Here is a 288358-nt window from a genome sequence, read left to right as displayed (position 1 = left end):
AAAGACACTGCCCAGAAGGCGGCAAACCACCTCTGCAGAAAAATTTTCCAAGAACAATCATGGTCACTGACCTTGATCACCCACGTCACACAACACGGGACATGATGATGATGATATAAATATGTTTTTACACAAAGAGTGGTGCACTATCAGTGGGGGCAGTAAAGGCAGTTAAATCAGGGGCATTTAAGAGACTCTTAGATAGGCACATAGATGAAAGAAAAGTGGGGGGGCTATGTGGGATGGAAGGTTTAGATGGGTTCGCACAACATCACAGGCTGAAGGGCCTGTCTTGTGCTGTACAGTTCTATGTTCTATGAAGGCAGGATTCCCCGCTGTCTGAGGGACCAGCTTTGAAGACTTTATCTTTATATGCTCTTTTCCTCAGCTCTAAAGATTGTGCCGGTCTACCAACAGTGAATTTCATCTTTGGTGTTTGGTTTCACTGAACTGTGCTCCTGAGGTAAGGGAAATGGTCTACGTTTTCCAGGATCGTGGCATGCATGTTTACTGTTGGAGGATGGCATTATACAGAAGGGGCAGAATGGTAGAGGACCCATGTCTTGTAGCTGTTTTGTTCGTTGTTGCAGTATATTTCCCCATCAACTAGAATGATATTTTCAATTCATATTTGTAATGGAAATTGTTGCCTCATGATAAGTAAGCACATATCCATATGGGTTGTTTACTCACACCTTTCACATACATACAGGCTCAAAAACTGATGGACCTGCAACTAGTAATGTTTATAGGTCCAGGAATAACTGCAGTCTAATCTGTAGCCTTTAACGTTTCCCTGCTCTGCTCTTTTCCATCACCTTCCTACATCTAGCCTTCCAGCCATGCTCTCTCAAATATATTACTCATCTTATCGTCACGATCTGGTCACGGACCAGAGTTTTTCAAGCAAGAATTTTCTGCTTCAAAACCAGGCTCATGAGCTTTATGTGCAGAGGAACTCAGCAGGTCAGGCAGCATCGATGAAAATGGATGAACAGTCGATGTTTTAGGCCAATATATATAATATGTGTGTGTGTACAAGTATATGCACATATATGTTTGTGTGTGTGTGATTTGCATATAAGATGCACATATTTTAGCTCCCATGTCTCTTAGTGACTTGTTACATTCTTGACACAGCATGTGGTTAGAATGAGAACCCACACACATTACTGTCTCACACCATCTTTTCCTATGCCTAACATATAATGTCACAGCAGAAAGCAGACTGAAATTACCTTATTGATTATTGACTGTTTAGTTGTGTACCTTTTTAAAAACAAGAGCTTTTACTTACTAATGTATCAAATCATCTGTATTGGTTACACATTGAGTAAATGATTTGACTTGGCATTGCAGCAGGCTCTTTCCAGGATGGAAGAGGTGGGATCTTTTTTTTTTAACTTAAAATCTAATCAAAATTGATATTCAGACCTTCAAATGCAACAGGCATCAGGTCCATTACATTTGGAAACAAGGTCCCAGAACCTGTTGTAAAGGGTTAATCTTTGCGCTTGTCAAACGTCTCACCACTACTGTGACCTTGATCGTAACTGTGGAGTTCTCTGCCCGGTGAAGTAGTGGAGGCTACCTCAGGAAATATATTTAAGACGAGGTTGGACAGATTTTTGCATATTAGGGGAATTAAGGGTTATGGGGAAAAGGCAGGTAGGTGGAGATGAGTCCATGGACAGATCAGCTCAATGAATGGCAGAGCAGGCTCGATGGGCCAGATGGCCGACTCCTACTCCTATTTCTTTTGTTCTTATGTTACCAAACTTTGTTTACTACTATGGCAATGCGACCATGAAATGCAATTCTGCTGTGGGAACATAAAAGTTTGGTGAATACAGGGGTGAGTCTCATAAACAGTGGTGACAGGTGATGATTGGTTCTGATCCTGTGGTTTGTGCTGGTCCACTTACTGCAGCATTTCATATTAGTGGAAAGGGTATAAAAGTAGAGCATCAGGAGGCTTGGATGTAGTTCTTTGAGGCCTCACCAACAAGGTGGTCGAGAACAGCGCCACAGATTGACTGAGAGGTATGCTACGGTGTGAGGGGCCTGTGCATAGCTAGATAAGTATTTTAATGCTTGTTCTGTTCTGTTCTAATGCAGATGGTTTTATGCAATTAATTGGCATTAGTATCTTTATGCCTAACTGAGACAGATCCCAGAATCTTTTTGATGTAACGAAGCACAGTACCTGTTTGAAGCCCCTGCCTGCAAAGCAACTGATGTCCAGGTGACTGGCTATGTTCAGGAAAGCCAAGACTATACGCAGACACCAGAGATTCTACAGATGCTGGAAATCCAGAGCAACACACATAAAAAGCTGGAGGAATTCAGCAGGTCAGGCAGCATCTATGGAACAAAATAAACAGTCGACACTTTGGCTGAGGCCATTCTGCAGAACTGGAAAGGAAGGTGGAAGAAGCCAGAATAAAAAAGTGGATAAGAATAACTGTACATGACCTGAATTTAGTTCATAAAAGGATTATAGAACACTGTTATGGAGAAATTTTTTTTTTTTTTTTACAACATGCAAACAGGCTCTATGGACCATCAGGTCTATGCTAACCATCAAGCACCCACTTACATTAATTCGACACAAACCACAATTTATTTTCCACACGTTTGTGCCAATTTTCCATGTGCCCCATCTTTCCCAGGTTCTACCAATTACCTACACATGAGGGCAAATTTACCATAACTAATAAACTCATTGCCCTGTAGGCTCATTGAAATGTGGAAGAAAGTTGGAGCACATGCAAAACCATACAAGTAGCACCTGTCTATAGGAGTGAACCAGGTCTCTGGCTCAGTGGGACAGCAGCACTGTGTCGACCAGATCAGAAGAAATTAACTACTATCAAAAAACTAATTTTGTTAAAAGTATTTATATGATCTTGAAGTTGGGAGATCTACATTTGTAGGTTTGGTTCCATATTTAAACCAAGGTTTAATAACTTAGGAACATAAAATTTAAATGGTTGTCTCTTCTTATTTATTATTTTTTTAATGAGATACAGTGCAAAGTAGGACCTTCCAGCTCTTCGAACTGTGCCCCGATTTAACAGTAACCTAATTAAGGCCAATTAACCTATAAACGGGACGTATTTGGACTGTGGGAGGAAACTGGAGTACCTGGAGGAAACCCAAACAGCCATGGGGAGAACATACAAACTTCTTACAGGCAGTGGTGGGAATTGAACCTGAGTCGCTGGTACAGTAAAGCGCTGTGCTAACCACTACACTTACAGACTGTTCTTAATTTCCCCTTGCATTTATTCCAGCACTGTAAGGTTATGACTGATCTTTTATTCCTGCAATGACTTTATGCCCCTTTATTCCTCATTATCCAAGAACCTAATCAATCTCCCTCTTGAATATACTCAGCAGCTGAGCAGTCACTACCCTTTCTGGTGGAGAATTCCTAACATTCACTGCACTCTGGGCAAAGAAATTTCTTTTCATTTCATCCCGAATAGCGAATCTTTTAGTCTGAGACTATGATCCCCTTTTCTAGATACCATAACAATGGGAAACACATCTACCCCATTGTGTCCCTAAGGATTTTGTTCACCTGCTTTGTTCAGTGACTTTCTATTCAACTTACTCCCCAATATCCAAAACAGTATCTCCAGTAATGAAGCAACTTTTCCCCTGTCCCAGTTCCAACTGACCCTCTCAAATGTTGCAGGGTTTGGAGCATAACCCATTGTAGTGCAGGATTTCTGCAGGAATATATAAATTCCTAGGCCAAAGGTTTACTTGTAAATCAAGTAAAATCCCCCAGTTTGTATTGGAAGCATTTTCAAATATAAATTGGAATATGACCACAAGGACACAATCCAATTTTTCCTTCTGGTTCCCTTTCTGCCCTTTTCCGCCATCCAGCAATAAGTTTGTTCAGTTGCAATTTAATTTTTTTTTAATTCCCACCTTTATGCAAACCTGACATTCGAAGATTTCTGTTTAATGAGACACATCACATTTGAGCAGGAGACAATAGTGAAAGGTGAGACAAAACTCTGGTTAGACCATACTTGGAGGACTGTGTTCAGTTCTAGTCGCCTGATTACTGCAAGGTTGTGGAAGCTTTGCAGAGCGCGTAAAGGAGACTTACCAGGCTGCTGCCTGGATTTAGAGAATACTGTATGTCTAATGAAGAATGACTGAAGGAGCAAGGCTTTACTCTTTGGAGTTAAGGAGGATGAGAGGAGACTTTATAAGAAGCATAGAGTGGACAGCTAGCAGCTTTTAGCCATAGTGGCAATCAATGGTCAGTGCCAGTGGATATTTGTTTAAGGTGAGAGGAGAAAAGTTTAAGGGAGATATCTGAGGTGGTGTTTCTTTCGACATAGAGAATGCTATGTGCCGGTAGAGACTGATATAATAGGGACATTGAAGAGACTCCTAGATAGTAATGTGGATGTAAGAAAAATGGAGGGTAATGGGCTGTGTAAGGGGGAAGAGTTAGATTGATTGCGGAACAGGCTGATACAACATCGTGGGCTGAAGGGCCTGTATCTAATCAGAAAGTACGAAGGACATTACAGCACGGTACAGGCCCTTCGGCCCACAATATCGTGCCAACCTTTTAAGATCAATCAATCTAACCCTTCCCTCCCACAACACCCTCCACTTTTCTTTCATCCATGTGTCTAGGACCACGCACGGATTACTGTGTTCAGTCTGGTCGCCTGATTATAGGAAGGGTGGCAAAGAATTTGAGAAGGTGGAGAAGGTGCGGGGGAGATTTAGCAGGACGCTGCCTGGATAACAGAGTGTGTTTTATGAGGAAAGTTTGAGCAGGTTAGGGTTTTCTCTTTGGAGAGAAGGAGGATGAGAGGAGACTTGGTAGAGGTGTACAAGATAATAAAAGTCAGAGATAGAGTAGACAGCCAGTACTTTTTCCCCAAGGCACCAATGGTTAATATGAGAGGACATAATTTTAATGTGATTGGAAGGAAGTATAGGGTGTTGTCAGAGGTAGGTTCTTTACTGAGTGTGGTAAGTGCACTGAACGCACTGCTAGCAGTAGTGGTAGAGATAGATATGTGAGGGGCATTTATTAGATATGCACATGGATGTTAGAAAAATGAAGTGTTATGTGGGAGGGAAGCATCAAGTAGGTTAAAAGGTTGGCAAAACATCGTGGGCCAAAGAGCCAGTACTGTGCTGTGTTTTACTAATTAGGTTCTGTAGTCAAGGGACTAAAGAACCTCTTTGACCCAGTTCTTGCCCGTTTATCAGTTTTCTGTCATCAAGGAAGGAATAGAAGTCTATTTTCCTTATTTTGGAACAACTTATATCCAAAGTTTGTTAAAAGATTCAAAGTGCATTTATTATCCAGGTATGTGTGCAGTACACAACCCTGAGAGTCATCTTCACACAGACACGAAACAAAGAAAACCATGGAACCTGTTCAAAGGAAAATATCAACACCCCCCAAAAAAACGAGCAAATGGCAATAAAAACAAGCGAGCAAAAAACACAGAATATAAAACACAAAAATCAAAAGAGTCCAGGCATATTCAGTTCAGTGGTATAAGGGAATGCATTGAAAAATCTGAAGGAATTGTTCAGAACAGCATTTTGAAACCCGTTTCCAGCTAAGCTCATGCCTTAAAGGACTGAGAGATAAATGAAAACTATCATAAAAGCTAGTCAAGAAATCAATACTGGTTGTTGGTATGAAGTGATTATTCCTTTTTGCATTCACTCAGTCTCATGCACATGCTGTTGCATGAGATAATAATCAAGAACATTTTTGAAATGTGTTAATTAGCATTTCTTCAAATAATTTTGAGAAATTGGTCTGAAGAAAGATTAAAATATTTTTCCAAAGTACTGCTGCTGCTGCTAACTTCTATGTACTTCATTGTTTAAGTCGAATCTATCTTCAGTTACCTGATCCATAAAGCGGAAATACACAAAATTCAGGGCAGCACAGTGACATAGCTGGTAGAGCAGCTACCTCACAAGACCGGAGACTGAGTGCCTCTCTGAGTTTGTACATTCCCTCTGTGACAACATGGCTTTCTGCCAAGTGCTCCTGTTCCCTCCCAAATTCCATTGCTCCGATTGATGATTGATGTATTGATCACTCTGAATTGCCCCTATGTGAATGTGAGTGGTAGAATTTGCAAGGAATGATATGAAGTTGTGGAGAATAAAAATGGGATTAATATCAGATTATATGGATGGTTAACATGGATTTGATTCCACCGGACTTCCACTCTCAGCTCTGAATTTACTCAAAGACTGAATATCCAACTAAAAATTCCACAAAGCAAATGCCTGTCTTGAATATGACATCCAAATAACTTTCACCACAAGATTTCTGCTGAGAATTAAACAGCAATTCTGTATTATGGTCCCATATTGGTGAGCTCAAAGAAGTGTCTTTTGATGGATTGGTATGTAGACTTAATTAGGGTGTAACAGACAAAGAGATACCAGTAACTGATAGACTGATTCCTTCATCTGTTCACTTGATAAAATAAAATGCTAGTTTATTTATCTTAGTATATGCCTTGAAGCCTTTAACCCATTTCCTGATCACTCCATGTCCCAGAGATCTCACGCTGTATTAATTCAATAGAAGGTTCCTGGCAAGAAGCCTAGTTGTCTATATTTTGAGGACGAAAGCCTGGAAGAGGCAATGTGTATGAACACCTTCAGTCCATCCCTTCACAAGTTGGGACAGCAAGATGACAAACAGATTGGCTGATGTAGTGGAGGCAAATAGCATGGAAGAGATACTGGAAAGAAAGGTAGCGGCAACTCGAACAAGCCACAGCCGCTGCTGGCGACCACATAGGGAATTATCTTGTATGGCGTGCCCTCTGAGCGATCTAATAATAATGCTAAAGAAAGTCAAAGAAATGCATTCAATCCTTTATTAGCAACTAATAAAACTTACAATCTTGAAGCGATGAAACTTATGAAACTAAAACTAGCAATATTAAATGTACTTAAGCAGACCTAAGCAAAGTTAAGTAGAGTTAAGCGATTTCAAATGTAATTAAGTGGTGAACAAAGATATGATACCCAGTGGTCTTCAGCTTTAAACTGCCCAGAAAAAAGCATGTACACATAACTAAACCCTTCATTTTTACCACGCCCCAATCCATCTGGCTAGTTATCATAAAACATAATAAACTCGCAACACAAAATAAAATGCAGGCAGAGAACAGATGCATGGCTCCAAAAGAGGGACCTAAGCACTTGGGACCAATCTGAAGGGTAGCAGATCTGTTTCTAGTGCTGCCTTTTCACTGTTGCTACATGATTGATAGTTTCAGATTATCTACGGAAAATAGTTAACAAAGTTAGATATGCACTGGAATTCGTTAACACTGTTCAAGATTTAATCTCAAGATTTCTATATACAGTTTGACAGTAAAGTTAGCATGAAGTTGATAAATTATGAAAACCTTGAGTGCGATTACCAGTTGCTTGCTCTTTAACTGGCCTAGTGGAGATTTTGGAACTATTGCCAATTACTAAAAGGTGGATAGTGATTAATTCATATCAGTACATCGAGTGATTTGGATTCTGTTGGAGCTCGAGGTAAGTTGATCAAAGTAAGTTGATTTATTATTGTCACATGTACTGCGATATTAGTGAAAACCTTCTCTTGCATACTGTTCAGAGTGACAATTCATTACAACAGTGCAGCAAAGTAGTACAAAGTAAAATATAGCAGTAATAGAATGGTATGCTGCATCTGGATAGGATGCCTGCTATGGTACATCAATAAAAATTGATATGGATAATTTTTACTGCCTTAAATATTCATTAAAATTTAGTTGCTCTTAGAGATGAAAAAATGATATAGCTGCAAAGGACAAAGAAAACAGCACTGACCAATAGGAAGGGGAATGTGACTGAATGATACTTAGTGAAGTCGTTGAACAATTTGAAGCTGAAAAGGAAACAGAACAAGAGGAGACTACATGCAGCATATAAACTTAATGAGGACTTGGTTCAAAAGATAAGCTCTATGGACATTGAATCATCGAAAACATACAGTGAAGCGCCTATTGAAAGACCGAGATAGTTTCTATTCTCATATTAATCCTTTTTGTGATAGATGTCAGGGGCAGATAGCCTCTTTAACTCATATGTTTTGGTCCTGTCCTACTCTGGAAACTTTTTGGAGAGACATTTTTAATATTATCTCAAAGGTATTGAACATAGATATTTCTCCTCATCCTATTACTGCTATCTTTGGATTACCTAAAATTTCCAGTAATCTTTCTCCTTCAGCCCGTAGAATGATTGCATTTCTTACTTTAATGGCGAAAAGATGTATTTTACAACATTGGAAAGAGACTAATGCTCCAACTACGTTTTTTTGGTTTTCCCAGATGATATTATGTTTAAATTTGGAGAAAATTAGAAGTAATCTTTATGATTCTTCAGTTAAATTCATCAGACCTGGAGATCTTTTATTCAACATTTTCATTTAATGTAATTTTTTTTCTCTTGGTCCATATTTATATTCTCTTCTTGTTTTTTTTTAACTGTTTTTAATGGAGGTCGGGTTTGAGGGCGTGATTTTAAGTACTTTAACTCTACTTGTTTCCTAGTTAGCCCATTGCTTTGCTTTGCTTTTTAGTTTAGTTGCACGGTGGGTTTTTTTGGGGGGGGGTTGGGTTTTTTTTCTTTTTCTATTGATATATATAAAAATTAGTATACTATTATATTACCTTGTTATTTATGTTTAAATTGCACTGTTTGTATTAATTTTTTTCTGTATTAATATTTCCTGTAATATATTATATTCTAATAGTGTATTAGAGCCTATATGGCTTACCTTCTGTGTACCTATTCAATAAAAAGATTTAAAAAGAAAGACCGAGATAAATTGAATATAGTGGGGGAGTCTAGTTCAGGAGGGTACAGCCCCAGAATAGAAGGGAACTACTTTATAACAGAGATGAAGAAGAATTTCTTTAGCCAGATGGTGTTGAATCTGTGTAGATTGCCACAGATGGCTGTAGAGACCAAGTCATTGGGTATATTTAAAGAAGAGGTTGATATGTTCGTAATTAGTAAGGGCATCAAAGGTTATAGGGTAAAGACAGGGAATGGGATTGAGAAGTATAATAAATCAGCCATAGTGGAATGGCGGATCAATGGTCTAATTACGCTCCTACGTCTTCCTTATGGAAATGTTTCGTTTTGCATCAGCACCAACACAGTCTGATGATTGTGCTGGAGGCATTTGTCAAATGTCTCCTTGTTTCCAGCAGCAACGTCAGGTGTCAAGTGACAAGTGAAGTTTATTGACATTTAACTACGTACATGTAATTATATAATATATAGAGAAACAAGACAGTGTTTCTTCAAACCAGGGTGTAAAGCACATAACACACGATAACTTATGAAGGTAAGGATAAAATCTACAGATGAATCACACGTAAGTAACAAACTAAAGTGCATTAATATTAACTATTGTAAGGTACAGAACAGATTAACTGGAGACACTTTGAATATGATGCGGCAGGGAGTTCAGAAGCCTAATGGCCTGGGGAAAGAAATTGTTTTTCATTCTAACAGTTCTTGTTTTTATGCATCGTAGTCTCCTGCCTGATGGTAGAAAGTCAAAGAGTATGCCGGATGGATGGGTGGGATCCTTAATAATACTAAGGGCCCCACATACTCAGTGCCCCTGATAAATGTGCCCAGTAGATGGTATGGAGACCCCTATGGTCCTCTCAGCTGTTCTCACAGTCCTTTGTAGGGACTTCTGGTCTGATGCTTGACTGCTCCCATACCAGATGGAGATGGAACTTGTCAGGATGCTCTCAATGGTGCTCCTGTAAAACACAGTTAAGATGGGAGTTGGGATCCTTGTTTGCCTAAATCTTCTTAGGAAGTGGAGGTGTTGCTGTGCCTTCTTGTTCAGGGAGGTGATATTAAGGGACCAGGTGAGGTCATCTGTGATGTAAACTCCTGGAACTTGGTACACTTAACTCTCTCTATGGAGGAGCCATATATTCACAGAGAGAGATGGTTTGACTGCACCTTCCTGAAGACCACAATGATTTCCTTTGCCTTCTCTATGTTAGGTTGTTCTTCTCACACCAATCCACCAGTCGCTCCACTTCCTCTCCAGACTCCATCTCGTCGTCGTTCTTGATAAGGCCAGCCACCGTTGTGTCATCTGCAAACTTGCTGACCCGGTTTGAGCTGGATCCTGCAACACAGTCATGAGTCAGCAATGTGAGCAGCGGCGGGCTGAGCACACAGCTTTGGGGAGTGCCACTGCTCAGCGTAGTGTGACAAGAGACGCCGCTGCCGACACAGACTGACTGTGGCCTTACTGTTAAGAAGTCCAGTGATCAATAGCAGAGGGAGGTGTTGACACCCAGCGAGGACAGTTTCACCACCAGTTTCTGTGGTATGAACTGAAGTCTATAAATAGCAGTCTGGCATGAGACCCCATTTTTCAAGTGGGACAGGACAGAGTGGAGGGCGGATGTTATTGCATCAGCAGTGGATCAATTTGAGTGATAAGTGAACTGGAAAAGGTCCAATGTAACTGGGAGAGAGGCTTTAATGTGCTCCATGACCAGCCGCTCAAAACATTTCATAATGGCTGATATTAATGGCACCGGACGATAATCATTTAGCCATGCCTGTAACTCACTAACCCTAACACGTATGTCTTTGGGATGTGGGCGGAAATTGAAGCACCCAGTGGAAACCTATATGGTCACAGGAAGAAGGTTCAGCCTCCTTAAAGACAGCATCAAGAAGCAAACCCCAACAGGTGACCAATGACACTGCAAAGTGATTGCGCTAATCTCTCTGCTACTGTGCTGCTACAGTAGAGTCTCATTTCAAGTATTCAGAATTATAATGACATCTCTGCAACATGTTGTGGAAATTTTTTTTAGACACATAGACACTGTGAGATTAAGGGACTACCATGTGTGGCTTGATAGCATAACGATTCACGCAATGCCTTCCAGTGCCAGCCATCACTGATCAGGGTTTGATTCCCACTGCAATCGGTAAGGAGTCTGTACATTCTGCCCGTGACCGCGTAGGGTTCCTTCGGGGGCCCCTGGCCTCCTCCCACGTTGCAAAGACATACAGTAAGGGTTAGTGAGTCGTGGGCATGCTAAGTTGGCGATGGAAGCAAGGTAATGCTTGTGGACTGCCCCCAGCATAAGCATCGGACTGTGTTGGTCGTTGATGCAGACGATGCATTTCACTGTGTGTTTCAAGGCACAGGTGACAAATAAAGCTAATCTTTAAAACCTTTGATTATACATTATGTCCTCAAGGCCAACATTCATTCAAGTCAGAAGAATAAGACATAGAAACATAGAAACATAGAAAATAGGTGCAGGAGTAGGCCATTCAGCCCTTCGAGCCTGCACCGCCATTCAGTATGATCATGGCTGATCATCCAACTCAGAACCCTGTACCTGCCTTCTCTCCATACCCACTGATCCCTATAGCCACAAGGGCTTTATCTAACTCCCTCTTAAATATAGCCAATGAACTGGCCTCAACTGTTTCCTGTGGCAGAGAATTCCACAGATTCACCACTCTCTGTGTGAAGAAGTTTTTCCTCATCTCGGCCCTAAAAGGCTTCTCCTTTATCCTCAAACTGTGACCCCTCATTCTGGACTTCCCCAACATCGGGAACAATCTTCCTACATCTATCCTGTCCAATCCCTTTAGAATTTTATATGTTTCAATAAGATCCCCCCTCAATCTTCTAAATTCCAGAGAGTATAAGCCTAGCCGATCCAGTCTTTCATCATATGAAAGTCCTGCCATCCCAGGAATCAATCTGGTGAATCTTCTTTGTACTCCCTCTATGGCAAGAATGTCTTTCCTCAGATTAGGGGACCAAAACTGCACACAATACTCCAGGTGTGGTCTCACCAAGGCCTTGTACAACTGTAGTAGTACCTCCCTGCTCCTGTACTCAAATCCTCTTGCTATGAATGCCAGCATACCATTCGCCTTTTTCACCGCCTGCTGTACCTGCACGCCCACTTTCAATGACTGGTGTACAATGACACCCAAGGTCTCGTTGCACCTCCCCTTTTCCTAATCGGCCACCGTTCAGATAATAATCTGTTTTCCTGTTCTTGCCGCCAAAGTGGATAACCTCACATTTATCCACATTAATTTGCATCTGCCATGAATTTGCCCACTCACCTAACCTATCCAAGTCACCCTGCATCCTCTTAGCATCCTCCTCACAGCTGACACTGCCGCCCAGCTTCATGTCATCCGCAAACTTGGAGATGCTGCATTTAATTCCCTCATCTAAGTCATTAATATATATTGTAAACAACTGGGGTCCCAGCACTGAGCCTTGCGGTACCCCACTAGTCACTGCCTGCCATTCTGAAAAGGTCCCGTTTATTCCCACTCTTTGCTTCCTGTCTGCCAACCAATTCTCTATCCACATCAATACCTTACCCCTAATACCGTGTGCTTTAAGTTTGCACACTAATCCCCTGTGTGGGACCTTGTCAAAAGCCTTTTGAAAATCCAAATATACCATATCCACTGGTTCTCCCCTATCCACACTACTTGTTATATCCTCAAAAACTTCTATGAAATTCGTCAGACATGATTTTCCTTTCACAAATCCATGCTAACTTCGTCTGATGATTTCACCGCTTTCCAAATGTGCTGTTATCACATATTTGATAACTGACTCTAGCATTTTCCCCAACACCGATGTCAGGCTTACCGGTCTATAATTCCCCGGTTTCTCTCTTCCTCCTTTTTTAAAAAGCGGGGTTACATTAGCCACCCTCCAATCTCAGGAACCAATCCAGACATTTCATTCTTCTAACAAACAAGGGTTTATAAGTTGGATATAGGTATTTAGAATATGAGGTGTTTAGAACAAGGTGTTCAGCTCAGTCACAGGACTAAACAATCCACTTTGATTGGCACCCCATCCACTAACCTAACGTTCATTCCCGTACAATCAGCAAACACACCTTAATTATTCATCCTATCCCCCGCCCACTAAAACCAGTAAGGACAAGGGGACACCACCACCTATACATTACCCCCCAAGCTGAGCAAGATCCTTACTTGGGAATATATTGCGGCTCCCTCCTCATTACTTTGCCCAGATTTGTAGAACTCTCTCCCCAATAGTACCATGAGAGACCTTCATCAAAAGGATTGCAGCAGTTCAAGAAAATGGTTCACCAATACATCATGAACGTGCACCACACAAGCGGGCAATTGCCAACAACACCCACATTGCACAAATAAACATTAAAAAATGATGGTAAAGCACAACTTTTCAAAGTTCAAAGTAACTTTTATTATCAAAGTACATATATGTCACCATATACAATCCCAAGATTCATTTTCTTAAGAGCATACTCAGCAAATCTATAAAATAGTAACCATAATAGGATCATGAATGATCAGCCAGAGTGCAGACGACAACAAACTGTGCAAAGGTAAATATAAATTAATTGTAATAAATCACAAGAATGAGGTAGAGTCCTTGAAAGTGAGATTATTGGTGTAACCCTGGGGTTCGGCCAGCATACATTTGTCTAGGGTAAGACAGCTTCTGGCCCAGCCAACCTAAGAAATCTCGTTTGTGTGGAAGGTAAGTGATGTGTTGCCCGGTTACAAATCCGAACCGCAAAATATCAAACAGTACACCATATGCAATTAAACTATCGAACTTTATAAATCTTAAGCTGACTATAGGGTTAGTAAAGAAACTAAAAAGAAAAAGGGCCCATTTCAATGAAACAGTCTAAAGTATGCGCTGGAACTCACGGAATCGTCCATTCGTTCCCCATCAACCTCCTCTGGGTGTCGCTGACCACCAGACCCTTGCTCTGAGTCCTCTCCGTACACCGGTCTACCAACTCTCTCCACTCGCATCTTCTCTCTTCATCTCTCACTGATGAAAGACCGCGAAATCCCTGCTCCAGACCCATAAGAACAACATGCTGTCCTTGGCTAACATACATTCCAAAAGCCCCGTTATCTCTAGTCATAACCCAAACATTGCTGCTACAGAGAAACCATTACCTTAGCAGTGAAACATTACAGGGAGGCCATTACATTAGCAGAGAAACCTTGCAGAGCATTACATTGGTTATGGGAATATTTCAATGATGGGGCAAGTGAAGTTGAGGGTAGCTATCCCCTTTTATTCAAGAACCTGATGGCTGAGGGGTAGAAACTGTTCTTGAATCTGATGGTGCAAGTCCTAAGGCTCCTGTACCTTCTACCTGATGGCAGCAGCAAGAAGAGAACATGAGTTGGGTGGAGGGGATTTCTGATGATGGATGCTGCTTTCCTATGCAGAGTTTAATGTAGATGTGCTCAGTGGTTGGGACGGCTTTACCCTGTGACGTACTGGACCGAATCCACTACTTTTTGTAGGATTTTCCTTTCAAAGGCATTGGTGTTTTCATACCTGCCCGTGATAGAGCCAGTCAATACACTCTCCACTACACGCCTATAGAAGTTTATCAAAGTTATCAAGATATTCATGGAATCTGTCCTTCTGAAGAACTGCATTCAGATATAAATGAGAGGAGTTCTATGGATATATTATGAGTCCCAAAAATCAGTACTGCAGGGGAAGAAAGAGAAACTACTGCAGATTATCTAGCTATGACAGGAGAGGTTATTGCACAGCCTTTGGGTCCCAAAGGAATACCACCTACCACTTGAACTGTGAATGTCCATGGAAGACAATTGGATGACCTCCAGAGAATAAATTCAGAATTTCCATCTTCATTCTGATTGATAATATCATCTTGGAAAAAACTCATTTTCTTACCAGCTGGAATTAGATCGTCACTGGTACTTTGTTTGACCCTATGGAGACAGAAATGCCTTCAATTTCCTTCTCAGTATACATTGCAAATTAGCTGCAAATTACTGGCTCCACTGGAAGATTCTGTTTATCTTTTGCTTTACAGTGTCAATTATACCTTTGCAAATGGTTTTAGCAATTAAATTGTCGCAAATTGAAATCAAATTAAAGTTTTAGTTTTCCTCCATCAAATCTAGTGAAATTAAATCAATTTTGCTGCGTTTATCAAAAGTCAAGAACTTTACTGGCATTACTGTAACTAGATTTACAGATAAAGACACAAGTAAAAGAAAAAGACGCAAACATGAAGAAATCTGCAGATGCTGGAATTTCAAGCAACACACATAAAAGTTGCTGGTGAACGCAGCAGGCCAGGCAGCATCTCTAGGAAGAGGTACAGTCGATGTTTCGGGCCGAGACTGTACCTCTTCCTAGAGATGCTGCCTGGCCTGCTGCGTTCACCAGCAACTTTTATGTGTGTTGCTTAAAAGAAAAAGAAATAGTTAAAGTGAAACAATATTGTTTCAGCAAAAGATATAATATTGTGTTTCTATACCAATTAGTTTTTCTCAATGATAAAACTATTTCGATATAGAGAAATGTTTTATACAAGAAAAAAAATTCAAAAATTCTTTATTTAGCTTTGTCACATTGTTGCCACAGAATGTTTTACGAAACATGTTGTGAAGAAGAAGTGAGGGAACAAAATATCAAAACAGCAGTCAGCTGGGTCTATTAACAAAGCATTTGCAAACAATTACCAGTGTTTTTGGAAAAATTCCAGAAACGACTTGCTTCACAAATTCCAACATCCGATCGCCAACATCTGACAGGAAGGTATCTGCTCCCGCCAGACCTCTGTAATCTTTTTTTCTGTAGGGCAATTCTGTTCTATTTTAATTAGATTTCATGGTGATTTAATTTTTTCTGCCTGTTGCAGTGAGCAGCATCAGTACTACAAAGTGAAATGAACAGACAAAATTTTAGTGTCAAGCAATATTAGCCTAGCCAGAATGCAGGCAGTTGCACTGTTAAATCTTTTGCTCCAAACAGTGACGGAAATTCCTTATTTGCACTATGGGAGCAAAGTTAGAAACACATTTATAAGGTTTGCATTTATATTCAGTTGCAGCAATGCACAGAGGAAATAATCCTTGTCTGAATAAGAGAAACTCTCTCCCCTGACGTGACATTTTTCTCACTACTAGTGAACACTGGCTACACTACAAAATGGCTGAAAGGTGAGGTTGCTAGTACAAAGGATGAAACTGCATCTTTCACTTTCTCACTTTGCACCGCACGCTGTCGGAGCAGTGCTGCCGGGATAATCAAGGACACGACCCACCCAGCCAACACACTTTCCGTCCCTCTTCCCTCCGGGAGAAGGCTCAGGAGCTTGAAGACTCGTACAGCCAGATTTGGGAACGGCTTCTTTCCAACCGTGATAAGACTGCTGAACAGATCCTGACCCGGATCTAGGCCGTACCCTCCAAATATCCGGACCTGCCTCTCGGTTTTTTTGCACTACCTACTTTCCATTTTTCTATTTTCTATTTATGATACATAATTAAAATTTTTATATTTACTAATTTTTACTATTTTTAATATTTAATATTTGTAATCCAGGGAGCGGGAAGCACAGAATCAAATATCGCTGTGATGATTGTACGTTCTAGTACCAATTGTTTGGCGTCAATAAAGTATTAAGTATAAAGGTTAAGTGTTTGTACATGTACCTATTTTGTCTAGAAGAGCTTCAATTTTAAAAAAAATAATACATGCCAAATAATTAATATGTTTAGTGCTGAATCCGTATTTTCTCAGATGGATTCAGGTTCTTTAGATATCAGGAGGGTATTTAGAAAATTATTAATTTATCATCAAGGGTGTCATCACTTGGCTTTAGCGACTTGCGTGTACAGTATATAGCACCATCAATTAGTAAAATGCTCCAAAGTATTGAAAGGTGGGCGAGGAAACAAAAATTTGCCGAGACAAATACGAAGATATCAGCAGGCAATGACAAATGTAGGTTTAGGAAGTGTTTCAAAGTGGTGGAAAGGTGGAAATATCAATATTTTCATGCAACGTATCAGGCCGGTCAGGTCATGAAGTAAATTGGTTTATTGTTGTCAGCTGTACGGAGGCACAGTGAAAAGCTTGTCTTGTATGCCATCCATACAGATCAAGGGTGCATTGAGGTGAAACAATAACAGGGTACAGAATAAAGTGTTCCAGCTACAGAGCAGGTGCAGTGCAGGCAGAAAATAAGATGTCAGGCCATAGTAAGGTGAATTGTGAGGACAAGAGTCCAACTTAATGTACTAGGGGACCACTCATTCGTCAATAGTTACAAACAGTTCCTGAGCCTACTGGAATGTACATTCAGGCTTTTGTATGATCTGCCTGATTGGAGGGGACAGGAGAGGGAATATCTGGGGAGGGTGGGGTCTTTGATTCTGTGGCAGCCAGAAATGTAAAAGAGTCCTTGGAGGGGAGATTGGTTTCTGTGATGTGTTGAGTTGTGTCCATAATTATCTGCAGTTATTTGTGGGCACAGGGGGAGCAGTTGCCATACCAAGCCGTGATGCACCAGTAAGGGATGCTTTCTGTGCTACGTTGATAAAGGTTTGTGAGGGTCCTAAGGGATGTGCCAACTATTTGAACCTCCTGAGGCAGCAGAAGCACTGGTGAGATTTCTTGGCAGTGGAACTTGAAGCTCTCAACCCTCTCAACTTCAGCACCGTTGACGTAAACAGGAGCATGTTCACCAGCCATTTTGTTTTGCTGACATTGAGGGAAAGGTTGTTAGCATGATACCATATCACTGGGCTCTCTATCTCTTTTGACTCATCATTAATTGAGATTCGGCCCACTGTGGTGGTATCATCTGCAATTGCCTTGCAAAGACGATACTAGCTCACAAAAAAATCTAATTCTCTCACTAATTTGCCCTCTAACTTATTCTCCTACACTCCCATCAACTGTATCAATTCATTTTCAAACCAACATGTAATTGCATTCATTACATTGTTGGCAAGAAGAGCTATTTTATTGAAGTGGAAAGATACCTCTGCTCCTACACTAATTCAATGGTTTTCCCAAGTAATGTTTTGTCTTAGTTTGGAAAAAATTAGTAGAACCTTTGATCCTCAATTCGATTTTGAGAGAAGGTGGGGCTCTTTTGCCAAATATTATCATTTATTTTGAATTAATTTATATGGTTTCCTTCCAATTTTATGTTATATAAATGTGATTTGGCAGTTGTTTTTTTTTTCTCTTTTATATATATAGATGATTGTAAGATGTATTGCTCCGGGAGTTGGTTCCTAATGGGTTTTTTTTGTGGTTAGTGGGTTTTTTTAAAAGTTAGTTGGGGTTCTCTTTTCTCCTTCTTTTTCTTATATAAAATTTCTTTTTTCATTAGCATATAAAAGTTTTTTTACCGTCAGCTTTATTAATTATATTTATACTAATTTGTTGAACTTTTGTATTTTATAGCTGTAGAAGATTATATATCAATAAAAAGATTTTAAAAATGAAAATGAAACTCGATCAATCACCTACACCAGCACAATTTACAGCGTCAGTTAACTTACCAAGCAATATGTCTTTGGAGTGTGTAAAGAAATCTGGCCTCAAAAATCTAATTGAGTTTTTCTGAGGAGGTAATGAAGAGGATTAATGAAGGCAGAGCAGCAGGCGTAGTATACATGTAGCTTTTGACAAAGTCCGACATGGCAGGGTTAGTCCAGAAGGTTACAGTGCATTGGCTCCCAGGGATATTGGCAAACTGGATCCAGAATTGGCTTGGTGATGGGGGGCAGAGGGTCATGATCAAGAGCTGTTTTTCTGACCGGAATTCTGTAACTAGTAGTATACTGCATCAGTTGTTACTGGGATCTTTATTGTTAGTTTTATTTACACAGTACTGTGCAAATATCTTAGGCACATGTAAAAAAATCTGCAAAGTGAAGATACTTTCAAAAATAATGAAATGAAAAGTTTCCAAATATGAAAAAAATTACTATAAAGAGCAGTAAACAGTAAAAAACTAAATCAAATCAATATTTGGTGTGGCCACCTTTAAAACTGCATCAGTTCTCTGAGGTACATTGTCATGCAGTTTATCAAAAAATTAGCTAAAAGGTTGTACCAAGCATCTTGGAGAACTTGGCACAGTTCTGCTGCAGACTTTGGCTGTCTCTCTTGCTTTTGTCTCTCCGAGTAATCCCAGACAGTCTCAATGATGTTGAGATCAAGGTTCTGGAGGCCGTACTATCTGTTGAGGCACTCATTGTTCTTCTTTTTGCTGAAGATACTTCTTTATGACCTTGGCTGTGTGTTTGGGGTCATTGTGCAAAACGAAGTTGGGACCGATCAGACCCCTTCCTGATGGTTTGTGTGATGGATGAGATCTGCTCGTACTTCTCAGCACTGAGGATTCCATTAATTCTGCCCAGATCACCAACTCCATTTGCAGAAGTGCAGCCCCAAAACCTGTAGGGAGCCTCTGCCATGCTTCACTGTTGGCTACAGACACTCTCCAGCTTTTCTATGGGTAAACTGCCTCCTGCCTGAGCCAAGACTTTCAAATTTTGATTCAGCAGCCCAGAACACTTGCTGCCATTATTCAGTACCCCAGTCCTTACATTTTTGTACGTTTGTGAGTCTCCTGGCTTTGCTTCCACTTTGGAGGAATGGCAACTCCTCCATGAAGACAACTTCTGACAAGAGTTCTCTGGACTGTAGAGAGGTGTACTTGGGCTCCAGTGGTTTCTGTGCATTCAGAGCAGGTATCAGTGCTGGACTTCCTCCAATTTAGGGACATCATTTTGATGTAACTCTCATCTGCTGCACTCAGTTTCCGTGGCTAACTACTGCGTTTCTGGTTCTCAACCTTGCCCATTTCTTTGTGCTTCTTCAGAAGAGCTTGGACGACACATCTTGAAACTCCTATCTGCTGCAAAATTTCTGTTTGGAAGAGATGCAGGAGGACCACCTTGTGTCTTGTTGCTATGCTCACTCTAACCATGGTGTAAGAATTAATGATTAGAAGGTTAAATTGTCACATCTGACACACCCTCACCTTTTAGTTTGGTTGTCCTTCGCCCAGTTTGAGTTTCAGTTAATTAGTTTAGTTCATTCAAATCATCAGGTCATTGGAGGGAGGAGAAGATGGCAGCACGACGCAGCTTGCAGTGGCCACTCCGGTGAATGATATCTTTTATTTGTCAAGTAGGGTGCCGTGCACAATCCTGATTTGATGGAGACAGACATGAGAGCATGGAGGAACATCTGGTGAAACTTCTGAAATGCCTGTTTTGCTGCCACTGCTACTGTGTGATCCAGAGTCTCTGGAGGGGAAGGCCCTGAGTCCTCGGCTTTGTTTGTTGCTCGGCGGCCGGGACGGGGTCGAAGCACTCGGCAGAGATGGTGCTTGGTGCTCAGAGGGCTGGTCGGAGGCTCGAAGTTTTTGGATGGATTCAGAGTCAGCTGCGGTCGGGTGCTTCCAATGCATCGGCAAGTTTGCAGCGCTTCCATCTGCGTGAGATGATGGGGCTATCGGGACTTGAGACTTTTTTTTACCGTGCCCATGGTCTGCTCTTTATCAAATTACGGTATTGCTTTGCACTGTTGTAACTATAAGTGTCCTCATAATCTAATCTAATATGTTATAATTATGTGGTTTTGTCAGTTTTAGTCTTGGTTGTCCTGTGTTTCTGTGATATCTTTCTGGAGAAACATTGTATCATTTTTTAATGCATGTATTTCTAAATGACAATAAACAAGGACTGAGTGTCCTCATAATCTAATCTAATCATTAGCATCCTGTTTGTTATCCTTGTTAATCATGCACTAGCCTATATATATACTACAAAGTAATCAAGCTTTTATTTGATAAGTGGTTGATTTGGAGTTCTTGTGACGTCATCATTCAGAATGGCCCCTCCGGAAAAACGCTTATTTCACCCCGTTAATCTGCCAAATACTAGATCTCTAAAAAATATCTGAACTGGTAAGCGGGACAAGAATGGGGAAAAGGAATGGAGATAAAAGAAGTGTCACTGCAGAGCCTGTGGATGAGAGGGGTGCAGCGAGCGGCTCTCCTACACGTGCGCGTGGTGGCAAGGCTGACGATGGGCCTCGTTCAGGTGAAGCGGCAAATGTAGTAAAAATTCTGGAAGAGATACGGGAATTCCAAAAAGACATAAAACAGCAACTAAATGATATCAACGTTAATCAAAAAATAGCGGTGACAGAGACACAAATTGAAAAGATGGAAGATCACGTTCAAAATGTGGAACAGATGCTAAGTAAGATGATAAAAGTGTTAAATCAACAATAAAATAAATTACTCGACCAAGAAGGAAGGTCACGACGAAAGAATATCAGGATATATAATGTTCCCGAAGGAGCGGAGGAGTTATCTATGGTGGAGTTTGTAGAAAACTTGCTACGGGACACACTGGAGCTTCACCCAACCATGGCACCCGACACTGAGAGAGAACACCACGCGCCTGTCCCGAGGCCTTCTGGAGACGGGGAAAATAAGCCACTGTCAATAGTGATTAGATTCCTTCTGTACAAAACCAAAGCAGAGATTCTGCACAAGGCCTGGGGAAAGAAGAATATATTTTTAAATGGGAAATTAATATATTTTGATCAAGATTACCCCCCAGCAGTCCTGCAGAAATGTAAGGAATATTCTGAAGCGAAGCGAGTATTAAAGCAAAGAAGGATTAACTTCCAGACTCCGTACCCTCCGTACTCGCTAAATTGCGAGTGTTTTATGAAGACAGGACACAGCTGTATCAGACAGTGGAAGAGGCGACTGCAGACATGAAGGACAGAGGGTTGCCTGTCAGTGTGATCAAACCAAGGGAAAGCCTGGCTGAGCAGCTATCCCGCTCTGCTTGGAAAATAGTGAGAGAATCAAGAAAGCAGGGGACAGGAGGAGGGCAAGAGAAGAATATCAGGAAGAGACTGTGAGTTCTCTGAAGACAGCCCTCAACCCCTCCAGAAGAGCCATAAGGTCTGACTAATTTCAAAAGTGTTGATAAGCTAAACAGAAGCAAAGATAGACGGTGCTATATTCATCTCAAGAATTACATATTATAATGTGGATTTTATATTACTCAATTATTTTATTTTTTATTCATTCATTCACTCCTTTTTCCCCACCCAAATGAGAATATACACATGGGAGGAATACACAGGGAAGTCTTTTCTGTGTAATGGACATAGATTTTTTTTACTTACTTTTATGGGTACTGCAGTGGGGCCCTCAACTCACAGGTAGGAGAGGCTATCCCCCACGGCTAGACGTTTCCTCTAGCTCTACCCGGGGTCATCTACTGGGGACCTCAGCCTTGGAATCACACCTTCGCTACCTTTTTTTTCCATTTGCGTTTCTTGGTTCTTATTTGTTCAGGGAGTAGATCGATTAAGTTCTATTTTGCTAACTTTAATGATATACTGACACATAAATACACATGGCTAAGGACAAAGTAAAATTCATTTCTTTTAATGTCAATGGGCTGTTAAATCCAATCAAACGCAGTAAAATTCTGTCAAAGATGAAGAAAGAACAAGCCCATGTTGTATATTTACGGGAAACTCACAAGTGATAATGAGCATGGAAAACTAGAGAGAATGGGCTTCACTAATTTGTTTTTCTCCTCATATAAATCGGGAAATAGGAGAGGAGTTGTTATTCTCATCTCAAGCAAGCTAAATTTTGAAAAAGTATTTGAAATGGGAGATAAAGAGGGCAGATATATACTGGTAATGGGGAATATAGACGGAAATTCAGTTACTCTATTGAATATATACGCACCCCCAGGAAGTGATATTAGTTTCTTCCAGAAAATTACTAATATTATGGTAACCGAAACAGAAGGTCTCTTGATATGTGGGGGGAGACTTAAATTTACAATTACAAGCAAAGTTAGACTCTTCCAATAGAAAAACCTATGAAACAAAGTCCTCACATAAGAAAGTTAACACACTTTTTCAGGATGTTGGTCTAATTGATATGTGGAGGGACCTTTTCCCCGATAGAAGGGATTACACTCATTATTCTGCCCCCCATTCTGTATATACAAGAATAGACTATTTCATAACATTTGGAAAAGATAAAGACAAAATAATCACCTGTGGAATTGGGACAATAGATATTAGCGACCATGCACCTATATATTTATCTGTTGATTTTGACCTACATCCAAAGAATACAATTTGGAAACTAAATTCAAGTCTACTCAATGATCCCTATTTTAAGGAACAAATTAAAAGAGAAATTGGTCTTTACTTGGAATTCAATGATAGTGGAGAGGTTTCACCTCCCATTCTATGGGATACTCTGAAGGCTGTCTTAAGAGGGAAAGTTATAGCGATATCTTCATCTAAGAAAAAAAATAAGGAATAAAACATTAGAGGAATTACAAAATAAGTTGAAGGAACTAGAAAAAAACACAAATTGAGTTTGGCACAGGATACATTAGAGGAAATTTTAAAAATTAGGAATGAAATTAATAGTTTGGCTACACAAGAAATCAGGAAAAATCTGATGTTTCTGAAACAGAGACACTATGAAAGTGGATCTAAATCTATGAAAATACTGGCGTGGAAACTGAAAAAAAAAGATAGCAGAAAATACAATTCATAGAATTAGGGATCCAAGAACAAAACAGATAAAAAAATAAGCTAAGTGAATTTCAAGAAGCTTTTGAAGTACTTTACAAAACTCTATATTCCAAAGTTCCAGGGGGAAGCATATCCCAAATTGACACCTTCCTGAATTCTCTAGAGTTACCCACTTTAAGCGAAGAACAAAATAGAATGATGACTGCTGACATAACTAAAGCTGAACTAAAAACTGCTGCCATTAGTAGGCTTAAATTAAGCAAGTCACCAGGATCAGATGGATATACGGCAGAGTGGTACAAAGAATTTAAAAATGAATTAATTCCTGTTTTACTCCCCACACTGAACTGGGCTCTAAAAAAGGCGCAAATGCCACGCAGCTGGAAGGAAGCGATAATCTCAGCTATACTGAAAAAGATGACAAGGATAAACTGGAATGTGGGTTATTTAGACCAATATCTGTTCTTAATGTAGATTATAGATTAGCTACCTCCATCATGGCCAAATGATTAGGAGAGTTTATACCCACACTGATACATAATGATCAGATAGGTTTTATCCAACAACGCCAAACACAAGACAATATACGAAGGACACCACATTATGGACCATATACAAAAAAAATAAAATTGAAGCAATGGTGATAAGTGTGGACACTGAAAAGGCATTTGATTTGGTTAATTGGAATTTTCTTTACAGAGTTTTACATAGATTTGGTTTACATGACACAATTATTAAAACTATACAGGCACTATATGACAATCCTACTGCTAGGATTAAAATCAATGGATATTTATCAAATAGTTTTACCCTAGAAAGGGCACGAGACAGGGTTGTGCATGGTCACCGCTACTCTTCGCATTATATCTGGAACCATTAGCTCATTACATCAGATAAAATGAAGATATCAGGGGAATTATTATTAAAGGGACAGAGCATAGATTGGCCTGATACGCGGATGACATTTTGATCTATCTAGGAAAACCAACATACTCTTTACCTAAATTGATGCAATCCTTTGAACAATATGGTCAATTATTAGAATACAAGATCAACATAGATAAAACCCAATTACTTTCATATAACTGTAGCCCACCAAGAGAAATTGAAAGTAGATATCCTTGGGCATGGCAAACAGAGTCTTTCGAATATCTGGGCATTATTATGCCAAAAGATTTGGCAAAATTATCAGAATGCATTTATCTGCCTATATATAAAAAAATTAAGGAAGATATAACAAGGTGGAACCTAATTCCTTTTCTTGGTCTCAGTTCAAGGATTGAATCTATTAAAATGAATATATTGTCCAGACTATTATATCTCTTTCAGACCCTACCAATAGAGATTAACCAAAATCAATTCAATGAATGGAACAAGGTGTTATCAAGATATATATGGCAAGGTAAAAAGGCCTAGAGTTCGTCTCAAAACTTTGCAATTAGCCAAGAAAAAGGGGGGATGGGGCCTACCTTCTCTCAGAGATTATTATTTTGCAGCACAGTTGAGAGCTGTGATATGCTGGTGCATCATATGGCGCTCAATGGAAAAACATTGAGGAGAGGATACTTTCCATCCCCATACAGGCAATTTTGGCTGATAACAACCTACAAAGTTACATAAATACTATTGATAACCCATGGGTGAAATGGACTCTTAAAATATGGAAAACTATTATAAAAGAATATAAACTAGAGGGAGATATTGCAATTCTTAAATGGTGTGCATATGACTCGGATTTTACGCCAAATAAACTGGATGCTAGATTTAAGGACTGGACAGCTAAAGGAATAACAGTTCTTTGCAATATAATGAAAGAAGGAACACTGTTCAGTTTTGAAATGCTTAAAGAGAAACATTTATTAGAAAAACAAGACTTTTATCGGTATTTGCAGATGCGACAGTATGTTAATAGGAGGGTTAAAAATGTAACCAAGGCAAGTACGTACATGCTTGATAGAGCTATTTAGAAAAGCATATAATTCAGATAATGGTAGTAGAATCATTTCAAGCATGTATAGGGGTTTGTCAAATCTTAAAACACACTCAACTTCATACATTAAAACAAAATGGGAGAAGGAAGGAGGGATAATTATATCTGAGGAAGAATGGACAATAATATGGAGGTATCAATGGAAGTGTACCAGTTCACAGAAATGGAGGGAGTTTGGATTAAAGACGTGATAAGATATTTTATTACACCCGCTCAGAAATCCCATTATGATAGTAATCTCCCTGTTTGCTGGAGAAATTTGGAAATCAAAATGCAAGCTATTACCATATTTTCTGGGATTGCCCCATTATCAAAGACTATTGAAGTGGGATACACAATGCCCTATCAGACATTTTTAAATGTGAAATACCCTTAGAAAGTAAGACCATATATTTTGGGTATATTTCCTTTCCCCTCCCCAGCCCTCCAGACCTACCCACCATCTTCGCTTTGTAACTTCTAGTTCTTGGTCTCTTCACTTTTGTCCTATTGTCCCCTCCTATCAGATTCCTTTGTCAACCCTTTGCTTTTCCTATCCTTCACCTCCCAACTTCTCACATCATCCCCTTTCTCCACCCTCCCCCTCCCTCCCTCACCTGGATTCACCTATCACCTACCAGCTCGTGCTTGTTCCCCTCCTGCTTTCTTTTTCTGCTAGCTTCTGCTCTCTTTCCTTCCGGTCTTGATGAAGGGTGTTGGCTTGAAATGGTGACTGTTCATTTCCCTCCATAGATGCTGTCTGACCTGCTGAGTTCCTCCAGCATTTTGTGTGCGTTCCTGCGGAGTTTAGAGCCTGGGCTACGAAAGGTAAGTCTAAGCATCAATAGTTAGGCCAATTTGGAGAAGAGGAGGTTTCTAAAGTGTTTTGACGAGATTTTTGAGATAGTGAGCAGTGAGGGTATAGAGGGAATTGCAAAAAAAGTTTAAAAAAATTAAATTCGAAGTGTAGTCAGGTCAGGAGCAACATAAGGAAATGGAAGAGCTTGGATCTAGGTGGTTGAGTTTTATTTAAGCACAAGTTCATTTAGTGTGGAAGAATTAGTTAAGACAATTGATATTAAAAAGTATGGATTATGATTTTAGTAGCAGATCTGAAGCAAGCCAGTCAGTAAGTGTGGTCCTAGCGATGGTGTACATGTGGTCAGATATTCAACTCATGCAAATTGATGAAGAAATAAAACTCTCTACCCCTCACTAAATTCATGTTCAGTGTTAGTAAAACAACCTTACTTTCAATTAGCTCCAATATTTTTTAAAAAATGTGAAAACCTGCAAATAAAGAAGGTTTGCATTCTCTGATTTTCTTCCAGGTTTGTCTAAAGTGCTGAGCTGGATGTCAGTCTTTAACTCCTGGACCCTGCAAAGCAATTGAGGAATGTTAATAAGCCTCCAGTATTTGGATAGCAGATGGCTATGCTGTTTTGTAAATTGTAACAGCTGTCCCCTTGCTGTCCAGGATTCTTTGTGTGAACACATGCATGTGGAAGACCAGAACTGCCTCCTAACAACACGTTTTGATAACGTATTTGGGTCACAGCCCATCACAATGCAGATCCTCTGCTGGGATGCCCTAGGAAGTCCCACGGAGGGATAGAACTCAAATGCTGAAAGTTAACATCCTTTTATCCCAATTCTCCTCTGTCCTCTGCTGAGGAATATTGCAGACCATAAAGAGTAAATGTAATTTGTATATTTATCAGAAAATATGCCTTAATTTCCATATTTCTACTTATTAAATCTGTTTTTCTAAGATTAATACTAAATATGTCATTTCTTGCAAGCTACAGCTGTTTTGTTTGTATGCCTCTGTAGTGGCCACAGTATGTGCAAGATACATATATCAGTAATTGTTACTGCAAAGTCATTTATATCAGCATGGTTTCTAAATTTCCCCTTCCTCACACAGTGTCAGAAGTATGAGCAATTGGAACTGAGTCAGTTAAACAGCTGGAAGCAAATATGTGAAAGGATTATATCACACTGATAAAAACACACTGACAAAATAGTGCCTCGTCCACCACGCTAATGAACTTCAGAATTAATTATCAGTATTAATTATTTATTATTTACCGATGCTCCTGTGAATTACATCAATAAAAATAATTCAGAAATAATTGATTTTACTAAATCTTTTTTCAGATTAACATAATATTCTTATGGGTGATATTTCCAGATAATCTGATTTATATGGTAATAAATAGTTGTATTATTTCTATCTGTTTCTTTGTAATATTTTACAATAAATTACACATTTGTGGAGAAGATGCTATAATTAGAAATAACTTTGAAATGTCCTCTCTGGATTAAAAGTGCAACTTAATCATTGTCAATTTGCATTACAATGAACATTCAAGTTTCCGATTTTCCATGATCTTCACTGTATAATTGAAGATATTTCACATGCTTAAATAACAATGGTTGCTGAAAAAAAGAAGAGTGTCATTTTCAAATGATACAATAATGAGGTGTATCTACCAAGAAAGCTGTAAATTCAGCTTGTATTGTATCTTGAAGTATTTGTTAGCAGAGTGGTGACTTCAAAAATCATGACATGGACAGGGAGAAAATGAATCATAGAAAATCCACAACACAGACTGAAACCATTTCATCTTATCTGGTCCGTGTCTGTCAAAACAGAACAATCCAACCTAATCCAAAAGGATAAAATGAAAGAGAAGATGGAAACTAATATAGATAAACTGTGAGGTCATCCACCTTTGTTGGACAATGGAAATGTGGATCTTAGGTTTGAGGTTAGGAAGGATATTTTTGTGATAGGTGGAGTGTTAATAAATTCACTGGAATAACTCCTGGCATTTGGCAGGGTGGGGAAATGAGGAGAGATTAAGTAGATCAGACCCAAAGACCTATAGAATTTCAGATAATCAGTGTTGCAAGAGATTCTGAGCAGGAGAGTGTTGCTGAGGCAATGAGCACCCATGATTTTACTGAAGGGGGGGTCAGGTACAGGGGAATGACTGGTGTACTGTACTCCTGTTTCGATTTCTGATAAAATTTAATGCACCTCAATTACAGTACTGTGCAAGAGTCTTGGGCTCATATACATAGCTATGGTGAGCTCAGAATTTTGCAAGTACTGTAGTATTTTTATGTATTACACTATACTGCTGCCACCCACACACACCCACACACACACACATACACCCACACATACATATACACACACACACACACACACACACACACATTTCATGACATACATACAGTATGTCAGTGTCGATAAACCTAATTCTGATAGAGGTCTCTTTTGTGGACTGCGGGGGAAGGTGGCAGGGAGAGGGGAATTGTAGCTGGGAAAAGGGAAAGGGAGAGGGGAGAAAGCGGAAAGCACCAGAGAGACATTCTATGATGATCAATAACCCACTTGCATTGGAACAAATAACCTTGCTTGTGTCTCAGGGCTGGGTGTGTCTGAACCACACCACCCTCCGCCCTTGGCACTCCTTCTCTGCCAGCTGTGCCAGACCGTCCCGTGGTACTCCATCCTCACTATTCTCTACATCCTTTCTCCCACCAGATTTACAAACTCGATCTCTACCCCACATTGACAAATACAGTAGTGTCCAAAGGTCTTAGATATAGATATATACATACACACACACACATACATACTGTATATATGTGCCTGAGGCTTTTGCACACTACTGGAGAACCCCTCCTCACCACCATAGCTTACCTGCTCCATTGCCTTACAATCTACCTTGTTATGATCTTACATCTTCTTGCTTATCTGCACTGCACTTTCTCTGCCACTTTTACACTTCATTCTGCATTTTTATTGTCTTACCCATTTTTTTCCTCAATGCACTCTGTAATGATTTTGATTTGTACGAACAGAATGCAAGACAAATTTTTCACAGTACGCTGCAACATGTGACAATAATAAACACATTCTATTCTATTCAATTTAATTATCATATCTTATCATAACTTTTCTCACTGCTAAGATTTTACAGACCTGGCAATGCCTTTGTAAGCTTGCAACCTCCATCACCCCCCGCCCCCTCCAGTTGCAATCACATCTTCCCTGTAATATAGAGCCTTGAATTTATGCAGCCCTCAAACTATGGCCTAATTGGTATTGTGTACAGTACTAGCACCACAACACCCACCCCCCCCCCACCACCATTCATTGATTAAAAGTGCTTAATCCATGGAATTTTTCAGATTATCTGTTCTGGAAGTTTTTGAGTCACACTTTCCTGAGATCAGACAATTACAACCCGAAGTAACAGTACCTACTGGACTTTCTGATCAGCAGGTCAACACTTTGGCATCAGCTAGGGTGAGATGACAATCTTTTGGATCCTTGCATTACAGTCCTGAAGTATCTGAGTTGCAGTGCTGAGCTTGGAGCTCAACGTCCCAGCACTGTCTCATTTCATTCAAGCTTCCGTCTGCCACCAGTCATAAGTCAGAGCACCTTGCTGGGCGGACTGTGCAGGATGATAAGGCAGGCAGGAAACTCCTTTGCCTGACGCTAGTTCCATGTGGTGAAATATGGACTGTCCTAAATGCAGCTCTGACCTAACACCTGTCAGTCTTTGTCCTTGATGTTCACCTGCCATCTGAAATCTTAGAAATTGAATCGTGCGGTCCATCTGATGTTGTTTGTTTCAGCACAGCCTCTGTAAGAGGGAGAGCAACAGAGTAACGGCAAATTAGGCAACATCTACGGAGGGGAATAAACAATCAACATTTTTGGCCAAGACTCTGGAAGGGCCTGGAGAGGAAGGGATTAGAAGCTGGAATAAAAAGGTAGGGGAAGGGAAAGAGTATGAGTTGGCAGGTGAAAGGTGAAGCCAGGTGAGACGGAAGGTGGGTGTGTGGGGATGAGGGGTGGGGGGGGGGGGATGAAGTGAGAAGCTAGGAGGTGATAGGTGGAAAAGGTAAAGGGGCTGAAGAAGAAGGAATCTGATAGGAGAGGAGAGTGGACCACGGGAGAAAGGGAAGGGGCAGGGTCACCAGAGGTGGGTGATAGGCAGATAAGGAGAAGAGAAGGGGTAAGAGGGGAGCCAGAATGGGGAATGGGAGAGGAAAGAAGAGGGAGGAAGGAGAAATTACCCGAAGTAAGAGAAATTGATGTAGTCAGGTTGGAGACTACCCAGATGGAAGATGAAGTACAGTCGACGTTTCAAGCCAAGACCCTTCATCCTGACGAAGGGTCTCGGCCTGAAACATCGACTGTACCTCTTCCTAGAGATGCTGCCTGACCTGCTGCGTTCACCAGCAACTTTGATGTGTGTTGCTTGAATTTCCAGCATTTGCAGAATTCCCATGTTTGGAAGCTGAAGTATTGCTCCTCCAATCTGAGAGCGGTCTCATCACGGCAGTAGGGGAGGACATGGACCAACATGTTGGAATGAGGATGGGGAGTAGAGATAAAAAGGGTGGCTACTGGAAAATCCCACCAGTTGTGGTAGATGGAGCGAAGGTGCTTGACGAAGTGGTCCCCCATCTTAGTCAGATTTCAGAGGAGGCCACACCGAGAGCATCCGACTCAGTGGATGACCCTGAAAGATTTGTAGGTGAAGTATGGCCTCAACCTGGAAGGACTATTTGAAGCCCTGAATGGTAGTGAGGGAGGAGATGTGGGGGAAGGTGTTGCAGTCTGTGAAAGGAATAAAGATGATTCCATCACAGGTAGGAAACATGTCCTCTATTGTACTGAAGTACTGTCACTACCAGCAGAACAAAGCAGAATGGCAAACAATTATCTAGAGTTCATTGTGTGTGTGTGTGTGTGTGTGTGTGCGTCCCCAACCGGATACAAAAGGAAGCTAAAGTACCTACTTGTACATTGGCACTGGGCAAAATCCCAAGAAAAAAATGGCTGCCAAAGCTAGCATCAGTGATGCTCTGCAAGCCATTTGAAGTGGAGAAGTAGAGTTAATGATTCTATGCACCTCCAGCAGAAGTCAGAAATACACTACTCAGTGGAAGTGAACCCATAAAATGTTGTGAAGTGGCACTTTATTGCAGGTTAGAAGGGGTCATATGGTGCTTTATTGCAGGTTAGAAGGAGTTATTTCACACACTTCGTGTTTCTCTTAAAATCTTGAGCTGTTCCCTTTAAGCTAGGCCTTCATAAGTCAAGGCACTGAGTATGAAAGTTGGGGGTCATGGGGTGGTGGACAAAATGCTGGTGAGGCCACACTTGAACTATTTGTCCAGTGACTGGAAGCTTCTCAGCAGCTTGCCAATTGTCAGAAGAATCAGCAATCTGATATGGTATGAAATGCTCTGGCTGACTTGTAGATCCCACCCCTCAGACAAACATTCAGCAATCACTCTGGTCTCATTCAGGGTACATGTCACAGAGACTGAAACTACACCCAACTCATTCCAAATAAGAGGGAACTCACAGAGTCCTAACATACTACATCATTTCGCTTTCTTAAATTCACATTGACTCTGACTACTTCTAGTATTTTCTATGTGTTCTGCTACCATTTTCTGAATCTCCACTATTTTCCCTGTTACTGATGTCAGGCTAACTGGTCTATAGTTCCTACTTTTCTTTCTCTGTCCTTTCTAAATTAGTGGAGTTTACATTTGCTCTCTTCCATGCATCAATAGCATCTGTTCTAGCACCAGTGGAGTTTTGAAAGATGACAGCCAGTCCATCTATATCAGGGGCTCCCCACCTTTTCACACCATAGACCAATACCATTAAGCTAGGGGTCCATAAACCCCAGACTGGGAACCCCTGATCGACAACCTTCATAGCCACCTCCTCCAAAACCCTTGGCTGCATGTCATCAAATCATGAGGATTTATTGCCTTTCAGTCCAATTAATTTCTTCAACACTTTTTTTTGAAGATGTTGCTTTCTTTGAGCTCCTCATAGATTTGTAGCTCCACACTATTTCCTGGAGTTTTCTGAGTCTTCTCCTTTATTCCCCAATATAATTTTGCCTGCCTTAGTCATATTGGGCCTGTATTAACTTTAGCTAATCTTTTCTACAGTATACGTCTATAGAAGCTCTTATAACTATTATATTGTTTGCTAGCCTACTCTTATATTTTACTTTGCCAATTTCTTTCTCTTAGAAGTATATATGCTACTTGTAAACTGCTGCTGCTGCTGAGGCCTCCGTCAGTCAGAGCTGACCATGGGTATAACGTGCTGGCTGTCTAGATATACAAGCCTGGGCAGTACGATATGGAGAGCAAGCTGTTGTCCATGTAGCAAGCTCCCCCTCTCCAAGCATTAAATGAACCCAAAGGAACGGCAGAGACTGATACAGTTTGGTACCAGCAGCACTGCAGGAATTGCTGGTCGGCATTGAACTCAATATAGGACTGCCTTGGGCACTTCAGCTCCGGATTTTTCCCTCGGGGTTTACTCCCAAGCCTTTCCCATGAGTGGATGTAGCTGCAAGGCAGCAGAGATTTGAGAACAGAGTTTTCCTTCTCCTAGATAAGCTGCCAACCACAGCTGATGAGCCCCATCTGCCCAAAAAAACTGGTTTTAAGGCACCAGTAACCTGCCTTTGCTCCTTCTCCTGTCAGTAGAAATGGTTCCACTGGGCTTAGTAGCTAAGCCACATGTGAAGGCCATGACCTGGACTTGGTTGTCAGAGGCTATCTGAGGCACATGCCATTGGGAGCATTTAATAGGTAGTGGGAGTTGTCCCCATTATCTCCCCTGGGTATTAGAACCTCAAGGAACCTATATTAACTTTTCTACATCACGACATGCTTTCTACATACTTTTATGTATTAACTTTTAAACTATACGTTAGTTATTTCAGTATTAGGCATTGTTTCTTTGCTGTCATACCTTTTTTCCCAATCTACCACAGCTAATGCACATCTCCTACCTCATGCCTTCCTAGTTTGGTTTATTCGGCTTTAGGACTCTAGTTTCAGATTGGACTAAATCACAGTCAATAGTTATGTAAAATTCAGTCATATTATTCATATTGAATCATATGAAGGTCGACATGGTAACATAGTGTGGAAGCTGCAGTAAGGCAAGGGTTAAAGACAACATCCAGGCGAGAATGACTATAGTGGTGTGTAATCAAACCCAGACAAGGGAGATCACTGAGGTGAGAATGCCAGAGCCAACCCCTTGCCCAATGCATACAGACAGGCAGGGATGTCCAGGCAGTATGTACTCATGCCAGATGAGTGAGGCCTCTATAGTGAGACTTTCTAAAAATGTCTTCCTAAAACACAAGGAGACAGTTGAATGGCAGAAGGAGACACAAGGAATGGCAGAAGGATGTGAAACACACCGAACAGCTAAGGGACGATTGCTTTACTAACTTTAAAATATCATCAGCTGTCGCTTGAAGTGTTGATTGGCTTTTAACATCTCCATTGTCAATGGCGATTGATCTTGCAAATAAGGAATTCAAACATATACAATTTACCAAATGGATAATATCTGTAACTGATAAGCCAATTCTGTATAAAAAAGGTAGTTCTCTGTTCAGGCTTCATGGCGACAGGGGTCATACTGTTCTCCTGGTGCAGAAGTAAATTATGTTTGAGTCGTAAGAGCGTGTCTGTTCTAGACCCAGTTAATTATTTGATTTTATTATCCACAACAAGTATAGCAGTCTGTGTAATACGATTACAGTGCTAGCGAGCCAGGTTCATTTCTGTCACCCACTCCAGCAAGTTTATGTTTTACCCCATAACCACATGGGTTTCCTCCAGGTGCTCTGGTTTCCTCCCACACTCTAAAGACTTACGGGTTAGTAGGTTAGTTTGTCACGTGGGTTTAAATGGGCAGCGCAAGCTCATTGGGCGAGAATGGTCTGTTGCTCTGCTGTATCTCTAAATATGTAAATAAAGTGTGATCACCATCCCCTAAAAGCCCATTAGGGGCTGGTTCATTAATTAACCTCCTAATTTAACAACATTAGATTGAATAGTCTGGTCCCACATTAGGTCTTCAGCACATTGATCAAGAAACTGATTGAGTGAAGCCACCCCCCCCCACTATTACTGCTAATGTAATTTGCTCGATCTATATGTAGACTAAAGTCCACCCCTTCCCTCCTGAATATTAAATTCCATGCTCCTCTTTGTTTTTATTTGTGCTGTACCCTAATCGCTACTATAGTTTGGGGTGCCAATATTTTCTTCCCCTTACTGTTCTTTTAGCTCTTTCAAAATTGATTCTGCTTTTTGATTTTCTAAGCGAAAATCCTTGATTTTCACTGCTTTACCTCATTCTTTATCCTTCCTTGTCTCCTTTTCTGTTTTCCCCCAAAAGTTATGTATCTGGAATATTTCATGTCTAGCCTTGCTCACTTTAAGCCAAGCCACTGTAATTGTTATTAGATCATACTCATTAATTTCCATTTGTGCAATTATTTCACCTATTTTGTTACCAAGAATCTATGCACTTAACATTTTTCTTTGCTCTGACCCTAACTGGAGATATATACTCATATACTTGTATACTCCATTCCCTTCCTGACACCCATTCTGTTACCCTGACCAACCCTTCCCCTACAACTTTCTAAAATTCTCCCCACCAGAAATTCTTTTCACCCACAACTTAATTTTAACCCATTGCACATTTCTATGAAGGACGCAAAGAACAACATCTCAAATTATGCTTGAGTATCTTACAACCCAATGGTATGAACACGGATTTTTCTGGTAACCCATGCCACCAATGATGTGTGGTCACCCTCCACACACTCACCTGTCCATTTCATTTTCTTCTCCCTTTTATCACCCTTCCCATCCCCTACCTCTGCTTGGTTCCATCTGCCATCATCCCCTCCACTCCTGATTCCACCACCAGCCTCTGCCCATGTCCACCCCCCTGCCCCCCACTGTACTGTCATATACCGTCAATCTTTCCTTCTCTCTCTGAGTCCTGATGCAGGGTCTCATCCACCTTTAGCTTCCACAGATGCTGACTGACCTGCTGAGTTCTTCCAGCATTCTGCTTTTCTTTTTGCCAATGCTGTAGTTTTGTTTGTGGATTAATGTCAATGCTAATTCCATTTTTGGCATTATTGGTTGGATTTCATCTCTGAGGCAGAAGATTTTAGTTGCAATTGCCTTACACATGCAACAATACAGAACCATTCAGCCAGTGGCCCCATGCCCACAGCTAGATGAGCCGTATTCCTTTTCCCTTACTTCCTGGTACCCGTGCAATGTATTTTCTCTCACATGGCCCATTAATTCCCTTTGATTCTTTTCACTGCTATTTTACACCAACTGGTCCTTTACAGTAGCTGATCACTTTAGGACGTGGGAGGAAATCAAAGCACTGGGAGGAAAGCCATGGGGTCATCTAGAAAATGTACTAAACTCATCCCAAACAGCATTCAGGGTCAGGATCAAGCCAGAGTCCCTGGAATTCCGAAACAGCTACACCACTGAAGGAGACTTGTACCGTCAAGGGCGCCGTCTTCCCAATTAGTATTCAAACACGTGTTCCTTCATGCTCCACTGGGCAAATGTGAAAGATCCTCTGGTTTCATTCCAGTGGAGAACAGTGCCCTTATTCCTAATTGGATACTCCTCAACCAACTTTGGAGAGACAGAACGTTTGATCAATATTAGTTTGTTGATAGTTTTGTGTGAAATGGTCATGCGTTTCCTGAATTACAACATTCAAAATGTACGTTTTGGCTATAATGTGCATTGGGATGTCATGAAAATGCTTAATAAATGTAAGAGATCTGATGGCAGAGGGGAAGAAGCTGCTCCTAAAATGTTGAGTGTGTGCCTTCAGGTTCCTGTACCTCCTCCTTGATGGTAGCAATGAGAAGAGTGCAAGTCCTGGATGATGTCCTGAGTTTTGTAGAAAATAGTGGAATACAGATAGTTTACCAAAGATACAGAGTTTAACATCAATCTAAATTCCACCAGCATGTTTGTTTTGCTACCAGAGGTGAAAATACTCTAGTTCTCGTTTATACTAACATTCGGATGCAGATAATGCAGTTCCCCAACCCCACATTGGGCTCTCAGATCACTTATTTCAGCACACAAACTACAGCTTAAATGGGCCAAACAAGCTCTAAAAGTGGTGAAAACCTGGTCGGGGCGGGGGCAATCTCAGCATTGCAGGACTGCTTTGAAAACTGAACTGGAGAATTTTCAGGGAGGCTGCTACCTATGGCAGCCATGTTAACATCAAGAAATATGTGGATTCTGTGACCCGCTGCATAGAGAAGTGTACTGATGATGTTACTGACATGAAACACATGAAGGTAAGTCAGAAACCATGGCTTACTGCAGGGGACCCAGTATGGCTGAGGGGATCATGATGCTGCCTTTAGATCGGGTGACATGACAGCAAGAACTGAGTTTTCCTGCTTCATCAGGAAGGCAAAACAGGAGCATTCTCAGAGAATATACAACCACTTCTGTGATACCAGAGACATGAGGCACATATGGCAGGGAATTCAGAGGATTACAGACGACAAGTCTACCCAGCACATCACCGACCAGGACGTCTCACCGCCCAAAAGGCTGAATGTCTTTTACGCCTGGTTTGATGCACAGAACAAGGTGCTGGCAAGGAAGGCACCCTTTCCCACAGGGGAGCAGACACACAGTCTGGCTGAAGCTGAGGTGAGGAAGACCCTGGCCAGAGTCAACCCACATAAAGCTGCAGGGCCCAATATACCAGGTTGGGTTCTGACAAACGGTGCAGCCCAGCTAACTGAGGTATTCTCAACATCTCTCTGGACAGTCCATTTTCCCCCAGTTTTCAAGGCAGCAACCTTCTTTCCAGTGCCAACGAAGGCAACAATATCCTGCCTAAATGACCATTGTCCTATGGCATTAACATCAACCATTATGAAATGCTGTTAGTGGCTGGTCATGGAGCACATCGAAGCCTTTCTCCTGGCTACATTGGGCCCTTTCCAGTTCACCTATCGCTTGAGTTGACCCACTGATGATGACATAAACTCTGCCCCCCAACTCTGGCCTGTCCCACCTGGAAAATGGAGACTCATGTGCCAGACTGTTGTTTATAGACTTCAGTTCAATGGTTAGCACCATCACACCCCAGAAACTGGCGGGGAGACTGTCCTCGCCAGGGCTCATCACTTCCCTCTGCAGTGGGATCCTGGGCATCTCAACAGGAAGGCCACAGTCAGTCTGTGTGGGCAGTGACGTCTCTCATCCCATTACGCTGAGCACCGGCGCTCCCAGGGCTGTGTGCTCAGCCCGCTGTGTTCACACTGCTGACGCATGACTGTGTCACGGGATCCAGCTCAAACCGAGTCGTCAAGTGTACGGATGACACAGCAGTGGTTGGCCTTATCAATGGTGATGATTCGGAGTACAGAGAGGAAGTGAGGCAGCTGCTGAACTGGAGTGAGAACAACAACCTAAGTCTGAACGTGGAGAAGACCAAAGAAGTGATTGTGGACTTTAGGAAGGTGCAGATGAACCGTCCCCCTCTGCACATACATGGCTCTTCCATCGAGAAGATTAAGTGCTCCAAGTTTCTTGGAGTTCACATCACGGATGACCTCACCTGGACCCTTATTATTGCCTCCCTGTAGAAGAAGGCACAGCAGCGCCTCCACTCCCTGACCAGATTGGAGCGAACAAGGCTCCCCCACCCCCCTGTCTTAACTGCATTTTACAGGAGCACCATTGAGAGCGTCCTGACATCTCCATCTGGTATGAGAGCAGTCGAGCATCGGACCAGAAGCCCCTACAAAGGACTGTGAGAATGGCTGAGAGGATCATAGGGGTCTCCCTACTGTTCATCGGGGACATTTATCAGGAGTACCATGTATGCAGGGCCCTTAGTATTATTAAGGATCCCACCATTCTATCCAGCATCCTCTTTGACTTTCTACCATCAGGTAGGAGACTCTGATGCATAAAAACAAGAGTGGTCAGGATGGGAAACAGTTGCTTCCCACAGGCCTTAAGGCTTCTGAACTCCCTGCTGCATTGCCATCAAAGTGTCACAGAATAACTTGTACTAGACCCTACAACATTTCATTTATGCACTTTGTTTATCTCTGCGTGATTCATTGGTAAGTATTCTTCTTACTTTCTGAAATAATTGTACGTTATGTGTGAGTTATGCATACGACTTTGCTTTACACCCTGGTCTGGAGAAACGTCTCGTTTGGCAGTATACATGTATATAGTTAAATGACAATAAACTTGACTTGACTTGACATCAGAAAGACCTTTAGTGTACGAGTATGACTTTTATTTCTGCCACAATTGTTGAAGATAATCTGATTAATTAGTGTTTAGTTGTGGATTAATTCTTATTGTAGATACACTGCCCTGTGTTTTAGCTAAGCATACTCTAAGTCAAACCAAGCAAGACGAGCTACTAAAGGAAAAGAACTTCCAGTCCTGGCTGGATTCGAACCCCGAGGCAAAAAGGCAGTGTGCCATCATACTGCACCATCCAGTTTCTGATTAGTGATAAATTGAATCAAAACCAATGTCTTCACAGGGAAAACAACCAAAAATATGTGATGATTCTGTTATTATCATTACAAGCCCACAGAAGCAAAACGAAAACAAAGCTAACCTATTCGGTGGGAACCATAACTTTATGAAAACATCTCATCAACTTAAACTGTATCAGCCTTTAGATCTGAAATGCCACTTCTCTTTCATGAATTTTATCAGCTACGTGCCTTTGAGTTTATGTGTTAACATTTTCCATTCTGCATTTTTTTTTAGTTTTATTTCTGCATTCTTTTCAGCTTTGGAAAAATTCAGTTTTTGGAAGTTGGTTTTCCACAAATCACATTCCGTCAAAAATTAATTGTGCAATAAACTATGCTAGGTTTCCACCCTCTTCCACACAAGCCAAAATGAAAGACACATAAAGTAATTCACAAAGCCATAACATTGTTAAATCAACAGCTAAAATAATCTCAGATTCAGTCTGCAGTTCCCTGAGATCAGTCAAAATTTGTTCACATAAATTTTCCATCAAGAGCGATAACTTCATGTCAGCAATGATTTTATTTTGTGGTGGAGTTCTTGGGGCCCCATTTCATGTCAACCGGTTTCTGCAGTCTCCTCAACTCCCATCAGTCAGAAGATTGCCTGGTAGAAGTTGAAGGAACTCAGCCCCAACACATACCCAATGTTCCAAAGATCTGCTCAAAGCAATGCCTTTCTACAGCCTCTTTGTTTCTGCTTGTTTTTACGGCTCATCCCTCAGGATTTATTTTTCTATTGGTTCCTTTCTTGGTATGAGAGTCTGCTGAACACTGTGATCATTTTCAGGTCTGTGCCTCCCCTCAGACTGCAGCATGACTGCAAGAAATGAGAAATGACATTGGTGTTTCCAGCACAGTCCTTCTGAGGTAGCTTCTCAGGATCAAAGATGATATGAATCCACTCTTTTCTTGAGTGTCTAATGAGGCCAATGTGGAAACAATTGATTGTGCTGCCAGTGGGGTAGGAACTGCCTGAGAGGCAGGTGAGTGGTAGGCTTGGATGTTTACAGCGGACAGTTCAAGGTACTGGAAAATACACCAATGCTGACCCAGCAAAACTCCCTTACCTTGTCGGGGTAAGTGAAGAAACACCAGTGCCCTGCCCTATTCCAGCATCCCCAGCAGTGACACCCTAGTTGCTGTCCGACGGCTGACAGCATGCTACCAAAATGGACACTCTATTCAGAGCTCTGTTGTGGGAGGTACAAGGATGTGCTCAAAGGTTCCTTGTGAAATGCAGCATTCCCATTAACTCCAGGGAATCTCTGGCCCAAAGTAGAGAAAGAACATTTGTGATGGTACTGAGAATTTTGAAGCCATGCATCAGGAGCACGCCGAGGCAACGGAACGAGCAGAGGAAAGGAGGAGGTGATAAATGATGAAGAAATGAATGAAGAGGATAGAAACCAACTAAAGTGAAAGCTGAGATGGTAGGTAAATGATCTAAGTACAGATCCACCCCAAGTTACAAACACCATGCTTATGTACAGCCCACGCACATGAACGAATGCTTGAGGGATCATCGGGATGGATTTGCTGACTTCCTTGTGGCTGCCATATGGGAAATCAGTTTGTGGCCACATTCCTCATTTATGAACTCTTTGGGTTATGGACTGTTCGCAGGAACGGAATCTGCTTTAACCTAGAGATGACCTGTAACCAGTTGCCGGTTATTGGTATGAACCTGCTTTCTGCATTTTGTTATATTTTCTAACATCTCACTCCAGACAGCCTAAACATCCATCTCCCAGGGCTTCCACGTGGGTGGTCTCTCTAAAATTCATGTTAAAAGAACACTTGGAGTATTGTGTTCAGTCCTGGTTGCATTGTTATAGAAGGATATGGAAGCTTTAGAGTGGATGCAGGGAGAATTTACCAGGACGCTGCCTGGATGGGAGAGCCTGTCTGAAGAAGACTTTTTTCTTTGGAGTGAAAGGGAAGTAACAACATAGAAACATAGAAAATCTACAGCACAATACAGGCCCTTCGCCCCACAAAGCTGTGCCGAACATGTCCTTACCCATAGCCCTCTATTTTCCTAAGCTCCATGTACCTATCCAGAAGTCTCTTAAAATACCCTATCACTTCGGCCTCCACCACGGCCGCTGGCAGCCCATTCCACGCACCACTCTCTGCGTAAAAAACTTACCCATGATATCTCTTCTCTACCTACTTTCAAGCACTTTAAAACTATGCCCTCTCATGCTAGCCACCTCAGCCCTGGGGAAAAGCCTCTGACTATCCACACAATCAATGCCTCTCATTATCTTGTATACCTTTATCAGGTCATCTCTCATCCTCCGTCGCTCCAAGGAAAAAAGGCCGAGTTCACTCAACCTATTCTCATAAGGCATGCTCCCCAATCCAGGCAACATCCTTGTAAATCTCCTCTGCACCCTTTCCATGGTTTCCACGTCCTTCCTGTAGTGAGGCGACCAGAGCATAGTACTCCAAGTGGGGTCCGACCAGGGTCTGATATAGCTGCAACATTACCTTTCGACTCTTAAACTCAATCCCATGGTTGATGAAGGCCAATGCACCATATGCCTTCTTAACCACAGAGTCAACCTGCGTAGCAGCTTTGAGTGTTCAATGGACTCGGACCCCAAGATCCCTCTGATCCTTCACACTATCAAGAGTCTTACCATTAATGCTATATTCTGCCATCATATTTGACTTACCAAAATGAACCACCTCACTTTTCTGGGTTGAACTCGATCTGCCATTTCTCAGCCTAGTTTTGCACCCTATCAATGTCCCGCTGTAACCTCTGACAGTCCTCCACACTATCCACAACATCCCCAACCTTTGTGTCATCAGCAAATTTACTAACCCATCCCTCCACTTCCTCATCCAGGTCATTTACAAAAATCATGAAGAGTAGAGGTCCCAGAACTGATCCCTGAAGCACACCACTGGTCACCAACCTCCATGCAAAATATGACCCATCTACAACCACCCTTTGCCTTCTGTGGGCAAGCCAGTTCTGGATCCACAAAGCAAGGTCCCCTTGGATCCCATGCCTCCTTACTTTCTCAATAAGCCTTGCATGGGGTACCTTATCAAATGCCTTGCTGAAATCCATATACACTACGCAAAAAATTCAATCATGCTCATAAGGCATGACCCGCCTTTGACAAAGCCATGCTGACTATTCCTAATCATATTATGCCTCTCCAAATGTTCATAAATCCTGCCTCTCAGGATCTTTTCCATTAAATTACCAACCACTGAAGTAAGACTCACTGGTCAATAATTTCCTTGGCTATCTCTACTCCCTTCCTTGAATAAGGGAACAACATCTGCAACCCTCCAATCCTCCAGAACCTCTCCCGTCCTCATTGATGATGCAAAGATTATCGCCAGAATCTCAGCAATCTCCTCCCTCACTTTCTACAGTAGCCTGGGATATAGCTTCTTCCCCTCTGCCATCTGATTCCTAAATGGACTTTGAAGCTTTAGACACTACCTCACTTTTTTTAATATACAGTATTTCTGTTTTTGCACATTGTTTTAATAATCTATTCAATATATGTAATTGATATACTTGTTTATTATGCTTTTATTTTTTTTCTCTCTCTCTCTCTACTAGATTATGTATTGCATTGAACTGCTGCTGCTAAGTTAACAAATTTCACGTCACATGCCGGTGATAATAAACCTGATTCTGATTCTGATTCTGATCCCATCCAGTCCCGGTGACTTATCCAACTTGATGCTTTCCAAAAGCCTCAGCACATCCTCTTCCTTAATGCTCAAGCTTTTCAATCCACTGCAAGTCATCCCTACAATCGCCAATATTTTTTTCCGTAGTGAATACTGAAGCAAAGTATTCATCAAGTACCTCTGCTATCTCCTCCGGTTCCATACACACTTCTCCATTGTCACATTTGATTGGTCCTATTCTCTCACGTCTTATCCTCTTGCTCCTCACATACTTGTAGAATACCTTGGGGTTTTCCTTAATCCTGCTCGCCAAGGCCTTCACTTGGCCCCTTCTGGCTCTCCTAATTTCATTCTTAAGCTCCTTCCTGCTAGCCTTATAATCTTCTAGTTCTCTATCATTACCTAGTTTTTTGAACCTTTTGTAAGTTCTTCTTTTCTTCTTGACTAGATTTCCAATAGCCTTTGTACACCACAGTTCCTGTACCCTACATGCTTTCCGTCTCATTGGAGTGTACCTCTGCAGAACCACACACAAATATCCACTGAACATTTGCCACATTTCTTCTATACGTTTCCCTGAGAACATGTTTCCAAGTTATGCTTCTAAGTTCCTGCCTGACAGCCTTGTATTTCCCCTTACTCCAATTAAATGTTTCCCTAACTTGTCTGTTCCTATCCCTCTCCAATGCTATGGTAAAGGAGATAGAATTGTGATCACACAATAGGTGTATATAGTGACAAGAGGTATTGACAGAGTGGACAATCCGCACCTTTTTCCCAGGGTGGGAATGGCTAATATGACAGGGCATGATTGGAGTAAAGTAGAATGGAGATGTTGGAGGTAGGTTTTTACCCAGAGTGTTGTGGGTGCATGGAATGTACTGCCAGTAGTGATGGTAGAGACAGATACATTAGGGGCGTTTAAGAGTCACGAATGAAACAGAAATGGCAGGGTGGGGGGATATGTTGAAAAAAGCATTAGATTGATCTTGATGTTGGCTAAAAGGTCAGCACAACATTGTGGGCCAAAGTGCCTGTATTGTGCTATAATGTTCAATGTTCAGCAACTCTGCATGCACAGTAATCACTTGGAGTTCAGCACTCTCTTAACTGAAGCAGAGTGGAGACTTAAATTCCTTTTGTTTTGTTCATTTAAGCATTTTCTCGAAAGCCCCCACACACACCGAGCCTTGGGGTGATCTGTACCATCCATTACAAATAAAACATCCCTTTGATTAACAATTGATCACTGCTACAGCCCTCAGGTTCACTTGTACTCAGCAGACCTGTTATTAGTTGCCACATTTACTCTGATGACCCTGTGTCACAGACGTAATATTCCTTCTTACATTCCAGCAGAGATTAATTATTTTATTATTCTTTATCTCTTTCCTACCCTCCAGCTATCTGGTAAGTTGCTTGTCTGGAGAACACAAGTGTCTCTATATCTCCATCCACACTGTCCTTTTACTGAACTAAGCACCAGATTGCCTTGGATATTGCTACAAAGGATGCTACAGACCTGTCACCCTTCCAAAACTACCTCACCTTCATGATAAAGTTTTAGCAGGCTATTTGTTTCTCATTATTTGCAATCTCATCAGGTCATACATGTTTACTAGACAAGGACATTTGCTCTGTTACATCTTGTCTTATCCTCCAAGAGGACCACAACCTTGTCGTGATTTGGAGGCTTGCGTGCCTCAGTGACCTGGAGATCTACGTTGGCTGGAGTCAGGGCCTTGTGCTTTGGCTCTTGGGAGGGTCACCCATGCCGAACAGGTCAAAGGGTAGAGGGCAGAAATGAGCGTGGTCCACCAGTCCTCCAGGTTCGGGGGTTCAGCTCAGGGCTAACAACCATGACTGGTAAAACAAAATTGTTCTGGAAACAGCAATGAAGAATCCTTCTACATCTGAGTGCAACAGTATTTCAGAGTCTCCATTTGGGATTTGCATGACTGACAGTAGTGAAAACTGAGAGGAAGCCACTGACACGATGAAGAAAATGCTGCCAGAGATGGAGGACCTTCACTGCTGCCCTAAACGCCAATGGCGTAACGGGCAGTAAGTAAGTAAGTATCCTGTCTTATACCAGCTGTGTTAATGTCTGAATGCCATAAAATATTCTCCTCAGCACCTACAACTCCTCCTTAGAGCTTACAGTTCATAAACACCATATCAAATTTTGTTCCTGGTTCTGACCAGCACAAGGGAAGTACTGTACATAAGAGATTATGCAGAGTAGCTCAGATAAAATTATGGAAAACTGGGATAGAAGTAATATTCTCAAGGGGAAACTAGCCTCTTTTAACGTTGCTATACACTCTGCAATAAGGGCCCATCTTTCCAAGATTATTACAGAGAATAGCAGCATTTAAAGAATATCGTACTCAATCATAAACTGACTTTTAATCCCTGCCCTAACCTATAATGTCCTCAGTCAAGCATCTGCCACTAATTGTGAGAAATTCACAATATTTCTTAACAATAAAATTACTTCCATTAGGTAGAGTATTGCTACAGAATACAGCTAAGCTCTGTAGCCAACCCCGTAAAAAGACAGCGTCCATGTCAGGATGAGGGAGCATATAATTCCTGTCCTAACTACTCTGTGTTGGCTTCCTGTATCTTTCAAAATGGATTTTTAAAAAAATGTTGCTTTAAAGAAATCTAAAATCTGATGGGTTAACTAACGTCATTCAAGGGAAGGACCTACCACCTCTAACTGTCTAAACAGAATATGAAGCTTTGGACACTACCTCACTTTTTTTTAATATACAGTATTTCTGTTTTTGCACATTTTTTAATAATCTATTCAATATACGTAATTGATTTACTTGTTTATTTATTATTACGTTTTATTTTTTTTCTCCCTCTGCTAGATTATGTATTGCATTGAACTGCTGCTGCTAAGTTGACAAATTTCACATCACATGTCGGTGATAATAAACCTGATTCTGATTCTGATGACAGTCTTAGGCAATAAGGGATGGGTAATAAATATAGTCCATTTTTTCAAACCAAATAATAAAGAACTTCACAGGTAGATTTGGAAACATGGAAACCCTTACGTTGGTGGATGAGTTTTGGAAAAGTGCATGCCAGTCAATCTATGCCCTTTAGCAGTATCCCTTTCAAAATAATTGATGCTGCACTATTTCTTAACTGGAAAAATGGAAAAAAAATCAAAATAGACTCTGCTGTGATAAACTATTGTAGGGAGTCAATATCAATATTTTCTTCAATAACTAGTCTAAATTCACATTTAACAACAGGAATTCTGCAGATGCTGGAAATTCAAGCAACACACATCAAAGTTGCTGGTGAACGCAGCAGGCCAGGCAGCATCTATAGGAAGAGGTGCAGTCGACGTTTCAGGCCGAGACCCTTCGTCAGGACTAACTGAAGGAAGAGTGAGTAAGGGACTGCGTCCGGTGCTCCCGATGTGGCCTTTTATATATTGGCGAGACCCGACGCAGACTGGGAGACCGCTTTGCTGAACATCTACGCTCTGTCTGCCAGAGAAAGCAGGATTTCCCAGTGGCCACACATTTTAATTCCACATCCCATTCCCATTCTGACATGTCTACCCACGGCCTCCTCTACTGTAAAGATGAAGCCACACTTAGGTTGGAGGAACAACACCTTATATTCCGTCTGGGTAGCCTCCAACCTGATGGCATGAACATCGACTTCTCTAACTTCCGCTAAGGCCCCACCTCCCCCTCGTACCCCATCTGTTACTCATTTTTATGCACACATTCTTTCTCTCACTTTCCTTTTTCTCCCTCTGTCCCTCTGAATATACCTCTTGCCCATCCTCTGGTTCCCCCCCCCGTCTTTCTTCCCGGACCTCCTGTCCCATGATCCTCTCGTATCCCCTTTTGCCTATCACCTGTCCAGCTTTTGGCTCTATCCCTCCCCCTCCTGTCTTCTCCTATCATTTTGGATCTCCCCTTCCCCCTCCAACTTTCAAATCCCTTACTCACTCTTCCTTCAGTTAGTCCTGACGAAGGGTCTCGGCCTGAAACGTCGACTGCACCTCTTCCTACAGATGCTGCCTGGCCTGCTGCGTTCACCAGCAACTTTGATGTGTGTTGCTAAATTCACATTTGCTTATTTGAAAGGTTAGTGCACCTGTGAACATAATCTTTATTTTGCATAGAAAATGACATATGGTCAGGTATGATGCATAAGGTTTCAGCCTATGTGTTCATCACTTGCCGTACAAAGTAATTACGGAATCCTGGAAGCTAATAGAATGAGGCATCTAAGAGGGCAGTAGACTCATTTTAAATGGCATGCAATTAAATAATATCTAGCAAATTACCTCATAGCAAACAACTTCTATTAATGTTTCAAAAATATAATTTACAATTAGATCATATTTTCCTTTTGATTACTTTACATCACTCACGTCAAGAAGTTTATTTTCAAATTTGTGACTCACAGAATATCTTGATAAGAAATAGGTCAGTTCAAGTTGTGAGAGTAATGTCCTCCAAACCTGTGAAGAATTTCTGTACTGGCCATGATCCAACAAAATCACATTTTCTGCTTCGGAAATTACAGTACATTTAGATATAAATGCAGTATGTCAAATCAGCATTAATCAAGTTCCCAAGCTCAGCTGATGGAATCGTGGAATGATGGATTATAAATTATACCGACCATTTGGTGTAACTCAACATCCAAAATATTGCTTAATTGGATTCTGCCATCAGTTTATTTTCCAATCTCATCTTGATATGCAGTCTGCTGCTATTCATAGTGACGGACTGGGTCAATGTGACTACTTTGGTGCAGCTGGAAAAGTGATGTTTATGAATCAGCCAATGATAGAAAGTTAGTCAGGTGGATAAGAGGCTGAATTCTTTGCAGTTATTAGTATCAGCAATTTCATGATTAAACAAAAATCTGACGTCAGTTTTAGAATTAATTTCCCTTTGTGTAAATTTTTCAATCCTCATCACAGCTTCTCACACAATGTTCTGCTAAGTTCCCTGTTGTCCCTCAACTACAAACTTGAAGTTCCCAGTGTCTTATTGGTGAGGGAGTCTGAAGATCTCCTTAATTTATTTTTGTAGGAATATTATAATGAGAAAGGAGATAAAAAATAGCAAGTATAAAGGAAGAGAAAGTAAACAGTGTACAGGTATGAGTGTACCTTAAGTTCCAAACTGGTCACAATATTGCATAATACACATTTAAACTCCAGAGAGCATTTTGTGACATATTGTAGAACATCTTTGGATTGGCCCATTCACTGGAATCTTGCTCATCATTATATTTGCATCATTAAACATTTCTCTGCAACTTTGATGGTGTTCTAATGAGGAATCATTGATCCAACGAAGAGGAGGACAGTCCTTTTCACCTTTCCTCACTCCTGTCTCTGTTGAAACAGAGATGAAACACTGACAGGCACCATTGCAGCAAGTGTTCTGTTCATAAACAAGGTGCTGTGTCCTGTAGCATAAATAAAGTGTAGATTTAGGAATGGGAGAGCGTATCTGCAGTTACCTTTGGGTCCTGCATGGATACATTCAACAGCCTAAAAAGGGGCTATGAAATAATGTTATTCTGTAAAATTACAATGGCACATACATCCACATGTGTGACAGCCACTTTAACTGTCTAAAATGAGCTGCTTTAACAAAATTGCTACTGCCGACTTCCAAAGAAATTTACATCAAATTGGCTAATCTGACAAATGTCTCTTTGACCCCCTGCAGCAAATGGTTTAAGCACTCTGCTCACGCTCTCTACCAGCAGGGGTCCTCCATGTAATGGACCTTGACTGCAAATACGGCAGCATCCACTTTAAATTCAAAGCTCTGTGACTGAAGTTCACCTCTTGAGACAGGTTTCTTTAGACAGGCCCGAGAAAATGAGGTCAAACACATTATCTGCTGATTATTGTAAAGCTAGTTTAACTTCTCTCTGGGCTGCATGATTTAACATAGCCTCCTACTCTGTTAGTATATCAAACATTTAAAGCAGGAACCTCATTATGCAGCCCCCAGAGCTTAGCTCAGTCATAATGTGTTCTTGTGGGGGAATATTTTAAGAGCACAATTGAATCCATGAAGAATCTTGTTAATCATCATTCATTTTAAAATTACTTTGATCAGACAGCTTGGTAAAACACTCCTTGTGAACGGTGGCAGTGGTTTTCAAGGGAGATGAGAAGGAAACATACTTAAATATGGTACAAGTGACATTAGATCTTCCTAACTCCATCATCTGCTATTGGCTGCTACTGGAAGTGTCACTTCTTTCATCAGCCTTTCCTGAAACTGAACGTAGGTTTTGAAGGTATGCTTCTCGAGCAGAACTTTGGGAATAACCAGAAATTCTTGGCCACATACATATTGTATGCAGAACAGGTTTATACCATTCCCTAACATAAATATCCTGTGGCTTTGTCTCTTTACCAGACAAGTTCACTTTCAATATATATGTGCACAGTCTGGCACAAGTGCAAACTAAATTTAGCCACTCATGACTATTAAAATTTAAATTTGAATATTTCCAATGCAACTAATACCCATTTTCCCCACTGCTTTTGTTTCATGTTAATTTTTAAATTTAGCCATCATTGTATAGCAGCTGTATTGGCCAAGAAGGGTAGTATTAAGGTAAGAGGTAGACAATAAGAGTGCAATAATGTTTAAGGCACCTTATATCGAAATATTATTTTGGCTCACTGTGTCATCAAAACAATTCAATAAATTCTAGTTGTTTTCAGATTTCGCACAGATTAATTTATATTCTAAACACTTCAGATGGTTCTGCAATAAGAATTTTTATGTGAGCTGTTGGCAACATCATCAGTAGGCAAATGCATCAAAGACTGTGTGGTTCTTATGTCTGATCTCTCAGCCTTCAGTAAAATGACATAACTGATTTCAATAATCAGTATGCTGTCAAACTCAAAAGTTAATGGATATGATTTATATTTCCATACACATGTTAGGGTGTGGTAATGCTATGTAAGTTCCCATGATTAATGTCTACTTATTTTTCCTCCATTTATATAGGCATCCGTTACTCTCGTGAGACCATGGATTTGCGCCTTGGAAGGTTTCCAGGGCACAGGCTTGGGCAAGGTTGTAAGGAAGACCTGCAGTTGCCCATGCTGCAAGTCTCCCCTCTCCATGCCACAGATGTTGTCCAAGGGAAGGGCACCAGGGCCAATACAGCTTGGCACCGGTGTTGTCGCAGAGCAATGTGTGGTTAAGTGCCTTGCTCAAGGACACAACACGCTGCCTCAGCTGAGGCTTGAACTAGTGACCTTCAGATCACTAGACTGTTGCCTTAACCACTTGGCCACATGCCAACATTATCTTGTTTACACAGCTATTAATATCCAGCAAAGGGCAAATAGTGGAAATTTACTTGCTAAAATGGATATAAAGGTTTGTAATTTTCATCAGATTAAGCAAGATAGATTTCGATTTAATTTAAGTGATGACTTACTTGTTACATACACCTGTTAGGGTGCATTCTCCAGTTACCTTATAAGGTAACTGTAGCCTTCAGCCAGGAGCCGATGTCATCAGGTGGTTCCCAACCTTCACCGAGTGTTTCAACCCTTAACCACGACACTATCCAGTTGGTGGGCCGGCAGTGGTGGCCAAATCACCGCCCATCTGCTCCTGGCTTCCAGCTTCCCTCCTCTCGTCTACTCCAAATCCAACAAGAAGCTTGTTCTGCCTCTTCCTCCATCCTACGAGCTGCTTGTTTTTTGCTCCTTTCGTCCAGGCCCAGATCTGACAACAACCGCAAAGTTGATTTGGCTGGGAAACCTCTGCAGCCGATCTCCACAAGGAACAACTATGCCTGCCATCCCTTGTCTTTACACTCCTGCACTAAGGGCTGGTAATTCAAGGCCTTTCTCTCGTGGGCCTCTTCCCATCCCTCCTCCCACGGCACAGTCAGCTCAACCAGAATTATTTTCTTGTCTTCAGTTGACCACAGTCCAGGCGTAGGGTTGTGTGCACCACATCCGGGAACTGCAACTTCCTTCCCACATCGACCCTCATCTCCCAGGACCTGGCCGTTCACAGCAGATTGGGCTTTGGTTGTTTGGTCACGAAAAGACCTGGCTCCCTCTTTGATGAAGGTGATGGCCTTCCTCAAATCTGTGCTGGCCATCCTCTTCTTGCACTTCTCCCGCTCTAGTGTGTCAGCAAGAGCCAGAAGCACCTTATCATGGCGCCACCTATACCGTCCTTGAGTTAGAGCTGTTTTACACCTGGACAGTATATGAGCCAGTGTCCCCTTTTGATCTCAGAGCTTACAGTTCGGGTCCTCTCTCATCCCCCATGTGTACAGATGTAATGGTGAAGGAAGGGTGTCATACACGGATCGCAAGAGGAAGGAAATACGGAAGGGCTCCTGTCTCCATAACTCTGCCCATGAGATCTTGCGCTTAGGCAGATCCCATTTTGTCCAGGCACCCTGGGACGCTTGTTCCACTGCCTTTGAAGTCCGCTTCTCTTCCTCATGGATCCGTACTTCTGCCTGTACCATGTCTCGCCTGTTCCTTATGCTTGCGTTTCCCCACTTCTGGAAGTGAACTGAGCCGAGGCCTTGCTGCCCGACGCAGGGGTTGCCGATGATATCTCGCAGCTTCAGAGAACACACTGCCTCCTCCACAGCTGCGTTGGCTGCCCACTTGCGCCCAGATCTGGTTGTAATTCCTGCTTGCTTTACCAAGATATCATTGGAATCTCTCAAGCTTAATAAAGCTCTGCATTTTGCCACCTTGAATTCCTCCACAACAGATGACAGGGGAAGCTGCAGTTGCCCAGAACGAATGTAGAGGCCCACTGAAGAGAAGCTTGGGGGAACTCCCAACAATCTCCACAGGTGCTTGTTGGTTTTCCTCTCGATGCCCCCTACGGCAGTCATGGGGAACTCATAAAGTGTGAAGAGCCAGAGAAGCCTGGGCAGAATGCCGTACTGGTATAGCCAGGTCTTGAATTTACCTGGAAGTCCGGATTTGTCGATCTTCTTCAGCCATTCCTCTGTCTGCTTCACAGCATTGGTGACATTGGCCCCATCTGTCAGTGACATATTAAACCACTTCTCCAAGCATTTTATTGGGTTATCTTTCGACGGAAGGGATGACCTCACCCTGAACCTGGAGGCTAAACTGGCTAGTAACTTTGCCCTTTCTGATTACCATGCACTTGGACTTCTTGGCCTTGAAGGACATCCTCGCCCAAGTGGCTACATTACCCAGGGTTTCCAATACCCATCTTGCTTGGACATGTGACACAGTTGTTATAGTGATGTCATCCATGAACCCTCGTAGAGCCGGTTGAACAATGCCTGACTCCAGCATCGGGCTGCGGGTTACATCTTCTGCTGCTGATAATAGGACGTTCATTCCCATAGTAAATAGGATGGGGGAGATGGTGCACCCTGTTGGAATCCCCTTCTGGAGGTCCTGCCAACTAGTTGTGAAACGGGCCGATGTAAATGAGTTTGAATCCTCCTAGGTAGCTGGTGATCATGTCTTGAATAGTCACTGGGATGTAGTAGTGGTCGAGTCCTTCTAGGATGAGGTCATGTGGAATAGACCCGTAGGCGTTCGCCAGGTCTAACCAGACAACTGTTAGGTCACCTTTTTTCTGCTTGGACTCACAGATCAAATGGCTAATCATTGAGGTGTGTTCCAGACACCCCAAAAAGCCTGGAATACTGCCTTTCTGGATGGATGTGTTGATATAGCGGTTCTGCTTCATGTAAGAAGTCAGCCTTCTTGCGAGCACAGAAAAGAAAATCTTACATTCCACACCCAGGAGAGAAATTGTCCTAAACTGGGCAATTGTGGAAGAAACCTCTTCCTTTGGAATAAAGCATCCCTCTGCCAATTTCCAACTTGATGAAATAGTACCTTTGGCCCAGACCTTTCTCATGACCTTCCACAGCCTCCGAAGAAGTTTTGGGCATTTCTTATACACCTTATAAGGTACGCCGCTTGGGCCTGGGGCAGTTGATGCTTTAGCTTTCCGGATGATGTCCTGGATTTCCTGCCATGTAGGCTCCTTCACATTCAGCTCAATTGATGGATTTTTTGGTCTACGCACAGTCTGATTGGTTCCTAGTCCCTGACCCCTCCGTGGGTCACTGTGTGCCTCCCACAGGAACTCTCTACCTCTGGCTTCGAGCTGGATAGTAGACCAGATTTTTGTTGGCCGAGAAGCGTCCAGGTGAAGCTGAATGGATCTCTCAGAAACTGCGCTCGCCTTTTCTCTTTCTTCCTTCTTTGCTGTCGCAGATGTTCCACCCTCCAGAGTTTGCACAGCTTTTCCCACAGCATACTGTTTAAGTCCTTGATACCTTCTTTTTTGGCCAGCGAGCTGGTTTTAAACCTCTTGTTAAGCATCTTTAATTCGCCTCTCAAGTGACGAATCCCCGTTTCCCTCCTATTTGGTTGCCACGGTAACTCCGGCTGGCTTCTCCGCTCCATTGGGCCAAATCGTTCCTTAGCTAGATTTTTTGCTATGGCTGTGAGCGAGTCGATCTTTCTGTGTACTGGACCTGCTAAGGCAACTTCCAGGATGCTGTCTAGATCATCATTGAACTGCATCCAGGCGTCGTTGTCTGACGACCTAGGCCATTTGATCCTGCCTTTCCTTGACGAATGGATTGGGGTAGCCGAAGAGGAACTCACTAGGTTTGTTGTTCGGTGCTTCCTGGCTGGAATTCTCCTTCGTCTCACCGGACACTAAGTCCGTGCGCTGCACTTGGGTCACCACTGATCCATATCTAGACCTGCTCTGGTGTATCTTGAGCCCTCTGATGTTTTTGCAGACTTTCCCGCAATGACACCTTACCATGAATTCCTCTCCGGTCAGTGTTGCTTGCTTTAGCTTCCTCGTAGCCATGTTTCCTGTCCTGGCCGTTGCCGGTATGACCGTCTTGTTGAGTCTCTCATCCTCCCCGCCCCACTCTCGGGAGACTCTGGGGGTACTGCTCTTCGTGTTCAGTCGTAGCTTGAGTGGTGCCCTCTTGTGAGTGCTGCCCACAAGCTTGCTAGCCTTGTGAGCCCGTGCCAGTCTTTCCTGGAGGTCAGCTGTCTCTCCAGCGTCACCGACCTTCCTCGGTTGCCATCCAGTCTTTCCTGGAAGCCACTGGTACAAACCAGAAATTACTTCTTACATACACCTGTTAGGGTGCATTCTCCAGTTACCTTATAAGGAAACCGTAGCCTTCAGCCAGGAGCAGATGTCATCAGGTGGTTCCCAACCTTCACCGAGTATTTTGACCCTTAACCACGACACTCTCCAGTTGGTGGGCCGGCAGTGGTGGCCAAATCACTGCCCATCTGCTCCTGGCTTCCAGCTTCCCTCCTCTCGCCTACTCCAAATCCAACAAGAGGCTCGTTCTGCCTCTTCCCCCATCCTAGGAGCTGCTTGTTTTTTGCTCCTTTCGTCCAGGCCCAGATCTGACAACAACCGCCATGCTGATTTGGCTGGGAAGCCTCTGCAGCCGATCTCCACAGGGATCAACCATGCCTGCCATCTTGTTAATCATCATTCATTTTAAAATTACTTTGATCAGAAAGCTTGGTAAAACACTCCTTGTGAACAGTGGCAGTGGTTTTCAAGAGAGATCAGAAGGAAACATATGGTACGAGTGACATTAGATCTTCCTAACTCCATCATCTGCTATTGGCTGCTACCAGAAGTGTCACTCCTTTCATCAGCCTTTCCTGAAACTGAATGCAGGTTTTGAAGGTATGCTTCTCGAGCAGAACTTTGGGAATAACCAGAAATTCTTGGCCACATACATACTGTATACAGAACAGGTTTAAACCATTCCCTAACATAAATATCCTGTGGCTTTGTCTCTTTACCAGACAAGTTCACTTTGAATATATATGTGCGCAGTCTGGCACAAGTGCAAACTAAATTTAGCCACTCATGACTATTAAAACTTAAATTTGAATACTTCCAATGCAATTAATACCCATTTTCCACACTGCTTTTGTTTCATGTTAATTTTTAAATTTAGCCATCATTGTATAGCAGCTGTATTGGCCAAAAAGAGTAGTATTAAGGTAAGAGGTAGACAATAAGAGTGCAATAATGTTTAAGACACCTTATATCAAAATATTATTTTGGCTCACTGTGTCATCAAGACAATTCAATAAATTCTAGTTGTTTTCAGATTTTGCACAGATTAATTTATAGTCTAAACGCTTCAGATGGTTCTGCAATAAGAATTTTTATGTGAGTTGTTGGCAACGTCATCAGTAGGCAAATGCATCAAAGACTGTGTGGTTCTTATGTCTGATCTCTCAGCCTTCAGTAAAATGACATAACTGATTTCAATAATCAGTATGCTGTCAAACTCAAAAGTTAATGGATATGATTTATATTTCCATACACATGTTAGGGTGTGGTAATGCTATGTAAGTTCCCATGATTAATGTCTACTTATTTTTCTTCCATTTATATAGGCATCCGTTACTCTCGTGAGACCATGGATTTGCGCCTTGGAAGGTTTCCAGGGCACAGGCTTGGGCAAGGTTGTATGGAAGACCGGCAGTTGCCCATGCTGCAACTCTCCCCTCTCCACGCCACAGATGTTGTCCAAGGGAAGGGCACTAGGGCCAATACAGCTTGGCACCGGTGTCGTCGCAGAGCAATGTGTGGTTAAGTGCCTTGCTCAAGGACACAACACGCTGCCTCAGCTGAGGCTTGAACTAGTGACCTTCAGATCACTAGACTGATGCCTTAACCACTTGGCCACTTGCCTAAATTGGGCAACTGTGGAAGAAACCTCTTCCTTTGGAATAAAGCATCCCTCTGCCAATTTCCAACTTGATGGAATAGTCCTTTGGCCCAGATCTTTCTCATGACCTTCCACAGCCTCTGAAGAAGTTTTGGGCATTTCTTATACACCTTATAAGGTATGCCGCTTGGGCCTGGGGCAGCTGATGCTTTAGCTTTCTGGATGATGTCCTGGATTTCCTGCCATGTAGGCTCCTTCACATTCAGCTCAATTGATGGATTTTCCGGTCTACTCACAGAATCCCGAATCTAGATAACTCTACAGAATAATAATTGAAGCATTCCCATTTTCCTCATTTTATATAAGAAGTATCGAGAGTGGAAACCATCTAATTTGAAGATTTAATCCACTTCAGTCATCTTTATTTTTTCTATAACTATTTCCTTTTAACCCATGATAAATTCGTTATATGTAATACCCATTATTTTTCTGCTAGTAATTTTCCTCTTGCTTCTCCTCATTTCACATTTTTCTGTTTAATTTTTATTCATAGTTGCCTCAGTTGAATCTACCTTTATTGGGCACATATTCATATTTACCACTATTTTTAATTCACTTATAAAAAAGTAGCTCTAGTAACTACACTTCGGTGGCATCCGTTAGTCTCCCGAGACCATGGATCTGCGCCTGGAAAGTCTTGCTTCAGTCTGTGTTGCAGCAGCGTCTATTGTGGCTGTAGAAGCCCACACGGGAGTGACAGTCTCGGCTGCAGCGACTGCACTTGAAGGCGCTGTTCTCCAGTGTTGTCTTGATGCTGTTTTTCCGATGAATGCGCTTTTCTTCAGCAGCAAGCCTCAGCTTCTCTTCTTTTTTTAGGCCTCTGCATAGTTCCAGCCTCCAGTGAGAGCGATCACTTGCGATGTCCTCCCACCTCTCGACGTTCATTTTCAGTGACTTCATGTCTGTCTTGCAAACATCTTTGAAACGAAGATGGGGCCGCCCTTGTGTTCTCTTGCCGGAGGCCAGTTCCCCGTACAGCAAGTCTTTCAGGGTCCTCCCGTCTGACATGCAGTGTACGTGGCCCAGCCAGTGGAGACGGTGTTGTTGGAGCAGGGTGAAGAGGCCGGGTATCTGGGCGCTGGCCAGGACCTCATTGTTGGTGACTCGGTCAGTCCACGTGATGTCCAGGATGCGTCTCAATCTTCAATGCCTCCCACCTTCGCAGTAACTACTCTATATCCCAAATAACCCCTTTATTCTTTTGATGGAAACACTTCTTCCTGCATTAGCATTTCGAATTCCTGAATCATGAATACCTTTATCAGACTGAACATAAGAATGCATTTTCCTGATCAAAAGCCCATCAGTTTTTCTCATCTTTTCCCATAAATCAATTCTCTAGACTCTGACATAATCAATAAATATTTTATATCTTCCTCATGACCTTTACATCCTTTCTAAAGAAAGACCTCTACCCCCCACAGTAGATCTATATGTTGTTGAAAAATTACACAAGGAGCACAGTGGAAGATCAGATATTTTCTCTTGGTGCCATTGACGCTTCTAGCTTCTGGAAAGGTCTGCATAGTCAGAGGTCTTCTCCCTTTCATACACGGATTGAAGGCTGTGCACAATGTCTGGGGGAGCATGGAGAACAGTACTGGACTGGCAAGGTAAAAATATTCAGAGGCAGATTTTTTTTAGTACCTATCCTCAAAAAGTATTTCATTTTAAAAGTAGGTCCTGATGAAGGGCCTCAGCCTGAAATGTCGACGGTTTACTCTTTTCCATAGATGCTGCCCGGCCTGCTGACTTCCTCCAGCATTTTGTGTGTGTTGCTTTGGATTTCCAGTATTCTGCAGATTTTTTCGTATTTATGAAGACAACACTGTTGATATTCATTATATGTTGTCTATATGTAATAACTCATATCAGCCTGCCATAAGGCCTTCAACAAGGTCCCACATCGCAGGCTGATGTGGAAAGTTAGGTCACATGGGATTTGGAGATGGGGGTTGCTGGCTAGATGGATTCAAAACTGGTTGAAGTTGAAAGTTGATTCTCTGACTGGAGGCCTGTGACTAGTGCTGTGCTCCAGGGCCAGTTTTGGAAACTCTGTTATTCGTCATAACAGCCGGGATATAGATTACAAATTACAGCAGAGATAGAAGAGCTTGTCAGAAGGGCAATGTCATGATAATCACTGGGAATTTTAACGTAAAAGTGGATTGGGAAAACCAGGCCAGTACTGGACTTCAGGAGAGAGAATTTGTAGAATGTCTCAGGGGTGGCATTTTAGAACAGCTTGTTGCTGAGCCCACTAGGGGATCGGCTGTGCTGAAATGGGTGTTGTGCAATGATCTGGAGGTGATAAGAGAGCTTAACGTTAAGGAACCCTTAGGGATCAGTGATCACAAAATGATTGAGTTCACTTTGAAATTTGAGAAGGAGAAACTAAATTCCAATGTGTCAGTATTTCAGTGGAATAAAGGAAATTACAATGGCATGAGAGGGGAACTGGCCAAGGTTGACTGGAAAGGGACACTAGCAGGAAGGACAGCAGAGCAGCAATAGCTGGAGTTTCTGCAAAAGATGAGGGAAGTGCAAGTCAGATATATTCCAATTAAGAAGAAATTTTTGAATGGAAGAAGGACACTACCGTGGCTGACAAGTGAAGCCAAAGTAAAAGCAAAATAAAGGGCATACAAGGAAGCCAGAGCTAGTGGGAAGATAGAGGATTGGGAAGCTTCTGAAAACTTGCAGAAGGAAACTAAGAAGGTCATTAGGAAGGATAAGATGAATTATGAGAGAAAGCTGTCAACTGATATCAAAGAAGATACTGAAAGCTTTTTAAGTATATAAAGGGTAAAAGAGAGTCGAGAGTAGATATAGGACCAATACAAAATGATGCAGGAGATATTATAATGAGAGATGCAGAGAAACTGAATGCGTATTTTGCATCTGTCTTCACAGTGGAAGACATTTGCAGTATACCGGACATTCAAGAGTATCAGGGAAGTGAGGCTGGTGCAGTGAAAATTTGGACTGCTGCTTTTTACGATGTATGTCTATGATTTGGACTAAGGGATTAATGGATTTGTGGCTAAATTTGCCGATGATACAAAGACAGGTGGAGGAGCGGGTAGTGTTGAGGAAACAGAGAGTCTGCAGAGAGACTTAGATAGTTTAGGGGAATGGGTAAAGAAGTGGCAAATGAAATACAGTGTTGGATAGTGTATGGTCATGCACTTTGGTGGAAGAAATAAATGGACAGGCTATTATTTAGATGGGGAGAGAATTCAAAATGCAGAGATGCAAAGGGACTTGGGTGTCCTTGTGCAGGATACCCGAAAGGTTAACCTCCAGGTTGAGTTGGTGGTGAAGAAGGCGAATGCAATGTTAGCATTCATTTCTGGAAGTATAGAACATAAGAGCAAGGATGTGATCTTGAGCCTCTATAAGGCACTCATGAGACCACACTCGGAGTACTGTGTGCAGTTTTGGGCTCCTTATTTAGAAAGGATACACTGACATTGGAGAGGGTTTAGAGCAGATTCACAAGAATGATTCCAGGAATCAAAGGGATGAGGAACATCTGGCAGCTTTTGGACTGTATTCCCTGGAGTTCTGGAAAATGAGGGGGGATCTCATAGAAACATTACAAATGTTAAAAGGCCTGAACAGATTAGATATGTCAAAGTTATTTCCCATGGTAGGGGAGTCTAGGACAAGAGGACACGACTTCAGGATTGGAGGATATCCATTTAGAACAGAGATGCAGAGAAATTACTTTAGTCAGAGGGTGGTAAATCCGTGGAATTTGTTGCAATTTGTTGGAATTTGTCGGTGTGGAGGCCAAGTCATTGGGTGCATTTAAGGCAGAGATAGATAGGTTCTTGATTAGCCAGGGCATCAAGGGGTATGAGGAGAAGGCAGGGGAGTGGGGGGTGACTGGAAGAATTGGATCAGCCCATGATTGAATGGCAGAGCAGACTCGATGTGCTGAATGGCCTACTTTTGCTCCTAAATCTTATGGTCTTATGGTAATTTATGTAAATGATTTGGATGTGAATGTTCGTTGCATGATAGCAAGTTTGCTGAAGGGGTCTTGTTGATAGTGAAGCAATTTACAGTGAACTCCAAAGTGATCTTGATCAGTTAGAGAGATGGCATGAGAAAAGACAAATGGATTTCAGCTTAGATAAGTGTGAGGTAATCTATTTTGGGCAGTCAGAGTAGGACTTATAGAGTGAATGGCAGGACAATGCCAAAGTTCAGAGGGATATGGGCAAATGCCAGCAAATGAGACTACCTTACACAGTATCTTCGTTAGGCCCAAAGGGCCCATTTCTATGCTGTCTGACTCTATGACTTTATGAAACGATCATCGATTCAAGTAAGTAACCCACCATTGCCTACACAAGGGCAATAAAATTTGGGAAATAGGTGCTGCCATTGCCAATAATGCCCACAGCCAGAAAATACATAAGTAACAGGCAAGTGAGTGAATTTAGTTTGATTTTATATTTGGGTTTTTCATGAAACATCCAACAGTGAAACTCCTGCAGAAATAGGCAATTATATTAGCATTAGTAATTCAACTTCATCAATAATTCCTGAATCATAAAATATTTTCTGGCAATTCGTTTTCCATTGTTGTTCCAAAACTGATCCAAGTCAATGCACTAGATACTGCAAACATCAGAAAACCCTTGGGAAATTAGAGAGCATTCGACAACCACAGTGATATCATTCACAGGTTCATTGAACTTTATGCTAAATTTAAGGATATTCCTCATTCCTGACCACTGTAATGGATACATGCTTTCACACACATTGACGAAACATTGTCAAACTTGGGAAACTGCGAAGTGTTCAGCTGAAATTAAGTCGGAAAGAATGACTAACACGAGAGGGCACCGTTTTAAGGTGCTTGGAAATAGGTACAGAGGAGATGTCAGGGGTAAGTTTTTTTTTATGCAGAGTGGTGAGTGCGTAGAATGGGCTGTCAGCGACAGTGGTGGAGGCAGGTACAACAGGGTCTTTTAAGAGACTCTTAGGTAGGTACATGGAGCTCAGAAAAATAGAGGGCTAAGGGTAACCCTCAGTAATTTCTAAAGTAAGTACATGTTCAGCACAGCATTGTGGGCCAAACAGCTTGTATTGTGCTGTAGGTTTTCTTTGTTTCTATGAAACTTGTTATTATTTATTATATCAATATACAGTAGTATAGTGGCTAACACAACACTTTACAGTACCAGTGGCCCAGGTTCAATTCCCATCCACAGCCTGTATAGAGTTTGTATGTACTCCCAGTGACCATGTGGGTTTCCTCTAGAGGCTCTAGTTTACTCTCACACTCCAAAGACATACCGGTTGGTAGGATAATTGGTTATTGTAAATGGTACCATGACTAGACTAGGATTAAACAAGGTTGCTTGGCAGCATGGTATGAAGAGCCAGAAGGGCCTATTCCATGCTGTATCTCAATAAAATGTTTTTAAAGTACCAAGCTTCCCCTTTTAAATAGAAATTACAAAAATAAGATGCACTGTCTGGTAATCAAAATCTATACCCACAAACCGATAGTGGGAATAAGTCGCACAGTTACTAATTTAAACTGTACTTCTATTTTTAAATGCATAGATGAAGTGTATTGGTCAGAGGATTCTTAAGGTTAAAAATGAACTTTGAAGCCCTTTCTTGGCTTTTCCACTTAGACCTTCTGTGCAAACCTAATTCCAACATTTTCTCATGTTTCTACGAGAAGTGAGGAATGGCTCTTCTCAACACATTTACAAGCAGCTGCTTGATCTGTAGATAACGCTGGTTTGAGCCAACCTGCATTCTAGCAGGGAAAATCCAGGGAACGTCTAGTAACGTAAGAGTCAGATATTCATTATTACCTCACAAAAAACCATTTGCACCCTGCATTGGATATTGATCTCATTCTAAGTCAAGGAAAATTGCCTTCCTATTTTTAAGTGGTTCTTGCCTTACTGCTCTCAGACTGATAATTGCTCTAACCAATTATCCTACTAACCGGCATTCTAAGTGACCAGGCACTGTTAAATATAACTTCATTGGTGGTAGCAGACAGACAAATACTGCTCTTGGTCATGAAACACATGCATATTTATTAGGTTACCATTGCTCATTATGTTAATCAGAGTGTCAGAAGAGATCTGGAATCCTAATTTCAGAAATTACAGACCAGTTAGTTAAACATCTGTTGTGGAGAAGATATCACATTCTATAATTAAGGAAAGTATGTCTGTGCACTTGAAGAATGAGCGCAGATTAGGAAAGCCCATGGCTGATTTGTCAAAGGGCTGGTCATTTTGAACCTAACTGAATTTTTTGACAATCAGAATCAGGTTTTATTAATACTGACATATGTCATGAAATTTGTTGTTTTGTCCTCAAAAGTAACCAAAATAGAGATTGAGGAATGTCTGATATAGGGATAACAACATTTTGATTCGGTTGCATGCTTCTCGGGCCTCAGCCTTGAGTGGTTGAGATTAAATTCACTTTATGAAATAAACCTGAAGTTTAAAATAAAATGGCATCAACCTGGTATCATTGATACCACTCATTTGGCTGTCTGGTAACAAATAAGTCATGGTGTACACAAATTATGCTTTATAAATAGGAGCCAGGCTTGACGGTCTCTTGTTTAAAGAGAAAGAGAAGCCGTTATGTAAATCTGCCACATTTCCATTATAGACAATAGACAATAGGTGCAGGAGTAGGCTATTCGGCCCTTCGAGCCAGCACCGCCATTCACTGTGATCATGGCTGATCATCCACAATCAGTATCCCCTTCTTGCCTTCTCCCCATATCCCTTGACTCCATTATATCTTGCTGCAAAGGGGGATTTCCAAAATGGCTCAGTTATGTCTCAAATGATAGCATTCTCTGAGTCAGGAAATGTTGGGTTCAAAGTTCCATTCTAGACGCTTGGAGATAAACTCCAGCTGATTGTACGGTGCAGAACCAGAGGTGGGCTGCATTGGGAGAGGCCATCACATGGATGGGATATTGAACTGAAGCACAACCTACTCCCTCTAGTGAATACAAGAAAAGATCCCATGCCAGTACCAGGTGGAACACAGGAATGATTCTTGCTGAGTTCCTCCAGAATTCTGTGTGTTCTATTCAAGATCTCCAACATCTGCAGAATATTTTTATCTACTTAGAGATTCAGCATGGAACAGGCTTGTCTGGCCCAACGAGCCGCACTGCCCAGCACCCACCTATTTAACCCTACCACAACTTACAATGTCCTATTAACTGGAACATGGGGGGGAAACCTTAGCACCCAAAGGAAACTCACACATTCTTGTGGAGGATGTACCAACTTCTTACAGAGGACACCGGAATCGCACTCGGAACTTCGACACCCCGAGGTGCAATGCCTACATGCCACATGATATGAAGAACATCATATGCTGTGACATGTTTTGAGGTTTTCTGAATGGGCAATGGAAGGTGCTATACAGAAAAGGATTTTTCTTCCTTCCTGTCCAAAGTGAATCCATTTGCAGGAAGTAAGGAAAAGGCAGGGAAACCCAATTATTCCTGCCTTTCCTACTTCTCCTTGTTCTTAAGGAGTTCTCACTAAAGATGTCTTAAAGATTACATTTTGGCTACTGTCAAGGTCTTATTGTTGACTCTCCAGCAACACTCGTTGAAGTGGGCTTACCTTGCTGATGAGTGCTTTGTGTCATAACTTCCCATGTGAGGTACAGCAGCTCTCTGTCATCACAGCCGCAGTTAGCTCACATCTCCAGCATCTTCATTCTTTATCTTCATTGCTACTTTTGGTAGGTGTGGAAGTGAGGAAACAAGAGTTCAGTACTTTTGCAATGAACTTACACATGGGAGCATTTAGGTATTCCATCTTGAATTAACCAACAAACACAAAACTATCACAATTGACATATCTGATTTTTTTAACAAACCAATATTTAATATACATTCTCATGACCAAATTCAGAGCAGCCTGTTGCATCTATTTTTTTTACCTTGTTACCCATGTGCATTAAACCAATTTACTCTGTGTATGGATGGCAGAATCTTTTTCAATGAATTGCCCATCAGAAAGTTGTTTTCTAAGCAGAAGGCAGAAAATTACATACTGAAATGCCAGATGTAAGCTGAACTTCATTCTGAAAAGGTTGGGTTTACGCATGAGCAGAACTAATTAATTTATCAGATGCACCATAACTTGGTCTGTGAAGCTACTGCCAGTGGGTAAGAAATAATTAGTGATTTTTATTTTTTTAATTATCCAGCAAGGACAAAGTACTAGCTTTGATTTTAAAAAATGTAAATTCCCTTTAGCACATTTGTGCCATAATAAGCTACCGAATAAGAGTTTGCCACTAAGGGTATGCCCTGCAAAATTTAAAGTAAAGTGTCACAGCACCTTAAAATTCAAGACCAACTAGATAGTAATAATACTTATTTCTTTTGCAAGTTCATGAAAATGACAACCATTGGAAAATACCTTAAGCAAACAGTATATGAAAATATTGGAGACCAGTGTAACTGCTGCCATCTATTGCTGGTTTCAGGAAATTCAACTTGTATATTTCCTGCAGACTGACAAATAAGACTATGTTCAAGAATTCCAGAAAATATGTAAACTTTGAATTTTAATATTTACTTAATAATAAATAAACACATTGGTCTGGAACTAGTTAAGAGGATGGGACACAGTAAATTATATCCAGCTTATGTATGCATAGTTGGGCTGAATGAGGAGGGTCGACAGTCTAACCCCCCACTCCCACCACACCTAGGGATATACAGCAAAGCCTCAGATGGTGTACTGTGGACAACCAGTCCAGAATATCCCAACATCTTTACAGAATACAAGACTGTAGTTGGTGCCCAGCCTTATGTCAAAGATTATAAGGCTTTGTAAAAGTTTTTAAAAAATGGAAGTTGGGAGGGAGGAACTTGAGGAGCAGTAAAAAAAAATTTTAAAAGACGTTTGAACATGAAGGAATTGTTGGATAGTGATCCAATACACATCAGTACAGGTCATGGGTTAATTGGAACTGATAAAAATTACAAGATGGGCTACACATGATTGCTGTTGATATTAGTTAATATTTAACATACTCCTGTGACCTTCCTCTGATTAAAACCTCAAACATGTTTAATGAAAATTAAATCACCAAAAATATCCTTGCTTCCAATACAAAGAGGAGATTTTGGAGGAGCATTGCTTTGAATTATTATCAATTCAGATCGCGATATGAGGACATTCTTACCTTCAGCCATTAATTCTATAATGAGTCAACCTATAGCCAGGAGAGTGACAACCCCCCTTCCAGTTAGACTGTTTGAGGTAACTTATTTTTTATTCTTTCTACTTCTCTTCTAATATTTATATATCTGTGCACTTGTAATGCTACTATGACACTGTAGTTTCCTTTGGGATAAAGTATCTATCTATCTAATAACATTATTAACAATCTGGATGCTGATGTGTACCTTGGATTCTATCAGGACCTCTTTACAACATTACAACCATAACAAGAATAAGAGAAGATTTACTATCCTTAATATCAATTTAGCATGTTTAATATCAAAGTTGAAGTTGGTGTAAATCAGCAGTTAGTTTTCCTGTGTCTAGAGACATGTCTTATACAAAAGAAGGTCCTGTAGTTATTTAGACCAAAGTCCGAAGTCAAAGTTCAAAGTGAATTTATTATCAAAATATGTATATGTCAGCCGGCTGGTGGCACAACGACATCGGCTCCGGACCCGGGAGTGGAGGTTCCTGGGTTCGAAACTAGTGGGGTCCGCCCCCGAGTACACTTTCCATCCGTGCTAGGTTGAGTGTCGAGATCGCAACTCGACCTCGTAAGATGAAGGGAAGATACTGCGAAAATGTCTGTGTGAGGAGTGGCGCGCCACACAGTCTCTCTCTCTCTCTCTCTCTCTCTCTCTCTATCTCTCTCTCTCTCTCTCTCGCTCAGCGCCTTGAGAAGCCACGAAAAAGATATCAACACGGACGCACGCAAGGACACGCAGATGCACACGCACAGACTCGCATGTACGCAGGCACACGCCAAAAAAAACCAAAAAAGCAAAATATGTATATGTCACCAAATACTACCCTGTGGAGGGATTCACAGTAACTACAAAGAAACACTATATAATCAATGAGAAACTACACACAATGATGAACAAACAACCAATGTGCATAAAAAGACAAAATGTGCAAATACAAAAAATAACAAATAATATTAAATAAACAAAAAAGAGAACAAATAAATAAATAAAATTGAGACCATGAGTTGTAGAGGTCTTTAAAGTGAGACTATGGATTATGGAATAGTTCAGTATTGAGGTGAGTGAAGTTATCCACTCTGGCTCTGGAGCCTGATGGCTGAAGGATAATAACTGTTCCCCACCCTGGTGATGTGGGACCTAAGGCTCCTGTGCCTCCTTCCTGATGGCAGCAGCAAGAAGAGAGTATGGCCTGACTGTGGCGGTCACTGAGTGAGACGTTGTTGCGGGGGTGCCATTCAACCAGATTTTCAGTCTCCCTTTTATATGCTAATTCATCACCACCTTTGATTCGGTCAACAACAGTGGTGTCATCAGCAAACTTTATTATGACATTGGAGTTATACTTAGCCTCATAGTTATAAGTATAAAGCAATTAGAGCAGGGGGCCAAGCACACAGCCTTGTGGTGAACCTGTGCTGATGGTGATTGTAGAGGAGGTGATATTGTCAATCCGAACTGACTAGGGACTGCAGGTGAGGAAATCAACGGTTCAGTTGCACAAGGAGGTTTCAAGGCTTACGTTGTGGAGCTTATTGATTAGTTTTGAGGTGGTGATCGTATTGAATGCAGTGCTGTAGTCAATGAGAGCGTCCTGATGTGCCAAGGCTGAGTGAGGAGCCAATGAAATGGCATCTGCTGTCGACCTGTTATAACAGTCAGCAAATAGGAGCAGATCCAAGACACTCCTCAGGCAGTTGACATGTTTCATGATCAACCTCTCAAAGCACTTCAACACACTGGATGTAAGTGCTACTGAACAATAGTCATTGAGGCAGGTTACCACATTCTTCTGGGGCACTGACATGATTGAAGCCTGCTTGAAGCAGGTTGGTACCTCAGACTGCTGAATCAAGAGGTTAAAGGTGTCAGTAAGCACTCCTGTCAGGCCTACACATGAAGGCTCCTCCTAGCTCCACCATGCTAGCAGGAGCCAACTGCCACTGATTTCCAACTCATCACCTGCAGCCTGTTTAAACCTAGCTCTCATTCCCAGCCCTTGTTCACTTGTCAAACCAGCCAGTTCCAACAAGTTGCTCCTAGCTTTCAGTTACCTAGATGCCTTGTCATGTTAAGTATCTGTTCTTTCTTGTTTTGTGGCCTCTCATGGTTTATAATTTTGCAGTTATTGCTCATCACTAAATTGTCTCTGCTGCTGTGTTTGCATGAAGCCCCATCTGCATTTCCTGACCGGATGGATGAACCTGCGATTGACCCATCACCATGAGCACATGATTCTGAAGCAGCAGGAAACCAATGACCACCTACTTGCCACTCTCAACCAACTCTCTGCCTTGATACTGCGACCCTGCGCCAGTCAGCTTCCTCCATCCAAGCCCCAGGTCCTGGTACCTGAACGTTTCGACTGACCCCCAACCTGATGCTGCAACCTTCTGACCCAGTGCATCTTACACTTCAAGCTCCAGTCATCCCTGTACGTTATGGACCGGGTCAAGATTGCCTTCGTCATTTTTCTCTTGACTGGGCTAGCTCTGACCTGGGCCACCGCTAAATAGGTCAATAAAACCCCTTTTGCAACCACATGAGGATTTTACCTCAGCATTGCGCCAGGTTTATTGACCATCTGTGATATGGAAGAGAGGGAGTGGATTGGAGTGGAGTTGTTACAAGGCTCACGCTCTGTGCTGGGCTACACCGTGGAATTCAGGACCCTCGTGGTAGAATGCAGCTGCAATACAGAAGCACTGCTGGCCCATTACCACCACTACCTCCCGGAGAGCTTGAAAAATGAGCTAGAGGACCACCGACCTTGAAAGCCTCATCACTCTGGCCCTCTTCATTGCCTCGTGTCTTATGGAACGACCCTCCAGGTCAACAGATAGAACCCCAGTTTCGTTCCTGGAACCATTTCAGGCTGCAGGACCCTTTACCATCAACAACTCCCGAACTCATGCAGCTATGGAGAGCTCCCTTAAACCCGCCCCCCCCCAAAGAATGCAAGTATCGGTGAAGAAACAACTGGTGCACTTCCTGCAGAGCAGCCAATCAGCCATGCATCAAATGCCACTGCGTCCAAGAAACAGCAACTGGGTAGGGGCAAGGGAGCTTTTATCTGGTAAGCTCCCCCTGACCTCTCGTTCCAGCAGCTTAGCCCAACTCACTCGCTCTGTCATCCTCCACAACCTGATGGCTCTAAGCACACAGGAGGCTCTGGTGAATTCCAGTACAGAACCAGACCCTGTGTGTGCAACTTAGACTCCCTAACAATCCTACCTCTCTCCCCTTCTGCATCATGGCCCTTGACGGATGTCTCTTAGAGTCTGGGATGGCAAGAGTGTGCACATGAACATCAGAAAGCACCACCCATCCATCCAGTTCCTCCTGATTGACTCACCCAACACTCCTCTCATCTTGGGTTAACCCTGGCTCTCTACTCACGACCCCCACTTCACCTGGTCATCTGGTTCACTGCTGAATTGTGGACCCACCCGCCTGCAACCTCAGCTGACCCCACTGTGTAAATCCGTGGAGAAGGAGGAAGGTCCTGACCTCACCAAGCCCCCACTGGGGTACCACAGCTTAGCATCGTCTTCAATAAGAGGGAAGCCAGCAGTCTGATGCCTCACAGATCACATGACTGTGTGATAGACCTCCTCCTGGGCACAACCCCTCCGAAAAGTCACCTGTTCTCCCTCTCCCCTCCTGAGACCCAAGCAATGAATGACTACATCACTGAAGCACTAAAGCAAGGCTTCACTCACCAACCCCAGTCCTCAACCACTGTAGGGCTCTTCTTTGTCAAAAAGAAAGATGGTGTCTTCGTCCCTGCATTGACTATCATGGACTCAACAAAATCACCATTAAGAACCACTACCCTCTTCCCTTGATAGACAGCACATTTGAAACGTTCCACAGGGCACAGATCTTCACAAAACTGGATCTACATAGTGCATACAATCTGATCCACATCCACCATAACACCCACTGACCACTACGGGTACCTGGAGATGCCTTTTGGACTTTCCAACAGTCCAGCCATTTTCCAGGCCTTCATCAACGAGGTCCTCTGAGACACGCTACACAGGTACGTATTCGTCTACCTCAAAAACATCCTCATCTTCTCCATGAACCCCAAGACCACGTCTGTCACATCCGATCATTCCTTTAGTGTCTTCTTGAAAACAAACTGTTCTGCAAGTTTAAAAAATGCCAGTTCCACACCCCAGCCATTTCCTTGCACCCCAAGGCATGACCATGGACTCGGCGAGAGTGCACGCTGTTGTTGAATGGCCCCAACCATGCTCCAACAGCTACAACACCTCTTGGGCTTCTCCAACTTTTATTAAGGTTCATCAGAAACTACAGCCATATCACCGCTTCTCTCACCTCTCTCACCAAGTCACCGACCTCAAGGATAATTTGTTCTGCTGCCATGGACCACTATTTTGAGCAGCTCAAGAAACGCCTCACCACTGCTCCCATTCTCCACCATACGATACCCTCTGGATCTTTCGTGATAGAGGTGGGAGCATCTGATGTGGCAGCCGGAGCCATTCTGTCCCAACAAGGACCGGACGTGAAGACATACCCTTGTGCATTCTTCCCACACAAGTCCAACTCTCCACAGCACTATCATGGAGTAGGAGACAGGGAGCTATTCACCATTAAATAGGCCTTTGTGGAACGTAGACATTGGCTGATGGGGAACTCTGAGCCCTTCCTGATCTATACTGACCACCAGAACCTCACATCCATTCGAAAGATCCACCAACTCAACCCACGTCAGGCTCGCTGGGCCCACTTCTTCAAGTTATTCAACTTCAGCATCTCCTCCCAACCCAGCTCCAAGGACACTAAGGCAGACACCCTGACACAACAGTTCGATCCAGCTGAAATGGAGATAGACCCTCAGCCCATTATTCCATCCTCCCAGATCCTCGCCTCGATCATTGAGAACCAGATTCGCCGGGCTGTACAATACAAGCCTGCTCTGGCTGACGTACCTTAACAACTATTTGTACGTGCTTGCAACCTTGCGCTCTGAGGCACTCCAGTGAGCCCATGCTTTAGCCATCTCCAGCCGTCCAGACGCATGACGGAATCTGGATTTTCGGCAATGCTTCTGGTGGCCCGCCATGATCGCAGGTGTACTGCGCATCAGTTTGTCACTGCCTGCCCTCAATGTACCCAGTCCACTTCCTCCAACTAGTGGCCTTCTAGGTTCCTGCAGCCGCTGCCAGACCCTCACTGACCATAGTCCCACATCAGCATGAATTTCAACACGGCTTTGCCGCCTTCTGATGGGACCATAGTGATTACGACAATGGTGGACTGGTTCTCCAAGGCAGCCCATTTCATTGCTCTCCCCAAACTTTTATCAGCCGCTGAGATGGTGGACCTAGACCTCCAATATGTAGATCGCTTCCATGGCTTCCCCCACAATTTGCCTTCCCCTTCAGGCGAGACTTCTTTTTCCTCCTTCGCTCCTTGGTGAGTTTGTCCTTTGCTTATCATTTGCAGACCAATCTGCAACTGGAGTAGTTTCTGCGATGCTTTGCTGCCTCTAACACTTCCACATGGAGGAAGTGTCATGCAATCTACACAGCTCCTCTTCCATGGGTATATCACCCTTTGAGGTGCTTCATCATGACCAACCCCATTTATTCCCCGTGGAGGAGGCCACTGTGAAGGTACCATTCGCCAGGGCTCTGGTTTGCTACTGCAGGAATGCTTGGAAGAGGGCACAAAGGGCCATCCTAGCTGCCAACCTTGCTTACTGCCACCAGGCCAACTGCCAGTGGTGCCCAGCCAGACAACTCTGGCCTGGGGACCGTGTCTGACTGTCCACCCAAGATATGCACCTGTGCACCAACTCCTTCTAGCTGTCACCCCAGTTCATTGGTCCCTTTAATATCATCCATCATTTAACCATCGCCAGCTGCCACGGCCCCTCAGGGTTACACCTACCTTCCACCATGTCCTGCCTCAAGCCCATTGTCCATGAACCACACAGCCCACCTGAGCCTGCACCTCCAGAACCTAGAATGGTGGAAGATGGTACAGAATGGCATGGTTCACCAGTTGATGGATTCATGTTGTTGTGGGTGGGGTGAGTGGCAAATGAAGAGGAGAAACCTTGCGAGCCACCAGTTACAGTTGGAGCCATCGCTCATTGAGGAGTCCCACCGAACCCGTCCAGATTGCCCTGGCCATCAGGGGCCGGACATAGGATGGGATCCTGTCAGACCTGCACATGCAGGCTCCTCCTAATCTCCACCCAGTCACCTGCCACTCATTTCCAACTCATCACCTACAGCCTATTTAAACCCAACTCTCAACCCCAGCCCTTGTTCCCTCATCAAGCAGCTGGCCTCAGTCAGTTTCTCCAATGCTTCGGTTACCTTGTTGCCTTGTCATTAAGTACCAAGTACACCATCTGCGCCAGGTGTTTTTATGAGTTTACCATCCTGAAGGATGCTCTCACATTAGCCTCAAAGACTGAAATAATTTCACATTTCACACCCAGAATATCACTGCAGGATTTCCACAGAACAGTATACTCTGTTCAAACTACTTTAACTGCTTTGCTTCTCACAGATCGGAAGTGGAGATCACTGCTGATAATGGCACGATGTTCAGTTTCATTCATAATTCCACAGAAAACACTGTTTGCATGCAGCGCGAATACCATTCAAGCAGATAAGTGGCAAGTAACAATGGAGACCAGAAGTGCCAGGCAATGTTTTCCCTTGTCTTTCTGACAACTTGGCATTTGGTGGCGTTGACATTGCAATGGTCCCCAACCACCGGGCCACGAGGAAACGATATGCTCTGGCGATATGAAACGATAGGAGTCAGCTGCACCTTTCCTCATTCCCTGTCATGCCCCCTGTTGAACTTGAACGCACGCGAGGTCTGCAAGAATATTGTCCATATTAAACCGGTCCGCGGTGCGCAAAAGGTTGGGGACCCCTGTTGTAGGGTAATATAATGGCATAATTCACATCCACAGACATTGAGTTGGGGTTCCCTTTAAGAGGCTGGTCTGACGCAATGACATAATGACATGAAGTTTTTTTTACCGCGCATTGTGTTCTGTGTTTGGTTGGCAATAAAAGGAGTTGTTACAGTTTCCCTTAAACTTAAAATGCCTTTGCCATTTTATCTGTGAAAACCTATTTAACCTGTGAAATCATATTTAGTTAGGGGAATGTCCCTCAGTCAAGATCTAGAGGCTTACCATAAGACACAGGAGCAGAATAAGGCCATCTGAGTCCACTCCAACATTCCATCATGGCTGATTTACCTTCCCTCTCACCCCCATTCTCCTGCCTTCTCCCTTTGACACCCTTACGAAACAAGAACCTAATAACCTCTGCTTTAAATGACTTGGCCTCCACAGGCACCTGTGGCAATGACTTCCACAGATTCACCACCCTCTGGCTAAAGAAATTTCCTTGGTTAGAAATTTAATTGAGCAATGTATATATGTAAATATGTCAATTACTGACTAATGTAGTGATTCATCTGCTCTCTATAGAAACCCATTCCCGCTTCTAACAAGATAATTTAGAGGGGTTACAGATTATTCTCCACCTGCTTGGATAAGTGACATAGCAACAGCACATGAGAAGCTCAACGCCATCCAGAATGAATCAGTCCATTTGACTGGTAGACACAGGAGACTGTAGGTGCTGGAATTTAAAGCAAAAAGAAAAAAACTTTTTGGAGGAGCTCAGCAGGTAAAACAGCTTTGTAGACAGAACGGAATTGTTAGCATTTTGTGTTGAGACCCTATACCTGTACTGTTAAGACCATAAGATATAGGAGCAGAAGTTGGCCATTCTGCCCATCAAGTCTGCTCCACCATTCAATCATGGGCTGATCCAATTCTTCCAGTTGTCCCCACTCCCCTGCCTTCTCCCCATACCCTTTGATGCTCTGATACCCTATTGTTGCAGGGTCTTGATCCAAAACTTAGTCAATTCCTTTCCCTCCAGGGATGCTGCACATCTTGCTGAATTCCTCCAGTAGTTTGTTTTTGTCTCCACTTCATTGATATCCTACCCCCACTTAAATATCAATGCTCAAGATGTTTACATATGCACCTATACAGTATGCAATATAAAATGCATTACAGCAAAATGGCCAGACATCTTTGATGTCACTTTAATTTTTTTTCTCTTTTTCAACTAAAAGTAAAAAGCAACAAGCTTCATTTCAAGAGTAATAGATAGATGGAAACATGACCATGAAGTGCACATTCTGACTTGGTTGAATAATCCTTTATTAACCCAGGATTAATATTCTGCCTCACCAAGACACACACCATTCTTATTTTCAAATACATATCACGATTTTGTTATGTCATTAAGTCAAGACCTTCGCAACTTAGACTGTTGCTGTTCAAGTTGCGACCAACCTCTTCAGAAGAATGGGAAGCAAATACTGGAATTAAAATAGAAAATGCCAGAGATACTCAGCATTCAGGCAGTACCTGTGAAGAAGCAAGTGGTTTCATTGTTTCTGAACTAGGAAATTAGAATTTAATATATGCATGTTTTCTTTAAATGGGGCATCATGGACAATAGCAGTGGCAGGCTGGCTACCAATAGATATTGGATGAGAAATGAAAAGGGGTGGTGAAGACTTGGTAACTGCAGCTGATCTATCTGGAAGAGGTACGGACAGAAGGACATGAATTTGAATGGGGGAAAGAACTGCAAAAAGTAATGCTGGAGCTGAGTTGGAGAATACAACACTTATCTCATTCCCAGCACTATTTTGTTTCTTTTATTCCTGGTTTCCTTAAATTTCTCAGCTGTCAACTGTCTTGAGGCTGTGGCCCTAGCTCGGGTACAAGTTGATTGTCGTAGGCTTACATAAGAAATAGGAGCAGGAGTAGGTCATCTGGCCCGTCAAGCCTGCTCCACCATTCAATAAGATCATGGCTGATCTGGCCATGGACTCATCTCCACCTACCTGCCTTTTCCCCATAATTCCACTACTATGCAAAAATCTATTCAACCTTGTCTTAAATATATTCACTGAAACTTAAATATCCAGGTGCAAGTACCATGTGCCATGAGGTCTTTCATTGATTCTACTGAGTTTCTTGTATTTACTCTAAATGCCCACAGGAAAGTGAATCTCAGGGTTGTATATGGTGACATATATGTACTTTCATAATAAATTTACTTTGAACTTTGAACTTCAAAAATTAACATTTGCAGTAGCAAAATAGTGCGTTATACACATGACAATCATAAATTAATATAATTTTAAATCAACATAAATTATACATAACTCACACGGCAAAATAAAAAAATAAACATGATGAATTTAGCGAACGTCAGGAGAGAGAAAAAAGAAATATAATCCTAAGTAGCATTTGGGGTTTTCAAGTTGGAATGGAGATGGGGGAGAACCTGTTGTTAAATCTTGAGATATGGGTCTTCAGGCTCCAGGACCTCCTACTTGAAAGCAGCATCTAGGAGAGGGCATGGCCCAGATGGCCCCAGTGGCGGGGTCCATTAAGATAGACGTTGCCTTCCTGAGTCATTGCCTTCTTAAAGGCATCACCAGTTGGTTTCGATGCAACAGACTGAGTCTACTACTTTCTGTAGCTTATTACATTCTTGTGGATTGGAGTTTCCACACCAGACTCTGATACAACCAGTCAGAGTACTTTCCACTGTACACTTGGAAATGATACGAATCTTTTGTTCTTATAAAAGATTATTTATCAGAATCTTTAATGGCAGGCTGATCTCCTTAAGCTTCGAAGAAAGTAGAGATGCTACCAGATGTCAGTACCTCCAGCTGAACTTTGTCTTTTTGTGTGTTTCCCCCCTAGCCGTCAGTCTGTGGTTTTGTATTGCCATGTGCTCTTGTTTTTTTTTCCTGCCCCATGTGCTCCTGTCCCCGCTCCTGCTCTACTCCGGCCCCTGTATTACTGAGTACTCTGCCTCTCACTTGTTTCTCATTATTACCTGTTTTGCTGCCACTTCTGTCCCATTGTGCTTCACCTGTCATCTGCCTCTCCGTTTATTGCTCAGTGTATTTCAGTCCTGTGTTTTCACCTGTTTGTTGCCAGATTGTGCCAGTGAATTTTCCTGAGCTTTTCCAGCATTTGTATCTGTACTCTGTCTGTCTGAATACTGACTCTGCCTGTTTCCCGATTCAGGTTTTTGGATTTCTCTGGATGTTTTGATCTCTGCCTGAACTTTGACGCTGACTTTGTTTGCATCTTGGGATTTGGTACTCAATTAATATCACTATGTGGACAGTACTGGGTCTGTGACTGGATCCCTGCTCCAGGTTCCTGACAGTAGAATCTGGCCTAAATGGATCCAGCAGATCTCCGGTTGCCTGAGAGCTGCCCAGGGACAACAGGAAGTGATGCTGGGGAGACACCAGAACCAGCTGGACTCTGTGTTCAGGGCAGTGGAGTTGCTTTCTGCCAATGTAGCTAATCTTGTGGCCCAGATTCAGTCATTCCAGCTGTCCCAGAGCGCCCATCAACATCCTGTGACTGCACCTTCTGCCCTACCCTCCATGTCCTTGCATGCTCCTCCTGTCCAAGGGCCCCATCTGCCTCCTCCGGAGAAGTACTCAGGTGAGTCCGGTACCTGCCGCTCTTTTCTTTCCCAGTGCACCCTCATTTTTGAATTGCAACCAACATTTCTGGCTGATTGAGCCAAGATAATCTATGTCATCACCCAACTGGCCGGTCGGGCAAGAGAATAGGGAACAGCCGTCTGGGAGGCAGGCTCCCCTTTCTGCATCAGTTTTCAGTTATTTTCTAAGGAGATGAGAAAAGAGTTTGATCACTCCAAACATGGGAGACAGGCTGCCCGTGAAATGCTGCACATGCACCAGGGGCGCAGGTCTGTGTCAGATTATACCATAGAGTTCCGGGCCCTAGCCACCTCCAGCGGCTGGAACTCAGAGGCACAGTACGACACCTTCCTGAATGGCCTCTCTGATGACATCAAAGATGAGCTGGTCACCCAGGACCTTCCTGCCATGCTCACACTCATACCTGCTTCTCTGGAGTGGGGTGTCCAACAGCGAGCAGTCTCTGTCTTGGTCTATTCTGGTGCGGAGGGGTGTTTTATCAATTCCAGCTTGGCTGCCCAGTGGGGATTACCCACATCTGCTCTCCAGTCACAATGGGTGGCCAACGCCTTGAACGGTCAGAGACTGGCTAACATCACCCATGTCACAGGCTCGGTGAGTCTCAGTTTATCCAACAACCATCATGAACAGTTAACCCTTTATATTACTGACTCTCCTCAAGCTCCCATTGTCCTGGGCCATCCCTGGTTAGTTAAACACAACCCCCACATTGACTGGCTCAGTTGCAAAATTGTAGGCTGGAGCCCATTCTGTCACTCCCACTGTCTCCGCCATGCTCAGATCCCCTTGTCTCCAAGCCCAGGTTCCCCCCCCCACCCCCCCCAAAGGAATTTCTGGACCTTGGTGTCATCCCTCCTGAATACATGGACCTCAAAGCTGTGTTCAGCAAGTCCCGGGCCACTTCCCTGCCGCCTCATCGTCCATATGATTGCGCCATTGACCTCTTGCCTGGCACGTTTCCCCCAAGGAGCCGCCTGTATTCCTTGTCTGTACCTGAAACAGAAGCCATGAGTAAGTATATTCAAGAGTCTTTGGCTACGGGCATCATCTGGCCATCTTCCTCCCCTGCTGGTGCTGGTTTTTCCTTCCTTGAACGGAAGGACAGCTGCTTGCATCCTTGCAGTGATTACCAGGGACTGAATAACATTACTGGTTAGAATGGTTACCCCCCCCCCCCCGTTTAGACACATCTAGGTGTATTTCAGCCCTCCACAAGATGTACAATTAATTATACAACTTCAAGGAACTCAAATTCTCGAATACAACCTAGTCTCACATAAACTGAATGATAGACTCTTCAATCAGATGTTGATTCTCTTGATGGCCAAACAAAGATTTAAGCCAGATGGCCTCTTGAACAACATGCTTCTTTCAATTTTGTGTTGATTACAGCTCAGCAAAACATGCTGGACTGTCTCTGGACTACCACAGTCACATAATCCAGTAGGATGTTTTCTTATTATCTTTAAGTAATAGTTTAGTCCACAATGCCCCAACCTAAGTCTTGTAAATTTCACCCTATCTCTACGACTTAAAAGGTAACAGCCTGAGACCTTTTTAACTAGTGGGTGACTAGAAAAATAATGCCTGCCCCTTAATTCATTTTTCCAATCCTCCTGCCACTTCTTCTCTATACCTTTTTTAATCCTACTGCATTTAAGACGAATTCAGTTGGGCCTGCAGTATTGGGTAAAACCAAATGGATTCAATCACAGCTGTCCGTCAAAGTGTCTTTTGCAGGGGAAGTTGGAGCGCCAAAGTAAAATTAAAAGATACCCATTTTTAGATTTGGTTAATAACTGGGATGTGAAATTGAAACTGACTGAGGAAGACATAGTTGGCCAAATTTGCCTGCCACCCATCCCTTTTTGGCTCTTTCCAGAACCAGAAGTAGACCTATTCCTCCTTTTTCAGCTTAAAGGAAGCAGTGCAATTTCATCAGTGTTGATCACAAATGAGTATTTAAATAATAAATGGGGATATTACCTGAAGATTTTTACTGATGGCTCAGTGGACCCAGAGAGCAGTAGGGCAGGATTTGGGATGTATGTGTCTCAACTTGGAGTTAAGATTGGTCACCGGGTTTCAGATTGTGTTTCTGCCTTTGCAACAGAATTATTAGCAATCCTCTGGGCCTTATGGTGGATAGAAGACTCTCAACCACGTAGGAATATCATCTGTTTGGATTCTGCTGCTGCCTTAGAGCCTATAAAAGGGAGTAAATCAAAAGCTCGTCCTGACATAGTTATTGACATTCTCTTAATGTTGTTTAGAGTAGAGAAGATGGGTTGTGCAGTTAGATTTTCATGGAAACCTGGGCATGCTGGGGTGGAGGGAAATGAAATTGTGGATGGCATTGCAAAGTCTTCCTTACAGAGCAGGCAAGTAGAAATTAGAGTTCCCCTAGGCAGAGCAGAATTGAAAAGTAGGATTAAAAAAGGTACAGAGAAGAAGTGGCAGGAGGATTGGAAAAATGAATTAAGGGGTAGGCATTATTTTTCTAGTCACCCACTGCTGCTCATGACTTCAGCATTTGAACTACTGCAAGGAGCCTCAGTTTTCACCTGTCTCGATCCCCGTAACACCTACCATCTTGTCTGCATCCACGAAGGGGACGAGTGGAAGACGGCCTTCAACACCACCTCAGTATCTGGTCATGTCATTCGGTCTCACCAATGCCACTGCCATCTTCCAAGCCCTGGTAAATGATGTTCTCAGGGACATGCTGAACCAATCTGTTTTTGTGTATCTTGACGACATTTTGATTTTCTGTAAGTCCCTTGCTGAACACACAGGTCATGTCTGCAGAGCTCTCCAGTGCCTTTTGGAGAACCAGCTTTTTGTGAAGGCTGAGAAATGTGAGATTCATCGCAATACCATCTCCTTCCTGGGGTATGTAATTTCAGGCGGTTCCATTCAGATGGACCAACAGAAGGTCAAGGCGATAGTCGAATGGCCCCAACCCTCGAGTTGCCGGGAGTCACAACACTTCTTGGGCTTCACTAACTTCTATCGCCACTTCAGTAACTGCAGTACACTGGCTGCACCACTCACTGCTCTTACCTCATCTGTCAGATTCTCCTGGTCCCCTGCTGCTGAAAAAGCATTCTCTGACTTGAAGGAATGTTTCACCTCTGCCCTCATCCTGATTCAACCCGACACTGACCAGCAGTTCATTGTGGAGGTGGATGTGTCTGACATTGGTGTAGGAGCTGTTCTCTCTCTCAGTGCTCGGCCAAGGATGAGAAGATACACCCCTGTGCTGCCTACTCTCACCTCCTCACTCCGACAGAGCGGAATTACAATGTCAGAAACCGGGAGCTACTGGTTGTGAAGCTAGCCTGGAGCGGAGGTATTGGCTGGAGGAGCCAAGGTGCCATTCGTAGTCTGGATAGATCACAAGAATCTGGAATATATCAGTACTGCCAAGTGTCTCAACTCCCGTCAAGCTCGTTCGTCCCTGTTTTTCCTCAAGATTCAATTTTACTCTGTTCTTCCACCCCATTTCCAAGAATGGAAAACCTGATGCCCTCTCTCAAAGATTTCCCTCCTCTGAGACCCCTGAGGTACCCGATGTCATCCTCCCTGCTTGTGGGTGCAGCACAATGGGACATTGAATCCATTGTGCAAGCTGCTCAACAGAGCGAGGCAGCCCCTAGTCAATGCCCCTCTAATAGTGTTTATGTTCCCAGCTCTGTCCACTCACAGGCACTGCAGTGGGGTCATTCTTCCCAGTTATCCTGTCACCATGGACCCAAGCATACTAAGGTCTTCATCAGTCGGCGGTTCTGGTGGCCCTCCCTGGGAGATGATATCCACAACTTTGTCTCAGCCTGCTCGGTCTGTGCTCAAGGCAAGAGTTCTAACCGGTCACCCGCTCTGTTACAGCCTCTGTCTATCTCCGAGAGACCCTGGTCCCACATTGCCCTGGATTTTGTCACTGGCCTTCCCCCATCAGATGGTAACACCGCCATCCTCACAGTAGTTGATCGTTTCTCCAAGTCTGTACACTTCATTCCTTTACCTAAACTCCCCTCTGGCAAAGAAACACCCAAATTATTAGTACTGCATGTTTTTAAATTGCATGGTTTACCTGTAGATGTTGCGTCAGACAGGGGCTCTCAACTCACATCCAACTTCTGGAGGGCATTCTGGAATCTTCTGGGTGCCTCTGAGTCTGTCTTCAGGATTCCACCCAGAGACCAATGGCCAGACCGAGCAGGCCAACCAACAGCTAGAGACAGTACTGTGGTGTCTGGTCTCCCAGAACGGCTCCGCGTGGAGTCAGCAGCTGCTCTTGGCCAAGTGTGCCATAAACTCTCATCCGTCCTCATCCACCGGTCTGTCCCCTTTCGAGTGCTGCCTTGGCTACCAACCTCCACTGTTTCCTGCCCAGGAGGAGGTTGGCGTTCCATCTGCCGAGGCATTCATCTGCCATTGTCAGCAGACGTGGAGGTGCATTCGCTCTGCCCTTCTCCGTGCCTCTGCTAGGATCAAGCATCAAGCTGACCGCCATTGCTCCAAGGCTCCATGTTACCACCAGGGACAGTGTGTGTGGCTTTTAACCTGAGACCTGCCCCTCAAGGTGAATTCCTGCAAGCTTGTCCTCCGCTTCATTGGCCCCCTTCCCATTGCTGAAGTCATCAGCCCTGCTGCCATCCGTCTCAAGCTCCCCTCCACTCTCCGCCATATTCAACCCACCTTCCATGTGTCCTGCATCAAGCCTTTCATGAGCCACCCCCCTGTCCTGTCCCCAAACCACCACCCTCTTGGCTCATCGATGGGTCAGAGGCCTTCATGGTGCATCAACTACTGGACGTTCATCGCCGGGGCCATGGCCTCCAGTACCTTGTGGACTGGGAGGGTTACGGTCCTGAGGAGAGGTGCTGAGTCCCCGCCTGGACCCCTCTCTCATCAGGGACTTCCATCGCCAGCACCCAGCTTTACCTGCCGTGACGCCAGGAGGCATCCGTTTGTGGGGGGGGGGGGTTGTTACTATCAGTACCTCCAGTTGAACTTTGTCTTTTTGTGTGTTTTCCCCCTCGCCATCAGTCTGTGGTTTTGTATCGCCATGTGCTCGTTTGTTTTCATGCCCCATGTGCTCCTGTCCTCATTCCCGCTCTACTCCAGCCCCTGTATTACTGAGTACTCCATCTCTCATCTGTTTCTCATTATTACCTGTTTTGCTACCACCTGTGTCTCATTGTGCTCCACCTATCATCTGCCTCTGTTTATTGCTCAGTGTATTTCAGTCCTGTGTTTTCACCTGTTTGTTGCCAGATTGTGCTGGTGAATTTTCCTGAGTCTTTCCATCATTTGTATCTGTACTCTGTCTGTCTGAATATTGACTCTGCCTGTTTCCCAATTCTGGTTTTTGGGTTTCTCTGAATGTTTTGATCTCTGCCTGAACTTTGATGCTGACTTTGTTTGCACCTTGGGATTTGTTACTCAATTAATACCACTCTGTGCACAGTCCTGGGTCTGCGGTTTGATCCCTGCTCCAGCGTCCTGACACCAGACTCCAGGCGCATTCCCACTGTAGGTAGTCTGTCTAATCCTGTTGGAATTTTATGTGAGATCCCATTGTCATTCTACTAAGCTCCAATGAATATAGGCTCACCTGTCCAATTTCTTGTTATGTATCTAGCCTGCCATTTCAAGAATCAGTCTCATAAACATTTGTGGCATTTCTTTTATTACAGGAAAAGCTTTCCTGAAATGAGGAGACTCTAACTACATAGACTACTCTTGATGGTCTCACACCAACGGTTATGTGTCTGCTACAAAAATGTAGATTCTTGCTCCTATATTCAAATCCTCCTTCCAGTTGCCTTCCTTACTGTTTGCTACACCTGAACAATTGCTTTTAGCAACTGGTTCTCCACCTGTAACCATTTTGATAATAATCTGCCTTCAGTTTTTTTTGTGTGTGTGTGAGAGACAGCTGGTGGAAGAACTTGCACCTCTCAAAGTCCAACCCTATGTTTCTGTTGTGAGGGTGCCAATGGATAAAAGGCTCTGGTGAAACTGAATTCCCTGTACAGTGGATACAATGGATTACAGGAACACTGATGAACTCCAACCATGCCATCGACTTTGGACAACGGAGATGGGAGGTCATCGATGGCCTCTGCTCCACCGGGAGCTAAGGGCCCAAGAAAAAGATAGAAGAACTTAGCAGGTTATGGTGCATCTTTGGAAGCAAAGGGAGGGTCAACATTTCAGGTTTATTTGTTTCCACTGATGTTGCTGAATGTATCCAATAGTCTGCTTTTTTGCAACAGATTACAGCATCTGCAGTCTCTTGTATCTCTAAAGCACACTGGGTCTGCTTTGCATCCTCTCCCTCTGTCTCAGCTTGGTGCAGTCTACAAACTTAGAGGTATTATATGTAGCTCCCTTTTTCAATTCACTATGTTATAGAAGCCCAGGCACTGATCTCTTGCTTAGGCAGTGTCATTCTGTGTGGTGAGGCACAGCTCAAGCACCACCTATAAATATGCTAATAGCACCATTGTTGTTGGCAGAACTCAGGTGGTGATAAGAAGTGAGATAGATCAACTGGTGGACTGGCATCACTCAGCGACAGCAAGACCAAGGAATCGATAGTGAACTTGAGAAAGGGAAAATCAGTAGAACACACACCAATCAACATTGAGGCAGCAACAGTCAAAAGGGTGAGCAACTTCAAGTTTCTGGATGGTAACATATCCAAGGATCTCTCCTGAGCCCAACCCATTGATGCAATAATGAAGAAGACACATAGATGGCTACACTTCATTAGGAGTTTGGGGAAATTAGTTATTTCAGTAAATTTCTAGCAAATTTCTACAGATGGATTTTTTTTTTTTAGGCAGATAGTGTTGAATTTGTTACCACAGGCAGCTGTGGAGACCAGGTCATTGGGTGTATTTAAGGCAGAGATTGATAGATTCTTAATTGGGCATGGCATCAAAAGTTACAGGGGGAAGGCTGGGGAGTGGGGCAGAGGAGGAGGGGAAAAAAAAAGAATCAGCTAGGATTGAATGGCAGAGCACACTCGATGGGCCAAATGGCCCAATTCTGTTCCTGTATCTTATAATGATGAAATTTATGAATTGTACCATCGTGCATAATTTTAAACCAGAATAATCATGTAAGAATCATAGCAATGTACACCACTCTCACAAAAGATATTTCCCCCTTAAAACTATACTTTAGTCACAATGCGTATATAAAATACAATGGTATCGCCATTCAAGGTCACCATTATCTACATTCCCTGTACCAATAGTTCAGTTCATGTCATTAAAGTTTAAGTTATTTAAATAATCATACCTACAGGCAGGTAATGGGGGAATGGTAGACCATGTCCAGGCAAATAGTTTGGATTGGCATTCTGTGCTATGTTGTACACCATTAAAATTTCCTCCTTAAACTGCTGGAGGGAAGGAATTTCGAGTAGAGACTCTACAATCACAACTGCTGCTGCTCGATGTGGTGACGTTCCGGATTGCCGCCTCTACGGTCTCTAAACTGCTAGAGGAAATCTGATGCAGGCTTTCGACCCAAAGCGTCGATCAATCTTTTCACTTCCACAGATGCCGTTCACTTTCTCCTACGGGTTGTTCCGTTGCTCTGCAGCCAACCAGCCAAGCCCCGCCCCGTGTGGTGGGCCCCGCCTCCGCGCTCGCTCCGCCCACCCTGGCCGCTCCTGCCTCCTTGCATCAGACGTGGCCCCGCCCCTGATCCCGCGGGCGCGGTGTGCGTCGGGACGGGGAGTGACGTTGCACAATAACAACAACAGGCCGCGAGTGCGGGGGCCAGTGGCTGATGGCGTTATGGATGCGAGCTCCGTGCCTTATGGCGTGATTGTCGACACCGCAGGGGACGCGCAGCACTTGAACCGGACTGGAGTAGGGTACTATCAGCGTGAGAGGTGAGCACAAAGTTAACGATGAGTTCACAGGCCACACGCGAATTTGTTTGAACTTTTCTGGAGTTCACTTCATTGCGGAGGTGTGTCAGTTATTGGGATAAACTCGCTCCTATCCTCAGGGAACTTCAAGACCAAGACTTGTGGTTCTCCATATGTTCACTAACTGATATTATAATCTGCAGAATAATTGGGAGTATTTGTACAGTTTCAGTTTTGAATTGGGCTATGTCATATAGCACAACATTAAGAAAATTGCATTTTTTAAAAAAAGAGTTCTATGGTACATCCGTAAAATGGATCTTTTAATGATGACATCGTAATAAAAGGAGCAAGTCAAGATGTTGGAAGGAACATTATAAGTTTGCAATGTTTTTTACAGTAGATTGATGAGTTGATTAAGTCTCCAGTAACAGCGGAAAGTCATTAATAGATATCTAAATTGCTATGATTATACACCGTGGCCACTTAACCCCCTTCTGCTTCGTGCTCTTCTGGTTGTAGCCTGTCCACTTCAAGGCTCACACCCAAAATGCTGGAGGAAATTAGCCGTCTAGGCAGCATCTATGGAAAAGAATAAACAGTCAAAGTTTCGGGCTGAGATCTTTGTTAGGACTTCAGGATGGTTATTGTTGGTCTTTCTGCACACCACTGTTGTAACGTGTGGTTGAGTTACTGTTGACTTGAACCAGAAACCAGTCTGGATATTCTCCTCTGACCTCTCTCATTAACAGTGCATTTTCGCCCATTGAACTGCTGCACACCGTTTTTTTTTGTTTCTTTTTCACACCACTCTCTGTAGACACTTCTGCGTGGAAAATCCCTAGGAGATCAAGTTTCTGAGAAACCACCTTGTCTAGCACATACAATTATTTCATGGTTAAAGTCACTTAGGTTACATTTCTTCCCCATTCTAATGTTCAATTTGAACAACAACGGAACCTTTTGACTATGTCTGCTTGCTTTTATGTATTAAGTGCTGCCACATGATTGGCTGATTAGATATTTGCATTAACGAGCAGGTGGCCACTGAGTGTACATCAGATATAACAAAGAAAACTGCTTTAGACTATAGTGGTTATCTTTCAGTAGAAACACAATGTTGGATTCCCTCTTGTGTGCTGAAAATATTCTCAGAATGGAAGGCATCTCTCTGACACAGTGGTGTCAAGAAAACAACCTCTCCCTCAATGTCGTAAAAACAAAGGAGCTGGTTATGGATTAGAGGAGGAATGGAGACAGGCTAACCCCTATTGATTTCAATGGATCTGGGATTGAGATGGTAAACAGCTTCCACATCATCCACATCATCTGCATCCACATCACCGAGGACCTCACATGGTCTGTACACACCAGCTGTGTGGTGAAAAAGGCACAACACCACCTCTTTCACCTCAGACGGTTGAGGAGGTTTGGTACGGGCCCCCAAATCTTAAGAACTTTCTACAGGGGCACAATTGAGAACATCTTGACTGGCTGCATCACTGCCTGGTATGGGAACTGTACCTCCCTGAATCGCAGGACTCTGCAGAGAGTGGTTGTGGACAGCCCAGCGCATCTGCAGTTGTGAACTTCTCATGATTCAGGACATTTACAAGGACAGGTGTGTAAAAAGGACCTGTAGGATCATTAGGGACTCGCGTCACCACAACCACAATTTATTCCAGCTGCTACCATCCGGGAAGCGGTACCGCAGCATAAAAGCCAGGACCAACAGGCTCTGGGACAGCTTCTTTCACCAGGCCATCAGACTGATGAACTCATGCTGGTTTGAGTGTACTCTATATTACATTGACTGTTCTATTTATTATAAATTACTATGATTGCACATTTAGATGGTGACATAACGTAAAGATTTTTACTCATGTATGTGAAGGATGTAAGAAATAAAGTCAATTCAATTCTTTTGATATATCAAATACAATGGGAGTAGGCTACCTGTTTCTGTCCACTCCCCAAAACTTATCTTGTCACTCATGGTTGGCCTGCCACAAGCCTCAACTCTTTTCTTGTACACCAATATCTTGTGACCTTGAATTTAAAACCATATTTACCTTCTTAATTACCTTTAGTGATCAGAGGCCATAATTCTCCAGGAGAAACCACCTGCTCTGGAGAATGGGATGGGACGGGGAGAGAGCTTTGCAACATTTGAATGTTGTTTGTTTGCAAAAAGCACATACTGATGATTGAGAATAATGATTAATTTTGAGTTATTCAGAAATGAATTAAACAGCTGCATTAGAACCAGGAAAGCATCCGGAGGGGTTAGGCCATATTGCTTGCCTCACTGTTTATGGTTCATCCTCTGTCCATTTTCTTGCCCAGTTCTTTCTTATCCAAAGATCTTTATCCCAACCTTATTACAGTGAATAACTAAGCATTCATGGCTACCTAAGAAAAAGAATTCCCCAAGGAATAAAGATCTTTAACCTTTTAATACTATGGAAATTCATTACTTCAGATAGTCATGGACCACTTAGTCAATTTTTCTTTTTGTATCACGTATCAATGGACTTCCTCTTACTGCAGTACTTCTTCCAAATTTTAGGTTCTTCCTGAAAGAAAATTACCTCCATGTCTAGCCTGTCAGTAAACAGAATTGCTCTTCATTTTCCTCAACTCTGGAGAGTACTGACCAATTGTCTTCAATCACTCCAGATAAGAAGTATTTAAGAAAAATGAAAATAGGAGACAAAAATTGAGTCATAACTTGAAATATGAATTTAATATGTATGGAAATACATCTCAAAACTGATGGAGAAGGAATAAAGACCTTGGCAAATACAAGGAAATCTGCAGATGCTGGAAATTCAAGCAACACACACAAAAAATAGACCTTAGCAAGTTTACTTTCTGGACTAATAACTTGGATCTTAAAATAAGTAGATTTAAGGTAGAAATTTTGTGTGTGCGTGTTTGCTTTTGCTGGTTTGAGCATTGAGGATAATAGTCTTTCTTTCTTTTAAAATGCATTGCTTTAGTGCCTATTTTGAACAATTGTGTAAAATAGATCTGTTTTCTATACATTCAGTTCTGAAGGGGTAGGTTATTGTGTAATTCACTTGGGGATATTATTTAAGTCTATAACCATAGAAATTTTGTGAGCAGCGGACGACATCTAATCTACAGATTACATTGAAACCATCATACTGATTGCATAGGCCACAAACTTAATACGAAATACATCCTCTAACTCCATCAACAAGATTGCAGATGATACCGCTGCAGTGGCGGTATCTCAAATTACAACGAGTTGGAATAGGGGAAGAAGATAGAGAGCTTAGTAACATGGTGTCATGGCAACAACCTTTCCCACATTGTCAGCAAATGGAAAGAGCTCGTCATTGACTTCAGGAAGCGGGGTGTGCTCATGCTCCTTTCCACATCAATGGTACTGAGATTGAGAGCTTTAAGTTCCTTGGAGTGAGCATCACGAATAGCCTGTCATGGCCAAGAAAGCTCACTTTCTCAGGAAGCCAAAGAAATTCAGTACGTCCACTTTGACCCTCATCAGCTTTTAACTAGAAATCATTCTATCCAGATGCTTTGCTGCTTGGATTTGGCAATTACTCTGCCCATGACTGAAAGAAATTGCAGAGTGATGTGCACACAGCTCAGAAACTGGTCTCCCTTCCAAGGACTCTGTCTACACTTTCTGCTGCCTTGGTAAAGTAGCCAGCATGATCAAAGGCGGCTGCCACCATGGATATTTTCTCTCCACACATCCCCACATCTCCTTCACCATCAAGATACAAAAGCCTGAAAGCATATATCACCAGGCTCAAGGACAGCTTCTATTACTCTAAAACTACTAAACGGTACTCTGACCGACAATCTACCTCGTTATTGTTTATCTCATTATACAATCTTGAGAGTCGTCTCCTAACAGGTAGCCACGAAACCCAGAAGAACCTATTAAAAAAAGACCATCAAGCACCCCACTGTGCAGAGAAAAAAAAAATCAAATCTTGCAAACAATAACTGCAAGTAAATAGCGTTCTGAGCTAAAGTCCACAAAGCGAGTCTCAGGCCCATAGTTCGGTACAGAGCTGAGTAAACATTGATTTGAATGTTGTAGCACTGTTGGTATTTGAAAAAGATAGCATGCTCTGCCAGATGATTTGTTCCCTACATATGTAGTATTAATAGCTGACTTGTACATGTAAATTTGGTAATCCAATTATCTGATTATATAAGCTCTTTGTTTTACTGTTAGCTAGTAATCCAGCCAGTAATTGGATTAAAATAACACTACTGGAACCACCTGAAGAAACGTGTCACAATTGATAAATTAGGAAAAAAAATTCTGATGTGTCATTTTTACATTGTATAAAATTGCCTAAGTCTATCAAGAGTGGGTTGGAAAATTTCTGAGCCCTCACCTTTTACCTTCTATTTTAGGACTAAAACGTTATTTGAAGAGATCCGAGCATCAATTGCAAATAATTCCAATGGAGATAGACCTTTCTGGAGACCTGTTCTTCCATGGGGTGGAGTGTATACCATCAAAGCTGGAAAAAACGCAATGGCCTGCACTCCATTGTATGTGAGGATCAGCCTAAAAAATACTTGCACCATTGATGGATTTTTGATGTTACTCTATGTGATTCTCAGTGAAAATGAGAATTTTCGTAGAGAGTTATCGACCTACTTGGGAAAGGAATTTGTTGAGTGTTTTCTATATTTGATGGATTCATATAAATTTACAACTGTGAAGTTGTTATGGATTTGGGATAAGATGGAAAAGTGCCAGTACAAAAGTGAAGTCCATGAGGCCTCTTTAGAAATTGACCTATTTGGGAATGAACATGACAACTTCACAAGGAATCTGGAGAACCTTATGTCTACCATACAGGAAACATTTTGTTCTAATGGAAGATGCCCGGCACGTGTGCAAGAAGATCAGCGCAAGACAATTGTAATCTAGTAGGTTTACTTTTATTTCCAATAAGAAAGCTTAATTTTAATTTGCAACCAGCGAATTGTAGTAGTTCTATGAAATGAGTTAGGATAATCTAAGCCCTGTTCTTACTGGTATGAATTTATCAGTTATAAATTGTCATAATATTGACCTAATTTGTTTCTTTTAAAACTGGACACAATAGAATGAGCTTCATTCAGTCTCTGCGAACACAGGGATTCTTAAGGATTTCTTTTTTCAGTACAATATTTAAAGTTCTTTAAATGCTGGATTGCCTGGTCCAGTGGAATTTCAGTTAAGGACATACATAGTGAATTAATCTTTAATAACAAACATCTCATTTTATCATTCGTTACACAGTCACTTACTGACATAAGAGTAGTATGGAGGTAATGTCTCTAAATACTAAGTCCAAGTTGATACTTATTTTTTCCATTTATTTCCATTCAAAAGCTGTGCAAGTAAAAGAAAATAGCACAAATTTTAAAAATTAATAATAAGGGCATAATGAAGAGGCATTTTCAGCTTCTTGTTCAGAATGAAAGTATTCAGGAAATAACTGAAGTTGAAAAACTTTTCAACAACAGATGAAATTTGCAGAAAACTGAATTAAGTTTAGACTGAACAGGCAACTGTTAACATACTTCAGCTTTCTGCTGAGATACAAAACTGTTGTGCCTCCATTTTGACTAAATAACTTGTAAGAAAATGATCACAGTTCATAAACTTTGTATCATATGATGCAATTACTAGAGAGTCATCTCTGGTTAATTTAAACTTGAAACAAAAGCCGAAAGGCTGAACAAACAGAGAAAGTTTGGTATAATTTGTTAGAGACACCAAATTAAAGCTTCACATCAGTGTATTATGTCCAGCATTTTCAATTTCACCATCCACTACCCTGTGCATGGTAATTTAAACTTGGATAGATGAGTAATTTAAACTTGTGATATTTAAGATGTTCCCTGTTAATCAGAAATAAAAAGTGATCAATTATTGTGAGAAGCAATTCTGAAACAAGAAATCATACAAGATCACAATTCAGCAGCTTGAAGTAATATTGTAATTAACAAGTTAATGTATTACTGTGAATATTTTACTGAAATTAATCATTTTTTGTTTGATAAATTTCTTCTCTTGGTGTAACTGATGCTGACACAGTGCAACACAATGCAAGTGTTTTTGCTTGTGATGTGATTCCCAATTTAGAGACTAAGATTTCTTTTTATTTGCTGAAGTCCTTCACGAGATTCTCTCTTGGGTGATGTAATTCAAGCAGCAGTGGATGAATTATTCTGTCCCAGGACCGAGCTCTGTGAAGAACTTGGGTATGTTCACTGACTTCATGTGCTTACAAATTGAATACAGGCCAGTAATTGGTTTAACAGTGACCATGGAGTGAGTTATAGTCCATTATAGGAAATGTGTTTTATGAAATGAATCTGTCTGGAGCAGAGCCTCTCTAAAGTAAAGCAGTGAGCAGGCATACTTGTTAAATGGAAGCTGAATAATGAGTGAACAAATTCCCATTATCTTTCCCTACCTAAACATAGGTCAGAAACCATGAAAGACATACTTAATTTTGCCCTAGACTTTTTTTTGAAATCTTAGGTTGAGAGAACTGGCTGAAGATTTCCTACCAGCGTTATGATACTAGCTGGTGATTTCTATTTTAGAATATGCTTTAAGGAATTTTTGTAAGTTTAAAAAAAATTCTGGAAGCCGAGTTTGATACTTGAGAAAAATGCAGCATTTTGTAATACTAGGTTGTTGATATAGTTGCAATAAACATGGAATAGTTATTTAGAGCCTGATTTGGTACATGCTTCTACATTTACATTTATTTACATTTCAAAATTTACATTTCTTTCTTTAATCAATAAGTACTTGTGTTCAATTCCAAAATTCTCAATGTCACATATACTTCTATTGTATATCCAATAGAACTAATGTGGTCTGCACACACAAAATACTGGAGGAACTCAACAGGCCAGGTGGCATCTATGGAAAATAGTACAGTCAACATTTCAGGCTGAGACCCATCAGCAGGACTGGGAAAAAAAGGAGTCAGAGTTAGAAGGAATGGGGGAGGGGAGGAAGAAACACAAAGTGATAGATGAAACCAGAGAAGGGAGAGGGGTGAAGTGAAGAGCTGGGAAGTTGATTGGTGAAAGAACTACAGGTCTGGCGAAGGGGATGGCATTTTTACAAGTAACAGGATGGGAAGAGATATAATCCAAAAAGCTGTGAGAGTCAGTGGGTTTGTAATAGACATCAGTGGATAAACTGTCTCCAGAGATAGAGAGATATTGAGAAAGTGGAGGGTGGTGTTGGAAATGGACCAGGTAAATTTGAGGGCAGGGTAGAAACATAGAAAAATTTCAGCTCACAATGCTGTGCCCAACATGTACTCACTTTAGAAATTACCTAGGGTTACCCATGGCCCTCTATTTTTCCAAGCTCCATGTACCTATCCAGGAGTCTCTTAAAAGACCCTATTGTATTTGCCTCCACCACCGTTGCCGGCAGCCCATTCCATGCACTCACCACTCTCTGTGTTTTAAAAAAAAACACAATTTACCCCTGACATCTCCTGTGCACCTACTTCCAAGCAGCTTAAAACTGTGCCCTCTCATGATAGCCATTTCAGCCCTGGGAAAAAACCTCTGACTATCCACATGATCAATGCCTCTCATCATCTTATACACCTCCATCAGGTCACCTCTCATCCTCCACCGCTCCAAGAAGAAAAGGCCAAATTCATAAACCTATTCTTTTAAGGCATGCTCCACAATCCAGGTGACATCCTTGTAAATCTCCCCTGCACCTTTTCTATAGTTTCCACATCCTTCCTGTAGTGGGGTGACCAGATCTGAGCACAGTACTCCAAGGGGAGTCTGACCAGGGTCCTATATAGCTGTAACATTACCTCTCGGCTCTTAAACTCAATCCCAAGGTTGATGAAGGCCAATGCACTGTATGCCTTCTTAACCACAGAGTCAACCTGCGCAGCAGCTTTGAGTGTCTTACGGACTTGGACCCCAAGATCCCCCTGATCCTCCACACTGCCAAGAGTCTTACTATTAATACTATATTCTGCCATCATATTTGACCTACCAAAATGAACCACCTCACACTTATCCGGGTTGAACTCCATCTGCCACTTCTCAGCCCAGTTTGGCATCCTTTTGCTGTCCCGCTGTAACCTCTGACAGCCCTCCACACTATCCACAACATCTCCAATCTTTATGTCATGAGCAAATTTACTAACCCATCCCTCCACTTCCTCATCTAGGTCTTTTGTAAAAATCACGAAGAGAATAGATCCCTGAGGCACACCACTGGTCACTGACCCCCATGCAGAATATGACCCATCTACACCCACTCTTTGCCTTATGTGGGAAAGCCAATTCTGGATCCATAAAGCAAGGTCCCCTTGGATCTCATGCCTCCTTACTTTCTTAATAAGCCTTGCATGGGGTACCTTATTAAATGCCTTGCTGAAATCCATATTTGGATTTTCTGCTCTTCCTTCATCAACATGTTTAGTCACAGTCAACATCGAAATCAATGGACAGCCGAAGAAGGAGTCACGTTCTCAAAAAATTCCATCAGTCTCAAGGCACGACCTGCCTTTGACAGAGCTATGTTGACTGTTTCAAATCATATTATGCCTCTCCAAATGTTAATAAATCCTGCCTATCAGGATCTTTTCCATCAACTTACCAACCACTGAAGTAAGATTCACTGGTCTATAATTTCCTGGGCTATCTCTATTCTCTTGAATAAGGGAGCAACATCTGCAACCCTCCAATCCTCCGGAACCTCTCCCGTCCCCATTGATGATGCAAAGATCATTGCCAGAGGCTCAGCAATCTCCTCTCTTGCCTCTCACAGTAGCCTGGGGTACATTTCATCTGGTCCCACAGACTTATCCAACTTGATGCTTTCCAAAAGCTCCAGCACATCCTCTTTCTTACTGTCTATATGATAAAGCTTTTCAATCTGCTGTAAGTCATCCCTATAGACGCCAAGATCCTTTTCTGTAGTGAATACTGAACTTCATTAGGACCAACAGAATCAACAACTCATTCGTAAGGCCAGTGATGTTGTGGGGATGGAACTGGACTCTCTGACGGTGGTGTCTGAAAAGAGGATGCTGTCCAAGTTGCATGCCATCTTGGACAATGTCTCCCATCCACTACATAATGTACTGGTTGGGCACAGGAGTACATTCAGCCAGAGACTCATTCCACCGAGATACAACACAGAACGTCATAGGAAGTCATTCCTGCCTGTGGCCATCAAACTTTACAACTCCTCCCTTGGAGGGTCAGACAGCCTGAGCCAATAGGCTGGTCCTGGACTTATTTCCTGGTATAATTTACATATTACTATTTAACTACTTTTGGTTTTACTACTATTTAATTATTTATGATACAACTGTAACGAAAACCAATTTTCCCCGGGATCAATAAAGTATGACTATGACTAGTAAGTACCTCAGTTATCTCCGCCGGTTCCAAACACACTTTTCCACTGTCACACTTGATTGGTCCTATTCTCTCACATCTTATCCTCTTGCTCTTCACATACTTGTAGAATTCCTTGGGGTTTTCTTTCATCCTGCTCGCCAAGGCCTTCTCATGGCCCCTTCTGGCTCTCCTAATTTCATTCTTATCTCCTTCCTGCTAGCCTTATAATCTTCTAGTTCTCTATCATTACCTAGTTTTTTGAACTTTTCATAAGCTCTTCTTTTATTCTTGACTAGATTTTCAACAGCCTTTGTACACCATGGTTCCTGTACCCTACCATCCTTTCCCTCTCATTGGAACGTACCTATGCAGAATGTCTCGCAAATATCCTCTGAATATTTGCCACATTACAGCTGTACATTTCCGAGACCATCTGTTTGCAATTTATGCTTCCAAGTTCCTGCCTGATAGCTTCATATTTCTCCTTACTCCAATTAAACACTTTCCTATCTTGTCTGTTTCTATCCCTCTCTAATACTATGGTAAAGGAGATAGAATTGTGATCACTTTCTCCAAAATGCTCTCCCACTGAGAGACGTGACACCTGACCAGGTTCACTTCTCAATACCAGATCAAGTACAGCCTCTCCTCTTATAGGCTTATCTACATATTATGTCAGGAAACCTTCCTGAACACACCTAACAAACTCCACTCCATCTAAACCCCTTGCTCTAGGGAGTTGCCAATCAATCTTTGGGAAATTAAAATCTCCTGCCATGTCAACCCTGTTATTATTACACCTTCCCAGGATCTGTCTCCCTATCTGCTCCTCGATGTCTCTGTTCTTATCGGGTGGTCTATTAAAAAAACCCAGTAAAGTTATTGATCCCTTCCTGTTTCTAACTTCCACCCACAGAGACTCAGTAGACAATCCCTCCATGACTTCCTCCTTTTCTGCATCCATGACGCTATCTCTAACCAGCGGTGCCACACCCCCACCTCTTTTGCCTCCCTCCCTGTCCTTTCTGAAACATCTAAAGCCTGGCATTCTAAGTAACCATTCCTGCCATTCAACCATCCAAGTCTCTGTAATGGCCACATCACAGCTCCAAGTACTGATCCATGCTGTAAGCCATTTTCTGCTTTCTTCATGATGCTGCTTGCATTAAAATAGACACATCTCAAACCATCTGTCTGAGCGCATCCCTTCTCTATCACCTGCCCATCCTCCCTCTCGCACTGTCTCCAAGCTTTCTTTACTTGTGAGCCAACTGCCCCTTCCTCCGTCTCTTCAGTTCAGTTCCCACCCCCCAGCGATTCTAGTTTAAACTCTCCCCAATAGCCTTAGCAAACCTCCCTGCCAGGATATTAGTCCCCCTGGGATTCAAGTGCAACCTGTCCTTTTTGTACAGGTCACGCCTGCCCCAAATGAGATCCCAATGATCCAGAAATCTGAATCTGTGCCCCCTGCTCCAATTCCTCAGCCACACATTTATCCTCCACCTCACTCTATCCCTATACTCACTATCACATGGAACAGGCAGTAATCCCGAGATTACTACCTTTGAGGTCCTGCTTCTTAATTTCCTTCCTAACTTCGAGAGATTGGTTATGGCACACATTAACCACAGCCTACCGGTCAACCTCGACACTTTGCAATTCGCCTACCAGAGCAACGGGTCAACGGCAGATGCCATCTCTCTGGCCCTACATTCCTCCTTAGAACATCTGGAGAATAAAGGCGCATACGTAAGGCTCCTTTTCATTGACTGCAGCTCTGCCTTTAATACCATCATTCCAAATAAACTGATCCTAAGCTCCGGAACCTGGGCCTTAGCACTCAGATCTGCAGCTGGATCTTCAACTTCCTCACAGACATGACACAGGCTGTAAAAATAGGGGACAAGCTCTCCTCTACAATCACTCTGAGCACCGGTGCCCCACAAGGCTGTGTACTCAGCCCCCTGCTGTACTCACTGTACACCCATGATTGTGTAGCCAAGTTTCTATCAAACTCAATATACAAGTTTGCTGATGACACAACAATTGCAGGCCGTATCTCGGGTAATGATGAGTTTGAGTACAGAGAGGAAATTAAGAACCTGGTGGCATGGTGTGAAGACAATAACCTATCCCTCAATGTCAGCAAGACGAAGGAATTGGTTGTTGGCTTCAGAAGGAGTAGCGGACCACATGACCCAATTTACATCGGTGGTGCGCAAATGGAACAGATCAAAAGCTTTAAGTTCCTCGGGGTCAATATCACAAATGACCTGACTTGGTCCAACCAAGCAGAGTTCACTGCCAAGAAGGCCCACCAGCGCCTTTACTTCCTGAGAAAACTAAAGAAATTTGGCCTGTCCCCTAAAACCCCCACTAATTTTTATAGGTGCACTGTAGAAAGCATTCTTCTAGGGTGCATCACAACCTGGTATGGAAGTTGTCCTGTCCAAGACCGAAAGAAGCTGCAGAAGATCGTGAACACGGCGCAGCACATCACACAAATCAATCTTCCGTCCGTGAACTCACTTTACACTGCACGCTGTCAGAGCAGTGCTGCCAGGATAATCAAGGACACGACCCACCCAGCCAACACACTTTTCGTTCCTCTTCCCTCCGGGAGAAGGGTCAGGAGCTTGAAGACTCGTACGGCCAGATTTGGGAACAGCTTCTTTCCAACTGTGATAAGACTGCTGAATGGCTCCTGACCTGGATCTGGGTCGTACCCTCCAAATATCCGGATCTGCCTCTCGGTTTTTTTGCACTACCTTACTTCCCATTTTTCTATTTATGATTTATAATTTAAATTTAATATTTAATATTTGTAATCCAGGGAGTGGGAAGCTCAGAATCAAATATCACTGTGATGATTGTACGTTCTAGTACCAATTGTTTGGCGACAATAAAGTATAAAGTAACTCCCTATAGTCTGTTTTCAAGACCTCCTCCCTTTTTCTACCTATGTCGTTGGTACCAATATGTATCACGACCTCTGGCTGTTCACCTTCCTACTTCAGGATATTGTGGATGCGAAACATCCCGGACCCTGGCACCTGGAAAGCAAACGACCATCCACATTTCTTTCCAGCATCCACAGAATCACCTGTCTGTCCCTCTAACTGCCTTTTTCCTTTCCCTGCCCTTCTGAGCCACAGGGCCAGACTCTGTACCAGGAGTGCGGCCACTGTTGCTTCCCCCAGGTAGGCCATCCTCCCCAACAGTATTCAAACAGGAGTACTTATTATCAAGGGGAACAGCCACAGGGCTACTCTCTAGTATCTGACTCCTGCTCTTCCCCCTCCTGACTGTTACCCACTCATATGTATCCCAAGACCCTGGTGTGACTACTTACCTATAGCTCCTCTTTATCACCTCCTCACTTTCCCTGACCAGGCAAAGGGAAAGTTGGAGGCAAAATTGATGAAGTTGACGATCTTAGCTTGGGTGCACGAGGCAGCACCAATGAGGTCATCGATGTAGCGTAGGAAAAGTTGGGGAGTGGCACCAGTGTATATTTGGAACATAAACTGTTTTAGGTAGCTGACAAAAAGGTAGGCATAGCCGGGACCGATGCAAGTACCCATGGCTACACTTTTTGTTTGAAGGAAGTGGGAGGAGCCAAAGGAGAAATTATTGAGAGTGAGGATGATCCTCCCACCACCCCACCAGCGATAGGGTTCCTCTTGTCCTCACCTACCACCCCACCAGCCTCTGCGTCCAGCACATAAATCTCCGTGACTTCCACCAACTCCAACTGGATCCCACCACCAAGCACATCTTTCCCTCTCCCACCCCCCGCTTTCTGCAGGTATCACAGATCTCCCTCCTGGCACTTATCCTTGTAAGTGGAGCAAGTGCTACACCTGCCCCTACACCTCTTCTGTCACTACCATTCAGGGCCCTAAACAGTCCTTCCAGGTGAGGCAATACTTCAGCTGTGAGTCTGTTGGCGTCATCTATAGTATCTTGTGCTCCTGGTGTGGCCTCTTGTATATCGGTGAGACCTAATGTAGATTGGAAGACCGCTTCGCCGAGCACCTGCACTTCGTCCTTCAGAAGAAGTGGGATCTCCCAGCGGCCATCCATTTTAATTGCACTTCCTATTCCCATTCTGGCATGTCCATCCATGGCCTCCTCCACTGTCATAACAAGGCCACACTCAAGTTGGAAGAGCAACAGTTTGTATTCCATCAGGGTAGCTTCCAACCTGATGGCATGAACATCAATTTCTCAAGCTTCTAATAATGACAGCCCCCATCCCTTTCTCTATTCCCCATCCCCTTTTCCTTCTCTCACCTTAACTCCTTGCCTGCCATTGCCTCCCTCTGGTGTTCCTCCCCCCTCCTTTCTTTCTTCCATGGCCTTCTGTCAAACTCCCCCTTTCTCCAGCCCTGTTTCTCTTTCACCAATCAACTTCCCAGCTCTTTACTTCATCCCTCCCCCTTCAGGTTTCACCTATCACCTTGTGTTTCTTTGCCCCCTTTCCCCACCTTCTAACTCTTGACTCCTCATCCATTTTTTTCCTCTCCAGTCCTGCTGAACGCTTTTCCATAGATGCTACCTGGCCTGCTGAGTTTCTCCAGCATTCTGTGTGTTGCTTTACTTCCAGCATCTGCAGAATTTCTCATTTGTGATTGAAAAACTAATGTATTCATTTTCTTCAAAAAACTAATTATTATGCATTAGTTTTTCCCCCATCCCTCAAGCAACAATCAAGTTGTTTTAAGTGTGAAACAGGACTGAATATGTGCGTACAAAATTAAAATGCTGGCTTCCATTTTGCAATATGTCCGTTGCACTTGTTAATACCTTCACTTTGTGTGTTTTTTCCTTATTAGATTTAGCCTTAGCTGTGGAAAAATTTAAACAAAGATACTATGAGAGGTAATTTTGTCACATGCCCTGAGTTGAGTTTTGTGTAGTTACTTGTCACCTTAAGGGAACTGAGATGATTTAATGGGCCTGTCCTCTTGAAAAATGAACTTAACTGAAATTTTGTAAGTTGGAGAATATGAAAGGATAATTTAAAAACTAAGTCTAAGTAATGGAGATTTTTTATTATCATATGCCATTTGGTATCTGAGTTCTAACATGGCACTACACCTTTCCTAGATGTAATGGTCAACGGGAGTTCACACAGAGAATTTTTTGTCATGACGCTCCTCCGTTTGTCATCCTAAATATGCAGCAATGGAAATCTGAGGAACTGGCTTATGTGCCATATAGTTTGGATGTGGCAGAACACAGGTATTTTCCTTATAACATAAGTTGAGGTGATACAATTCTCCTTTTACATCATTACTGGCAAAATTCTATTTAAAATACTGTACCGCACGGAAGTATAGAATTTATGAAAATCAAGAGTAATAGTACCTGAAATCGACTGGTTCAATCATTAATGCTAGAGCAGTGCAACAGAATCACTCAGCAAGATTGATAGTCCCAAAGTTGCATACTCTTGAAACAACTTGCAAAAAAACTTATTAATTTTTTATTGATTTTTGGCTGCAGACTGAACATGTAACAGTCTGCATATATGTGGGAGGTGAGATTACCCAGATTGGGGGAGGGGGTGGTTGCATGAAATGAAGGGAATATAAATAGAATTTAGAAGCAATCACATTCTATTAAAAGATGTTGAAATAGAATGCTTGTTTGGAAAAATAAACTGATTTTTTGTTCCTAGGTACTTACTAGAAGGGGCAACACTTTTCAATAAGGAGGAGCATCATTACTCGGCTGCTTTTATGATTGATGGTAATTGGATGCATTATGATGGACTTAGAACTGAGAACTTGGTGTTATTAAATAAACCTCCAGAGCTGCTGCTCTTGTCCTCTCTTGTCTATGTTCGAGATCAAGAATTGATTAAGAATGATCTGTGTTGCTCAAAAATGAGGCAATGGATATACACTACATAAGTCATACTTATTTTAAAACTATGCAGAGTAAATTAAATCATTTTGGTATTAAAGGAAAATTGGACAATTAAGTTCTGATTTATTAACCAAAAAGATTTTAATGTTCTAGATATTAACTTTAAAACTATGCAAATACTGTATGTACAAAGATGTATTTTGGATATCAAGTATTTTTATATAACTTATGGAATAAAGTTTATTTACATGTTATATTGAAGGATGTGCACACAAAATAATCAGAACTTTCTAAATGAACAGATGTAAAAACCAGAGCACAATGAAGCTCTGAAAAAAATAATGACTAATTTTACCTAAAAACAGTGGCACACTTGATAGTTGGAAATGATGACAAAATGCTGTGACTATTAATAAATTCTGAAACTGACAGCATCACCTGAAGTCACCATTGGGCAGTTAAACAAAACCAGATGCCTGGTACTTCACACGCAGCAATAACCAAATTGTTAACTTTTTTGCACAACCTAAGCAAAAGTAATCCTGAATCTAATCCAATGCAAAGTATTTGCAAATTATTCCTGCTGTAAAGTACATTAAAATATTCTTAGGAAACTTTAAGCAACAAATGGTATATTAAGCAAAATTACTGCTATGCAATCTCTGGTTCCAAACTTGGATTGTAGTTTAATAATTTCCAAACTCTGCTTTAATTTTGCAGTCTGATTTTGTAACTGCACGAATGTGATATCACTGCTGACAAATGCTACAGATATTCTAGAAGTAGTGTCAACAGTAGTAGCCAGTGCAGGGCAAGTCCAGTCTGTTACTAATCGTAGTACCTATTTACTAGCTACTGATTTAACAGAGTCCAGGCATTTTGAGAGAGAAAAAATGGCTCATCTGGAAAACTAATTGACAAGCACATTTAATAAAGGGGTATTGAAAATAAAAATTGGTGTCAGTTATCCTCTAGTGATGTTAGGAAGAAATAAATTACTAGATCACACATTTTTCCAGTATTCCAAGCAGATAATTTTAAAACTTAGTCTAAGAAATTAAATGTATTAAAGCCCTGTCAGCTCAATTAGCTTTTAAATCTACCAAATCTACCAACTATCATACTTAAGATATGCTTCAGAACTATTTTAAAATGAGAATTAGATTCCCTTTCAAGAATGTAGCATGTTACTTGTAGCAGAGATTAAACTAAGTTCCATAACAGGCAAAGTACTGTACCTTAGTGATAAACAGAACATTTAATGTAAATTTCAGCAGTCTTAATGTACATCTCTTACCACCCAGAAAAGTAGGAATTTCATAAAAGCATTAGGTATAGGATTAGAATTAGGCCATTCAGCCCAAGTCTCCTTTGCCATTCCATCATGGCGGATTTTCCTTCCCAATCCTCTTCTCTTGCCTTCTCCCCATAACCTTTGATGCCCTGACTAATGAAGAAATGTACCTAATGAGATGGCCTCCACAGATGTCTCTGGCAATGAATTCCACACATTCACTATTCTAATGGGCATCACTATCTTCTGAGGTTGTGCCCTCTAGTCCTAAACTTACCAAATATAGGAAACTTCTCCATGTCCACTCGATGTAGGCCTTTCAATATTTGACAGGTTTCAATAAGATTCTTCCCCCCACTCCACTTCTAAACAACAATGAATACAGGTTCACACCCATCAAATGCTGCACATGCATTAACTCTTTCGTATCTGGAATCATTCTTGTGATCTTCCTCTGAACCATCTCCAATACCAACACATCTTTTAGATAAGGGGCCCAAAATTGCACCCAATACTCCCTGTGGTCTGATCAATGCCTTATAAAGCCTCAGCATTACATCCTTGCTTTTATATTCTAGTCCTCTTGAAATGAATGTTAACATTGCATTTGCCTTCCTTACCACTGACTCAAACCTACAAGTTAACCTTTAGGGAATCCTGCACAGGACTCCCAAGATCCTTTGCCCCTATGATTTTTGAATTTTCTCCCCATTTACAAAATAATCCACTTTTTCCTTCTACTGAAGTGCATGTCTATACATTTCCCTACATTATATTCAGTCTGCCACTTCTTTGCCCATTCTCCTAATCTATCCAAGTCTTTGCAAAAATACAAATTGAAACCAAGCTAAAAGGGGTAGGTTTACGGTTGCAGAGATGTAAAATGAGGCACTTTATGGTGGAGAATGCCTTAAAAAGGTAGTCAGGAATTGTATTCCAAAGTGCTGTTTGTGGAGACAGGACTAACAATTTTGCATGAACAAGTTTAAGGATGTGGAACCTGGATTAGGTATAATGAGGTTAGAGGATGACTTCAGCAGCAGATGGTGGCAACGAGGTAGAGATCAAGAGTAGAGCGGGATCAACATTTCAGGATTGAATAGGATACATAGTGTTTGCAATCTTTGAATAAATCCAAGTGCTTAAAGGAGTAACATTTGAAAGTTCTTAGGTTGATAATGAGCGAAAGAGAAAAAATATAGTTTACTGATAGTTAGCTCAGCACATACATGTCTGTATATATTCATTTGTAGTGTGGACACTACTGGTATTTATTGACCCTTCCTAATTACAAGATTCAGATGAGACGAGCAACAGGTATTCCTACTTGAAGGACATTAGGGAATCAGATTGACTTCCAATTCTGACCCACCCATTTCCACCCTCCAAATGTCCCAGTAGTTTTACATTTATTGGTGCTAGTTATAAATTCCAGATTTAATTGTGAATTTAAGTTCCCTAGATGCCATAGCAAGGTTTAAACTCTGCCTTCCACTCAATGGGCCAGATAATATAGTCTAGTCTTAGAGATGATAGTCTTAAGAGCTCAATCAGTAAGGTACTGAGTGACTTTCACAACTCAATATCTGTAAGTGCCTATTGACAAATATAAAGTTAAAACCCAAGCACCTCATTAAATAAGGCATAGTTTGTAGTTGGCTGGATGTTGAACAGTAGTGACCTTGCATTTGCAAAACATAGTGGTACAGCTAGATGCTCAGGCATGCATACCCTGGCTGTTGGCTGTGCTATCCACAACCCAAGTCCAAAGTAAATTGGAGGGGAATTTCCATCAGAAATCATGTTACTTAATGTTAGTAGCTAAGAAATTATTTTCTATCAAGTCCAAGTAGATATTAAGCAATCTGCTGGAAGAACTTGACAGGTTGAACAGTATCTGTTGTGGAAAGGGGAAAAAGAATTGTTGACATTTCAGGTTGAAACTTGCATCAGGATTAATGAAAAGGGGAAACAGCCAGTTCTCAAAAAAGGAATTCAGCCATCTGTACCAGCATCTGCAATCTCATCTACCAGGTACAAAATGTTAATCTAGAGGTGGCAACCAGCCACACTAAAAGTAGAAAGGAAATATTGCAAGACACCACTTTTCAGATTTAAAGATTTATTTTGTAAACCATGAAATACTGCAACAGACAGTATTTGACACAGCAGTACCACAAGCATGTAAAATCTGGACACTGCTTTAAGAAAAAAACAAACTCAAGTGGTGTGAAAACAGTCCTTTAGCACTTTTACTTTGTAGCAAATGACACCAAAAAGCAGGCAAGATGTTTCTCATGTTTGAAGTGTAAGACTGATGTTTTCAGATACAGAGCATACAACCAAACAAACTAACATTTAACCATTTATAATGATGTCATTCCCTCAAGTCAAAAAACAAATAGGTCTTTTACCTGTTTATTTACAAAGTTTAGAATCACATTTTATTAAAAATGAAGCAGTCTGGATTTAAAGGTTAGTACTGGATTGAAAGGCAGGTAGATAAAATCCAGTTCAGTATCAAGTTAAAAGTTAAGGCAAGCTATGAAATCAGTAATGACTATAGACCTGCCCATGTCCCCCATCAGTTCAATAATTTACATTTTCAAAACTTTCATAATCCAGTGTTGTTGATCACTATTAACAATGTTAACTTAGGCCATTCATTCAAAGTTTAAAATCCTATGTTTTAAATTTCATTATGACATTTAGGGATGAATACAAAATGTGGCTCAAATATGTTAAGTCAATGGGGCAAAGTTAGTTTTGGTGAATATAGGGGCAGAAATAGTTACCTACCCAAGTTGTCACCAACTTCCGAATGAAGTCTAATTGCAATTAGATTAGCAAAATAAATCAAAGTCTCTTCAAACATCTCTACAGTTTATTTGCATGCAAGTCTCTCAATGTGCAGAGCACAGAAACATCAGTTTCCACATCCAACTTCAGCAAAATATCTTTCACAATAAGTTAAAGCCAAGTAGATCGAAATCATTAAAACTTTGTTTTTGTACTTTATAATAGTATTCCAGCTGTGGTATTCAAATACACCATGTATCTTCTGGCGAAAGGGGAAGTCGTCCAATTGACAGGAGATGGGCAATGTGGATAGCAAAAAATGATCAAATCATTAATTCCAGAAATACCATTTATGGTCAATATAAATCATGTATTACAACATTTCATAGTAAGTGCTCATTTTTACACTTGTAATCAAGTGACTACTGAAAATTCTGTGCAAATTTAACTAGACAATATAGAAGAGTATGACACAGAAAAATAAATGCCTTTTACAAAAATAGTATGGGATAAAGATGCTGCAAAAGACAAATCACTTTGTCCCACATCATCAGGTTACCTATATAGATCTCCTTTCTTCTACTAGACATGCTAAAAAAAAATTTTAAATGAAAGTTTCCAAGTTGCATTTTAAATCTGTCAAATGCCAGTTCCTACTATTTTGCCAGAATTTTTGAATTTTGTCACAACTTGAAATAACTAAACAAGTGCATAATAGGCAAAACGTGTACACGGACAAACACTCCCTATTTGCAGTGAATGGAGGCCAAATATTTCACTTGCCACTAACTAGATCCAAGTTTTCATTACTATGGATGAAACCAATATTTGACATGCTTTGTATCAAATATATTTTTATAAAGATTCTTAAAATTAACAAAATAATTGTCCAAAACAAGGTTATAATTTTATCAGATGCCACTGACGGTAGTTATTGCTGTGACATTAGTTACTGCCATCAAGATAAACACTTGTGCTACTAAACCAGTAGGACCTGTGTAGTTTGCCATGCCTTTGGGACTAGGTTGCTTCAGTGGACTTTGCTAATTTTTATTTCAATGTAGATTAAATCATGCCATTATTTAAATAAAGAAATACGCATTATGTTCTACTTGTACTTTGAAATATGGAAGTTTATAGAGGATGGAATTTCATTCTACATACGGAACACCACAAATGTTACATTTTACTGACAAGTGGTATATTAAGAGCACAATAATTCTGTAAATCAACCCATCCATAAGTATAAATTACACTTAATAAAAAAGCCATATAAAAATGTTATTGCACCATTTTATTCCAACAAACGCATGTAGCTTTCATCATCAAGATCCAGAAACTTTTAGAAAGTTAGGATAGATACTAAGTAGCACACGCAATGATAAAGCCCAATCTGAAGCACTAATGCAAGTGCACAGACACATGTCCATGCAACCACCAAAATGCACAACTATTTACTCTACCAATCTAAAACAAAATGTACACTTTACCAAGCACACGTACAAACCTGTGTTGGTACTTTGCTAATCTGGTCTAAACATACTAATTATAGCTTCAATCAAGTCAAAAAGAACCTTTGTTTAACTGATTGTTAATTCAAACTGCTACAATTACACATTTTTTGCACATTTTAGGTGCAGAAAAAACTGCAGTTTTATTGGGAGATTATATTTGTAATACTTTGAAAAAGTGCATATGGAAATCATTTTGGACATTTATATTAATTGAACAAAGTTGTCTACGTTAATGTCATGTAACATACAGAAAAACAGTATCTGCAAAGTACATTAAAAACTTACAAAACAAACATGTTTGGCAACCAATATTTTTCAAACACAAATTCAAGGTCTTTGAATGGACCAGAATTAGGGAAAAGCATGCATAATGAGAGGCAGTTGAAGATGAATTATTTAGGTTTGCAGTGTTGAACAAATTAGCAAGGTTAGGGTTTTAGAAACTGAAAGTTAAATTAACTTTTCACTCCAGCTATGCTTGCTCAGTGGTATGAGAGACCTACTCAAAAATGATGGTAGTTAAAAAAATCAATTTACAGGACATTTACAACAAATATGTATGTAACATCTGTGTGTTGCTTGTAACATCTATGTCCTGAATTTTAGGATAGCACCAAGTACTAAGTTTCTCTGAACAGCAGCTGTTAGAATATTAATACAGGAATACACAAATAAACTTAACACCTGCAATTGGAGCTGAATAACATGGCAAATATACAAATATTTTTAAAAAATCAGTACTGTTTAAAATATCATGCTATATTCACAAAGTCTATTAACTATCCGATTCAGACATAATATTCCTATGTGAATATAGGTTTGTAACAATGGAAATTCATAACTTCCAAAACATTAAACCATGAAAAGTACAATTGCAGTTGCACAGGTAACCCAATTAAGATTCTTTTTTTAGATGTATATTGTTTCACTTTGAATAAAACCAGATCAAATATTAAATATTGATAAGTGACCTTATCATTCAGATGGAAGATTGCTAAAAGAAAAATATACACAATATTAATAGCATGTCATCAGATCTACAAATTACATAAACCACACTGCATAATACAAGCAAAGAGGAAGTTGTATTCAAAAACTTGTGACAGATATGACAAGGCAGCCCTTAAAGTTTTTATGTAACTCACAGGTGTTTTGAAAAAATGGACAAAACAGCAATGGAATCAGGTTGAAAGGGCTTTGAATTTGTGCAATTCATTACAATTAAAGTGAGGGTGGGTGGAGGCAACAATTACTTAAAATGGAGGGGAATGTTAATAAGTTAGAAATGCTAGGGCTCTTTTAGTCCTGGCTATTTCAGGCATCAGTTTATCTTCCCCATAGCACAAGATCATACAATATAACCAATTTGATTAAAAACAATACTTTCTGCAAAGTAAATACCAACAGTAGCAGCCAAGATTCTCAGTGAAACCTGAAAGATTGTGTATCTCCTCAATCTCAGCACAGTTGGTCATCTTGTCATGCAGGATTTGTTACCATGGTAAATTCTTCATAAGTCAAAGCACGATCAAAATGCAGCCAGCCCAAAGTTGCACCGACATGATAACATACCAGTAGAATCTGACCAAGTATCCAGGGTTGGGTCATACCTCTGTACCATGTTCAGGTACGATGACCCTGAATGACCTCCCACCACATAGAGGTAATTATCTACAATGGCCGCACCAACTCCTGTCAAGGGGAGAAAGATGACATTTTATTTAAAAGGATTTCAAAAATATTGTACATTGAAAAGCTCAAAATGAATCTGACAAAATCATTTTAAGACTATACAATTACAAATCGCTTTAGTAAAAAGACTTTCCAAGATTTACCTGTTCTTGGATCATTCATTGGTCTACACAAAGTCCACTGATTTTGATGGGGTTCATATCTCTCAACACTTTGCAAGTGTGATACACCATTGTGTCCACCAACAACAAAGATGAATCCAAGCATTGCACCAACGCCAAAGTTAATTCTTTTATCAGCCATTGGAGCTACCATCTCCCAGGAATCTTTGCTAGGATCATAACGCTCCACACTATTTTCATGCACAAAAAAGTAAAATGACGGATTAAGCTCACTTAAACAAGCAATTATAATAAAAACAAACTGATGTCAATAACCAATATGAAGTTCTCCTCACGCATTTCAACAGTTTGACTACTATAAACTTACATTTTCACCAACATTTTTCAAACAAATGGCACTATGATTGCAAACTTTTGATTCCTTTATTAATATTTTTTCACATTTCTTGCTCTGAAAAAAGTGACTAAAGCTTACCTGCTTTCAAAAGGAGCCAGATTCAACCCATTTAACAAAAGTTAATTGACTCTAGTATATTAGATCCCTTTGTTTGATGCAAGGATTAACTTCACATTGATGAGAGAAATAAATTGTAATTTTATGACAAAATTAACATTCCTATTAGAAAATTCAAAATGGGCAATGGTGTCCAGTGAAACTATATATAACTTTCCAGAATACTCAGTTTATATAACACTGGATAACAAAAATTTTGTTTCCTGAATACTTTTGGGTCTATTTTATGGATTTTGGGCTGCTGATAATGAAAATTATCATGAAATTTTCCTATCATGCACCATTTTTAAAAATTCACCTATAGTTGTTAACTCATTTCATAATTTGAGTCAGAATAACTGATGCCAAGATTCAGGAAGGCACAAATCCATTGATGACAGGCAATTCGAAGAAACTCTTTGGGACTGGAGAAAACTGCATGGAAGGCATTCAAGGATGTTGTTGAAATTTTTCTTGGCGGTAACAGAGCCCCAAAGTACACACAGCTAACTGGTTGACAACATGCTTCAAACATACAAAACCATGAAGAGCAACATGTCACTAAAGATTAATTTTCTACATTCCCATTTAGACTTCTTCCCTGCAGATCTTGGCACAGTGCTGAGCATGGTGAAATGTTTCACCAGGACACTGCAGTCATGGAGAAACAGTATCAGAGCAACTGGAATCCATCAATGCTGGCTGATTATTGTTGTACACTTAGGCAAGAAGGCTCAGACACAGAGCATAAATGAAAATCATCAACAAAACATCTTAAGCTTAGATGAACTACTGCAAAGCAACAGCACCGTTATGCAATTAAATGCATTATATTCAAAAGTTAATTACTTGTGTCTCCAAATTCCTATGTGATACAAATAGTCTGAAATTATATTTGTGTTCAGTTTCCAGCGGTCTATCATAAACAAAAAATTTCTGAAGAAGCAATATTTTCAAAAAAAATTGTTTAGTGTAATTAAAACAACAGATGTGGAAGGAAATTACATTCTAACGTAAACAAAAATTCAAATTAGGATTTAATTTTATTAAATACTGTTCAATTAATTCTGACAATGGCAATTTGCTAATTAGAAAGGATAATTAATTTGACAGAAAAGTTGGATACTGCATCAACAAATGTATTGGCCCAAGAAACCAGCAGTCTTTCTCCCCCTCCTCCCCCACCCAAAAAAAAGCAATACCTGGATATGATCTTAAGCCTTTAATACTTTCTGTTCATAGTTAAAATGCTGCATCAAATTTTTGAAAAATGTCACAAATGGTTAGACTACATAAATGTGACACGAAAAGGTGTCTCTAAGGACACAAGTTAAGTGAATGGGGAAAAATCTGGTAAATAGCATGCAGTGTTGGAAAATGTAAAGTTGATTATTGTTAGCACAAAACATAAAATTTGAAGGATGAGAGACTACAAAGGTATTAAGTCCAGAGGGACTTCGGTGTCCCATGGCATGATTTGCCAAAGGTACAAGTAGTAATTAGTCAAACCAAAAAACTAATCATTGCTAACAACAGGAATTCTGCAGATGCTGGAAATTCAAGCAACACACATCAAAGTTGCTGGTGAACGCAGATCTCTTACTAACTCTTCCTTCAGTTAGTCCTGACGAAGGGTCTCGGCCTGAAACGTCGACTGTACCTCTTCCTAGAGATGCTGCCTGGCCTGCTGCGTTCACCAGCAACTTTGATGTGTGTTGCAACTAATCATTGCTGCAATGTTTCAATGCAATTCTGAGGGCTGAGTACTTTTGCACCTCTGCTTTAAAAAATATTCATAAAACTCTTATTCTCATACAAGCAATAGAGGCAGAGGAAGATTGATTCTTGATAAGGGAATGAATAGTGTCCAGGGGTAGGCAGTAATGCCATATTATAGTATGAATTATCATATTGAAAGGCAGAATTAGTTCGAGGGTGCCCTACTTTAGCTAATTTTTATGTTCTTACTCAAGCAAAAGACCAAGTTCAAACTAAATTTATTATCGAAGTACATGTATATCACCATGTACAACCCTGAGATTAATTTTCTTACAGGTATACTGAATAAATCCAATAACCATAATAGAATCAATGAAAGTCCACACTAACAGGGTGGACAACCAGTGTGCAAAAGATAACATACTGCAAATACAAAAAGAAACAAAACATTAAAACCATTCTTATTGACTATCCATGGAAAGACAATTTCATGAAGGACAGAATACAGACAGCAAAATCTGGAGATTCTATTATGAGCCAAAGTGAAGTTAAATTTACTTCAACCAGGGAAATAAGGGCAAAGAAAAAATCCACAAATTAGGATTTTCATTCTTGCTCACTTTCTAGCGGAATGTGGAAGCTTTCATGACATTTAACCAACCAATAAAAGGACTCCTCGCCAAGGATTATTTGTGGTCAACAGTCACATATATATAATCACCAACAGGGTCCATACAGAGTTGCCAGAAACAATAGAACTCATAATACATCAGGCAAACAAAACTGTGGAACAGAGGTTTTGATTGAATGAATGAAAATACAGTGCCTATAAAAAGTCTTCATACCCCTTGGAAGTTTTCGTGTTTTATTGTTTTACAACATTGAATTACAATGGATTTAATTTTTTTTTTGCCACTGATCAACAGAAAAAGACTCTGTTGTGTCAATGTGAAAACAGATCTTTACAAAGTAATCTAAATTAATCAAATATAAAAAACAAAATAATTGATTGCATAAGTATTCACACCCAAGTCAGTATTTAGTAGATGCACGCTTGGCAGCAATTACAGCCTTGAATCTCTGTGGATAAGTCTATCAGTTTTGCACATCTGGACACTGCAAATTTTTCCCCATTCTTCACAAAACTGCTCAAGCTCTGTCAGATTGCATGGGGATTGTGAGTGGACAGCCCTTTTCAAGCCCAGCCACAAATTTTCAATTGGATTGAGGTCTGGACGCTGACTTGGCCACTCCAGGAGATTAACTCTGTCGTTTTTAAGCCATTCCTGTGTAGCTTTGGCTTTATGCTTGGGGTCATTATCTTGCTGGAAAACAAATCTTCAAATCTTCTCCCAAGTTGCAGTTCCCTTGCAGACTGCATCAGGTTTTCCTCCAGGATTTCCTTGTATTTTGCTGTAATCATTTTACCCTCTTCTTTCACAAGCCTTCCAGGGCCTGCTGCACTGAAGCATCCCCACAGCATGATGCAGCCATTACCATGCTTTACAGTAGGGATGGTGTGTTTTTGATGATGTGCGGTGTTTTGGCTTATGCCAAACATAGTACTTAGTCTGATGACCAAAGACCAAACTGGAAAATGTCTTCCAGTTAACTTCAGAGTCTCCCACATGCTTTCTGGCAAACTGTAGCTGAGATTTCATGTGAGTTCCCCCGCCCCCCACCACCAATAGTGGTTTTCTTTTTGCCAGTCTCCCATAAAGCTGCGATTGGTGAAGCACCTGGGCAACAGTTGATTTGGTGTGTCATACTAAAGGGGGTGAATACTAATGCAATTATTTATTTTGTTTTATATTTGTGATTAATTTAGATCACTTTGTAGAGATCTAGAAACATAGAAAACCTACAGTACAATACAGGCCCTTCGGCCCACGAAGCTGTGTCGAACTTGTCCTTACCTTAGAACTACCTAGGCTTACCCGTAGCCCCCTATTTTTCTAAGCTCAATGTATCCCATCCAGGAGTCTCTTAAAAGACCCTATTGTTTCCGCCTCCACCGCCGCCACCAGCAGCCCATTCCACGCACTCACCACCCTCTGCGTAAAAAACAAACCCAATAGCTCCTCTGTACCTACTTCCAAGCACCTTAAAAATATGCCCTCTTGTGCTAGCCATTTCAGCCCTGGGAAAAAGCCTCTGACTATCCACACGATCAATGCCTCTCATTATCTTGTATACCTCTGTTTTCACTTTGACACGGAAGTGTCTTTTTCTGTTGATCAGTGTCAAAAAATCCAAATTAAATCCACTGTGATTCAATGCTATAAAACAATAAAATATGAAAACTTCCGGGGGGGGGGGGGGAGGAGAAGGAACACTTTTTATAGGCACTGTATACATTTTAAATCTTTACTATTTATCCCCAACAAATATAAATTTACCATTTTGTTTCCAAAACTATATTTTTTGTGTTATAAAGATTATACTGTATTACCTGTTCATGTGGGCAGGACCATATCCTCCTATAGCATATATCATTCCATCCAAAACTGCAGCTGCAAAACAACTTCGGCTTTTCAACATAGGTGCAACAGGCTGCCATTTTTTGATTTTAGGAATGTATTTTTCCACAGACTGCAAATAATTTTCTCCATCATAACCACCTAATGCATAGAGTTCACCGGCTAAAACAGACACTCCAAGAGTGCTTCGGCATTCATTCATTCGTTCTACTGATGTCCATTTGTTGGTCTCTGGATTCCAACCTTCCACCAAATTCTCATGCTTTCGATAATTGATTCCTTGTTGAATATGGGTTGCAATTCCTCCTACCACATAAAGTTTTTGATCAACAACAGCAACTCCGCATTCATAACGTGGGCTACTGAGTGGTGCCAGACCTGTCCAGGAGTCTGTCTGAGGGAAATACATTTCCACACTGCAAAAGGGATATAAAGACTCATTAGACATGTTTATAGTAACATTATTCTGTGTTGTAAGGACTATAATTTCAGCAAGGGCAAGCTTTCCTTCACTTCATACAGCTACATAAATTTGAGTCTCAAAGTTGGTATTTTTTAAGCTTTAATGTGCTTAGTATTTTTCTGTCAAAAAAAATTCTGCCTGTTATAACACTTTGTTTTCAAACAGCTGGTCAACCAAAGAAACATCCTTTAAGGTGTATTAATAATGAAATATAGCTGAGCTTCATTTAAATTTAATTGCTAATACTGATTAGTAGTAGAGAGTTATTTTTCAAATACAAGAATTCCCAAAGTGTTCCCAGGTAAAAATAAAGCCCATCAATTACACACCCCCCTCAGGCTACAGTAAAGGCCAATTTATACTTCAGCGTCAAATCTACACCGTAGCCGCATACCCTACGCCGTACCCTGACGCACACCTCCCCAAAAATGTAACTATGCATCGGGGCAACGCAGACCGCAACAACTGTGATTGGTCTGCTTGGTAGCCTCGCATTTCCTCCTACGCTGCAATAGCTTCCCATCGGGCAACTGAAGGGCAGGGAAGGAACTCTGGCCACAATGCTTTCCATAAAGCTTTACAGACCTCCAAAATTATGGAGGACCGTGCTTGACGCCAGTTTGTAGCTAGCTGCTACAGCCTGTTGACTTCCACCTGAAGCTAAAACTCGAATGGTGATTGCCAGTTTCTGAGTATACTGTGCGTACACTGATGCAAAATAAATGGTTGGAGACGATGAACCAAATCATCAAACCTACCTGCCGACATCCAAGAATATTTGAAATGCACTTCCTCGCCCATGTCTCTCAGTGGCTAGACAAGCACAGAAAATTCACCCTCCTTCAGTTTCAGTCGCCATTGTTTAAAGTTTGAGTTTCTTTGTGTTGAGTTTCAATACGAAGAATCTCAACACAGTGGCATAGAAACCCCACCGCCAACTAGCATTTTGGCAGTGAATTGCAGAGCGACGCAGACACACCAATGCACAAGTATAAATGCTCACAACGGCATAGGCCACTTGCGTAGACTACTACGCAGAAGTATAAAACAGCCTTACGCTCCATTTGTATGAACTGTTCATAATCTGAACAGTTTGCAAATCAGAAATACGGCCATGAGTCCTCACTTGATAGATGTCTGAAGCCCTGCAGCAGCCAGCAAAATCTGTTCTGCCAAACTCCTAAATGCTTGGTTGCATGTACGGACTGTACATAAGTTGGGCATTTGCACGATGGCAAGAACATGGCTCATCACTAACCAAGACACACAGCATCCAACTATTTCCATCAACAACACTTAAGTTCTCTTTTGAACCAAGTCAATGGAATTATGTCATGTGAGAAACCTAAAGGGCTCTACTTTGTGCTTTGCCAAAAAATACTCATATCAATACTTTTTAAATGAGTAACTACATTAAATTGGCAGATATCCAAATAACTCAAAACGGTTTTTAAGTCAAGCAGGCTGGTAGGTTTACTGCCCCTACTGTGTAGGTGTGTGATAAAATCTGAGGGAAGTGATGAGAAGGTGCTGCGAATAAAAAATGGGATCAATATAGGATTAATATAAATGGGTGATGGATGGTTGGCAGGAACTTGGTAAACCAAAAGGCCTGGTTCTGTACTGCATGGCTCTGTGGCTAAACATTGAAGTCACATTTTACTTACTTTCAAGGTTATATATCCTAGGTTTCCAAGGCGACTCATTTCAAAATAAGATCAACCACCTTTTAGTTAAGTGTAAAAATAATTCCAAAAAAGCCAACTTCTTTGTTGTATTCAACTTATACTTTGACCAAAGCATTATTCAACTTAAGTAAAACTTTCCTCCAACTTATGGCGTACTTTTTGGTTATCAATAAACTTATACTAAAACTGCAAAATCTCTTGGATCGTCAAATATAGCCAACGTAGCTTAATTCATGCAAATCAGAATTCCAACATCTGGCTTCAGCTCAAATTTTAGAAATAACCTTCTGATTCATAAATAAATTAAAAATTTAAATGTTATATGTCCCAAAATGCATCCTATATCCAGAGGCTGGTTAATAAGCTAGTCCTTACCAAACAACATTTACCAAAACACTTCAATGAAGGCATACAAGATAGTTCATGATCTTAATTTAAAACTGTTAGAGAAGAGGCAGTCAAACAGCTACATAAGAATATCCCAGATACCAGTCAAATACAGTGGATTCCAGTTAATTGGGTCAACGATTAATTGGAGCAGCCGTTTATTTGGAACAACTCTTAAAGAACAAAAACTATTCAACAAAGTAGCTGGGATTCCCTTTGCTTATTTGGGATATTATGCCATTTAATTGGAGCAAGAAACTGTTGCTGAACAGTTTCTAACCAGTGTTAGTCATGTGCTCTTGCATGGCCATTAGACACTACACCATGCATCGAGTGTACAGTTTTTAAATAGCATCAGTTGCATGAGTTTGTGTTCAAAAAGCAGGTGATTTTTGTCACTGATAGCTGCTGAGAAATAAGCTGCAAGACAATTCAGAACTGTTCTGCTCATTGTGCTTTCAAGCACTTAGGACTGAAGATGCCAGAAACAGCGGGGAGTTTAAAGGAAGAATTTGAAGGTATCGAATTCTCCGTAGTTTCTAATTTGAATTAACATCTTGAATGTTACAATGAAAATGAAGATCTGGGGGATGGAACCATCAACAGTATGTATGAAAGCAGTCCATCTGCATTAGATGTCTGCACTGATTTTTTTTATATATACCTTTTAAACTATTTTCATGAAAGTTCAGCTAATTGGGGCAGCTGCTTAATTGGCCAAAATGTATTGGTCCCAATTAATCAGAAAGCACTGTATTTGACAAAATGATTCTGTTGGCATGCATTTTAAAAGCTAAAAGGAATGCTACTCACAGTAATAACATTCCTGCAAGTTCAAGAATCTGTAAACAATAAACCTAATAATGATCACTTTCAAGAAACTGCATTCTACAAATGGATACACTTCCATTTATTGCACCTGTGCTTTTCCAATAGCAAACAAAATTTTTCCTGATCAGACTGACGAGACTGGACTCTTAATCCATGAACCAAAGGAATTAAATAAAGTTTTCCCCCGGTTGGACCTCTATAGTGAAATCAGATATCAATTTCAAGCAAATTGGTACTCAAAAGGTTGTGGTTTTTTGCTAGAAAGTACAAATTAAAAAGCAATGCCTAATACAGTTTGCAAAATAACCAAGACCTTAAATTAATTAATCCAAATTCTTCACACTATAAGAGCTTGGATTCTGTTTTTGTTCCCCCCCCGCCCACTGTCAACAGTCAGATATATACATTCCACTACCAATATATTGATGTGCACTGAGCTGTCAGTCATTTAGTTCAATTATATACATACAGCAAGAAAACAGGCTCTTTGGCTCAACTGGTTCCTGTCAACTAAGGTACCACATCCAAGTTAGTCCCACAACTGACAACTGTGTTTTGGCAGAATCTCAGATGAGGTGCTGTACAAGAGTGTGATAGATCAGCTAGTTAAATGGTGTCACAACAACAATCTTGCACTCCGTGTGAGTGAGAGCAAGGAACTAACTGACTTAACTTCAAGATAGGGAAGTCATGAGTTTCCTGGTCAGTCTCCTGCTTATCATGTCTATTCAATCTGCCATCACTGATTACTGCAAACAACAGGAATTCTGCAGATGCTGGAAATTGAAGCAACACACATAAAAGTTGCTGGTGAACGCAGCAGGCCAGGCAGCATCTCTAGGAAGAGGTGCAGTCGACGTTTCAGGCCGAGACCCTTCGTCAGGACTAACTGAAGGAAGAGTGAGTAAGGGATTTGAAAGTTGGAGGGGGAGGGGGAGATCCAAAATGATAGGAGAAGACAGGAGGGGGAGGGATGGAGCCAAGAGCTGGACAGGTGATAGGCAAAAGGGGATACGAGAGGATCATGGGACAGGAGGTCCAGGAAGAACGACAAGGGGGGGGACCCAGAGGATGGGCAACGGGTATATTCAGAGGGACAAAAAGGAGAGTGAGAGAAAGAATGTGTGTATAAAAATAAGTAACAGACGGGGTACGAGGGGGAGGTGGGGCATTAGCGGAAGTTAGAGAAGTCGATGTTCATGCCATCAGGTTGGAGGCTACCCAGACGGAATATAAGGTGTTGTTCCTCCAACCTGAGTGTGGCTTCATCTTTACAGTAGAGGAGGCCGTGGATAGACATGTCAGAATGGAAATGGGATGTGGAATTAAAATGTGTGGCCACTGGGAGATCCTGCTTTCTCTGGCGGACAGAGCGTAAATGTTCTGCAAAGCGGTCTCCCAGTCTGCATCAGGTCTCGCCAATATATAAAAGGCCACATCGGGAGCACCGGACGCAGTATATCACCCCAGTCGACTCACAGGTGAAGTGTTGCCTCACCTGGAAGGACTGTTTGGGGTCCTGAATGGTTTTTAAAGAAAGGGGCTTCCCTTCCTCCACTATCAACTCTGCTCTTAAACGCATCTCCCCCATTTCACGTACATCTGCTCTCACTCCATCCTCCCGCCACCCCACTAGGAATAGGGTTCCCCTGGTCCTCACTTACCACCCCACCAGCCTCCGGGTCCAACATATTATTCTCCGTACCTTCCGCCACCTCCAACGGGATCCCACCACTAAGCACATCTTTCCCTCCCCCCCCCCCCTGCATTCCGCAGGGATCGCTCCCTACGCAATTCCCTTGTCCATTCGTCCCCCCCATCCCTCCCCACTGATCTCCCTCCTGGCACTTATCCGTGTAAGTGGAACAAGTGCTACACATGCCCTTACGCTTCCTCCCTTACCACCATTCAGGGCCCCAAACAGTCCTTCCAGGTGAGGCAACACTTCACCTGTGAGTCGACTGGGGTGATATACTGCGTCCGGTGCTCCCGATGTGGCCTTTTATATATTGGCGAGACCTGATGCAGACTGGGAGACCGCTTTGCAGAACATTTACGCTCTGTCCGCCAGAGAAAGCAGGATCTCCCAGTGGCCACACATTTTAATTCCACATCCCATTTCCATTCTGACATGTCTATCCACGGCCTCCTCTACTGTAAAGATGAAGCCACACTCAGGTTGGAGGAACAACACCTTATATTCCGTCTGGGTAGCCTCCAACCTGATGGCATGAACATCGACTTCTCTAACTTCCGCTAATGCCCCACCTCCCCCTCGTACTCCATCTGTTACTTATTTTTATACACACATTCTTTCTCTCACTCTCCTTTTTGTCCCTCTGAATATACCCGTTGCCCATCCTCTGGGTTCCCCCCCCCCCCCCCCGTCTTTCTTCCCGGACCTCCTGTCCCATGATCCTCTCGTATCCCTTTTGCCTATCACCTGTCCAGCTCTTGGCTCCATCCCTCCCCCTCCTGTCTTCTCCTATCATTTTGGATCTCCCCTTCCCCCTCCAACTTTCAAATCCCTTACTCACTCTTCCTTCAGTTAGTCCTGACGAAGGGTCTCGGCCTGAAACATCGACTGCACCTCTTCCTAGAGATGCTGCCTGGCCTGCTGCGTTCACCAGCAACTTTTATGTGTATCACTGATTACTGCTTCGCTTTCTAGCCTCTCATTTGCCTCCATGATGCTTAAGATCCCATTCCTGTCCCGGCCAATCTAATTTAAACCCACCCTTTCAGCAACAGCAAATCTGCATAGCAGAATATTGGTTCTCCTCCAGTTAAATGTAATCCAACCCTCTTGCACAGGTCATCTCTGCTGTAGAAGAGAATCTAATGGTGCAAACTCCTGAATCCTTACCCACCAATTTTTCAGCTACACATCATTTATCATATCTTCCTATTCTTTCCCTCAATAGCACAAGCCACTGGAAGTATTTAAGAGATTAATAGCCAAGATCCTACATTTTAAATTTCTTCCTATATTCATAATGCAGGACCTTATCCATTGATCTACCCAGGTAAATTTATACTGTTCACATTTAGAAGATAAATTTATAACAGGTTCACAGAGTTATCAATATAGCTCAGGAATAGATTTCAACATTTATTTGTCTATGTAAAAAAAAATAGAATAGCAAAGTGGGTACATATTTGAATACCATTTCCAAGTATTTATAAGACAAAGTAACCTATTACATTTAGCCAAATATACAGCAGACATTACTCACAATATGGAATTGTTCCATTTTATAATACAAGTTTACAGCAAAATATTACATTTATAAAATATAAATAAAGTTATGCTAGTAAATTTGGATTTTATGTTGGTCGAATGACTCACCTGTCTAATGTTGCGAACAATCCAGTTTTTCCACCAACAGCACAAAGTACTTTGGGGGCACAACGTGGTCGTGTCAATAACTCAGTCTGATGGGAAAATCTGTGCTCTGGCATAAAATGATATTTAAGGGCTTCATTTAGAAGGTGCTTGCAGGTATGTTCATCACGAATTAGCTGATTTGCTTCATATAACCTTGTCAGAAATTTTACACTTAATAATGGCAGTCGAACACAGTGCAACAGCTGTGCTAGGTATTTTTGTCTTTCTTGCACATCATATTTAATCCATGACTCTAATGCATAAAAAACAGATTCCTCCGTCACAACATTCAGGCAGTCATTTGAGATTATTTCATCCAACTCTGTGTGGTTCAACTCAAAAAATTCTTCAGTCTTGCATACATCTTCAAAATTCTGACAAATGTACTTGTTGGCAGCAAGGTACAAGTCATGACAACCATACGTTTCAGCAAACCGAGAAATACCAATGCAATTGCCAGGATCAAGCTGACTTTCAAGGAATGTACAACATTCTTTTAGAACTAGTTTGATTTGAAGCAAGTTTGCAGCCGGCAGGAGAGATTCTACTGTATCTTGCGAAATGAATATAGTTCCTGTGTATGCATACTCTACAATAGCCTGCAAAGCAGTCTCATCTATGCACTGAAACTCAACTTCAGAGTTTTCATTCTCTGAAAGGTTTCCAGTAAACATGGCTTTGAAGTATGGGCTGATGCTAGCCAGCACCACCTTGTGGGCATGGATCTTGACATCACCAACCCTGAGGACAATGTCACAAAGTTCACGATGTTGTCGAAGAAGATTCAATCCCTGCAGCAACTGTTCAGAATGCGGATGTGTCAGATTGGCAAGCATGTAGGACTGAGGGGACTGGTCCATCTGAGTGAATCAGAGATCAGAACAAAATACCTAACTATAAATAAGAAAATATTACAATATTTTATTTAATATAAAAATTAATGTGCAAATGAGAAAATAACTTGTTTAAATTAAAACTATTTCCAATAGACTGCAAAATTCTCATTATAGCATTTGAAACAACATATTATTGGCAATTAAAAATCTTGAAGCTGATAACATAATTCAGAAGCTGTACTTACTAAGGACTTACTCTCTGGCAAGTAGTTCTTCACATGTGTAGAATTGAAAAGCAATCTGAAAGATTTAAGCAAAGTACGTCAATTCAAAAAATAAAGTCACAGATAATAATTCGTTGATACTTCCCTCAAAAGCAAAACAAAAAAGGCTGCTCCTCATACTGTTTTACATTTCAGTCACATGAAAATAAGCTATGTGTAACAGAACATGTTTTAATTAGAAAAATGCATACAGGTCCACAATCCCTTATCCGAAATCCTTGGGGCCAGTTGCATTTCGGAATTTAGAATTTTTCGGATTTCAGACCCCACGTCTCTGCCCCCGATACCAAAAAACATGCATGCTCAAGTCCCTTATTTAACCTGCCTCAATGCGGTGAACTTTAGGACCCGGCGGCGCACCAAACCTACGCACATCCTCCTGTATACTTTAAATCATCTCTAGATTACTTATAGTACCTAATACAATGTAAATGCTATGTAAATAATTGTTATACTGTATTGTTTAGGGAATAATGACAAGAAATTTTATTTCCAACAAAAATATTCAATAAAACATAAAAATATACAGCTTCAACTGAATCAAACACATGGTAAATGACTTATTGGAAAAAATGTAGAATGTCACTGTCATTGTCACTATAAAACTTCAGTAACTTGTCTTTGTTTATTTAAATCATATACAGTGGTAGTTCCGACACTATTTTCTTCAGTCAGATGCCGCACAGACACACCACGATTAAGCTTCTGCAATAACTCCACTTTCTGCATTATTGATAGAGAAGATTCCTTCCCTTTTTCTCATTGTTACCCATAGGGGTATCTGCAGCTCTTTTTGACATTTTCACAGTGAAATTAAACACAAAGTCAACAGTGAACACAAAATATCAGCGAACAACAAATACACGTGTAACCAGTACGAGCGCTGAGCCACAACTGACGTCTGGCGGCCTCTACTGGTGCTGCCACCATCACACCTGAGTGACGTCAGCTGTTGGTGAAAAAAACTTCGGTTTTCAGAGCTTTTTGAATTTCAGAATTTCGGATAAAGGAATGTGCACCTGTATTTCCAAATTGAGGAGACAGCTTTAATGAGTTTTGAAGCCAATATCCAAATATATTTAATTAGCCAGGCACTAAACTTTAAAAAAAACAATATTGTCTGTCTGGTTTCAGAAAGTTGAAAGCATCAAAGAATCCCTATATATTCCAGGGATCAGCAAGTGATTCACTTAGGGGTTTCCAACTTAATGTTTACTGTATCTCTTTCCACAGATGCTGCCAGAACTGTAAAGACTCCCAGCATTTTCTGTTTTTATTTCAGATTTCAAGCATGAACGTTTTTTTTTCTTTCTTATTTGATCTATTTTTCTTCTTGGCCTTAGTCACAAGCAGCTCATATCAAAATATAGAAGCAGCACTTATCCAACTAGTAATTACAGTGAACTACATTAATTTGGTATCCTCAAGACTTTAATTTTGCAGACTTTATTGAACTATTGAATATTGCTCCCAAACATTTTTAATTTTTTTGATGTAATACAGCAGTATAATAGGCTTACCAGTGAATCACATTAGTTTAAAGAGTGTTCAAAAGGTTTAAAGCCAAGGAAAGAAAATTTCAATGATGCAGAACCATCAGCACCTTCAGACAATGGGAAAGTAGAATATTGGAGTTTTACTGTAATAACAGACTAATGACACTGGAATCATTTCCATTGGAATGTAGAAAGTTAAGAACATTAATAAAAAGTTTAACTTACAAAATTTTAAAATGGCATACAGGGCCTGTTTGGATCATAAAGGTCCAACAATTTAAAATGTTACAAAGTGACTGAAGCTATTTGAAGATATTTCCTTGTGCTAATATTGAGTCCTCTTCTCTTTTATATGACACAAAATGCCTCCAATTAAGACAACCAATCTTCTACCTGCTTCAAAAGGGCAACAATTATACTAAGTGCCCAAAAGCAAGGTGAGCTGCCGTAACAACTATCGCCCAGTGGCACTCACATCTACAATGATGAAATGCTTTGCAGGTTGGTTATGGTTAGAATTAACCCCTGTCTCAGAAAGGACCTGTACCCACTGCAATTTGCTTATCACCACAGTAGGTCTACAGTAGATGCAATCTCATTAGCTCTTCATGCAGCCTTGGATTACCTGGACAATACAAATACTTATGTCAAGATGCTGTTTATGACAACAACTCAGCATTTAACACCTTCATTCCTACAGTTCTGATCAAAAAGCTCCAGAACCTGGGCCTCAGTATTTCTCTCTGCAATTGGTTACTCTGCTTCCTAAGCACAATACCACAATTTGCAGATCAGAAATAACATCTCTACCTCACTGACAATCAACACTGGCACACCTCAGGGATGTGTGCTTAGTCCACTACTCTACTCTCTCTACACCGTGACTGTGTGGCTAGACACAGCTGAAAAGCCATCTAAAAATTTGCTGGTCATACAACTGTTGTTGGCATAATTTCAGAGGGTGACAAGAGCGCATACAGGAGTGAGATCAGCTAGCTGAGTGCTGTTACAGCAACAACCTTGCACTCGACCTCAGTAAGACCAAAGGATTGATTGTGGACTTCAGAACGGGCATGACAAGAAATGCACACCAGTCCTCAGAGGGATCAGAGAGGAAAGAGTGAGCAACTTCAAGTTCTTGGGTGTCAATATCTCTGAAGTTCTATCCTGGACTCAACATATTGATGCAGCTACAAAAAAGACATGACACTGTCTATATTTCATTTGGAGTTTGAGGAGATTTGTTATGTCACCAAAGACACTCACAAATGACTACAGGTGCACCGTATTCTAACCGGCTGCATCAGTGTCTGGTATGCGGGGGGGGGGGGGGGGGCGGGTACTGAACAGTATCGAAATAAGTTGCAGAGAGTTGTAAACTTAGTCAGCTCCATCATGGGCAATAGCCTCTGTAGTATCCAGGACATCTTCAGTGGAGTGATGCTTCAAAAACAAAAAAAAAACAAAAGGTGGCATCCATCATTAAGGACTCCCACCACCCAGGTCATGCCTTGTTCTCATTGCTATCATCAGGAAGGAGTTACAGAAGCCTAAAGGCACACAGTTAACAATTCAGGAACAGCTTCTTCCCCTCTGCCATCCGATTTCTGAATGGACACTGAGCCAATAAACACTACCTCACTACTTCTTTAAATTTCTATTTTTGCACTACTTAATTAAAATTTACATTTTTTAACCGCCATTCACATTTTTTCTATTATGTATTGCATTGTACTGCTGCCGCAAAGACAACAAATTTCATGATGTATGCCAGTGATATTAACCTTGATTCTGAATCCTGCCAATGGTGCCTAGAAATGTCACGCACAAAAATGAGATTCTTCCTAAACCAGCACATCAAAGTAAAATATTCCCTAGTTTGGGATTTATAGCCTTAGAGGCACTTTGGATTTTCAAGCATTTTTCATCTGCGGACGTGGCAGCCACAACACCCAGTCTGTGAGAATTTTGTTGAAGCAGTATGTGGTTTTGTGAAGGTCAAAGCCAGGGGGCCTCCATTATAGGATCATGCTTCCTGCATGGAGTATGTCCCTTCATTCCTTTCAACTATTAATAGCCCAGTGCCAATGACAAGAATATTGGTTGCTGTTTCCAAGTGGCTGGTGTAATTTAAAATGCTCTTGTAAAGTCTGTATGAACGGCGAGGTTAGTGCATTCTCCACAATTTCTTCACCCTGCAGCAAACTGCAGGTGGGAAAACATTGCCTGACACCAGTAGACACTACTTGGACTGGATTTAGAGTAATTTCTACAGCAATTTCAATGGAAAAGGAAGCAGTGGAGACAAGAGTCAGTACCCTTTTTAAAAATGTTTCTGGAGCTAGAATTTATCCTGGGTAGAAATTTCCCTTGCACTATTTACAATGCAAATGTATTTTTCTTCCACCACAAGGCCAATCAACCTCAAGTTTATAACCCAATATCCACTTATCATACCATGAGTATACAGGTTTCCCCCGCCATCCGAAGGTAGAGCGTTCCTATGAGACGGATCGTAAGCCGAAAAATGTCGTAAAGCGAAGAAGCAATTACCATTTATTTATATGGGAAAATTTTGTGAGCATTCATAGACCCAAAAATAATCTACCAAATCATGCCAAATAACACATAAAACCTAAAATAACAGTAACATATAGTAAAAGCAGGAATGATACGATAAATACACAGCCTATATAAAGTAGCAATACTTTTCCACAATCATTACTGAACTGTTCTCTGTAGAGAAAATCTCACACAAGTGCCGTCGGCAGAAAATCTCACGCAAGCGCTGTTGGCAAAAACACGGCGCAAGCGCTCTCCAGTAACCTTTAAGCTATGAAGCTGCCAAATCATACCAAATAACACGTAAAAATACACAGCCTATATAAAGTAGAAATAATGTATGTACAGTGTAGTATCACTTACCGGAATTGGGACGACAGTGCCGAGCACACTGATGATGGTGTGTCAGGCTGAGTTGTCGCAGGTTGTGGTGGTGCAGTGGCCCCCACCCTCCAGGTCGCCAACCGATACATTGCCGTGAAGCATGCAGGGGTGCAGCGGTAGCCAGGAGGCACGCAGCACATCTTTAAGAAAAATGACGACATAAACATGCTAATTAATTAGGTGCCTCCTGACAGGTAATTGTCGGCCTAGATCCCTGCCGATTTCTGATTGCGTCGTCTCTGATCTGGGCCGACAATTACGTGTCAGCGGCACCTAATTAATTAGCATGTTTATTTTGGCTTTTTTCTTAAAGATGTGCTGTGTGCCTCCTGGCTACCGTTGCATTCTCCGCGAATCGGTATCTGTCCGTGGCCTGGGGGTTGGGGTGGTGGGACACTGGGGTGTCATCTCGTCATCTGTTTCCATTAGAGCAGGCAGCTCATCTCCTCCTATGGCTGCCCACCTCGATGTCGAAAGTCGAGATTCATCGTCTGCTGTGGCTGATGTGGAAGGCCTGCTTGACTGCTGAGCCTCGCGCATTTTTCTATCACACAGTTCTTTGTAAGGACTCAAACCATCCTGCAAATATCCCCTAAACCGATGTACCCTTTCAAAATTAAAGTCGTACTTTATCATTACTCATTCGATTTCGATTGTTATCCTTTTTTCTTCCAATTGCATCAGCTCTTCATCTGTCAGTTCTTGGTCATGGGATGCCAATACCTCTTCAACATCATGTTCGTCAGCTTCCACAAGCCAAACTCACTTTGTCCTTACTTCGTCCACCACGATCAAAACGCTTAATTATGTCTAGTTTTATGCTAAGTGTAACACCCTTAAGAGCTCTTTCAGGCTTTTCCGATACCATAGAACTCACCTTGCAAACGGCTGCTCACAGGCACGTGTTAAAGCAATGCCATTCCAAACCCGGGGGAGAGCGGCTGCTCGGGGCACGCACTGCCTTTTATTGCACGCTGATTTTCTCGCGCGCTGCTTTCTTTTTCGTAACAGTGAGGTTTCGTAAAGCGAACGTTCGAAAAGCGGGGGACACTTGTATATTGAAGTTTTATTTATAGCATTGGTGGATTTCAAAAAACCACTTTTCCCCCACAAGGTTATTCAAATATGAATAGACTTTCAAACTTACACTTTAAGTAGTAATCATTTTTGAAATTGCAAGGACAGCTATATAAACAAACAGAACTGTCTGTAAAGAGAACAAATTACCTGTTCACGGGAATCCTAGTAAGAGAAATAGCTTGTTAAAATGAGATTACCCAGAGACAGTCCCATATACATTGGAAGCAATACTGACAATAGGGTTACGTTAATCAGGCAACATCAAAATATTCACCATGATTATAGAATAGTGGAAGGTTTAGGCATTGTAACCAGGTGGCCCAGATATCTTGCACCATTTTAAAATTCATAGATGGTCCAGATTAGCTTATTTTGCCACATTGTTTGATGTGCAGTCAATACATGGACATACAAAACACCTAAGAGATACCCTTCAAGGTACTGTGACAAACTTGATGTTTTGGCTTAGCCTCTGCAGCTTTTAGAATATCAACATTGGCCAACAAAAATGCTTGAATATTCACAATGTAAAAGTTTAAAAAATGATAATTTTAAAGAACCATCTGACACCCCCCAAATACTGAAACTATGCAATTGAAATTATTGAAAAATTAATCATCTGTGTCATATCTGTGTACTTCAAGTGCAAATAATTTTTCTCACTAGATCGCCCTTGCGTATCTGCTTTTGCTGAATAAAGTCCGTTACAAAGTAGAAATAACTAGAAACACTACTTGTGCAAGAACATTAAAACAGTGAAATTTGCACAGCAATTATCCAATACTTCAATGAATTTACAGATGTTTTCGGTAACATTCAATTCATCTCCCAACTTTAACAGATACCAAGTTGAGATCTTGAACAACTAAGCATGAACACAATTGGATTCATTGATCGGCGAAATGAGCACTGGAGTGCAAGATTATTCTTGGTGATACACAAAATTTAAATGAGAATTATTTCACTAACAAATTTTACTTTAATTTTAACTCAAACATCTACCAATAACTAAAGACACCAACATTGAAAACAAAAATGTTTTAGAGTGTGTGGCACCACCAACACTTCCCCTCCACCCCACTGCCTTGGGAAACTGAAGATTAACTGTTTTCTCAAAACACTGCTGCTTTTGTTTCCCACAGAAAAAAAACTGGACTTTTGACATGGTAACAGTTAACAAATGCCACAATAAAGATCGAATTAGGATGATGAGAAACTTAGACATGATGTTGCCAAGCAGCCATTTTGACTTTTGAATATTGCTTGAGAGATTCTGCTAATAAAACATTTAATTTCCTGCCATGTACAAGACAGATTATACTGTATATGCTGCAGCTATGGTACATGAATGTAGCAGATTTATATTCACAGGTGCCAATTAAATAAGCGATTTGGGGTTGTTTATTGAATTACTGAACAGTTACACCTCAGGATCCCATCATTTAACCAGACAGTTCGAGTTATACAAAACAGAAGGAGGCCCTTCTACTGATGCTCTACGGGCTACACAGTACATAAATCTTTACCTATTCTGTTCCATTGTTGCTCACTTTGCTCATAATATTTAACTTATATTCCTTCATTATAGGGAAGGAAACAGCATGGTAACAAGCTCTTTGATCCACTGAGTCAAAATTATCAACAAAATAGATCGTCCCATATTCTCACCAGTCCCCCCCACCCCCGCCCGTGATTTTACCATGCAGCAGCCCACTGTGTGCAGCTTACAGAGGCCAATTAACCTACAAACTTACACATCTTTGTGAGGAAACCCAAGCAGTTAAAGGGAAAATGTGCAATATATTATAAACAAATTATTTTAATGATCAGCATACTCAAGATTCTGCAGGAATTCTGGTTTAGAAGTAACACTGATCCTTTAGAAATGGTTGATAAATTTTAAATCATTTCTCTGTATGGCAGATGAACATTTGGGAGTAATCCATTTTTCAACCATATCTAACTAAAACCATAGTGTTAAATTTCAGGATTATACAATTTAATGGTTAAAAATGAGCGAATTTTGCTTGTGATTCTTTATGTCACCAAGCATAAACAGTTGAAAGATTTTCACATTACAGATGAAAACTAATTAACATTTTAGTTACAATCTTTTACATCAAAATTTGAACGATTTATTTTGTGAGAGAACGTTGGGGTTGACGGATAGTATTTTTCTCACCCACGAAACTGATTATAACATAACGTAGATACTGTACCCCTTTGTTGTCGCTTATTTGAAAATCTAAAGCCTTCAAATCAAGAATGAATGGCAGTTTCATACAAGTATTACTGTAGTAAAAGGCATTAATTGGTAATGTCATACCAAAGCAGTCTTATTATTGTTTTTTTCTACGTTCGACAATAAGTTAAATAAACAAACAGAAATACACCCGTTTTCAAGAAAATAATTCCGAACAACAGCTCGCGCTTATTTACTATATATACTTCGTACTGTGGTAATGACTTGAACCATACAAGAGACAAATCATGCATCTGTACTCTTAATTCTACAATCAGGCTCTTTTAACTTTTCACAACTTCATCCACTAATTCATTGGAGTTAATAAGGGCCCTTGGCCTATTTCAGGCACATCTATTATCACATATAAATCTGTAAGTTACCTCAATTTAAAACAATTAAAAGTGATACATTTTAAAACGTCACATCCAAACAAACTCACCTAACGAGAAGACGGTGAAAAACCGCCAAGCCAAAGATGAACAAACCGTCCAATTCCCTATCAAACACAAATACAAAGCAGGTGGGCTCTACGCAACTTCCGGCAAAGGTTAGGATTTTACTTTGTTTAAAATGAAGAATAATATTTTAATCTCATATTCCGGAACACTTTACTTGCTTAAATTCACAAGCTCCTCTTGGTTGTTCAAATTTTTAATCCGGTTCTTCTCGCAGATTTCTGTTTTTTTTTCCCCCAGAGCGACACTGGGAATTGTAGTTTCACGGCCCACAGTTTCGCCATACCAACCAGGATCTCAGAACTACATTCGCCAGCCAGAGCGCTCGATGACATCGACGGGCAGCACCGCATCCGGATGGAGCGTCGATCGCCGCTCACCATGGAAGCGGTCTGCGGCGAGCCCTACGTTGCGTTCACGTGACCTGTGTTTGCCTGGTTACGGCCATTTTGTTTCGAGCAGCCTGGCGCGCGCGGCCGCGTTTGGGCGCTGTGCGCGTGCGCGCGGGCGGAGGGACGGAGGGACGGAGGGACGGACGCGGCTTGTTGTGAGGGACCGGCAGGCTGGGGGAGTGACAGAGCCGAGGGAATGTCAGGTGCGAGCTAATTGTGCAGGAAGGCAAATGTCATAAAAACGATTGGATGACGTCAGAGGGAAAAGTATGAAGCCCTGGAGACGGCGGCGTTTATGGTCGCGGACACTCGGCCGGGCGTCGCTTGTGGAGAAGTTTCATGGCAGGTTCGGTCGTTAAGTGTCTTCCGCCGGTGTTTCAGTGTGAACAGAACAGCTACCAGAGTGGCGGTGACCGTGCAAAAGGCAGCGACGTGGGTGGCGGTGGCTCCCGTACTCGGGATGGCGTGATGTCGGTGAGGAGGAACGGCAGCCCAGCGGCTGCAGCGCCTTCCAGCCCCACGCTTGACATGGAAGAGGATGCGATTCTTCGGCAACTCAACAGCCGGGCTTTGCTGAAACGCACCGAGGCACTCAAAGCACTGCGTGTCAGTGTGAGGCAGAATGCAGGCAGGTTGGTCTTTGCCAACAAGAAGGATCTTTTCTCGGCTTTGAACGAGGCGCTGCTGAACAGCAGAGGGGAGGTCAAAGTGGTATGCATTCAGTTAATATTAGAAATCATTCAAGGGTCCGATTCAGACCTGGATTACTTTAGGTCTGCAGTGTTGCCCAACCTTATACGGAGTTTGCGGGATGACAGTCCTAATGTGCGCAATGAGCTCGTGCAGACTTTGCATGCTTATTTAAAATGCCCTAACATCGCTAAGGACGTTTTCTGGGCTTTGGTAGAGCATGGTCTGGAAAGTCAGGATGCTGCTGTTAGGAAAGCTGTGACCATTGTTTTACCCATCTTACTCACTAAGGAGTTCAAAAGTGACAATTTATTTGATGTAACCCTCTGTTTAGCTAAAAAACTAAATGATGACAGTGTGGACGACTCATTATCAGCCTTTGACGCCATGGGGCATATAAAACATCATATTGGCGAAGAAGAATTCAACTCTTACTTAAAACGGTTGCCACTGACTCTTAGAAGAAATTATAACAAGTTACTGGAAATAAAATATGAGTCACTGTCCAAATTAAATGGAGATGCTGAACCTGAGCTCGAGTTAAGTAAGAACTTTCGGACAAACTCAGGGTTTCGTGGAAGATCTATCAGTAATGTTAAAGATGTCTCTCAATTTCCCAGACCAGTTTCCAAAGACTGTAGCAATCTAGAGTTTCAAATAATTCCACAGGAATTGTATGTTCGTCTTCTAGATCGGGAAGATTATAAAAGTAGAACACATGCTGTTGAAGAGCTGAAAACTGTTATTGAGGGCTTCAATTTTATGGCTCTGTCTTCTGCAGCTATTTTGAGTTTTGTTTGCTTTTTAAGTACTTTGCTTGATGATTCAAATTTTAAAGTTGTACATGGTACTTTAGAAATCATCAACTTGCTGGTAGTTAAGTTAAATCATGGTGTGATAAATTATCTCAAGCCCATTACATCTGCAACAGTAAAAGTGCTGGGTGACAACAAGGTTGTCACAAAGCAGGAATATATGAAAGTCTTCATGGGCTTAATGAAGCAGATTCGTCCTCAAAAAATACTTGATATTTTGCTTGACAATATAAAACATAAAAATTCCAGAGTTAGGGAGGAAATATTAAATATTGTCATAGCTTCACTCTTGACTTTTCCAAGTGAAGACTTTGATTTGCCCAAGCTTTGTCACATAATTGCTCCAACATTGACGGACTCCAAGAAAAAGGTTCGGCATGCTGCATTAGAGGCTTTTGCTGTTTTAGCTTCGTCTTTTGGTTCCAACAAGACGTCTTTGATTAAGGCAGTGGATGCTGTAGAACTACAGGATGATGGGGAGGGTGTAATGGCTGCAATACAAGCCAGACTATCAAGGCGAACTCTGCCAAAGTTAACTCCTCAAGGACTTGTAGAGTACGCAATACCAATGCCATCTTCTGCCCATGGTAGGGGAATGCATGTCCCATTAGGAGCTGATACTGAGTGGCTACTGGCTGGTGGAAGAACCCAGAGTGCTCACAGTTATCATGGTGATCATGAGCCTCATTCTCTGGGATCACCCAGCTCCAATTCGGATGAATATACCTCAATCAGAAGAGTATTAAGTGCTGGCCGAGGAAAGAACAAATTACCGTGGGAGTGCAGGAACTCAACCTGCAGGGAAACTAGTCAGCAAACTAGGTTTTCCAACACTGCTCCTGCAGAACAGGTAAGAAATAATTTGGGAGTAATAACCCTAGTAATGCAATAAAGTTAAATACGTTTGATATTATTTTGCACATAACAGTAAAACATAATTCATAGTTTGTCTGCTCTTACTAATTAAGCTAATTATGCCCTGGGAAAGGTTTCACTATTGTGGTTTCTCTGTAGTAGCAGGGTGTTTGGGTAGAGATAATAGGGGCTTTGGAATATGCGGTGTCCTACGAGGGGAGTGGTTTTCTTTCTTATGTGCCCGAGAGCGAGGGATTTGCGGGCTTTTATTCTGGAGAAGATGCCAGAACAGGGGAGTCATACACTGCAGGACTGAGTGGACTTGGAATGGGATTGGGAGTCGACGATGCCCAGGGGAAATCGATGGAGAACGAACAGATGAGAAAACAGTGAGCTCCAATGTGCGCATTAGACTGTTCCATGAAAATGGGCCCTTTTTGTTTTCTTTACTAACCCTATAGTCAAATTTAAAAATTATAAAGCTCAATCGTTTAATTACATACTGTGTACTGTCTGTTATTTCGAGGTACTGATTTGTAACAGGGGAACACCTCACACAACATCCACCCAAACAAGATTTCTCAAGTTTGGCCAGGCCGGAGGCCGTCTTTCCCTAGATTAACACAGCTGGCCAAACCTGATGGTTACACAAGCCAGTTTTAGGTTGATGTATGGTGATACTGAAAACATTTTTTTAATGAAGAAAAGGTTGCAGTTCTCCTTAAGTTGTGTACCCAAGGACACAACAGAATGCAGATACTAGCCGACACTGCAGGTCTTCAAATGAATCTTTACTGTGGAGGTTAATGAGTAGAAGTGTTTAAAATTAGTTTATTCTGAACAAATGCAATATTGCAACATAGTTTCATAGGTGATGTTGAGATCCTCTGTACATAATTGAAAGTGAATGCGGAATATTGAAACTTAATTTACAAGTGTAGCTGTAAGCTTTAGGCACTTTAAGGTACCAAATATGATCCATTATAAACTTAATTTTAAAAAGGTATTAAGTTATGTAGTGTTCATATCACTAAAATGTTACAGATTAGAAGTAACTAACAGAATTAAAGTAAAGGTTATGGGGGGGGGGGAATAATCCTTTCTAAAAGAGGAGCTTTTGTAGGCAGTTAGCTTCTCGGCTAGGTATTTATTTTAATACACTGTCATAAGAGTTCTATAATTTTGCATCCATTTCATGACCCATCTTGTTATCTTGAACTCCTTCATCAAAAGAGCCATCTTTTATGAAATAAACAAACTATCTGTGTTAATTTGATAGCAAACTAACTGGGTTGAAAATTTCCACAGTAAAGGAAGCAATTACTTTAATGAAATTAAGACCATTAGACATAAAAGCAGAATTAAGCCATTCGTCCCATTGAATCTGCTCCGCCATTTCATCAAAACTGATTTATTATCTATCAACCCAATATTATTGCCCTTTCCCCGTAACCTTTGACATCCTTACTAATCAAGAACCTATTGACCTCTGCTTTAAATGTACCTAATGGCTTGCCCTCCACCACCATCTGTGGCAAGAATTCCACATATTCACCACCTTCTGGCTAAAGAACTTCCTTCAAATTTCTGTTATAAAGGGACGTTCCCATGATCCTGCTGCTCTTGGCCAACTTGATGAAGGTATGTTATATCTTAAACTTGTACCAAGAAAAAAATTAATTAGTGTCTTTTGTGATCTGCTGATGAAAGATTCTGCTTTACTATACTTTTAATTGAATATACTTTTGAAACTGAATACTTGTAATGTCAGGCAATGTGGCAGGCCCTATACTTGCAGTATAAGACACCAAGGGGTTCTTAAGACTTTATGGTGTAAACACCAAAGACAAAAATAAAATTGAAGAGCTCATTTTGCCATGGGGTAATAGCAGTATGTGGTCATTTTTTCCTACACATGAGTCTATCTAGAAAAACTCTTTAGTGGAAGGTGATTGTAGAAATCAGTGATTGATCACCCTTACATGGCTGTTTGACACATTAACAGTGAAAATGCTCTGGTGCCTTGGGTTTAAGAATCTGAAACAGATAATTTGTACACGTGAGCGTGACTATAGTAATCTATCCTTTTTAACACTGCAAAATTGACAAAACCTATTGGGACTATCTTTGATAATTTGCTAATTTATGTAAAAAGAAAGACCTTACATTAATTATATTATTCCTAGTGTTTGTTTGTGTGTGTGTGTGTGTGTGTAGCTTTAAGTACATTTCCATCTGTAATAAGTTTGGTGTATTATTTTTAAATGGAATTGCTTTGCAGTTGAGTATTTTCTCTGGCTTTTAAGTTGTTGCCTCTGATGGAGGCATTTTGTTCTGTGCAGTTGTAGATGTAGATTTGGATCTAAGCAACACCAGCAGAATACACAATCATTACTGTTATTTTGAATAATCAAGTTCAGATTTGAATGAGACTAGGAGTTTATTAAATACTAAATGTAATTGTTTACTAATTAAGCTTTTTTAAGTAGATTTGAATCTATAATATAAAATATTATTGCCTTGAGAATGTCCTGATTTTTCATATTTAGTTATCATCTCACCTATGTTCTGCCTTTTACATATTTTCTGTTTTGAAATGTATATTAGAACAGCGAAAACAGCATGTCTTCCCTGTATTTGTTTTGCAATAACTTTTTGCTTCAATTAGGAAGATGAATTTAAAAAAACTAGTAAGACATAGTAACACACATCAAAGTTGCTGGTGAACACAGCAGGCCAGGCAGCATCGTCAGGGTGTCGGCCTGAAACGTCGACTGTACCTCTTCCTAGAGATGCTGCCTGGCCTGCTGCGTTCACCAGCAACTTTGATGTGTGTTGCTTGAATTTCCAGCATCTGCAGAATTCCTGTTGTTTGCAAAGACTTAGTAAACAGAGATTTGAAAGATTTTATAACTAGTGATCTGTATAGAACTAAGTATTTGGGTCAGACGAGTTAATTCTATTAATATATAGGATAGGTTAACTAGATGTACAGGTGATAGTAAAGTGGAGTTGCTGCCATTGATTTCAGTAAGAAATTGTAATTCAGTACGTCAAAAAAAATCACAAAACATTATTGAAAAATGCTTTTGTTTATAGTTTTAAAGGTTTTCTTTCATTTTGCTGATTGATGACATACTCGTGCTTTTTCACAGCCAACAAGTAGAAATTATTGTATCCAGACTAATTCACATCAGACAGCCAGCCACTCTGGTGTTGTTTGATTGATGTTGAACAGGTCAGTGTCAGCTAAATCAGGTGAGAGTGGGCAGTTGCACAAAACATGTTCAATGTCCTGCACCCTTTCGCCACACTCACAAGATTCACTGGTCTTTAAACCCCACTTCACCATATTGTCTCCTGTCCTACAAACTCCCGCTCTCGCTCTGTTGAGAGTGCACCACTTCCATCTGTCAAGCAGTGCCCCATCTGGTAACATTTCTGTGGGGTCTTGCACTGTATTGTTTGGTGGAGTTCTGGTTTCTGTTTGTTGCCAGAGGTCAATCCTGTATGTTTGGGGGAATGTTCCATGCGGTAGTTCCTCTACTGTAGCAAAGTTTTTCCTCGATCTTAGACAGTTGGAAACTGGCACATGATGATGTAGTGGGTGCCGTGGATCCGAGTTCTGTTTACCTTTTTCAATTTTTGTTGTAGTGTAAAAACATATATAGATGAAAAGCATAGATTAAAAAAAAAACGAATGAATTAAAGTTTTAGTTTCTGCCTGCAACACTGCAAGAACCATGCAGCACAAATGATTAATTACGCATCATTGTTGCCAGGCAAGTTATTTTTTAAGGATGGAAAGCTGTATTAATATCAGCTACTTATATGTGTATTTGAGTTTATAATCAAACCTGTAAAGATTAAATTAACAAAGAAATTGCAAATCACAGAAATGTAGAGCAAGTTTCTCCCCCCCCCCCGGTATATCCCGGTATTCTTTAGTGAAATATATAGTATTTATAGCAATTCACCGGTGAATGGTGTTGCATTGACAATGACACTGTTTAACAACAGGTAATGTAATCTTAGATTTCCATTTGACTTAAATCATGAGCACCTCGCCTAACTGTTTTTCATAGTGTTACGTACCCGGTAACTGGGTTGCCAAACCAGCAGAAATTGATCACTCAGTTGGAGTCTGGATTACTAGAACTAAGAAAGTTTTATTAAAGAAACAAGCAACACAGTACTCTAATCAAAAGGATAATAAATGCAACAGTTCAGCAATGATAAACATACATGTACACAGAATTAAGATAACAGGATCAATCAAGCTCTATCGTTGTCTAGGGGTAAATGACCAGTTTCAAAGTGACGCAAAGTTCAGTTCAATTTAGTTCAGTTCAGTTCGCAGTAATCGCTGCCGTGGGAGATGGACAGTGGGGGGGAAGGAGAGAGAGAGCAAAACGAATGAATATTCAAACGGCTTCCACACAGACCTTCGACATTCTTCGCAGTCAGCTTTCGGGCGAGCCCTTTGTGATGTCATCTGAGGTCACCGACCGTGACCCCTCCGTTTCCAGATACGATCGTTTCTCTGCGGTGAACCTGGCACCCAGGCAAGGGCGGACACACACCAGGTTCCCGCTGATCGTGCCTTTCCACCCTGTGCGTCTATGGCTTGGTCCCGCAACCAGCCTTCCAAAACTTCCCACCAACTTGTGGGAGACACACCACTTCCAGGGTCTCGTTACCTCGGGGTGTCGTGTGTGTGTTGCCTTAGCGAACCTGTCCCTTTTTATCCCCCTGCTGGGGTATCGCCTGTCCATCACTTCAAACAGTTCAGGGTTCAAAGGGGGAGCCGATCTTGACTGCTCTCCTTCCATTACTCTCTCCCATCCCTTCATTAACATCTCCAAATGCTGCTCCATTGTTTTCCTTATCTCTCTTTCTCCTGAAGACAAGACAGGTGGCAGACCAACTGCTCATCCCACTGGTGCCAGCCCAGGCCAGCTAACATCTTAATTTATGTGTATTCTCATCACACTTACCACCTTTAAGGATTTTTACCGGGGTAAAAATTACAAACATGAATACAGTATTTGATACACACAGATATACATCTTTATCAGCTATTTGGCTAATACAGTGAATTTGAAGTTGTCTACACCTGACAGACAGTCAGCCATCACATTTTCTGTTCCTTTTATATGTGTTATTAATAATCCCTTAGACCAGGCTCCAACTTAGCAAACTTCATAGTGGCCAAAAACACTGATGAATTGCGATCAATGTAACCTCTTATTGGGTTTCATCCCGGACCACAATAACAGGGTCGTCCCATTCCGACTTAGTTTTCTCTCGCAAGGGCTTAGTAGGAGGGGGAGGGGTAGTAACCGCAGAGTTATTGCAAAACTTCCTACAGTACCCCACCATCTCCAAGAGCCTTCTGAGGGCCCTCTTGTCTGTCGGGGTTGGGATGTCAGAGATAGCCCGCACTTTAGCTTGCATTGCTGCCAGCTGCCCCTGTGTCACCACAATTCCCAGATAAGTGACCTTCGTGTGGCCGAACTCATTTTTTTCAAGGTTCACTATCAAGCTGGCTTCAGACAGCCGTATTACATCGCCAATACCCACCTCTGTGTTCGTCAGCCCTTTCGTCACTGAATTACTCATTCTATAGGGGTGTTGCTCACTAGGCTATCCTAGCGTACCAAACACCACCCAACGTCCCAGTTCTTTGTATCGCCTCGGGACAATCAAACATATGTGTGCGAGTCGTTTAATTACTTCTCCTAAAGAGTTGCTTTGTTCGGGGATTAAGGGAGAGACCTTATCAGCAGAACTGGCCAAAACAATAGCCTTCTCCCATCTGGTCGATACCATACTCATCTTTTCAAAATGTTTTTTTTTCTTATCAGGGAGACCCTAGCTTCATTGATTTCTGCGCTAACACCGACTAGGTTTGTTAGCATATCAAAAGCCTGTGACCGTCTCTCAGTTCGCGTCTGCCATGATCAATAACATCCTTCCTCCTGGGCAGCTGGTAAACCTCTTTCATGATTCCACCAACTGTTTCCTCCAGCACCGCAAAATGTACCTTGTGGGCCAGGTTAAAAATCTCATCCCCATAACTCTTTTGCACCACCCCCCATTCCTCATCTGCGGGTACGGTACTTGGTTTCCCTTTCTTCCTTAGCACTTCCTCCTCCACACAATAGCCTACTGGTTCCCTTGTTAATTCTGCGTCAGAGGGAGCTGTCTCCGCCAAAACCATCAGCCCCTCGTCTCGCTCCTGTGCCTGCACAAATTCTTTCCTGACTAATGCTAAGTCTGTCTCAGCTCCCTCACTACCTCTTGTTTCACTACACTCCTTCTTTTCACTTTCTACCCCCTTCTCGTACAAGGCTGGCAGAAATGTCTCAGCTAAATTTACTACCGCAGTCCCGTGATGAACCTGTGAGTCCATGGGCGGGGCCTCAATGCTGGCAGGCTGACCTGTCAATCTTGCTGCTGGGAACACGATTCCCCCGACGAGGTCATTACCGAGCAAGACTTCCACGCCTTTCATCGGTAATTCGGACCTCACCCCGATCGTGACTAGTCCAGAGACCAGGTTGCTTTGTAAGTGTATCTGGTGCAAAGGGACTGCCTCTGTCCCTTCCCCAATACCTTTGACCTTGACCTCCCCAGTCTGGGTCTCTGAGCTAAACTCTAATACACTCTTCAGTATCAGTGACTGACACGCTCCCGTGTCTCTCCAGATCCGCACTGGAACTGGTTTCAACCCCTCCTTCACCGACACCAATCCGGCCGAGATAAACTTCTCACGCCCTTCCTGAACTTTGGCAGACCTGTCCCCTCCTAGCGGTTCGTATACCAGCTCGATACAGCCAGTCAAAATCGCCGTTTTTCCTTTTCCCGTCTCCTTCTTTGGGGCAAAGCACCTGGACGCAAAGTGTCCGACTTTCCCGCAGTTATAACAGACGACCCCAGGAGACTTCCTACCAGACTGCTCCCGGTCTACCTTATCCTTCTCACTAGTCCCTGGCTTACTTTCTGACTTTTCTGGCGGACTCTCCCCACCGTCTTGACTACCCTTCTGGTAGCCTTTACTCGGGGCAAACTTCATTTTATGCGTCAACGCATACTCATCCGCTAACTTAGCAGTTGCGGCTAACGTGGCTGCCTCTTTCTCATTTAGGTAGGGTCTCATACCCTCAGGGACACAACCTTTGAACTGCCTAATCAGGATCAGCTGTAGCAGTCTGTCATAATCCCTGTCTACCCCCTTCAAGGCGCACCAACGCTCACAATATGTCTGCATCTCACGGGCAAACTCTAAATACGTGCGGTCCCACTGTTTCCTCGCATTCCGGAACCTCTGCCGGTATGCCTCTGGGACCAACTCATAAATCCTGAGGATGGCCTCTTTCACCACCTCATACCTCTGGGCATGTTCTGCGGACAAAGCTGAGTAAGCTTGTTGGGCTTTCCCTTTCAGTACACTCTGAAGCAAAACAGCCCACTTATCCCTCGGCCAGTCCTGACTTGTAGCCACTTTTTCGAAATGGAGAAAGTACCGATCCACGTCGGTATCGTCAAATGGGGGAACCAGCCTAACCTCCTGGGTCGCCCGGAACCCTCCACCTTGGTTCGGCACGGGCCCCTGCTCTGCCCTTATCTTTAACTTCTCCAGCTCGAATTCCCTTTCCCTCTGTTTCTCCTCTCGCTCCAACTGTCTCTCTCTCTCTCCCCTGCCTTTCTAACTCTTTCTCTTTCTCCTGCCTTTCTAACTGTTTCTCTTTCTCCCGCCTTTCTAACTCTCTCTCCTGCCTTTCTAACTCTTTCTCTTTCTCCTGCCTTTCTAACTGTTTCTCTTTCTCCCACTTTCTAACTCTCTCTCCTGCCTTTCTAACTGCTTCTCTTCGTGTTCTAACTGCCGTACCCGGAACTCGTGCTCGAGTCTCAGTTTTTCAAGCTGCACCTGTACCGCATCTCTAGCAGGTTTTTCAATAGACACCACCTCCAGCTCCCCTTGGGGAAACACACCTTTAGATACATAGTGCTCTACGATAGCTCTGTGTATCTCCTCTCTCCTCATTATCGACTTCCCCTTAGCAAGATTCAACCATTTGGCCACAGCTACCAATTCCACTTTCCTGGCATCCTCTAATGCCTCCAAGGTCGGCGCCTTTATAAATTCCTCAGCAGTCATTTCTGCTGATTGTCTTTTCTTTCTTTTGGGAATTTTAACCCAATCAATTTACTCCGTCCCAAATTTAGCGTTCAAAATCGCGGACAAGAACCCCACTTATGTTACATACCCCGTAACTGGGTTGCCAAACCAGCAGAAATGGATCATTCAGTTGGAGTCTGGATTACTAGAACTAAGAAAGTTTTATTAAAGAAAGAAGCAGCACAGTACTCTAATCAAAAGGATAATAAATGCAACAGTTCAGCAATGATAAACACACATGTACACAGAATTAAGATAACAGGATCAATCAAGCTGTATCGTTGTCTAGGAGTAAATGACCAGTTTCAAAGTGACGCAAAGTTCAGTTCAGTTCGCAGTAATCGCTGCCGTGGGAGGTGGACAGTGGGGGGGGAGGAGAGAGAGAGCAAAACGAATGAATATTCAAACGGCTTCCACACAGACCTTCGACATTCTTCGCAGTCAGCTTTCGGGCGAGCCCTTTGTGATGTCATCTGAGGTCACCGACCGTGACCCCTCCGTTTCCAGATACGATCGTTTCTCTGCGGTGAACCTGGCACCCAGGCAAGGGCGGACACACACCAGGTTCCCACTGATCGTGCCTTTCCACCCTGTGCGTCTATGGCTTGGTCCCGCAACCAGCCTTCCAAAACTTCCCACCGACTTGTGGGAGACGCACCGCTTCCAGGGTCTCGTTACCTCGGGGTGTCATGTGTGTGTTGCCTTTGCGAACCTGTCCCTTTTTATCCCCCTGCTGGGGTGTCGCCTGTCCATCACTTCAAACAGTTCAGGGTTCAAAGGGGGAGCCGATCTTGACTGCTCTCCTTCCGTTACTCACTCCCATCCCTTCATTAACATCTCCAAATGCTACTCCATTGTTTTCCTTATCTCTCTTTCTCCTGAAGACAGGTGGCAGACCAACTGTTGATCCCACTGGTGCCAGCCCAGGCCAGCTAACATCTTAATTTATGTGTATTCTCGTCACAATAGGAATTTGTGTTTGGTACAAAAAGGTTATGAGGATGATTAATGCAGAAATAATGCTGAAGAATAATGCAGAAAAATAAATCATAGACGGGCTTTTGAGATACTTGTGTGGAATAGATAACTTTAACATCCTTATCTATAACATGGTCTTTCTTTTAATGCAGGCATAAAATTCAGAAATTAAACTGAAATGTTATTAATCTGTCTGAGTGATAAACAGATAACCAAACTTTTTATATACTCTGGTCTAAGTCCAGTTTCATTTCTAAGATACAGTATTAAGCTGAAGGGTACATTAATATATTTCATATAAGAATTATGCAAGGATTTTTAATCCAAATTTAGCCCAAACTATTCGAGATAACACCTGATCCTTATTGAATCAAAGCATGACTATAAATGCTAAATCACATTAGACAAGCAATTATAGCGAAAGTTATGAAAGGTTGGATTTGTATTATCATTCCAGCACTTCAGAGGGCTCAGCCCACTGGAGGACTTTGTGTCTCTTCAGCAGTTTTAAATTGAGTTGTTCAGTCCATATCAATCCATCCTATCTCCTCCATCTCCTGGCTTTTCCTCCCTCTCCAGGCCTCTCATCCTTATTTGATTCTTCCTCATATCCTGTGGTAATTCACCTGCCCTTCTTTCTGCAATGCACCATTCTGTCTGATCTCCCAGTCTCTCACCCCATTTCAAAAAGCTAAATAAATTTCTTTTGAGAATTAGTCGCTATCCAGGTTTTCAGTTGATGATTTTATTTAATTTTGTTCACCATAAGCTAAAAACCTCAATAATTTAGTTTTTCTTTTACTCCAACTACCTTGTTGCAGATAATGTAAGCAAGCTATGGGAATATACCTCTTAATGACTGCTAATAGCATATGTTATAGTTGCGTGCAAACGCGCTACTAAAGAAACACAAGGAGGCAGAGAGAGCTGAACTCAGAATGCCTTTACTGATTCAAAATCACGCGCTTAAGTCTCCCCTCCCATGGGCCCCTGCGACCCACGGGGCAGGCGTGACGCCAGACTGTCCCCAGAAGTTCCGCCTCGAGCGGGTAGTTCCAAACGCACTACCACGTGTCTGCCTGCGGCTCCCGATGGCGGTTCGAGTCCCGCGTGTGCGGGCCGCCACACCACCCGCCCAGAAACGTCCATCAGGGGAGTGGAGCCCCCAGTCTGTGTGACGTGCCTGGGTGGCCGGCCTCGCTGGCATGGTGTAGGTACCCTCACTGGTTGCTGAATGTCCAAGTGCACCGGTTTGAGGCAGTCCACTGTAAAAGTCTCTTCCCAGCCACCCACCACCACGACACACGTGGTTCCGTTGTGCCGGATCACCTCGAAGGGTCCCTCGTACGGCCACTGTAGAGGTGACCTGTGCATGCTCCTGCGAATAAAAACATACTCACAGTCTCGGAGGTCTTCAGGGGTGAAGGATGGCGTGGACCATGTCTGGAGGTTGGGACTAGTGCCAGGGTCCCTACCTTGTCCTGCAGCCTCGTTAGCACCGCTGCTGGAGTTTCTTCTGGACCTTGGGCCTCTGGTACGAACTCGCCTGGGACCGTCGGGGGCGCTATAGACCAATTCTACCGAGGTGTCCAGGTCCCCCTTGGGGGCTGTGCGGGTGCCCAGTAGGACCCAGGGAAGCTCATCTGTCCAGTTGGGGCCCCTGAGGCGCGCCTTCAGGGCCGACTTGAGATGCCGGTGGATTCGCTCTACCAAACCGTTGGACTGGGGATGGTACGCTGTGGTGTGATGCAGCTAAGTGCCCAGGAGCTGCGCCAGTGCTATCCACAAACTAGACGTGAATTGCACCCCTCTGTCGGAGGTGATGTCCGTTGGGAGGCCGAACCCGGCGATCCAGTTTGCAATGAGCGTCCTGGCGCAGGACTCAGTGGACGTGTCTGCGAGCGGTACGGCTTCCGGCCACCTGGTGAACCTGTCTACCATGGTAAAGATATACCTGGCGCCCCGGGAGACTGGCAGGGGGCCAACGATGTCCACATAGATGTGTTAGAACCTCCTGTGCGTCGGCTGGAACTGCTGGAGGGGAGCCTTCACATGCCGCTGGACTTTGGTGGTCTGGCAGTGTACGCAGGTCCTGGCCCAGTGTCCGACCTGTTTGCACAAACAGTGCCAGATGACTCTGCTACCAGCTTGATGGACGCCTGGGTGGACGGGTGGGCCAGGTCGTGCAGCGTGTTGAACACCCGGCGCCTCCATGCTGCTGGTACCACGGGTCGGGGTTCTCCCCACAATATACGTGTATGGATTTTGACGTGTGTGAATTGAATAATTGCTTATCAGTAAGGACAGTAAAGATGAAAACAATTAGACAAAGGCCAATAACATTTTTTACCAATCTCTTGCACTTGCAATTTAGCAGCTTACAATTTGTTCAATGTCATTTAACAGGTAAAGAATTGTAAACCATGATAAATTGTGAACCATGATAAACCATGTACAATTGTCAGAATTGTCTTTTGGAATGTGAAAATAGGATAGTTGTAGGGTATTGAATCCACCCACTGACATGAACTTTTGATAGAAAGTTGCATATTTGTGAAATAGTGAGTTAATAAGTTTGGTCTAAGGAGATCTGTACAAATAATACTGAAGTAATTAGTAAAGTTTATTTAAATTCAGTGAGCACAATTTTGATTGATCAAATTATATAAAATTTATTTGGCCTGCAGATTTGTTCGAGCCAAAGGATACATTTTATTTTTATTACATCAATGTGAATTGAACAGTAAAACCAGAAGATTTCTAATTCTAAAAATAATTTTGCCATCACTGATGGTACTGTTATTGTGCAGCAAGAATTAGACTAGTTAGAATAATTAATCATGAAATAAAAAGAATACTGGAAGTGCTGAGCATGTAAGGTAGCATCAGTGAACGCAGAGAGAAATGGATTCTGTTAAAGAACCTTCATCAGAGTTATTATTATAGTCTTGTATGGAGAATTCATTTTCTAAAATAGCCTACAGTGATCCTATATTCTCCATTCTTCTGTTTCCTTCTACCAGACTATCTCCTGGATGTGACCTACATTTTTTTGTTATTTGTAAAAATTCTGTCAGTGTCACTATCAGCAATATGTTGCAAGGTTATGATTGAACTATCCCAGCAGTGTAAAATGAATCCCATTTTGCAAACTTCCCTACTTTGAAGTTTCTATTTTGAAGTGACAGATCTGCTTGGTAAACTTTTGATCATGTAAGGAGAGAAATATATTAAATCTTCAGAAATAAACTCAGGTTGTATATTGGACATCTGACACATTAACTGGCTATTTTCAATTATAGTATAATTTTTTTCTTCAAACTATAGTGGATTCAGGTTAATTGGGACACATCGAGACGAGTACATTTTGGCTCAATTAAGCGGCTGCCCAAATCAGCTGAACTTTCATGGAAATAGTTAAAAAGGTATTAAAAAAGACAAACTACCATTCGGCTGAGTAACAAATTATATATTTAAATGAAATACAGAACAAATGAGAGCCTTATCAATACCACTACAGTATGATAAATTTGTGTATTGGTTCCTAGCACTTATTGATGGTATGTTGCCATGTTCTTTTGATTGAATGTAAATGAACAAAATCACCTAGTGCAGATAATGGAATACCTTTGTACAATTCCTTCGACGATTGCATCATGCGAATCTTCATTTCCATTGCAACATTCAAGATGATTGTTGATACCTTCAGATTCTTCATAGTTCCTAACTTGTTGAAATAGTTTCTGGCATTTCCAAACCTGAATGCTTGAAACTGCTGTGAGCAAAACAATTCTAAATTCTTACTCCTTGTGTCTTACTGCTTATTTCTCATCAGAAGTAAGCAGGAAGACAATTCAGAACTGTTTTGCTCAGTGTGGTTTCAACCATTCAGGCTTAAAGATGCCAGAAACAGCTGGGAGTGAAAATGAAATGATTTCACTTCTTCAACAAGTTAGGAACTACAAAGAATCTGAAGGTATCGACAATCATCATGAACGTTATGATGAAAATAAAGATTTAGATCCTGCAGTAGTTTATGTCATTGTGTGAAGGCAGTCCATTATTTACACTAGGTGTCTGTGCTGATTTTAGTCATTTAATAGTTGATCAAAAGAACACAGCAGTGTGTAGGTGCCCTGGATGAAATTCTCTAGCTTTGATAACAAATAGGAGCTAATAAACAGTTTTATAGTCCTGTGGTATTATTGACAGCTTTCTAATTTGTTCTGTATTTCATTTATGTACATAAGTTGTTACTCAGTTTGTCTTTTTTTTAATGTACCTTTTTAACTATTTCCATGAAAATTCAGCTAATTAGGCCAAAATGTACAGGTCCTGATTTGTCACATTAACTGAGACCCACTGCATAACTACAGAACTTGAACCCAATGAAGTCTATTCTCTGAAACATAGTCATCATTGTTAGTTAAAGCATTAGTATTTTCCGAAAATGTATTTTTCTGTTTTTAAACCTCAATTTTGATCATCGTTCATCTAAACGCTAATCTTTTAAAATATTAATATATACTAATTTTGATTGTCTTTAACGATTGTTTAGTTTATTTGAAAATTGACTTAATTGCTTATTTGGGATTATATTTTAAGGAAAACATGTGATTGTTCTTTTATTTTCTTGAAGGTTCAACTGTTCAGTGATATGCAGCAGTCTCCAAAACTAATGAACAGTCAGATGATGCATGCTGCTGATGAAATATTTTTTACCAGACAGTCTAATGTCAGAAATACAAATCTTGAGAATAATTTGACCAACATATCAAATTCTGGTAAGCTGCTATTGTGCATTTTGTTACTATTTTAGCAAGTTGCTTGAAACAACAAAGTCATTATTCATGGTTTGAAACTGTGGGGGATGGGGATTGATCCGATGCAACCCGTTTACACACTCTCTTAATTGATTTCTTTACTTAGTAGGACAATGAAAGCTGCTGTTTTCTCCAGCATTGGTGTTCCCAAATGATATATTGATTTCTCAAAACAAAGCTTTGATGATTATTTGGTTACATAGCTTCCTAACATTAACCTTTTGTTTGAGATGGAACAGTATGAACCCAATGAGGATTAACTTTGGCTTACTAATTTGGTCTGTTCCTTTATTTAGGGGTTTAATATGTGTAAAATCTAGTTTAGAATTACTTATGATTTGGAGAATGAAGTAGTTGAGCAGATCTTGGAGAGTCAAGCCTAATGCCTAAAAATTGAGATCATCCCAGAGATGACAGCAGTCCTGTACAGGATGGTAAATCCTGTATTGATGTAGGACTGGAAAGGAAGTTGAAGTGGCATGCAGATACTCATCGTGGCCATTGGGTGCAGAGTGTAAGTACTTCACAGAGTGGTTGCCTGTTTGATGCTTGGTCCTGCCAACGTAGAGGAAGGCACAGTGAGAGCACTGAAAGCAGTAGATGGGGCTAGAGGAAGTGCATGTGAATCTCCTCCTGGAAGGGCTGTTGAGGTCCAGTGCTCCCTACAGAAAGGAGAAGGGATGGTGGAGGGGAAGGTGTGACAGGTAGCGGGATTCTGGCAGAAATGGTTGGAAATGTTTCAAATGGTGCAGTGGTGACTTTTTGTTTTAGCTCCCAAAAATCATCAATTATTCTTATTTGGAACTACCACAAATGAAACTTGTTGCTACAGACTCTGTAATAAGTAACATCGTCTTTTTAGAACCTATAGACTCTGGACTGCAGACCACCCTGGGGGCAGTGCAGAAGTTGAAGGCTCAGGAAACATCTCCATCGTCTTTGATAACATGACTGCTGGGCAGGGCTGCAAGTAAAATTGAAATGCAGAGACCTAAGGCCCACCTCTCAACCAACCCCCTTTCTAATGTATAGTCTCAAGATTGCAGTACCTTAAGACAGCACACCCTGATTATTATGAAGGACTTCAACCAGGCCAGCTTGAAGAAATCTCTGATAAGCTACTACCAACATGTCATGTGTGGAACCAGAGGAACCAACACACTTGATCACTGTTAGACCACCACCAAGGATGCTTACAGTGCCATACCACACCAGCATTTTGGCAAGTCCAATCATCTGGCTGTACTTCTAACATAAAGGCAGAAATTTAGGACTCCAGCACCAGTGGTGAGGTCCACAAAAGTATAGAGCACTTGACTGCTTTGAAACGGTGGACTGGGCTATATTCGGGGATTCATCTTTGGATCTGAACGAATATGCTACAGTTACCAGCAACTTCATCAATAACTCTGTGGATAAATCAAAAGATTTGCAATCAGCTGAAGGCTAGATCAAGACCAGTGATCCAAAACCCTACAAGAAGTCTAGTTATGACCTATGGAGAGCGAAAACATAATTCCATGTAAAGTTAGAGACACAATCAGAGGCATGACACCTGCAGCAGGGTGTGCATGCCATTACTTCCGATAAGGCAAAACATAATCACATAAATGGCTGTGATGTTTCACTCCTCAATAAACTCAATGCCTTTTATGTGTGCTTTGACAGGAAGGATAAAACTACACCTCTGCTAGTCCCCACAGTATCTGGCAACCCTGTGGAAGTGGAAGGCTGGATTGACACAAAGGTTGGTGATGTGGATAGTGTACAAGGTTACAATGGAATATAGACGGAACACAGAGTGGACTGAGAAGTGGCAGATGAAGTTCAGTCCAGAAACGTGTGAAATGTGCACTTCGGAAGGTCAAACTTGAAAGCAGAGTACAGTGTTATTGGCAAAATTCTTAGCAGTGTAGAGGAAAAGATGGATCTTGTGGTCCAAATCCATAGATCCCTCAAAGTTGCCGCACAAGTTGATAGGATAGTGTGATGTATTAGGCTTCATTAGTTGGGTGAAGGAGTTGAAGAGCTGCGAGGTTATGTTACAGCTCCGTAAAACTCTGGTTAGGTCACACTTAGAGTATTGTATTCATTTCTGGTCGCTTCATTTTTGGAAGGATATGGAGGCTTCAGAGAAGTGCAAAGGAGATTTACTCAGATGCTCTCTGGATTAGGGAACATGTCTTAAATGGAAAGGTTGAGTGAGCTCGGGTTTCTTCCCTCTGGAATAAGGAGGATGAGAGGATTACTTCAAGGATATTCATAAAATTATGAGAGGCATAGATAGAGTGGACAGCCAGTGCTTTTTCCCCAGGGTGGCAGTGGCTAATATGAGAGGGCATCCTTGTAGGGTGAGTGGAGAAAAGCTTAGGGGTGATGTCAGAGACAGTTTTTTTTAAAAAAAAAGTAATAAGTGCCTGGAATGCACTGCTTGGTGTGGTGGTAGAGGCAGATACATTAGGGACATTTAAGATTAGCATATGGATAAAAGAAAAATGGAGGCTTATGGGCTAAGTAGGTGGGAGAGGTTAGATTGATCATGGAGTAGGTTTATATAGGCTGGCACAATATTGTGAGCCAAAGTGCCTAAGCGGTCATTATCTGACTAATTTCAAGGTACAGTTATTTACTTCTGCCTCCAATTTCTCCAAAAATGTGTCTGGGGAATGAGCTAGGTGAGCCATGTCAATGCCATGGAAATAGCAGTGATGTGGGGTAGGGGAAATTGCTATGTTCATGTTTTAATCTCACACCATCATTTGCTTAGCTCAAGTTGAGTGTTTAGGAATTTTTGTTAGTCATCTTGTTATACGCCCATAACAACACAAGTAACTCAACACCATCTCGTACAAAGCAATTTGCTTGATCCACTTTTAGACTATGTATTAGTGTATGCGGTGACTGCTGTATTTGTAGTCAACAGCATTGAAGCAACTCAGCAACATTACTTCAACGGCACCTTTCTTCTCTCTATGGCCATGTATTGGGAGAAGGCAATAACATTAATATTATGGAAATACCTGCATCATGTTACACACCCTGACTTGGATATATGTTGCTCTTCCTTCACAGAATATAAATTTCCTAGAACTATCCAAAAATATAGCATTTGTTTACTTACTGCATTTTACATTCTTGTAAAGCAGTTTGGCCACTATTACTTAATGAAGCAGAGTAGACTGTGAACAAAATAAAATTTAACCTGGTTGCATAAAAGTTAATTGGAATGATTACTTTGACATAAGTATAGACATCGGTGAAAATGTTTCTTTCCCCCCCCCCTCCATTATTACCCAATTCTGTTTTGGTTTTTATGAAAATTTGTATGAAAATTAATTAATGCAAACATATTAAAGTTAGATATCTTATAGTTACTTAAAAACTTGAGCAAAAATGTGTTTGTCACTTTGTAAGTGTTGTTTAGCCTGTAGAATACTTTTGTAGTTACTTAATTTTAAGCAGACTTAAAAATATTTAACCAGATTAGGTAGCTTGAGGAGAAGATTAACTATAGCAGGAAAAAGTTGTAAAATAGTTGAATGAATTCCAAATGTATTCTTCTCTACCTTAATTTACATAATGAAAGCAGTAAATTTGATGCCTTTGGAGAAGTCATGACAGACTGTTATGGAAACTTTTTGTTTTGTTCAGGGACTTTGTGATTGTTGCTAGAGAAACCTTTTTTACTATTGGTTCAGTTTATAAAGAGAGCAATTGAAGTAGATTTTAAACATTTTAGATTCACTCCATGTTACAGTACCACCATTATGGCACTTACTGGAGCTTTTCTTTAATGATACATTTCAACCCATTTTTGCTGGAATGCACTGTACTAAAGTTATGAACTCATAACCTGCTCAGAAAGACAGATACTATCCCATGAACTATACATATATTTTACTTGCATTTTTTCTAGGTAGTTCATAGCAAAACGGTGCTAAATGTATATTGGGATGGATCTTGTATTAGTAATTACTTAAAGCTATCAACAAATGACAGCAGCATGGGAATTCCCTTGCATGTGTAAATCATGTCAGAAATTCTGAAGTTCCTTTTAAGTAATCCAGCCTTCCTCCACAGCTATGCAATTTTCTGTATGCTTTACTGTGGGCAAGGAACCTTTTGATTTCAAAATATTGATGCAGTTACAAAGAAGACATGTCAGTGCCTATATGTCATTAGGAGCAAATTTAAAAATATACACATTCTGCAGATGAGCTGTGGAGAGCATTCTGCATCACTGTCTGCTATGGAGGGGCCACAGCACAGGATTAGAAAAATCTGCAGAGAGTTGCAATCTCAGCCAGCTCCACCATGGGCATGAGACTCCCCAGTGTTGAGGACATCTTCAAAAGGCAATGCCTCTAAAACGCAGAATCTATCATTTGGGACTCCAATCACCCAGGGTATGCCTTCTTCTCATTGCTGCCATCAGGGAGGAAATACAGGAGCCTGAAGACACACGCTCAATGTTTTAGGAACAGTGTTTTCCACTCTACCATCAAATTTCTGAACGGAGGGTGAACCAACTATTGAATACTACCTCATTATTTTTGCAACACACACAAAATGCTGGTGGAATGCGGCAGGCCAGGCAGCATCTATAGGAAGAGGTAGAGTCGACATTTTGGGCCGAGACTCTTTATCAGGACTAACTGAAAGAAGAGATAGTAAGAGATTTGAGAGGGGGAGGGGGAGGGGGAGGAATGGAGCTAAGAGTTGGAAAGTTGATTGGCAAAAGGGATACATGGCTGGAGAAGGGAGAGGATCATGGGACGGGAGGCCTAGGGAGAAAGAAAGGGGGAGGGGAGCATCAGAGGAAGATATAGTGAGAGGGACAGGGAGAAAAAAAGAGAGAGAAAGAAAGGGGAAAAATAAACAAATAAGGGATGGGGTAAGAAGGGGAGGAGGGGCATTAACGGAAGTTAGAGAAGTCAGTGTTCATGCCATCAGGTTGGAGGCTATTCAGACAGAATATTAGATATTGTTGCTCGAACCTGAGTGTGGCTTCATCTTGACAGTAGAGGAGGCCATGGATGGACATATCAGAATGGGAATGGGACGTGGAATTAAAATGTGTGGCCACTAGGAGATCCTGCTTTCTCTGGCGGACAGAGCGTAGGTGTTCAGCGAAATGGTCTCCCAGTCTGCGTCAGGTCTCACCAGTATATAGAAAGCCACACCGGGAGCACCGGACGCAGTATATCACACCAGCCGACTCACAGGTGAAGTGTCGCCTCACCTGGAAGGACTGTCTTGGGCTGTGAATGGTGGTGAGGGAGGAAGTGTAAGGGCATGTGTAGCACTTGTTCCGCTTACAAGAATAAGTGCCGGGAGGGAGATCGGTGGGAAGGGATGAGGGGGATGAATGGACAAGGGAGTCGCATAGGGAGCGATCCCTGTGGAAAGCAGAAAGAGGGGGAGGGAAAGATGTGCTTGGTGGCGGGATCCCGTTGGAAGTGGCGGAAGTTACAGAGAATTATATGTTGGACCCGGAGGCTGGTGGAGTAGTAGGTGAGGACGAGGGGAGCCCTATCCCTAGTGGGGTGGCGGGAAGATGGGGTGAGAACAGATGTACATGAAATGGGAGAGATATTTTTGCTCTCATTTTGCACTTATTTTTTAAATTTATATTTCTTTTTATAGTTTATAGTATTTCTATGTATTGCTTTGTACTACTGCTGCAAAGCAATAAATTTCATGACATATGTCAGTGATATTAAACCTGATTCTCATTAATCCTTGGTTGAACCACAACACAGCCATGGCGAGGGAAGGCATGTTTGCTGAACCATACTTCAGCAAGTTATCCACACTTACAAAGACTACACATAAAATAGTTTATTTTTAATACCCTTATGTAAATAATTAAAAATATTTAGAAATCTTACAATTCTTGCAGCACAGGAGACCATCAGTTCATCAAATGTTATGCCTAATATGCAAATCATTTCAGCCAATTCTGGTAGTTTTGATTTTCACCAACTTTATGAAGAGTGAATTTGTTTGTGTGTGCGTGCGTACGCGCGCATACTTTGTGGGGTAAGTTGAGGGGAGAGGGTATTCTTGCATCACCTCATATCTGTTGTCCAGAATATTAAACCCAAGTCCCTTGATTCTTGAACAATCTACTAATGAATACAGCTTCCTTCTATCCTGTAAATCAATCATGTTCTTGTGCATCTCTGTTATATCTTCTCTAAGATTTTTTGCACCAATGCGAACAACCTGAGCTTCCCCACGGTAACCTTGAGCTTGAATTTCCTCATCCCTGAGTTTGTTCTTTTATTAAGTATGCTCTTTCTAGTACATCCCCATCTTTCTCCAAGTCAAGTGGCCAACATTGAATGCAACTGTCTTCTTGTGTCTAAACTAATGGTTTATAAAATTCAACGTAACTTCTCAGAATATATGTTTTTAATTTGCTCTTTATTTTCTGGTATGTTACCTGTGAAAATTCTTGAATGTAATATGCTGTAATTGCCACTGATTGCTTTGTACTGATGTCTGACAACATCATGCATTGGAAAGTGGAGATTTTCACAATAAGGAATTTAATAAATGATCTAAAAATTGTGTTTTATAGCTGCATATTGCTGGAATTAAGCATAGAACAGTTGTGATGTTTTGGTTACCAGACATTGCAATAACATTTCTTCATTTTTATGGTATACATATTTCTAATTTTGATTGTTTCAAAATTATTCCTTCTTTCCTCTATTATGTCCTTTCAAGTTGCCTTTTCATTATTTTATGTAGCCAGAAATTCCATTGCTTTCGGGATGGCTCAATAATGCATTGTTTTAAAGGTAATAACTATTGTGATGTAGGCAGATAATTATGTAATTATGTATAATTTGTATAAAACCACAGTGTATATTAGTTTGGTATTCCTTACAGGTTGAAAAGTGAAGACATGGGTATTTTTCTTGCCCCATAGATGGGAAGCTGGAAAAATGATGTTTGTAAGAAATGTTGAAATAATTTCCATGGTATGTACTTTCCTAACATGGCCATCATTTAATGCCTATTCCTAATTGCTCTTGAGAAGGTAGTTGTGACCTTCCACCTTGAGCTGTTGTACATCTTCTGGAGAATGCAGATATAAATAGAGTTCCAGCGTTTTGACCTGGTTAAGGGTGAAGAAACATTTCCATTTTGAAATGCTTGAATCCCTTGGAGGAAAACTTGAAGGATGTGGCAATTCTGTGTGTAAGTGCTCTTTTCCTTTGTCTTTGGCAATTTTGGAAGATCCAATGTCTAGAACATTCAGGTACAGCACATACGTATTCCACTTTTATCTAAGAGCTAAGCATGTTGTATTCTGTACCATTATCATTAAGCCAGGCTAGGGGGCCAATATTGTAGAAGGTGATTATATCTGGAGCATTCCCAAATATACCTGAGGTGTTTGAAACTGCAAGACTATACAAATGCCAAACAATAGAAACAGTATGTAAAAGATGTAATTGAACTTTCCGACATGCAAGGCTGCATTTCAGAACTTTTCACTAATAATGTATTGAGTTGTGAATGGCAATGGGGTAATTCAGTAATCATTGGTAAAAGGGAATTTTATCTCATCTTCATGACAAATCCTTGAAGATGAAATATTTTCACCCAGAATACCGAATCAGTAATACATCCTGGTTTCTTGAATTTTGTACCTGTCAAGGGACCAAATTTGAGCCAAATTTGATTTGTTCTGCTTCTAAATGGCCTGTATGTCTAGATGACTTCCTAGCTACTTCTAAAGACTTCTGTTCTAAAGCATATCATATCCCAGATCTACCTAGCTGTGTCCATTAATGTCTCAGGCAGTTAGGGGTAGGTTGAAATGCTGGCCTTGCTTGCAATGCTCATTTACAGCCATACCATTAACAATTACTTGATATTGTGTAAAATTGTCTAGCTATGAGAGGCAGAGCAATTCCAGTCTGGCCGATTATGGCTCCTCCTTCAGCAGTGGGTAAATGTCAAACAGCTATTACTCTCCAAAAGTCTTATTGATGTTCCAGACCTCATGACAGCCCATTTTCTTGCTAATTTATTTTGACCTTGATTTGCTTTCAGTTTGATTTTAATTGCTCTTGAGAAGCCAAATAAAAATTAGGGAACTCTTCAACAGGTTCTCAAATAATTTCACTATATATTAAATTTATAGTGATGTGCTTTAAGTACTTGTAATATGTGTAAAACAACATGTTGCTTAATTTTAATTGTGAGCAATACATAGTTAAATCTGCATCTACAGATTTTCTCTTGTTTGATATAGTTATCCTCTATCAATTTCCACTAGGGGTTGATTCCTATAAGTGTATTAAAATATTTTCAACTCTTCTGTAAATGATTTTGAAAGATTGTCATCAGTGATTTTCTGAAAATAGATGTGCTGAAAATCATGACTGACATGCAGCATGAACATTATGGGCAAGACTAGGCTTGATAGGTGCATGACACTGGATTGTATTATAGATAGATTTACTGTGATTAAATAGATGCTAGTGTTGAGTAATTGTAATATTAACAGCTAAACTTTACCTTGCATATTCATGTATTTTAAAATGCTTTTATATAGTCTGTAATTTACTTTATAATTCTATAAAATTGTTCCTATTTGATTTATGTTGAGAAACATTAACATTTAAGACACTACTAAATAAATTCTGAAATTAGTAATTTATATTATTGTATGCAATGAAGTGAAAGTTTTCACACTTTCAAACTGAAGCAGTTAAGGAGCTTAGCATAAAAGGGTGCAGTTGTAGAGAATGTAGAACTTTAAGGGAATTCCAGAGCTTCGGCTAAAGCAGTTGAATGCAATGTTCTATTCACCATGTAACTCAACGCAGCTACAATATTTCTACACATGCAAGGTATTGAGAGAATTATATTATAAATTGATAATTGCACTGGATTATTATAACATGAGCCTTTCTATGCTGTAAACTAAATGGTAAGAAGTAACATTGTGCTGAAGTTTCATTTGGCTTCAAGATCTTCTGAAGGCGATGTCTCAAGAAGGTGACAGCTGTCATTAGGAACACTCACCATCCGGAACATGTCCTCTACTACCATCAGGGAGTAGGGCAGGCCTGAAGACCCAAACTGAACGTTGTAGGTCCTGACGAAGGGTCTCAGCCTGAAACGTCGACTGTACCTCTTCCTAGAGATGCTGCCTGGCCTGCTGCGTTCACCAGCAACTTTGATGTGTGTTGCTTGAATTTCCAGCATCTGCAGTGTTCCTGTTGTTTGTTATAGGGACAGTTTTTTTTTATCTTTGCCATTAGACTACTGCACAGTCCATGCACACAACCTCACTATTTTTCTTTCGCTCTGTCTGATCTAATGCCTGTACTATACTACTGCCACAAATCAGCAAATTTCATGACTTGTATCAGTGGCAATAAATCTGATTCTGAGAATCTGTTTCACATTCAGTTAAGATTGAGCAGAACTGTATATCAATGTTGTTCATATCCCTGATCATCTTCAAGAATCTGATGACCAAACACTGCCTGGGCAGGGCAAAAAGCATTATCAAGGATGCATCTCACCCTAACCATGGACTTTTTACCCATCTGGTAGGTGCTACAGGAGTCTCCGCTCCTGCACCAGCAGGCACAAGGAGAGCTTCTTCCCTGAGGCTGTCACCCTGCTGAACCTCACATCACAGCGCTAAGCAGTATTGCATCCATATTGTACTGTCGCAGCACTTTTATATTTATGTGCTGTAGCACTTACTTTTGTTTCGCTGTTATTTTGTAAATAACACTATTCTTTGCTTTTCTGGTCAGATGCTAACTGCATTTCATTGGCTTTTTATCTGTACTCGGCGCAATGACAATAAAGTTGAATCTAATCTTATCTTATCTAATCTCAACCTGAATGGCCTTGTATAAGCAATTCCAGCTTGCTTACTACCCATTGATTTTTAACTTTTTTTAAATTTCAGTGTGAATTTGCTTTAATTTTAAGATTATGCCTCTTTGTTTTGGATTTCCCCCTCATCAAAAGAAATAGTTTCATGCTCTCTCTCATTCCTTTTGAAAACTTCTGCCCATTTTAAATTCCAGAATACTGATCAATTGAGCTGCTTTTGCCAGAATGGTGTCTAGCCTGCCTGTGTTGAAACAGCACTCATCCATGAAAATGAAGAGCATTTTATTACATGCTTGACTTGTGCTTTGTAAATGGTGTAATAAAAGCTTTAGAGAGTTAGGTGAGTCATTCATTCTAGAATGCTGAGACTCTGACCTACTCTGGTCACTATGGTATTTGTCTTGGCTCCTCCAGTTACATTCGACTTGATCATTACACCTTCAAGATGGTGTCAAGTGAAAATAGTCTGACATTTTTTTTCCTGGTAGTTGTCTGATATTTGTTAGATGCGAGTGTTACTTTCCACGTATTGCTATCCAAAACTTGGTACACATGGACTTGATTTCCTTAATTTACTGATGAGATAATGGAGCTTAATATTGTTCAATTATCTGAAAAATTCTTGTCTTTAATCATATGTAAAAGGGAAGATTATTGATAAAGAAGATGAAGTTACTTGGGCCTAGGATATTGCTCTGATGAATTCTTGCATCGGTGTTCTTGGTTCAGGTGATTAACAGCAATGTGCTCAATGTGAATCCAGCCAATAAAGTGTTCCCTCTCGCTTCCTATTGGAGTCCATGAAACTGCATTATCCAAGGCTGCCTTGTTCTCAAGGAGCATTCACTCTTGCCTGTACCTCTGAAATTCAAAATTCATCAATGTTGGACTAAAGTTGGAGAAGCATGGAAGTGTAGTGGTTAACATACCGGTCAAATATTTTTAAGGAGGGAGCACTGTTTGATTGCACTGTTGGTGATTTTGAACAGTGATGGATTAGTGCTTGGCTTGATTGAATTTGTATTGGACTGAGCATGTCTGACCAATTTTTAGGCGAACACTATTTGTAGTTGTACTGTATACAAGGCCAGTTCAAAAGCACATAACTCCAATATCAAAACTGCAGTCGTATCAAAGTTCATTGTCTTGTTTGTTTTGAGGCATTCCTGAGGCATTAACCAACTCTAATAGGTGCCATTACTAAATATATCTCTCAACACTTAAGGAGGATCTCTTTCTCATCTCTCAACCCACTCCAGAAATTCTCAAAAGTATAATGCGAAGTATGGACTAGACTTGCTCACCAGCTGAAGTTTATAAAGCTGGAAGTGAACAACAAAAACTCCACAAGCATTCTTAGCAATCTTAAATCTGGGATACAGGCAACGTTCCCTCTATTTTTTTTACAACTCCGCAGACCAACCATTGCACTGAGCTGAAAAATTTTACATGGCCAGATAACTGCACAGCTGTTTAAATGTTAAGAAAACTCCAGCTGTACAGCAACAAAGGCTATGTGCATGGAAGCAGTTCAGTTAGACTGTGCTGCTGCTCACCCATTCAGCTTAGAGAGAACAGTGGATACAGAAGAATGCCAATCTGTTAAGAAATTAGTTAAGTAAAAATATGTCCTCTTAAATCAATTACTTCCTCCTGCCAATAATATCCTGCAAGCCTTTCTGCAGTTTCAGATTAGCTTGTGGCACAGCTGATATCTTCATTGCTCATCAAATCCAGGAAAAGTATTAGGCAAATCAAGATCTATACCTGACTTATTGTGTGAAAGCCTTTTCATTAGCAGTCAGTTACTAATTGGATATAAGGCTATGATGGTTTACTATCATGTGTGGGGATCTGGCTGTGAATGTTTAACGAACTGCCACCTTGGTTCAGTTACCAACACAATTGATAACTGGATGAAGACAGACTGCAGAGTATTAACTCATCTGTACCATTCCATTACTCCCGTTTAATACACATTTATTCTGGTTGTATCTTTACTAGATTATTCCTTATATTTGCATGGGCTTGGAGTTTCTATTCTGGTCTTCTTGCGCGAAAATTGACTTGTGATGCGATGATTGAGTTTAGAACATGCAAATTTACATTGTAGATTGCGATACACTATGTTTCTCCTAATGGCCACAATATGAATGACTAATCTTGTAAGGCTAAATTCTAATTTTAAGCAATAAAATGGAGGGTATCTTCAATGTGAAGAGAAGGGCTAGATAAGAACTGTGGAGTGGTACAAATATATGGCACAGGGAAATGTATGGTCACACACTTTGGTAAAAGGAATAAAGGCAGGATATTCAAAAATCAGAGGTGCAAAGGAACTTGGGAGATGTTGTGCAGGATTCCCTAAAGGTTAACTTGCAAGTTGAGTTGGTGGTAAGGAAGGCAAATGCAATGTTAGCACTCATTTCGAGAAGACTAGAATATAAAAGCAAGAATTAATGCTGAGGCTTTTTAAGACATTGGTCAGACGGCACATGGAGTTTTAAGAGCAGTTTGGGGCTGCTTATCTACGAAAAGGCATGCTGCCATTGAAAAGAATCCAGAGGAGGTTTACAGGAAGGATTCTGAGAATGAAAGGGATAGCATGTGAGAAACCTTTGATGGCCCTGGACATGTAGTCGCTAAAGTTCAGAAGAATGGGGGCAGGGATCTCATTGAAATCTATCAAATATTGAAAGGCCTAGATAGAATAGAGATGGATAGGATGTTTCCTATAGTAGGGGAGTCTAGGAGCAGAGGGCACTGCCTCAGTATAGAGAGACGTCCATTTAAAACAGATGAGGTGGAATTTCTTTAGCCAAAGAGTAGTTAGTCTGTGGAATTCATTGCCACAGATGGCTGTGGAGGCCAAATCATTTGGTATATTTAAAGTGTAGGTTGATAGGTTCTTGGTTAGTCAGTGTCAAAGATTAAGGGATGAAAGCAGGAGAATGGGGTAGAGAGGAATAATGGCATAGCAGATTCAAAGGATCAAAAATAGGCCATTTGGTCCAATGTCTTATATATTACTACTATCACTGCCATTTGATTTGTGACAGTGGTGCTGAACATGGATGATTGAAGTTCCATGTAAATTTGTTATCGAAGCATGTACGGTATATGTTACTATATACTACTTTGAGATTAATTTTCTTGCAGGTACTTACAGGAAAAAAGAAATACAATAGAATTTTACAAAAACTATGCATAAACAAAGACTGGCAAACAACCAATGGGTAGAAGAAGACAAACCGTGCAAATAAAAATAATACTGAGAACCATAAGATTTGGAACTTCTTGGGCTGCTCCTTTGTAACTCTGTTTCACCTTTGAGCTTATTCCACAGTAGGAGCAGGTCGAATCAACCTCAGTATTTAGAGTAGTTATGGTGCAGAATGGGCAGTGTCTCCATTTTTCCTTATGGGTACATACTTGACTGTTTGATGGTACCATTCATTATTGTATTATTATCGCAGAGAATTCCAAGCTCATTGCTCTCTCTTCTAAATTTTTAGACAGCAATGTCAATTGAAGAAAATAAATGTTAATTGCTCTAAGTAAAATTTTCTTTTGTTTTTTTGCAGGGTTTGGGGAAACAGTTCACACTCATCCCGGAAGTAGGAGGATACTTTTCAGTTCTTCTAGAATGTTAAATGTGCAAAGTGTTAGTGTGGATTCTGACTTGCAGCTTTTGGGCATTGGAAACCACTTGCCGCAAGATAAAGGTGTCCATTATTAATGACTTATTATTTCAGTTACTTTTGAATATAATGAATGTCACAAATTAGGATAGCACTTTTGCTGTTGGGCTGCAACATATCAAAAAGGTTGTTTGATACTATAAACTTTTAAAAGTGTTATTTGAATTCTTTTTTAATTGAAATTGGCCCGAAAACAGCACCATTTTCTTTTTACTGTTATGTAAATGGTCATGATAAAATTACATACTTCAATAAGTAATGAAAATGTTGATTTGCTTTACTGTTGAATACTGGATACTATCATAATTTGTAGTTAAAGTTACACTGACTATATGGCTTGTAATGTCTTTTGACATTATATCTTGGTGAGGTGTTTCTATGGAATACTCAGCACTATTTGGTTAAAATCAATATTTGAAGAATGGTTCATATATGATCTAAGGTAAGTAAGATTTTTATAGTACACATTGTGAAAGGAATTCAACATTGCACAATCATTACCAAAAGGACTATCATTAACGGGTGGGCCTGGAAATTGCCCAGAGGAATAAATATAGTGATATCCTGAGCTGAGATCATCGACACCATCTTTTCACCGGGTACTCTTCCAACTAAAGGAGTATTACATATTTTCACCTCAATGTCAATTTGCTTCAGTTTTACCTGGGCTCTTTGGTGTTGCACTCTGTTGAATTCCACTTTGATGTACAGGGAAGACAATCTCAACTCACCTTTGGAATTAAGCTCCTTTGTCCATATTTGGAATAAGGCAGTCATGACAGCTGGAGCTGACTGTACCTGGAAGGATCCAATCTGTACATTGATGAGTAGGTTATTGCTGAGCCATGATCATCTCATCTGCAAGATACAGACCAATTTGTCTCCACCCTAGTTTCGTAGGTTCTAAGGCCACAAGGTACTTGATGGTCCAAGCAAGTGGTTCATTTAAGAGATGGTGCACTTCATCTTTCATTTATAGCAGGCTTCGTGGTACTCCCGACAAATGGAATGGAAATTCTTAGTAGCCTACCTCATACTGCTGTTCAAATTTGGGTGCGTGTGAACTGAGCTGTGTGCATCCTTAAAGCTTTTCAAGAAGGCTTTCAGAAGGTCCTTTGTTGCACTATGAACCAGGTAATCTCAGAAAAAGAGTCCTTTGGAAGTGTGCAATGGGCATGTGAATGATGCGACGTGCCAATTGGAGCTGACTGAGGGTAAATGGGGCCTTATTATTGAGGATGTTGACATTGATTCACTTGTGCTTCCAGTGGATTTGGACGATTTTGCAGAAACAATATTCATGCTAACTTTCCAGTCCTCTGAAGTGTGTATGGAGGGATGGGTGGGAGATGGGAAGTATTGCTGCTCCCGATAGATCATAAGCTTTCTGTCAGATTTGAGATCTTGGTCTTCAAACACTTTTTTTCCCTCAGATTGCGTGCTAAGTTCATCAGTGTTTGTCTTCATGAGATATGGGAAAGTGGTGTGTTTTTGGTCTTAATTTTACAACCAGTCATTTGTCACTCTTTTCCAGGGTAGATCTTTATAAAAGAATCGTTTTGTCCAACAGGAACAAGTATATTGGGGAGAGTTTAAACTAGAATTGTTGGGGGGTGGGAACTGAACTGAAAAGACGGGGGAAGGGGCAGTTGGCTCACAAAAAGCTTGTAGGCAGTGTGAGAGGGAGGATAGGCAGGTGATGTGTCTATCTTAATGCGAGGAGTATCATGAACAAAGCGGATGAGCTTAGAGCATGGATTGGCACTGGGAGCTAAGATGTTGTGGCCATTACAGAGACTTGGATAACTCAGGGGCAGGAATGGCTACTTCGAGTGCCAGCCTTTAGATGTTTCAGAAAGGACAGGGAGGGAGGTAAAAGAGGTGGGGGCGTGGCACTGCTGATCAGAGATAGCGTCACTGCTGCAGAGAAGGAGGAAGTCATGGAGAGATTGTCTACTGAGTCTCTGAGTGAAAGTTAGAAACAGGAAAGGATCACTAACTCTACTGGGTGTTTTTTATAGATCACCCAGCAGTAACAGGGACATCAAGGAGCAGATAGACAGACAGATTCTGGAAAGGAGTAATAATAACAGGGTTGTTATGGTAGGAGATGTTAATTTCCCAAATATTGATTGGCATCTCCCTAGAGTAAGGGGTTCAGATGGGGTGGAGTTTGTTTGGTGTGTTCAGGAAGGTTTCCTGACATAATATGTAGATAAGCCTATAGGAGGAGAGGCTGTACTTGATCTGGTATTGGAAAATGAACCTGGTCAGGTGTCAGGTCTCTCATTAGGAGAGCATTTTGGAGAAAGTGATCACAATTCTATCTCCTTTACCATAGCATTGGAGAGGGATAGGAGTGCACAAGTTAGAAAAGTGTTTAATTGGAGTAAGGGGAAAAATGAAGCTATCAAGCAGGAACTTGGAAGCATAAATTGGGAACAAATGATCTCAGGGAAATGTACGGCAGAAATGTGGCAAATGTTCAAAGGATATTTGTGTGGCATTCTGCATAGGTATGTTCCAATGAGACAGGGAAAGGGTGGTAGGGTACAGGAAACATGGTGTACAAATTCTGTTGAAAATCTAGTCAAGAAGAAAAGAAAAGCTTACAAAAGGTTTAAAAAAAAAAAACAGGTAATGATAGAGAACTAGAAGATTATAAGGCTAGCAGGAAGGAGTTTAAGAATGAAATTAGGAGAGCCAGAAAGGTCCATGAAAAGGCCTTGGCAAGCAGGATTAAAGAAAACCCCAAGGCATTCTGCAAGTATGTGAAGAGCAAGAGGATAAGACGTGAGGAAATAGGACCAATCAAGTGTGACAGTGGAAAAATGGAAATAGAACAGGAGGAGGTAGCAGAGGTACTTAATGAATACTTTGCTTCAGTATTCACTACGGAAAAGGACCTTGGTGATCGTAGGGATGACTTACAGCGGACTTGAGTATATCGACATTAAGAAAGAGGATATGCTGGAGCTTTTGGAAAGCATCAAGTTGGATAAATCACCAGGACCGGACAAGATATACCCCAGGTAGCCTGTAGCTGTGGGAAGCAAGGGAGGAGATTGTGGAGCCTCTGGCAATGATCTTTGCATCATCAATGGGGACAGGAGAGGTTCTGGAGGATTGGAAGGTTGCAGATGTTTTTCCTGTATTCAAGAAAAAGAGTAGAGATAGCCCAGGAAATTATAGACCAGTGAGTCTTATTTCAGTGGTTGGTAAGTTGATGGAGAAGATCCTGAGAGGCAGGATTTATGAACATTTGGAGACGCATAATATGATTAAGAGTAGTCAGCATGGCTTTGTCAAAGGCAGGTTGTGCCTTACGAGCCTGATTGAATTTTTTGAGGGTGTGACTAAACGCATTAATGAAGGAAGAGCGGTAAATGTATTTGGGTTTCCACAGGGCATTTGATAAGATACCCTATGCAAGGCTTATTGAGAAAGTAAGGAGCCATGGGATCCAAGGGGACCTTGCTTTGTGGATCCAGAATTGGCTTGCCCGCAGAAGGCAAAGAGTGGTTGTAGATGAGTCATATTCTGCATGGAGGTTGGTGACGAGTGGTGTGCCTCAGGGATTTGTTCTGGGACTCCTACTCTCCGTGACTTTTATAAGTGAACTGGATGAGGAAGTGGAAGGATGGGTTAGTAAATTTGCTGATGACACAAATGTTGGGGGTGTTTTGGATCGTGTGGAGGGCTGTCAGAGGTTACAGCAGGACATCGACCGGATGCAAAACTGGGCTGAGGAGTGGCGGATGGAGTTCATCTACAGGTAAAGCAACAGTTGTGGAGAGAAATTAGACTTAAGGTTTCTCACTAATTTACTTTCATCTTGTTCCTTGCTTTTGTTTCAGACCTTTGATTGTTTGTATCTATAGTTTTTCACTTTCAAATATGGTTCTGTTGTTTAGGATGGTGGTGAATATTGGCAGCTCGGGTTGAGGTGTTTGATGTTGCAGTGTTTGCTGAGTTTTGCAGTTAGCTTGAAGACGTTCTTTCACCAGTTGAGGTGACATCCTCAGTGAGCATTTGCTGGTGTTTCTCTCTGGGAGTGCTCACATTTATATATGCCCCTGGTCACTTGCCTATGTCCTGATTGGCTACCCCTTCAGTTGACCTTGGAATTCAATTGGCTTTCATTTCTTTGCCAAAGAAATAGATTGGATGGTTGAGTTGAGTCAGAAGAACCTTGCATTCAGTGTCAGCAAGACCAAGGGATTGATTGTGGACTTGAGGAAGGTGAAGTCAGGAGAATAAACACTAATCGTCATTGAGGAGTCAGTAGTGATAAGGGTGAGCAGCTTCATGTTCCTGAGTGTGGGTATCTCAGGATTTATCCTTGGCTCAGCATATTAATGCAATCACAAAGAAGGCATGCCAGCAGCTCTACTTCATTAGGAGTTTGAGGGAATTCGATATGTCATCAAATTTCTGCAGAAGTACAGTGGAGAGCAATCTGGCTGGTTGCATCATCACCTGGCTTGGAGACTCCAGTGTACAAAATAAAAAAAGGCTGCAGGAAGTTGTAGACTCGTCTTACTTCATCCCTAGCTAAGCCCACCATCGAGGACATCTTTAAAAGGCAGTGCCTCAAGAAGACCACAACTATCATTAACAGCCTTCACCATCTACGATATGCACTCTTCTCATTACCAGCATCAGGGGAGGCACAGTAGCCTGAAGAACCACACTCAACATTTCAGAAAGAGCTTCTTTCTCTCCAACATTTCATCACATTTCTGAATGGTCCAGGACCATTACTTCACAGTTTTTCTTTTGTTCTATTTAGCTATCTCATAGTTGATTTTTTTTTTTTTGTCTTGCACTTTACTGCTGCCACGAAACAACAGATTTCATGACTTATGCTAGATGTAATAAACCTTATTTTGATTGACTGTTTTCTCCCTCAGTATATCTTTAGGCCAATTATCCCTTGAACCCTGAAGGTTAAATTTTAGGTGATCTGTCTAGACCCCAATATTTTTCATCATACCATCCATCTCCTTTCTCATCTTCAGAGATGTAGATAAGGGAGCTAGGGCTTTACTCTGTGGAGAGAAGGAGGATGAGAGGAGACATGATAGAGGTATACAAGATATTCAGAGGAATAGATAGAGTAGATAGCCAGCACCTCTTCCCCAGGGCACTACTGCTCAATACAAGAGGACGTGGCTTTAAGGTAAGGGGTGGGAAGTTCAAGGGGGATGTTAGAGGGAGGTTTTTTACTCAGAGTGGTTGGTGCGTGGAATGCACTGCCTGAGTCAATGGTGGAGACATATACACTAGTGAAGTTTAAGAGACTACTAGACAGGTATATGGAGGAATTTAAGGTGGGGGTTATATGAGAGGCAGGGTTTGAGGGTCGGCACAACATCGTGGGCCTAAGGACCTGTATTGTGCTGTACTATTCTATGTTCTATCCCAGATAAGTGTCAAGTGGCTTATTTTGGTAAGTCAAATATGATGGCAGAATATAGTATTAATGGTAAGACTCTTGACAGGGTGGAGGATCAGAGGGATCTTGGGGTTCAAGTCCGGAGGACACTTAAAGCTGCTGCACAGGTTGACTGTGTGGTTAAGAAGGCATATATTGGCCTTCATCAATCGTGGGATTGAGTTCAAGAGCTGAGAGGTAATGTTGTAGCTATATAGGACCCTGGTCAGACCCCACTTGGAGTACTATGCTCATTTCTGGTCACTACATTACAGGAAGGATGTGGAAACTGTAGAAATGGTGCAGAGGAGATTTACAAGGACGTTGCCTGGATTGGGGAGCATGCCTTATGAGAATAGGTTGAGTGAACTTGGCCTTTTCTCCTTGGAGCAACGGAGAATGAGAGGTGACCTGATAGACATGTATAAGATGATGAGAGGCATTGATCATGTGGATAGTCAGAGGCTTTTCCGCAGGGCTGAAATGGCTAACACGACAGGGCACAGTTTTAAGGTGCTTAAAAGTAGGTACAGAGGAGATATCAGGGGTAAGTTTTTTTTACACAGAGAGTGGTGAGTGCATAGAATGGGCTGCTGGCGACGGTGGTGGAGATGGATACAATAGGGTCTTTTAAGAAACTCCTGGATAGGTACGTGGAGCTTAGAAAAAAAGAGGGCTATGGGTAACCTGAGGTAATTTCTAAAGTAAGTACATGTTTGGCACAGCATTGTGGGCCGAAGGGCCACGTTTTCTATGTTTCTATGTAAGTACAAGGTCAGTTCTTTATTGTGCTTCAGTAAATAAGTCAACATGGAGCTTAGTCTCCTAACATATACTATCTGCATATTATTGCTCCATGACTGAAATAAAGGTAACATTGGTTCTGGAGTGACAGCTGCATAGATTGAACAGTTTCCCAATTGTCTTGTAGATTAGCTCCACTCCAGCAGGACACTGACGGTAAGGTCTTCACAGGAGCTAACTATGATCTGATTTATCTTTGCAGTTTTGATTTTTCTAGCTGTAGATTAAACTAATGGGGCATATTAGGCAGCAGTTTATCCCAGTAGTAATTGGTACCTGTGATGGTGCAAGTGCTTATGGAAATAACAGTCCAAGTAAGAGACTGGAATTAACAAAATCTGATTGGGAATGTAACTATGAGGTGTTGCATTTAACAATCCACTGAAATATAGTGCTGGTTATGACAACACTGTGCTCTTAATAACAATCCACTGAAATATAGTGCTGGTTATGACAACACTGTGCTCTTAAGTATTTTTGTCAGAAGGGAGTTCCATTAGCTTAAATCTCTTTCACCTCGTCTTGCTAGTTGCACCTTATCAGAGGATTTACCTGGGAGTATGTTTTTTTTCTTCAGATCTTTGAAGATACTTGGCCCACATTCCAAAGTAGAGTCCTCCTTGGCCACAATTAGAGCTTTCAAGATTTGGGCAAATGCACTGATCACCTGCATGCTGGTTTCATAATGGAGTGAGCCAGATGGTCAGGAGGCATTCACATATGTCATAGGTAGTTGCTGAGATGCCAGACATTTTTAACAGCAAGGTTAATCGCAAGAAGATTACTTTCTTTCCAGTTATCCTTCTGGAAAATGTGTGCATACTTCTTTCACCTACCTATTGCAAAAGTTCAGCCTTAACTTTAGATCTCTCATTTTTGGCCTCACCTTTGGAACCAATGAGTTAGTTTTTGGAGCCATCTTCTCCACTTGTCAACTTTTTAAATGCCCTGCACCATTCATGACTAGGTATGGCAGGACTCCCAGTGTTTTGATCTGGGGTTTCTTGCATCAGATTAGTCCATATTGATTTTGCTGTTTAACATGTATACATTGCTGTCTTATATCTTCACATAGTTAGTGTCTCGTACTTTAGGTGCTCCTGTTTGTGTCATGCCTCTCTACCTTCTCATTGAGTCAAGGCTGATTCTTTGTTTTGATAGTAAGGATAGAGTGATGGCAGGTGCATCTGTGATAGATACATTGGCAATGACTGGGTTAGATAGGTATGTCCTTATTGGTTTAAATATATGCTCAAGCCCAGTGTGACAGCTATGTCCATCAGATCTTGCTGAGTTTGTTCAGTTTTTCTGTTCGGGGTGATGAACATTCAAGAGATGCAGCTGCAGGACATTTCATGCTCTTGCTACTTTCAGTGATTTTTTTTTTGTCCGAGTGTTCAAAGGCACATTGATTCATCAGCTGAGGGAGGATGATAGGTGGTAGCTGTGTGACTGTTTCCTGATTATAAAGCATATCTAAGTTAATTACTTTTAGACTTTGGAATTGTCCTTTTATAATTTCTATGCATTTACATGACTTTCAATCCTGATTGTGATACTCTGTGAATTCAGCTTGATATGTTTCAGTAAAATAATTTGTATACATTCTTTGTTTTAACAGTTCGTTCCAGTTTGTCTCTTTCCTGCAAAAATCACTCTCTCCACAGTCCTACCCCATTTGAATCTGCACAGTTTCCAATTTCCACTTCCAGCCAGGGATCTCATTACCTTCCATCTTTTCAATTGCCAACTGGAACTCGACTTAACGAGATCTCAGCACTCGAAGGATCCTCGAAGAAATCTCAAGAACAATGTGTTAATTTTTCAAACTCATGGCCCACAAAACACTTTGAAGGAGCTTCTAAGACCAATTCACGGAGGCTAACTAACCAACTATCTGAGGATTTGCTCACTCTTGGTAAATAATTTTGAGTTTTATAAGTTTATTCTAAGTAGTACATCTAGAAAATAATTAGTGTTGTAGCTTTTAGAAATCTTGTATCATTCTTCTCTCACCATTATGAAATCATAACATTTTGCCACATTGTTTCTTGTTAAACCCATCATACTTGTACAGGATCTCTGCAAAAGCTGAATATTGCCAAAAAAAAAGCCATTTATTATCATCACATCGCTGTTTGTAGGAGATTGCTTTGAACAAATTGGCTGTCATGCTTCCCCATTGCAACAATGACTGCACTTTAGAAATTATTTATCATCCTATTTAATTAACGTAGGTCAGTGTTTCCCAACTTTTTTCAGCCCAACATTCCTCCCACGCCCCCCAAAGCACCTTCATACTTGCCAGTGCCCCTCTTAGGCACAATATACTTTCTAGCACCCCCATAGTGTAAAAACATGTCTAACATGAGGAAAATGATTCTGCTTTAAATTTTTTATTTGTCTTTAAATCTAGCTTACACAGTACCTGTGCACTGTAGAGCAGCTTCAATATCAATGTGAACTTTGAGCTTGATCATTTTTAGCAAGAGTTGAAATATCTGGTTCAAGTTGTGACCACCAAAACCCTTAAGTCTCCACACATAACAATGTCCAAGCGGTGTCTGGTTTTATTTTTGTGAGTACAGGTTTCCCCCGCCATCCGAAGGTAAAGCGTTCCTATGAAACAGTTCGTAAACCGGAATGTTGTAAAGTGAAGAAGCAATTACCATTTATTTATATGGGAAAATTTTGTGAGCGTTCGCAGACCCAAAAATAACCTAACAAATCATGCCAAATAGCACATAAAACCTAAAATAACAGTAACATATAGTAAAAGCAGGAATGATATGATAAATACACAGTCTGTATAAAGTAGAAATACTTTTCCACAATCATTGCCGGCACTATTCTCCGTACCGAAAATCTCACACAAGCGCTCTTGGCAGAAAATCTCACGCAAGCGCTGTTGGCAAAAACACTCTGTACTGTAACCTTTAAGCTATGAAGCTGCCAAATCATACCAAATAACACATAAAAATACACAGCCGATATAAAGTAGAAATAATTATATGTACAGTGTAGTATCACTTACGGGAATCGGGAAGACAGCGAGCACACTGATGATGGTGTGTTAGACTGAGTCGTCGGAGTTTGGGTGGTGCAGTGGCCCCCACCCTCCGGGCAGCGACTGATACCGATCCGCGAAGCATGCAGGGGTACAGCGGTAGCTGGGAGGCACACCGCACATCTTTAAGAAAAAAGCCAAAATAAACAAGCGAATTAATTAGGTGCTGCCCGGCACGTAAATGTCGGCCCAGGTCATCTGTCAGATGCCAAAACCTCTTCAACATCATGTTCGTCAGCTTCCACAAGCCAAACTCACTCTGTCCTTACCTCATTCACCACAATCGAAACGCTTAATTATGTCTAGTTTTACGCCAAGTGTAACACCCTTACAAGCTCTTTCAGGCTTTTCCAATACCTTAGAACTCATCTTGCTAATGACTGCTCACACGCACATGTTTAAGCAATGCCGGCTAGAATGCATTGCTTCTAGGGGGAGAGCGGCTGCTCGGGGCGCGCGCTGCTTTTTTTTTCCCGCGCTGCCTTTCTTTGTAACAGTGAAAATACTTTCTGTTAGCGAAAACAGGGAACTAATGTAGGTCTTTCATAACAGTGAGGTTTCGTAAAGCGAACGTTCGAAAAGCGGGGGACACCTGTATGTGGTTCACTACATTGAAGCCTCTTTCAACCAGGTAGGAGGATGGAAATGCAATGAAGAGCACTTTGGCTCTTCTCCAAAGACCAGAAAATTTCATTTGACAGTGTAGCCACATACCACAAAAGCCAACATTTTTGAAAAGCATTTTTTGCTTTTTCATTCTGAATTTCAATAATTTCTTCTTGCAAGCTCTCTTCCTGTTCTTCCACCTTGCAAAGAAATGGATTAATTACCCAGTCTGGAATTTCAGATCATTCAAATCCTTGAATCGATTCTGAAAATCCTTCTTCAGTAGCTACAGGTATAGCAGTATTCTTACAAATCACTCTGTGAAAGAAAGAGAGTGCCATACTTTCCATGCATGGAAACTGTTGAGAACATTCTTCTCTCAATGTTTTGCTTATATTTTTCTACTTTTCTGATAGAAGTGGACACTGCACTTTTTGCCTGGATTAAATTGAAATTCTCACTCTGCAGTTTCATGTTTAGAATATTAATTTCTTCATACAGATCAGCTAGGTATACCACATCTCTGTGTAGAAATTCAGTCTTGTTTCACAAGTTCTTGTCAACTTTGAGCAAAAATTCAACCGCAGTGTCAAAAAGATGAAAGACATTTAAACAGCAGCCTTTTGAAAGCCAACGCACTTCAGTGTGAAGAAGCAAATATTCAAACTCTTCATCATTATCTTGGCATAACTGGCGAAATATTCTATTTAATGGATGAGCTTTAATTTTGTTGATAGCAGATATTACATGCAAGAGTCATGCTTGAAAAAAGTTGCTGGCTGATGTTTTTAGCTGTGAGATGTTGATGATGAATGACACAATAGATTGCAAATAGATTTGGAATTTCTTTTTTCAGAAATGCCACTAAACCAGCATAGAAGTCTGTCATATGGTGCTCCATCTTTTGCACAAGAAATCATGTTCCTAATCGGAATATTTTTATCCTCAATATGCATTTTGATGTCGTCATAGATTGATTCTCCATTGATACTTGTTTTTAACTTTTTACGAAAGAGAAACTCTTCATTTAACTTTTACATTTTTGATAAACCATACATATGCCATTAGCAATGCCTTGTTGTCTCACACAATTGACTCATCCAGTTGTATCTCAAATTCTATTTTTGTAGCTCTGTACAAGTTGATACTTAACGTCTTCACTCATTTTGTCAATACAACAAGCTACAGAGTTATTACTTGGAGCACTTCTGATATAGTAGACATTATCAATCTTTCACCAGTTGTATGAGATTTTTCACAATTTGCTATCATTTTGAAGCAATGAAACAACTATCAAGTCATTTTGGCAAATAACTCGAGTGTGCAATGCTTTTCAAATACTCCTTTCATCTACTGGAACTGAGTTATACCACAAGTAGCCTTTTCAGGGTGTCTTTTACGAAAGTGTTCATGCAATCTTGATGGTTTCATGGCTTCATTAAACAGTACAGGATTACAAATAAGACACATGCGGCATTGTTGATCTGACTGGAACGGAGTAAAAACATACTCCCGGTAACATTGTATTGGCGCACTTTCTGTAGTTTCTGTTTCTCAGCAGGATTAAAATTCAAGGCTTCACAGCCTTCATACTCATAGAGATCATGCCAAATGTATTTATCTATCATTAACGTGACTAAATTAAAATAAAAAATTAACACAAACTGGGAATACCTATCGGATGTTGACGATGCCAGCGAGTTGACGCCAGTGGAATGATGATAGCGTGACACAAAGGAATGCAGAGGTGAAGATGAAGTCAATCACAACAGCAAAAATTGCATTGACAAGGATTCAGATTTCAATCTGAATGTTTGTGGGACAGAGCTGGTGTTTGGCATGCTACCTTTATACTATTCCAGTTAGCACGTTTGACCAATCATGTAAGGCCTGATAATTCCCAAGGATGGTTCTTGACTGCACGTATGAAGCCGAGATCACTTTGAACACCTCAAGGAATCCTCTGGGTCGGCAGGTTCACTGATTGGTTCTATTTTACCATTCTGTTCCGGCCAGCGCTGTATCATTACATGACCTGTTTTCCGTAGATAAAGTTGAGAGGGTGTACTTGACTTACCAACTGTTAAATTGCATGAACTCATTCCATGTCATGAGTCAGGGGGAACTGTTGGGCACCCTAGTTGCTAATTTATGCATCCCCAATAATGTCTGTCTGGTTAGTAAGGTTGGATGCGATTGTCGAGTTTCAGATGCGTTGTGATGGCAGGAGCTGATCGCCTGCAGAGCTATGGTTCTTCCTGTGTTTCAGTGCCTCATCCTTTTTGTTTGGGAAGTGCCTGGTATACTAACGGTCGATCAGGTATCATGCCTCAAGTTAGGGTGCTGCTTACCGACCCTCTTCTCCCCCCCCCCCCCCAACAAACAAGGAATCTTGAATGCCCCTGATGACTTCTATTTCCCCTAATGCCCACTTAGGACTCATAACCGCCCCTGTTGAGAATCACTGCCCTAGGTTTTCTTAAATCTTTTTTAATCCCACTGTCATAAATTTATGTTCTCTAATTATTAACTCGTGTAATATAAGTAGCTTCTTCCAGCTTATTTTCATGTAGTGAGCAAAGAAGCAATAACGGTGATAACAGTAATAACGGTACTCCTTGTGCATTTTATCAGCTAGCAGTCACATTAAATTACTAGCTCAACTTCTGCAAAAGTCTAATTTCAGCTATAAAGATTTTTAGGTTTAAAGTAACTGTGCTGTGAATTCTAATTTTAAGAAAATGGTTGTTTTGGAATATTTTTGTGCTCTTTATCATGTGAGATGATTTTAAGCAAGGAATAAGACAATGTCATGTTATCCACTGATTTACTTTTTCTTAAACAGACCAGATCTTGATGACAAAGGATAGTTAAATAACCAGCAGTGAGTTCACATTTCAATACAGACACTCAATCACCAGTGTTCTACTTCAGCTGATAGATTCAAATCTTGTCAATTTACTTCACTGGTAGATCCTACGTGGAATCTAACAATGGAGTCCAGTCTTACTGAGAATATTGGAACTTGCAGGTCAGGCTTGTACAATCCTTTTGATATTGCTGGGCAATTAATTTGAAAGCGAAGTGAGGAGGAGGATTAATTATTTGCTTTCTGTTAAATAAAGTTTTTGATTATTTCTGTGTTTTTAACAATTCTGAATCTGAAATAAATAGCTTAATTGAAAGTGGGTAGGGCTATGTCATTGGAGCATCAGTGATGTTATGCTGTCATTGAATTCATGCTGGAAATTGTTTTGGGCCAGCAAGATTTTTGGTCCTCCATATCTGACCAGGTAATTATGGTAGGTGGTCTGCCTACACAATCACACCCTTGAAAAATCAGACAACATTCTTATCCAATGATTGCTCTCTGAAAGCTGAAACCCGTTTGTATTAGTCATTTGCAAATGATATACTGTAAGTAGTTAAAGGATCCAAAAAGGTATTTCTAGATTCATTACCTATTATTTTCTTATAAGATATAGAAATCTTTTGGTTTTAGTATTATATATGTTGTGCATATTTATTTAAATGTCTGATTATGCAGGAGATGTCTCGCAAGAAAATCGTTCTCCTGTATCGCTCAAACCCGCACTGGTGCGCTCAGCGTCGTCTCGGAGAGATCTTAACACTACAAAGCCTGTTCCTCCCATTCCAAGGGGTACAAGTCCAATGGTTGAAGCAGAAGTAACTGATTATGATAATAAAAAAGAAACAAGTAGAGCAGAATCTAAAGAGGTGTGGGAGGAAGAGAAGAACATTGACAACAATCTGGAATTGAATCTTTCCTTGTTGGATAACAATGAAGAGGAAACTGATCGTGAAGAAGTTAGTGTACATTTGTGTTTTTTTTAAAATGATTTTTTTTTCTCCATCTAAAGACACAGATTATAGCTTTCAATGCTTAACATCTGAAGCATGGAAATTGCTATTTAGGTTTATTTTGAAACATTGGCAAAGAATTTCTTTGCCGTTCAAAAGCTGTTAAATTGGCAAATATGAGAGCATCTCTGTATCAGATGATTTATATCAATATCGATTTCAGAAAGGAGTAATGGGTATATTTGCTGTGGCCTTTGAGTAACATTTTAATATATACCCTGTATTAGTACTGGCAAACATCCTTAACCAAATATTCTTACCAAAGAACTGTGCCACCAAATTCCCATGTACTTTAAGGAATACTGATGAGTACCAAGTAGATTTGCATTTCACAGTGCTCGAAACAGTTGTTGTTAGAATTATCATGTCAATACATTGAGTCAGAAACTTTAAAGTTCACAGGCAATTAGAGATGTAGTTTCAAAATCTATGGTGACAATTCAATACAACATTTATGTAATACTGGTTGGTCATGTTAGTGGTTAGCACAAAGCTTTGCAGTATGAGCAACCCAGGTTCAATACCCACCACTGTCTGTAAGGAGTTTGTACATTCTCTCTGTGACTGCGTAGGTTTCTTACGGGTGCTCCAGTTTCCTCCCACAGTGTAAAGACGTACTAGTTGGTAGCTCAATTGGTCATTGTAAATTGCCCGTGATTAGGCTAGGGTTATATCGTGGGTTGCTGTGCAACACGGCTCGATGGGCCAGAAGGGTCTATTCTGCATGCATCTCAATAAATAATTAATATTATTTATTAAGATAATTTAGATATGTGAGGGACTTGCTGATCATAATGTCATTGATTATCAAGGGAATGTTTAGACTCTCTTGAAGATGCTTATTACATGTAATCTTTTGCTGTAAAGTATTACTTGACACATTCATACAAGCAACAAACACTATGCAAACTAAACCCACTTTCCAGTTCTTTATTCGTTGCCTTGTAGATCATTAATTAGACTGCTGTATTTGCTGAGGAGTTGCAAATGGAGCTGAATGTTGTATAGTGAACTGCCATTCCCTCTTCAGATCTTATGATGGAAGGAAAGACATTGATAAAGCAGCTGAAGGTGACTGGACCTAGGACACCATGTGAAAGGCTCCTGTGGTGATATTCTGAGGCTGACATAATTGTCCTCCAAAAAGTACAACCACCAGTGCAAGGAATGATTCTAATCATCAGTGCTTCCCTCTTGTTTCCCTATGTATTCAGTCTTCTAGTTCTTTGTTGTTACATTGATAAATGTTGCCATGATGTCAATCACAGTCACTGTTTCGTCACCTTTGGAGTTCAGCTCTTTGATCCATTTTTGGACCAAGGCTGGGATGAGGTCTCAATGTGAGTAATGCTAGCAAAACCTAGCCAAGGTACTGACAAGTGGGTTGGTTATGCTTAATTATTGAATGATAGCACTATCAGTGGTTCCTTCCTTGACTTTGCAGATAATTGATATATCTGCATTTCTTGCAGATGATGAGTGCCCTAAGGTCACTAAGAAACAGTGCGGCAAAGAAAAGGGCCAAACTGAGCAATGGTGTATCTGATATTGAGAGTCCAGATTCCACCCTCAAACTGGAACTTGGCTTGGATTCCACATCGCCTACTTCATCTCCTCATACAAGCACTTACAGTGAAAGTGACACTTGCAGCCAGGATTCTTTGATTTCTCCATTGCCTTGTAGCAAGAAAATAATGTAAGTATTAAGCATTGGCATTATTCAATATTACTGAGTTCTGTGTCTATAATTAGGGGAGGAGAAGATGGCAGCGCGACGCAGTGCGTGCGGCCGCTCCGGAATGATATCGGTATTTGTTAAGTAGGTACTGTGTACAATCCTGATTTGATGAAGGCAGACGTGAGAAGCACGGAGGAACGTCTGGAGAAACTTCTGAAATGCCCGCTTCGCTGCTGCTGCTACTGTGCAATTGAGAATCTCCGGAGGGGAATGCCCCAAATCCTCGGCTTTGCCTATTGTGGGGCCGGGGTCGAAGTGCTCGGCAGAGATGGTGCTCGGTGTCGGAGGGCTGGTCGGAGGCTCAAAGTTTTCGGACGGACTCGAGTCGGCTGTGGTCGGGTGCTTCCAGGGTGCTGCATCGGCAAGTTTGCAGCGCTGGAGGTTCGTGGCAGGAAGAGTTTTTCTTCCTTCTACTGTCTGCGTGAGATGATGGGATTTTCGAGAGACTCTGAGACTTTTTTTTTACTGTGCCCATGGTCTGTTCTTTATCAAATTATGGTACTGCTTTGCACTGTTGTAACTATATGTTATAATTATGGGGTTTTTGTCAGTTTTTCAGCCTTGGTCTGTCTTGTGTTTCTGTGATATCATACTGGAGGAATATTGTATCATTTCTTAATGCATGCATTACTAAATGACAATAAAAGAGGACTACATGTCCCCATAATCTAATCTAATTAAACTGTAGTAATGCAACCCAAATCCATACATGCTTCAGAGATGGTACATTTTATTTTATGAAAATTATTGATTTCTGAAACATTGCATAAAGTGGTAAATGCTTCCCTGATGTATTTTACCATTTCATTTCACTCTTAACCCTTATTTTCTATATTCCTTCATTAGTTTTGCTCTTTATGGAGATGGCTGAAAAGCACAATAGCGTAGTGGTTAGCGCAATGCTTTACAGTACCAATGACCCAGGTTCAATTCTTGCCACTGTCTGTAAGGAGTTTGTACGTTTTCCATGTGACTGCATGGGTTTCCTCCGGTGTTTGGGTTCCCTCCCACAGTTTAGAGACCTACTGATTGGTAGGTTAGTTGGTAAATTGTCCCATGATTATGCTAGGGTTAAATCAGGTGTTTCTGGGCTACCTGGCTCGAAGGGCCTACTCTGCACTATATCTCAATAAATAAAATTTGGTGATGTGGCTGATATAATTTAGACTGCTGGCAGATCTGGGAAGAACTCACTCCAGGTATTTTTTTGTATGATTATAGTTTGTGCACAGTAATCTCAAAAGAACATGATTTAAAAACTGCATTCGCAAAGCTATCCATACTTTGAGAATAATTTTACTCAATCCTAAAGTACTTAGAGAAGTTTTTAAAATGTATTCATCTTATTGCTATAATTTCCCTTAATTTCTTATCTTTTTATATGTTTTTAATTTTAGTTCACTTATCTTTTCTAAATTTTAATTGGACAAATAATCATCCACTTGGCCTAACATTTTGTTTTTAACTTGGACAAATGATGCTTAATTATAGCTTAAATGTTTTCATTGATCTTTTAAATTTCTTGATTTGATGTTTGTTTTAGTTTCTACAGTTCTGATGGGTGTGTAGAGTTAGGATCTAAAGCCTGCCATGGTCGAATGCCATCAGAAAAGTCCAAGTCTTCAGGTGAATACAATTCCAGCTCAGGTACTGCTGTCTGTATTTATTTTCTCCTAAGGAAATCATAAGCAAGCCAAAAGTGATTTTATACGCATGCACGCACACACACACACACGCACCCCTGGTCAAAATTTCGGTTACTGTGAATAGCTTAGCGAGTAAAAGATGAACTGTGATCATCTGTGGTCACTGTGGTTCCAGTGATCATAACACCATTAGTTTCAATTTGATCATGGACAAGGATAGATCTGGTCCTAGGGTTGAGGTTCTGAACTGGAAGAAGGCCAAATTTGAAGAAATGAGAAAGGATCTAAAAAGCCTGGATTGGGACAGGTTGTTCTCTGGCAAAGATGTGATTGGTAGGTGGGAAGCCTTCAAAGGGGAAATTTTGAGAGTGCAGAGTTTGTATGTTCCTGTCAGGATTAAAGGCAAATTGAATAGGAATAAGGAACCTTGGTTCTCAAGGGATATTGCAACTCTGATAAAGAAGAAGAGGGAGTTGTATGAAATGTATAGGAAACGGGGTAAATCAGGTGCTTGAGTATAAGAAGTGCAAGAGAATACTTAAAGAAATCAGGAGGGCAAAAAGAAGACATGAGGTTGCCTTGGCAGTCAAAGTGAAGGATAATCCAAAGAGCTTTTACAAGTATATTAAGAGCAAAAGGATTGTAAGGGATAAAATTGGTCCTCTTGAAGATCAGAGTGGTCGGCTTTGTGCGGAACCAAAGGAAATGGGGGAGATCTTAAATAGGTTTTTTGCGTCTGTATTTACTAAGGAAGCTGGCATGAGATCTATGGAATTGAGGGAATCAAGTAGTGAGACCATGGAAACTGTACAGATTGAAAAGGAGGAGGTGCTTGCTGTCTTGAGGAAAATTAAAATGGATAAATCCCCGGGACCTGACAAAGTGTTCCCTCGGACCTTGAAGGAGACTAGTGTTGAAATTACGGGGGCCCTGGTAGAAATATTTAAAATGTCGCTGTCTACGGGTGAAGTGCCGGAGGATTGGAGAGTGGCTCATGTTCTTCCATTGTTTAAAAAAGGATCGAAAAGTAATCCGGGAAATTATAGGCCGATGAGTTTAACGTCAGTAATAGGTAAGTTATTGGAGGGAGTACTAAGAGACAGAATCTACAAGCATTTGGATAGACAGGGGCTTATTAGGGAGAGTCAACATGGCTTTGTGCGTGGTAGGTCATGTTTGACCAATCTGTTGGAGTTTTTCGAGGAGGTTACCAGGAAAGTGGATGAAGAGAAAGCAGTGGATATTGTCTACATGGACTTCAGTAAGGCCTTTGACAAGGTCCCGCATGGGAGGTTAGTTAGGAAAATTCAGTCGCTAGGTATACATGGAGAGGTGGTAAATTGGATTAGACATTGGCTTAATGGAAGAAGCCAGAGAGTGGTGGTAGAGAATTGCTTCTCTGAGTGGAGGCCTGTGACTAGTGGTGTGCCACAGGGATCAGTGCTGGGTCCATTGTTATTTGTCATCTATATCAATGATCTGGATGATAATGTGGTAAATTGGATCAGCAAGTTTGCTGATGATACAAAGATTGGAGGTGTAGTAGACAGTGAGGAAGGTTTTCAGAGCCTGCAGAGGGACTTGGTCCAGCTGGAAAAATGGGCTGAAAAATGGCAGATGGAGTTTAATACTGACAAGTGTGAGGTATTGCACGTTGGAAGGACAAACCAACGTAGAACATACAGGGTTAATGGTAAGGCACTGAGGAGTGCAGTGGAACAGAGGGATCTGGGAATACAGATACAAAATTGTCGTCACAGGTAGATAGGGTCGTAAAGAGAGCTTTTGGTACATTGGCCTTTATTAATCGAAGTATTGAGTATAAGAGCTGGAATGTTATGATGAGGTTGTATAAGGCATTGGTGAGGCCGAATGTGGAGTATTGTGTTCAGTTTTGGTCACCAAATTACAGGAAGGATATAAGTAAGGTTGAAAGAGTGCAGAGAAGGTTTACAAGGATGTTGCCGGGACTTGAGAAACCCAGTTACAGAGAAAGGTTGAATAGGTTAGGACTTTATTCCCTGGAGCGTAGAAGGATGAGGGGAGATTTGATAGAGGTATATAAAATTATGATGGGTACAGATAGAGTGAATGCAAGCAGGCTTTTTCCACTGAGGCAAGGGGAGAAAAAAACCAGAGGACATGGGTTAAGGGTGAGGGGGGAAAAGTTTAAAGGGAACATTGGGGGGGGCTTCTTCACACAGAGAGTGGTGGGAGTATGGAATGAGCTGCCAGACGAGGTGGTAAATGCAGGTTCTTTTTTAACATTTAAGAATAAATTAGACAGATACATGGATGGGAGGTGTATGGAGGGATATGGTCTGTGTGCAGGTCAGTGGGACTAGGCAGAAAATGTTTCGGCACAGCCAAGAAGGGCCAAAGGGCCTGTTTCTGTGCTGTAGTTTCTGTGGTTCTATGATTTCCAAAAGGCATAAAGTTAAAGATGACACATTTCTTTAATTTTTTAAGCAACACTACTTTTTTTATTTCCATCTTTTACAGTTTCAAAATAACAAAAAAGGAAAAGGGTCCGAAGCAGAAGTTTGGGCACCCTGCATGGCAGTACGTAGTAACACCTCCTTTGGCAAGTGTCACAGCTTGTAAATGCTTTTTGTCGCCAGCTAAGAGTCTTTCAATTCTTGTTTGGGGGATTTTTGCCCATTCTTCCTTGCAAAAGGCTTCTAGTTCTGTGAGATTCTTGGGCCCTCTCGCATGCACTGCTCTTTTGAGGTCTATCCACAGATTCTCGATGACGTTTAGGTCAGGGGACTGTGAGGGCCATGGTAAACCCTTCAGCTTGCGCCTCTTGAGGTAGTCCATTGTGGATTTTGAGGTGTTTAGGTTCATTATCCTGTTGTAGAAGCCATCCTCTTTTCATCTTCGGCTTTTTTTTTTGTTTTATAGACGGTGCGATGTTTGCTTTCAGAATTTTCTGGTATTTAATTGAATTCATTCTTCCCTCTACCAGTAAATGTTCCCCGTGCCACTGGCTGCAACACAAGCCCAAAGCATGATCGATCCACCCCCATGCTTAACAGGTGGATAGGGATTCTTTTCATGAAGTTCTGCACCCTTTTTTCTCCAAACATACCTTTGCTCATTGTGGCCAAAAAGTTCTATTTTAACTTCATCAGTCCACAGTCCAAAATGCATCAGGCTTGTTTAGATGTTCCTTTGAACCTTTTGAATAGAACTTTTTGGCTGCAATGAGCAAAGGTATGTTTGGAGAAAAAAGGGTGCAGAATTTCATGAAAAGAACCCCTATCCACCTGTTAAGCAGGGGGGGTGGATCGATCATGCTTTGGGCTTGTGTTGCAGCCAGTGGCACGGGGAACATTTACTGGTAAGAGGGAAGAATGAATTCAATTAATTACCAGCAAATTCTGGAAGCAAACATCACACCGTCTGTAAAACAAAAAAAAGCCGAAGATGAAAAGAGGATGGCTTCTACAACAGGATAATGAACCTAAACACACCTCAAAATCCACAATGGACTACCTCAAGAGGCGCAAGCTGAAAGTTTTACCATGGCCCTCACAGTCCCCTGACCTAAACATCATCGAGAATCTGTGGATAGACCTCAAAAGAGCAGTGCATGCAAGATGGCCCAAGAATCTCACAGAACTAGAAGCCTTTTGCAAGGAAAAACGGGCAAAAATCCTCCAAATAAGAATTGAAAGACTTAGCTGGCTACAAAAAGCGTTTACAAGCTGTGATACTTGTCAAAGGGGGTGTTACTAAGTACTGCCATGCAGGGTGCTCAAACTTTTGCTTCGGGCCTGTTTGTTTTTTTTGTTATTTTGAAACTGTAAAAGATGGAAATAAAAAAAGGTTTTCTTGCTTAAAATATTAATGTGTCATCTTTAACTTCATGCCTTTTGGAAATCAGTTCATCTTTTACTCGCTTAGCTATTCGCAGTAACAGAAATTTTGACCAGGGGTGCCCAAACTTTTGCATATCACTGTATAATTTATTTTTTTTAATAAACTGTATAATGATGTTGTTACTCTACCAATTCATTCATTTCAAGAATGACTGCAAGTGATTCAGAAAACTAACATTTAATGATTTTGTGTATTTGGCTCATTTGTTCACTTTTATGGGTTCTTTAGAAACTTGAACCCTGTACTTAGTCTAACTCACTTGTAAGGTCCAGATTGGGCATTCATTTTGCAGTGTGAAGAAAACACAGCAGTGCCACTATTTCCTTAGAAGTTTGCAAAAATTCAGCATCTAAAACTATGACAAACTTCTATATTGACTGGTTACATTATGACCTGGTATGGAAACAACAATGCACTTGAAAGGAAAATCCTACAAAAGGTAATGGATAGGCCCAGTCCATTACGGGTAAAGCCCTCCTCACCTTTTGAGCACATCTACAAGGACCGCTGTCGCAGGAAAGCAACATCCTCATATCAGCAACCCCCACCATCCAGGCCACGCTCTCTTCTTGCTGCTGCCATCAAAGTGGTCATATAGGAATTCAGGCCTCACACACCAGGTTCAGGAGCAGTTATTACTCCTCAACCATCAGGCTCTTGAACCAGAGGGGTAACTTCACTCAACTTCACTTGCCCCATTACTGAGCTGTTCCCACACACTATAGATTCGCTTTCAATGACTCTTCATCTTGTGTTCTTGATATTGCTCATTTCTTTATGATTATATTTTCTCTGTCTTTGTACTTGCGTAGTCTGTTGTCCTTTGCAAATGGGTTGTTGTTGGGTGTGGCCTTTGATTGTATTTGTTTCTTGGATTTACTGTATATGCCCACAAGGAAACAAATCTCAGGGTTATATATGGTAGCATACACAGTGTGCACTTCGATAATAAGTTTACTTTGTACTTTTTGTCATGCTCTATTCTAGCTTATGCATTATAAAACTGGACACACAAGAATGGCATGCAATCCACACTTTTCCTTTGTCTGCCAAATTGATCAGATTGCGCCCTCCAAATCCTACTTGCCAGTTTTTGGTGTGTGGATCTTAAGTGGTGTTATAAATGCAATAAAGGTCCCTACAGTCCTTCCAGGCAGTAGGCTCCAGAGCAAACATCTAGATGAGATGAGCTCTCTAATTCTTCTGATGAAAGTATTGTCATTGGAAAGATGAGTCTTCCATGAATAATGACTGTAATGGCCATTCCTACCAGTGAGGATTGGGTTATTTATTGCTGGACCTCTTTACCACCTAATAAAATCCAAGTATGACAGGTTTTTTAAGAATTAAGTTCTTGGACTGTGCTATTGGTACATGACAACTCTCTTGTTATCAAATTGTCTTCTCTTGATTCTTGTATATAATGCATCCTTGTGATTGGTTTCCAATCTGAATTCTTTGAAGAGTGGATCACATTATCCTGTGGGATATTTTGAATTCCAATAGATACGACTAGATGCATTTGTAAGAAAGGGGAAAAGTTGTTTTTTTAAAAATAACATGGAATGAAAGTGGAGTTCAAAGATATCCACACCTATGAGTACTTTTTCTTTCAAAAACAAAATACAGGAATGACTTTCCACGATAGAAACACCTCTGATGTGAGTATTGTTGGACAACGCATGACTTATGGAAATGGAATGCCATATTTTGAAGAGGAGAAACAAAATGAAATATTTCATGTTGGCTCTAAATTACAGTCCAGAGAGCCTCAAAAAAGTACTAGTAATAAACCTGCAAAAGGTAAGTATTATTGTTTATTCAAAATACTTTTCACACAAATCCATAGCTGTATAACTGTTCATATACTTTAAGTATCTCCAAGTATTAATGCAACAAAGATATTCGTGTTAATAAATTGCAGTCCATAATGACAATATTATTTGTGTTATTAGAGCACAAAAGTCACATTTTGGATTATGGAAGTAGTAGTGCATCTTAAAGCCACATTGTTTATCCATTCAAATTGTGTCCTTTTAACCGACTGTGTGTGTGGGTTGACAGGATCTACCATCAGCATGCAACAAGTGGGCAATCACGAGATCAGTTCTGGAAATGAACTCTATGAGAATTCTGTGGTTATAGTAGGAAAAGGTAAGTTTATTGAGCTTTATTTATTTATTTAGTGGTGCATCACCAAGTAGGCCCTTTCAGCTCTTTGAGCCATACTGCCCCAGCAACCCCACAACCCTTATTAACCCTAACCTAATTATGGGAAATTTGAAATGACCCATTAACCTACCTGGTACATCTTTGGACTGTGGGAGAAAACGAGAGCACCCGGGAAAAACACGCATTCCACGGGGAGGACATACAGGGACTCCTTACAAAATGGAGCTGGAATTGAACTCCGAATATCCTAAGCCGTAAGAGCGTTGCATTAATTGCTACACTGACAAGGTGTTGTTTTCCTCCTGGGGTTCCTATTTCATCACAGTGAAAAATCTTTCGCTTTCATTCATTGAAAATCCTGTATAGCATGGAATTGTCATGGATAAGCAAGACAGTTTGGATTGTCAATATTTCTAATCTTTTAGTACTGTGAAAATTCTGGAGCCGTTCATTAATTCAGCTGATAGAAGATTATTTTTGTGTTGCTGTTTGTAGAAGTGTAATTCATTCGTTTTAATGACATGTATTGCAATTTCAGAATGTTATTTATTTGTAATTCCTTTTAATGTTTTTAGGTGTCTTTGGAAGTCCCCAGTCAGTTACCGTAGCACACAACCAAGCTGTCACCCCATCTAATAGTGGTGATGATAAGTGTGACCGAAGGACAACACTGGATCTTCCTTCAGGAATCTATGGAAGGGCTGTACCTCAGAATAGTCAAACCTGCTTTGATATTGTAGAGAGTGAGAGAGAGGTAATTTCCATAAATTGATAGATGGGAAGTGATCTGGAATGCAAGCAAAGTAAAATGTTATGAGGAATAATCCTGATCTGTTTATTCACAATGCATTTGATTCTGTTGAAATGGTAAACTCAAAGTTTTATGTACATTTCTCAGTTTGGATTTAATGCTGAACTAGCTAACTTCAAATGTTGCCTCATTAATCTGGCATGACTTTTTCTAGATCAAGGCTTTGTAAGTTTTGCTATTTAAAATAAATTTATTAATTTATTTTTATTTAGCAATACAGTGTGGAGTTGGCCTTTCTGGCCCTTCAAGCCATGCTGCCCCAGTGCCCACACAACCCCAATTAACCTTTATCTAATGATTCAAAGAATACCAGTTAATTTTTTGTTATTTAAAGTCCAGATGCCCAATTGTTGTGTAAAACCTTAATTTCTTCAATCAGAATGAAAGAAGTGGGAACAGAAGTAGATTATTTGGCTTCTTGTGTTTAACTGTTGTTCAGAAAAATCAGTTGTGATCTTCTACCTTGAATGCAGCTTTCGTGCGCATTCCCTATATCTCTAGACTCCCTTAATATCTGGAAACCTATTCATCTGTGTTTAAAAATAAACAGTAACTATTCTATCTCCCTCTGAGGGAGAGAATTCCAAATACTCACCACACTCAGTGAATAAAATTCTTCTCATTTCAAAGACCACTCCAATTATTTTGAGACGATATCTCTTGACAAAGGGAAACAATTTTTTTTTTTTTACCATTTTGACCTTTGTTTGCTATTTTTAATTGTCTTTATTCAAGCCTCCTTATATTCCAGCTAGACTTCAGTTTAGGTTTCTCTTTGATTTTATTTTACTATTTGTTTTGCACCTTTCAGTCTCCTTGGTTATAAAGAAAATGTTACTTGCATAGCTTTCCTGGGTCCCAGCTCTATTCATGCTCTTGCTTTTGGTGACTTGCCACATAAAAAAACTAAGTGCCTAAATGTTCAACGACAAGTCTGACAAATGTTTGTGGATATAAAGTTACCTGCTGCAACAAATCACAATTAGTTAAATTTGATAGGACCTGAAAGAGCTGAAAGCAGTCACTTCTTAAAGGTAAAATAAATATTACTTTGTTATCAGGTATCTTGTGTTTCAGTCCAATTAGTTTGATTTTAGTCAAAAATGGATGCAGATACTGTCCAGGTTATATATGGGTTCTGATACTACGAATCCAATGTCGCCATAAATCAGAAACATGCCATATTGTATCACTCTACATATGTTTGCTATAGTTTTATTTCATTAAATATTCACCATAACACTACACATAATTTAACTAATAGAATATATACCGTATCCAGTCAGTACTGATAGCATGAAATATTACTGGAGTTGAGGAGGGGATAATAAACAGTCTCTCGTATTTCTTCAGAATAGTGCATATAGATTATTTATGCTCATTAGCAACATGGCAGAGTAATACGAAGACACATAATAATGAGGAATGTATCTACTTTTAAGTTTATGATAAAGCATGGAATTGGATTGTAAAGTGGACATAGAGCTCCCACTTATATTACATATTTTTAAAAAATTGAAAACACCTGCAAGAATTTGTGGAAGTCAAATCATTTGTAAAACAGGGAGTCTCTGAACTTACATAAAATACTTAAGTTTTAATATTCAGAAAATGTGCATTCATAATATAGAACTGAAAGTGTACAGCACTCTACTCTTTTTAAAGGGCGTAAGTGACTTAGATACACTATTTAGGTAACACATAAAAGTTGCTGGTGAACGCAGCAGGCCAGGCAGCATCTCTAGGAAGAGGTGCAGTCGACGTTTCAGGCCGAGTCCTGACGAAGGATCTCGGCCTGAAACGTCGACCGCACCTCTTCCTAGAGATGCTGCCTGGCCTGCTGCGTTCACCAGCAACTTTTATGTGTGTTGCTTGAATTTCCAGCATCTGCAGAATTCCTGTTGTTTACACTATTTAGATTCCTGCTTATATGTTCCTCCACCACTTAGTATCCTAGAAATGTTTCCATTGCTGAGCAACAGATGTTACTGAAAAGAAATCACACTAAATTTATTCAACTTTGCTCTTTGGGTCCCTGTTATATTTCTATTTCTGTGCTGATTTTCATGCTCTAAAGTACTTAAGATAATGTTTGGATATGCAGGTTAATATTTTAACGTTATTTTAAACTTCCTTTGAAAGATTACTATGTCAAAATCAGCTCGGAATAAAATGAAGCAAAGGAAACAAACGGGAGGTCAACAGTGTCATACGGATGAATTAATAAACCATAGTTATAAAGATCCTGTAAAAAAGGAAGAAAGATTGCATGAAAGATTAAGAATTGCAAGTCCAGATGAGGCTGCACCTGAAAGTAAGATTCCAATGCCAATCAACTACTGTTGTTTTTGTCACTACAGCATTTGACTCCATTCCTTATAAATTTTTAATATTTATTCATTCTTTAAATTGTCTAAAATTTCAGAGAATTCTTTACTCTATACTGGCTAGTTTATTGAGATTTTAGTTGTGTATTGTAACCAATAGAAAGAAAGTGAAAAGTTTATGAGACATTTTGTTGCTCTGAAATTTCAGTAGCTTGGGAAAGTAATTGGCAAGTGACATAATAATGGTGAATGTAGCCATTATTGGGGGATGAAAAATGATTTGTAAAATGGACATTTACATATTTATCTGACATATATATTTTTGAAAACCATTTGTATTTGGAAGAGTTTTGGTAAGATTTTTAATTCAAAGGATTTCTAATGCAAATTTTAACCAGATAGCATTTGTCTTTATGATTTAGAGTTGGATGTTAATGGTGAAGCTTTCTTTGCATTGAAAACTGATTCTTCATCTGTGGAAGTGACCACTCCCAATCCTTCACAATTCAAACGTAGTGCTAGTGCGAGGAAAAGTCGAACTTCTAGCTCACCAAATTTCGGTAAGGAGTTCAATGTAAAGGTTGCATTTAACGTTAGAAATGTGGTGTCTGATTAAATGCAAGATTGCCAATCCAGTGTAATTTATATAGTTGTATTAAATAAGTGAATAACACCAAAACAATTACAGCTTTCATACTTGTACTAAAACTGTGACGTGAAAATACATATGTTGTTCAGATGATTGATTTCCTTTCCATAGTGGATCACTGTGGTGTATTTCAATGTCTATTTCTTGTGTCTTCATGGTAATTTCTCCATTTCTAAGCTCCTGCCCAAACTTCAATGTATTAGCACTGAAATGCAATTAAGACCAACAAAATCATGGAACTAGAGGTACATTCATTTCTGGAGAGAGAAGTTCTTCAGCTAGTTATTTTTGGCAATTTGGTCTCACCAGCAGCATCAGTATTTATTCTCCTTTACTGTTTACTCTTGAGAACTGCATTTTTTAAAACCCAGCAGTCCTGGTGTTCTTGTATATATCTGTATATCATACAGTTTAATCAATATCTATGATGGTGAAGGTGTACCACTACTTTTGGAGAGAGACTTCTAAGATGCAGACAGTTATGAAGAACTAGAGCTGTCTTTGAGTCAATATGGTGTGCATTTTGGAGAGGGACATGTTCTCCTTAGTTGCAGAGGTCACAGATTTGGGAGGTAATAAAGCAGCCTAGACTAGTACCTGCCATACATTTTGTAGATGGTACGTTCCGCAGTCATTGTGTGCTGGTGGTTGAAAGAATTAATGTTTAGGTTTGTGAGTGGTGTAGGCTGTTTTATCAAGAGCTCTTGAATATTGTTGGAGCTTTGCACAAATGGAGGTTATTTTATATTTTTGACTTGCAGAAAGTGGAAAGTATTTGAGTGGTTAGTAGGTAAGTCACTCGTTGCAGGATATCCAGTCTCTGACCTGCTTTTGTTGCTACAGTATATATGTAACTGGTCCAGCTGAATTTCTAGTCAGTGGTAATATTAGGATTTTGATAGTGTGTGTTCAATGGTAATGATGCCAGTGAATATCTCCCTTAACTTTCTCAGCAATTTAAAACATAACAGATTTCTAACTTTTTCTCTGTTCTAGTAAAAGGTCACCAGCCTGCAACATTTATCAGGTTTCCATTTCTACACGTGCTGCCTGACCAGACTGTCTCCAACAATTTCTGGTTCTTTGTTCTCAGACTCCATCTGCAGAGTTTTTCTTTCATAGTACAGTTGTTTATAGGTTAAAAGAAATTTGGCAAAATATTGCTAATAAAGTGAAATCCCAATTTGTTAGCAATGGCACAGAAAGCAGAACTGGTGGTGAATTGTTGCTTTTAATACAGGAAGAAAAGACATGCTAGTATTCTATTGGTGTTAGAACTTTGCTTCTTTCAATTAACTTGACATTAATGACCAAGACATCAGTTTGTAGAACATAGGCACAAGAAATTCTGCAGATGTTGGAAATCTTGAACAACAAACATAAAATGCTAGAGGAACTCCAAGTCAGGCAGCATCTATGGAGGGGTCGTGATGAGACCCTGCTTAAAATGTCAACTGCATATTTCCTGTCATAGATTCTGCCTGATCTGCTAAATTCCCCAATATTTTGTGTGTTGCTTGGCTGCTTTCTGGGCACCATGTTTAAGGAATGATATGACAGTCTTGTCAAAGATACTCGAGCGATTTGTAAAAAGACATCAGGAATGATGGATTTAGTTATGTGGAAAGATGGGGAAAGCACTGTGAGTGGGTAGGACAAAGGGATTATCTCTTTGGAAGTGGTCCAGGATAGCTGTAGGTGAACATATTTGATTGATGATCTTCACCCCATTGGCAATCCTGGCATCACACTCCTAATTATCCTCTCTCACTGTCTCCACAACTTAAAACTGACTTGTTTTTCCCTCTCAACCTGAAATATTAACTCTTTTTTTTCCTTTCATATATTACTTGACCTGCTAAGTATTTCCAGTATTTTCTGTTTTTGAGTGAATTAAAAATTGCTTCACAAGTGATTTTAATGGATTGTTGAAGTGGTATTTAAAATTCAATATAAACTTGTGTGTAATGCAAATCAAATCAAAATATAATTTCATAAAATACTCCAAATTTTTTTATCCTTCATAGGTGTAGAGAACTCTCCAGGTTGCAGACTATTACATAGAGATCAAACACCTTCAATCTTGCCTGGATCAGAGCTTATAGATCCATGTGAAGCAAGACCTTTCTCCAAACCGGATCTTGCATTATCAGAAGCTTTGAAACTCATATCTGATGAGGATTGGTATGGATTGAATATTTTCTTTAATATCAGTTGTTTTTGTTCTGTATTACAGTTGAATAATCTATATCAGAACAATCACATTTTCATGTTCTGTGATAAAGTTGGTCTATGAAACCTAATTTTGCCTCTCTGAGATCAATCTTAGCTATGTCAGCAGAGTAAATTTGCTTCTCTTAATTCTGCACGATATAAAGTCTAGTTTAAAATTGATCCTATTCACTTTTTTTTAAGAAGATATGCATTTGGTTTCCTTTTTTGACATTTCAAATTCTGGATTGGTATAGCTCCTGGAATGCTAAAGCACTTTAAATGAAAATGTGTTTTTTTTTTCATGGAGATTTTATAACACTTTCACTCTCCTTTCTTGACTGCTGTAAGTTATAAACAATTATGTGAATCTCAGTGGTTCCACTGAGAAATAACAAATTGTGTCAAGCAGCCTGAGAACTGGCATGGAATCTAATCATTGTTCTGATAAATATGCATTTTAACATAAATATGAACTTTAAAGAAAAATGTGGGCTTTCCTCCACCCTTTCTACTCCTTAACAAGACTCTTCTTCCCTTCAGAGATAGTCCTGTTCCAGTTTTGATCATATCAGTAAATATGTATAAATGTTGATTATTAGTAACCTGAATCGAGTGTGGATGTCTAATTTACTTTCTGTACATCTTCACAGGGAGAAAAAAATTGAAGGCATCAATTGTATTCGATGTTTGTCCGCACACCACATAGATGTTTTAACAGCAAGATTGCATGAGGCCGTCTTTGCTGTTGTTCAAGAGGTGGTTATTTTAAGCTTTGTAACTGAGGATTTATTGACCATACTGTTGCTTTTCTATATGATATTAAAACATAACTTATAAATTGGTGTTAAAATTGGGGCTGCAGTCTGAAAATGAGTTGAAAATGTATTGGAAGGTTTGAAGCACAAGTGTAGTTTGTTGAAAGCAATTTCATGGGTAACAGGAGGAAGAAAAAGTTATTTAGCATGCTGCCCTTCAGTCAGGGCATTGCGTATAGGAGTTGGGACATCGTTACAGTTGTAAAAGTTATTGGTGGGGCCACACTTGGAGTACTATGTACAGTTTTGGTCACCCTGTTATTGGAAAGATGTAGTCTAAACTGGAAAGAGTGCAGACAGGATTTATCAAGTTGTTGCCAAGACTAGAGGTCTTGCATTATAGGGAGAGGTTAGCCAGGCTAGTTCTTTATTTCCTGGTATGTTGGAGAATGGGGCAACCCTACAAAAATGTTTAAAATTATGAGAGGTATAGATGCAGTAAGTGGTAACAATCTTCCTCAGGGTAAGGAAATCCAAACGTAAGGGCATGAATTTAAGATGAGGGGAAAGATTTAAATGTGACCTGAGGGGCAACTTTTTCATGTAGAGGTGGTGAGTATATGGAATAAACTGATAGAAGAACTGGTTGGGGTAGGTATGGTAGTATTTTTAAGAAGCACTTGGATAGGTAGATGGAAGGGTCAGGTGTAGAAGGACATGGGCTGAATGCAGGAAATTGGGACTAGTTGGGTGGCATCATAGTTGGCACGGACTCGCTAAAGGGCCTTTATCTGCTGTTTTGCTCTATGGCTATATATGCATTCTAAGGTGTAAGTTGAATCAAGAGTTAAAATTGGCATGTCGCAAGGGTAATGCTACAGTTGTTATGGGGGATTTCAACATGCAGGTAGACTGGAGGAGTCAGGTTGGTACTGAACCCCAAGAAAGGGAATTTGTGGAGTCCCTCCGAGATGGATTCTTAGAACAGCTTGTACTGGAGCCTACCAGAGAGAACGCAATTCTAGATTTAGTGTTGTGCAATGAGCTGGATTTGATCAGTGACCTCGAGGTAAAGGAGCCATTAGGAGGTAGTGACCATAATATGATGTTTTAATTTACAATTTGAGAGGGAGAAGAGAAACTCGGAAGTGTCAGTATTACAGTTGAACAAAGGGAACTATGGGGCTATGAGGGAGGAGCTGGCCAAAGTTCAATGGAACAATACCCTAGCAGGGATGACAGTGGAACAGCAATGGCAAGTGTTTCTGGGAATAATGCGGAAGGTGCAGGATCAGTTCGTTCCAAAGAGGAAGAGGGATCCTAAGGGGAGTAAGGGGAGGCCATGGCTGACAAGGAAAGTAATGGACAGTATAAAAATAAAAGAGAAGAAGTATAACATAGCAAAGGCGAGTGGGAAGCCGGAGGATTGGGAGACTTTTAAAGAGCAACAGAAGGTAACTAAAAAGGCAATATGCGGAGGGAAAATTGAGGAACAAAGGTAAACTAGCCAAGAATTTAAAGGAGGATAGTAAAAGCTTCTTTAGGTATGTGAAAAGAAAAAAAAATAGTTAAGACCAAAATTGCGCCCTTGAAGACAGAAACAGATTAATTTATTATGGGGAACAAAGAAATGGCAGACGTGTTGAACAGGTACTTTGGATCTGTCTTCACTAGGGAAGACGAACAGTCTCCCAGATATAATAGTGGCCAAAGGACCTAGGGTAATGGATGAACTGAAGGAAATTTATATTGGGCAGGAAATGGTGTTGGATAGACTGTTGGGTCTGAAGGCTGATAAGTCCCCGGGACCTGATGGTCTGCATCCCAGGGTACTTAAGGAGGTGTCTTTAGAAATCGTGGACGCATTGGTAATCATTTTCCAATGTTCTATAGATTCAGGATCAGTTCCTGTGGATTGGAGGGTGGCTAATGTTGTCTCTCTCCTCAAGAAGGGAGGAAGAGAGAAAACGGGGAATTATAGACCGGTTAGCTGACGTCGGTGGTGGGAAAGATGCTGGAGTCACTTATAAAAGATGAAATTATGACACATCTGGATAGCAGTAACAGGATCAGTCCGAGTCAGAATGGATTTACGAAGGGGAAATCGTGCTTGCCTAATCGTCTGGAATTTTTTTGAGGATGTAACTATGAAAATGGACAAGGGAGAGCCAGCGGATGTAGTGTACCTGGACTTTCAGAAAGCCTTTGATAAGGTCCCACAAAGGAGATTAGTGGGCAAAATTAGGGCACATGGTATTGGGGGCAGAGTACTGACATGGATTGAAAATTGGCTGGCTGACAGAAAACAAAGAGTAGCGATTAATGGTTTTTTTTCGGAATGGCAGGCGGTGACCAGTGGGGTGCCGCAGGGTTCAGTGCTGGGACTGCAGCTGTTTACGATGTATATTAATAATTTAGATGAGGGAATTAAAAGTAACATTAGCAAATCTCCCGATGACACAAAGCTGGGAGGCAGTGTGAAATGTGAGGAGGATGTTATGAGAATGCAGGGTGACTTGGATAGGCTGGGTGAGTGGGCAGATGCAGTTTAATGTGGATAAATGTGAGGTTATCCACTTTGGTGGTAAGAACGGGAAGGCAGATTATTATCTAAATGGAGTCAAGTTAGGAAAAGGGGAAGTAGAACGAGATCTAGGTATTCTTGTACATCAGTCACTGAAAGCAAGCATGCAAGTACAGCAGGCTGTGAAGAAAGCTAATGGCATGCTGGCCTTCATAACAAGGGGAATTGAGTATAAGAGCAAAGAGGTCCTTCTGCAGCTGTACAGGGCCCTGGTGAGACCACACCTGGAGTACTGTGTGCAGTTTTGGTCTCCAAATTTGAGGAAGGACATTCTTGCTATTGAGGGAGTGCAGTGTAGGTTCACGAGGTTAATTCCTGGGATGGTGGGACTGTCATATGTCAAAAGATTTGGAGCGACTGGACTTGTATACTCTGGAATTTAGAAGGCTGAGAGGGGTTCTTATTGAAACATATAAGATTATTAAGGGATTGGACACGCTGGAGGCAGGAAGCATATTCCCGCTGATGGGTGAGTCCAGAACCAGAGGCCACAGTTTAAGAATAAGGGATAGGCCATTTAGAACAGAGTTGAGGAAAAACTTTATCACCCAGAGTGTGGTGGATGTATGGAATGCTCTGCCCCAGAGGCTGTGGAGGCCAAGTCTCTGGATGCTTTCAAGAAAGAGATGGATAGAGCTCTTAAAGATAGCGGAATCAAAGGTTATGGGGATAAGGCAGGAACTGGATACTGATTGTGGATGGTCAGCTATGATCACAGTGAATGGCAGTGCTGGCTCAAAGGGCCGAATGGGCTACTCCTGCACCTATTGTCTATTATCTAAAATCTGAGGCGATGTTTCAGTGGACATAAAACAAAATAGTTGCATCTTTGAAAGGGTTATCTTTTAAAGTCCCCTTCTGTTTGATATCCTTTCATTTCCAACTTCTCATCAGTAAGAACAGTTAATATGCTGTTTGTAGTACCATGCTGAATTTGGATTCTGGAAAAGTAATTATTTTTAGGCATTTCCTCAGAACTGAGGATGATTTACTTGCATTCTAGCTTCATTTGCCACCTTAGTACCAATGGGAGAACTGCAGCTTCTTCCACAGATGAAGCAGGTGGTGCCTGTGAGGTAGTCTGCTGCTTCTTGCTCAGGATCTCTGCACCTTCAGCATGGTGTTGAGGTTGTCAATATCATCCCGAATGTTCCCTCTCCATTTTGAGCAGTCATGGCTTAGAGAGCCCAAAAAATTTTAATTAACTGTACAGCTCTAGAACATATGTGGCCAAATTGTACTACATCCTGTGATCTTTGCCTGCCTACACTTCTCCAGGCTGGGCATAGAAGGCTGAAGCTGACTGTCTGCACCTTGGAGGGATCCAGGGAAGCTTCAGTGGTAAGTCAGGTTTGATGGTCTTGTCGTAATGGCGTCAGCTGCTCAGTCATCTCTCGCCTCAACATCTCCCAGCCTTGCAATAAGTCTCCACAATCCAGGATTTATTTGCTTGGCAGTAGCTGAACATAGTGGTCTTTAATAAACTTCTAGCTATAACCAGCCCAATTCAGCCCACTGAGGATAAATGGATGAATGAATTCCAAGCAGACAAATAATAATATATGGGTACTTAATTTAGGAATTAAAGTTTTTAAAACTCTGCTATTTTTAGAATTCACATTTCTTTTCCTATTACTAGGTGAAAAATCTACGTTCTAGTGTTTCACGAATAGCAGTGCTCTGCTTGGGAGAAATGTTCACAGCTTTGAAAAAGAATATGGATCAAGAGCTGGATATTACTGTTAAAGTCCTTCTACATAAAGCAGGTGAATCAAATGCCTTCATAAGGGAGGATGTTGACAAAACATTGAATGCAATGGCCTTCAATGCTACCCCAGCACGAGCAGTTTCATCCTTAATAAACGGTGGACTAAAGTAAGCATATACTTATTCCAGTATCAGTAATTTACAGGAGAATATTGTGCAAGCAGTTTTCTCTCACATCAGTTTTCTGATTGAATATTTGATATTATCCTTCCTTAAAGAACAATCAAAATGTAATTTAGTTTTCAGTTTTGAAATCGATTTAAATCCAGCAAGACACAGAAATAATACAATTGTGAAGCTTCTGTGAAGCAAAATGCTTGCTTGTATTTATTTCACCTTGAAAACCTATTAAAACCTTCCTTTGCTTCTGCAGTTTTTCCTTAACACATTTTCACTTCTTTTCAGCCATCTTAATGCTGCAGTCAGAAAATGTACAGCACAGCATCTTGCCAACGTAGTGGAACGAATGGGAGCAGGTCGGATTTTATCTGGAATTAAAGATATAACTGATCGAGTTATACTGGCAGTGGCAAAATTTACGCAGGATGGATCACCAGAAACTAGGCAAGAAAATATATTTTAAGATGATTTAATAGAACTATCAGTGTGTGTCATTGCTGATTGTAAATGTGAGCAAATAAGAAGCACTATTTGTAACATGAAATCCAGAATATAGATGAGAACCAAATGGCCCACTTGGTCAGTGCTTTATATATATATATATATATAGTAAGCATTCATCTTTCAACGCTAATTATTTCCTTCAAACCTGCAAGAATATCTCTGATTGCTTTTCCTTCATGAACACATTAAATGTTCCTCTCAATGCTTCAGTCATTCCATTTGGCAACGGGTTCCAAAGAATTCCATATTTGATCTTTTGTTGCCATCTAATTTTCTTCTAAACATTCACAAATGGAAATTGACCTAATTAATTCCTTGCAACACACATAAAAGTTGCTGGTGAACACAGCAGGCCAGGCAGCATCTCTAGGAAGAGGTACAGTCGAGGTTTCGGGCCGAGACCCTTCGTCAGGACTAACTGAAAGAAGAGCTAGTAAGAGATTTGAAAGGGGGAGGGGGAGACCCCTCCTGTCTTCTATCATTTCAGATCTCCTCCTCCCCTTCCCACTTTCAAATCTCTTACTAGCTCTTCTTTCAGTTAGTCCTGACGAAGGGTCTCGGCCCAAAAAGTCGACTGTACCTCTTCCTAGAGATGCTGCCTGGCCTGCTGTGTTCACCAGCAACTTTTATGTGTGTTGCTTGAAATTCCAGTATCTACAGATTTCCTCGTGTTCGCGCTAATGAATTCCTTCTTACTTTTGGTATCAGTCAGTTATCTTGGTTACTTTTTGATAGAAAATAATTCATACTTGCTGAACCATTCGTGATTATTGCATCTTCAATTCTGGTATGTCCATATAAACCTTTGCATGTTCTTCAGTTCTCAATGTCCCTTTCAAAGTTCAAAGTAAATGTATTATTAAAGTACGTATATGCTACCATATACTACATTGAGATTCATTTTCTTGCAGGCACTTACAGGAAAGAAATCTAGTAGAATATAATGAAAAAATTATAATTGTATAAGCAAAGACTGACAAAAACAACCGACGTGCAAAAGAAGACAAACTGTGCTAATAAAAATGACACTGAGAGCATGAATTGTAAAGAGTCCTTGAAAGTGAGTCTGTAGGTTATAGAATCAGTTCAGAGTAGTGGTGAATAAAGTTATTCATGTCAGTTCAGGAGCCTGATGGTTGTAGGCTAATAACTGTTTCTGAGCCTGGTGGTGTGGGACCTAAGGTTTCTGTTGATAATAATGGTGAGAAAAGGGCAAGATCTGAATGGTGTGAGTCTTTGATGATGGATGCTGTTTTCTTGTGGGAGTGCTCCATGTAAATGTACTCGGTGGTGTGGAGGGCTTTGCCTGTGATGAACTGTGCTAAATTCACCACTTTCTGTAGTCTTTTCTGTATTTGGATATTGGTGTTTCCGTATCAGGCCAGGATGGAACCAGTTAGGACACTCCCACTGTGCACCTATAGGAGTTTGTCAAAGTTTTAGATGACATGCCAAATCTACACAAACTTCTTTTTAAAAAAAAAAACCTGGAAGTTTCTTTGTGATGACCCTTATGTACTAGTCCCAAAACAGATCTTCTGATATGTTAGCGCCAAGGTATTTGAAGCTGCTGACCCCCTCCACCGCTGTTGTTCCAATGAGGACTGCCTCATGGACCTCTGCTTTTTTTCTTCATATAGTCAATAAACAGCTCTTTGGTTTTGCTGATGTTGAGTTAGAGGTTATTGTGGCACCATTCAACCAGATTTTCAGTCTCCATCCTGTATGCCAATTTGTCACCGCCTTTGATTTGTGTATTTTTATACATGATTTGTAAGATGAAATCAGAATTAAGTGCACATCTGATTTATAGTCTAGTTTAAGGCTGAAACATGGCTTCTATAGGGATAATAACCACTCACTGAAAACAGTTATTTTTTGCATGGAAAATTTTTTAAAAAGAAAACTAAATTAGCTATTACTGAGTGTGAATGTTTTTACATGGATAGAAATTTAATTTTGATCCTTTTTTGGCATGTTCAAATAGATGTTTTATTTGATAAATTGCTTCTAATGCTCTAACAAAATTAGGAAATATGACTACTTGTCCGATAATCTAAATACCTGAGCATAAAAAGGAACTTTCAGATTATTACTTGATACCCTATATGACAGCTTTGTCAAGCTATCTAACGCACTTGAATTCTGAAGGTAATCTACTATCCATTGTATATTCTTAACTTTTGCAATAAAAATACTGAAATTTAATATTGTGATGCATATGCAGGTACTACGGACGAAAGATGTTGTCTGTTATGATACCTCATCATGATTTTGACAGAGTACTTGAAAAGCATTTATCGCCCAGGGACCTTCCTTATATTCGAGAGACTGTCAATAATCTCCGACAAAAGGTACAAGAAAATTTATTTTAAAGTGCCAAGTTCTGAATTCAGTCATTAATAAGGAGCTTTTGAAATAATTTGCTTATCAAATTTTGTGGCGCTTCAACATTTTTATGTTGTTATGAATCCAATTGTATTTTTATTTCTGTAAGGGACTTGGAGAAATGCCATTAGATACCCCATCAGCGAAAATTAGACGATATCCAGGTGGTGGAAGTATGCGAGCTTCATCTAGCTCCAGGGAAGTACAAAATTTAACAGGAAGGTATTTACTTTGCACAGTTAACTATTTACAAAAGGAGCATAGCGATGTAGTAACTGAATTTTTAGTTTAATCACTATTTCATGCAATAATTTTACATGAAAAGCAAATTATTGTAGATGCTTGGAAACCTTTCATTGGTGAAGAATAGTTTTGGGCAATGTCGACTGTTTATTCATTTCCATAGATGCTGCCTGATTGGCTGAGTTCCTTCAGCATTTTGTGTGTGTTCTGGATTTCCAGCATCTGCAGAATCTGTGGTGTAAATGTAGAACCATTTTCTTCAATTTCCAAAAAACATTGCAGAAATCCTGGCAAACTGAAATTCAAATGTTGAAAAGGTTCATAATCAAAGTTCAAAGTACATATATGTCACCATATACAACGCAGATAGTCACTTTCTTGCAGGCAATTGCAGTAAGTACAAGACATACAATAAAATCATTGAAAGAGCATGCAAGACAGACAGCAACTAATGTACAAAAAAACAACAAATGAAGCAAGTATAAAATGAAAGAAATAATAATGATAAATAACTAAGCAATAAATATCAAAAACATGAGATAAAGAGTCCTTGACAGTGAGTCCATTGATGGGCTGAGTGAAGTTATCCCCTCTAGTTCAAGAGCCTGATGGTTGAGGGGTAATAACTGTTCTTGAACCTGGTATTGCAAGTCCTGGGGCACCTGTACTTTCTTCCTGATGGCAGCAGCAAAAAGAAAGCACAGCTTTTTGGAGGGGGGGGGGGTTTCTGATGGATACTGCCTTCCTGCAACAGCATTCCGAGTAGAGGTGCTCAGTGTTGAGGAGGGCTTTATCGATGATGGACTGGGCCATATCCACGACTTTTTGTAGCTTTTCCATACAAGGGCATTGGTGTTTCCAAACCGGGCTGTAATGCAGCTTGTCAATATAGTCTCCACCACACATCTATAGAAGTTTGTCAAAGCTTTAGGAGACATGCCAAATCTTCACAAACTTCTAAGAAAGTAGAGGTGCTGCTGTGCTTTCTTGCAGGCTGGACTCAGGACTGAAGTGATAATACCAAAGAAATTTAAATTGCTAACGATCTGAAGTTGAAGTGTTTTGGGGAAATTAGGTGGGAGTGAGGCGAAGAATTAAAGTGACAGGCAACAGGAAGCTGAGATAATCGTTGTGCATTGTTCAGACCATGTTCCACAGAGCAACCACACAAACTGTGTTTGGTTTCCATATGAACTAAGTAAAGAGAAATACAAATTAAGCACAGTTTAACACAGTGATATATCTGGTAGTGGCATTATTTTGAATGTATTGGAAATTATGGAAGATGTTAAATTGACTTTGTAGGTTACAATGGGACATTGAGAGGAAACAGCTGGACTAAGAAGTAGCTGATGGACTTGAATCCAGGGGAGTGAAATAATTCACTTTGGAAGATTGAATTTGAAGGCAGAATACAGGGTTAATGGCAGGATTCTTAGCAGTATGGGGAAACAGAGGAATCTTAGTTTCCATGTTCATTATATCCGTCAAAGTTACTGCGCACATTGGTCTGGTTATTAATAAGGTGTATGCCAGATTTGTTGGGAGGGGATTGAGCTCAAGAACCACAAGGCAATGTTACAGAACCTCGGTTAGACCCCACTTGGAATATTGTGTTCAGTTCTCTTCACTTCATTATAGGAAAGATGTGGAAGCTGTAGAGGTTGCAGAGGAGGTTTACCAGGATGCTGCATGGATTAGAGAGCACGTTTTATGAGGATAGGTTGAGCAAGCTAGGGCTTTTCTTTTTCGAGTGAAGGAGGATGAGCCGTGACTTCATAGAGGTGTACAAGATGATACAGGCGTAGATCGAGTGCACACACAGGACAAAAATAGTTAATATGAGGGGGTATAATGTTAAAGTATTGAGAGGAAATATAGGAGGGATGTCAGAGGTATATTTTTTACTCAGTGTATGAGTGCATGGAACACACTGTGTCAGGGTTGGTCGGTGATAGAGGCAGATACATTAGGGACATTGAAGAAACTCTTAGATAGGCGCATGGATGAAGGTGGGCACAACATTGTGGGCTGAAGGGCCTGTACTGTGCTGTACTGTTCTATGATCTATGAATTTGAGGGCTGGTATAATGGATAGTGAGGATGAGAACATTCTGTCCTAGTTTTGGATGTTGGAAGGAGGAAAGAGAACAAAAGTACAGGACACAAAACAAAAACAGTTGAAGGCCTGGCAAATCTGGTGGAGGAGGATCCACAATTATTAAAAAAAAAGAGCATATAAGCGTTACAGTTAAGGAAGGTAGCATCATCAGAACAAACTTGATAAAGAAGGTGAAACTAGCAAAGTTGTTGCCTTAGGGAAGCAGGGTGACAGGATGTATATTCAAATTATTATTCTGTAAAATATAAGTCCGGTTGCTCTAGCTCCTATATGAGTTGCATTTATTAGTATTTTACATTTACCAGAGTTACATTTATTAGTATTTTACATTTACCAGAATATATAATATGTTGTTTTCAAAATATTTTATTCTCTAATTTGGACTTGCATCTTTAGCTGAACTGTGCTTAAATAAGATCAAATGACAGATAATATGAAACTCCAACTCCAGACATCATAATTGGTCGGGTATCCTTGTTCTTTCAAATCTTTTGCTTAAAATAAAAACTGCTGGCTTAAATTTGGTTTATCTTATACATACTATAAATCTTGTATGTTTTATCATATTAGTCAATTTTTGTGCGGAACTATAAGAATTTAAACAAGGCTGGCATACATCTTTAATGCAGGTGAAAACAGACGAGGCACAACAACAATAGTAGATATCCCATTTAACTTTCAGAAACAATGTTTTTGAGAATGTGGACTAATGTTTAATCTCTTTTGTAGTTCTTGATTAAGCTTCTATTACATTTATTAGTCATCACTCAAGCAACCAGCAGTGGAGGTACAGTTATGCAAACTATGCACTGAAGGCGGTATTCTGAAAGGGAAATCATATTGTCCCTTCAACATCGAAATAATTAATGTATAGAATCAAAACTACAGTTTCTCTTTGGAAAGAAAAGCCTTTTCTGTATGCATTTATGTATTTTAATTTCTTTCTATGAAAATCTGCCTTCAAATTTTATTTGATTGTAGATTTTAATTTGTAACAGGGATGTCACAGATGCAGTAATGAATTTACGTGATTATACATGGAAACCATGTCCACGAAACTTGATGGAAAATGCAGAATACCTGAAGGAAATAACTGGTCTTTTGAGTGCTAAGGACTTTCGGGATCGTAGCCGAGGGATTGAACAGTTATTAACAGATTGCCAAAATAACCAGGAACTTGTTATAGTGAACATCGTTAAGGTAATACAGGGATAATCGTTATTTAAGTCACTGTGATATATGACTAATTGAGATATTTCTACTTTCCGGATTATTGTCTAGTTTTAAAGTAATGCGTGTTTCTGTGGTTGAGATGGTGGAGGAAAAGGTGTTGAGATAGAAAGTGGAATAAGAAAGGAAGGATCTGCTGGTATATGGTTCTATTAATTGCAGAGTTTTAATGTTTTTTAAAAAATCTCATTAAATGTCAAAATATTATTAACTGACTTATGCTACTTGTTCCACAATCCTCATTAATTGCAGAGGTTATGTTCTAGCTATGTCCATGAATAACAAATTTTACAAGTAATTTTGGCCTCAATAAACTGAACTACTTTAATGCCCATATACAAAAAAAAAACTGGAATAATACCAGGATAAGCTATTAAATATGCAACATTATGTTTTAAAAATATTGATAAAATCATGTCTGATGAATCTCATAGAATTTTTTGAGGATGTAACTAGTAGAGTGGATAGGGGAGAACCAGTGGATGTGGTATATTTGGATTTTCAGAAGGCTTTTGACAAGGTCCCACACGGGAGATTAGTGTGCAAACTTAAAGCGCACGGTATTGGGGGTAAGGTATTGGTGTGGGTGGAGAGTTGGTTAGCAGACAGGAAGCAAAGAGTGGGAATAAACGGGACCTTTTCAGAATGGCAGGCGGTGACTAGTGGGGTACCACAAGGCTCAGTGCTGGGACCCCAGTTGTTTACAATATATATTAATGACTTGGATGAGGGAATTAAATGCAGCATCTCCAAGTTTGCGGATGACACGAAGCTGGGTGGCAGTGTTAGCTGTGAGGAGGATGCTAAGAGGATGCAGGGTGACTTGGATAGGTTGGGTGAGTGGGCAAATTCATGGCAGATGCAATTTAATGTGGATAAATGTGAAGTTATCCACTTTGGTGGCAAAAATAGGAAAACAGATTATTATCTGAATGGTGGCCGATTAGGAAAAGGGGAGGTGCAACGTGACCTGGGTGTCATTATACACCAGTCATTGAAAGTGGGCATGCAGGTACAGCAGGCGGTGAAGGAGGCGAATGGTATGCTGGCATTTATAGCGAGAGGATTTGAGTACAGGAGCAGGGAGGTACTACTGCAGTTGTACAAGGCCTTGGTGAGACCGCACCTGGAGTATTGTGTGCAGTTTTGGTCCCCTAATCTGAGGAAAGACATCCTTGCCATAGAGGGAGTACAGAGAAGGTTCACCAGATTGATTCCTGGGATGGCAGGACTTTCATATGAAGAAAGAATGGATGAACTGGGCTTGTACTCGTTGGAATTTAGAAGATTGAGGGGGGATCTGATTGAAACGTATAAGATCCTAAAGGGATTGGACAGGCTAGATGCAGGAAGATTGTTCCCGATGTTGGGGAAGTCCAGAACAAGGGGTCACAGTTTGAGGATAGAGGGGAAGCCTTTTAGGACTGAGATTAGGAAAAACTTCTTCACACAGAGAGTGGTGAATCTGTGGAATTCTCTGCCACAGGAAACAGTTGAGGCCAGTTCATTGGCTATATTTAAGAGGGAGTTAGATATGGCCCTTGTGGCTACGGGGGTCAGGGGGTATGGAGGGAAGGCTGGGGCGGTGTTCTGAGTTGGATGATCAGCCATGATCATAATAAATGGCGGTGCAGGCTCGAAGGGCCGAATGGCCTACTCCTGCACCTATTTTCTATGTTTCTATAATAGAAATCTGTCATAGATATGGAAGGGTATACTATCTGTGCAGGTTTATAAACAATTAGACAATAAACTGGAATCTGTGAGCCAGCTTTATTAATAGTGTCTGGGAGTAAACCACTATAGTAGTAGGCTATACATTTGTTCTAGTAACCTTTGAAATAAGCATGAACCGTACTTTAAGCTGTTGAATATATTGATTCATACCAGCAGTAATAAGTTTTCAAATCACCCAGGTTTTTAAACAAAAACTGCTCTCTTTTAGGGCAGCAGCTGCCATGTTGCATAGCAGGAAACCATTTAATACAATGGATCCAGAAACTGATAACCCCGTATGCAATTTTTCATAATGTTTCATGGATATTGGTTGATAATAGTTAAAGCTACAAATAACAAACCTGTGAATAACAAGGAATGAGTCTACATTCCAATTACATAATCCTGCTTTCACAACTGAATCTGTATTTACGAATTTATAATACAGTTCTGATTTTACTGCTTTAATTACTCATAAAATGTGGTCTGATCTTCATCTAAGTTCAATAATAGACAAACACAATCTGCCTAAACTAATAACACACAAACAATTGCACTTTTCATGTCTTTATTGAACACATTGTTTAATCATTCACAGTCCAGGCTGTGCCACAAGGCGTGGAAAGGAACAGCTGAGACTTTTGCACAGTACTGTATATGGAAAGATTTAGTGGGCTATGAGCAGAAGGGGCTAGCTCACTGGGCAATGCAGTTTGCATGGGTGAAACTAGAACTAGAGGTCATAGGTTAAGGATGAAAGGTGAAATATTTAAGGAGAAAGAACCTGAGGGAGAACAACCTCGCTCAGAGGGTGCCAGCAGAGGTCATGGATGCGGGTTCATTTGCAACACTTAAGAGGAGTTTGGATAGGTACTTGGAAGAGGGTATGGTGGGCTATGGTCCAGGTGTAGGTAGATGGGACTTGGAAGAAAAGCAGATTGGCCCCGAGTAGGTAAGGTGAGGGATCTGTTTCTGTACTGTAATGTTCTGTGACTATATCCTGCAGCTGATGAGATTTTAATGTGTTGAGATCAAGTGGGGTTGTTGGCAGATATTTAATGACAATATAAAGTGATATGGTTACCTTTCTCATCTAGATATTTGATGCCTTCAAACCTCGATTGCATGATTCCAACAGCAAGGTGAATCAAATGGCATTAGAAGCCATGCAGAAAATAATCCCATTATTGAAGAATAATCTGGCTCAAGTTTTGAATATACTTATTCCTGCTATTGTAGACAATAATCTGAATTCTAAGAATCTTGGGATTTATAATGCTGCCATCAATGTTATTCATGCCTTCGTTCAACATATAGGTATGTAGAATTGATATTTGAGATGTCTGTCCTGTAATCAAATTCACGTCTGTGAAAATTTGTCTCCAGGTATTTGCAGACAAGAATACGTTTGGAGACTGTCATTGTCTTACTACAATAACATGAATCATTTGTGTTGAGCATATCTTTTTCACTAAGTGTAATCTGGTTTTATTCTCATCTGACTAAAATAAGAGTAGAAAATATTGGGGAAGTCAGGCAACTTCTATGGAAAGGGAAAAGAGTTGAGGCTTTGGGTCTTCATTTCCCTTTCTCATTTCTGACAAGCCAAAGATTTGTTGATTGTTTTTAAATCTCCATTAGCAGTGTTTAAAGATTATCAGTAAAAGTTACTGCTCTCCCAGCTTTTACCTAAACGGATAAGTTGCTAAATAAAATTTATTTAAAAAGCACAGAAAATCTTACAATTTCCCAATGGGTCAGGCATCATTTCTGGAGAAACAGGTTTAACAGTTGGGGATGATAACCTTTCATTGTAATGGAACTGTTAATAATTTTATTTTCTTGCTGTGCAGGTGTTGGCTATTTCCAGAATTTTCTGTTTTGTATTTTAGATTTCCAACATCTGAAACTATTTCTTAGTTTTTCAATGTAAATTACTTAGAGTTAAAATATGAAAATAATGTAAGTGCAAATCCTATCTTTAAATATTTTAATTTAATTTGTATTCAGATAATTTGCAGCTGCTTCAGCATTTCTGCAACAAGGCTCAATTCCTAAATGGAAAAGCAAAACAAGACATGACTGAGAAGCTTGCAGGTGAGGTATTTATCTTTGATTACAATTCGCCAAGAAGGGAAACAATGTAGTGAATAAATATCCAGTATTGTATATCCGCACTTGTAATTTGCCATTATGATGAATGGAATCTGTGCCGTTACCTATTCTCCTCAACAGCTGATTTCAGGATGTGTCATGGATATTCCATGGCAGCAATGAGTTGATCTCCATTATAAAGTGAGTATGTCCTTTCCAAGATGTACTGTATGAAACGTTGAAAGCATTTCCCATTTTGGTGCTTGAACTACTTGATCAAATACTATCTAGTTATTTCAGCTGTTGACACTTATATGCAAACAACCATTCCAGAAGATTCTTCAAGCAAAGATTAAACTGGTCACATTAATTTAACTGCATTATTCCAAGGGCTTTTGCTTGTCTTCAAACAGACAAAATGTTTTCAGCTACTAAAAATTTATCATAAATTTGGTTTTTGAATAAATGAATCTTGTGGAGAAGGAATTTTGTAAGGTATATAGTGACAGTTTATTTTAAGCTCCATTATTGCAATGACACTCCAGCAATTTATCCACCTCTGTCTTGAGGTATAAACTGGGTACTATAGACGCGTAAACTAGTTGTAAATACCTTCTTGTGACTTTAATATAGTCCAGAAATAGTTATTATAAAGATATGGATTAATTAAGGAAATGCAATTTGTATTTGTAAAACAACATTGATTATTTAAGGAAAATACTGATGTATGAATTTAAAGGAGTGGAATTTGTAGAATCACAGGAAAATCTGTCATGTGGGAGGTAATTCAACTTGGTAAAAGATGGCTCTCCAACATGATCAAATCTCCAGCACTAGATTTGTAATGCTACAGTTTATAGAACTACAAGTACATATGCAAGTACTGTTTAATTGTGATGAGCATTCCTGCCTCTTAACACTCTTTCATCATCCCTTTTTGTTGCTTCCTCAAAAAATGTAATGACATTAGTCTCAATATTTCAAAGTGTACCAGGCAATTGAATTGAATTGACTTTATTTCTTACATCCTTCATATGTGTGAGGAGTAAAAATCTTTACACTATATCTCCGTCTGTATGTGCAATTTATAGTAATTTGTAATAAATAGTATGTACAGTATGATATACAACAGAACAGTCAATAGAGCTTAGAAATACAATTGTGTCAGCGTAAATTAATCAGTCTGATGGCATGGCTTTAATACTGCAATACTGTTTCTCAGATGGTAGCAGCTGGAACATTTAGGAGTTGGGATTACTCAGGTCTCTAATGATCCTTAAGCCCTTTTTACGTGCCTGTCTTTTGATTAGTGGGAAGTTCACATCTACAGGTGTACCGGGCTGTCCACACCACTCTCTGCAGAGCCCTGCGATTGGGGGAGGTAATGTTCCCATACCAGACAGTGAGGCAGCCAGTCAGGATGCTCTCAATTGTGCCCCTATAGAAAGTCCTTAGGATTTGGGGACTCATGCCAAACTTCCTCAACCGTCTGAGGTGAAAGAGGCGCTGTTGTGCTTTTTTCACCACACAGTCAGTATGTACAGACCAAATGAGATCCTTGTTGATGTGTATACTGAGGAACTTGAAGCTGTTCACCCTCTCAGCCCCAGATCCATTGATGTCAATAGGGGGTGAATCTGTCTCCTTTCCCCCTTTAGACCACAACCAGTTCCTTTGTTTTTGCAACATTGAGGGAGAGGCTGTTTTCCTGACACCACTATGTCAGGGTGGTGACTTCTTCTCTGTCAGCTGCCTCATTGTTATTTGAGATGAGGTCAGTCAGTGTGGTATCATCTGCAAATCTAATTTGCAGATTGGAGCTATGGCTGGTGACACAGTCATGGTTGTACAGAGAGTAAAGAAGGGGGCTTAGGACAAAGCCCTGGGGGACTCCTGTGTTGAGGGTCAGAGGGGCACAGGTGAGGGAACCCACTCTTACCACCTGCCGGCAATCTGACAGGAAGTCCAGGATCCACGGTGGTGTCTGAAAAGAGGATGCTGTCTAAGTTGCATGCCATCTTGGTCAATGTCTCCCATCCACTGCATAATGTACTGGGTGGGCACAGGAGTACATTCAGCCAGAGACTCATCCCACCGAGATGCAGTACTGAGCGTCATAGGAAGTCATTCCTGCCTGTGGCCATCAAACTTTACAACTCCTCCCTTGGAGGGTCAGACACCCTGAGCCAATAGGCTGGTCCTGGACTTATTTCATAATTTACTGGCATAATTTACATTTAACTATTTATGGTTCTATTACTATTTATTATTTATGGAGCAACTGTAATGAAAACCAGTTTCCCTCGGGATTAATAAAGTATGACTATGACTATGACAACTGCACAAGACAGGGTGAAGGCCGAGGTTTCTGAGCTTCTTGTCAAGCCTGGAGAAAATTTTCTATGAATGCTAAACTGTATTCTAAGAGCAGCACTCTCACATAAGCATCCCTCCTCTCCAGGTGTGTAAGGACAGTGTGTAAGAGCTGTAGCTATTGCATCATTCGTGGATTGGTTGTGTTGGTAGGCAAGTTATAGAGGGTCCAGTGTGGGTGGTAGTATGCTGCAGATGTAGTCCTTGACCAGCCTCTCAAAGCATTTGCTTGTTATTGAGGTGAGTGCAACAGGACACCACTAGTTCAGACATGTTACCTTGGTCTTTTTAGGTACAGGGACAATGCTGGATGATTTGAAGCAGGAGGGCACTCTACACTGGGTGCCGTCCAGTTCTGTGCCTTGCGGCTGTTCATTCATTGGAAAGACCTGCATACTTCAGCCTCAGAGATGACCAAGGTGCAGGTTGCATCGGCATCTCTCCTCGGGGGCTCAGTGTTGGTGACGTTGAACCAAGTGGAAAGAAGATTTGGCCCATCTGGAAGAAAGGCAGCAATGTTAGCAGCACCACTGTGTTTAGCTTTGAAGTCTGCGATGGTGTGTAGACCTTGCCATAAGCTGCATGTGTTGTCACTGGGGAGTTGTGTCTGGATCTTGTTCCTATATTGTTGTTTCGCTGCCTTGGTGATTTTGTGTAGATCGTAGCTGCATTTCTTGAGTGCTTGGTGGTTACTGGCGGCAAAAGCTCTGTCTTGTTCTGGAAAGTGCAGCGCTCGCAACTGTTGATCCAGGGTTTCTGCTTTGGATAAACCCTGACGGATTTTTGGGAGGCAACGTCCTCGATGCACTTCTGGGTGAAGCTCACGACCACTTCTGTGAACTAGGAGACATCCTCATCACAAAGGACATTCCAGTTGAAGTCATCAAAGTGGACCTGTAGCATGGATACTGATTGGTTGGACCAACAGTGGACGGTTTTAACTATGGCCGTCTCTTGTTTCAGCTTCTGCCTGTACTCGGCAGAAGCAGGATGGAGGAGTGGTCAGATTCTCAAATGGTGGACGGAGGAGCACTTTGTAAGCGTTGCAGAAGGGAGAGTAGCAGTGGTCGAGTATGTTATCTCTCTGTGTGCTCACCTGGATGTGTTGACAAAACTTCAGAGAGACTTCAGTCAACAACGCTCAATGTCCCTGGTGACAATGAAAGCAGCCTCCAGGTGTATAGTCTCCAGGGTGCTGATGGTCTCGCACAATTCCTTGACAGCCAGGTCAGTATTGGCCTGCAGTGGAATATACAGTTAAAGTCAGAAGTTTACATACACCTTAGCCAAATACATTTAAACTCAGTTTTTCACAATTCCTGACATTTAATCCTAGAAAACATTCCCTGTCTTAGGTCAGTTAGGATAACTACTTTATTTTAAGAATGTGAAATGTCAGAATAATAGTAGCAAGAATGATTTATTTCAGCTTTTATTTCTTTCACCAGTGGGTCAGAAGTTTACATACACTTTGTTAGTATTTGGTAGCATTGCTTTTAAATTGTTTAACTTGGGTCAAACGTTTTGGGTAGCCTTCCACAAGCTTCTCACAGTAAGTTGCTGGAGTTTGTTCCACTCCTCCGGACAGAACTGGTGTAACTGAGTCAAGTTTGTAGGCCTCCTTGCTCGCACACGCTTTTTCAGTTCTGCCCACAAATTTTCTCCAAAGTTGTGGTAAAATTGCTTAAGGACAACAAAGTCAAGGTACTGGAGTGGCTGTCACAAAGCCCTGATCTCAATCAGATAGAAAATTTGTGATCACTGTCATCAAATTCCCTCTCATTGGTGAATACCAAAGAGAAGTATTCATTGAGGACCTCGCTCACTTCCACAGCCTCCAGGCACATCTTCCTACCTTTATCTCTAATCGGACCTACCTTCACTCCTGTCATCCTTTTGTTCTTCACATAATTGAAGAATGCCTTGGGGTTTTCCTTTACCCTACTCACCAAGGCCTTCTCATGCCCCCTTCTTGCTCTTCTCAGCCCCTTTTTAACCTCCTTTCTTGCTACCCTATATTCCTCAATAGACCCATCTGATCCTTGCTTCCTAAACCTCATGTATGCTGCCTTCTTCTACCTGACTAGATTCTCCACCTCACTTATCACCCATGGTTCCTTCACCCTACCATTCTTTATCTTCCTCACCGGGACAAATTTATCCCTAACATCCTGCAAGAGATCTCTAAACATGTCCATAGTACATTTCCCTGCAAAAGCATCATCCCAATTCACACCCGCAAGTTCTAGCCTTATAGCCTCATAATTTGCCCTTCCCCAATTTAAAATTTTTCCTGTCCTCTCTGATTCTATCCTTTTCCATGATAACGCTAAAGGCCAGGGAGCAGTGGTCACTGTCCCCCAGATGCTCACCCACTGAGAGATCTGTGACCTGACCCGGTTCGTTACCTAATACTAGATCTAGTATGGCACTCCCCCAGTCGGCCTGTCAACATACTGTGACAGGAATCCATCCTGGACACACTTAACAAACCCTGCCCCGTCTAAACCTTTGGAACTAATCAGGTGGCAATCAATATTAGGGAAGTTAAAGTCACCCATGATAACAACCCTGTTATTTTTGCACCTTTCCAAAATCTGCCTCCCAATCTGCTCCTCTGTATCTCTGCTGCTACCAGTTTATAAAAGATATCAGTAGATAGACTGTCTCCAGAGATGGAGACAGAGAGATTGAGAAAGGGGAGGGAGGTGTCAGAAATGAACCAAGTAATTTTGAGCGCAGGGTCAAAGTTGGAGGCAAAGTTGATGAAATCGAGCTCAGTATGGCTGCAGGAAGTAGTACCAGTGCTGTCGTCAATGTAGCGTAAAAAGGGTTGGGGAGTGATGCCGGTGTAGGCTCGGAACGTGGAAGGTTCCACGTAGCCGATGAAAAGATAGGCACAGCTGGGACTCGTGCAAGTGCCCATGGCTAACCTTTGGTTTGAAGGAAGTGGGAGGAGCCAAAGGAGAAATTATTGAGGGTGAGGACCAGTTCTGTCAGACGGAGAAGAGAGGTGGTGCAGGGGAATGAGCTAGGACTGTTGGACAGAAAGAAGTAGTCTTTCAGGCCCTCCTGATGGGGGAGACGGTGGTTAAGTTACTGGACAGACATCATAGTGTTGCTGAACTGCAGTGATTAAGAGTTTCTCAGTTGGATCAAGGACTGAATATTTGAAAGGAAGTGGCTGGTTTCAGGCTTCTGCACCTCCTGCCCAGTGGTGGCTGCGTGAAGATGGCATGGCTCAGCTGGTGGGGATCTTTAACAGTGGATGCTGTCTTCTTGAGACAATGCCTTATGAAGGTACTTTCGCTGCTGGAGAGGAATGTGCCCATGTTCCAGTGGGCTGAGTCCACTACTCTGCTGCAGGACATTGCTGCACATTGAAATTGCCGTACCAGACCGTGATGCAACAAGTCAGGATACTTTCAACAGTACATCTGTAAATAAATAAATGTAAGTATGTTCGGTGACAAGCCAAACCTTCTTAATCCCAGTCCTAAACTGGGGAATTTAAATTCAGGTAACTAAGTATTGACCCACTACAAATTCACCTATCACCGAAACTGGTCTACCCCAGATGCCATCTCCCTGGTCCTACATTCATCTCTGGAGCATCTGGAGAGTAAAAACACTTGCATTAGACTACTGTATATTGGCTACAGCTTTATTTGAATTTATTTAAATCTTGCAGCCATCCCACAACATGAGGAAGTAATAATCTTTGTGTTATGACTCCGTTGCAATATACAGACATGTGAATTTATAAGTCTAATGGCTTGTAGAAAGAAACTGTCCCATAGCCTGTTTGTCCTAGATTTTATGCTACAGTTTGCCAGACAGCTGCAGCTTGAACAGTTCGTGGTTGGGGTGACTGGTGACGCCAATGATCTTCCAGGCTGCCTTTATGCACCTGCTGCTGTACTGAATCACCAACCGGGAAGTCCTTGACAGAGCCACCAGCACAAGAATTGAGGCAAGAGTCCTCCAGGCCCAGCTATGCTGGACTGGCCATGTAATCCGCATGGGTGAAACAAGAATCCCCAGGCAGCTGCTCTACGGTAAGCTTGAGCGTGGCAGTCGCAATCGGGGCTGCCCCAAACAAAGATTCAAAGACAACCTGAAATCTTACATCAAATGGGCAGACCTCCAGCCTTGACAACTTGAGGAGTCCGCAGCCGACAGGGCTGCGTGGCGCACCCTAACCAGAAAAGCTGCATCTGACTTTGAGGATGACCGAAATCAGCGCCTTGCAGCAGCATGAGACCGACGCCACAAAGCTGTGTATGCACCTGTTCTAACAACCACCATTCCATGTCCAACCTGCAACTACATGTGTGCTTCAGCCTTTGGCCTCCAAAGCCATGCGCGTATCCACAGATGACTGCACAATGTTTAGTCTTCCTCGGACCCTGAGAGACAACTACCACCACTGCTGTAATTGTCCAAAATAGAGGAAGGCTAACGTCCAAAGGTGTGCTGGGCTGTCCATACCACTCTCTGCAGTGCCCAACAATCGAGGTTGGTGCAGTTCCTGTATCAGGCGGTGATACAGCCAGTCAGGTTGCTCTTAGTGGTGCCCCTGTAGAAGGTCTTGAGGATTTGAGGGCTCATGCCGAACTTCTTCAGTTGCCTGAGATTGAAGAGACACTGTTGTGCTTTTTTTTTTTTTTTGCCACATAGCTGATGTGTACAGTCCAGGTGAGATCTTTGGTGATGTGTACACAGAGGAACTTGAAACTGGGTATAGTATTGCCTTCAATACTATAATTCCAAGCAAACTCATCAACACCTCCCACTACAACTGGATCCTCCTGACTAGAATATCACGAACAACATGAATAGGCAAAAACACCTCTGCCTCAATTATTCTAAACACTGGTGCTTCTTGAGGTTGCACCCTCAGCCTCCTACTCAACTCCCTGAACAGTCATTACTGTATGGTCAGATTCTGCTCTAACCCCGTCTGCCAGTTTTCAAATGATACCACTGTACTGGGCCATGTCTCAAATAATGATGGTGTACAGGAAGGAGATAGAGAGCTTAGTAGCATGGTGTTATGGTAATAACCTTTCTCTCAATGTCAACAAAACAAAAGAGCTGGTCATTGTCTTTGGGAAGTGGGTGTGCACGCTCTCCTGTCTACTTCAATAGTATTGAGATTGAGAGCTTCAGGTTCCCAGGAATAAACATCCTGTCGTCCAACCACATGGACACCATGGCCAACATGTCCACCAATGCCTCTTCTTCAGGAGGCTAAAGACTCCTCATTGACCTTTGCCAATTTTTATCCATGTACCATAGAAACCATCTAATCAGGAACTATCCAGATTTGGAATGGCAGTTTCTCAACATATGACTTTAAGAAACCACAGAGAGTTGTGTACACAGCTCAGCACATCATGGAAACCAGATTCCTCACAATGGACTCCATTTATACATTTTTCTACCTCTGTCAAACAGCCAACCTAATCAAGGAGCCCACACAACCCGGAAATTCTCTCTTCCCCCCTCTTCCACTGGGCAGAAGATACAAAAGTCCAAAACCATGTACCACCATTCTCAAGCAAAAGAAAATATGCAGATGCTGGAAATCCAAGCAACACACACAAAATGGTGGAGGAACTCAACAGGCCAGGCAGCATCTATGGAAAAGAGCATAGTTGATGTTTCAGGCTGAGACCCTTCTGCAGGACCTGATGAAGTGCCTCAGCCCAAAACACCGACTATACTCTTTTCAATAGATGCTTCCTGGTTTGCTGAGTTCCTCCAGCAACTGGTGCGTGTTACCACCATTCTCAAGGGCATCTCCTATCCTGCTGTTATAGAACAATTGATGGTTCCCTGGAATGATAAGATGGAATCTTGACCTCACAATCTTGCTTGTTATGATCTTGCACCTTATTGTTTACCTGCTCTGATGTTGGACAGTAGCTGTTAGATTTTATTCTGCATTTTGTTATTGTTTTACATTTTCTCTGTGCACTGGATAATGATTTGATCTGTATGAACAGTAGCGAAGACTAGCTTTTCACTGTTTCTTGGCACATCTGACAATAATATTCCAATTCCAAGGATTAAAAAGTCATCTGGTTCATGACTGCCTTTTTTACTCTTGCAATTAGAAAGGAAATATGTTTCTTTTATTTGGTCTGGCCTATACGTGAATCTAGAACTTAGTCGTCTCAATTAGGATCAATTAGGGGTAAACGGTGAATGCTGATACAGTTCATATCTCACAAACAGGTTTTAAAAACACTAATGATCCTACATGCAACCGTTCAGCAAATGCAATGAGTGCTTCACTGAATGTAACAATGGGTTGATGCATTTGAATTTAAAATAAAGCTGTAATAACACATTTATTCCTTTTTCCATTTCAGATCTGGTGCCAGATCTTTATATACGAAAACCACAAATTGTCGAACAAAAGGTTTTGCCAGTTTTGTGGCATCTTCTGGGGAACATGACAAACAGTGGTTCACTTCCTGGTAGCGGAGGAAACATTCGTATTGCTGCAGCTAAATTGGCAAAAGTTCTGTTTGAACAAATGGGTCAAAGTTTAATTGATCAAACCCCAACTCGGCCACCACATATTTCAAAGACTTTACAGGACCTGTTAGATTCCACATCCTAAAACCAGAAAGCAGCTTCAGAAACATTTTTAGTGAAAGCAAGAGGGCTTTCATGTTCCTGTTGAATGTGCACTTTTCACACATTGAAATGGTTCTATTTTTACAAACAGGAACAAATCTCTGTTTATTTATATATGCTACAAGTTAATATTGGATTCTAAATTCTGCAATTACAGGTTGGTTTCTGCAGTAGCTATGAATAACATTTACACTAAAATCACTGCAGCTAATCTTGCACTTCCGTACAGTAGAATCCAATAAGCATTTAACACCATCACTGTATGGAAAATGTCATTAATTGTAAAGATGTGGTGCACATCAAATATGTTTCTAAATTTGTAATCAAGTGTACAGTGTTAACTAATACACCTACAAATCACTATTTAATGCTAAGTTTCTATATCATTGGAGGCTGGGAGAGGGAAGAATATAATTGGTAAAGTGCCTTGGCTGGCAGAGTTGAATCAATGTTTATTTTGTATTAGTCCTCCAATATGACAATGTTTATCTCTCCAATTGTGTATTGTACAGTGTTAATTTTCTCCTAGTTGTAAATTATTTCATTAGCTTGAAGGCTGAACTTAAAATTCTACATTTACACATTGTGTTTAAAATGTTACCAAGGCATGATCAAGATCCCTGCAAGAAAAATATTTTTGTTACAGATTCTAATACATACAGAGTTGTCTTAAAGAAGCATTGATAAATGTATATTCCATATTTTTGAGTATACAAACATATAATCTTGTTTTACCCACATATTTGTGAAATAATAACACTCGAATTCATTTGTGTAATTGTACAGTCAGTTGACAATAGTGCCAGTGCTCTTGTACAGGCAAAAGTATGTGCTTCTTGGTAAAATGTTTAAAGGAAGTAAATGACTTTATTTGTTTAAATGCAGTATTATTGATTATTTTTTGGTAAATTATTCAAATGTTTATCTGCATTTCTACCTTGATTTGCTATAATAGAATTCAGTACAATTTCTTATCCTTATCTATGGTTGCAGTCACAACTCAGTCTATTATCACCATGGTGAGACTAAATACCTTTATATTCATACTTCTGTTGAATGGTAAGTAGTCATACAATGTCTAAGGTGAAATACACAGCTTCAGCACTTTTTCTTCAGCACTTCTGAAAGATCGGTCACAAAATGCTCTGCACTATATCTCAGTCACTCATATTTTGAGGATTTTTATTTAGGTACATTTATGATAAGAATTGATCACTTTTTTTAAAGTTCAGCAGGCAAAAAAAACACCATCATAAGTATGTGGGCAGTAGTATAAATGTAAAGCCGAGAAATATCTAGACTTGTGATAATTAGTTTTTGTTTAATGGCAGATGTGGAACTGCTCCATTTGGAAGGTTGTTCTATTAATGTCTCATGAATTCTTTCCCAAAGGGCAGGTGGGTAAAATACTTGGAATTGGTATTCTCAGTGAATAAGCTACACTATAAAGCTGCAATTGTGCTGCTTCATGACACCACTTAATATGAATATGGTTCATGTATTTATGGCAATCAAAAGTATTGCATATGCTGGGAATTTAAATTAGTAAATGCTGGAAGTACTTAGCAGGTCAGAGCAACCTTTCCCTTCTCATAGCTGCTGATTGTTTTCAGCATTTTCTGTTGGTAATCATCTGCATTAATGGTATTTCAACAATAATTTTTTTAACTCTTTCATTGCCAACAATGTATATAACTAGGAACCCAGGAAAGAGGATAGATAGAAAGTGAAAAAGTTAGTTCAAAAGACAGCTTTATATACAAGAATCAGGCTGAATGTATAGAAAAATACAGATGAGATGTCAGTTAAAAACTGACCAGACAACGCAAGTAAAAAGAATGGGGATTAGCAAGTGTAGAATGGTATTTATAATGGTATTGGGAATTTGAGTTCAATTCTGTTGCTGTCTGTAAAGAGTTTGTATGGTGCCTCATGACCACATGGGTTTGCGCTGGGTGATCTGGTTTCTTCCCATAGTCCAAAGATGTATCAGTTAGTAGGTTAATTAATCAATGTAAATTGTCCTGTGATTAGGGTAATGTTCAATAGGTGAGCTGAAAGGGCACACGCTGTAACTCTTATTTATATATTAAAAAAAAAAAAAAAATTTATTTTCACAGAAATTTAAAGGATTTTGAAATGTGCATAACAATAAACAAGTTGTCAGAAGAGTAGTGGGGTTCGTTAAGGACCAAACTAGGAATCTATTAACGGGGACAGAATTTGAGGCTAAATGTACATTTTGGGTCCATGTTCATCAAGAGAGTATTGACAAAGCTGACAATGGCAGGCAATTCAATTTAATATTGGCTACAGTGAGAATTCTGAAAGCAATAATCCAGATGACAATTTTGCAAGTATGATTAATGAAGGAGAGCACTCCTGCATTTGTCATAAGGAAATGGTGCTTGACCGTCATGATGGTTTTTTACAGCATGGGTACAAACTTGTCTGAGCCAAGTAAACCATTGTAGCAAATATGTTTTTGTTTAGTATTGAAAGAATAGGTTCTGTCCTGAAACATACTGTAGGTTTTTTTTAAAATTTCACTAATTTAGATTTAGGATTATGGAACAAATTTTTGAAATTTACAGATGAGACCAATGTTGCTAAGTCTGTAATGTTCGGTAAGACTGGCTGTTGGAATAGTAAAACGGATGACAGATATACTTCAATATGGAAAATTGCATGTGGTACCACAATGTACTCAGGCTGCCAACCTTTTCCAAATGGGATTGATAAGTAGTCCAATTACAGCGTGATACATCACAGACTGCAAAGGCTTTAAGGATTAAAACACCATGCGCAAGACTATCAAGGATTGACATTATTGAGGACAAGTGGTGTGCGCCAGGATTCCTGATCGTAGCAGAAAAAGTTGCAGCAAACTGATTTATTTCCCAGAAACCTAACCACTGGTATTTGCTGCTGCTGGGCATCTAAACGTATGGATTATAATGATGTACTTGTTATAATGTGTTTGTTTTTTTCAGTGACTGGAGGCATATCCAGCTCATCGAATGGATGTTGTGACTGATGCTAAACTTTTATTATGAGAATTTATTCCTAGGTTTGTAATCCCTGAGAATGTGATAATTTTCCACACTTTACAAGCAAGGGTGGTTCAAGAGTTGATAAAGGCCCTACTGTGTAAAGCATCATTTTACTTGTCTGTACCACTCACAATTTACTGGAGCAATTGAGAAATAGACGGGCTAAATTGTGTGAGGAAACTGAAGTGATTAAAGGCACTTCCACTGGTTCTCAAGGCAATGCATATGTGAAAGTATTGGGATGTCCCATGCACTTACCAAGTACTCCTCCACTTTCAGTTAACAGATGAGCGTCAATACTATGAGTGAAAGTATGGTACAACATTGTGTGGCACGAACACAAATTCTTAAAGATTTTCCTCAGCAGGTGCTTGAGACCCATAGGTGTGACACTTGGCAGCCGTCATAACTTATCAGCCAGGAGTCTGGGTACTGGTGAGGTCCTACCACTGGAAGAATTGCTTTGAGCCCCTTTGGGAAGATCAGTTTCAAGTATTGCTAACCATGTACTGCTAATCAAGTACTGCTTTGAAGGTCCATGGAAGACCAACCTGAGTCCATGCATCACATGATAAGCCAGCTGGGCGACAAGTCCAGGAAACCCAGTGGCAATAAGAAATGTGATGACAAGGACTGAATTATTTGATCATTACTGTTTACAGCTTAAGTAGTCACTATGAATTATAAGTTCTGGATAGTCTGTATGTCTTTTTGCTTAATTATAAAACTACCTTGTACACTTACACTGAAGAACAGAGTATATAATGTACAAGGCAGAATGATTCAGATTTATTTATCACTTATACACAGTGGCCACTTTATTAGGTACACTTGTACACCTTGTTGATGTAAATATCTAACCAGCCACTCAAGTGCCAGCAACTGTACATAAAAGCATGCAGACACGGTCAAGAGGTCCAGTTGTTTGAACCAAACATCAGAATAGGGAAGAAATATGATCTAAGTGACTTTGACCATGGAATGATTGTTAATGCCAAACAACACACATCAAAGTTGCCGGTGAACGCAGCAGGCCAGGCAGCATCTCTAGGAAGAGGTACAGTCGACGTTTCAGGCCGAGACCCTTCGTCAGGACTAACTGAAGGAAGAGTTAGTAAGCTTACTAACCTCTTCCTTCAGTTAGTCCTGACGAAGGGTCTCGGCCTGAAACGTGGACTGTACCTCTTCCTAGAGATGCTGCCTGGCCTGCTGCGTTCACCGGCAACTTTGATGTGTGTTGCTTGAATTTCCAGCATCTGTAGAATTCCTGTTGTTTTAATGCCAAACAGGTGGTTTGAGAGTCTTGGAAACTGCTGATTACCTGGGATTTTCACGCACAGCAATATCTGGAGCTTACAGAAAATGACATGAGAAACAAAAATATCCAGTGAACAACACACATCAAAGTTGCTGGTGAACGCAGCAGGCCAAGCAGCATCTGTAGGAAGAGGTGCAGTCGACGTTTCAGGCTGAGACCCTTTGTCAGGACTAACTGAAGGAAGAGTGAGTTAAGGGATTTGAAAGTTGGAGGGGGACGGGGAGATCCAAAATGATAGGAGAAGACAGGAGGGGGAGGGATAGAGCCAAGAGCTGGACAGGTGATAGGCAAAAGGGGATACGAGAGGATCATGGGACAGGAGGTCCGGGAAGAAAGACAAGGGGCGGGGGACCCAGAGGCTGGGCAAGAGGTATATTCAGAGGGACAGGGAGAAAAAGGAGAGTGAGAGAAAGAATGTGTGCATAAAAATGAGTAACAGATGGGGTACGAGGGGGAGGTGGGGCCTTAGCAGAAGTTAGAGAAGTCGATGTTCATGCCATCAGGTTGGAGGCTACCCAGATGGAATATAAGGTGTTGTTCCTCCAACCTCAGTGTGGCTTCATCTTTACAGTAGAGGAGGCCGTGGATAGCCATGTCAGAATGGGAATGGGATGTGGAATAAAAATGTGTGGCCACTGGGAGATCCTGCTTTCTCTGGCGGACAGAGCGTAGATGTTCAGCAAAGCGGTCTCCCAGTCAGCGTCGGGTCTCGCCAATATATAAAAGGCCACATCGGGAGCACCGGACGCAGTATATCACCCCAGTCGACTCACAGGTGAAGTGTTGCCTCACCTGGAAGGACTGTTTGGGGCTCTGAATGGTGGTAAGGGAGGAAGTGTTAAGGGCATGTGTAGCACTTGTTCCGCTTACATGGATAAGTGCCAGGAGGGAGTCAGTGGGGAGGGATGGGGGAGACGAGTGGACAAGGGAGTTGTGTAGGGAGCGATCCCTGCGGAATGCAGAGAGAGGCGGGGAGGGAAAGATGTGCTAAGTGGTGGGATCCCGTTGGAGGTGGCGGAAGTTACGGAGAATAATATGTTGGACCCGGAGGCTAGTGGGGTGGTAGGTGAGGACCAGGGGAACCCTATTCCTCGTGGGGTGGCGGGAGGATGGAGTGAGAGCAGATGTACGTGAAATGGGGGAGATGCGTTTAAGAGCAGAGTTGATAGTGGAGGAAGGGAAGCCCCTTTCTTTAAAAAAGGAAGACATCTCCCTCGTCCTAGAATGAAAAGCCTCATCCTGAGAGCAGATGCGGCGGAGACGGAGGAATTGCAAGAAGGGGATGGCGTTTTTGCAAGAGACAGGGTGAGAAGAGGAATAGTCCAAATAGCTGTGAGAGTCAGTAGGCTTATAGTAGACATCAGTGGATAAGCTGTCTCCAGAGACAGAGACAGAAAGATCCAGAAAGGGGAGGGAGGTGTCGGAAATGGACCAGGTAAACTTGAGGGCAGGGTGAAAGTTGGAGGCAAAGTTAATAAAGTCAACGAGTTCTGCATGCGTGCAGGAAGCAGCGCCAGTGCTGTCGTCGATGTAGCGAAGGAAAAGTGGGGGACAGATACCAGAATAGGCACGGAACATAGATTGTTCCACAAAGCCAACAAAAAGGCAGGCATAGCTAGGACCCATACGGGTGCCCATAGCTACACCTTTAGTTTGGAGGCAGTGGGAGGAGCCAAAGGAGAAATTATTAAGAGTAAGGACTAATTCCGCTAGACGGAGCAGAGTGTTGGTAGAGGGGAACTGATTAGGTCTGGAATCCAAAAAGACGCGTAGAGCTTTGAGACCTTCCTGATGGGGGATGGAAGTATATAAGGACTGGACATCCATGGTGAAAATAAAGCGGTGGGGGCCAGGGAACTTAAAATCATAGAAAAGTTTAAGAGCCTGAGAAGTGTCACGAACATAGGTCGGAAGGGATTGAACAAGGGGTGATAAAACAGTGTCGAGGTATGCAGAAATGAGTTCGGTGGGGCAGGAGCAAGCTGAGACAATAGGTCGGCCAGGACAGGCAGGTTTGTGGATCTTGGGTAGGAGGTAGAAACGGGAAGTCCGGGGTGTGTCTGTCCCCCACTTTTCCTTCGCTACATCGACGACTGCATTGGCGCTGCTTCCTGCACGCATGCAGAACTCGTTGACTTTATTAACTTTGCCTCCAACTTTCACCCTGCCCTCAAGTTTACCTGGTCCATTTCCGACACCTCCCTCCCCTTTCTGGATCTTTCTGTCTCTGTCTCTGGAGACAGCTTATCCACTGATGTCTACTATAAGCCTACTGACTCTCACAGCTATCTGGACTATTCCTCTTCTCACCCTGTCTCTTGCAAAAACGCCATCCCCTTCTTGCAATTCTTCCGTCTCCGCCGCAACTGCTCTCAGGATGAGGCTTTTCATTCTAGGACGAGGGAGATGTCTTCCTTTTTTAAAGAAAGGGGCTTCCCTTCCTCCACTATCAACTCTGCTCTTAAACGCATCTCCCCCATTTCACGTACATCTGCTCTCACTCCATCCTCCCGCCACCCCACTAGGAATAGGGTTCCCCTGGTCCTCACCTACCACCCCACTAGCCTCCGGGTCCAACATATTATTCTCCGTAACTTCCGCCACCTCCAACGGGATCCCACCACTTAGCACATCTTTCCCTCCCCGCCTCTCTCTGCATTCCGCAGGGATCGCTCCCTACACAACTCCCTTGTCCATTCATCCCCCCCCATCCCTCCCCACTGACTCCCTCCTGGCACTTATCCGTGTAAGCGGAACAAGTGCTACACATGCCCTTACACTTCCTCCCTTACCACCATTCAGGGCCCCAAACAGTCCTTCCAGGTGAGACTTCACCTGTGAGTCGACTGGGGTGATATACTGCGTCCGGTGCTCCCAATGTGACCTTTTATATATTGGCGAGACCCGACGCAGACTGGGAGACCGCTTTGCTGAACATCTACGCCCTGTCCGCCAGAGAAAGCAGGATCTCCCAGTGGCCACACATTTTAATTCCACATCCCATTCCCATTCTGACATGTCTATCCACGGCCTCCTCTACTGTAAAGATGAAGCCACACTCAGGTTGGAGGAACAACACCTTATATTCCGTCTGGGTAGCCTCCAACCTGATGGCATGAACATTGACTTCTCTAACTTCCGCTAAGGCCCCACCTCCCCCTCGTACCCCATGTGTCACTCATTTTTATGCACACATTCTTTCTCTCACTCTCCTTTTTCTCCCTCTGTCCCTCTGAATATACCTCTTGCCCATCCTCTGGGTCCCCCCCCCCTTGTCTTTCTTCCCGGACCTCCTGTCCCATGACCTCTCGTATCCCCTTTTGCCTATCACCTGTCCAGCTCTTGGCTCTATCCCTCCCCCTCCTGTCTTCTCCTATCATTTTGGATCTCCCCGTCCCCCTCAAACTTTCAAATCCCTTACTCACTCTTCCTTCAGTTAGTCCTGACGAAGGGTCTCGGCCTGAAACGTCGACTGTACCTCTTCCTAGAGATGCTGCTTGGCCTGCTGCGTTCACCAGCAACTTTGATGTGTGTTGCTTGAATTTCCAGCATCTGCAGAATTCCTGTTGTTTGCGTAATATCCAGTGAACGGCAGTTCTGTGGATGAAAATGCTTTGTTAATGAGAGAGATCAGCAGAGAATGGCCAGACTGGTTCAAGCTGACAGGAAGGTGACAATAATTCAAATACCCACACATTTCAGCAGTGATGTGCAAAAGAGTATCTCTGAGTGCACATCGAACCTTGAAGTGGATGGGCAACATCAGCAGAAGACCATGAGTACACACTCAATGGCCAGCTCATTAGGCCACTCGGTATACATCAAAACAGAGTGAAATGTGTCATTTGCAATAACAACCAAGAAGTGTGCCATATATTCTTGTGCCAAAAATCACACCCACAATGTTCAACACAAGCAGCAGCAACAACATAACAAAACAACAATAGCCAAACTATCCCCGTACCTATCTTCTACCCCATCATACACACAGATCTCCAACCTCATGTCAGGTGCCTTGGGGCTCCAGACTCAAGTGCACAAACATCAGCTCTCCAATCTTCAGTCTCTAGCCCAGGCTCCCCGACTTGCTGACTTTGTGCTCCTAACCTCTAGTCTCTGGTCCAGGCTTGCCATCTACTCACTCTCTTTGTTCAGTCTTCGACCTTCCAGGCTTTCTATCTCTGAATTTGCTGACTTCAGCTTTTGACTTTTCAGTCTTTCTATCTCTGAACTCACCGAGTTCTAGATTTCAACCTTCAGCTTTGCCAACCTCACAGACCTCCAGTCCTTGGTGGCCTGGTTTGGGGGTGGGGTGGTGCTGTCACTGGCCCTCGTGACTCCTGCCTGTACAGACTTCAGACTCGGGACTAACTGAAGAAAGCAAATGAAAATGAGGTGGAAACCGTTCAGATAAATCAGGAAGGGATGGAGGAAAGTCAATCAGTGGGGTCAAATAAATAAAAGGGAAAAGAAGTCATAGAATACAATGTAGGTAAGCCCACGGTCACGCTCTTTTGTAGGATGAATATAGGTATAGACTGTTTTCTAAACAGGGAAAAAATTCAGAAGTGCAAAGAGAATTGAGAGTCCTCATGTTGGATTCCCAACAAGTTAACTTGCAGGTTAAGTTGGTGATAACGAGGCAAATACAATGTTAACGTTCATTTCTAGAGGACTAGAATGTAAAAGCAAGGATGTAATGCTGAGGCTTTCTGAGGCATTGGACAGACCACACTTGGAGTATTGTGAGTACTTTTGGGCCCTTTATCTAAGAAAGGATCTGCTGGAATTGGAGAAGGTTCAGGAGAATGATTCCAAGAATGAAAGGGTTAAGGTATGAGTAGCATCTGGACCTGTACTCGCTAGAGTTTGGAAGAATGATCTTTGGCCACAACCAAAGTCATGGAGAGGTTGTTGTTATGTGGCCTACGTGATCCCACATAGGTACCAGCTGCTATCACTCTCCCTATATCCAACTGCGCGAGGCTGCCATCAAAGGACTTTTACGGAATCTGAGCATTTCAGGATTATTGTGTCCCGTTATATGGACCTGTTGGACTAACTCCTGAGAGCGTCAATATGGCCCCAGTGATGGAGAAATTAACTAATGAAATGACAGCATTACACGATACAAGCTGAGCCATTAAAGACATTATAGCTGAAATGGTGGCAATTCCTACTTGGAAATCGATTGGCTGAGAAAGGTGATACTTGTACTATCATTGGCCAGGAGTTTGCACATATATTCCTCATATATCAGAAAACATCAGTGACTTGGTCATAAACATTCAGTTGGAAGCCGACAAGGTCAGAAAGATTGGGCAGGAATTACACTGTGTCCTATCTTTCACCTTGTGGACCCTTTAACAGACCTCACTTCTTCCTGGGAGATTGTGGCGGCTCCATTATAAAGTGGGTAATGGGAGACTTACTCCTGTTAATTGTGGTATTTGTTTTAATCTCTTGCCCAAAATCATTCTGTGGAATGAAGGCCCAAAGACCAGCCACCTCCATTATGGTCAAACAGGCCTCCTGCTGCTCTGTGATATTAAGCCTTTGACAAGGCTGCTATTATTCTTTGCTGGATAAGAGTGTGGAAGTTGCAGCAAGGCAAGTGTTAAGATAATGTGTTGACAGACATAGTTTGTAGACATTGTACAGTTACTTAGCTGAACATGGTTATCTAGCAAAACTTGAATCTTGCGAACTTGGCTCTCCTTTGCATGGCTATGCCTTTCAAGCCTAGGAACCAAGGTAATCAGGCATGTCCAAACAAGTTTAGGATGCTAACAAAAGCCAGGTGGTATTTACAAGCTATTGGATAGTTTGTTTTACTCATTCTCAATTATTATTTATCTTCAATGCATTGATTTTATTGGTTATTAACACTTAAAATATGTATTTTGACACTTTTAAATATAGATGACCTGGATAAGGAAGTAGAAGGGTGGGTTAGTAAGTTTGCTGATGACACAAAAGTTGGGGGTGTTGTGGTTAGTCTGGAGGATTGTCAGAGGTTACAGCGGGACATCGTTAGGATGCAGAACTGGGCTGAGAAGTGGCAGGTGGAGTTCAACCCAGATAAGTGTGAAGTGGTTAATTTTGGTAGGTCAAATTTGAAGACAGAATAGAATATTAACGGTAAGATTCTTGGCAGTTTGGATGATCAGAGAGATCTTGGGGTCCGTCTCCATAGACACTCAAAGCTGCTGCGTGGGATTGAGTTCAAGAGCCATGAGGTAATGATACAGCTAAATAAGACTTAAGTTAGAACCCACTTGGAGTACTGTGTTCAGTTGTGGTCACCTCACTACAGGAAGGATGTGGATACTATAGACAGAGTGCAGAGGAGATTTACAAGGATGTTGACTGGAGTGGAGAACACACCTTATGAGATTAGGTTGAGTGAACTTGGCCTTTTCTCCTTGGAGCATGGGAGGATGAGAGGTGACGTGATAGAGGTGTTTAAGATGGTGTGTGGATTGATCCTGTGGATAGCCAGAGGCTTTTTCCCCAAGACTGAAATGGCTGACATGAGGGGACATAGTTTTAAGGTGTTTGGAAGTTGGTACGGGGGGATGTCAGAGGATAGGTTTTTCCACACAGAGTGGTGGGTGCATGGAAGGCACTGCCAGTGACAGTGGTAGAGGCAGATAGAATAGGGTATTTTAAAAGATCCTAGGTAGGTACGTAGAGCTTAGAAAAATAGAGGGCTATGTGGTCAGGAAATTCTAGGCAGTTTCTAGAGTAGGTTACATGGTCGGCACAACATTGTGGGCTGAAGGGCCTGTAATCTGCCATAGATTTCTATGTTCCATGTTCTATATAGATTTAGCAGTTCATCAGGAGGCTCTTAAAGAGCCTTTTTATTTCTGATTTCTACTATGTGCAGTTACAACATCAATTTATTTTTAATATCCATGTCCATGATTGTGTGTTCAATTGTATTTTTTACCTGAGCTACAGCACAGAACAAGCCCTTCCAGCCCAGCAGCTGCAACACCCAGCAACCCACCTTACTTAAGCATAATCACAGGACAACTTACAATGACCAATTAACCTACTAACCAAAACGTCCTTAGAATGGGGGAGGAAACCCACGTGCTTCTTACAGGTGACATCAGAACTGAACTCCGAACTCTAATGCCCTGAGCCATAATAGTGTTGTGTTAACTGCTGCACTACCGAGGCACCCCCATTAGATTCCTGACCACCATTTTCTTGATATCACTTTTATATGCTATATTATTCATGTAAAACCTAACATAGGAACTAATGACTTATAAATTCCTGCAGTAATTCTGATTAAATATTATTTAATAGCTCAAATTCAAGTTTAATTATCATCAAACCATACATGAATACAGCCAAACAAAACAGCATTCCTCTGGGACCATTGTGCAAAACATAAACAGCACAAGGCACACAGCACATTCAAGATGGGAAGCATATTTACAGTCACACAAGAAAAAAAATATATATATAGCCTAAGTCCCTGAGTAACAGGTCCCAGAATAACAGAATCCTAGTTGCAATTTATTGCTTCCTAAGGCACTTTGGTTTTGTCCTTCTGATTTCACACCATCTGGCAGTGACTCCCTTAAGGTACTGAATTCAATTTTCCTACTGCCCCTTTAGAGATTGAAGTCACCTCTTCAGACTCTCTGTACTGTCTCCAAGGCTTTGAATTTAGCCACAACTATTCTGAGTCAGTCAAACACTGGCCACACTTATTGAGCTTATATTACTGTCCATTCCTGTTGTTATGTCCTTCAGAGTTTCTGAACTGCCTCCACACTGCATTGCAGATCTCTCTTAAATCAGCCAACTAGTGTTCTTGATTTGATGATTCAGTGCTTCCACAGTAGATGCCAAGTTCTTCTGCAGAAATACTGGAGTCTTACTGTTTCCACTAATGGCACAGAAGTTTCTGAAACTTCTGGAAAATGGCTTTCTCCTGCTGTTCAGATTCCTCTGAAAAGTTTGCCCTCAAGGCTTGTGAATAGTTCCATTACTTGGACTCAAACCAATCAAAGTGGGCTCAGTTATTCATTTCCTTTGGGTCATATTTCCCTGTTTGAATTTTCCATGCAGCTTGTTACTTCCCTTTATCGGAGAACTCCTGATCTCACAGTGACCTTTGCAGATGGTTTTTTAGATGACTCTATTAACATTGCATTTCATTGCTGTTATGATGCAATATCAACTTCACTGTTGACCAGTGGCATAACAGACATGACCAGCACTTGGCACCAGACACCACCCCACACTGCTAACTGTCACCTCTACGGAGATGTGATTCTCACTTACTCTCAGTATTTTGTTTCTAAAGATGTGTTCTTTGCTAATATTACTCAGACCCTTTGCAAACCAACCTCCAAGAATATCAGTATCAGAATTGGGTTTAATATCATTGAAATATGTTGTTAAAAAGTGGTTTTGTGGCAGCAGTACATTGCAATACATAACAAACTATAAAATGCAACAAGAAATATATATGTATTAAAAATGAAAATTAAAAAGTAGTGAAAAAGAGAGCAAAAAATTGAGGTAATGTACATTGTCTATTCAGAAATCTGATGGCAGTGAGGAAGAAGCTGTTCCTAAAATGTTGCCTGTGTGTCTTCAGGCTCCTATACCTCCTTGATAGTTGCAATGAGAAGAGGGTGTGTCCTGGGTGATGGGCATCTTAATGACAGATGTTACCTTTTTGAGGCATCGCTCCATGAAGATGTCGGTGATGTTAGGGAGGCCAGTGCCCGTGATGGAGCTTGCTAAGTTTGCAGCTTTTTCCTATCCTATGCAGTGACCCCTCCATACCAGACAGTGGTGCAATCAAATAGCATTCTCTCCATGGTACATCTATAGAAATGTGCAAGAGTCTTTGGTGTCTCCTCAGACTTCTAATGGAATATAGCCACTATTGTGCCGCCTTTGTAATTGCATCAATATACTGAGCCTAGGATAGATCTTTAGAGATGTTGGCACTTAGGAACTTAAAACTGCTCACCCTTTCCACTGCTAGTCCTTGATGAGGATTGGTGTGTGTTCCCTCAACTTCTCTTTCCTGAAGTTCACAAACAGTTGCTGCAACATCATTCAACCAGCTGATCTATCTCACTCTTGTACGCCTTCTCGTCACTACCTAAAATTATGCCAATAATAATTGTATCTTCTGCCACACAGTTGTGAATGTAGACAGAAAGAGCAGTGGGCTAAGCACACCTCCTTTAAGTGCACCACTGTTGATTTTCAACAAGGAGGAAATGTTATTTCTGATCTTGGTAAGGAAGTCAAGGTTCCTATTACAGAGGGAGGCTGGCACAGGTTTTGGAGCTTGTTGATTAGAACTGAGGGTATGATGGTGTTAAACACTGACCTGTTATCAATAAACAGCATCCTGACATGGGTATTGCTATTGTACAGGTAATCCAAGCCCAAATGGAGAGTCACTGTGGACCTATCATGATGGTGGACAACATGCACCAGGTCCTGGTCCTAGCTTAGGCAAGAGTTGATTTTGGCCAAGACCATCCTCTCAAAGCACTTCATCATAGTAGATATGAATGCAATTGGGTGATAGTCTTTGAGGCAAATTACTTGGGCAGCGTTAAGACTGTCGCCCTTTTGAAGCATGTGGGAACCTCTGACCACAGCAGTGAGAGAACAAAGATGCCTCCAACATTCCAGCAGTTGGTTGGCATGGGTTTTCAGTGTTTGACCAGGTGCACCGTCAGGGCCTGACGCCTGGCAAGGGTTCACCTTCACAAAAGCTGCTTTGACATCAGCCTTGAAGACAGATCGCAGGGATTTGTACATGTGGAGTTCTACTCTTCCCTTTGAAAGCATGCATAAAAGACATTTAGCTCATCCAGGATAGGTTTTGCCTTGTAGGAAGTAATGGCATGCAATCCCTTCCTCGCTCTCAAAACAGCCTTCCGTATGTTATACCTGTATTTGTAAAGTTCTGGATCACCAGTCTTGAATGACGTAGATCTAGCCCTTAGCAGCCTATGAATCTCCTGATTCATCCTCTATTTTTGGTTTGGGTATGTTCAGTATGTACCCGAAGGCGCACATACTCAACTATGCAGATCTTAATGAAGTTGGTGACAACTGTGGTGCATTCATCCAGATCCAAAAATTAATCCATGAATATCGTCCAGTCCACTGACTCAAAGCAGACCTGTAAGTGCTCCTCCACCTCTTCTTTTCTGGATCCTCGCTACTGGTGCTGCAGTCTCTGTCTCTACCGAGAGTAAAAGTACAGCCAGGTAATTGGACTTTACAAACTGTGGGCATGGGATCACATTCTTATTCGCCATCATGTTACTTTACCAATGCTGTCAGCCAAAATGTCTCATTTTTTAGTACCATCTCTACAATAGGTGCTGTCCTGCACTCTCCCCTGTGCATTAAGTCTGGTTTACAAAATATTTTCATCTTAGTTTTCCTATCTGCCAGTAAGCAATGCCTAACCTGGAAGTTACACAATTGTGCCATTGTCTTTCATCCAGCCATTTATTCACTGTCTATTTCTACTCATACTATGTTAAACAGTCTTTTCAAGGTTTTTAATTAATCTTCATGTTAAAATTTTTTAGAAGATTAATAGATTCACTGGTAGTCCCCCCCCCAAACCCCAACAACAGCAACAATATCACCTTCCATTTCTCATGTGTGGGTTTGCTTCTCTGTGCTTTGCTGCTACCCGCACATCAACTGTAATTTTGCTCTTCAGGGATGCTTCATTTTCCTTGCAAAGGTCAAATGCTAGAGTTTGCTCATGTCTCTCCAACCTGCTGTCATCACTCTACCAAGAGAACAGCTTTCTTAAATGTTTCTTTCAACCGGATTCTTGTTCCTGTTTCTCAGTGGTTACAAGCTCAAGGGTGGTCACTGGCTATTGAGTCTGTTGCCATGGAGAAAACTCCAAGGTGAGGAAAAGTCCAAACCAAGAAAAACTGACGCTTCATTTGGTGATGAAAGAGAGTTCAGGTAAGATATCAGAATTAGGTTTATTATCACTGGCCTGTGTCGTGAAATTTGTTAACTTAGCAGCAGCAGTTCAATGCAATATATAGTATAGAAGAAGAATAAAGAAATTACAGTATACATATATTGAATAGATTAAAAATTGTGCAAAAAAAAATACTTTAAAAAGGTGAGGTACTGCTCAAGGATTCAATGTCCATTTAGGAATCAGATGACAGAGGGGAAGAAGCTGTTCCTGAATCGCTGAGTGTGTGCCTTCAGGCTTCTGTCCCTGCAACCTGATGGTAACAGTGAGAAATGGGCATGCCCTGGGTGCTGGAGGTCCTTAGTAATGAACACTCCCTTTCTGAGACACTACTCCCTAAAGGTGTCCTCAGTGCTTTGTAGGCTAGTGCCCAAGATGGAGCTGACTAAATTTACAACCCTCTGCAGCTTCTTTCAGTCCTGTGCAGTAGCTGCCCCCCATACCAGACAGTGATGCAGCCTGTCAGAATGCTCTCCACAGTACAACTATAGAAGTTTTTGAGTGTATTTGTTGACATACCAAATCTCTTCAAACTCCTAATGAAATATAGTCACTGTCTTGCCTTCTTTATAACTACATCAATATGTTGGGACCAGGTTAGGTCCTCAGAGATCTTGACACCCAGGAATTTGAAACTGCTCACTCTCTCCACTTCTTTCTTTTTAAATCTTTTTATTGAATAAGTATACAAAGGGTAAGCCATAAAGGCACTAATACACTGTTAGAATATAATAAAATTACAGGAGATATTAATACAAAAAAAAGATACAAACAATGTAATTTAAACATAACATACTAAGGTAACATAATAGTATACTAATTTTTATATATATATATCAATAGAGAAAAGGAAAAAAAACCCCAAAAAAACCACCGTGCAACTAACTAAAAGCAAAGCAAAGCAATGGGCTAACTTGAAACCAAACAGAGTTAAAAAAACTTAAAATCACGTCCTCAATCCCGACCTCCATTAAAAACAGTAAAAAAAAACAAGAAGGGTATATAAATATGGAGCAAAAAAAGAGGAGAAAAAAAAATTACATTAAGTGAAAATATTGAATAAAAGATCTCCAGGTCTGTTCAAATTTAGGTGAGGAATCATAAAGATTGCTTCTAATTTTCTCCAAATTCAAGCATAATATCATCTGAGAAAACCAAAAAAAGGTAGCTGGAGCATTAAGCTCTTTCCAATGTTGTAAGATACATCTTTTCGCCATTAAAGTAAGAAATGCAATCATTCTACGAGCTGAAGGGGAAAGATTACTGGAAATTTTAGGTAGTCCAAAGATAGCAGTAATAGGATGAGGAGAAATATCTATATTCAATACCTTGGAGATAATATTAAAAATGTCTCTCCAAAAAGTTTCCAGAGTAGGACAAGACCAAAACATATGAGTTAAAGAGGCTATCTGCCCTGGACATCTATCACAAAAAGGATTAATATGAGAATAAAAGCGAGCTAATTTATCTTTGGACATATGTGCTCTATGAACAACTTTAAATTGAATTAGGGAATGTTTAGCACAAATAGAGGAAGTATTGACTAATTGTAAAATCTGCCCCCAGTCATCCACGGAAATGATAGACCCCAATTCCTGTTCCCAATCTACCCTAATCTTATCAAATGGAGCTTTCCTAAGTTTCATAATAATATTATAAATTATAGCCGATGCACCTTTCTGACATGGATTAAGGTTAATTACAGTATCTAAAATGTATGTAGGAGGAAGCATTGGAAAAGAAGAAAGTATAGTACTTAGGAAATTTCTAACTTGTAGATATCTAAAAAAATGTATTCTTGATAAATTATATTTATTAGATAATTGTTCAAAAGACATAAGGGAACCATCTAAAAATAAATCCAAAAACCGTAAAATACCCTTAGTCTTCCAAATTTGAAAAGCACGATCCGTAAAAGAGGGAGGAAAAAATGTTACCTAAAATAGGAATCGCTAGCCCAAATTGGTTAAGATCAAAAAATTTCCTGAATTGAAACCAAATACGTAAGGTATATTTAACTATTGGGTTAGATACCTGTTTGAGGCGTTTCAAATCAAAAGGAAGAGAGGAACCTAAAATAGAGCCAAGTGTATAGCCCTGAACAGATTGTAATTCCAATGCTACCCATTTAGGAATGGATAGTATATCCTGGTCAAGTAACCAAAATTTCATATGTCGAATATTAATTGCCCAATAATAAAATCTAAAGTTGGGTAATGCTAAACCTCCATCTCTCTTAGCTTTCTGTAAATGTATTTTACCCAGTCTCCAGTTTTTATTTTGCCAAATAAATGAAGAAATTTTTGAGTCAACTTTATCAAAAAAAGATTTTGGAACAAAGATTGGTAATGCCTGAAATATATATAGAAATTTTGGCAAAAAAACATCTTAACTGCATTAATATGACCAATCAAAGTTAAATATAAAGGAAACCATTTAGATGAAAGTTGAGTAATATGGTCAATTAAGGGTAAAAAGTTAATCTTAAATAAATCTTTGTATTTACAAGTAATTTTAATCCCAAGATATGAAAAATAATTATTAATCAATTTAAATGGAAAGTTATGATATAAGGGAAGTTGTTTATTAATCGGGAAAAGTTCACTCTTACTAAGATTTAATTTATAACCTGAAAAGAGACTAAATTGTGCTAATAACTCTAAAACAGCAGGGATGGATTTTTGAGGATTAGAAATATATAAAAGTAAGTCATCAGCATAAAGTGATATTTTATGGGACTTTAAGCCCCGAGTTATCCCAGTAATATTTGGAGATTCTCGAATGGCAATTGCAAGAGGTTCTAATGCAATATCAAATAATAAAGGACTAAGAGGACAACCTTGTCGAGTGCCTCGAAAAAGAGGGAAAAAAGGTGAGCTTAGAGAGTTAGTACGGACCGAGGCCACAGGAGAATGATATAACAGTTTGATCCAGGATATAAATTTTGAGCTAAAATTAAACATTTCAAGCACCTTAAATAAGTAAGGCCATTCTACTCTATCAAAAGCTTTCTCAGCATCTAAAGAGATAACACACTCAGGAACATTTTGTGAGGGGGTATAAACAATATTTAACAGTGTGCGAGTGTTATAAAAAGAGTAACGACCTTTAATAAAACCCGTTTGGTCTTCCGAAATAATAAAAGGAAGTACTTTTTCTAATCTGTTTGCTAATAACTTAGGAAAAACTTTAGAATCAACATTTAATAAAGATATTGGTCTATAAGATGCACATTGAGCAGGATCTTTATCCTTCTTTAATATTAGAGAGATTGACGCTCTATTAAAAGATTCGGGAAGTTTACCAAGTTTTAATGAAGCCTCGAAAACCCTACAGAACCAAGGGATTAATGAAGGTGCAAAACTCTCTCCACTTCTGATCCCTCTGAGGACTGGTATGTGTTCCTTCGTCTTACAGGTCCACAATCAGCTCTTTTGTTTTACTGACGTTCAGTGCCAGGTTGTTGCTACCAACACATGACATGGATGTTGCCAGTCACCAGCAGTGGCCTGCACACACTTTGCCAGCTTATGTGCTGCCCTGAGATCTCAATGGTGAAAGATGATACCCTCACCCTGGGCTACCCAGCGCCAGCAAAACCTCAAGAGTAAGGCAGCAGGCCCCTCTGTCTGCCCTGCTATTCAATATGATCCATGCTGATGCCAACTCCCCTTTTGTGCCAGTGGAATGCAGGCAGTATTTTTCAACATAGTTTTCTTCTTGCACTCATCAACAAAAGTATCATATCTTTTGGCTAATGGGCCACAGTGAAAGATCCCAAGTCATTCTTATCACCCATGCGCTATGCTGGAACATCAAGTAGGTCGAAAGTTAGAGTATACAGCACAGAAACAGGTCCCATGGCCCACCACATCCATTAAGGATCCAACAAGAGACTCTACAATGATCCCATTTACCAGTGCCTGGTTCATATACCTTGGCAATTCAAGTGACATGGTCTTTGTACTCGGTGGACTCCTCTTGTTCCAAATGAATATCTTGAGTGTTCCAGGCATACAATGTCCTCTCATCCTTTCAGGATACCCCAAAAGTGCTTTACAGCCATTAAGTATTCATTCTTTTTAACTGACACATTCATATATTAATACATACTAGAACATTGCAAAACAGCAAAATAAAACTTGCTTTATGAATCATTGCTTAACCCCTTTGGAAATTGTCATCGAGACAGAGGAATTTCAGTCCTGTTTGCTTTTTCCCTTCTTGGGATAGTTGTTATGACATCTTACACAATCATTCACCAACGCCTCTAAATTCTGAAGGGGCTGGATTACGCATATCTGCACTTGCGTCCTACAATGCAGCGAGGCCACCAGATTCAAAAACAGTTACTTTCCCCAAGCAGTGAGGCTAATCAAAACATCCACCCACTAACCCACGCCTCCAGACCACCAGTCGCCGCTATTATTCCTGTCAGTCACCTTATGTACAAACACTCCTGTGCCTAGCGTCACTTTATGGACATACAATTAATCTATGTATATAGCTATCTTAAGTATTTACTGTATATTCATAGTTTTTTGTATTATTGTATTCTTTATCTAATTGAGTTTTTGCTTGTGCTGTATCGGATCCGGAGTAACAATCATTTATTTTTCCTCTACACGTGTAGACACTGCACGCTGCATTTTCTGGTGTTGTTTTAATGATATATCCATTGCAATTTCAAGAGGTGAACACGTAAAGCTGTTTTTAAATTTACTTTTAAAGTCCAATCATCCTATTAATACGGTAGTTGCGCAGCTGGGGTAAGCGAATCAGAGTCGGCTGCCCTGTGACGTGAGGGTGATGTCAGAAGGCGGGCGGGGTTTCGGGCGGAGTGCGAGTTCCGAGCGGCCGCAGTGGAGGACTGCGTTATGGCGGCCCGAGGTGAGTGTTGGCGGCGAATCCTGGCGGGAAGTCGGGCCGAGCGACCCTGGTGGCGCCGGCATCTGCCTCCGCCGCCCCTTGTTCTCGCAGGTTGGCTGCGCGCCGCTCGCGTTGCTGTCGGGCCTGACTGGAGGCCTAATCTTGGGACCTGTAGCAAAGGTACCAGACCAGGCCCGTGTTGAGTCCCGGATCCTCGCGAAGCGGCGAAATCCTTATGTGGGCTGCGCCTGTGTTTAAATATACCAGATCTCCGGCAGCCCAGGGTCACCCAGCTTTTACTTTGACTGTAAGGACACCTGTTCCTTGGAGTTTTGTATTTAATTGTTGAAATGTCTTCACCTAGTGTCATGTTCCACAAGGTGTAACGAAGCACAACTTTTAAAACGTTGTCCTTTCATTTCCAAGGCATTGTAGTAAGTTTACAGCACCCTGTTTTACAAGGACCACCGTAGGCAGAGGTTAGTATCAGGAATATCGCCTTAAAAGTTATGTTCTAGGCACAGAACATTAGACTGACACGCCAGAGGGTTATTGGGGAAATGCTTAGTTTTCAGGAGTGCTGTCTTCCGAGTGGGACGTTAATTAAGACGTAACAGAAGTAGGCCATTCAGCTCATGGAGTCTACTCCGATTTGATCATGGCTGATGGATTTTCCCCCTCAACCCCGTTCTCCTGACTTCTCCCTGTGACCTTTGACGTCCCTATTATGATTATGAAGACACGTAGTTCTTTTATTGTCATTTAGTAATGCATTCATTAATCATGATGTTTTAAATATACCCAATGATGTGGCCTCCACATCTCAGTTCTAAAGCGATGTTCTTCTATTCTGAGGATGTGCCATCTGATCCTAGACTCTCCCTCGAATGGAAGCATTTTCATTCTATCGAGGCCTTCCAATATTTAGTAGGTTTCAATGAGATCCTTCCTCATTCTTTTAAGTTCTGGTGAGTGCTGGCCCAGAGCCATCAAATGCTCCTACATCTCCTAGAAATGGATGCTAGCATTTCATTTGCTTTCCTTACTATTGACTCAACCTACAAGTTAACCTTTAGGGAATCCTGCATGTGGATTCCCAACTTCCTTTGTACCTCTGATTTGTTTTTTCTCCCCATTTAGAAAATAGTCTACACTTTTATTCTTTCTACTGAAGTTCATGACCATACAGTTCACTACCCGGTATTCCCTCTGACACTTTGCCCATTCTCCTAATCTGTCCAAGTCCATCTGCAGACTCCCTGCTTCCTCAACACTACTTGCCCACTTATCCTTGCAAACTTAGCCAGATCATTAATGTATAATCTGAAAAGTAACGGATCCAATGCTGACCCCTGCAGAACACTAGCAGCCAACACATAAGTTGTAAATTTTACTCATTTTCTCTCCCCAATGTGTTTTATTGCATATTTCTACTTTTTCTGTGTACGTGTTTCTGTGTAGTTTGTTTTATTATTCTTTAAGATGTATTTGATCATTCTTGGTCTAAAACCAGTGTACTTGACTGAAACACAACAGCTTCTATACTGTTTAGATTAATGGAAGTTGAATGTTTATTACATCTGATAACTACCATTAACAGCACAAACTGAACACTACAATTCTTTAAGTAGTTACTGCACACAGGGAGACCATGTAGCTCATCATGTCTGTGGTGCCTCTTTCTCCTGGCTTGTAAGTTTTGCTTTATCAAATAATCCATTCCCTGTAGAAGTTTACAGTGGAACCTGTCACGTTGGCAGGCAGTGCATTTCAGATTCCAGCCATATGTTGTATTCTCTCTCTATACCTGTGACCTCTCGTCTTCAACCATTCCATCATCCACTCTGTTTCGACCCATCATTATCAAATCTTTTCTCAGCCTTTACTAAAGGAAACGGTCCCAGGCCCTCAAATTTACCCTTGTAACTATCATCCCTCATCCTAGGAACCTTTCTTGAAAATTATTTCTGTAACTCCCTGATGGTTTTGCATCCTTCCTATAATGTAGTGACTGCAATTGAACACCATATTCCAGTCATGGCTGAATAAAAGTCTCTGCTTTTGTATTCTGTGTTTTTATTGATTTAAAAACCCCAAATTGTGTATGTCTTGTTAAACCTGCCCTGCTTTTTTAACGGTACACTTACCCTTGGGTCTCTCTGTTCCAGCATTTTTTTTGAGAACTTAAGGTAAACTGTGTGTCATTCTTTCTACCATACCGTGCATCTCTGCCCATTCCATCAGTCTGCTTCCTTCTGCAATCTATCAATATCCTGCTCACTGTTCAAAAATATAAGCAAAGGTTTCTCATTCAGTTCTCTTCAATCCCTTTTTGCCCTCTTGTACACCCTGCAAATTTATATTAAATGTTTCAGTTATTGACATTAATGCTACTTTGAAAAAGATTTTTCCCTTTATGTCCATCATAAAAGTAGTGAAACAATGCATAGTTTCTTATGTCCATTGAAAGGAATGGTGCCACCAAAAGATGCCTGTCTGAATTGTTTGCAGACATTATTTTGTCTAAATCTGTGGAATATCTTTGTGTTACTCGAGGAAAATCAACAAAGATATTTTATACATACTTCCCAATAATGAATCTTATTGGGATTGCCATTAGTTTTCATTTAAAGATAAATGTAGGATTGGCATCAAAATTTCTAAAATTGTGGATAAAATGCATTCTCTTAATCAAAAATAAGCTTCTAGGCCTGAGCAATGTTGAAATGTTGCTTCCAACATTGAGTGATCTTGAAAAGAGAGTTTAAAGAAAAACAAATATTAATGTTGCACATATTTCAACTCTGATTTAAATGCCATTGATTTATGGTAGTTAGTAAAATAGTCTTATAACTGAATTAATTTGCTTTTTTCTGATGGGAATTATTAGCGATAGGTTTGTATTTGTAAACCAAAGAGAGGACAATTTGAATTTTGGACAATTGCTTTGTGGTATGATCAGTGTCTCTATCTACCTTTTAAGGCTTAAGTGAGACAGCATCGTCACCAAGTGATGGACTTACTTCTACTGATGAAAGTGACTTGTATAAAAATGTCTCCACCGCAAGCAATTCTCTTCCAAAAGAGATGCTCATGCCAAACTCTCAGCCTTCTGATACCCATGAGACCTCAACTTATGAGCCACAAACTTTAGAAAGTGAAAATGAAGTTATTGAACAGGAAACCAGTATGGAGCCCTTTACAAATTTGCCACATTCATTAGCAGCGCAAGTAGAATCTCCTGAAGGTTCAGCATCAATGGACACTGAATCTCAGGCTGAGAACTCTTCCCCTGATCGAATTGTTGACGATGTAGAAAATGTGGGACTCAATGACTCTGAGATTTCCTTTCCTGCGGAATATGAAAAGTTTTGGAAGGTGGTTGAGGACAATCCCCAAGACTTTACAGGTTGGACGTATTTGCTGCAGTATGTGGAGCAAGAGGTGAGTAAATTATACAAAATTTTTTTAAATGGTTAAAATACAGTGTGTTGTCATCTTTACACTGAAAACTTAGTTATGTAACTATCAGAATTTTTATTGCTGGTGCTAATAACAGTTCCTATCAATTGAAAAAATGTGGTCCATAGTAAACTAGATGAGCCTCCAGATCCAGCATTTTCGTTGCATCACTGTAAGATTTACAATGAAGATTTCATTATGGTTCACTGCTGAGTCTTTTGTTGGTAATTTCAACCATAAGACGAATTGGAGTAAATTTGGGTTATCTTCTGTGTCAATCTTTAGAGGTTTGTATGTGAAACAATAAATTTGAGAGTTTCTGTGTTAAAATAGTTATAGGTATTTGTTCTATAGTTATTTGGGTTTACATTAAAGCTTTACAATTTAGATTAAATAACTATAGAGATCAGAATAAATCTTTGTATATGCAGTTCCCAAGTTACTTAAGTGTTCTATCAATAAGCCTTTTTCCCATAAGTCAGAAATTCTACAGCTACCCATATTATATCACTCCACATGCATTTTCTATAATTTCATTTTATCAAATATCTTTTGAACTTGCCTAATGCTCTGCTTAATTAAACTAATGGAAGGTATAGTGGATCCAGTTGTTAATGAATACCACAAAACTACTACTTAGTATAATAGTAATAATAATATCTTGAAAAATGCTTTGAAATTATTGGACATATTTACAGAATGTTGGATTCTTCCTGAGTCAAGTCTTCTGTAATCCAGAAAGTTCTTGGACTATTAACTCTATCTGGTGGCTAGGAAATAGAGATCATAGGAAAAGGAGGAGGATAGCCCTTAACTCAGGAGTGGCGTTATCGGGGCCCTGTCATGACAGTGTTTCCGTAGCAAGCTATTCTTGTTTTTAAGAGGCCGAGTTGCTAGCTTGACGCTTAACCCGACTTGGATTTGAACTCGGGAACCTTCGCTCCGGAGTCCGGTACTGATGTTATTGTGCCACCAAGCGGGATGCAAATAGAGATCATGTTCAATGTTAATAATTTGATATTTCTTTTAAAAAATCCTTTTTTTTTGTATAGCTGATTATAATAATAATGCTGTGGCCGGGTGTAGTTGAGGGAATTGCATAATTGCTTTGTCAGTCAAGCTCAACCCTAACTAGATGAGATTTCAGCATGTATTTTAAAGTCCAATATCCTTCCTGTTATAAACGCAAGAGATTCTGCAGATGCTGGAAATCCAGAGTAACACACTCAAAATACTGGACAAACTCAGCAGGTCAGACAGCACCTAAGGACAAGAATAAACAGTTGACGTTTTGGGCCAAGACCCTTTATCAGGACTGGAAAGAATGGGGGAAGAAGCCAGAAAAATGTGGAGGGAGGCTGAGGAGTACAAGCTAGCAGATGATAAGTGAAACCATATGGGGAAGAAGGTAGGTGGTTGGGGTGGTACAGTGAGAAGCTGGGAGGTGATAGGTGGCAAGGAAAAGGGTTGAAGAAGGAATATGCCAAGTGAGGAGAGTGAGCCAAGGGGGAAAGGGAAGGAGGAGGGACACCAGAGGGAAATGATAGGCAGGAAAGGAGAGGAGATGGGGGTGAAATTACCAGAAGTTAGAGGAACCAATGTTCATGCTGTCAGGTTGGAGACTATCCAGACAGAATGAGGTGTTACTTCTCCAACCTGAGAGTAGCCTCATCTTGGCAGTAGAGAAGGCCGTGAGCTGGCATGTTAGATTAGGATTGGGGATTGGACATAAAATGGTTGGCTATCAGGAGACAACAGGAATTCTGCAGATGCTGGAAATTCAAGCAACACACATAAAAGTTGCTGGTGAATGCAGCAGGCCAGGCAGCATCTCTAGGAAGAGGTGCAGTCGATGTTTCAGGCCAAGACCCTTCGTCAGGACTAACTGAAGGAATATCAGGAGATCCTGCTTGTTGCAGATGTAGAGAAGATGCTTGACAAAATGGTCCCCACAATCTACGTTGGGTCTTACCAATGTTGAGGAGGCTGCAACAGGTACAGTAAATGGTCCTGACAGACTCACAGTTGAAGCATTGCACCACTTGGAAGGACTGTTAGGAGCCCTGAATGGTTCCAAGGGAGGATGTGAATAGACAGGTGTAGCACTTCTTGTGCTTGCAGGAATAAGTGCTGGGAGGAGATCAGTGGGGAGGGGCAAATGAACAACAAGGGAATCACAAAAGGAGCAATCCTTTGGAAAGTGCAGAGTGGTGGGGGTGGGGAGTTAAAAATATGTTTAGTGATATCCTTTTGAAGATGGCAGTGGTTGCAGAGAGTGATTTGCTGGATCAGGAGGCTTATGGGCTGGTAGGTAAGGACAACAGGATGGGAAGATGGGGTGAGGGTGGATGTCTGGGAAATGGAGGAGATGTAGATGAGGGCAGCATCTTTCATGTTGCATGCTTCAGAAGAAGTTACTGTGGTTTCTCTTCCTTATTGTTAGCCATAAGCATTTCTGTAACTGATAAACACTATTATACAGTGTTTATACTATTACACTATTATACATTAAAAACCAGACACATTTACATTTAATTTGCACCAGCTGTTGGCTTGTATGTTTTTCTGATTTTTAGCCCAAATATCTGCCGATTGCTTTCATGCAATAATCTGTTTAAATAAATTTTGGCGTTCTAGAAAGCATTTTTTTTTAAAAAGAAGAAATTAGAGTGAATTGACTAGATAAAGTTGTGGGATAAAATCTGTCAGTCTGCATTTGCTCACTTTTTATTGGCTGCAGAATTTTTGGAGGATGTTAAACTGCACTTTATGTATATTGGTTCATTCCTTACTATCATTACATTCTTGGTGCATTCAAGATTTAGTCCAATTAATGCAGTCTTTCAGATAGCAACCTCATTCTTTAACAGGCTGTCCAGATTTTGTCTTGGTGGAAAATATGTTTTGGCATCCCAGTCGTTCACTCAGTTGTGTAAATCTGGAATTTAGGTCAACCCTTGCTCTGGAGTGAAAGTGCTCTGGATAGTTGAAGCAACTAACCATATCAATGTTTAATGTAAGCCTAGTGCAGAATACTCAGCTTGATTTTATGTTTGAATAAATTCTACTTCTTATTCACACTTTTGGCTTGACCTAAGAATTAAAAGATAATGGATTCTTCTGTGGTTGGAATGCAGGCTTTACTGATAACAGCAGTTGCTGTATTGAATTGTTGCTTATGATAAACTATTTAACTAGTTTAGTAATTTAAAAATGCATAGTTATTACATCAATTTACAAAAGATGCATCTCAGTGATTAATGTTGGTACACTGAATGGAAATCTGAGCAATTGAATTGTAAATATAACAAATCAAAATGCAACCACATAAATGAACTCAGCAAATGAAGAGGTGCCCGAGAGGTAACATTTGTGTATAATATGTTGAAAGTAAACTTAAAACTTTTTTTTATTTTACAGAACCACGTTCTAGCAGCCAGAAGAGCCTTTGATCAATTTTTATCTCACTATCCGTATTGCTATGGCTATTGGAAAAAGTATGCAGATCTTGAACGACGCCATAACAACCTGACAGAGGCAAATGAGGTGAATGATTTCTTGTGACTTTGTCCCTTTATTTGCATTTCACTTTTAATTTGGCCATGCCTCAGATTACTACAAGCCATATTCTACTCAAAAGACTAAAACAAACCATGTTTGTAAGAGGTTTTGAGATTTTGATTTTGGCTTTAGTAAATAATTTATGGTCTCATCCACTTTTTCAGAGTTAAAATAAAAGAAAATATTTTCCCTTAGCAGTTTTCAGCTAATGTCTTCTCTCTTTGTTAACAGGTTCATTAGTACTACAGTTTGTCAAGCTTTGCAGTGCAAATCAATGCAATTTAACAAGTAGGGCAGGGCTTTTCTGACAGTTTTACTTGGGTGCTATGATTTTAAACCCAATTATTTTTCCCTGTATTTACGTTCATGTTTTTGTTTTTGCTGAATTTTATTACATTTGTGGTTAGAGGCTGTCAGTGATGTTCTAATGGGTCTGTGCCCTATGGTCTGTACCCCAAGCCTGCCCTACCTTGTCAGAATGCAGGAGCCATCTCACACTCTGAAGATCAAGGCTGTACGCGTGGAGAGCAGAACATTGTGATGTTCTTACCACCCTCCACATAATGGTAATGGATGATTATTCAAACAAATTCCTGGAAAGTAACATTTTCAGTACAGACTCTGCTGGTGGTTTTTTATTACATTTATTTCAGATATTACTAGAAACTCTTTGTCACAGGTGTACCGACAAGGACTGCAAGCAATTCCTCTTAGTGTTGATCTTTGGCTCCACTATATCAATTTCTTGAAGGAGACCTTGGATAGTGACAATCCAGAGACTGATGCAAGAATAAAAAGGTAATATTGGAATCATACCTGTACTTTGGTATGAATACATGATAATTCAATTGGTAACTTTCTCTTGACTTTGTCAGTAAATTTCATTAGAATAAAAATTTAAGCTGGAAGTTTTACTTGATGATATGATTCTAAGTATATTAACCATCACCTTCATAATTCAGAATTTTGGAACTTGTCAACACAGGTCTTTCCTAGTTTCTTCGTTAGACTGCAAGGTATAAATAGGTCAGACATTTATGACCTTTGGTTATGAGATTGTTGAGTTTAGGTGTTTTGTCAGCAGCTTATGCTTGTCTTTCACAGTGAATTTTATCGCATTTAAGAACATAGGAAATAGGAGCAGGAGTAAACCATCTATAGAACATGGTTGACCTGGCCATGGACTCACCTCCACCTACCTGTCTTTTCAGATGACACTTAATTCTCCTGCTATGCAAAAAATTTTGTGTCTTAAATACATCTAATGAGGTAGCTCCCACTGCTACCCTGGGCAAGAATTCCATAAATTTGTAACTTGTTGCGGGAAAACTATTTATCTCCATCCTAAATCTCCACCCCTAAATCTTGAGGCTAGGTCTCCTAGTTCAAGTCTCACTTATCAGTGGAAACAATTTTCCTGTCTCTGTCTTATTTATCCCTTTCATAATTTTATGTTTCTGTAAGATTGCCTCTCTTTCTCTGAATTCCTGCAAGTATAGTCCTTCGTTATTAAGGCATGTTACATCCTTAGCAGAAAACATTCCAGTAACGTTTCAGATGAGGTTAGGAAGATCTGAATTCCTACAATTTAAAATTATTTAGGCTAAATAGCCATCTAGTGTAAATAACAATGAGGCCTCTAAACAACAGGGAAAAAATATCTCCTGCAGTTTCATTGGTTACTGGTGTAGAAGAGTGAGTGTTGCTGGAGATTGAAGAAGAAAAGCTCCCTTTGAAATGGAAGGAGAGAAGGAAAGTGTGGCTGGTGCTTTATTTATGTTGAGGATGTTAGAAATTGTGGAAGATAGACAACTGAAACTGTTGGCTGAAGGGGTAGCAGAGGAGGACAAGCAAAATAATCCCCTTATATCGGATGAGGATAGAGATGCAAGATGGAATAAAGGCTGGGGTTAGCATTGATGGGTTGTGCATGAAGTTTCTGATGCAGAGAGTGAATTATCACACTATGTGGGATTTATTTAATCATTTTTCAATCAATGCTATGTCAGTAGAGCGGCAGGAACTGATACCTGGAAGGCTTATCATGTCATGGAAATGGGCCCTTTGGCCCAACTGATCACTCCTGTTTGTCCCATCTGCCCACGTTTGGCTCATTACCTTCTCACCCCTCTCCTCCATGTTGCTGTCCAAATGCCTCTTAAATGTTGCACTTATACCCACCTCACCCACTTCATAAGACAATAAGACATGGGAGGAAATTAGGCCATTCAGCCCATCAATTCTGCTTCACCGTTCCATCATGGCTAATCCCAGATCCCACTCAACCCAATAAACCTACCTTCTCACAATATCCGTTCCTGCCCTGACCGATCAGGAAACTATCAACTTCCACCTTAAGTATATTCACGGACTTGGCCTCCACCGCATCTGTGGCAGAACATTCCACAGATTCACTACTCTCTGGCTAAAAAAAACTTTTTCTTCTGCACTAAAAGGTCACCCCCTCAATTTTGAGGCTGCGTGCTGTAGTTCTGGATACTCCCACTGTAGGAAGCATCCTCTCCGCATCCACCCTTTCTGGTTCTTCCAACATTTGAAAGGTGTCATTGAGATCCCCACATATTTTCTTAACTTCCAGTGAGCATAGGCTCAGAGCTGCCAAACACTCCTCATACGTTAACCCCTTCGTTCCCAGAATCATCCTTGTGAATCTCCTCTGAATTCTCTCCAATGACATTGCATCCTTTCTGAAATACGAGGCCCAAAACTGTTGGCAGTACTCCAAGTGCAGCTTGGCTGGTGTCTTGTAAAGGCTCAGCATTATCTCCTTGCTTTTATATTCTATTCCCCTTGATAAGTGCCAACAGTGCCTTTGCCTTCTTTACCATAGACTTGCATAAGGACTCCTAAGTCCATCTGCAGCTCTGAAATTTGAATCTTCTCCTTCATTATGATACATTTTCCAAAACTGTATTCCATCTGCCACATTTTTGTCCATTCTTCCAATTTTCTGTCCTGCTGCAATCGCATTGCTGCCTCAGCACTACCTACCCTTCCACTTATCTTCATATCATCCGCAAACCTTGCCACAAGGTCTGGGAGATCATTCCAGGTGCTCAGTATCCTCTGTAAAGAAGTTGTCTCTCAGGTCTCTTAAAAGATCTCCCCTTAAAAATCTCTCCCCCTTTTTGTATTTGTGCTGTCTAGTTTTGTTCTTTCAAGTCTTGGGAAAAGACTTTGACTATCCGCCTTATCTATACTCATGATTTCACAAACTTCTCAGAGACAAGGGTATCTAGGAAAGATAGATGCAGTTTGAGAGTCATGTTCAATGACTTGGGGTGGAATGAGATTGCAGAGATTGAGAGAGACTTCTGTTTTGAGTAGAGTGCCAGAGGAATAGGTATTACAGACCATGGCATAGTTTTATTATTAGTTTCTGGGCCTAAAAAAAATTGTAAAGTTGTCTGTCACCACCCATGAGTAATGTGATTTAATTAATGAAAACGACTTTGAGAAAATATTCAGAAATATTCCTGGATAGGTAGCAGTACAGTAATCAATTCCTTTTTTTTTATAAATATTTAAACTTCTCAATTATAACAGCTCTATTCTCTGATAATTCAGCTTATTTCTTTCTCAGATCCTCTTCAGTCTTGCCAATCAGCACAACCAACAGAAGGTGATGAATTTATACTTTGGCTGTGGCCAGAATCATAGGCAATGCTTGCTTCTGAAGTGTTTCTAAAATGAGCACAAATGGTTGCTGAAACTTTAATTCAATGTATTTTGACCATAAAGTTGTATCAATTAGGCACTTCAAAAAAAAAAAACAAGGCATGTGGAAACTTGTGGTTACAGCAACAAACTTGACAATTTCTTCTGTGTTCTTACAGTGTGTTTGAACATGCCGTGTTAGCTGCAGGAACTGACTTTCGTTCAGATAGATTGTGGGAAACTTACATTAACTGGGAAAATGACAGAGGAAATCTGCAAGAGGTGACAGCTATTTATGATCGTATTCTTGGTATTCCAACACAGCTCTACAGTCATCACTTCCAAAGGTAAGGTAGAAGAATCAAAACTGAAAACCATTCATATTTAAACTTTAAATGAGTTCCTGCTATTGAAAATATTCCTCTACTTTTTGAGGAATGAAAATACATGCCAGAGTAATAAGAAATACAGAAATGGAGAAATAAGAGCAATGTTAGTTAGTTACATATGGAAAGGGGACTCTTCTGTCCTGGCAAACCAAATTTAAAGGAGCCGCTGGCGCAGATTCCATCTTTTTTTAATGGTTTTTTGTTGCAGTTTATCTATGTTAAGAATTTTATTGCTGTGGACATTGTTGTATTATGTTGGGCTGTTCGTGAGTGCCAAATGATTCCACATTACAACAAATTCAATTTTTTAAATTCCTTTGTTTCATAACTGATACCATCTGCAAAAATCATTAAGAAATTAACTTCAAGAGCTGTGGTAAACCTCAAAATATTTTTTTTAAATTCTCCATATTCTTAGTAAATTAAAAATTGTAATAGTTTATTTTTTATTTTTGTGCAGAAATTCTACTACATTCAACAAAGGATTAAATGTGAAATTCACAATAAACTGAATTCTCAGGGTAGGAAAACTCCTGTAGTGTATCCCAATATTTTGCATTATAAACTAGAATTTTCTTTCCTAACTTTGTCTGGTAATAAAAGGCTTATTGTTTGGGGATACCCCATAGTGTAAATGTTGCTGCTGTTTTTCAGGTTTAGAGAGCATGTTCAGAATCACTTGCCTAAAGATTTGATCTCTCCAGAGGATTTTATTAAACTACGACATGAGCTGGCATCCATAAATGAACACTTTGACAGTGATGGTACTCCAAGAAGCAATCCAGCAGCTGCAATTGACATAAATGATCCTGCTCAAGTAATGTGAACTACATAGCAATTATGATTCATCAACAGTCTGAATGTTTTGGATAACTTTGAGAATTTTCAAATGCATGAGTGTAACTAACACACATCATTAGACATTGATTAAATAGTTAAACTTGTTCTAGTTTTTTTCCCAAAGTTCTGTTGTGCTACCTTAGCCATCTGACCCATCTTAGCCCAGGATCCTTGATTCCATTTGAAATTTCAAAGAGGGAGAAAATTAAATTTTTGTTTGTAGCCCTCATTTTAGCTTTATTAACAACAGATTTCTGGAAGCAATATCATCAGGTTTGATTGCGTCATTTTCTGTTTTTAATACAGACTTGCAGCATTTGTTCTTTGCCGACGTCGCCACTATCTGGCTCTGTACTGCATTCATAACACTTCTTCATACTGTAGGATTCTGTTGTCGGATTTCAGAATCTCTTTTTCAAGGATCGGGAACTCATTTTTCTCGATCCTTGAAGCCCCAATCTTTTCCATAAGTAACTAGAGAGACTATAATATGAAGTAGTAGGAATTATCGTTTGATGGTTGATTACTAGTCATAATTGTACCCTTCTTTGATCATTGGTCATGATGCCACTTAAGAAGTGGGCGGGGGGGGCGGGGGAGACAAGTAGGGTAAATTTTGTTTTCTTTTCCTGGTGTTACAATTCCTAAATATCAAATATGTTAGCAAATTATTTTTAGTTAGTGAATTAAAAAGTGTTTCAGTCACTGTTAGTGAAACTTGTAAAGAGGGTTCTGTGCATTTCAAAAGCAAGCAGATGGATTGGTGGAGCAGCTGAATTTCTTGTGATGCATGGTCTAGATACATAGGAAGCTTTCAGAACTGGATCTCTGTTTCAAGCAAGAGAAAATCTGCAGTTGCTGGAACTCTGTGGAGAACAGTACAGTCAACGTTTCGGGACGAGACCCTTTGGTAGGACTGGAGAAAAAAAGCTGAGGAGTATATTTAAAAGATGGGGGAGGGGAGAGAGAAACACAAGGTGATAGGTGAAACCTGAAAGGGGGGGGGTGGGAATGAAGTAAAGAGCTGGGAATTTGATTGGTGAAAGAGATACTGGGCTGGAGAAGGAGGAGTCTGATGAGGACAAAGGCCATGGAAGAAAGAAAAGGGGGGGGAGCACTAGAGGGGGGGCATTTTGTGTGTGTTCCTCTGATTACATGGGATTTTTCTTTTTGCATTCATCCAGGGGATGAGAGCTTTGCAGGCTGAGCAGGCTTTTAATTGCCTATTTCAGGTTGCCCTTGAGAAGCTGCTGATATCCTGCATTCTTCAATCACTGTGTTTCTGGAGGCGTAGGTATACCAACAATGTTGTCGTGAGAGAGATTTCAAGGATATTAACCCAGTGACTGTGAAGGAATGGTAATATGTTTCCAAATCAGAATGTTGTGTGGTTTGGAGGGCAACTTCCAGATGGTAATTGTTCCCATGCTATGATGCTCTTGTCCTAGCTAGTTGAGGGTTGTGGAATTGGAAGATGTTTTATGTGATGAGACTTGGGGGTTGTTGCAGTGCATTCTGTAGAAAGTACAAATTACTGCTACTGTGCTTCAGTGGAGGAGTGAGTAAATGAATGAATAAATGTAGTGCCTGTTAAGTGGGCTGCCATATACTGTATTGTGTTGAGCTTTTTGAATGTTCATCTGGTGAAATATTCCATGACACTTGTGCCTTGCATCTTGTAGACGTTGCAGAGTTAGGAGATGAGCTACTGGCTGCAACATTCCTAGCCTGTGACCTGCTTTTGTTGTCTTGTGTATCTGGCTTCTCCAATTCAGTTTCTGATTAATGATAACACCTGGTATATTGAAAATGGGTGATTTAGTAATGATAATGCCATTGAATGCCAGGGGGCGACAGCTGATTTTTAAAAAAATTTTGACTTTTGTAATTGCCGGAGTCGAGTTGCGCAGTTGTTTCTTGCCACCGATCAACCCAGGCCTAGATATGTTCCAGGTCTTGCTGCTTTTGGTTGTGGATTGCTTTATCTGAGAAATCATGAGGGCAGTTCCAAAAAACGGAATGAAACTAGATGAATTTATATAGTGCCTTTCAAAATGTTACTGTTGCCTTTCAGCAACCAAGGTAGTTTTGAAGTTTAGTTACTGGAATCTTTTGAAATCCAGTGTCTAATTTTTAGTAAGTCCTTCATCAAAGAGCTGAATCCATCCAATCAGTTATTGGAGTTAGTTGAGGGATGAATTTTAAATTATCTACTGAGAGAACTTTACAGTTTTAACGATCCCTTGAGATCTTTTATGTCTACCTGGGAGCTTGATTTTTTTATATTTTGTTAAAAGAATGTACTACCAGCAGTGAAATTTGCTGTGCTTTATTGAATTACCTGTCTAGACTGTATGCTGAAGCTTCTGGAATGGGCCTTGAATTCAAACGCTTCGAGAACTAGAGTGCTACCACTGACCAGAAGAGTTTGCAAAGTCTAGGCTATATTTTCCCCTTTATGTCAGGATCAATGACTGCTGTAGCTTATCTTGGTTCCCCGGTCATTAGAAGACAACAACATCACTGGTAGGGCACCATATTCTATGGCTGAATGAAGAGCTATCTATCCCCAGTCACTGTTGCCTCTTAAGTGTAAACTTAAAAGTAGGTACATTCTCAGGAGTCACTGAATATTATTTTGACGCAAAATATGGAAAAGAAGTTTTAATTTCCTCTTTTGCCCCTTATTCCTGTTTGTGGGATTTTGTTGTGCGTTTGTTATGTTTGTATATTTTATGTTCTATTCATTCCAATTGTGAGAATACATCCCTTATTATGTTTATTTAGTTAATAGTTTGCACAAGATACAAGTATAAAATAATTTTAAAATTATTTTTTAATTCAATATTATATTTTACCTTGTACACTGCAGATGTATTTTTCAATTTACTCAGTTCCTCTTTAGTTAATAATTAAATTCCAACTTTTTAAAGGATGAAAATAGTGAATTTCTTAATTGATAATACGGAGGGTCTAACTTGTGCAAGATACCTGTATGTGAAGTCTGTTACCTTAGGGTGGCTATTGCATGCTAGCTACTATATGAACTTGTCTGAGCAGCAGTGAGCCCCTCTCTGTACAATCATTGCTACTTTGTTTGGCAGTGTAGGCTTTGAGGAAGAAACTGGATTCATGAGAATATGGATATGGCAGGTAAAATGCTATGCGAAATATTCCAGGTCTTCCATTTTTATAAAACAATACTTTTTAAATCTAATAGATTTGAAACTATTGGTGTTGTGAGGCACCCAGAAGTAGACCGTAGACATAGGAATGGAATTAAACCATTTGGCCAGTCAAATCTGCCTTGCTATTCCATCATGGCTGATTTATTTTTCCCTCTCAACCCCATTCGCCTGCCCTCTCCCTGTAACCTTTGATGCCCTGACTGATCAAGAACCTATCTACCTCTGCTTTAAATACACCCAATGACTTGGCCTCCACTGGCATCAGTAGCAATGAATCCCACAGATTTACCATCCTCTGGCTAAAGAAATTCCTCCTCATTTGTGTTCCAAAGGGGTGTCCTTGTATTCTCGTATTAGAAACCTGTTTTTTGCCTGATTCATAGATGCAGGTACAACAAGCCAAGTGGTATGTTGGCCTACAGAGTATGGAATACAGAGAACATTGTTGAGTACAGGGTCCTGGTGAGACTACACATGGCATATTGTTGCTAGGTCGAACATTGCTAGTGAGGAAGTTTTTATGATAGATGGAATGCTGCAGCAAAGGTTCAACAGATCGATTCCTAGGATTCTGGGTTTGTATTCTGAGGAAAGATTGAGCGAACCGGACTAGAATAATTGGAAGAATGAGAGGAAGTCCCATTAAAATAGACATTCTTTCACAGCTTGGTGGGTTACATAGTTAATATTTCCTCTGGCTGGGGTGCCTAGAACTAGCAGGCCAGGCAGCATCTATGGAAAAGAGTAAACAGTTGATGTTTCGGGCTGAGACTTTTCATTAGGACAGATGAAGGGTCTCGACCCGAAACTTTGACTGTTTACTCTTTACCGTGGATGCTGCCTGGCTTGCTGAGTTCCTCCAGCATTTTGTGCACATTACTTTTGTTTCCAGGTTCTCTAGATTTTCTGTTGTTTGTGTCTAGAACCAGGGTCACAAACCAGCCTAACAATACAAATGAGAAGAAATTTCCTCATCTGTGTCCAAGAAGGCTTTGAAGGTAGTGTTAGTATATACTTGGATATAAACAAAAGCAATAATGGAGGAAAGTTATACTGAGATGGAAGACTAGATGTAATGACAAAGTAACATTAAGGAATCAATGGGCTTATCCTCATATTCTTATGCTCCTTTCCTCTCTTTACACACTTCAACTTTTTTATTACTTTTCACTTTAAATACCTCATTTTCTGTTCTTATCTTTTTGCCCCATTGTTTTTGTTGTTTCCTTTTCTGTTTTTATTCCTCATTTTCTCTTTATTTCTAGATTATTTATTGTGCATAATCATATAACAATTACAGCACAGAAACAGGCCATCTCAGCCCTTCTAGTCCATGCCAAATGCTTACTCTCACCTGGTCCCACTGACCTGCACTCAGCCCATATCGCTTAGAGATTCTGCATGGTCTTCAGATTTCATGAATGTTTAGAGAATGTGGAATTGTGTGCTTCCTTTTTACCTCATTTAATCTCTTTCAGGTTGGTTTTCAGTATTTTAAGTTTGAGAATTTTTTATACTCCTTTTTAGATTGTTTCTGAAATAGAAAATATGCGCCATAGAATTATTGAAGTCCGCCAAGAAATACATAATCATAATGAAAATGAAGTTAGCCGAAGATGGGCATTTGAGGAAGGAGTAAGTATTTTTTAACAAAACTAAATAGTAACAAAAGCAAATTAACTAATATTTCTTAACATCTATATGTTGTATTGTCTAGAAGATTTCTAAGATTTTCCAAGCATAAATTTGAGGTGAAAAGAAAGACTAATTGTTGTAACTGTGACTAAATCACTGGAGAAACAGGCAGACGTGCTCTTGGAGAACCTCTTGGTGGTCTCCTAAACTCAACATTCTGTACATCAATATTTTGAACTCTTGAGAAGAATAGTAACAGCAAATATTTTGATACAATCTATCACATATACATCAAAGCATGCCATGAAATGTGTAGTTTTCGTTAATAACCAGCACATCAATGATGTGCTTGGGGTCAGCCAGCAAGTGTCTCCACATTCCAACACCAACATAGCATGCCCACAATGTTCAACAGAACAAAACAAGATAATAACAGTGAAACAAGCCAGCTTCTCAGCCTCCCATCCATCCCCTCACATACACAGACCTCCAACCCCAAGACAGGCTGACTCCGGGCCTCCAGTCCTTGGCCCTGGGGTCATTGGTCCCCTTGGCCATGATGTCTATGTGGTTGGTCCAGGACAGGTTATGGGTAATTTTCTGATCTAGGAACTTAAAGCTCTCAACCCTTTCAATCTTAGCACCTTCGATGTAAACAGAAGTATGTGTACTCACCCTTTCCTGAAGTCAATAACAAGTTCTTCTGCTTTGCTGACACTGAGGGAAAAATTGTCATGTAGGTAGGCTCTCTTATCTCCTTCCAGTACTCAGACTCATCATTTGAGATATGACCCTCTATGGTGGTATAATCTGCAAACTTGCAGGTAGACTTGGAATAGAAGCTGGCCACATGGTTATAATTGTATAGGGAGTGGAGAAGGCTAAAGGCTGATTTATGCTTTTGTGTCAAATCGATGCCGTAGGTACGGCATAGCTGTGAACCCTACGCCGTAGCCTGACGCGCACCTCCCCCAAAATGTAACTACGCGTCGCGGCAGCGCAGACCGCAACAACTGTGGTCCACTTGATAGTATCTCATTTCCTCCTACGCTGCAATAGCTTCCCATTGGGTGACTGAAGGGCAGGGAAGGAACTCTGGCTGCATTGCTTTCCATAAAAGCTTTCCGAAATTATGGAGGACACATTTCGCTTTTACGAAAAAAGACGCACGCTTTAAACTTGTTTACCCTGAGAAAGACGACCATGAAGCCTTGCACGGGCAGGTGTGTGCGCATGCGCGACGTGCCTGAATTGCAGAGCGACGCAGACACACCAACGCACAAGTATAAATGCTCACAACGCGCATAGGTTAAGGTGTCGATTTGACGCAGAAGTATAAATCAGCCTTAAGGGTACAGCTTTTTGGGGCACCAGTGTTGAGGACAATCATTGTGTAGGTGTTGCGACCTATCTTTACTGATTGAGTTCAGGAAGTCAAGGATCCAGTTGCAAAAGGAGGTATTAAATTCCAGCTCTTGGAGTTTGATGAGCTTGCTTGGAATTATAGAATTAAAGGCATAGTTGTAGTCAATGAACAATAGTCTAACGTAGTCTTTACTCTTCAGGTGCTCCAGATATGAGTATAGGGCCAGGGAGATGACATCTGCTGTGGATCCTTTTCTGCATCCTTGTAGTCTTTAATCCACAGTTGTTCATCAAATCACTCTATTGTCATATTAAACACTTTGCCATCTGCCCAAGTATCATGTGTGTATTTTTACCCCTAAGTGAGAACTGTTTTTTAATACTCTGCTTGTATTACTGGATTACACATCCCCCTATGTTACACATACATGATTTGTCTGCTCTTCCTGTACCAGCTCACTCATTAGCTGTTTATTTCCAATTTACAGACATTCACTTTACAAATTGTTCTCAGGGATGAAAAACTGTTGTAACCTAGAGATTGCTTGTACAAATATGCCAGTGGGCAACAACTCTGCATATTTCTGTATAGTTTTTTTTTATTATTTCAGAAGTCTGCAGTTGTTTCCAACACAAACATTAAGTTAACTGACTGATATTTACTGGTTTTGTTTTCCTTCGTTTTGAATAGAAATACTTAATACAGCACATGGCAAGATTAAGCTGTTTTGCCAAGCTTACTTCAAAAGGCAACATGCATTCAATCCTTCAACAGTCATCTGTTCTGTTTAGTCTTTGGGTGATTCTTCTGCCTTTCATTTTAAAGCATTTTAGATCTCATAATATTCAAAGTATTTCTGTATTTGGTACTGTCTGCTATTATATCACAACAGCTGTGTTCAGTCTTTAACCATAAAAATGCCACTGTATGTTTTAAACATAGTCTCAAATTTTGTTCAATCATTTGCACTTTGTGTTTAAAGAAATGATAGCAGCTCTAACTATAATTTTCCATGGTTCTGTGGAAGGAATAAGAACATAAGAAAACAGGCAAGGGTCCCTCAGTCCAGCTCTGCCTTCATCTACCCCTAGCTCCTGCTCTTTCACGCCAGTTCCTGGAGCCCTTAAATTCCTGATCTTTGAAACAGTATAGGCATCTACTTTGTGCTGCACACTAAGGAACTTGTTTCAATAAACCACCCCTCATTTTCAAACCTTCAAGAAATGTAGATCTAATTTCTTGAGCCATGTGATAATGAGTTTATCATTCCAGGAATTATCTCGTGTAATCTCTTTTGGACTGTTTCCAACACCATAATATACTTCCTTAAATAAATCGATATTTGTGCCAATGATCTGGAAAATATTTTACTCAATTCATGAAGGGGCACATAGTAAGGAAGTTAATCATACAGTTTGCTTTGTGAATAAATTTCTATCTATAAAATAGGTGCCATTAGCAAGTCGTTGAAGAAATGCTATTTTTTTAGATTCAATTCATGTACTTGAAAAGTATGTAGATTGCATATGAAGTGTTTGGATTGTAAAGAAAAATAGACAAAATGTAGAAGAGTATTATGTGTATTTTAAAAAGCCATTTCATTAAGTGTCAAATAGGTTTATTATTCAGTTATAATAGGAAAAATAGTTATTTTGCAGAAGCTCTTGGATGGCTAGTATGGGCTTGGTGGTATTGGTATTAGATTATTATTGCCACATACCAAAAATACAGTGGGAAAACTTGTCTTGCCATCTGTTGAAACAGATCAAATCATTACATAGCACCTTGAAATAGAACAAGTAAAACAGTTAAATGTAAATGCCTCAGAGAAAGTGCAGTGCAGGTGAATACAGGGCAAGGTCATGATGTAGAATGTCACTCAAGAGTCCATATCATATATGAGGTCATTTAAGAGTATGTTAACAGCAGAATAGAAGCTGTCCTTGTACATTCTCCCTGTGACCGCATGGATTTCCTTCAGGAGCTCCAGTTTCCTCCCATATTCCAAAGATGTACCGGTTGATAGGTTAATTGGTCATTGTAAATTGCCCCGTAATTAGGCTAGGATTAAATTGGTGGATTGCTGGGCAGCCTTGCTCGAAGGACCTACTCCACACTGTGTGTCAATAAATAAATAATACCAAGCCATTATGCATCTAGGTCAGAGGTGGCCAACCTTTTACATTCCATGCGTCAATTTTTTCACTCACAAGTTCAGATGACCATACAACTCTTGTACCCCCATTCAATCCTTGTAAAAATATGTTAATATAGAACTTGTGCATGAAAAAATCGCATTTGAACTTGTATGTGTGAAAATTGATGCGTGGAATGTAAAGGGTTGGCCACCCCTGATCTAGGTAAAATGCTTTCACTGATGCATGAATAAAAATTTGTAAGGGTTGATAGAAACATAACAAATTTCTTTGTCCTCCTGAAGAAGTAGAGTGGTTACTGAGCTTTGATATGTGTGACATTGATATGCTAAGACAGAACAGGCTAAATAGCATGTTCAATAACATTTTGTGGTATGTAATGCTATAAGAAAGAAGTTTCTACTTCAAAAATGATCATAAGAGAATTAGAGGATATCAAAAATCATTAATTGCTCATTCTGTCTCTACACATCCTACCTGTTCAAAATATCTTCTAGCATTTTCTGCTTTCGTTTCAGATTGCTATCATTTGCCCTTTTTTATGTTTCTCAATAACTGTTTCCCCCTCCCTACAATAAATGTTTACGGTCTGAAACCGATGGAAAGTCAAATTGATCTGAAAGTTAAAACATTTTCACTTGCCACCTCTGCTATCTTCCCTGTTTGAAAAAGGAAAAAAATTAAATTGCAAGAACATGGAACGAGATAATTATTCCTGTGAGGGAAATTATCAATTTATGTTTAATTTGCTGAATTTTTTTTTAAATTGTGGAACAGCTAGATCCAAATTTTATGTTGGTTAAACTTTTTTTTTAAAAAGAGTTTCTTTATGTGATAGATTAAACGTCCTTACTTTCACGTGAAGCCGCTGGAGAAAGCACAGCTAAAAAACTGGAAAGATTACCTTGACTTTGAGATAGAAAATGGAACTCTTGAACGAGTAGTAGTTTTGTTCGAGAGGTGCCTTGTTGCTTGTGCCCTTTATGAAGACTTCTGGATAAAAGTAAGTGTCGGTATTTTAATCTTATTCAATATGTTGCTATCTTTACTCAATTATTTTGAAATTATTTTTTATAATCTCAATTAGACCATAGGACATAGGATCAGAATTGGGCTATTCAACCCATCAAATCTGCTCCACCATTTTATCATGGCTGATTTATTATCTCTTTCAACCGCATTCTCCTGCCTTCTCTCCATACGTAACCTTTGATGCCCTGACAAATCTCAAACCCATTGACCTTTGCTTTAAATATAGTCAATGAATTGGCTTGGCTTTCTGCAGATGTTAAGGTTATTAAATGTACTTGCTGAATGTTGTGACTTAACATCATTAATTTATGAGACCTGTGTTATTATTTGTAAGGCTTTTATTACTAATGTTCAAATAAATGTTTCGTCATCCAAAATTTAGTCTTGGCATTGAAATTTGAACTAGATAGACCATTGCACTTCAACAAAAGGAGCTGTTATTTACTTCTGACTAGTTGCATTCTACAGCAAAATACAGGCTTTTAACACAATCTTTAATTTGAATTGTGAAAAATATTATTTACGAGCTTTCTGATTTTTTTTTTCAGTATGCCAAATATATGGAGAACCACAGCAATGAAGGTGTAAGGCATGTTTTTAGCAGAGCATGTACAGTCCATCTTTCAAAGAAACCAATGGTTCACTTACTATGGGCTGCTTTTGAGGAACAGCAAGGTTAGCTGCTATAAATACCCACATCAGCTATTCCATTACATTTCATTGGAAGTAAATCCTTGTAACAGGATCGGTATAACGTAACAGAATGATAGTTGTGATACATTGCCAAGCTTAATTTTAACATAAATGTTTTTAATAATTATAAGGATTTTTTTGGTATTTCTGTTCACAGGGAACATCAATGAAGCAAGGCGAATCTTGAAAGCATTAGAAGAATCAGTGCCAGGATTAGCCATGGTCCGCCTAAGGCGAGTGAGTCTAGAACGCCGTCATGGAAATATTGATGAAGCAGAGTTTCTGCTGCAAGATGCCATTAAAAACAGTAAAACACCCAATGAGGCATCTTTCTATGCTGTGAAGTTGGCTCGTCTTTTATTCAAAGTACAGAAGAGTCTTCCAAAGGCCAGGAAGGTTCTAGTGGAAGCTATAGACTTTGATAAGGTATGAATTAAATTATCTAGAACTCAAACTTTTAAAACTCATACAACTGCAAACAAGCTAGTGGAGCAGAGTTGTAAATTTCAGTTCCAGTGAAGTTGAGAAGCACTTTACATGTTTGGAAATATTTTGTATTAATAGAATAACACTGATTTTAATAAACTTAAGTATAACTAATATAAAATTTTAAATTAGCAAAATATTTTAGCCAGCTCCCTGTGAAAAGTACAGCTAACTCATTTGCTTTCTAAACCAATTACATTACTTTCAAAGCTCATGAGGGTTCTTTTCATATTGAGGCTATTTCATCACGATAGGCGAATGCTGCGAGAAAAGGCGAACATTCTGCAAAGAATGTACTAAATACAGTTGTGTCATGGAGCCAGAATGATTATCTCGTATTTGAATTGAATCACTGAACTGTTATTTAGTTGGATTTATGGGCAAACATACAGTATGCTTAACTCCATCACTGAATAAGATACTGAAATGACACCATTTCAGAGTTATTTCTAAAATATAAAGTTTCTTTTGCTTGACTTTTATCTATTTTCCCTTGTTCTCACCACACTCCCCAGACAATTATCTCCTCATCTCCAGTTTAAGTACAGATGTGTTTTAAACCCACTTATTTTATTTGTGAGGTAACCTCATTACTCTCCCCCAACCAAGGCATTGAATTGTTAGTGAGAAAAAATGTGCAGTTCAAATTCAAATGTTATAACGATATGAATGCTTCTATAAAGACAAGTATGGTTAATCATACTGTGAAATGTCAGCATTGTTTTTAATCACTATTGGATTTTAATAAAGTTCAAAGTAAATTTATTGAAGTACTGTACATATACGTCACCATATACAAATGAGATTTGTTTTCTTGCGGGCATACTCAGTAAATCCAATAACCAAAATAGAATCAACTAAAGCCTGCACCCAACAGGACAGACAACAGAATGTGCAAAAGACAACAAACTGTGAATACAAAAGCAAAAAAATAAATAAACGATCAATATCGAAAACTTGAGATGAAGAGTCCTTGAAAGTGATTCCTTAAGTTGGGTTCAGTGATGAAGACAAGTGAATGGTTGAGGAACTGTTCCGGAACCTGAGAATGTATTGTTGCATGAAGAGAGACAAACTATGGAGGCTTTCTCAAATTGCCAGGCTAGGTCTGTTCCTCGAGTTCAATTACCATACTCAGTACATTTCCAATTTACTCCTCTGTTAAAATGTGCGTAACAGTAAAACCAAGAATGAAACTATTGTTTTAAAAGCCATTATTGTGATCAGCAGCATTATTAGTAGTGAATGTTATGCCTTCTGCAGAATTTAGTATGAATTTATGTGTTTTGTTGAATAAAAATTTAGTTAAATGTTTCAATCTTAATGTGGAGCATTTCTCTAGGAATTGGTCTTTTTAATTAACACATTTGTGGGCAATTTGAACAAATATATTTACTTGAGCTTTCACTTTCGCCATTCCTGTGTATTTTCAGATTACCTTCTACAGTATTTTGACCCATTGGATCATCTGTAATGACTTTATTCTACTACTATATACCATGCTGTGTACAGCTGGGTATGTTCTCTTACTCCCATCCTGTGACAAAAAAATTGCCACAGTCCACCAGTTCAGGATGTGTATTTTCAAAAAAGTGCTGATTTTTATTTTCCCTCCCATTCTCCAGGCTGACTAAGACGAATGCAACTTCTCCAAGGAAGCCCAAGTGCAAATTGTTGACAAGACTGGGAATCCAACTCGGGATTCTGACTTGGGAGCTGAACAATTAAATGTAGTCGTTTAGTTTCTATGAAATAAGTATTGCCATATTTTAACTAGGTAGTATTTTGTATGTTGCAATTATTTGGATAATGCTGGATGATTTGTTTTGATTTTTAGGAAAGCCCCAAACTGTATTTGAATTTGTTGGAACTTGAATATAATTCAGACCTCAAACTGAATGAGGAAAACATTTTGAATGCATTTGACATTGCTGTAAATAGCGCATTGCCTATTGAAACAAGGATTGCCTTCTCCCAGCGAAAAGTGGAATTTTTGGAAGACTTTGGCTCAGATGTGAAAAGGTTAGTTTTAATTTTGTTTCTGATCTTTGTGAAACAATGTATTTTTATATCCATGTGCTTAGTGGTGAACTTGGTGAATATATTCGTTTTCTTCAAAATTTTTCATTGTTTTTAAATATCTGAAACATTGGAATTTGTCCATTTGAAGAATGCGGCATTTTAAACAACATTCCACATTTATACTGATGTTATGAGTATTTTGGCACGTGGCCAAGTGGTTAAGGCGTTTGTCTAGTGATTTGAAGGTCGCTAGTTCGAGCCTTGGCTGAGGCAGCGTGTGTGTCCTTGAGCAAGGCACCTTACCACATATTGCTCTGCAATGACACCGGTGCCAAGCTGTATGGTCCTAATGCCCTTCCCTTGGACAACATCGGTGGCGTGGAGAGGGGAGACTTGCAGCATGGGCAACTGCTGGTCTTCCATACAACCTTGCCCAGGCCTGCGCCCTGGAAACCTTCCAAGGCACAAATTCATGGTCTCATGAGACTAACGGATGCCTATTATTATTATTATTATTATTATTATTAGTATTTTATCTCAACCTCTAATCCAAAATCCCATTCTGTTTACTGTTCAATTCATTCTAAAGATTAGATTGATATCGTGACATGTGATTACTTCGATCCAAATTCCATGTTTGTGATAGCATACAATATACAACATGGGAACTGAGTCAGAATCCATTTAATTTGGATTTTTTTACACTGGTCAACAGAAAAAGACTGTGTCAAAGTGAAAACAGATCTCTACAAAGTGGTCTAAATTAATACAAATATAAAACACAAAATAATTGATTGCGTTAAGTATTCACCCCCTTCAAAATAACACACCAAATTATCACTAGTTCAACCAATTGGTTTTAGAAGTCACACAGTTAGTTAAAAGGAGAACATAGTGTGCAGTCAAGGTGTTTCAATTGAATGTAGTTAAAATGCACCTGTACCTGGAAGGTCCAACTGCTAGGTAGTCAGTACCATGGCAAAAACTACACCATCAAAACAAAAAGAACATTCCAAGCAACTCCTTGAAAAGTTTATTGAAAAGCACAAGTCAGGAGAAAGATGCAAGAAAATTTCCAAGTCTCTGAATATCCCTTGGAAAGAATATGACAGAGCTGTAAATCTGTTAGAGCAGGCTGTCCTCAAAAACTGAATGACTAGTGTGGGAGGCTACCAAGAGACCTGTGACAACTCCGGAGGAGTTACAAGCTTCAGTGGCTGAGATGGGAGAAACTGTGCATACAACAACTGTTTTATGGGCAAAGAGAAAGCCACTGTTGAAATAAAACTTCACATGCAATCTCAACTAGAATTTACCTGAGGCTTCTCAGGGGGATGGGAACCAGTGCAGAGAAACAGAGGGGTGTAAAGTGAGGGTAGAAGCAAAAAGTAGTAAGGTGAAAAGTAAAAGTGGCAGGCTGGCAAATCCAGGGCAAAAATCAAAAAGGGGCACTTTTCAACATAATTGTATAAGGGCGAAGAGTGTTGTAAAAGCGAGCCTGAAGGCTTTGTGTGTCAATGCAAGGAGCATTCGTAACAAGGTGGATGGAAGTGCAGATTGTTATTAATGAATATGATATAGTTGGGATCACAGAGACATGGCTCCAGGGTGACCAAGGGTGGGAGCTCAACATTCAGGGATATTCAATATTCAGGAGGGATAGACATGAAAGAAAAGGAGGTGGGGTAGCATTGCTGGTTAGAGAGGAGATTAACGCAATAGAAAGGAAGGACATTAGCCGGGAGGATGTGGAATCGATATGGGTAGAGCTGCATAACACTAAGGGGCAGAAGACACTGGTGGGAGTTGTGTACAGGCCACCTAACAGTAGTAGTGAGGTTGGGGATGGTATTAAACAGGAAATTAGAAATGTGTGTAATAAAGAAACAGCAGTTATAATGGGTGACTTCAATCTACATATAGATTGGGTGAACCAAGTTGGTAAGGGTGCTGAGGAAGAGGATTTCTTGGAATGTATGTGGGATGGTTTTTTGAACCAACATGTCGAGGAACCAACTAGAGAGCAGGCTATTCTAGACTGGGTATTGAGCAATGAGGAAGGGTTAATTAGCAGTCTTGTTGTGAGAGGCCCCTTGGGTAAGAGTGACCATAATATGGTGGAATTCTTCATTGAGATGGAGAGTGACATAATTAATTCAGAAACAAAGGTTCTGAACTTAAAGAAGGGTAACTTTGAAGGTATGACACGTGAATTAGCTAAGATAGACTGGCAAAGGACACTTAAAGGGTTGACAGTGGATATGCAATGGCAAGCATTTAAAGGTCGCATGGATGAACTACAACAATTGTTCATCCCAGTTTGGCAAAAGAATAAATCAAGGAAGGTGGTGCACCTGTGGCTGACAAGGGAAATTAGGGATAGTATCAATTCCAAAGAAGAAGCATACAAATTAGCCAGAAAAAGTGGCTCACCTGAGGACTGGGAGAAATTCAGAGTCCAGCAGAAGAGGACAAAGGGCTAATTAGGAAGGGGAAAAAAGATTATGAGAGAAAACTGGCAGGGAACATAAAAACTGACTGTAAAAGTTTTTGTAGATATGTGAAAAGAAAAAGATTTGTTAAGACAAATGTAGGTCCCCTGCAGACAGAAACAGGTGAATTGATTATGGGGAGCAAGGACATGGCAGACCGATTGAATAACTACTTTGGTTCTGTCTTCACTAAGAAGGACATAAATAATCTTCCGGAAATAGTAGGGGACAGAGAGTCCAGTGAGATGGAGGAACTGAGGGAAATACATGTTAGTAGGGAAGTGGTGTTAGGTAAATTGAAGGGATTAAAGGCAGATAAATCCCCAGGGCCAGATGGTCTGCATCCCAGAGTGCTTAAGGAGGTAGCCCAAGAAATAGTGGATGCATTAGTGATAATTTTTCAAAACTCTTTAGATTCTGGACTAGTTCCTGAGGATTGGAGGGTGGCTAATGTAACCCCACTTTTTAAAAAAGGAGGGAGAGAGAAACCAGGGAATTATAGACCGGTTAGCCTAACATTGGTGGTGGGGAAAATGCTAGAGTCAGCTATCAAAGGTGTGATAACAGCACATTTGGAAAGCGGTGAAATCATCGGACAAAGTCAGCATGGATTTGTGAAAGGAAAAACATGTCTGACGAATCTCATAGAAATTTTTGAGGATGTAACTAGTAGAGTGGATAGGGGAGAACCAGTGGATGTGGTATATTTGGATTTTCAAAAAGCTTTTGACAAGGTCCCACACAGGAGATTAGTGTGCAAACTTAAAGCACACGGTATTGGGGGTAAGGTATTGATGTGGTTAGAGAATTGGTTGGCAGACAGGAAACAAAGAGTGGGAATAAACGGGACCTTTTCAGAATGGCAGGCAGTGACTAGTGAGGTACCGCAAGGCTCAGTGCTGGGACCCCAGTTGTTTACAGTATATATTAATGACTTAGATGAGGGATTTAAATGCAGCATTTCCAAGTTTGCGGATGACACAAAGCTGAGCGGCAGTGTTAGCTGTGAGGAGGATGCTAAGAGGATGCAGGGTGACTTGGATAGGTTAGGTGAGTGGGCAAATTCATGGCAGATGCAATTTAATGTGGATAAATGTGAGGTTATCCACTTTGGTGGCAAAAACAGGAAAGCAGGTTATTATCTGAATGGTGGCCGATTAGGAAAAGGGAGGTGCAACGAGACCTGGGCGTCATTGTACACCAGTCATTGAAAATGGGCATGCAGGTACAGCAGGTGGTGAAAAAGGCGAATGGTATGCTGGCATTCATAGCAAGAGGATTCGAGTACAGGAGCAGGGAGGTACTACTGCAGTTGTACAAGGCCTTGGTGAGACCACACCTAGAGTATTGTGTGCAGTTTTGGTCCCCTAATCTGAGGAAAGACATCCTTGCCATAGAGGGAGTACAAAGAAGGTTCACCAGATTGATTCCTGGGATGGCAGGACTTTCATATAATGAAAGACTGGATCAACTAGGCTTATACTCATTGGAATTTAGAAGATTGAGGGGGGATCTTATCGAAACGTATAAAATCCTAAAGGGATTGGACAGGCTAGATGCAGGAAGATTGTTCCCTGTTGGGGAAGTCCAGAACGAGGGGTCACAGTTTGAGGATAAAGGGGAAGCCTTTTAGGACCGAGATTAGGAAAAACTTCTTCACACAGAGAGTGGTGAATCTGTGGAATTCTCTGCCACAGGAAATAGTTGAGGCCAGTTCATTTGCTATATTTAAGAGGGAGTTAGATAAGGCCCTTGTGGCTAAAGGGATCAGCGGGTATTGAGAGAAGGCAGGTACAGGGTTCTGAGTTGGATGATCAGCCATGATCATACTGAATGGCGGTGCCGAATGGCCTACTCCTGCACCTATTTTCTATGTTTCTGGAAGACCCAGAAATCAACTGGAAGAAGGTTCTATGGTCTTATGAAACCAAAATTGAGCTTTTTGGCCATTAAGACTAAATGCTTTTGTTGGCATAAGCCATACACTGCACATTATCAAAAACACACCATCCCTACCGCAAACCATGATGGTGGCTGCATCCTGCTGTGGGAATACTTCACTGTAGCAGGCCCTGTAAAACTTGTGAAGGTAGAGGGTAAAATGAATGCAGGAAAATGCAGGGAAAACCTGATGCAGTCTGCAAGAGAACTGTGACTTGGGAGAAGATTTGTTTTCCAGCAAGGCAATGGTCCTAAGCATAAAGCCACACAGGAAAGAACAACAGTTAGTGTCTAGGAGTGGCCATGTCAGAATCTAGACCTCAATTCAATTAAGAATTTGTGGCTGGACTTGAAAAGGGCTATTGACTCACAATCCCCGTGGAATCTGACAGAGCTCAAGCAGTTTCGTGACGAAGAATGGAGAAAAATTGCAGTGTTGAGATGTGCAAAGCTGTTAAAGATCTATCCACACAGACTCAAGGCTGTAATTGCTGCCAAAGGGCATCTACTATATACTGACTTGAAGGGGGTGAATACTTATGCAATCAATTATCTTATGCAATCAATTATTTTATAGCAGGTTTTTTTTGTTAGTAGGGGTTCTTTTTTCCTTTTTTCAAAAAAAATAGTTTTAACACTTTATTTTTCCTCATTATTGATATATTGTTTAGCTTTTGTTAATCAGTTATTTGGTAATTTAATTCCTCATTGTACATATTGACATGTTGACTTGATTACTTTAAAGTATTTTTTGTTGATCTTCAATAATAATGAATAAAAAAGATTTTAAAATGAAAATTATTTTTAATAACTAATAAATTTAAACCAATTTGTAGTAATTTGTTTTCACTTTGACATGAAAGAGTCTTTTCTATTGATCCGTGTCAAAAAAAGCCCAATTAAATCCACTGTGATTCAATGTTGTAAAACAAAAAAAAACTTAAAAGGGGGATGAATAGTTTTTATAGGTACTGTATGTGCAGTTATACCCTGCTTTTGAGACCCAACATAAAATAAAGATCTCTTACCCTGGGCACGATCTTCAGGTGTGTCCACATGAGCATTAAATATGATTGCTATAAGTTACTGGAGCATTTTGAAGTAAGTGTCAATTTTCAGGAAACTAGTTTTTGTCTTAATTCCTTCTCCTGGAATGACGTTAGTGGCAGTCTGGTCTGTTTGAACAAAATACTTTTTAAGATCTCCTTTGTCTTGGAACAGCCATTAATTGTTTTCTATTTCCCAGACTCATGGTGGCTTATGATGATCACCAACAGCTTTTAAGAGATCAGGAGTCCTTGAAAAGAAAAGCGGAAAATGGGCAAGTATTGTCTTTTTTCCCCTCATGAAAATACTTAAACAACAATGGATTAAAATTGATTTAGGAATCCAAAATATTAGTGACATACAGTCATTCTGATAGTGTTAGCTGAGTCGTCTCTTTCCTAAGGGACTTCTTTTGGTGTTATCAGTGATCATCTCATTACAAGGGCTTCATCAGACAATTTTCAAAACCAGAATTGCCCTTGGCTGTAATGCTGCTTGTGAGTAGCGTACAGAGTATCTAGTTCTTCAGGGACATGAAAGTGCTGAAGCTGGAATCTGAAAAAGCAAACAATCTGCTGGAAGAACTCAGTGGATTCAGCAGTATCTGTAGAAGAATGAACTAAGTGCCTTTGATGTACATTTAGTTAGGGAGAATTGAACCCTATCCTTTAAGTCTTAAATGATGACAGAATTTGTTAGGAAGTGGAATATAGATGAGACAGGAAAAGAGAGCCATCAGACTGTGAGTTCCGAGGCCAACAATGATAGGTTTTGATTTTTTGCTTGTTTTCTAACCTGAGTACAAATATAAAAATGATGTTCTAACTTGCCCAGTCTAATAAGATTCTAATAGAGTCATAGAGTTGTGCAGCAAAGAAAGGGGTCTTTTTGGCCCAACTCATCCATGCTGACTGATTTCTGTTGATCTTAATCCTATTTGCTGTCATTAGATCATATCCCTCTTCTCCTTTCCTCTCCAAGTGTCTATCCATATGTTTTTTTAAAATGTTGTATTTTTCTCTGAGCTCATTCCAGATATTCACCACACTCTGAGGAAAACCTTTCCCTTCGATCTCCTTTAAATTTCTCCCTTAAACCTATCACCTCTAGTTTAGACCCCTCTTTCTCCACCCCCATCCTAGACTCTAAATTTATAAACTCGTTCAGTCCTCTACATTCCAGTGACTTAAAGCCTTCATTTCCAGGAAATGTTATGCTGACTCTGGTTTTTACTAATGCTGCTACATTGTTCCAGTAGTTTGGCAACCAGAGCGGTATACAATAGTCAAGGTGTTGACTGACCCCTGTTTTGTTTATCTGGAACATGATATCCCAGATTTGATATTCATTGCCATGGCCTAATAAGGCAAGCATGCTGAATGACATCTTCACTACCCTTTTCACTTATGCTGCCATTTTCAGGGAGCTGTGAACTTGTACTTCAAGGTATCCTATACATCTATAGTCCTGAGTTTTCTGCCACTTACTGTGCACATCCTGTTGGTTTTTTGATGTACCATAATGCTTTTCCTCAGGTTTTTCTAGATTAAATTACATCTGCCACGGCTCCACCCAAATTTCCATCAGATCCCTTCATTTTCTTTCATCATAATCTTCACACACTACTATTTCTTCAATTCTCATATCATCACCATTCTGAAATCTGATGAGATGGGAATAAGTTGTTTCTAAAACATAGTCTTCAGTCTCCTGAATGTATTAATGAGAAGAGAGTATGTTCTTAATGATGGTTGCTGTCTTTATTGAGGCACTGTCTTTTGAAGATTTCCTCTATGTTTCGGGGGCTTATCTCCGCGATGGAGCTGAGTCCACAACAACCTCTTACTATCCTGTGCATTGACACCTCCATACCAAACGGTGATGCAACCAGTCAGAATGCTCTCCATGGTACATCTAGAAACTCGGATCCCATGTACCCTAACTTTTTGGACCAGTTTATTGTACAACACTTTGTAAAACTGATTAAATATATCTCCCTAATCTTAGAATGTGTTCTTGTAATCTTTGAGCAGCTAATGTAAATATAGTATTTTAATTCCAAATTTTCATGGCAAATATCTTTGCTCATTTGTCTAAATTTGACAGGTCAGAGGAACCAGAGGAAAAAAAGCAAAGAACTGATGCAACATTGGACTCTACCCAGCTGATGAGTGGGGACTTGCAGGCTAATTCAGCTGCATATAACTATAATGCTTGGTATCAGGTGGGTAATCTCTGATCAAATTAAATTGCTAAAGAACTGATTTGTGACATGGAAAGATCATTGAATTTCTTTATCCAGCGTAATATTTTATTAATACATGTATTGCTGCAATTCTGAAAGAAAGAGAAATATTGTCTTGAATTTGGCTATTCTTTCTAACCTCTGGTAATTGGTGACAGGGCAGTGACAGCAGTTGCACAGACCAAGTCAGACAGTGAGTTTACACACATCAATGCCAATCTCCCATTAAAATATAAAACAGGTATTCAACTTGCTCAACAGACCCTCAAGAATTTGGACTCCAATTTTCAACTTCAGTAAGGTTGGGGAGATGATCATGCTTGTGATATTTTATGGCTTCAGATGACATGCAAATTTTGAGATTTTTGAGTCTTGATAATCTAAATGTTAGCTTTTTGTTTGTCTTTAATATCATTACAAAGACCTAATTCTGTTTTCATATTGAGGAATTGGGCGTTTTGTCACATTAATGGGAAAACTAAAAGATTAAAAGATCAGCAGTTGCAAAATTGTATACTTAAAACAATTTATAATGCCGTGATCTGTCACATACCTTCCATCAAGCCAAGCAATCAAATCTGGGTATATAAGGAAGGTCAGCCTTGGGTAACAGAATAGGAATCAGGTTTATTATCACTGACATGTGTCATGAAAGCTGTTGTTTTGTGACAGCAGTGCAGTACAGATCATAAAAGTTAAATTTATGACATAGAAGTTCAAAAATAAATAGCATGAAAGAGGAAAAGCAAGGTGGTGTTCATTGATTCATGGACTATTCAGAAATTTGATGGCGGAGGTGAAGAAACTGTTCCTAAAACATTAAGTGTCCTTACAGTACTTGTCCTTGATGGTAGCAATGAAGAGTTCATGTCCCAGGTAGAGAGGATCCCTAATGATGAATGCCAACTGCCCAAGGTACCATCTTTTGAAGTTGTTATCTGTTGGGGAGGGCTGTGCACAAGATGGAGCCAGCTTAGTCCTCAACCCCATGCAACTTCTTTCAGTGCTGCATATTGGAGCCTTCATACAAGACAGTGATGGAACCAGTCAGAATGTTTTCCACTGCCCATCAGTAGAAATTTGCTCGAGTCTTTGGTGACATAACAAACTTCATCAAACTTCTAACAAATTATAGCTGCTGGCATGGTGCCTTCATAATTGTCTGAATGTGTTGGACCAAAAATAGGTCCTCTGTTATTTACAGGTATAGCGCAGAACAAGCCTTTCCAGCCCAACAAGCCACAGCACCCAGCAGCCCACCAATTTAATCCTTGTTTAATCACAGACTATTTACAATAACAAGTTAACCTACTAACCAGTACGTCTTTGGACTGTGGGAGAAAACCCACATTTTCATGGTGAGGATGTACAAACTTCTTGCAGAGGATAGCAACATAGAAAACCTACAGCACAATACAGGCCTTTCGGCCCACAAAGTTGTGCCGAACATGTCCCTACCTTAGAAATTACTAGGCTTACTTATAGCCCTCTATTTTTCTAAGCTCCATGTACCTATCCAAAAGTCTCTCAAAAAAGACCCTATCTTATACCCCTCCACCACCGTTCCCAGCAACCCATTCCATGCGCTCACCACTCTTGAGTAAAAACAAAACTTACCCCTGACATCTCCGCTGTACCTACTCCCCAGCACCTTAAACCTGTGTCCTCTTGTGGCAACCATTTCAGTCCTGGGAAAAAGCCTCTGACTATCCACACGATCAATGCCTCTCATCATCTTATACTCCTCTATCAGATCATCTCTCATCCTCTGTCGCTCCAAGGAGAAAAGGCTGAGTTCACTCAACATATTCTCATAAGGCATGCTCCCCAATCCAGGCAACATCCTTGTAAATCTCCTCTGCACCCTTTCTATGGCTTCCACATCCTTCTTGTAGTGAGGCGACCATAATTGAACACAGTACTCCAAGTGGGGTCTGACCAGGGTCCTATATAACTGCAACATTACCTCTCGGCTCCTAAATTCAGTTCCACGATTGATGAAAGCCAATGCACTGTATGCCTTCTTAACCACAGAGTCAACCTGCGCAGCTGCTTTGAGTGTCCTATGGACTCGGACCCCAAGGTCCCTCTGATCCTCCACACTGCCAAGAGTCTTACTATTAATGCTATATTCTGCCATCACATTTGACCTACCAAAATGAAGCACCTCACACTTGTCTGGGTTGAACTCCATCTGCCACTTCTCAGCCCAGTTTTGCATCCTATCAGTGTTCCGCTGTAACCTCTGACAGCCCTCCACACTATCCACAACATCCCCAACCTTCATGTCATCAGCAAACTTACTAACCCATCCCTCCACTTCCTCATCTAGGTCATTTATAAAAATCACGAAGAGTAGGGGTCCCAGAACAGATCCCTGAGGCACTCCACTGGTGACCGACCTCCATGCAGAATATGACCCATCTACAACCACTCTTTGTGGATCCAGAACGGGCTTGCCCACAGAAGGCAATGTCCCCTTGGATCCCATGCCTCCTTACTTTCTCAATAAGCCTTGCATGGGGTACCTTATCAAATGTCTTGCTGAAATCCATATATACTACATCTACTGCTCTTCCTTCATCAATGTGTTTAGTCACATCCTCAAGAAATTCAATCAGGCTTGTAAGGCACGACCTGCCCTTGACAAAGCCATGCTGACTATTCCTAATCATATTATACCTCTCCAAATGTTCATAAATCCTGCCTTCTGGGTGCCAGAATTGAACTCTGAACTCCGACTGTAATAGCGTCCCACTAGCTGCTGCACTACTGTGTTGCACAGGAATTTGGAGTTACTCATCCTTTCCTGACTTCCCTGCACAATCTGTTCCTTGGTCTTGCTGATGTTGAGAGCAAGGTTGTTGCAACACCACTCAGCCAGCCAATCAAGCTCACTTTTGCATGCCTCCTTGGTGCTATGAGATTCTGCCATCAGTGGTTATCGGCAAATTTATAAATGGTGTTTGAGCTGTGTGTAACCTCTCGGTCATGAGTAGAGGAGTGGGCTAAGCATGCGTCTTTGTGCCTTTGTTGATTGTCAGTTAAGAGGTGCTATTATTACCAATCCACACAGGCTGTTGTTTCCTGATGAGCGTGAAGGCAAAGATTGAGTTGTAGAGAAAGATACAGAGGCCCAGGTTTTAAAGTTTATTGATGAGCTCTAAGGGGATTATGGTGCTTAACACAGAACTATACTCAACGAGCAGCCTGCTGTATGTATTGCAGTTGTCAGGTACTCCAGAGCCTTGTAGAAACCTTGTGAGCCAGTGCCATTTTTACGAAAGTTCATAAATTGAAATGTACACCAAAAAAATCACTGGGTGTCTATAAATGGTGGACATATCCAATCCATCATTGGTGAAGTCCCCCCCCCCCCACTACCACATCCATAAGGAGCACTGCACAGGAGGGTAGCATCCAATATCAACGACCACCCCCCCCCCCATCCAGGCCATGCTCTCCTCACTGCTGTCATCAGGAAGGACATACAGAAGTCTTTGGTCCCACACCACCAGGTTCAGGAACAGTTATTACACCTGAATCATCAGGTTCCTGAACCAGAGTCGATAACTTCCCCTCACCCCAACATTGAACTGATTCCCCAACCTTTGGTCTAATTTTCAAGAACTCCACAATTCATGGTCTCAATATTTTTTATTATTGCTTTATTATTATTTTCTAATTGGTTGTCTTTTGCACAGTAGTTGCATGCCATCTTTGTGTGTAATTTTGCATTGATTCTATTGTGTTTCATTGTATTTACTGTGAACGAATAAAGCATCTTGGGGTAGTATGAGTTGAGATAGGAAAAACAAATCATTAATGCTGTTTCTGTCAGATTAATGCTTTATAAATATCCTGTCGTCTTTGAAGTCCAACTTATCGGCAACTGAGTGCAGAAGAGGTGATGGAGGCACTTAAAGCTTGCAGCTGTTAAATGAACCATTTTGACCTCATGAAGTCCTTTAAAACAGAGGCATCAGCCTTAATTTTTGTTTGATTCACGTTTAATAAGGTTTTGTTGAGGAATCCCTCGGAGCAGAATCTAACATCATCGGTCTTTAATTGATTCAACAATGGCCATTTCCATCTATTCCAAAGCAAGGCTTTATGGCTGAGTTCAGTGTTCAGTTCTAATTACACTTCATCAGACAATGCAAATGCAACGCAAGTTGTATGTGAACTTGTGCATCACAAGTGATATTTGCACAGACAAGTTGCCTCCAACATCATTCCCTTATAATGTGCCCAATTCCCCAACGACATCTAGCAGGATTACCACTGTCTTACAACTCAATCCCAACCAGTCATTGTCATAATTAGAAGTCAAAGCTGGTAATTTTGTGTCAACTTGTAATTTGGCTTTCTAAATACTTACAAGCTGCAGGTTAGAAGTATGTAGTTCTTGATGAGTGGCAGGGCAGTATGATAGCATAGTGGTTAGCGTAACAATGTTACAGTGCTAGTGATCACCGATCAGAGTTCAATTCCACCACTACCTGTAAGTTCTTCCCATGACAGAGTGGCTTTCACGAGAGTGCTCCAGTTTCCTCCAACATGCCAAAGATATCTGGTCAGTGTTACTGAGTTGTCGGTATGCTATGTTACTGCTGGAAGTGCGGCAATACTTGCGGGCTGCCCAACACAATTGTCATTGGCTTGATTTGAAGCAAGTAATGCCTCTCACTATATGTTTCAATGTACATGTGACAAATAAAGCTGATCTTTATCTTGAGTGCAACTGTAGGCTTGACACCATTCAGATATGGTGGGCCGTAACCAGTAGCCCATCTGTTGAAGCTGACTGCCCTGTCTCTGACTTGCTTAGCACTTAAAAACTTCCTCTCATTTAATACAAATAGATATTGTGTGGGAGATGATATCATTGGAAAATGAGGGTTTCTCATCAAAAGTTAGTGCTACAACATTGACATTTCAGATAGACTTTTGTGTACAGTTGAATGTTGATTTTGATTGGAATACCTAAACTTCATATTGGAAGCACAAACTGGAATGGCCACCATCTATTTTTGATCATTGTTTCGGGAAATTACAAATTACTGTTGCTAAGTATTTAACCAGTATTTGTTTTCTTCTCCAACAGTACAACTATCAGACACCCTGGAACTATGGGCAGTATTATCCACCACCTTCTACATAATTTTCTGGTACTTACCATGGGCATGAAGAATTTCTCTTTTTGTTTAAGAATACTGCGTTTTAATGGATGTCACCCAAAATTGTGGAATTTTTTTTCAATGAATAAAGCTGGGGAAAATGTTTAATGAAAAATACTTGAGGTCAGGCATGGTTTGTATTCACATAAATGAATTCTCGTATCTTTTTGGAACTTTTTTTAAAATTCTCCTTTAATTTGTTAATAGGGAAAAATGTCTTTAAAGTGTTACAGAATACTACTGGTATAGTTTCTTAATTGCCAATTTTGTGCTAACGTAAATTTTTGGAAAGTTACTGAGAAAATATGTAATTAATTTCAAAGTACGCTAGTGTACTTGTAATTCTAAGAGGTTAACTTCAAAGAAGTATTTTTTTTGGATTAAATTAAAGTATCATTGCATATCTGGGAGTCTTGACTTTTCATGCATAAGTGTCAGTTGTTTCGTGAATGTTATTAGTCATCTTAAACTTAGTAAGCAATGGGATATTGCAGATATTTCCTAACTACAAACCCCATTTCCAGATAAGTTGGGATATTTTCCAAAATGCAATAAAAACAAACATCTGTGATATGTTAATTCATGTGAACGTTTATTTAACTGACAAAAGTACAAAGAAAAGACTTTCAATAATTTTACTGACCAACTTAATTGTATTTTGTAAACATACACAAATTTAGCATTTGATGGCTGCAACACACTCAACAAAAGTTGGGACAGAGTTAAAATAAGATTGAAAAGTGCACAGAATGTTCAAGTAACACCAGTTTGGAAGACTCCACATTAAGCAGGCAAATTGGTAGCAGGTGAGGTATCATGACTGGGTATAAAAGTAGCATCCATCAAAGGCTCAGTCTTTGCAAGCAAGGATGGGTCGTGGCTCACCCCTTTGTGCCAAAATTCGTGAGAGGATTGTTAGTTCAAAAGGAACATTCCTCAACACAAGATTGCAGAGAATTTAGGTCTTTCAACATCTACAGTACATAATATTGTGAAAAGATTCAGAGAATTCAGAGACATCTCAGTGCGTAAAGGGCCAGGTTGGAAACCGCTGTTGAATGCGCGTGATCTTCGAGCCCTCAGGCAGCACTGCCTAAGAAACCGTCATGCTACTGTGACAATTATAGCCACCTGGGCTCGGGAGTACTTTGGAAAACCATTGTCACTCAACACAGTCTGTCGCTGCATCCAGAAATGCAACTTGAAACTGTATTACGTAAAGAGGAAGCCATACATCAACTCTATGCAGAAACGCCGGTGAGTTCTCTGGGCCCGAGCTCATCTCAGATGGACTGAAAGACTGTGGAACCACGTGCTGTGGTCAGATGAGTCCACATTTCAGCTAGTTTTCAGAAAAAATGGGCGTCGAGTTCTCCGTGCCAAAGTTGAAAATGACCATCCAGATTGTTATCAGCGAAAGGTGCAAAAGCCAGCATCTGTGATGGTATGGGGGTGCATCAGTGCCCACCGCATGGGTGAGTTGCATGTATGTGAAGGTACCATTGACTCAGGCGTATATTAGGATTTGAGAGAGACATATGTTGTCATCAAGGCGATGTCTCTTCCTGGGACGTCCATGCTTATTTCAGCTGGGCAATGCCAGACCACATTCTGCGTGGGCTACAACAGCGTGGCTTTGTAGACACAGTGTGTGTGCTTGACTGGCCTGCTGCCAGTCCAGATCTATCTCCTATTGAAAATGTATGGCGCATCATGAAGAGGAGAATCAGACAACGGAGACCACGGACTGTTGAGCAGCTGAAGTCTTATATCAAGCAAGAATGGACAAAATTTCCAATTGCAAATCTACTACAATTAGTATCCTCAGTTCCAAAATGATTAAAAAGTGTTATTAACAGGAAAGGTGATGTAACACAATGGTAAATATGCCTCTGTCCCAACTTTTGTTGAGTGTGTTGCAACCATCAAATTCTAAATTTGTGTATGTTTACAAAATATAATTAAGTTGGTCAGTAAAAGCGATTGAAAATCTTTTCTTTGTACTTCTGTCAGTTAAATAAAGGTTCACGTGAATTAACTTATCACAGATTTTTGTTTTTATTGCATTTTGGAAAATATCCCAACTTTGCTGGAAATGGGGTTTGTACTTTAGACTACTTTGTTCAAAATTAAACATTGTTTTTGTAAGAGCAGTTCAATGCAATTTTCAGATCAGTTTCTATTAAAGGGATTTCTAATAGCTATAATCTGCTAGCAGTATCATAAAATGTTCATACAAATGTGCCATTTTAAGTCCCAGTATAATAAATTTATGGTGAACACTAGAATTTTTTTTTCTTAGTCTTAGGGTGTCAGGTGAACAATAGTTACCATGGATTGTCAGGAACAAAACAGGGTAAGCCTGTGAATTTAAGGGAATTATTTTTGGGGTAGAGAAGGTCACTCTGTTCTAGAAGAATGCAATTATTTGAATCAAATGGCTTTCCTTAATGGAAATTGGTTGTATTACTATATCAATATTATATTTGATGTTCAAAGTAAATTTATTATCAAAGTACATATATTGTATGTCACCATATCCAGCCCTGAGGTTTGTTTTCTTGTGGATATATTCAGAAAATTCAAGAAACATAAAATCAATGAAAGACTACACCCGACTGGCTGAACAAACAACCAATGTGCAAATCTGCAATTACAAAAGAAAAAATAATAAATAAGCAATAAATATTGAGAATGTAAGATGAAGAATCCTTACAAGTGAGTTCATTAGTTGTGGGAACAGTTCGGTGATGGGAGGAGTGAAGTTATCCCCACTAGTTCAGGAGCCTGAGAGTTGTAGGGTAATAACTGTTTATGCACCTGGTTGGTGTGGGTCCTGAGGTTCCTGTACCACCTTCCTGATGGCTGCATCGAGAAGAGAACATGGCCAGGGTGGTGGGGGTCCTTGATGGATGCTGCTTTCCTGCGACAGCGCTCAGTGTAGATGTGCTCACTGGTAGGGAAGGCCTTACCTTTGATGGAATGGGCTGTATCCACTAATTTTTGAAGGCTTTTCCATTCAAGGGCATTGGTGATTCCTTACCAGGATGTGATACAGTCAGTTGCCACACATCTATCAAAGTTTGTCAGTTTTGTATATCATGCCAAATCTTTGCAAACTTCCAAGTAGAGATGCTGCTGTGCTTTCTTCTTAATTGCACTTGCATGCTCAGACCAGGACAAATCCCCTGAAATGATAGTGCTGATAAATTTAAAGTTGCTGGCTCGCTTCACTTCTGATCCCCCAATGAGAACTGGCTCATAGACCTCCTGTTTCCTCCTCCTGAGGTCAATAACCAGCTCCTTGGTCTTACTGACGTTGAGTGAAAGGTAGTTGTTGTGGCACCACTCAGCCAGATTTTCAGTCTCCCTCCTACATGCTGATTTGTCACCACCTTTGATTCAGCCAACAACAGTATTGGCATTGGAGCTGTGCCCAACCTCTCAGTCAAAAGTATAAAGCAAGTAGAGCAGAAGCTGTACCTGTGGAGATGTGTTGCCAACCCAAACTCTCTCGTGTCTGCAAGTTAGCAAATCTAGGGTCCAGTTGCACAGGAAAGTAATAAGGAAAAGGTCTTAAAGTAACTTGGTGAAATTTGTTCCATTGTGGCATGCTTAAGCCAAAGCAAAAGTAACCCTACAATTGTTAAGAGAAAGTTCAGTCCAAAATTTCCCTGTAAAGAAGGTCAGCTGAAAATTGGTTACAGCACACAAGAGAAAAGTTGTAAATCATAGTTCTTCAGGTTATGATTCCTGTGAACTCATTTAATATACACTTCTTTGCAATAGTTTTTTTTACTGATGAAAACTATTCTTTCGTCCTTATTACCTCTTAGTAGTTGAAGCCCAGGATTATTATGTGTTTTATTAATTAATGAAGCCATCTAAACATTACAATTTGAAATATACAAGTGAATTTAGTCCTTTTTAGAATTAATCTTTTAGGCAGGAAAAACATCCATTTTATAACATCTCTATTTGACCTTCCATTTTCTAAATCTGTTTTCTTTGCAACTGTACACCATGTTAACACTGCTGAGTGGTGCAAAAATAAATCCTTTTTTAAAAAAAATAAAATTTGTGATTCTGATTCTTGTAATAAATAACTATGTATAGCAGGATACTACATGGCAAGAGTGAGCAGTCAGTTTTAATTCAAATAGCATCTTTGAAGCTTAAGTTTAGATAGTCTTATCAGTTGAAAGGGGGAAAAAGCCAGAATAAGGAAGGAGTACAAGCTGGAAGGTGATGGGGTATCCAGGTGTGAAGGAAGACAGGTAAGAGGGAGATGATGTGGAAAAACTGGAAGGCAATAGTGGGGAAAAAGTAGAAGTGTTAATTCTCTTTTCAAGAGTTACTCCAGCACTAAATATGGTTGTACACAACAGAAATTCTGCAGATGCTGGAAATTCAAGCAACACACATCAAAGTTGCTGGTGAACGCAGCAGGCCAGGCAGCATCTCTAGGAAGAGGTACAGTCGACGTTTCAGGCCAAGACCCTTCGTCAGGACTAACTGAAGGAAGAGTTAGTAAGAGATTTGAAAGGGGGAGGGGGAGGGGGAGATCCAAAATGATAGGAGAAGACAGGAGGGGGAGGGATGGAGCCAAGAGCTGGACAGGTGATTGGCAAAGGGGATATGAGAGGATCATGGGACAGGAGGCCCAGGGAGAAAGACAAGGGGGGGGGGAACCCAGAGGATGGGCAAGGGGTATAGTCAGAGGGAGAAAAAGGACAGTGAGAGAAAGAATGTGTATAAAAATAAATAACGGATGGGGTACGAGGGGGAGGTGGGTCATTAGCGGAAGTTAGAGAAGTCGATGTTCATGCCATCAGGTTGGAGGCTACTCAGAGGGAATATAAGGTGTTGTTCCTCCAACCTGAGTGTGGCTTCATCTTTACAGTAGAGGAGGCTGTGGATAGCCATGTCAGAATGGGAATGGGATGTGGAATTAAAATGTGTGGCCACTGGGAGATCCTGCTTTCTCTGGTGGACAGAGCGTAGGTGTTCAGCAAAGCGGTCTCCCAGTCTGCGTCAGGTCTCGCCAATATATAGAAGGCCACATTGGGAGCACCGGACGCAGTATATCACCCCAGCCGACTCACAGGTGAAGTGTCGCCTCACCTGGAAGGACTGTCTGGGGCCCTGAATGGTGGTAAGGGAGGAAGTGCAAGGGCATGTGTAGCACTTGTTCTGGTTACAAGGATAAGTGCCAGGAGGGAGATCAGTGGGGAGGGATGGGGGGGGGACGAATGGACAAGGGAGTCACGTAGGGAGCGATCCCTGCGGAAAGCAGAGCGAGCGGGGGAGGAAAAGATGTGCTTAGTGGTGGGATCCCGTTGGAGGTGGGGGAAGTTACGGAGAATAATATGTTGGACCCGGAGGCTGGTGGGGTGGTAGGTGAGGACCAGGGGAACCCTATTCCTAGTGGGGTGGCGGGAGGATGGAGTGAGAGCAGATGTGCGTGAAATGGGGGAGATGCGTTTGAGAGCAGAGTTGATAGTGGAGGACAAAAGGAGGACATCTCCCTCGTCCTGGAATGAAAAGCCTCATCCTGAGAGCAGATGTGGCGGAGATGGAGGAATTGCGAGAAGGGGATGGCATTTTTGCAAGCGACAGGGTGAGAAGAGGAATAGTCCAGATAGCTGTGAGAGTCAGTAGGCTTATAGAAGACATCAGTGGATAAGCTGTCTCCAGAGACAGAGACAGAAAGATCTAGAAAGGGGAGGGAGGTGTCAGAAATGGACCAGGTAAACTTGAGGGCAGGGTGAAAGTTGGAGGCAAAGTTAATACAGTCAACGAGCTCAGCATGCGTGCAGGAAGCAGCGCCAATGCAGTCGTCGATGTAGCGAAGGAAAAGTGGGGGACAGATGCCAGAATAGGCACGGAACATAGATTGTTCCACAAAGCCAACAAAAAGGCAGGCATGCCCATAGCTACACCTTTAGTTTGGAGGAAGTGGGAGGACCCAAAGGAGAAATTATTAGGAGTAAGGACTAATTCCGCTAGATGGAGCAGAGTGATGGTAGAGGGGAACTGATTAGGTCTGGAATCCAAAAAGAAGCGTAGAGCTTTGAGACCTTCCTGATGGGGGATGGAAGTATATAGGGACTGGACATCCATAGTAAAAATAAAGCGGTGGGGGCCAGGGAACTTAAAATCATAGAAAAGTTTAAGAGCGTGAGAGGTGTCACGAACATAGGTAGGAAGGGATTGAACAAGGGGAGATAAAACAGTGTTGAGGTACGCAGAAACGAGTTCGGTGGGGCATGAGCAAGCTGAGACAATAGGTCTGCCAGAACAGGCAGGTTTGTGGATCTTGGGTAGGAGGTCGAAACGGGAAGTGCGAGGTGTGGGAACTATAAGGTTGGTAGCAGTGGATGGGAGATCCCCTGAGTGGATAAAGTCGGTGATGGTGTGGGAGACAATGGCCTGGTGCTCCTTAGTGGGGTCACGATCGAGGGGTAAATAAGAGGAGGTATCCGCGAGTTGTCGCTGTGCCTCGGCAACGTAGAGGTCAGTGCACCAGACTACAACAGCACCCCCCTTATCGGCAGGTTTAATAATAAGGTTAGGATTAGTTTCTTAGGGAGTGGAGAGCAGAGTGTTCTGAAGGAGTGAGGTTGGAATGGGAAGAAGGTGCGGTGAAGTCGGGACGGTTGATGTCCCGTCGGCAGTTAGCGATAAAGAGATCCAGAGCAGGCAGAAGACCAGAGCGGGGTGTCCATGAAGAAGAGGAGGGTTGAAGACGGGAGAAGGGGTCATCGGTGGGGGTGGAAGAGTCCTTGCCAAAGAAGTAGGCTCGGAGACGGAGACGGCGGAAGAAGATTTCCGCATCATGGCGAACAGGGAACTCACTGAGATGTGGGCGAAGGAAGAAAAAGGTGAGGCCCCTACTGAGGACAGTTGAAGGTCGGAGGGGATGGTAAAGACCCGGCATGGTTGAGAGCTGGGATCAGGGGGGAGGGGGGAGGCTAGGGGTGTCAATGAGGTGAGAGGAAGATGGAGCCTCTGAGTACCCAGGAGCTGACGATGGGATCTGAAGGAGACGGGATCGCAGGGTATTGGTGGGGGAAGGGGAGACGGGAGTCACGATAGCAGCACATAAAGACCCGGGCTGGGGTTCAAGGCTGGCGTCGCAGTTGGTGGTTGCGCAATCGCTGTGGTGTCCATGGTCGTTGCTGGAGTCCGGGTTTTGAATATGCCCTGAAGTGTTGGAGCCGGTGAGATCAATGGCAAAGGCAATCTGAAGTTCATGCCTGCTAGTTTCAGGGCCGGCAGGCTCTGGAGTCCGTAAATGTAGGATCTTGCAATCTTTGCCTAACATGACAAAGTCAAATAAACGGCGATTGCAGGCATGGATCCGACGGAGGATGAAATAACGGGTAGGACCATTACAGACGGCGAAGAAAGTGTCCCGAAGGTGTGGAAGGGTCTGGGATAGGGACACCAAATACCTCCTCATGGCGGAGAGAGTCGCCTTCAGAGTTTGACGGAAGAAGCGACGAGAGGCAGAGTCAATAAAATCTGAGTACCTGGGATCCTCAGAAGGTCAAAATTGAGAGGCTCGGAAACGAATCCTAAAGCCAACTGGAGTAAGTTGGCGGCGGAGGCACGTTCCAAGAAAGGATATATGGCTGTGATAGCGAGTCAGAGTCAAAATGTGGTCAAAAAGTTGAAGAGCCGAAGAAATTACAGATGGGGAGCAGTGAGGGATGGTTTCACTGAACTCCCGTCGAAGTGAGGATCTAAACTTCTTCGGTGTAGGCATCACCGGAAGAGGCTTCACAGTAGTGAATTTTAAAAACGCAAACAACAGGAATTCTGCTGATGCTGGAAATTCAAGCAATACACATCGAAGTTCCTGGTGAACGCAGCAGGCCAGGCAGCATCTCTAGGAAGAGGTACAGTCGACGTTTCAGGCCGAGACCCTTCGTCAGGACTAACTGAAATAAGAGCTAGTAAGAGATTTGAAAGTGGGAGGGGGAGGGGGATCCAAAATGATAGGAGAAGACAGGAGGGGGAGGGATGGAGCCAAGAGCTGGACAGGTGATTGGCAAAGGGGATATGAGAGGATCATGGGACAGGAGGCCCAGGGAGAAAGACAAGGTGGGGGGGACCCAGGGGATGGGCAAGGGGTATAGTCAGAGGGACAGAGGGAGAAAAAGGAGAATGCGAGAAAGAATGTGTGTATAAAAATAAATAACGGATGGGGTACGAGGGGGAGGTGGGGCATTAGCGGAAGTTAGAGAATATGGTTGTCTTAACTCTGTTATTAAATGCATAGTGTTGTTTGGACCATGTGATCAATAGTACAAATGCTAGGTCTTTGGTAGAGCTATCCAATATTTCCGCTCCCCTATTTTGTCCTGTAGCTCCACATTCTATTATTCTTGTATTGCATCAGATTCAATTAGCAAACACCATAAATCTGGAATGCAAATTTCCTCTTCCTTCCCCTTCCTGCTTTTCTCCTTTCCCATTCCCTATTCTGGCTCCTTTCTTACCCCTTCTCTTCACGTTCCCCTAGTGCCTCTTTTTTTCCTCTCTTGCTTCACTTTCCCCTCCTTCCAGATTCCTTCTTCAGCCCTTTTTCCAACTACTTCCATTTTTTTCACTTCAGTCGCACTCCCCTTCCTACCTACCTTCCCCATCACCTGACTTCACCTATCACCTTCCAGCTTGTACTCCTTCCCCTCCCCCTAATTTCTTATTCTGGCCTCCTCCTCTTTCCTTAAAAGTCCTGAAGAAAGGATCCTCGTCCGAAGCCTCAGCTCTTTACTCCTCTCCATAGTTTGACCTGCTGAGTTCTTTCAGCATTTGGTTTGTGCTACTATGGATTTCCAGCATCTGCAGAATATCTTGTGTTTATGATTATCCTGTGAAAATTATTCTTTTAGTTGCTAATTGTTTGGCAGTTACCAACAATTTCTGCATTTATTACTTAATTTTTGAAAGCAGCTTGTACATCTTTATTGTGATTATCATTTTAAACAGTGAAATGTTCACACAAGCATCCCCAGGTTGGCATTCGGGCTTGTCTTCCACGAATGTTCATGGTAAAGGCTCCTATGCATTGTTGAAATAAATCTCTTGCTTTGTATTATAGTAATATCTACTTCCTCTCAATTCCCTCAAGAACAATCCACATGCAAGCATTCAATTAATTTATTTTGCTAGAAATTTATCCACTTCAAATGTCTTTTTATTGTGCTGCTTGACCATGTAGAGTATTTCCAACATTTTCTGTTTTTAGATGTGCAGAACCTACATAATTTTGCTTTAAGATGTCTTTAGATTTTTTTTGCAATTTATTTTTCTTTAGGTATTTAAAAGTATTTAACTTTTCCTGGATTTATTATATATCCTATTGTAAAATAAAATCATTTTAAACTTTTCTACTGTTGATTTCCCTTTGATTTACTCCATTCTTCATTTCCTTTCCCAATGAGCATCCTCAAATAAACTCAATGCCTTCTTCACATTGCTATCATCAGGGAGGAGGTACACACTCAACCTTTCAGGAAAAGTTTCTTCTCTGCCATCATATTTCTGAACAGACATTGAATGCATGAACACTACCTCACTACTTTATCTACTTCTTTTTCTCTTTTGCACTAATTTAATTTATATATATTTATATACACACACAAACTCTCTCTCTTTAATTTACAGTTTTTATGTATTGCAATGTTCTGCTGTCTCACCTCTGCATCAGATGGTCATGGCTAGGTATAAAGGAAATGAATTTCCCTGGATACTTGTACTTGTCCATTCTAACATTTTTGGTAGAAACAAAAATTTGGGGAAATGCACCTCATTCTAAACAATCTAGCCTTGACTATACCTCTTCCCAGCCTGTCTTCTGGGGGGAAAGATTCCCTTTTCTCAGTTCCTTTATTGCTACTGCATCTGTTTCCTACATGAACATTTCCTTTCCAGTACATCAGAGATGTCAATGTCCTTCAAATCCTCTTGTCCTTACCTATCATCCAACACATTCTCCACAACTTCTGTTAATTTCAGTGGGGCATTGCTACCAAATACATCCTTAACTCTTTCTCTGTCTTCCCCCCCACCCCATTCTCCACTTTCCACATGGATCGTTCTGCCTGAGAATTGTTCATCCATTTGTCCCTTCCCACTAATTTTACAGGCACTGAGCCCTGCAAGTGCAAAAAGTGCTAAACTTAATCATTCATCTCCTCCCTCAATTCCATTCAGGGTCCTGAACAGTCCTTCCAGGTAAGTGATCTACTATATCTATTGCTCCCAATGCGGCCTCCATTGGTGAGACACAATGTAGACTGGGGATTGCTCTATCCACAAAAAACAGGATTTCCCGGTGGCCAACCATTTTAATTCTAAACTTTATTTCCATTCTGATATGTCAGTCCGTGGCCACCTCTTCTGCCACAATGAGGCCACTCTCAGGTTGGAGGAGCAACACCTCAAATTCCATCTGGGTAGCCTCCAGCCTGATGGCATGAGCATCAATTTCTTCAACTTTCAGTAATTCCACCCCCCCCCTCAGTTCTCCACCTTCACAAACTCCCACAAACCCCAGTGGCCTTGTGATTCAAGTCTCTGATCCTGATGTGAGAGAATCATTCAGAAGTGTGCACCCATGGAAGGCATCTGGTACTCAACTGGCTAGAGTGTTTACTGATATCTTTAACCTCTTGTTTTGATAATCTGAGGTACCCACCTGCATCAAGCAGGCTTCAATTATACCAGTGCCCAAGAAGAATGTGGCAAACTGCCCCAGTGACCATTGTCCAGTGGTATTAACAGCATATACACAATTATGAAGTGCTTTGAGTGGTTGGTGATGGGAAATATCAACTCCTTCCTCAGCAGCAACTTGGATCCACTACAATTGGTCTACAATCACAGCAGGTCAACAGAAGATGCCATTTCATTGGTTCCTCACTCGACTCTGGAACATCTGGACAGTGAAGATGCACACTCTCATTTCCCCAAAACTAATCAATAAGCCTCAAGACATTGGCCTCAATACCTCCTTGTGCAACTGGATCCTCGATTTCCTACTTGCAGACCCCAGTCAGTTCAGATTGGCAACAACGATTCCTCCACAATTACCCATCGGCACTGGTTCACCACAAGGCTTTGTGCTTAGCTCCCTGCTCTACTCGCTTTGTACTTACGACTGTGAGGGTAAGCACAGCTCCAGTGTCATTTCCCCAAACCCTTGAGTCAAACCATAGCTTACAAAACATAAAATTATCCATAAAATAAAAACAAACATGGCAGAAATAAATATCAATATAATAACCAAGGTGTGTCTATTAGACCTCTAATAACAGAAAAGATTACAATTCAGATTACAATACAACCACTACATTCACCACTATTCCCCACCCCCCAGGAAACCTAAATAATTGCCCCATTTTTGTGTATAGATGTCGTAGCAACTTGTGGGGGTTGCTGTGTAGAACCAAAAGTTGTGCGTAGTAAATGACGCAGTTGAAGATATCTCCAAAAGTGTGACCTAGAAATACACTGCTGGGTTAATTGACTAAAAGATTTTAAACTATCACCATTATAAAGGTCTCCCAATTTAATTATGCCTTTCCCTTGCCATTCCCTCCAGAAGAAAGGGGATTTATCAATACACAACTTTGGATTCATCCAGATACTCGAGGCTTCATTCAAATATGGATTAAATTTAAATAATATGGCTATTTCATTCCAGAACAAATTGATATGTGATATAATTGGGTGAGACCTTGCCTCAGGAGGTAACTTGATAGACAAACATTGTAATGGAGTGATGGGAGGAACAGCAGAACACTCAATATGATACCAAGGAGGTGCTCTCTCCGGAGGGAGAGACCAATGTGCTAAATGTTTAAGAGTAAAGGCATAGTAATAGTATATTAACTTTGGCAAACCTAAGCCCCCCCTTTCAACTGGCAATTGTAATTTGTTAAAGTTTAAACGTGGACGTTTACCATTCCAAATAAAGGCCTTAGCTATTTTATCAACTTACTTAAAATATGTTATTGGGATTTGAACTGGTAACAATTGGAACAGAGAATTAATCTTTGGAATACTATTCATCTTCAAGGCATTCACTTTTCCCGACATTGACAAATACAATGATGACCATCTGTCTACATCACATGAAATTCTCTGCAATAATGGATCAAAATTTACCTTTACTGAATCGTTCAGTTGAGGGGGAAAATTAATACCTAAATATCGTATACCCTTCCTTGGCCGGTGAAATTGGCCTGGGTAAAAAAACAGATGCAGGGCAATATGCAGTCAACGGTAGTGCTTCTGATTTTGTCCAATTAACCTTGAGAATCTAGAGTAAGACTTTATAACGTTAAACAGACATGGCACTGACCGACTAGGGTCCGACACAAATAATAAAATACCATCCGCATAAAGCATCAGTTTATGAACCTGACCTCCCACAGATATCCCTATAAAGTTCTCATTCTCTCTGATAGCTGCTGCCAGGGGCTCCAAAGCTAAACAGAACAACATTGGGGAAAGTGGGGAACCCTGTCGGGTACACCTTCTGATAGAGACGTAAGGTGAAATGTAACCACTAGTTTGAACCGCTGCTTTGGGGTTATTATATAACAGTCTAATCCATCTTAAAAAGATGGGTCCAAATCGAAAAAAATTGAAGAATCTTAAACAAATAGCCCCATTCCACCTGATCAAAAGCTTTTTCAGCATCGAGTGAGATAGCTGCTATAGGTAACACTCATGAAAGTTGCTGGTGAACGCAGCAGGCCAGGCAGCATCTCTAGGAAGAGGTACAGTGGACATTTCGGGCCGAGACCCTTCATCAGGACTAACTGAAAGAAGAGATAGTAAGAGATTTGAGAGGGGAAAGGAAGGGGGAGATCTGAAATGTTAAGGGAAGACAGGAGGGGGAGGGATCATAGCTGCTATAGGTGACTGATTATCAGCCACCGCCCGCATAATATTCACAAGGCGCCTGATGTTATCAGATGAGCTGCGGCCCCTGATAAATCCTACCTGGTCACTATGTATCAACCATGTTATTACCGTATCTAAACAACTTGCAAGGATCTTCGATAAAATTTTCACATCTATTGGGATTAGGGAGATTGGTCTATAATTCTTACATTCACGCGGGTCTTTACCTTCTTTCAGAATCAATGTAATTAATGCCTGTGATAAAGTAGGGGGGTAAGTTACCCCGCTCTATAGACTCATTGTACAGATTCAGCAGTAGCGGAGCTAGCTCCTCCGCATAGCATTTAAAAAATTTCGCTGTAAATCTATTTGGGCCAGGAGCTTTCCCAGTAGGTAAGGTCCTAATCACTGATATAGTTTCTTCCAATGTTATAATGGAGTCAAGGTATTGCTGTTGTTCTTTCGTCAACTTAGGTAACCCTAATGGCCTCAGAAAGCTATCAATTTCTTCCTCACTAGAGTTAGAGGTTGAGGTATATAGGTCCTTCTAAAACCCTTGAATTGCATCACAATGTCATCATTAAGTTTGTTGATGAAACCACTGTTGTTGGCTGATTCAAAGGCGGTGATGATTCAGCATATAAGGGGGAAACAAATCTAGCAGGTGCTACAACAGCCTCTCACTCAAGGTCAGCAAAACCAAAAAGCTAATGATTAACTACAGGAGGAAACCGGGGGTCCATGAGTTCTCAACAGGGGATCAGAGGGGGAGAAAATCAGTAACTTTGCAATCCTCAGCATTACCTTGGGCCCAGCACATAAGTACCATTACAGAGATGTCATAGCAGTACCTTTAGTTTCTTAGAAGTTTGTGAAGATTTCGCATATCATCTAAAGCTTCGATAAACTGCTATAGTGGAATGTATACTGACGGGATGCATTGGGGCCTGGTATAGAACTCCCACTGCCCTCGAATAGAAGACTGTACAAAAAGTAATGGATACAGCTCAGTCCTCCCCGCCATTGAACACATCTACAATGCACAGTATCACAGGAGAGCAGCATCCATCATCCAAGCCATGCTCTCTTCTCACTGCTGCCATCAGCAAAGAGATACGAGCCTTAGGTCCCACACAGCAAGGGTGAGGAACAGTTATTACTCTGCAACCATCAGGCTCTTGAACCTGAGTCCAAAACTTCACTCAACCCATCACTGAACTCATTCCACAATCTATGGACTCACTTTCAAGGACTCTACCACTCACGTCCCCAATATTTATTACATTATTATTATTTTCATCACCTTGGGCTTTCTTGTATTTGCACAATTTCAAAGTTCAAAGTAAAATTTATTATCAGAATACATACATGTCACCACATACAACCCTGAAATTCTTTTTCTCTGGGCATACTGTACTTAGCACGGCTATAGAGCATAACTGTGAACTGTAAACAGATTGTGCAAATACAGATAAATAAATAGCAATAAATAATGAGCATGAATTAATATGAGTCCTTAAATGAGTGTAGTTGTCCCCTTTTGTTCAAGAACCTGATGGTTGAGGGGGAGTAACTGTTCTTAAACCTGGTGGTTCGAGTCCTGAAGCTCTTGTACCTTCTACCTGATGGCAGCTGTGAGAAAACAGCATGGCCTGGGTGGTGAGGATCTTTGATGATGGATGCTGCTTTTCTACGGCAACGTTTCACGTAGATGTGCTCAATGGTTCGGAGGGTTTTACCCGTGATGTACTGGGCCAAATCCAGTACCTTTTGTAGGATTTTCTACTCAAAGGCATTCAATTGGCATTCCCATACCAGGCCGTAAGCAACCAGTCAATACACTTTCCACCACACATCTATAGATGCTTGCCAAGTTTTTGATGACATGCCAAATCTCTGCAGACTCCTGAGGAAGTCGAGGCACTGCTGTGCTTTCTTCGCAATATTTATGTGATGAGTCTAGGACAGATCCTCTGAGACAGTGACACCCCAAAAATTTAAAGTTACTGACCACCTCTGATCCTCTGATGATTACTGGCTCATGGGCCACTGGTTTCTCTCTCCTGAAGTCTACAATTAGTTCCTTGGTCTTGTTGACATTGAGTGAGAGGTGGTTGTCATTACACCACCCAGTCAAGTTTTCCATCTCCCTCCTGAATGCTGATTCATCACCCCCCCTTTGATGCAGCCCACAGCAGTGGTGTCGTCAGCAAACTTGTACACGGTGTTGGAGCTGTACTTAGCCACACAGTGAAAAGGGTGTAGAGCAGGGGGCTAAGTACACATTCCTGCATATTTTTCACGTTGGGTGTGTGTCCATCTGTGTACAGTTTTTCAGTCTAGTTCAAGTTTAGTTGTCATTTAACCACCCACATGAATACAGCCAGAGTAGGAGATACAGAAGCCTTCGGTCTCACACCGCTCCGTTCAGGAACAGGTATTACCCTACAACCATCAGGCTCCTGAACTGGCGTGAATAATTTCATTCACCACCACTCTGAACTGATCCTACGATCTAAAACCCACCTTCAAGGAATCTTTTTAACTTATGCTTTCAGTATTATTTTTATTTACAGAGATTGCGTTTGCACATTAGTGTTTGTCAGTCTTTATGTAGATTTTTATACAACAGAATTCTCTGTAAATGCCTACAAAATGAATCGCAAGGTAGTATATGGTAATATATACATACTTTGATAATAAATTTACTTTGACCTTTGAATCAATCAAGCAACTATACTGAGTTTCTGCTAAACTGACTTGTGATTTCAGCCTGAGTTGAGTTCCACTCTCTCTCTTCGTATCTGTGCATACGGTTATGTAACTCTCCTCACTCAGGTCTACACACGTTTCTGCTCTTGAGCACTATGTTCAAACCGTAGGGCAGAATCCATGCTTCCTATTGCCTACCACATTTATGCATCCTACTGACCGCATTGTTCTAACGAGGTTAACATGTCCTTGTAGGGGTAGATTGTGATCACCTACTTTTAAAATGTAATTCAGTAACTTGCTTTCTGTGTCTCAGAAGCATGAATTTATGCTTTTAGTCGGTTTATCTGCGATACTGGCTGAGTGGTTCTCTCTGTTAACATTCCTATTCGTCTTCTCCCTCTCAATCTGTCCCGATTATACCGACCAGAAAGTTTCTCCAGCACCTCCCCCCACACACGTATCTCCATTTGTTCCACGTATTCAAAGTTCAAAAGTTTAAAGTAGATTTATTATCAAAGTACACATATGTCAGTATATACTACCCTGAGATTCATTTTCTTGTGGATATCCAAAATTGAATACAAAGGAACACAACAGAATCAATTAAAAAACCGCACTCCCCAACTGTATATTCCTCCTCAACCCATTCTGCTATTCAAAACTAACTTTCTCTATTTCCCACTCCACTGTAAAAAATCTTTGACCAAAAGTGTTAACTCTTTTTCTCCTCAACGATGCTGCCTGATAAATGTTCCCCTTCTTTCAAATCTGATGTGTGTTGCTTGAATTTCCAGCATCTGCAGAATTCCTCGTGTTTACCCCTTCTTTCTGTATTCACTGTTCTGATAGACTTTCGCAATCCTCGGTGCACATGCGCATTGCGATCCTGTCGGTTTTCCGATTGTGGGCATGCGCATTGCGATTCTGCCGGTTGTGGACATGCGCAATGCGGTTCCGTCCACCCCCCCCCCCCCGCGGTTGTGCACATGCCGAGCTGGTGCTGTTAAATTGCGCGTGCGCGGTCGGTCTTTCTCTCTCGGCCGAAGTGACGAGTGGCTGTGTTGGAGGTGCCCCGAGGTTCCGGTGAGTTTTACAGACGACGCCGAGCTGCTCTTGGGCTCGAAGCGACTTCTTACCAGTTGAGCTATCTTCCCCTCGCGCGTTGTGTTCTGCTTGTACGAGTGCAAGGAGGCAAATGGCGCCGAGTCCGGGGCGCTACTCTGGCGCGGTATGAAGGCCCGCCCTGGGCCACCGTCCTAGGCCTCGGTCCGGGACAAGGAGAAATCGAGAGATTCTGGGCCAGAGACCCCTGCCGCGGCTGGCCAGTCTCGGGCTATCATCAGCAGGCCGGTTGTGCAGGATGGCGAGGCCACTGAGGTCTTTCGCCGGGGGTGGGGTGGTGGTGATAGTCGTCCCGAAGCGGCAATTCCTGACGCGGCCGCGGCGCCTCATACCGAGGCAAAAGAAAGGCTGGAAATCTGGAGTAACGCACAAAGCTGGCGGAACTCTGTCGAGGGAAATGAACGGGCGACGTTTCGGGTCGAGACCCTTCCTCACCCAGTCCAGTCCTGATGGGGTTTCGACTGTTTATTTCCCACCGGCTGACCTTCTGCATTTGGTGTGCGTTGATCTGCACCTACGGCTCACATGGCGACGGATTGACTTGTTGGGCCATTCAGAGATATTGGGAGCGAAATTCGGGTGCATCAAGAGTCGTAGAAAGGAAAGGATGAAAGATTACCTCTTCCCCAAAGAACATGAACAAACACGATGCTTCTTTTCCCCCTCAACCCAGTCGTTTACGTGGTTATATTTCGGGTTATTTCCATCACGGTTCACCCGCAACACAGACACAGACCTTTTAAGGCAATAGTATTAATTTTAAATTCATGGTTTTCTTGATTGAACTTATGCCACTAAATTTTTTTGGTCCCGATTCTGGATTATTGTCTTGTCTATTACACCAGTGCACCCAGGACAGTTTGAAAGATGGGAAATTGGCATTGCGTGCAATAAGAGATCTGAAATAAAAGGGTAACATGCACAGGCCATGGGGTATTATTTCTGATCAAAACTTTTCATTAACCCCACAGAACCACCATGCAGCTATTTGTACGAGCTCAAAACACCCACACACTTGATGTGACTGGGGAAGAGACAGTTGGGGAACTTAAGGTAAGCTGTTAACCTCACAGGTATGAGTCTGTTTTTGCCATTTTGATCACAATTCTTGATTGCAACAATTAGTCTTGCTTTGTGCAGATTTTCTTTTGTTGGATGTTTAGACTGATAACGAAGTTAAATTTTGGCCTGTAATAGAAAGTAATTGTTGCACATTAATTCTTGAAATGACTCAAGCTGGTATGCCCAAGAATTTATCTTAAAAACTCTTCCAGGCCCATATTGAATCATTGGAAGGTGTCTCTTCTGTTGATCAAGTTATCTTGTTGGCTGGCTCTCCCTTGGATGATGATGCTGTTATTGGACAATGTGGTATCAGTGAGCACACTACTCTGGAAGTAGTTGCTCGACTATTGGGTGGTATGTATTGTGTTGACTCAAATTTCTTTATTGTACCTACGGTCTATGCATGTGATAATGTTATAGTACTTTTGATTAAACCTTAAGAGTGTCTCAGTCCATGGTTTCCTTTTAGTTGCCTTTTCTCAACCACTGAGGCTGCATACGGGGTATTTACATCCTTTCAACTTAGTGGGCAGAAAGTTAGCTTTCCTCTTTCTACCGCTTTAAATATCTTCGATCATTTGGCTTTCATGGTCCTCCAGAGTTGCGCATTCTGTAAATCAACCATCTTTTCAGAAGTTCCTATGCATCTCAATTTTAAATGACCACTTCTATTTTTGTGACAATGTCCTTGCATTTTAGTCTCCCACTAATTTTGACATCCACCCTGTCGCTGGCCCCTTATGTTTCAGTAAGGTCATAATACCAAATCCGAAGAATAGCAATCTAGTTTCTTTAGTTGCTCCTGTAGGAAAACATCCCAGGAATTGGGTCCAGTGTATCGGTTTTGAACTGCCTCCAATGCTAGAATATCTTTTAATAAAGGAGAGTAAACAAGTGCAGTATTCTGGGTGTGGCCTTGTTCTGTACATCTAACAATCCACCTGCTTAACTAAGGACTAAATTACCATTACCTAACATATGTTGTGGATCTAGTTACCTTGGGAATAAATCTATTTAATAAGCTAGTTAGAATATTCTAAGTTGTTTACTACTAGAAATTAATGGCTTCTCTCTCTCTTGCTAGGTAAAGTTCATGGGTCCCTTGCTCGTGCTGGTAAAGTGAAGGGTCAAACACCAAAAGTAAGTTTAACTGAAGGAATGCTTGATGAAGCTGCTTTAGGGTTTGTGTGTAATGTTGGTGTATGTGTAGATTTGATATATTAGTGGGAGATTAGAAAGTTTTTTTAAAAATGAGGTTATCATTAAAAAAAATCTTTTTTTGGTTGTCTTCCTATCCTTGGTTTGGAAATGTATTCTGCATTCACTTTGTACTTCGTGTTAATTTTCTTGCAAAATACCGTCTTTGCTTGGAACAGTATATGCATGGTTCTCAGGCTGTAACTCAAAACCAGCATTCTGACATTAGAACCAAATGTAAAAGCTGATTTTGTTATAATTGCCATGAATTTCCACAAATTAATACAACCAATTATTCTTGCAGGTAGCAAAGCAAGAAAAAAGGAAAAAGAAGACTGGCCGTGCAAAGAGGCGTATGCAGTACAATCGCCGCTTTGTAAATGTTGTGCCATACTTTGGCAAGAGGAAGGGGCCAAACTCAAACTCCTAAATTTGTCATCTAAAATGCTGATAAAAGTTTAATTTTGCCTTCTGCAGATCTGATTGTATGTATTGGAGTTGATATGAAAAATCAATGAAATAGTGACTTACCTCAGGATACGCTAATAGGATTAATAAAGATTACCCCCATAATATTCTTGTCCAGTTTTATATACTTGTATATATTCATCATGTCAAAGCTTACGATGTGATTTGCTCTGTCTATATCAGTTCACTGTCCCCTCACACTGTTTCAGATGGCAATTGTTCTGATTGCAAAAACACCTTTAAATCCTGTTTAGATCCTTTAAAATATGTTGTCTGGTTATAATCACCAGTCCTAATGGAATTTCATTGTTTATTATTTATCCACATATGCCATGTAAAATTACCACTATAAAGTTCCCTTCCAATGGTAACCAGCCATGCACTATCTTTCA

At 40.9% G+C, this 288358-nt stretch overlaps 5 protein-coding genes across 15 annotated transcripts; 4 read left to right on the top strand and 1 right to left on the bottom strand.

Moving 5' to 3' along the window:
• The first annotated feature begins 83046 nt into the window (after nt 1-83046).
• dorip1 (dopamine receptor interacting protein 1) lies at nt 83047-103688 on the top strand. Its single transcript, XM_072271155.1, has 5 exons — nt 83047-83211; nt 87613-88137; nt 89371-89460; nt 97720-97854; nt 98294-103688. Exons 1-5 carry the CDS (start codon nt 83114-83116, stop codon nt 98526-98528), a joined length of 1083 nt encoding a protein of 360 aa, XP_072127256.1. The 5' UTR covers nt 83047-83113; the 3' UTR covers nt 98529-103688.
• LOC140204405 (kelch-like protein 28) lies at nt 101890-126751 on the bottom strand. Of its 4 annotated transcripts, none has more exons than XM_072271128.1 (6): nt 126681-126751; nt 118436-118490; nt 117316-118248; nt 110570-111013; nt 105927-106135; nt 101890-105783 (listed from the first exon to the last, which is right to left on the bottom strand). In XM_072271128.1, the coding sequence occupies exons 3-6, from the start codon at nt 118212-118214 to the stop codon at nt 105620-105622; spliced, it is 1716 nt and encodes a 571-aa protein (XP_072127229.1). In that variant the 5' UTR covers nt 118215-118248; nt 118436-118490; nt 126681-126751; the 3' UTR covers nt 101890-105619. The 4 variants fall into 4 exon arrangements, with proteins under 4 accessions (XP_072127229.1, XP_072127242.1, XP_072127249.1 ...); XM_072271141.1 differs by having other exon boundaries at nt 118447-118490; XM_072271148.1 differs by having other exon boundaries at nt 117316-118214; nt 118447-118490.
• A 412-nt stretch (nt 126752-127163) lies between these two features.
• Nucleotides 127164-211682, top strand: LOC140204385 (TOG array regulator of axonemal microtubules protein 1). 3 transcript variants are annotated; one of them, XM_072271119.1, is made up of 22 exons: nt 127164-129443; nt 143251-143395; nt 156901-157041; nt 164880-165176; nt 170479-170759; nt 172286-172509; nt 174095-174177; nt 179712-179885; nt 180147-180236; nt 180830-181008; nt 183208-183379; nt 183815-183952; nt 186069-186225; nt 186906-187011; nt 191234-191469; nt 191767-191925; nt 194213-194339; nt 194483-194595; nt 197737-197938; nt 200782-201001; nt 201695-201781; nt 210532-211682. In XM_072271119.1, exons 1-22 carry the CDS (start codon nt 127428-127430, stop codon nt 210783-210785), a joined length of 5601 nt encoding a protein of 1866 aa, XP_072127220.1. In that variant the 5' UTR covers nt 127164-127427; the 3' UTR covers nt 210786-211682. The 3 variants fall into 3 exon arrangements, with proteins under 3 accessions (XP_072127220.1, XP_072127217.1, XP_072127222.1); XM_072271116.1 differs by having other exon boundaries at nt 174095-174198; XM_072271121.1 differs by lacking the exons at nt 200782-201001; nt 201695-201781; nt 210532-211682 and having other exon boundaries at nt 174095-174198; nt 197720-197804.
• A 19320-nt stretch (nt 211683-231002) lies between these two features.
• On the top strand, nt 231003-268878 carry prpf39 (PRP39 pre-mRNA processing factor 39 homolog (yeast)). 6 transcript variants are annotated; one of them, XM_072271056.1, is made up of 14 exons: nt 231003-231083; nt 234046-234506; nt 237945-238070; nt 238765-238883; nt 241943-242110; nt 242807-242969; nt 247708-247815; nt 252176-252340; nt 252918-253044; nt 253220-253488; nt 255386-255570; nt 261250-261324; nt 263157-263274; nt 268403-268878. In XM_072271056.1, the coding sequence occupies exons 1-14, from the start codon at nt 231071-231073 to the stop codon at nt 268457-268459; spliced, it is 2154 nt and encodes a 717-aa protein (XP_072127157.1). In that variant the 5' UTR covers nt 231003-231070; the 3' UTR covers nt 268460-268878. The 6 variants fall into 6 exon arrangements, with proteins under 6 accessions (XP_072127157.1, XP_072127196.1, XP_072127185.1 ...); XM_072271066.1 differs by lacking the exon at nt 231003-231083 and adding an exon at nt 231148-231369; XM_072271095.1 differs by lacking the exons at nt 261250-261324; nt 263157-263274; nt 268403-268878 and adding exons at nt 254982-255064; nt 255174-255278 and having other exon boundaries at nt 255386-255474.
• Nucleotides 268879-285088: 16210 nt separating this feature from the next.
• Nucleotides 285089-288071, top strand: faua (FAU ubiquitin like and ribosomal protein S30 fusion a). The gene is made up of 5 exons (XM_072271042.1): nt 285089-285197; nt 286208-286289; nt 286511-286655; nt 287386-287441; nt 287803-288071. The coding sequence occupies exons 2-5, from the start codon at nt 286215-286217 to the stop codon at nt 287926-287928; spliced, it is 402 nt and encodes a 133-aa protein (XP_072127143.1). The 5' UTR covers nt 285089-285197; nt 286208-286214; the 3' UTR covers nt 287929-288071.
• The last annotated feature ends 287 nt before the right edge of the window (nt 288072-288358 follow it).

Source organism: Mobula birostris, chromosome 1, assembly GCF_030028105.1.
Source record: "Mobula birostris isolate sMobBir1 chromosome 1, sMobBir1.hap1, whole genome shotgun sequence".
Classification (NCBI taxonomy): domain Eukaryota; kingdom Metazoa; phylum Chordata; class Chondrichthyes; order Myliobatiformes; family Myliobatidae; genus Mobula; species Mobula birostris.
This window is presented reverse-complemented; position numbering and strand designations above follow the sequence as displayed.

Bases quoted from the DNA above. Each gene is read 5' to 3' on its own strand.
- prpf39 (XM_072271056.1), top strand. The intron at 252,341-252,917 runs GTAAGTGTCGGT...TTTTTTTTTCAG, and splicing joins ATGAAGACTTCTGGATAAAA to TATGCCAAATATATGGAGAA. The intron at 263,275-268,402 runs GTGGGTAATCTC...CTTCTCCAACAG, and splicing joins ACTATAATGCTTGGTATCAG to TACAACTATCAGACACCCTG.
- LOC140204405 (XM_072271128.1), bottom strand. From the start codon at position 118,214: ATGGACCAGTCCCCTCAGTCCTACATGCTTGCCAATCTGACACATCCG. The intron at 106,136-110,569 runs GTAATACAGTAT...GCATGAAAATAG, and splicing joins GGTCCTGCCCACATGAACAG to TGTGGAGCGTTATGATCCTA. The intron at 105,784-105,926 runs GTAAATCTTGGA...TCCCCTTGACAG, and splicing joins AATGAATGATCCAAGAACAG to GAGTTGGTGCGGCCATTGTA.
- dorip1 (XM_072271155.1), top strand. From the start codon at position 83,114: ATGGATGCGAGCTCCGTGCCTTATGGCGTGATTGTCGACACCGCAGGG. The intron at 83,212-87,612 runs GTGAGCACAAAG...CTTCTATTTTAG, and splicing joins GGGTACTATCAGCGTGAGAG to GACTAAAACGTTATTTGAAG. The intron at 97,855-98,293 runs GTATTTTCCTTA...TTTTGTTCCTAG, and splicing joins TTGGATGTGGCAGAACACAG to GTACTTACTAGAAGGGGCAA.
- faua (XM_072271042.1), top strand. From the start codon at position 286,215: ATGCAGCTATTTGTACGAGCTCAAAACACCCACACACTTGATGTGACT. The intron at 286,656-287,385 runs GTATGTATTGTG...CTCTCTTGCTAG, and splicing joins AGTTGCTCGACTATTGGGTG to GTAAAGTTCATGGGTCCCTT. The intron at 287,442-287,802 runs GTAAGTTTAACT...TTATTCTTGCAG, and splicing joins TGAAGGGTCAAACACCAAAA to GTAGCAAAGCAAGAAAAAAG.
- LOC140204385 (XM_072271116.1), top strand. From the start codon at position 127,428: ATGGCAGGTTCGGTCGTTAAGTGTCTTCCGCCGGTGTTTCAGTGTGAA. The intron at 143,396-156,900 runs GTAAGCTGCTAT...GTTTTTTTGCAG, and splicing joins GACCAACATATCAAATTCTG to GGTTTGGGGAAACAGTTCAC. The intron at 157,042-164,879 runs GTGTCCATTATT...TTGTTTTAACAG, and splicing joins CCACTTGCCGCAAGATAAAG to TTCGTTCCAGTTTGTCTCTT.